The sequence below is a fragment of the Cavia porcellus genome, unplaced genomic scaffold (genome assembly GCF_034190915.1).
Source record: "Cavia porcellus strain 051 isolate PalLab524CR breed Dunkin Hartley unplaced genomic scaffold, mCavPor4.1 scaffold_7, whole genome shotgun sequence".
NCBI lineage: Eukaryota > Metazoa > Chordata > Mammalia > Rodentia > Caviidae > Cavia > Cavia porcellus.
In genome coordinates this window covers 16,200,263-16,442,759 of record NW_026947490.1, presented here as the reverse complement: position 1 = coordinate 16,442,759, position 242,497 = coordinate 16,200,263, and the positions used below count along the sequence as shown (strand labels likewise).

General features: G+C 37.2%; 5 protein-coding genes, 2 long non-coding RNA genes and 2 pseudogenes across 37 annotated transcripts; 5 read left to right on the top strand and 4 right to left on the bottom strand.

The window, feature by feature from the left end:
• Positions 1-350: 350 nt before the first annotated feature.
• LOC100724002 (zinc finger protein 573) lies at positions 351-31,364 on the bottom strand. 7 transcript variants are annotated; one of them, XM_063252649.1, is made up of 6 exons: positions 30,823-30,984; positions 30,019-30,687; positions 26,874-29,222; positions 24,880-25,012; positions 23,007-23,102; positions 351-12,787 (listed from the first exon to the last, which is right to left on the bottom strand). In XM_063252649.1, the coding sequence occupies exons 3-6, from the start codon at positions 26,880-26,882 to the stop codon at positions 10,839-10,841; spliced, it is 2,187 nt and encodes a 728-aa protein (XP_063108719.1). In that variant the 5' UTR covers positions 26,883-29,222; positions 30,019-30,687; positions 30,823-30,984; the 3' UTR covers positions 351-10,838. The 7 variants fall into 7 exon arrangements, with proteins under 7 accessions (XP_063108719.1, XP_063108720.1, XP_013005321.1 ...); XM_063252650.1 differs by having other exon boundaries at positions 26,874-26,962; XM_013149867.2 differs by lacking the exon at positions 30,019-30,687 and having other exon boundaries at positions 26,874-26,962; positions 30,823-31,347.
• Positions 31,365-35,617: 4,253 nt separating this feature from the next.
• LOC100730169 (zinc finger protein 345-like) lies at positions 35,618-93,940 on the top strand. 4 transcript variants are annotated; one of them, XM_063252643.1, is made up of 6 exons: positions 35,618-35,789; positions 64,288-64,344; positions 73,231-73,357; positions 75,558-75,644; positions 78,729-81,002; positions 92,663-93,940. In XM_063252643.1, the coding sequence occupies exons 1-5, from the start codon at positions 35,709-35,711 to the stop codon at positions 80,999-81,001; spliced, it is 2,625 nt and encodes an 874-aa protein (XP_063108713.1). In that variant the 5' UTR covers positions 35,618-35,708; the 3' UTR covers position 81,002; positions 92,663-93,940. The 4 variants fall into 4 exon arrangements, with proteins under 4 accessions (XP_063108713.1, XP_063108717.1, XP_063108716.1 ...); XM_063252647.1 differs by having other exon boundaries at positions 35,747-35,829; positions 78,729-93,940; XM_063252646.1 differs by lacking the exon at positions 35,618-35,789 and adding an exon at positions 52,059-55,401 and having other exon boundaries at positions 78,729-93,940.
• LOC106027087 (zinc finger CCCH domain-containing protein 15-like) lies at positions 67,048-72,091 on the bottom strand (annotated as a pseudogene).
• Positions 93,941-117,342: 23,402 nt separating the features above from the next.
• LOC134476663 (zinc finger protein 30 homolog) lies at positions 117,343-129,659 on the top strand. 8 transcript variants are annotated; one of them, XM_063252141.1, is made up of 6 exons: positions 117,343-117,499; positions 117,630-117,771; positions 120,537-120,622; positions 122,650-122,776; positions 123,517-123,609; positions 127,025-129,659. In XM_063252141.1, the coding sequence occupies exons 3-6, from the start codon at positions 120,614-120,616 to the stop codon at positions 128,389-128,391; spliced, it is 1,596 nt and encodes a 531-aa protein (XP_063108211.1). In that variant the 5' UTR covers positions 117,343-117,499; positions 117,630-117,771; positions 120,537-120,613; the 3' UTR covers positions 128,392-129,659. The 8 variants fall into 8 exon arrangements, with proteins under 8 accessions (XP_063108211.1, XP_063108209.1, XP_063108214.1 ...); XM_063252139.1 differs by having other exon boundaries at positions 123,514-123,609; XM_063252140.1 differs by having other exon boundaries at positions 117,379-117,477; positions 123,514-123,609.
• Positions 125,103-170,731, bottom strand: LOC106027109 (uncharacterized). Of its 7 annotated transcripts, none has more exons than XR_010048470.1 (8): positions 170,396-170,731; positions 163,569-163,666; positions 144,058-144,145; positions 141,847-141,924; positions 141,694-141,754; positions 139,674-139,857; positions 134,329-137,812; positions 125,103-125,303 (listed from the first exon to the last, which is right to left on the bottom strand). It is a non-coding gene; the product is annotated as an uncharacterized LOC106027109 (long non-coding RNA). The 7 variants fall into 7 exon arrangements; XR_010048469.1 differs by lacking the exon at positions 139,674-139,857 and adding an exon at positions 165,980-166,144 and having other exon boundaries at positions 170,396-170,730; XR_010048471.1 differs by lacking the exon at positions 139,674-139,857 and adding an exon at positions 147,840-147,913 and having other exon boundaries at positions 170,396-170,730.
• Positions 156,679-162,403, top strand: LOC100719866 (LIM domain and actin-binding protein 1-like; annotated as a pseudogene).
• A 359-nt stretch (positions 170,732-171,090) lies between the features above and the next one.
• On the top strand, positions 171,091-190,691 carry LOC134470318 (zinc finger protein 345-like). Its single transcript, XM_063252161.1, is given in 6 exon segments — positions 171,091-171,411; positions 172,150-172,311; positions 182,881-183,233; positions 185,490-185,545; positions 187,860-189,191; positions 189,193-190,691. Coding segments are annotated over 2 exon segments (1,308 nt in total). The 5' UTR covers positions 171,091-171,411; positions 172,150-172,311; positions 182,881-183,233; positions 185,490-185,545; positions 187,860-187,938; the 3' UTR covers positions 189,248-190,691.
• A 1,607-nt stretch (positions 190,692-192,298) lies between these two features.
• Positions 192,299-205,607, bottom strand: LOC134476667 (uncharacterized). Its single transcript, XR_010048474.1, has 2 exons — positions 205,462-205,607; positions 192,299-205,303 (listed from the first exon to the last, which is right to left on the bottom strand). It is a non-coding gene; the product is annotated as an uncharacterized LOC134476667 (long non-coding RNA).
• Positions 205,608-206,055: 448 nt separating this feature from the next.
• LOC134476662 (zinc finger protein 420) lies at positions 206,056-235,427 on the top strand. Of its 9 annotated transcripts, none has more exons than XM_063252090.1 (6): positions 206,056-206,198; positions 207,680-207,730; positions 216,248-216,281; positions 217,641-217,729; positions 219,176-219,302; positions 232,187-235,427. In XM_063252090.1, the coding sequence occupies exons 4-6, from the start codon at positions 217,721-217,723 to the stop codon at positions 234,115-234,117; spliced, it is 2,067 nt and encodes a 688-aa protein (XP_063108160.1). In that variant the 5' UTR covers positions 206,056-206,198; positions 207,680-207,730; positions 216,248-216,281; positions 217,641-217,720; the 3' UTR covers positions 234,118-235,427. The 9 variants fall into 9 exon arrangements, with proteins under 9 accessions (XP_063108160.1, XP_063108153.1, XP_063108158.1 ...); XM_063252088.1 differs by having other exon boundaries at positions 206,127-206,265; XM_063252091.1 differs by lacking the exon at positions 206,056-206,198 and adding an exon at positions 206,233-206,392.
• Positions 235,428-242,497: the final 7,070 nt, after the last annotated feature.

Sequence of the window (242,497 nt, the reverse complement as noted above, 5' to 3'; positions counted from 1 at the left end):
ATATCAAAAGAAGTACAACAGACCAATAAAATAGAATTGACAGTTCAAAGGAAGCCTTAAGTTTTGATGATTTTCTTCAAGGGAGCCCGAACAATTCAATGGGAGAAATAATAGTCTTTACAACAAACAGTGTTGAATCACCAGGATATACTGTATGCATACAAAAAAATTTTGGTCTGTACCTCGCATCATACATAGAAACATTCAAAATGGATGAAAGATCAATGAGTAAAAGCTAAAACTACAAAACTCTTAGAAGAAAACATAGGGATAAAACATAATGATCTTAGATTAGGCAAAGTTTTCTTAAATATGACACCAAAGGACAAAGACCATAAGAAAAAAACGGATACCATCAAAACTTATTTATTCAAAGAACACCATTAACAAAGTGAAAAGACAGAGAACTAAATAAAGAAAAATGCTGGCAAATCATGTATTTGATATTGTACTTGTATCTGGAATACACAAAAGAGGTTTGTATTAGACAAATGCAATAATTAGACCAATAGCCTAACTCAAATATGGTCAATAGAATATCTGACTAAGTAGTTCTGCAAAGGCAATACTAAGTGCTCAATAAACACATGAAAAGACACTCAACATCGCTAGTCATCAGAGAAAAGGCAACACCACACTGAAATACTGTACTGCTTCACAAACCCTACTTTGACTACAATTCATTAAGACAATAAAAAGTCAAACGCATGGAGTTTGAAACCTCATACACTCTTTTAAACAACATTAAAAGGCATGGACACATCCATACCGTCAAACAAAAAAGATAGACATTTAGAAAGTGGCTGTCAGTTTTGCAAATTAAAATGCATTATTATGTGACCCAGAAATATACTCCTAGACATTTACTCAAGAGAAGAAAGAAAATGTGTGCACACAAGTGTTTGTACACAGATGTTTTTAGCCACATTGCTCATGGTAACCAAAAAGTATAAACAAATATCTATCACTTGATGAATAGATAAAAAACTTTGATATATTCCAGTAATTAAATATCATTTGGCAATAAAAAATGATACAATAGAGATAAACCTTCAAAAGACTATCCTGAAAGGATTCAGTCACAAAGCTCACAAACAGCAGAATCTCATTTATATGAAAGATCCAAAACAGGCAAATTATAGTGATCAAATTTATATTAGTGGTGGCCAAGAAGGGTGCAGATAATAGCTAAGAGATAAGAAGTTTTTGAAGGGAGTATTAAAAATGTTCTACGATTGATTATGATTATACCTGCAAAAAATACAGTAAATGAAGTTTACAATCAAGAGGACTGAATGGTATTTAAGGTGTATTTTGAAGTGTTGTTAAAAGATATTACAGAGTTTCTGCACAGTTTTAATGTGAACATCTTACACAAAGTACTTGCCCAAACTAAGAAACTAACATTGGCACAAGGTAATGAATGTTTTGGGTTGTGTGTGACTTTTGTTTGCTTGTTTGTGTTTTGAGACAGGGTCTCCATATGTATTTTGGGTTGGCCTTTGATACACTACATAGCCCTGGCTGTCCTCAAACTCACAGTGATCCTCCTATCTTAGCCTAGCAAGTGCTGAGATTCTGGAAGTCCACCAACACACTCAACTTGCATTATAGTAAATAAATCACATTCTATTTGGATTTTAGCAATTTTTCCATTAGCTTTGCGTTTCCATTTTGACTGAACCAGAATTCCACTTTGCATTGAATTGTCACGTCGTATTAGGCTTTCCCAATTTGTGCTGGAATTTTCAGCTTTAACTTCTTTTGTTGTTGTTGTTGTTGTTATTGTTATTGTTTGTTTTGTTTTGTTTTAGTACCAGGGATCAAACTCATGATCTTGTGTTTGCCAAGCAGGTGCTTATACCACTGAGCTAAAGCCCTGGCCCCCCAGTCTTAAATCCTTGAACTCAACACTTTTCAGAAATACTAGTTATTTTGTAAATATGCTTCAATTTTTCTCAAGTTCTCTCATCACTAAATTGAGATTATAATTTTTAGCAACAAGGTGACAAGAATCGATGTGACTTTCCTTCTCAGTGTACCATATAAGGTGATTCATGATAATAGTCTTTTCAGTGGTAAATAATTTGCTTAAGTTTGCAACTTCTAGATTTCTTTACCATAACTTCTAGATTTCTCAGGCAAAAATATTAAACCACTAGAAATAACAAAAAAATGAAGTGCTATGGGAGAGATACTGACATAGGAAAAATCCTGTTTCCTTAAATTTTTGCCCAATAATTCTAGCATCAGCCCAGTGCCTAAACTAATTACTACAATGTGTTTGGTGATATTTTTAAAGTTTTTATCTTCCCTTTCATATTTTTATGTATTAAACATGAATTTTCTTTGGACTGGGAAGCTCAGCTTTTGATAGTACGAGCATTAGGCTGAGAAAATAACCTAGCATCTCTGGGTTGAAGTTAGGTTCTATATTATGGAAGGCCTGGGAATGCCGCTCAGTGGTATAGGGATTGCCTATCATGAGCAAGGCCCAGGTTCAATCCGCAGTACCACAGAAAAGTATTTTACTTATATATGAGATATATATGATATCTTATCTTATATATATCTCATATATATATCTTTTATGCTATCCTTTAACCATACTCATATATATATCTTTATATATGAGTATGGTAAAAGTATACTCATATATATATCTTTATATATGAGTATATATATCTTTATATATGAGTATATATATCTTTATATATGAGTATGGTAAAAGTATAGCATAAAAAATTATATAATTCAGCATGAATGCTAAAATTGCATGGAACAGCAGGAAAAATGAGATCGAAGGTGAAAGCAATATGAAGCAATTATGTTCTAATAATTTTGCAAGAATTCCTTATCGAAGGATATTGGAAATAATAAAAGAGAGGCAAATCTTCACGAGATGGTTGTATAATAAAAACCAACATGAAACTTCTGTGTTTTAGGAAAAATTTTTCTTTGTTCATTTTAAAGTGTTATAATGTAATATTATATTTATGTCCTGGTTTTGTGGATTTTATTGATACTTTCAAACTCTATTTTTTCATCCATTTTTCTCTATTATTTTTCTCCTATTTATGTTCTACTCTTAGTCATTTTCTTTTTCTGCTTGTTTTTGGTATAATTTGGTGTTTGTACTTTAAGGCAAGAATCAATGATTTACAAGTTTTTTTCTAATATGAGTGCTAAAGCTATAAATTTCCTGCTGCACACTGATTTATTTGTTTTTCATCAATTTTGATGTTCTTGTTGCATTCAAATTATTTTTATATTTCCCATTGTGATTTTTTTCGTGGACACAAAGATTTCGGTATCAGGGATCGAACTCATGACCGCCTGCTTGCAAGGCAGGTGCTTATGCCACTGAGCTAAATCCCCAGCCCCAGACACAAAGATTTAAAAGTACATAGTTTAATTTCCAAGATTTGATTATTTCCCAAATTTTTCCAAATTAGGACTCAGTATAAACTGAGTCCTAATTTATACTGCAACAGTAAAAGTTTGTGTTTTATTCCTTAAAGTTTTCTATTCCTTTTTTCCTTTTTTTTCATTACTTGGTATATGCTTACTGGAAAGCACGTTTAAAGATATACAAATATATAAGATTTTACAAGATTGTCTTACAGTGGCCACCCACACAGTCATAATGTACAAGAATGTTAGGTCTGTCTGAATGCTGGGGATCTGGAGGATCTGACTTAAGAAAGTATAAAATACCTGTAGACCACTGTTGTGTCTCTGCAAAGTCCACATCAGGAGGTTGAAGGGTATGTGACAGAGGCTAAAGAGTCTGCACTAGAAGCCAGGAGATGATGCCCAAGGTGAAGGCAAAGACTGGAGCTCCGCCAAAGAAAGAGAAGCAAGTCTTTTTTTTATTTTCCTTTTATACCATTCTGGCGACAAGCTTCCCTAGGTTGTGTTCTCCAACCCCACATCTATGCTGATCTAATTTAGTTGGCTTTTTCTTGGTCAACAAAATGAACAAAAGAGACAAATAGAAAATGTCACGGTAAATATTGTGGTTGGCCAATAACTACACATAAAATTGACACAATTAATTATCGCACTGGGGCTTAACTGCTGGTAGGAATAGAAACATGTCTAAGCATTTAATATTCTGGAGGAGTAGTTCAGTAATAGAGCACTTTCCTGGCATGTGCAAAATTCTGAATCTGGTCTCCAATACCACAAAAAACAAGCAAACAAAAGCCAAATAGCAGCAATAAACTTTAAGAAAGAAAACCAAATGAATAAAAAACAGGGGCATAGGATTTAAAGCAAAACCAAATGAATAAAAAACAGGGGCACAGGATTTAAAGCCAAGTTTTATCTAACTTTTAATAAATAATAGCAACAACACAGTTAATATTATATCCTCAATTCTGAGTATTAATATGTAAATGCCTATATTGATATCATTTTTGAATATGTATTTGCTAAAAGTTTTGAACAATAGTCACAAGAAAAGCAAGCAGCTTACTAAAAAAAAAAATGTATCATGGCAAAGCATGCTATATCCCAAACATGGTTGAAAATGAGGAATCTATGTAAATGACCACATTCTTATATCAAAGGAAAATAGAACAAAGCAAACGATGCAATGTTATTTAAAAAAATAGCCTGAATCACAGAATATATCTGGATACAAAAATGAAATATTAGTTTAATGATAATATATTGATTTTCATTAAGTTGATAAAAGACAAATATTGACTACAATTCTAATACTTGGCATACCATATTTATTTTTAAAAAGTTATTTGAGAAAATTTAATCTCTAATCATAGATGACATGCATAAATATTTAGAAATTCCACATTCTATAAAAATATTATTAGGGTTTTTTAGACTGAAAATAGCAATATACAAATATAATATAATATAATATAATATAATATAATGGTACAAAAGGATAACACTATTAGCACAATAAGTAAAATCATGGATGTACTTTAAAAAGTCACTATCCAGGACCAGGGATTTAGCTCAGCAGCATAAGCACTTGCCTGGCAAGCGCAAGGTTGTGAGTTCAATCCTTGGTACAAAATAAAAAAGTCACTATCCAAGAAAAAAAAAGCATTAAATAAACAAGAAAAGAATCAAGGCCTTGGGCATGTATATGTATTCTACAAATAAGTCAGTCAACAAAATGAACAAAAGAAGCAAATAGGAAATGTCACAGTAAATATTGTGATTGGCCAATAAATACACATAAAATATATTTAATGGTTTAAAAATATTTTAAGTGGGAAACTGAGTTAAAGAATACTTTTATTTCTAGTTTACATGGTTATAAATTATACACCATACACCAATTTCCAAATATAAGCTATGTGACATACTTATTTACAAACTCTATTTGAAGCTCACAATATTCAAGGTAGAGTTTGAAAAATTATCAATAACCTAACTGCTGATCTACACAAAGTTTAAAAACATATAGGAATATTTGCAGTTTCAGGTGTGAGGCTTCTCATTTTGTAGAAAAGTAACAGTATTATGGTACAGAAAAAGTTAGCTAGTACTACCTTAATAAACTGACTGCTGTCTCACTGGGGCTTAATCATATAACCTACTGTTGAAATTCAACTTTAAGGTCACTCCATTAGGTTTTAGCAGCACTTCAATATACAGTTTCACATCCCAAATGTTAGTAGGCAACAGGAATGGAAAAATATTTAGATATACTGGATGATGGGGAGGCAAATAAATTTTATATATAACACACAGCAGTCTTGATTTGATTGACTGACTGAAAGACTGATTGAAATAGGGTCTTACTATATAGTTCAGCCTGGCCTCAAAACTCAGAGCAATCCCCCACTGGGATGACAGATGTGAGCCACTATGTTGGGTTCTTCCAGTTTTATTGAGAGGTTGATTATATGCTACTGATTGTCCCAAGAGTGGGACAATGTTTCACTGGCTTTTCTAACAGCAACAATTTTTTCAGTATTAAGTATCATTGGTATGCAAACCTATAGTAAAACTTTTCTGTATGTGTTAAATTTTCAAAATTTAAACAACTGCATAGGGGAAAATGTTAACATTTAATAGGAAATTATTTATTCCACAAGGATAAACAGATCATTATGTAAAATTACACTATCACTGCAGACTTTTGGCTGGTAATGCATAATGCATGAATGTTCCTTAGTCTGAAAAGCTAGTAATTTTGAATAGACTGGTAGTGATTTTAGGTAGCTAACAACTCTAATTCTATTTACTAATTTAACTGGGAATTAAATCTAGGGCCCTTGAACTGAGCTACTTTCCTATTTACTTCTTTCTTTCTTTTTTTGTGATACTGGGGATCGAACTCATGATCTCGTGCTTGCCAGGCAGACACTTACTCCACTGAGCTAAATCCCCAGCCCCCTATTTACTTATTTCTAATTTTTAATTTTTTTAGATAGGGTGTTGCTATGAAGCCCAAGCTGGCCTTGAACAGGTAGTGATCCTACTTCCGCAGCTTCTCCAGCACTGAGGCCACAGGTATGGGATATCATGCCTGGTTGCTTATTTATTTAATTTGTGGTACTGGAGATTAAACTCGGGAATTTTGCATTGAGATACTCTGAGAAAGGATCTTCTTAAATCTTTAATTTCCTACATGGGATTTGAATTTGTAATTGTATCTCAGCTTCCCAGAGTGCTGGAATTACAAATGTGCATAGCTATGCCTAGCTATTAGTTTTTCTTAATATTGGCTTAGAAGTTTTCTTCCTATTAGCTTTATTAATTAAGTATTGCCTCTAGCTACACCTTTATTAAGCTGTGTACCACTTAATAGGTGAACAAAATAACACAATTTAGTTTCCTACATGTGTTAGTGGGTTTATATTTTCAAATGAATCTATCAGTATAATAGATCTTTTCAATGGATAACTGACAACTGATACAGGTTTTACAATGCAGCATTAATAATCATGCAAAAATCTAACATGTGCAGCATCTTTCATGAAATATCTTTGTTAAAAATCTAATCTCAAAGTAATAAATTCTCTAAATTCCAATTTATAGGCAAACTGAGGGACAGAGCAATAAATTAAATCGTATCAAGAGGAATATATCAAGAATGTAAGATACCTTGACAGTTAAAAAAAAAACCCATAGAATAAAAAAGGCAATATATTACCCCAGAGAAAAAAAGAATACTTTTGTTTAAAAATGCAATAAATGGGCTGGGGATTTAGCTCAGTGGTGTAAGTGCCTGCCTGGCAAGTGCAAGGTCATGAGTTTGATCCCTGGTACCAAAAAATAAAAATAAAAAATAAAAATGCAATAAATTAAACCAGAGTGAATTCTGATTAGAAATTAAACCCAAGTGAATTGTGATTAGAAAATAACTATTAAAAACATCACTTCATGAATATTTAAGAACACTACAGAAATTATTAAATTTTCCTCTGTGGTTACATTATCACAATTATCCAGAAAATATGCTTATTACTTATTGGTGATGTGACATGATATTTGCAACTTAGTCACAAATGATACAGAACTAACTCATAATAATAAGAGTTAAAATGAGGTTTGGGGATACAACTACAGCAAGTGGTAAATAGTCACCTAGCATGGATGTAATACCCAGAACCACAAAAAAGAGCGAGGCTTAAAATGAGATGACTAAAGCAAATAACTAGAATGTAAACATGTAGTAATGAGTTACAATATATTTCTTTCAATTTTTCTATATGTTAAATAAAAATATTCATTACAAATTTAGGAAAAACTCTGAGAAGACAATTTGCTTTTTGCTATCCCATTACTAATTTTTACTTTATCTTAAATTATGAGTACAGAATATGAAGTAATGACTACTATTTAAATCATATACACTATAATTTTACTTCCAAAATTATGTAAAACTTAATATCAATGGCTCTAAGAATCTGTTCTAAATTACATTAGAATCTTTCAAAATAATAAACTATTAGCAATACAAATAATAATCTGAGCACAAAATATATGCTAAATAATCTTCCAATATATGTATACTACTTTAATCCCAATAAAGACACAGTCAGGTAGATTCTTCTTTGTTTCTGTTTTATTTTGTTTTGAAATAGGGTCTTGCTATGTAATTTAGGCTGGCCTTGAACTTGTGGCCATCCTCCTGCCTGAGCCTCCCAAGAGCTGGCATTATGGGTGTGCATCAACATACCTAAGTTCATGTAGGTTCTTGATTATCATTTTATAAATGATAAAATGAGACCCCTAGGTAATAACTACTTTTCTAGATATGTGATACTGGGGATTAACTGTATGGCCTTTACACAAATCCAATACTTTAGTTTTTAAATTTTGAGACACAGCCTTGTTAAATTTCCGAGTTGGAATTGATCTTGGGATGCTCTTGCCTCATCAATGTTGGAATTAACAGCTAAGGGCTACCATGTCCAACTATGTGGTACGATTAAAATATATGGTAAACGTTTAAACTTTTAAAATTTTATTACAGTTAAAAGCACATTATCATTAATTATCCTAGAGATATTCCCCCTCACTCCAAACACACTTATCAGATTTTTGCCACTTTCTGAAGCAGTTCTAGAATTCCTCTTTCATGAATCCCTTCAACTACACTACCATGTATACCTCAATATTCCAAAATGATTAAAAACTATCTTCATGGTCATGGTCATTTTGACTTTGAATAAGAGCCAGAGGTTGTACAGTGCAAGATCTGGTGAATAAAGTGGATGAAGACACACCATAACGTTTTTCACAGATAGAGCCATAAACTTGTTGAATTTAGGACATTAAGGGAGACACCAAAAGACACAGGCTCAAATATATAAAAAATACAGGAGTAACTAATTATGAAGGAAAAAGACCCATGGAAGGTAATCGAAATTCCCAAGTAATGATGCAAGCTCTGGAGGATTGGGGGGTGGGTAGTAGATTGTGTAGAAAAAAATTATTAAAATGTAGTGTGGTTAGAACACAATCTAAGCCTAATTGATAGGGTATTGATTCAAAGTTGTTCCACTTAGGAGTTTGAGTCTCAAAATACTTAACCTCCTCAGTGGGACTTAAAAAACTGCCAAGGGGGGCTAGGGGTTTGGCTCGGCGGCACAAGTGTTTCCCTGGCAAGAACAAGATTGTGAGTTCAAGCCCTGGTACAAAAAAAAAAAAAAAAAAACCTGGCAGGGGAAAGCCAATGGAAAGCTTGTCCTCGTCATTAGCATGGTGATTAGTTCAGAGGAACACATAAGGACTTCAGTTATGTGCCTACAGCAGGTCATCTACTCCCCATAGAATACACAAAACGACTAGTAAAAAACATTTAAGATTTCAGTGAGATCGAAATGTGACACCATTCAGTAAGTGAATCACCATTCTGTGAGAAAACTACCTGAGTAACCATTCTGTTCATAGAAGCAAGTGACTAGGTTCACACCACATTCAAATAGAAGGAAATCAAACTTTAGTTTTGTGGATATATTTTAAAAACGTCACCACTGGCATTCTCAGTACATCTTTTATATTCCTACCACATGCAAAATATGCTCAAGAATCCACTGAAGTCTCATCCTTTTACACGACCAATCTTCAGTCTAGAATTTCCTCATCTAAGTCCACCATGGATGAGAATAGCTTTCTGCTCTCACTTTTTACTGTGTGCAGTTTTGCTACTACAACGAAATACTTGAGGCAGCCTGGCTTCATAAAGAAGTTTATTTAGCTCACCATTTTGAAGATGTAAGGCGCAGTACTGGTCAATGCTCAGCTCAGGTGAGGGTTTCATGGCCAATGTTATCCCAGTAGTGGGAGTGTGTAAGGCAGGAAGAGATCGTGTCCAGGAAGACAGAAAGTGACTGGGGTTCCACAATCTCTGGGGTTTCACACTGCTTTCTGAGGGCAGAGCCTCAACTGACCTAAGGATCTCTCCATGGGTTCCACCTCTTAAAAGTTCTGTACAACCTCTTATATCATCAAACTGGGGACCAAACTACAAAGACGTGAACGCCAGGAGGGTGTACTTAAATGATATCCAAACCATGATACACTAAGCTAGGTGTGACTGAGTCTATACAGCAGATTCATTCCCAGGAAAGCCTCCACCTGACCACAATCTCATGGAAAACCCAATCGTCCTGGATTTCTGGCCCACAGAGCCTGTGAGAGATGTTGATTATTGTTGTAAGAGTTGGAGTAATTTGTAACATAGTCAGTGATGTCTAGTATAGGCAGCTTTTAGTCATTCAGAAAAAATTCCATGTCATGAATGTTATAGACATAGACAAGAAATTGAGATTCCTATTTTATTTTTGTCAGTAAATAGTTAGATATTAAAAGAATTCTGACACTGACTCCCTCTTCTCAGTACTGAACAAAGAACATTAGCACTAAGCCATATCCCCAGCCATTTTTTAATCTAAAACTGGGTCTTGCTGGGCATGATGGCACATGTCTGTAATCCTGGTACTCAGGAGGCTGAGGTAGGAGGATCACTACAAGTTTGAGGACAGCTTGGGCTACACAGTGAGACCCTGTCTCAAAAAAAAAAAAAAAAGGAAAAGAAAGGCAAGGCAAGGCAAGGAAAAGAAGGCAAAGGAAAGGAAAAGAAAAGAAAGGAAAGCAAGTCCCTAAATTTCCCAGGCTGGGTTTAAACTTGGGATCTTCCTGCCTCAGCCTCTTAGAATGTTGGGATTATAAGTATGCACCACCATGTCTGAATACTTTACAATGTGGCAAGTACTGCATTATAAAGTCTCTCATTTGCTAAAGCTATACCTATGTAACAGTCAATTATTTCTCATCAAAATGAACTGTCAGATGTTGAAAATGTTTGAGTCATCTCTAAAGGTATTTTCACAGTCCTTCAATTCTTAGATTTGCAGACCAGTATGAATTCCCTGATGTGCTTTAAGGGCTGATCCATATCGGAAGGTCTTCCCACACTGCTCACAAACATAGGGTTTCTCACCAGTATGAATTCTTTCGTGTTGAACAAGGTTTGAAGATCGAATAAAGGCCTTTCCACATTCCTTACATTCATGAGGTTTTCTACCAGTATGAATTTTCTGATGTTGTGTAAGGTATCCACACATTTTAAAGGTCTTTCCACATTCTTTACATTCATAGGGTTTCTTATCAGCATGAATATTCTGATGTGCCATCAGGTGTGAACTACGTCTAAAGGTCTTCCCACATTCTTTACATTGAAAAGGTTTCTCATCAGTATGAATACTCTGATGTAGAGTGAGATTTCTACAGAAAGTAAAGGTTTTTCTACATATTTTACATTCGTAGGGTTTAACGCCAGTATGGATTTTCTGGTGTTGATTAAGATATCCATGCAAGCTAAAGGCTTTCCCACATTCCTTACATTCAAACGGCTTTTCACCAGTATGAGTTTTCTGATGTTGAACAAGGTTTGAGCGAGTAGTATAGGCCCTCCCACATTCCTGACATATAAAAAGTTTCTTACCAGTATGAATATTCTGATGACGGGTAAGATTCCTATACAGAGTAAAGGTTTTATTACAGTCCTTGCATTCAAAGCGTTTCATACCAAGATGAATTTTCTGATGTTGACTGAGGTATCCATGTAAGCTAAAGGCTTTCCCACATTCCTTACATTCATACGGTTTCTCGCCAGTATGAGTTTTCTGATGTTGAACAAGGTTTGAGCGAGTAGTATAGGCCCTCCCACATTCCTGACATTCAAAAAGTTTCATACCGGTATGAATATTCTCATGACGAGTAAGATTCCTATAAGAACTAAAGGTTTTTTTACACCTCTCACATTCAAAGCATTTCAAACCAAGATGAATTTTCTGGTGTTGTCTGAGATATGCATACAAACTAAAGGCCTTCCCACATTCCTGACATTCATAGGGTTTCTCATCAGTATGAGTTTTCTGATGTTGAAAAAGTTTTGAGCCAGTAGTACAGATCTTCCCACATTGCCTACATTCAAGTTTGTCACTAGTATGAAGATCCTGATGTCGAGCAAGATTCTTATATAAAATAAAAGTTTTTTTACACTTCTTGCATTCATACGGCTTACCACCTTTATGAATTTTCTGATGTAGAATTAGGTATGAAGCAGTGTTATAGCCCTTTCCACATTCTTTACATTCATATGGTTTTTTGCCAGTGTGAATACTCTGATGCACAGTAAGCTGACGATCTCTTCTAAAAGCCTTCCCACATTTCTCACACACAAATGGTTTCTCATTAATATGAATTTGCCTATGTTCAACGAGATTGGAGCACCTACTAAAAGCCTTCCCACATTCCTTACATTTATAGGGTTTTTCACAAGTATGAATTCTCTGGTGATTTCTAAGATGGCCAATTTGACTAAATGTTTTCCCACATCCCTGACATTTATAAGGCTTTGCACCAGTGTGAATTCGCTCATGTTGAACAATGTGTGAGGAATATATAAAAGCCTTGCCACATTCTCGACACTCATATGTTTTCTCACCAGTATGAAATCTCTGATGTACAGTAAGTTGATAGCCACTTTTAAAGTTCTTCCCACATTCTGTACATTCATAGGGTTTCTCACCAGCATGAAATCTCTTATGTAGTGTCAGTTGATAGCCACTGCGACAGTTCTTCCCACATTCTTTGCATTCATAGGGTCTCTCAATATGAAACCTGTGATGCAGAATAAGTTGATGGCTGCTACTAAACTTCTTCTGACATTTCGTACATTTATAGAGTTTGTCTCTGGGATATATGCTCTGGTGTTGTGCAGAAGATTTATCCTTTTCGTGAGTGGGAATTTTTAGATAGCTGATTATCTTATACTGTAAATTCAAATCTGAAACAAAATGATGAAGACAAATCATATTTCTATTTCTACTCCAGAGAACATGAAACATATAAAAATAAGAAGAAACACTCATAAGTGAATGTCTTACAGAATTCTAAAATACAGAAATAAAATTTGAAAAAGGCCAGAAATTCAGAGATATACAAGAATTTATATAACATAGAGGTCACTGACTAAGGGCATAGGTAGTATAAGAGTCCGAATCTGTGACAAGCTTATTATAAATCTGATGTCTTGAAACTGTTAAGAGACCAGATGAATTAGTATTAAGAGGAAAACCTTGGCATCATTACTTTCAACTTTTCAGTAAGGTAGATGCAGACAGATGTTTAAGAATTCATTTTTATATTTTTTCTAGTAACTTCTTTTTATTCTTAGAGTAAAATTAAAGCCCCTTTTCAAAGACAGTGGGACTCCTGCTTACCTATAAAACTTACCTATTACCTCATGTCAGCACAATAATGCTTTTACTATCTCCTAGTATATGCAAATTTTCCTGTCACTTACTATTTCTACAGATTATTTTATCTCCCAAGAATCCTTGACCTTAGCACTTCTCTTTTCTTTTCACTTTTCAGTATGGGAAGTGAACTGGGATGTTTTGCATTGAGCTATAATCTTCAGCCTTTTAAAATTTATTTTGAGATAGAGTCTCATGAAGGTGGTAAGTTGCCCAGGCTGGACTTCATCTTGTGATCTTCCCTGTGTCCTGTAGCACTGAGGTTATAGGAGGGTGCTAACATTAGCGCTGTGTAGGCTGGGTCCTTTTCATTCCAGAATAAATGTTCTTTAAAACAAAACTTATTTTTTTAATTGTAAGTGGGTTCATGCCTCTTTTTCTTTATATTCTAACATTTCATTTCTTTGTTTTCAATTATATCATTAATTCTTACTTGATATACTTACTGTTTTATTTAAATGTCCTTAAACTTCCCCAAGCGCAGACACAGTTCCTCGGTGTTCTAGTATACTGCTAAATAACCTTTTCTTCTTTAGGTAGGGTGGACTTTTGGAGTCTCACTGAGTAGTTCAGGTGGTCTTGAACTCACTACGTAGCCCAGGTTAGCCTCAAACTCGTAGTGACTCTCCTGCCCCAGCCTTCCCAAGTGCTGGGATTAATGTGTGGGCCATCATGCCTGACTGATAACTACCGCACTTATGTCACTTAAATTTTACCATTCCTTGTCTATCCTATATATGCTAACTGTATTGCCTCATGTTCTTTCCCAGGTCTTTCCTTTCTTTTCTATACCGTCAAGGACAAACATTCTTGTATTTTCCAGATAATTATTCTGATACCTTTCATCAAAAATTCACTGAAATATACCTAAATAAAAATCTTAAATTGTTTATATTTGCAGATGTTGGAAAGAATAAGGAACCTACCACATGGAGAAAATTTCTGGGGTAGAAGATGTCTAGAACTACATTTAAAAAAAAAAAGAAAATGTCAGATGTGCACTGGAAGATGGCAATCCAGATTAGATGCAGGAGAAGAGAAAGCATTCCCATAGAATGAGACTCACATGGATCCAAGGCAGTGGGAATACATAGGTGATTCAATTTTTGCACATGTAAAAACAAATGAAATAATAAAATATTGTATGATCACAGAAATAACACTGAAAAGGGCTGGGAATTTAGCTCAGCAGCACAAGTGTCTGCCTGGCAGAGGTTGTGAGTTCGATTCCTAGTACCAAAACAACAACAATAAAAAAACGACATCAGAAAACAAAGAATAACCCTCTAGGAAAAACAAAAGCTCTCTATTCACTAAATGCTAGGTCAATGAATACGGAGGGGCAGATGAATACTTTCAAAATATTTGACTTGCAGCCAGCTGTGGTGGCCCACACTTGTAATATCAGCATGCTGGGAAGCTGAGGCAGGAAGATCACAAGTTCCAGTCCTGCCTGGCAGCTTAGTAACTTAATAAGATCCTATCTCAAAATTTAAAAAATTAAAAAGGGTTAGATGTCTGACTCAGTGTGAAGGTCCGGAATCAACCTCACATACCACACACACACACACACACACACACGCACAAAAAGTCAGGAGACTGAGGCAGGATTATTGCCAAGTGTTTGAGGCCAGCCTATGCTACACATTCAAGCCAGCCTGGGCTACATAGGGAAAACTTGTCTCAAAAACCACCCAAAACAAAAAAAATCTATGTTACATTAATAAAATAAGCATTGAAATGAGAAATCAAGATAGGCAAAAAATGAACGAAGCCTATACTTCAGTAGTATAATAACTATACTGCTGAGACAAAGGGTATCTCAACATAAATTAAATTTAGAAAAAGATAATCAATACAAATAAAAAGGGTAACTCTTAAAAATGCAATCTAAGCTAAGTGACAAATAAAGGAAAGAGAGCAAAAAATAAAGAGATTTTATGGGTTGGGGATGTAGTTCAATGGCAGGAGAATGTACTTAGTATATGAGTATGTGAAAAGTCTTGAGTTCAATCCCAACACCAAGAAAAGAAGGAAACAAAGAAAAAATGAAGCTGGGCATGGTGGCTCATGCCTGTAATCTCAGCACTCAGGAGGCTGAGGCAGAAGAATCGTTGCGAGTTCAAGACCAGCCTAAGCTAAAAAGTGAAGTGAAGGTCAGCCTGAACTGCATAGTAAGACCCTGTCTCAAAAAGACAAAAAAAAAAAAAAAAAAAAAAAATTGAAAAAACAAGAAACATGTTTACTATATAAAATAAATTTGAAAACAGATATAATAGGAAAATACAAACTGATACTATAAAAGATAAAATGCTTTAACAGACAAATTATTTCCATTCAAAAATTTCAAGAGGCTACTACCAAAAGTACCCTAACCATTTAACACTGTCTCTCATATTCCTCACTAACCCAAAACCTCTTAGCTCTACATATTCACTAAAAATAGGATAAGATGTTAGTATCTTAGAATAATATCCTTGACTCACACCATTATTTCTTACTACTTTCCACTATCATAAGGAACTTTTCAGAGAAATGCTTGATTCCAAGAATGGGGGCAGGGAAAACACAAGGTAAATCTTAGACTCCTAGGACAAAGAATTAAAGAATTTATGGCTCTGTTAAGAACATATGTCTGAGTTTGAGCTGTAAAAATTAATTATGTTGGATTAAGTAAGCAAATAAAAAATAAATCCATAATGATTATTTAGGAAATAAATTATTTTTAGCATTTTTATCAGTAAATCATACACTACAAAATTTTTTTCCTAAAAATTTTATAATTAGTAAAAATATATTTTCCTAAGTGTTCCAATGGAATTACGTTTTGAGGTACTCAAATGGCTATAGTTGATCAAGTCAACAAAAAATTTTAAAAATCATACCAGGATTTTTAAAAATTACCTAACAAGTCCCAAACTTCTTAAAGTAAGTAGGAAGATGCAAGGCACAGGCCTGTAATCCCAGCACCTTGTAGGCTGAGGCAGGAGATCATCACCAGTTTAAGGCCAGCCTGGGCTACACAATGAATTCAAAATCAGTCTAAACTGCATAGTGAGACCCTGTCTCAAAAACACCTTCCAATGAAAGGTACAAGGGCTCTTGGAAAAAACTGCTCAGCCTAAGAGCAACAAAGGATAAAAACAAGATAAACCAAGGAATAGGGTTTTTAAGGGAAACAATGATTTTTTTAAAACAGAAATCAAATGAAAAAAGCCACCAATATTCAAAGTTGGAAGAGTATGGGAAAAAATAATGCAATATTCCAGTTTAACAGAAGTATAAAATAATTATAAGTCTATAGTAATTGGGGGAAAAACCCAAATCTTTCTTACAAGTGAATTCTAGGTAATATTAGTAACCTGGAGAGCATAACATGGGGTTCCATAAACAAATCCTTTTCTACTATAAATTTTTACTTCAGTGTCACAGTAGCCTGCTGTGCCTCTCAGGAGCTGAGCCTGGAGAATACAGGAAGCAATCTTTATGTTTACTCACTTAATAACTCTTAGTGTCTAGATATGGACTTCTAAATGCCATTCTCCGAAGTGGGGTAAATAAAAAGAGGAATCAGTATCTTTGGATAATTGGCTGATTCCAGGACTGGAGCAGGAAAAATATCAGCTGGCTCTAGAGTAACACCATATAGTGCCAGAAAGTAAGAGGTGCCCACCAGGGGAGGGGGGCAGATTGCAAGGACACAGGAGTCAACCAGAAATAACCCCCAAAGGCCAAAGCCCAACAAAAATGATAAAAGTTCTGGACCGTAATACATGGAATAAAATACATATCTATGAGTCAGTATTAATATAAATAATTGAATAAATAAATGACAACGGAGAAGAATTCTCCTGATGTTCTCCCTATAGAACAAATGTAGGAAAATACTTCAATATTATGCAAATATTTAAGTAAAAACTGATACAAGCAAAATTCATTGGTGGATGCTAAAAACAGATGAAAGTTGAAGGTGAAATAGGATATGTGTGTTGTCTTAAGAGTATTTCCCCCAAGATAAGTGTAAATAAGGGAAATAGTAATATTACTGTGGAGAAACCCAATAAACATCCCTTAACAAGTGATCAGTGTTAACAGGACCAGTAATAACATACATCCACTTCGCACTGACACAATGCACCAAAAAGGACACCACATTTTGCTCTGAGGCAATTAGCAAAAATAAATACAATTTACTTATAAAAAGTTATCAGGCCCATCAGGCTGAAGACCTGTCTACATAACTGTTCTCTTAAAAAATTAAGAACATGACAGACAGGAAAGTTCATGAAACTGTTTATAGGTTGGAAAATAGATAAAAGAAATATACAGATTCAAAAGACAGCACCAGTCATGGTGGTGCACTACTCCTATAATCCCAGCACTCTGGGAGGCTGAGAAAGGAGGATCCCAGGTATGAGCCTAACCTGCGCAATTTAGCAAGACACTGTTTCAAAAATAAACAAATTTAAAAAGGGCTGGCCATGTAATTCAGTGCAAAGGCCCTAGGTCCAAGCCCCAGTAGTGAGGGAAAAGAAAAACCAAGATGGTATTCTATATCTAAGTTCCAGAGGAAGAGAAAAATATTACTAGAAAAACTGGTGAAATATGAATAAAGCCTACCATTTACCAGTATCAACAGTATGTTAATTGCTTAATTTTTTTGTTTTTTAGATATTTTCTTTTTTTGAAACAGGATCAGCTCTTACTATGGGGCATAAGCTATCCTCTTCCTCAGCCTTCCAAGTAGCCAGAACTAAAGGCAATGCTTAGTTTTTTCGTTATTTACATAATACTTTATTAGTTCCTGTACTCAAACTCACCTAGATAAGACCTTATATTTTTAATATAGTACATTACCCTTGCACAAATGGAAAAATGTAAAGTTTCTACCAATATGGCTGTTAATTTCTCTAAAATGCCAGCAACACAATAGTAAACTGGGACACTATTGCCAAGTTGGCAGCACAGTACGAATTTCCAAAAATCATACATATGATTATATTATATAACATATAGGGGCTGGGGATTTAGCTCAGTGGCATAAGCGCCTGCCTTGCAAGCAGGCAGTCGTGAGTTCGATCCCTGGTACCAATAAAAATGAAAAAGACCAAAAAAAAAAAAAAAAAAGTAATAACATATATATACATATATACATATACATATACACACACACACAGAGTGAGAGAACAAGACTGCCAAAAATGTATATACCCTTCAGGAACAGAAAAACTTGTATTAATATTTTAATACTAAGTTTATTGAGACATCATGAGATTAATGCAAGTTACATTTGGCATCTACTATTCAAAGGGTGCACAAATTGGTGGCCAAGAGCTTTCAGACATTAATTAGTATGTCGAACTGTTGAAGTGTGTATCCATTTTTTGGAGAAACTCTCTCTATAAATCTCAGCAAAAGTATGTTCTGCATCAACAACAGCAAAAGCATTTTCAGGTTTTACAGCCATCTGAACAAAATTATATAGGTATCTAGCACACTCCATTAAAAAATAAACAAAACTCTAAAAACCAGCAAACTTCTATTTCTATTGTGGTACCTGGCATCTTTTGAAAAATTAACTTCTCAATTATCATCTTGATATAAAACATTCTAGACTTCATTAGAAACAGCTCTGATAAAGAACAGTCACTATTATGTATCACAAGGTATGATACAGTACTGCCCTACATCTATAACACCGGAAGATATAATTAAAGTCATTATTTCAGAGGCTGGGGATTTAGCTCAGCGGCATAAGCGCCTGCCTTGCAAGTAGGCAGTGAGCTTGATCCCCGGTACCGATAAAAAGGAAAAAGACAAAAAAATAAATAAATAAATAAGTCATTATTTCAGATTTGATTCTACTTTTCCAGTACAGGGTTCAAAAGACAGTGTAACACAGTTTTGTAAAGAAATGCACTTTCTTAGCTAAGATTTCCTTACATTAACACCATAGTTTATGAGAACTCACTCTCTTTATAAATATCAGCTAAAAAACATTTTAAAAAAGTCTAGGGGATTATTGCACAGGAACTATTATAGAGAATCAACAATTGGTATCTCATCCTATTGAAAAGCTTTTGCATAGCAAGAGAAACTACCAACAGAGTGAAGACAATCCACAATGTGGGAACAATAGGTTTGCCCGTTGGACCTCAGACAAAGGATTACTATCAAGAACATATAACGAACTCAAAAAATCAGTCCTCCCAAATTTAAAGACCCAATCCAAGAATGGGCATCTAAGATGAAGACACACTTCTCAGATGAAGAAATATGTGCAGCAGATGAAAAAATATTCAACATTATGGTTCACTTGAGAGATGCAAATTAAAATAACACTGAGATTCTATGTGACCACAGAAAGAATGGCTATAATCAAGAAATCAACCAACAACCAATGCTGGAAGGGGTGCAGAGAAAAAGAAATCCTTCTCCACTGTTGGTGGGAGTGTAGACTGGTGCAACCCACTGTGGAAATCAATGTGAAGATTCCTCAAAAACTACAAGTAGAGGTCCCATTTGACCCAGCTATTCCTTGTCTGAGTATCTTCCCAAAAGAATTCAAAACATCATACCACAGTGATATATATATACACCCATGTATATAACAGCACAACTTGTAATAGCTACATCTTGGAAATAGCCTAAGTGACTAAGGAATGGATAAAAAAAGATGTGGTATTTTACACAAAGGAGCACTACTCAGCCATAAAGAAGGATAAACTGGAGACTTTTATAGGTAAATGAATGCAAATAGAGACCATACTCATAAGTGAAGTAAATTAGACTCCCATGTGTAAACATTGTATTGTCTCACTAGTGTGAGAAACTGAAAGAAACAATATATGTATATGAATATACATTTATAAAAATAGTTGATAGTTATACTACTGATTTCTCTGAGTTCACTGAAGAGAAAGATTTGTGGTGGTATTGTATGGATAACTGAATATAGATATCTTGTGCTCTGGCTGAATGATTTGGAGATATGCAATGTAGGTACCACTGTTGCCCCAAATTGATATATTTTGAATTTTCATTTTATTTATTTTTTTCTTTGAAATAAAATGGACTTAAAAAAAATAAATAAAAAGTCTGGAGGAGGGCTGGGGTGCCTCAGTGGGATGGTGCCTGCCTCATGAGCACTAGGCCCTGAGTTTGATTCCCAGTACCAGAAAACAAACAAAAAACAACAACAAAAAAATAAGGTCGGGGAGGAAAAATACTTAACGACAGGAAAAAAAAAAGGGGGATTCATACAGAGATAACTGAGTTTTATCAGCTGTCATGTTTGAATGGTTAAATGCTCCACTGAAAAAGGCAGATGCTTCAAAGCTTTGGACCACAACCAAAACACAGGACCACCACAAAAAGAATAAGTACCAAACATTGCTCATTTGGGAAAATTCAAGATATGGTCATTGATATTTAATTATCAGATTGCATATCCAAGAAGGAGGGAAGATAAGTACTATTTACCGTAATTGTAATTGTGTTCAACCCAATCACTATGTTACAAAAATAGCAAACTGCCATAATAAAAAAATGAGTCTCCTTTATCCAATACCAATTAACTACAGTTCATTGCTTTTGATCCTACAAACACCATAACCACATCCAAAAAACAAAGGAGCAAAGAAACCACATGGAATGTATTAGCTGGGACCACTACATTGTTCAGGCTGAGCCATTCCTTTGTGGTGTTATTTTCCTCCTATTTCTTGTGTTTCATCTAACCATAAAGACTTTCAGACCAAAACTGGGCTGGATGGCCCATACCTATAATCTCAGCTCTTGGGAGGCTGAAGCAGGACGGACACTGTAAGTTCAAGGCTACCTTAGGCTACACAGTAAGTTCAAGGGCAGACAGAACTACACAGTGAAAACTTGTCTCAAAAACAAAACAAAACAAAAGCATTGTATTGCAGCTGAGAGCATAGCTCAGTGCTACAGAGCTTGCCTGGCATGTTCAAGGCCACTAGGTTCAATTCCCAGAGTGGCCAAAAAAAAAAAAAAAAAAAAAAGAAAAGAAAAAAGAAATCAGAACAGCAGTTACACTTAGGAAAGATAAGATGGCACCTGGGAAGAGGCATAAGAAGGGCTTTAAAGTTGACTCTAAAACTTCTCTTTGTTTAAAAATACTGCTTAAAGGGTATAAAAGAATCTAGCATATCATTATTATAGCCTTTCTATAACTCTCACATTTTATTAGTTAAAAAATATTTTAACTCTTGACCTGGGTGTAATGCTATGTTTATATAATCTTATGTTCTCTAGTATTTTTGGTAATAAATTAAAATAAAAAACAAAAGTCCTGTGTCACTTACACTGGTTTGTTTTGATTGATGTTATCCTGTTTTATTTTGCTTGGTTTTATTCTCTTTAAAATAAAAATAAAATAAATAAAATAAAAAACAAATTATATCACTGATTATAAGCATGCTCCATTCTTATTACTGATGATTCGAATTCAACAACTATTCATGTGATCTGATTCCTAACAGTAAAAATTCAATTTTTGTCTTTTTTCTTTCAGTGGTACAGGGGATTTGAGCCAGGGACTTGACAGGCAGGTATGCTACTATTGAGCTGTATCACTCACCAGTCCTAAAGTCTTTTTTTTTGGTGGAGAGTACTGGGGATTGAACCCAATGCCTTTGCATTGAGTACATTCCCACCCCATTTTATACTTCTATTTTGAGACAGTCTCCCTAAGTTGCCCGGGTTGGGCTGGGATGTGCAATCCTCCAGCATCACCTTCCAGAATGATGAGACTAGAGGAATGTGCTAGTCAGCTCTAAATTAATTTTATTTTTTTAAACAGTTTCCTCTCAGAGTCTCTACTATGGTCTATTTGGTGCTCTTTAAACTCACATAATTTTCCCTGTTCTTCCTCTACTCTGCACATTCTTTCTCCTGATTGCCCCAGCAATATTTCCCTAAAGTCTTAATTCACCTTAGAATATTCACCTCCAGAGAAACACAAGATCTATATCCTAACATCATGTCCTTTCTCAGATATTACCATTCCAGAAAAGTTATCCCCACCCTTCACATCCAAAGCACCCCAACCTAACTGGGCATGGCAGTCCAGACCTATAATCCCAGTACTCAGGAAGGATGAGGCAGGAGGATCTCAAATTCCACCACAGCTTGTATAACTCGGCCACTTTAGTGAGACCCTGTCACAAAATGAAGAATTTTAAAGAAGAACTGGGATGCAGCTCAGGACAAAGACCCGGGTTCTACTACAAAATAAGTGAATGAATAAATATAATCGCCTAACTTTTGCTTACCTTCCATGCTAGTTAATTCCATTCCCTAATGGTATTTGCTTACCAATCCATTTTCATATCTATTCACTCTAACATAATATAAATTCCATACAAGCCAGATTTCATAAAGTTTTATGTATTACCTCTACACTATGTGTGTTTATGTGTAAGTAAAAAGGACACTGAAAAGCTACTGAACAGTTGAAATAGTGCAAAGACACACGAAAGCTCCATCACTGAAAATGGGTTTGAAACTTGAAAAGTACAATGACTGGCAAATAGGGTAAAGTTAAAGCTTCTTCCACTGATCATGTCAAGATCTTTTATTTTCTCCTGAGATCACAGGTCTGTGTTCCACAACCTTGGTCCTTTGGAAGGGGGCTTGATAACAAAAATACGAACAAGCGTTTCTTCTCCCTTATCTAGTATAGGCTGTTACAGCTTTGACTGTTCTCTTTACTTTCCTTACCTGTATAGGGTCTTCGTTTTTTTTCCCTCCGAATCACCCAGGGCTCTTTGCCTTGCTCCAATAAGTCAATCACATCTGGCTTAGAAATGGATTGTCCTGTTCACAAGAAATTAAATGTCATATAAATAAAAATAAAGTTGCAGAAACCATTGAGTTTTAGTGTTTTTTTTTATTTTAAAGACAAAATAATAAAAACAATAGTATAAAATTTCAAAATGAGATTGTAGAAGAGTATCAATGGGTAGCACACTGCACATTCTCTTCAAAGCAGCAACTCATATTACAAATTATAGGCATGAAAAATTGATCAAACAATATCTGCAATAAGCTAATGGTTAAAATAAAAGACTTCAGATAAAAGACAGAACCAGCTGTAACAGCATATGCCTACAACCCCTGCTATTTAAAAGGGTGAGGCAAGAGTATCAAAATTTGTTTCACTTAGGCAACTTAACACTACTTTGTATCAAAATTTTAAAATTTTGAGGGAGGTCTTTCTGAGACAGAGTGGTCTGAGACAGTGAGGTCTTTTTGAGACTCCCTACCTCAGCCTCCCAGATGGTTGGATTACAGGTATACACCATCACACTCAGCTTCCAAAGAAAAACGTAATTTTAAAGGATGTAACTTAGTGCTTAGAGTTGTCCCCAGATTTGCTCTCCAGAACCTCCCACACCACATTCATGGAGAGTAAAATAATTTAAGAAGTAACATAGGTATATGAAACTTTAAGTTTTTTTTTTTTTTTTTTTTTTTTTTGAGATAAGTTCACACAATATTACCTAGGTGGGACTCAAAAGTCTAGGTTCAAGCACTCTTCAGCTTTCTCAATAGCTGGAACTATAAGCATGTGCTACCACTCTCAGCCAGGATCTATCTCTGAAGAGAAAGTTAAACAGTGTAAAAATCTGTGGAGGCAGACAGCCTTGGCACAAATTCTTCCTCCTAAATTTACCGATCTCAGGACTTCAATCATGTCACTTCTACTCACTATTCTACAGTACTGGCAATTGATGTGTCTATACAACATTATCATAGTACAGTTATTTGATGACTACTAGAAGAGTACCTGGGATACAAAATATTATTTCCATAAGAGCATAACAAGAAGCATTCTTCGAGGTGTAGTGGTACACACCTGTGATCCCTGCTACTGGGAGGCTGAGGCAGGAGACTGCAAGTTTCAGACCAGCCTGGGGAACTTATTAAGACCTTATTTCAAAATAAAAGTTAAAACAAGGGTAGGGGTAGAGGACTTGCCTAAAGTCTTAGGTTTAATCCTGAGCAGTCCGCCTCATCAAAATACTATCCTGATTGGCTTACAAAATTTTCATTTTGTATTAAACAAAAGTTCATGAATTGAAACTTTTAAACAAGTCATAAAAATTCACTGCAGGAAATAAAATGCAGATTATTTCATTTTAAATGAATACTGTTCACCCCACTCAATGTTGTAAAGTCAAAGGCTCTTCTCATACTCAGAGCAAATCAGGAATATGCATCTAACTTTGTCCTGGTACAACAGAGGACAACACAGCACATCTGTAGGAATTTTTAGAATAACACAATGGGAAACCAGCTGTCCTGCACAGTGATTATTCATTAAATATATAGAATTACAACCTGGAATCTGGCCCCTTGGATATTAAATAAGGGAGGCACTTATAAGAGTCAGAAGGAAAACTGAATATCACTAAATTACAGGGAAGATGATAGTGCTTAAAGGCAAAGCCTATAAATTGGTAGACCTAAACTGTCCTCAATGAACAGCAGAAATCCAAGTATATCTTGCAGTATTGCCTTGGAATCCCTTCTGTTGAAAGGTAACCTATCATGGATCACATTTTAAATTGCTTACACTAAATATACTTACCCAGAGAGACGAGGTTCCTATAGTTCTCCAGCATCACATCCCTATACAAGTCCCTCTGTCTAGGGTCCAGGTATTCCCACTCCTGCTGAGAAAAGTCTATGGCCACATCCCCGAACGTCACTAATTCCTGAAACTACAAACATATGTATTATAACATTTAAAGAAACATTTTCAAAAAGGAAAGACAATAAACAAATACATGAAAAGAAAGGTATGATATTATACAATTGGCTAATGAGTAGTAATAGACTAAATTGCATGTCTACCTATGCCTGAAGAATACTGGTGTTGCACACAAAGCTTTCTGTATATCAATGACTGCCACAATAGTTTAGGTTTAACCAGGTGTGGTGGCACACACCTGTAATCCCAGTACTTGGAAGGCTGAGGCAAGAAGATTGCTGTGAGTTTGAGGCCAGCCAAGGCCAGCCTGAAATAGAGAGACAGACATTGTCTCCAAAAAAAAGTTTAGGTTTGCTGAGGAATGGATCAAATAAAATAATAAAATTCAAGTTTCTGTATTCAATAAAGTATTAGAAGCAATCAGTTTAGTTGTTTTTCTTTCTTTTTTTTTGGTACTGGGGATCAAACTCATAACTTGAGTTTGCCAGGCAGGCACTTACGCCGCTGAGCTAAATCCCAAGCCCCCAAAAATCAGTTTGTTAGTGATACAATGCATAAATCTTCACTAACTATTAATTTCTGAACTACAGTGTTTTCTTTTTAATAGTTTAAAATCAAAATATGGATCCTTCCCAAATTTAATATAAAAATCTCTATATTAAAAAAAGCTTCGGAGAGCCAAGGATTTAGCTTAGCAGCATAAGTACTTGCCTGACAAGTGGGAGGTCATGAGTTTGACCTCTGATACAACCAAAAAAAAAAGCTTCGAAGAAACAAGAAGCCAACCCTTTCCCATGAGCCAGCTGCAATGTGGACAGGGAAACAAGAAGAGCCCTGCACTGTAAACAACTGGCTGATTTGGAGAAACACAAACTGAGATGATAGCTACTGAAGTTAAAAAACAACTTAATGCTTGTATTGTTTGATTGACTCTGCAGGCCTAAAACTAGTAGTCTGAGCATCTATTTAGAGAATAACAATATACAATATAGAAACTATGGAGGATTTCCTTCTGAAAATGGTAGTCATTTGTTAATTCCCTATTATATTGTTTTAAAGTGCTGTATCATTTTCATTGTTTTGTTTGATTGGTTTTATTCTGTTTTGTTTGATTCTATTATAGCTGATGGCATAGGCAGCTAGTTTGAAGATAACAAGATATATTATGGTAGCCATTATTGATTTCCTATTATCTTGTTTTGAAGTCCTGTATAGCTTTCATTGTTTTTGTTTTGATTGGTTTTATTCTGTTCTGTTTTGATTTTATTATGTCTGATAGTATGGACAGTTATTTTGAAGATAATAAGAGACATTATGGTAGCCATTGTTGATTTCCTATATCTTGTTTTCATACTCTGTATCACTTTCACTCTTTTGTTTTGGTTGATTTTATTGTTTTATTTTGCTTGCTTTTATTCTCTTTGAAATAAACAAATAAATAAAAGCTTTGGAAATTTTTTTTTAAATTTCAGTAGTTCCACAAGCTTTACGCTCAGAGCATATCATAAGTACTTTTGCTTATACAAATACATTTTGTACCAGCTGTGTAACAATTCATTTTATTATGGACATCTCAGGAAGCCAAGTTATTTGCTGTCACTCTTCACTGCATTAGGAGAAACTAGAGAGCAGATAACTGAATGAGGCTTCTTAAGTAGGAAGTCCTAGGTTAACTTTTTAAAAAATCTACCTTACTTAAAATCTTTTTTTTTTTTTTTTTTTTTTTTTTTTTTTGTCTTTTTCCTTTTTATCGGTACCGGGGATCGAACTCACGGCTGCCTGCTTGCAAGGCAGGCGCTTATGCCGCTGAGCTAAATCTCCAGCCTTAAAATCTTAATATTGCAAGGAAACAGAAAAAATAATTAACTTACACAGATCATGGTTTTAGAAATGTAAGCTCTAATAAGTCTTCCTCAATGGTCCAGTACTGGAAAAACTTTAAATTGCTGAGTATCTAGAGCTGATAGAAGAAAAAAGGTTTTTAATGTTTCTAATATGATCTAATACAATAAAATATTTCTGCTTTTCCATTTCTCCTTCTGATACTAGTCTCCTACAGTGTGCATATAATTTCAGGAAAAACAGAAGATAAATCTGAGCTGTCCTCTAAACCCAAGAAACTCAGTTACACTAAGGTAATTGCAGAGTACAGTGACTTCTATGGTGAATGATCTAATACAATAAAATATTTCTGCTTTTCCATTTCTCCTTCTGATACTAGTCTCCTACAGTGTGCATATAATTTCAGGAAAAACAGAAGATAAATCTGAGCTGTCCTCTAAACCCAAGAAACTCAGTTACACTAAGGTAATTGCAGAGTACAGTGACTTCTATGGTGAACCCACATCCACACCTGGGACTGGGCTTGGAGTCTCTCCATGAGTAGATCCACCTGTCTTCACTGCCACGCCCTACTGCTGAAAGAGGGATTGTAATTTAATTTAGTGCCTCTTTATGGGCATCACATCAGTTGAAGTTGCTCAATAAATGTGAAGTAACACAACATAGATTACATAGGCCTTGTTCTGTGTTAGGAACATACATGTAACAGAACATAAAGTAGTATAAGACAAAGAAAGAAACATACTTAAGGATATGGAAAATATTACAGATATACTATGATTAGAAAATTAAGATTAAAAAATAGAATACAATGTGATTAAGACATTTACAAAGAAAGTTCACACAATATTAATACATTCAAAATGTATGGTGATTTAGCCTGTCATATTACATAATTCTGTTCTCATTACTATTTTTTAGTTGTGATCTTGATGTTTCATTTTAAATATATTTCATAATTATAACACTGATCATAAATTAATTTTAAAATATACATGTGTACATGTACACACACATATATGTGTATGCACAAATATGTGTTAAAGGGCAGGTTTTAGGCAGATTTATTTTGTAACTTAGCTATAATAGCCTCTAGCCTGGGATACATAGGCGAGTTCATATCCAAAATATTTCTTAAAATAAACACTAAAAATACGAGGAAGGATACTCATGAAGAAAACTGTGAACTCTAGCAATGAATTGGATAAACAATGTGATTGAAATAATACCTATCATGTTGTGGACATGATATTATTAGAATAATTAGATATATTAGAATAATTATTATTAGAATAATTCAAACTTTTCACTAGCAAGATCTTTCTGTGACTGCATGTAATTCATTTAAGTGAAATTAACAAAGTGAAAGAATACATGAAAAATAAAGAGAAAAGAGTTTGGTTTTTTTTTTTGAGATAGGGTCTTGCTATGTAGTTCAGCCCAGTTTTGAACTCACTTTGTAGCCCAGGCTGCCCTCAAACTCATGATTCTTATTTTATAAAATCATTGCTACCATTACTGTTTTGTTTCCAAACTGATAGCTCTAAATCTTTTTGGTCATGCTTCTGAATTTTAATGATTTGTAACTTTAAATTGTTTGCAGTTCCTTGGAACCAGGATACCAATGAAAGGGGTAAAGATTGATACAGAATCCTTGTTCTCTACCCATTGAACCACCTGGTAAAGTTCATATAATCATCAATTGCTTTCACATATGTTACTACCAAATCCTGAAGGTCCTAAATCATGACACAACAGTTAATACTTGTTGAGCACTCATGTTCCAGCCTCTGATGTCACAGGCTTTATCTTTTTACTCTCATAACACTCCTGTGAAGTAGATACTATAAAAATATATATCTGCTTAAGAATGAGTAGATGTAATTCCAGCACTCTGGGAGGCTGAAGCATGAAGATCTCAAGTTCAAGCCTAACCCAGGCAACTTACAAAGACTCTGTGTCAAAATAAAAAAATAAGAAGGGCCAGGGATGATATAGTGCACTGAAACCCTGATATAGAGCCTGATATAGGCCCTGAGGCCAATCCCTAATGCCATGCACATAAACACACACCCCCCATACAACATCTGGAAGCCATTTTGTAAGAACAATCTTAGAGCAAGTCAACATCACCAAGTGTTCTCTCAGTTTAAACCGAAGCCAGTTTGAACCTGTTGTGCAAATAGAGTTTGGGATCCTAGAGTTGCTCTAGATGAGGTCTGACACAATCTGAGTGAATACAATGCTCAGGCTTATATACATATGAGAAGTGAAAGAGCTGAGATACAAACCAAATTTAGGCATCCAGGGCCCATTATCTTCAATACCATACCACATTGTCTCTCAAACCATACGATGGCATTCCTGAAAAACACAGACTGCCAAACCACAAAAAACACCTGATCAGAAATAATTATTTCTTAGGAATCATTCAAGTATGTTTCTCCCCTTCTGGATGCAGACACCTATGCTCAAATACCCAACTACAGTCCATTTCCAAAAGTTCCACAAAGTGATGACTTCAGCTAAAAGCTATAAAAATATTTAAGACCATTGATTTTAAGATTGAATCAGTGCAGGAAAAATGGAAGAGTGAAACAAAATAAACTGCAATAAATATAGCTACATTACTTTCCTCAATAAATAATTAAAATGTTTAGATTTAATTCTTCAAAAATTCTCAAAAAACCTAATTGAAACTGATATATAATTTAAATTTTTATTAGTGATTAAAATTTCTTCATATGCAACGTATCTTAATGTCTAACTGTATAAACATAACAGCCACATAATATTTAACCATATGCATTAATCGTTTACTGAATTTCTATAATGCTAAACACAGATTTTTTAAGTAATCATAAACAGAAAAATTGTTGCCCTTGATTCTAGACTCCTAGGTGTAAATCTCTTTTTTAAAAAAAAGCCAGCTGGTCATGGCTGTGTACACCTGTAATCTCAACATCTGGGAGGCTGAGGCAAGTGGACTAAAAGATGGAGTCTATCCTGGACATCGAGGATATTTAGCGAGACTCTTTCTCAAAATAAAATAAAAAGAGTGTGCAATGATCCCGAGTTCAAACCTCAATAATGGAAAATATATCATTAAAGTAGGGCAGATTAGACCAAGATAGTGTATACAGAAGATTCAGTCACTATTCTATATTTACTTACTGCTAGAAGTTAGGCATGACGGCACTCCAGGAGACTAAATCAGAAGGTTTAGAAAGTTCGAGCCCAGCTCATTTGGTTTAGCGACTTAGTCAGACTGTGTCTTGAGATCAAGAAAAAAAAAATTTTTAAGGCTAGAGATGGAGCTCAGTTTAAAGGCCTTGGGTTCCATCCCCAGTACCACAAAAAACAACCAAACCAAACCAAAAATAAACCAAGCAACCACCATCACCAAGAACAAAACTCAGCTAATCTACACACTGATTTTTAAATGTCAAACAACTTTGTATGTCAGGATCCTTCTTTGGAGAAATGGCAGAACCAGAGAGAGAGAGAAAGAAGTCATGAGGAGTCATGGGCTGTTTGGGACAGAATGACTTGGTTCCAACTTCCTGCAGGTCCACATGCCCACGAGCCCCCTGCTCATAAGCAGACAGAGGCAGGGGAGAGGCTGGATGGAATCTCTGTAGGTTCACGCAGATTCTTGGCATGAGAGCTCTGGGAAAACTGAAGTTCTGAGATGTAGCTAGCTGACCCACAAGTTTCTCACATAGAACGAAGTCTCAGGCATTCCCAATCCAACTGCAAGGCAAAGCCTAATTGCTGGAAAACTCTAGGTTTTAGCATCAGACTTTGTTCTTGTAGACATTTCTCCCCGTCAGATCCAAGTAGCTGTTAGGAGAGGGGGAAAAGGAAGCAGTAGGGAACCTGTAACAGATCACCGTGACACACAGTGTGCCACGGCAACCGACCCACACGTAACATACACGTACCTCACCGCCCCGTGACGCGAGCACAGCCACTCACCTGCCAGTCGCAAAAGCGCAGAGGCGAACAGACATATTCCAGCCCTCCTGCTCGCAACTTTCTCTCTCTGTGCTTGTCTGCCTGTCTGTCACTCTCTCTTACAAGGTCTCCTTCGTTTCCCATCTGACATACACAGGCACACAACTACGCTCCCCAGTTCATGAATGCACTAGCCTTGAATTTCGGTTTACAAACAGCCGTCCATTCTGCGGCTTTTCGTTCTTCGAAGGGCTTTTTCCAGCTCCGGGAGATTCAGGTCTGGCTCCAATTTAATCCGGTTTCCCACAGCCCTGTCGGCAAGCACCTTTAGTTTATGGTATTCTGGAAGAAGTTTAACTCACCCTGAAAAGCTCAAAAACCACGCAAAGAAAGAAGGAAAGCTATAGAACTAGCGCGCCCATTGCCTTCTGGGAAATGTAGTAGAAGTCCAAATATCCGAGGCCGCGGTGGCTTGTTGGAAAAACAGGCTGAGGTCCAACATACCCCAGGGAAAGCGGCGGAAGCAAGGCCACACCCCTTCCGCTGGATTTTAGTTCTCAATATACTAGCAGGGCGCTAGCACAAGGAAGCGCGGAGGGTTACAGCCAAGTGCCTCCGATCTAGGCGGTTCTGGGGGACCAGTGTTTTAAGAGAGTGTCCCCAAGCCTGGTGTGGTGCCACAATCCTATAATCCCAGCACGCAGGAGGGTGAACCAGATGGGTTTTGAGATCGAGAGCAGCCTGAAACAAGAATCCCATCTCAAACAAACAAAACAAAGAGTGTGTCCTGGGTGGAACAGGAGATGCTAGTGAAGCTAAGACTAGTTAAGTTTTTGAGGGCAGACTTTCCCCTTGTTCCCTGTGGTAGCTCCAGCTTATAAAACATAGAAAAAGTAACTTTAAAAAAAAAATCAAGCTTGGCGTGGTTGGATTGCGTTTCTTGGGTTTGTTTTTTGTACTGGGGATCGAACTCAGGACCTTGCACTTGCCAGGAAAGCACTTGTGCTGCTGCGCTCTACATCCTGCCCCGTTAAATCCTCATTCTCAATGGTGAATTATTTATTTATTTATTTAGTTTTTAGAGACAGGGTTTCACTGTGTAGTTCAGACTGTCCTTGAACTCACTGTGTAGCCCAGGCTGCCCTCAAACTCAATAATCCTCCTGCCTTAGCCTCCCAAATACTGGGATTACAGGCATGTGCCACCACGCCTGGTTCTTCTGTATTATTTGATCACGACAGAACCTAGAAACCATTTCTACTGGGAGCATTTTAAGAACCCGAGAAAGGTCCCGAAACACCAATGAAGAAAATGAATAGTGATGAAAGGCAGGAAAGGAGCTTTAATTAGCATGGCCACGCTGGAAGCATAAGTAAGAGTTCAAAATTTATCAGCCAGGAATGGTGGCACAAGCCTAGGCTGAGGCAAGAGGACAGCTGCAAATTTGTGGCTAGTCTGGGCTACTTAGTTCCATCCAGCTTGAATTACAGAGATCCTATATCAAAAAAATCTGTTTTCCAGGGACAAGAACTTTAGCATTGTGTCGAAAAGGGAAACAAACTGGGTGTGATGGTACATGCCTATAATCCCAGCACTAGGGAGACATGACAAAAACATCATCATGAGTTCAAGGCCAGCCTGAGCTACAAGGTGAGTTTCAGGTCAGCCCAAGTTACAGAGGAGGCTTACCCTCAAAAAAATAAAAGGGTGGGCGCTGGGGATTCAGTTCAGTGGCATAAGTGCCTGTCTGGTAAATGTGAGGTCATGAGTTCGATTCCTGTTACCAAAAAAAAAAGGTGGGGGAAACAAAGTCAAGAGTTACGGGTTTGCATTATTGCAAGGTATGTAATTCTGGTCATGCTGGATTACAGCAATGCTGATCTCAGGACTGGTTCTGTAAACTGTTTTTGGAGAAGTCCTTAAGGCCTTAGGGAACAATCTGATTCTCACTAAGATGAGTGTTCTTGCTTGTAGGTTGTGAGTGGTCTCATGGAGCGGAGGTTAGGCCAATGCCTGGAGACTTTTAGGCAGAACCCACAGTATCTGGAACAGGACACTGTAAAAATTGAGAATTGGATATCTGACAACATAATACAAATCAGAGAGATTTTTAAAATAAAACATATAATGAACATGTAAATGATACCTTGTATTAAAAGTCTAAGAGGGTAAATGGAACTTAATACATTCTTTGAGAGGAGAGTAAGAGTACTGAAGAAATATGAACCTCATATGCATAAAAATTGAGAGTCTTGGAGTAATGAGTAAAAGAACCCACATGAGGGTTCAGTGCCACATGCATGTAAAGCCAACACTTAGGGAGACTGAAGCACAGGGATCACAGCCTGGGCAACTTAGTGAGACCTGTCTCAAAATACACCAACATTTGTATAAGAGATGGGAATATAGCTCAGTGTTACAGTGCCCTAGGTTTGAGTCCCAGTTCTGCCAAAATATAAATAAATAAACAAACAAAAGAAATGGCCAGGTACAGTGGTCCTTGCCTGTAATTCCAGCACTTGGGAAGTTGAGGTGGGAGGATAGCTGTGAGTTTGAGGTCAGCCAGTGATACAAAGTGAGTTCAAGGCCAGCTTGAACCGCACAGTGAAATGCTATCTCAAAAAAGACAAAAGAAAAAAAAGCAAAACAAAAGAAGACACAAACTAGTAAAGAAAAATATAGAAATTCTAAAACAAAATCAATCCAATACAGAGAAAGGAGAAAAAAGGAAACATACAACATAGAATAACGTTATTAGTAACAACATTAAACATGGATAGATTAAATCCTTCAAATAAGAACCTCTTTTTGGCTACCTGGAACTGAATTTAGGACTTTGCACTGGGCTGTTAAGCTACATTCCCAGCTCCAAGAGACAACTGAGTGTATTTAAGAGCTGCTAATATAACTAATACTTAGTGTATCTAAGAGTCTTCCTGAGATAGGATAGAATGATAGGTAGAAAAGGAGACAAGGAAAATCTTAACTTTAAATTTTTTTTTTTTTTTTGTCTTTTTCCTTTTTATCGTTACCGGGGATTGAACCCACGACTGCCTGCTTGCAAGGCAAGCGCTTATGCCACTGAGCCCCTAAATTATTTTTATCCCCAGCCCCTAAATTATTTTTTAAGGAAGCTTGCAACTTCAGAACAGAATTTATCTAAGGTTATCCCTACATGTATACACTATCTTTAAATTTTTTTTTTCTTCAAAGCCCATCAGTATACTAAATTCATAAATTAACCTAGTTGATGATAAGGTAAAGGACAACAACCCGTTCTTAAAATGAAAAAACACACTCAAAAAATGTTTTTAGGTGAAACATTTTAGATCACCCATTTTGAGGCAAACCTCAAAGACCACATATATATAAACCCAACTACAGATCATCATTAGTATGCCGCTTTCCCTTCAGTGCCTCATCTGTGTGTGTACTCTTCAACTATGCTTAATAAAACCTTTAATATTTCTCATTGACATCCTGAAAGTCTTCTATGAAGTTAATTGATACTGGTTTCTTTTTTTTAATTTTTTTTTATTTTAAAGAGATTAAGACAAAAGAGGACATAACAAAGCAGATCAGAACAATGTAAGCAACACAGTATTTCACCACAACACAACACAACCGGTAATTAACAGTAACTACCATAATGGCTGTTTCTTTGAAATAGTTGAGCATAACTTCATATACAATAGTATCAAACATAACAAAATAGTATAAAACCATTCAAGAGAATCAAAGTATTACAGGGCATTCAGAACCAAATAATAAAGGACGAACAATGGCTACTATATTACCTCATTTTCCATAGAAAATTTGTTTATACTATCACACATAATAAAACCCAATACGATTGATACTGATTTTTATGAGGAGACAAGTTCTGAAAACGAGATGGTCTTCAGGTTTACTGTTTCTTTTCTTTCGGACACAACTGCACTGTCCCACCAGCATTCCACAGAGACTAAGATTCTTCATTCATTTCCTTAAACACAATGTATTGTAAGACTTCCTTAGAACAGACAAACATATGGCCTAGTACAGCACGAAGTCCCTGGGGTAACTTTTCTGGTTAAACTAGTTTAATTTCTAATTAGTGTAGTGTTAAGCACCTGCAATTCCAGCACTCTCGAGATGGAGGCAGTGAATCAAGTGCAAATTCCAGCACAGCATGAGCAACCTAGCGACTTATGAGTCTGTCGAGGTAAGAAAGGGCTCGGAAGGTAGCTGTGTACAAAAATCCTGGGTTCAATGCTCAGTAGACACACCCACTGGTAGGGGGAGGTGGGGAGAGGGAGGAGAAAGAGAGACATAGACGGGGGCGGGGGAGATACTTGGCAGGCTTAGTTGAAGTTCCTTTCTTCTTTGGGGCAAGTCCTAGGACATCTTTAGGTGACATTCCCACACCCTACTCGGTCGTTACCCTTTGTCCAGCTCTTTGTCCTGGAGTGCTCCTAGAAGCCTCATTCTGGAAGCTGTGGGAAACTTTCCTATCCCTTATTTGCAGAAGGGGGCTGAGATCCAGTGGATCGCTCCGGCTGCAAAGGACCCCGGGAAATGTAGTCCAGCGTTGGACGATTACCTGTTCTTGGCTCTGGGTAGTGCTCTCGCTCTTTGCCACATGCCTGATGTTAAGCAAAATGTTCCATGGGGGGAAAGACTGGGAAGTTTCAGGGTACACCAAACAGGTTCTGAAAGAAGTTTCCTTTCAAACTGTTAATCATACCAAGGAAAACTTTCTTCCATGATACCTACTTCCGCTCAGAAAAGCACTCTTGAACAAGTGAGAATCTCGCGGGAACATTGCAGGACGTTCTGGGAAACGTAGTGTCCTACGAGAACAGAGAAATGGCTTAACTGACTGGAAGGATGCTGTTCGGGATTTTGTAACCCCCGGACCGGACGTAATGAGTACCTGGCCAGATAGCGCTCGATTGTCCTCGGAGGACACTTACGCGTCCGGGTGCAATGTGTGCTTTTGTGTAGGGGTGAGTCGGGCTACTGGTTTTAAGCAGCTGGAGTCGGGAGGTAAGGCCTGTCCTTGGACAGCCAGATCTGGGATGGGGCTAGAAATGCACAAAGACGCTAGCTGAAGGCCTTCCAACCTGGCGAGGGTGGCCGAATGAGTGAACGGCTGCAGGAGGGATGTGGCTATGTGTGAGAGCGGGAGCGTGCACGTGAGACCATCAAAATGTGAGTGACAGACTGACGATTTCGGAACCCTCCTTGAACTGTGAAGCGGGGAAGAGTAACGGTAGGTATTTGAAGTTCGTTCACTCGAACATTTGGAAAGGAAAAAGCTGTAAGTAATAGATGTGATAACAGTATAAAACAGTGTTTCTGTTTACCAGATACATTTCTTACATAAAATATCTATTGTGACTTTTTAAATATAAACTGAAAGCAATTTTAAAAACTCATTTGACCATTCATGCGTGGGCCTATTTTTGGACTTTTTTTTTTTTTTTAAAGAAAGGGTCTAGCTACATATTTCAGGGTAACCTTGAACTCACTGTGTAATCCAGGCTACCCTCATGGCGATTCTCCTGCCTCAGTCTTCCCGGTGCTGGACTTATAGGTGTGTGCCACTGTACTCAGCCGGATTTTAAATTTGTTCTGCTGATCTGTGTATCTGGAAAGCAATAACCCACTGTCTTCATTGCTGTGGTTTAACTTTAGAAGTAAAAAAATGTAAATTTTCTGACTTTGTTCATTTTCAAAATTGTTTTAAGTGTTTTTTGCATTTCTGTATGAATTTCTTCCTGCCTTCCTTTTTCTTCCATTTCCTTCTTCTCTTTCTCCTTTCTTCCCTTCCTTGTAGAAAACAGCCTACAGAGTTTGTCCTTGATCAAGGCAAATGAGGATGAAAAACAAAAAGACCCACTTAATTTAGAAAGAGGAACCAGAGATCTCTTGCCTCTCTCTTGGGTAAAGAGTCCTGAGCATTTCACTCACTTCGATTTTATTCACTTAGATACAGGAGCAATTAGAGTAGCAGGAGGTGTATTTGTCTCCTGTTATCTGTATTACATGCCCAGGAAAACAATTGGATCTCAGCTGTGTTGACTTTTACTTTGAACTTGCAACTTGCCTGCTGCCTGCACACTAGGAAAAGAGCAAAGCTTGCTACCGTTCTCAACTTTGTGCTCCCAGAGGGGATCAGTTAGGCCTCTATCCTCATTATCTGGTCTCCTAACACTTCCTCTCTAGATTGAACCCAGGATCTTCTTACTGAGTTATAATCACAGCCCCCTCTTGCTTCTTAGTTTTTATTTTGAGACAAGATTTTGTAAAGTTTGCCAAATTGCCTAGGCCAGTTTTCAACTTCTGATACTTTTGTGTGAGCCACCCACAGGGAGGAATTACAGGTGTGTACCACCTTTCACAGCCCAGAATTGATTCTTTAACAATATGTGTCTTCTAAGTCATGAATATGAAATATGCATTTCTAAGTATCCTCATTTTCTCCCAGAAGTGTTTTGAAATTTTTAGTGTGCCAATCTTGCACAGACATCCCTTGATATTATAGTTTTTATGCTTTTAGTTTTGATTTCCAATTACTGTTAGTTCTAAGGAATACACTTGATTTAGCAAAAAAAAAAAAAATAATAATTGACTTTTTAAACTCAACTAGGTCTGAAAACTTTTGTGTATTCAGTAGGGTTTTCTTGATAGATTTTGTTACCTGGATAAGAGACAGTTAAGTTCTTTTTCATTCTCACTGCTTTATTTGTTTTATTTATGCTTGTCTTATTGCATGAGTTAGTACCCACAGTAAATGCTGAATAGAAGTTACAAGACAGAACATCCTTTGCCTTGTTCCTGTATCTTAGGGAAAAAGCACTCAACCACTCACCATTAAAAACAATGTTGTAAGTTTTTGTGAGGTTTATTATCAGATTGTGGAAATCCCATTGCATTCCTCACATCATTGTCATTGTTTTATCAGGAATGAATGTTAAATGTTTTTCAAACGCTTTTTCTACATCTCTTGAGATGATCATTTGGTTTTTTATTATAGAATGAATTTGTATTGTTTAATCAAAAGAATTTACTGATATTTCCTTATTCATTGGTACTGGCTATTGAACCCAGGCCTTTGCACTAAGCTCCACCTCCTCTAACCCCTTGCCTTCTTTTTCAGACAGGATCTCACTGTGTACTTCAGGCTAGCCTCAAACTCACTATTAGCCCAGGCTGGCCTTGAATTTATAGTGATCCTTCTGCCTCAGCCTCTGAAATGCTGACACTATAGGCATTTGCTACAATACCCAACTTAATTTTGAGATACAATGTCACTAACTCATTAAATTGCTCAGACTGGGCTTGAATTTGCAGTCCTACCTCAGCCTCCCAGATTGCTGGGATCACAGTTGTGAGCCATCACACTCTCTGATTTTAATTTTTAAAAATTTTCATTTGAGTATGTTTTTATGAGTATTTATTTTACAGTGATGTAGGAGAACTATAGTTTCCAACCTGCTGGATGCCAGATGTACTGAGTTTGAAGTAGTCTGCTGTGAAATTGAAGAATGAGTTCCAGAGGACAAGGGTGATTAAGAATAGAAAAGTTTATTGAAGATAGCTCCTGAGAGACAGGAGGGTCCCAAGTGGGTGCCCCTGAGACCCTTTGTCAGAGGTAATTTATACAGCAATGTATATGTACTGAAACTATAATTAATCAACAGGATTACAAGTATGGCTGCTTGATCCAGTATGAAAGTGAAGCACGCAGCAAAGTCATATGGCAAGTACCATTAACTTTAGGATTTATCTATGACCTCTAAAAGAGGAACATTTTGGAGAAGGGATTGGTCCAGGTGTTCTGGTCATCCTCCCAGGTATCTGATGCATGTCTGGACTTAATGGACTGGGTGTTACTAACTATAGAGTAATTCAAGTTTTTGTTCATCCCTTAGGGACGTATGCAGAGGTTGGGCCAGTGACTTTATCTCAAGGCCTTGCTTCTTCAGATGCACCTCCAACCGCTGCTTTGATGTCTTTATTTTTTTCTGCTGACTTCTTTGAGAGCCTGCACACTCTCTGACTATATATTGATTTTTATGTAACTCAGTTGCCTATAACAATACTGATTTTGAAGTACAGTATTATTGAGGTTGGGGTGGTGGTGGTGCTGAAAGGTATTTTTGCAGGTGAGGTCGCCAAGGAAAAGATATCAGCAACAACAGTAGCAAGAATCTATATTGTTTGGCTCCTATAATACAGTGACCATTCTCAAGGTTTGCATTCTTCACAGGTACATGCTGTCATAACTGTGTAGCACATGTGTGATTGTCTATGCTAAGTCATGCTTATGTAAATATATCCCACTATGTGCCTGTGCCATTTATGCCTATGCCAAACAGTGGGCTCATGTCCTTATGTGTCTTTAGATTCTCTGGGCTTTGAAGTAGTCTGCTGTGGCTCCCTACATCCCACCCCCTCAAAGGTCGGGAGAATATTGCTTCCTCTGAACTGCCCTTGCAGTATTGTTATAGGCAACTGAGTTAGGGACCTTGTTCTGAGGCTCCAATATGCAGATGAAACATCTGTGCTTACAAAAGGCAAGGCCAGTGGACTTTCACCCATATGTCAGCCTGGTCATTGAGCAGTTGAACTGCCTGGAGTAAGACTTGCACCCACCCAGTGAACTTTGGAGCCAAATAGACCAGTTTGGCTTTTAGGAGCCCACTGTACCTTTCAATCATACCAACAGGGCACATGTGGGCCATAGGAGTATGTGGAAATACCTTCTGATATCATTGTCTTTGGCCCCTTGTTGTACCTGGGCCCTTGGTCAGATGCTATCCCTAGCAACATCGCATATAGTTGACCACTGCTATGTCTTAATGGTACGGACTTGCTCAGCAGAGGAAATGAGGTAGGCAAAGCCTATACCTGTAGCTGTAGCCACAGCAGTCAAAGCATATCTGTGTCCCTGAGAGAGAGGCAGGGGTCCAATATAATCTATCTGTCATTGTTGCAGAGGGTGGAGTATTCACAATATCATGCCAAGCTCTGTGAGCACCTTTTTCCTCCAGGAGGCTAAATGGGTGCCCTGTGGACACTCTTTTACCATGGCCTTTGACTCAGCTGGAGTGAAGTCCAGGTGCCGCTGCTATGCTATAATTTGCATGGTGTGGGGTCCTGTGTTTCCTTATTACTTATAGTGCCACAGTGCCACTGCAGAAGGTAACCCATAGAGAGTGGCTACCACTCAAGGCATCTGTTAAGTCATTCCCTGACAAGAGGAGGGGCTTATGTCCTGAAATATGATACACTACATGGTTAGTTGTTTCGGCATGCTCTTACAAGTCTTAGCACAGTCAGCACATTTGGTGGTGCCCTATCTGCCAATCCTGGCCTGCCCAAGCTGCTGGCCAGAGCGTCACCCCCAAAAGACAGCCCAACTGTTCATGCAAGCTGTAGGGGCCTTTATATATTACAAGTAGCCACACTGCCCACAACTGCTCCCATTGGCTCAACCTGCCTGTTTTGGTTTCAAACCAGAGGATTTCTGTGCTATGCGAGACAGTGGGGCTGTGCCACAGCTGGACCCATCGGTATACAGGCATCAGCCAGAAGCCCCTCTTTTCCTTTTATATAGGGTCTAGGTATCATTACCTATAACCCGTCATCCTGTATGGTTTCCTGTGACATATATGTCACTGGTATCAATACTGTTGCAGTTCCGTTGCCAACAGGCTAAACTCCAGTTAAAAATTTTTATTGGACAAGTGCTTTATTTATTACTTATTTTTCTAGTACTTTTTTTTTTTAATCGGTACTAGGGATTCAACTCACGACTGCCTGCTTGCAAGGCAGGCGCTTATGCTGCTGAGCTAAATTCCCAGCCCCATTTTTCTAGTACTTAATGCATATAAATAAAATTGTTATATCTTACAACTATTTTATATACAAAGATTTAGATAATACTAAAGAATCTTGATTATGTATTAATTTATGATATTTTTAAAAGTTAGGTATCATACCTCTCTGCTTTCCAAATGAGAGGATGAGAAGCAGAGAGATAAGTAAAACTTAAGATGGAGGAGCCAGAAAAATCATGACAAATATTAATGAAATGGTGGAGAAGTTTCAAGTCTTACACACAAACACACATACACGATACGTACATATTCTTAATTGAAAAATAAAAATTTGAAAAAATATGATGAAAGAATATGATGGAAATTAAAACTAGTGATTATCAAGTCATCACTGGCTGAGGAGGCTCTCTGCTATAAGTATGTTCCCCAGGTAAGGGTGAGGGAAGGGGCTGCTCTACCTCTAGGACAAGACATCCATGTACAGACCCAGCCTTCTATCTGGTGTTTGATCTGTACTTCTACTGTGCTTCCCCGTCATCTGCTCATAAGCGTGCAGAGTAGCATATACCACTGCTGTTTCTCAATTAGTAAGTACTGGCTTTCAGCTCCTTTCTAAAACTGTAACCAAAACCCAGTGGGGGCTTCCGCTTCCCTTCTTTTTGCAATAGGCCCCAGCCAAACCTAGTATCTACATTCAGAGTTAGGGTAAATGGCAGGATAGGGCCAATGACTCTGAGAGCTGGCACCTGTGTGACTGCCCTCTTTGAGTCCTGAAAAGCAGCTCCCACTGTGTCTGACAAGTCCTGTGTCCCACCCTTTTGGGTCATTCAGTAGGGCACAACAGGGTAGGTAGGTACACTAAGTACATCTCCAAAAGCCCAATAAACCTATGTATGCTTGTAATTGGTATACTGTTGTGGGTCTGGGGCATGCCTGGATTTTATCAATAATGGCATTGGGAATTACTTTTGTCTTACGCAACCAAGTATTTGGGAACACCCAAGAATTTGACAGACAAGCCAGGTACCTGAACTTTGTTTATGGATGGCTTACCCCCAGGCCAGCAAAACTTCTTTCAGACTGTGTATGGCAGTTTTCAAATCTTCAACACAGAGCTTAACATAGTATTAGTATAATGGAATAATGACACAGAGTATGGCTTGGTCCAGGTGGCCAATTCCTGGGCTACCAGGCCATGACACAAAGTCAGACTATGCAAATAGTCTTGTAGAAACATCTGGAAGGTCCATTGTCTGCAAGGTGAAAGCACATTGGTACTATCAGGCATGACAGCCATGGAGAAAAAGGCACTGGCCAAATCCACAACATAATGATACAGACCCAGCATCAGGATGAGACGAAGCATCAAGTCTATAACAGTAGGCATCACTGCATGCAATGAAGAAGTCACTTTAATTTCCAGTAATCCACAGTCATTTGCCACATCCTTTTTGGCTTCTGAACAGGCCATACTGGGCAGTTGAAAGGGCTATGTGTTGGACATATCACCCAAGTCTTCCAATTTTAAGGTGGTTTGTTCTATTTCTTCATGGCCCGCAAGGTAACTGATACTAGTTTATGCACACAACCTATGTAGCCTATGAGAGTCAGTGGTGCATGGTGTAGATGTCCCCAGACTATGGATTTTACCACGTGGATTTGCAAGCTGGATTCTCCCTGCAGGGTATCAAACCAAGTGCTAGTTAGTATGTCCACCCCCAGTATATATTCAGGAACTGGAGAAATATAAGGATGCAGAGCCAAATGCTTGATATCCAATGTCACCTAGGCTCTCTGGACCATGATATAATGACCTTCATATCCTGTTATTCATGCAGTAGGTTCCGTGAACAGTCTGGACTGCTATATATTAACATTAATTCACCCACCATGTCCAACAGTGGTAGTACATGCTGTGTATTTTGGGGGAACCAGTAAGTAGTTCCACATGTAACCTGTGGTCTTCTGGGGCCCCCATTAACTTGGTACCTCAGCCTGCTTCCTAATCTGGATAAAGCAAGCCAGTGTCACATCTTCCTGTTTCACTGTGGCTGCCTTTACCTTCAGTTGACCTGCTCACCAGTATTAAGTCCTTCATATGTGCGGGAAGCGCCACTTCAGCCAGGGCTTCAGTCATGCATAGTGAACATTATTTGTGGGGCTGGAGGTTTAGCTCAGCGGCATAAGCGCCTGACTTGCAAGCAGGCAGTCGTGAGTTCAATCCCTGGTACCGATAAAAATGAAAAAAGGAAAAAAAAAAAAAATTATTTGTTGCATGCTCATTTCTTGTAGCACAGAGATTGTTTAAGTAGATTGTCCTTTTTATAACTTGCTCCTGCAAGTCATCTGGATTCTCCCAGACCAGGCAGGCCACTGCCATTAACCAATTTATCACAGTCTAGTTTTTGGCTCATGGGGCAGAGCTTTGCACATGCTATAGAACCCATTGAAAAGAGCGGGTAGTGGCTATGTTGGCTATTTAGAACATGTACTGTAGATTTATCGCATGTTATCAGCCCCCTTTGCCCTACAGCCATAGCAGCCATGTAGGCACTGTTTAAACCCACCTGTTTTTCACTTGTTTTTTTCAGCTCCCTTAACTCCATGGATGTATATGTTGTATATGTGGTATAGTAGGTGAATGTAGGTGTTCCCCATGGCCCACATCCCTGGTCTATGGGATCCTCCACATTCTGATGAACAGCAGGCCTTGCACTTAAAACCAGGGGAGTCTCCCATGTATGGGGACTTAATGCTCTGGCAGTAGTACTTCTTGTGCTCCCCAACATAGTTTCTGTGGCAGCCAGCCATTGTTCCATTGATGTGCCTCCAATGATGCAGATCAGGAAGGGTTTACCACAGTTGGGCTGCTGGTAGTTCTGCAGGGTCAACTTCCTGTTCCTGGCCATGGCTTGTGCAGATTGAACAAGTGTTCCCTGCCCAACCAGATGCCCTCACTGGGCTCCTCCTGCCATCAGGTACTGCCAAGATCTAGGCCACTGCTCGGAGCTGGGCCTTCTGCCTGCAGCTGCTGGCTTTATATCCTTTTCGTGTCTTTTGGTTCTAAATCATTCAACACATTCCTGGGTGCAAGAAAGACTGTTTCCCAGTCCTTGGGGCCTTTCTAAGTTGCTAAAAAGGTGGCTACAGGTAACCAAGGAGAGGCCAAGGGAAGCATGTCAATGGTAAGTCCCTTTCCCCTACAGGGCTCTCCCTTGCTGTCAGGTGTTGTTTACAGAGACCCTGCAGGGACATTCAGTTCATCCTCCTGACAACACCACTTGGAGTGGGGTTAGGGGGCTGAGAGGTATTTTCACCTATGAGGTCCTGCAGGAAAAGAAACCATATGGAGCAGACAGCAACAACAGCAAGTGTCTTATAGTTCAGCCCATATATAGTGTCCATTATCAAGGTTTATATGCTTATGTACCATCATAACTACGCTTATGCAAGTGTATCCTGCTGTGTGCTTGTGCCAAACAGCCAGCTCATGTCCTTATGTGTCCTTAGCTGCACCAAGCTTTGAAGCAGTCTGCTGTGACTCCCCAAAAGTATTAACCAAACTTGCATCCCTGGGACCACTTACTCATGATTTATACTTTGGTATGTTGTTGGACTTAAATAAAATTTAAACCTACTTTAGCAATACTTACATTTTGTTTAGCTTTTGAACTATGTTCATAAAGAAATTATGTTTCTTGTAATATCCTTCTGATTTTCCTATCAGGATAATGATGGCTCACAGATTAATTTGTGAAATGTTCTTGTTATTGGGTAGCTCCTTTTAGATACGGCTTACCAGTTAAACATTACCAGATTCTTCTCATCTCAAAGAATTGAATAAGACAAACAAAAAATGGTGCCAAAGTTTATTTTATTTATTTTTTTATTTTTTATTTTTTGTCTTTTTCGTTTTTATCGGTACCAGGGATCGAACTCACGACTGCCTGCTTGAAAGGCAGGCGATTATGCCGCTGAGCTAAATCCCCAGCCCCAAAATTTATTTTAAAAAGCGAGATTGGACAATAAGCATAAGAGAGAAACTGGCTCTGCAGGGCAAACTTAGGCCAGACAAAAGAGCTTAAAAATAAAAGCAAAAAATAAAAGTACACCGTGAAGGACACAGGGCTGCTCACCATGAAAAGGCATGATAGTGAGCTCTTAGTGGTATCCTATCTCTGTTTCTTCCACACACCGAGGAAACCTGTGACAGTTTCTACATACCAGGTCCTGAGATTTATTTGGTGAGGTGTACGCTGGAATCTGGTAATGCTTACTTCCCCAACTAGTTTTACCATGCCCTACCTTCCTGCTTCATTCTTATTTTGGAAGAACTTGTTTTACAATTGGGTTTATTTCTTTAAATATTTAGTAAAGTATCTCAATGAAATCACCTGAGTCTAAAGTTTTCTTTATGAGATTTTAAACTGCAAATTAAGGTGGATGTGGTTGTGCACATCTGTAATCCCAGCACTTGAGAGGCTGAGGCAGGAGGATCTCTGTGAATTTGAGGCCAACTAAATTCTGTCTTAGTTACTTTTTACTCGTCGCTGAGACAAAATACTTGAAGCCCAAGTTGGGAAAGGAAAAGTTTATTTTTTACAGTTTTTTGGAGGTTTTAGTCCACACTCAGTTGGCTCCAAGGCAGGCGGGTGTGGCTGGGCCACAGTTCATGGCAGCTGCAAACAGCAAGCCGGAACCAGCAAAAAGCAAGACACACCTTCTTCCTACCATTACATCACATCCTGGCTCCACCCCTATGTGTCTATCTGTCTATCCATTCTATTATTGTGATATTATTGTGTTGAAATTCTGGATTTGTCCTGGTAATGTTAATAGACAATGAACCATCACAAATGCACAATGCAAACTCATGAGGCCTGGGGGCCACAGATATAAACCATGACATTCCACCCCTGGCCCCCATGACTCATGTACATCGTTTATACAAAAGAAATTTAGTTCACTACAAATTGAGTTCTTGGCCAACCTGAACTGCATAGTGAGACTCTATCTCCAAAAAAAAAAAAAAAAAAACCCTACAAATTTAATAGATACAGGGTTATTCCTTCAATATTTTGTTTTTAAAGAAAGCTTTAGTAATTTGTGTCTTTGTAGGCATTTTTCCTTTTCACTCAGTTTTTAAAATTTAGGTTTGGATATGTACCTGAATGGGATGTTTACGTAGCTTTTTACAAAAACTTTTTTTTAAGAGTAGAAAAATTTTTTTGTGAGATAGAGACAGCTCCTGAGAGACAGGGGACCTAAATAGTTTTTTGTTTTATTTTGTTTTGAGATAAATTCTCACTATGTAGTTCAGTGTGGCTTCAAACTAGCAGTGATTCTCAGCCTCCTGAGTGCAGGGATTACTGGCTCATATCACCATACCCAACACTGTATTATTGATTTCTGATTTAATTCCTTTGTGATCAGAGAACATTCTTTGTGTGATTTGAAATAATTTTAAATTTAATGAAATTTATTTGTGGCCTAGAATATAGTCTCTTTGGAAAACTTCTATGTGCAGTTAAAATGAATGTGTATTTTGTTCTTGGTTTGAGTGTTCTAGAAACATCAGTTAGTTCACGTTCATTGAGCGTGGTGTTCAGATGTTCACTAGTTTTCTGTCTATCCATTCTATTATTGTGATATTATTGTGTTGAAATTCTGGATTTGTCCTGGTAATGTTAATAGTTTTTGTGTTTGAAACACTATTTTGTGGAGCGGTAGCAAGTTAGGTTTTTTTCCTGTACTTTTTTTTGTTTTTATCTTACTGTGTCTTTCTATAGGCAGGACATGGCATTTTAAAAATCCAGTATGAAGCCAGGTGTGACAGTACTCATCTGTAATCCCAGCACACTTGGGAAGTTTAGGCAAAAAGTTAGAAAATTCCAGACCAGCTTGGACAACTAAGTGTTCTTAGGAGATCCTTCCTCAAAATAAAACATAGAAAGTGAGTGGAACTGTAACTCAATTCAAAAACCCTGAGTTCAGTAAATCTAATTTGATAATCTCTGCCTTTTATTTGGTGTGTTAGTTTCAGTAAATACTATCTGGTGACTTATGACTGGAAATTTGTTTTTTTAGCATTGTGAAGTCCAAAAATCCAGTTCTACTCACTGGGCCAAACCAAGATGTCAGCAGGATTGTACTGCCTTGTACTCCATGCCTCTTCCAACTTTTGTGGCTCTTAAGTCCCTACCTTAAGCCTGTGTCATTCTTTTTGGTGGGGGCTACTGCAGGTTGAACCCAGGGCCTTTGTACTGAGCTGTGTTCTCAGCCATTTTTGTGGGGGTGCTGAAGGGGATAGAGTCTCACTGAGTCCCTAAATTGCCCAGTCTAGGCTCAAAATTGGTACTCCCCCTGCCTCAGCCTCCCAGGGGGCTGACCTTACAGGTGTGTGCCTCCATGCCCAGTTATTAAGGTTGGGATCCTTACACATCTCTCTGTTTAGTTTTCGTATGATCTTCTGTGTATCTCCTGTCTTCATCCCCCAGTAAAATGTTACCGTGCCAAGATCCTCAGTAATATCTGTAGTTTCTGTTGCCATTTAAGGTAATATTTAGAGGCTTCAGGGATTATGACCTTGGATGGCCTTACTTGGTCTGGTATAATTGGGATCTATCTATATCTATATATCTATATATGTATCTATATCTTTCATAGATTAGTGAAATTAAGTACAATAGGTTTAAAGCTATGTTGATTCACTATTTTTTATTTGTCCTTTATGTTCTATTTTTTTCCTTTTTGATAAGTGGTTTTTTTATATTTACATATTATATGCTGTACTGATTTTATTACCTCTTTGTGGATCCTGAAGTATGTGTCACAATTTCCCAGGAGATGGTGCACACCTGTAATCTCAGTACTAGGCAGGCTGAGGCAAGAGGAGCGCCTCAGATTTGAGCAAGCCTGGGCTATACAGTGAGTTCAAGACCAGCCTGAACTCAATAGTGAGACCCTGTCTCAGAAAAACAAAAACAAAACAAAATTTTGTCACTATTCAGCTCAGAAAATGCTCAGAGAAAAGCAGTCATAATTATTAAATAAATGGACTAGCATGGTTGTGTTCAAATACAAGTTCACAAATTCTAGAATTGAACTTCACACAATTTTCAAGTATCAGAAAAATTCTTCCTCTTAAAAGATAAAATAAAACAAACAACAAATTCTTCTTTTTTTGTCCTGTTCTCCAGTTTGAATGGGTTTCAAAATGCAAACCGAAAAAGAAAAAAAAAATGAAAAAAAAAAATGAGCCTGTGGGCCACATAAAACAAGCACCAGGCCAGATTTAGTTCATGGGCTATAGCTTGTTGACATCTGCTTTAGAACAACTAAAAAGGAAATATCTATAATGAATATTCAAGTGAATAAAATAGTGTACTAAAAATATTTAAGACAAAAAATGCAGTCAGAGGTAGAACAGAACTAAAGAGACAGAAAACAAATATCTAAATATGAAATGCAAATCTTCACTAAATGTGTATGATCTACATATCACACTCAAAAAACAGAAATTATTAGACAATAAAAAAAGCAATTTCCACCTATTGTCAAACTTTACAAAACATACGTTTGGCGGGGGGCTTCTCTTGCTTCTTTGAGGCAAGGTCTCTCTGTTTATCAGGCTGACTCTGAGTTCCCTATGTAGTCAAGGCTAGCTTTGAACTTGTTCGTTCTTCTGCCTCTGTTTCCTGAGTGCTGTACTCACAGGCATGTGCCGCCATTCCCTGCTCAAAAACATACTTTTTGATTCAAAAGCACAAGTGTTTGAAAGGAAACAGATGAAAAAAGTTATACCATACAAACTGTACGAGTACAGGAATGGTTATGGTGTTAGCAAGTAGAATGTAAATATTACTAGAGACAGTAAAGAATATTTTAAGAATGATGTTACGTTGTCAAAAGAAACATGTGAAAACTAGAAAAATTGAGCAAAAATAAAGTTGTATTGGGTTATAGCCAAAAGTATAAAACAAATATCCACAAGGTCATGCTGATATAAATAAAAGGTCAGCTAGGTGTGGTGTTGCATGCCTGTAATCCTGGTGCTTGGGAAGCTGAGATGAGAAGATCACTGCCATTTTGAGGCCAGATTGGGCTAGTGAAGCAATCTGAACTACATAGTGAGACTGTCTCAAAAATTCAACAACAGGGGCTGGGGATTTCGCTCAGCGGCATAAGCGCCTGCCTTGCAAGCAGGAAGTCGTGAGTTCCATCCCTAGTACCGATAAAAAAAAAAAGACAAAAAAAAAAATTCAACAACAGTAACAAAAAGATCAAATGAATGATGGAGAACAGACACAAAGCTCATAGAAGAATTTAATTTCTGTAGGTTCTCAATTCTTGGGTGGTAGAGCATAACTTGTCATCTAAGTGTGAGGTGTACATAGTGAGTTCCTTCTAATGAGTAAAGGAGAAGAGCTAAATTCATAGTGTGGAAAGGTAACAAATACTTCTTCAACTAGCTAATCCAGGCTAGCATCTGCAGCCTAAATAAATACACCTTTGATATGTGATGAGAATGGCATTATACCTCTCTGGTCTTTGACCTTGTAAATCCCTGTGTAATCCTGAACAAAACATTAGGTAAAGCTGAGCTGAAAGATGGTCTATAAATTACTTGACCATAGCTAGGCGTGGTGGTGTACAGCTATAATTTCAGCACTCTGGAGGCTGAGGCAGGAGCATCACCACAAGTACAAAACCAGCCTGGACTACATAGTCCAGGATCAGCCTGAATTACACAGTGAGTCGTTGTCTCAAAAAAAAAAAAAAAAAAAAAAAAAAAGAGAAGAAGCTCATAAAAAAGGGCAATCTGAGAATCTATCAAAATATAGGGGCACTTAAGGAGTTCACAGCTAAATGTAAAAGTTATCCTGGGTGATACCTTGAATAGGGAAAGGACATTAAGTAAAAACTAAGAAAATCTAAGGCAGGAGTGGTGATGTATGACTGTAATCCTAGGACTTGGGAGTCTAAGAAGATGATCAAGAACTTTGAGTCTTCCATAAGCAATTTAGCAACTTAGTGAAATGGTGTCTCAAAATGACAGAAAAAGAAGTCTACAAAGTAGCTCAGCACAAAGGGCCTGGCTTTAAAGCTCCTCTCATACTGGAGAGAAAAGTCACATTGTACTTCATAATTATATGCAATTATTTGTCAGTTGAGGCTTGGGGATATAGCTCAGTGGTTAACACTGTCCACCATGTATAAGGCCCTGAGTTAGATCCTCAGCACTACACAGAAAGAAAAAAACATGTTTTTACTGAGAAAAAAAGGTGTACTTCAATATAAAACACCAGTTTATATCCATGAGGTTATCAATGTTAGGCATAAAGTAAGCACTCAAACGTCTGTTTCCTTTCATATTGCCAAGTTATATGCTCATTTTGGGTATTTGTTGTGATACTGAGCCTGTGTGCATACACTTTTTATCTTTTGCGGCACTGGGGATCAAACCTCATTTATGCTAGAAAATCACTCCACCATTGAGCTACACCCACAACCCAAAAACATACACGTTTTTGAAAAAGGCTATGCTGGTATACGAGTATAGCAGGTATATTTTGTGTATGTTCATCCATCAATTGTGGGAATGGTCATAAGATCTCTGGAGAATAAGGTAAGTATTAAAGAAACATCAGTAAATAAAAATAGTTGTCTTATGTTAAAAAAGACAAATGATTTCCTATGTAATATATACCACTAAACATGAAAATTTACATGCAACAAGTAACTTAGCAAATTATGTGGTGTAATAGACCATCTGAAGAGTCTTATTTCCATTAAAAAAATTTAATCCATTATACAAACATTTCCAATAAGACAGTTGACATTCAGATAGCTGCTTTGTTAAGAAACAAAAAACCTGATCTTATAAAAATCTGTCAAGAACTCATAAAAGTCAGAATATAATCCATTTTATGAGGTGAACAAATATGGATAATGAACTTTACAAGGATATTCAGGAGGAAGGAAATATGTAGATCACTCTCACTAATAAACACATATGCAAAACTTTTTATCAGAGTTTGGGACTGAAAACCCCAACTCATGTGGCCCCAAGAGACTAAAATGCCAGTCAAAGTGATGAACAGTGGTCAAGGGTAGGAAAGGAATTTAATCAGCATGGCCACACTGAATTCCAGAGCCTCACAGGAATTTTAGGGCTTTTTAGAAAGGTAAGGGTTGTGGGTTTGCAGAGTTGGTGGGGGTGGGAGGATTGCAGAGCTGAGTCCACAATTCTTCAAAAAGGATAACCTGACTTAACATTTTAAATGAACACAGCACGAACTGGTTTTTCTTTTTCGTTTTTTGAGACGGTCTCATTATGTAATTCAGGCTGGCCATGAAGTCACAGTGGAGCCCAGGCTGGCGTCACACTTGGGGGAGTCTTCCTGCCTTGGTCTCCCAAATGCTGAGCTAACTGGCCTATGCCACTGTGTCTAGCAGTTTTTTTAAAATTCATAGCTATTTTATACTTTATTCTACAAAGAGGGTGTATATCTAACTACATGGCTGATTATGACATGGTAGATATTTCACTTTTACCCAAAGTTGTAAGACAATAAAAGAGATAAATACAAAAACGAAAGCAGAAGTACTGTTTTATCCTGCATTAGCTACCCATTAGGCTCAGCCTCAAAAGCCCTATTGTAAACTGATTCACTAAAAATAGTTCATATTGTGAAACTGATCCAGCGGATCAATCCGTGGGGTGTACCTGGAGGCGGAACGGGGATTAAATAAAGACATAGGGGAGACAAAGAGAGATGGAAACAAGTCAAGAGAATCCGATCAAGCCCCCAGTTTATTCCGGAAGTGATTACATCTTTTATAGGCCAAGGGCGGGAGGTGGGACAGGAAGAGGCTGTAAGCAGGAGAGGGTTATGGTTAATGTAGGCAGACGCAGTGCCCATAGAAGAGAGAGAGGCAGGGAGGCAGCAATGGGCTGTCGCTTGGGCTCCCTACATGAAACATTGTATTAGCTGACGTAATATGTTTCTTTTTATCAAGATAAATTCATTTGCTAATTCTTTCATAATGTCATGGGAAAATAACTGGAAACTCTTGGCACAAATGACTGCACTTAGTGAACTGATCCAACTCTAGTATGCTGCCTAGTAGCTTAAGTCTGTGTCTGTTTGATGACTACCGATCCCTTTAAAATACTTGCCTGAGGAAGTTCAGAATTGCAGACAGTTTACTATTTGCTCCAGCCAAACCAGCGTATAGACCCCTAACCCGTTTCTTATATTTAGAAAGTTGGTATTTTATAAATCAGTTCTCTGCCCTTTTGAGATATAAATCTACTACCTTGAACTTTCTCTTCAAAGATCCAGAAATGTAGGCATTCAAGGAGATACCTCTTGTTCTAGCCTCCCCATTCCTGTGAGAGGATCATAACCTAACTTTTTTTTTTTTTTTTTTTTTTTTGGTTCTGGAATTGAACTCACCACCTTGTGCTTTTCAGGCTAGGTGCCACTGAGCTATATTCTTGGCCCATAACCTAACTTTGAGGGTTGTCTTGCTCTAACTCGTGTAACTACTTCATCCATAAAGGGAAAACTTTCTATCTCTTCTGGATAAGTGCCAGTTAGTAAAAATTCAGATGGCATAGCCACATAGACTGGATTCTCCTTTCATATCCTCAGTCTTTCCTTGAGCACTCCTTAGCATTTCTTGTTTCCTGCATTTTGTTTCCCAAAATTGAGCTCCATTTACAATAGCTTCACTTCCCTACTGCAGTAGTTACTGCTGAATAAAATGTCTTTATTGCCTTAACATGATGTACTGCTTTGTTTCAGTTTAATAGGATTTAACTATTTTATATTTTTTAATACCACTTAATGCAGACAATTCTCTCATTAAATGTAAACTGAAAAAGTGACTATAATTTCATGGAGGTTTTAAAAATAAAACCTTGTTAAGATCAATAATTTGGAGGAAAAAAAATAAAACCTTGTTTGTTTGTTTGGAGACAGGGTCTCACTATGTAGTTCAGGCTGGTCTTGAACTCACTATGTAATCTAGAGTGGCTTCTAACTCATGGTGATCTTGCCTCTGCCTCCCAAGTACTGAGATTACAGGCATACTCAGCCATGCCTGGCTAATAAAACCTCTTTGTAGTTGATAACCTTGTATTATAAATTTAAATTACGGGACTGATCCATTTTCACAAAAGTTGAGAAAATAAATAAATTAAGGGACTGAATAAAGTTGAAAACACTGAGAATGACAGTATTGATAAATGTGAGCTCAGTAAGTATGATTGGGCTTACCAGTATAGTGGCTAAAAAACTCTACAAACTAGTGCAGGAAAAAAAAATTGAAATAAAAACCAGTCCAACACAAAGACAGGATAGAAAAAGGAAGCATGCAACACAAAATATAAAATGGCACATTTCTTTGTAAACATATCAGTAGCTGAATTAAATATAAATAGATTAAATGCCACAGTTAAGAGAGATCTTGAGAGTGTATTTAAGAGCTGTGGCTATGTGAGCTCTTCCTGAAGTAGAAGAAATATAGCTAGAAAATAGACAAGGAAAATCATAATTTGAAAACTGTACTTTATGAAGAATACAAGTGAGAACACATAGTTATTCAAGGTATCTGTATCTGTGTAATACTCCATATCTCTACTCCCCAAGCTTGTGTTTTTGTTTGTTTTGCTTTTAAACTTTCAAGTCCATCTTGTCACTAGGATGCTAATTCCTGACACAGTTCCTCATTTCTGTGTCCTTTGTGTCTTGGATGAAAATATTCATGTAAGACATTTAATTGGCCATGAAATTTGGCAGAATTTACTATAAGAAGATATAATTACACCTTCAAATAAGAAGGGTCATGTAGGCATTTACTCTAAGTGCAAATTTTGATTTTTTTTTTTAGTACTTAAGATTGACCCAAAGACGTTTATACTGAACTACATCCCCAGCCACATGCTTTGTCCATCTATCTTTTTTTTTTTTTTTTTTTTTTCAACAAGGTCTTCTTATGTAGCCCAGAATTCTCCTGCTTCAAGCCTCATAGGTGTTGGTACTGCAGATGGTGCATCACCACGCCCAATTTATTTTTGAGATAGGGTCTTCCTAAAGGGTCAGTTCGGGTCTGAGACCAAATAGATTATAAACTGGGTTCAAATTTGAAATCTTACTGTTTCAATTTTCCCTAGTGTTGGAATTATAGGCATGTGCCATTACATCCTGCTCCAATGTCTTTTACATGCAGGAAAATCATTCCTGAGGTTCAGGGAACTAGGATGATTAGCATTGTTTTAGACTACATGATGTATATGCTTGTCAACATTTTTCTTAGAAGTTACATTGGAAAGTTGGTATCTTGAAAATGTCTTCCTTGTTCTTTCCAGATGGTTAATGGTCCCCCAAGGGCCTTAATCATTTAAGAAACTTAGAACTTTATGAAACAAAAAGTTCTAATCAAAATGAGATCTGCACAGTTCTTTAAAGAAGGCACTCCTTTCCCATGTCTTTGGGCTGTTTTTGAGACAAAACAGAAATGCTGTAGTACTTGTTTTAGACATAACCTGGAATCAGGACCAATGTGTATCATACATAACTTTAAATTGTTATAATGCTATGTGGGGTCATTTTGGGTCTGAGACCAAATAGATGATTATAAGTGGGCTGTACTCTGATGTATTTCTCCATTTAACCATAATTGGCAAAGCATACTACTGTACTGTATTTTGGACCATTTGTGGCCCTCAGGCTTACTAATGTCTGCCCATCTGCATAACAAGCACTCCCCAAACCTTTAAAGATACTTCAGATCCATAAATTAACCTAGTTCAAAAATAAGGTAAAGGGCAACAACTTGATCTGAAGATGAAGGAACAGGTTCAAAGAGTTAAAGAATGTTTTTGGTAAAACATCTTAAGATCAGCTACCTTGAAGGACAGTTCTAAGACTGCTATGTGTCCCCAATCCTAGACCACATTGCTGCTTTCTCCCTTGAGAGCCTGAATTCTATTTTCTCTTAAGTGCCTACTTACTTAATAAATAAGTCACTAATAAAACCATTCTGTGTCTTTCACTGACGTTTTGGAATTCTGTGAAAAAGAATCAAGAACCTACTCCGCTGGCTAATAGGAGTTTCTCATTAGCCAACGGAGTAGGGCTACAGACTCCCATTCCCAGGCCTCTGACCATGAAAGCCTGGGTTGAGTATCCACACCGGGAAAGCCTTAAGTAGTAACCAGGTCTTTAGACTAAACACTGAGGTAGTGACCTTAGTGGCTGCAAAGGCCTTCGGGAAATGTAGTCCAGTGGGCCAAAATAGCAGAGGCTCAGGAGGTGGGTCGTGCAAAAGCTCTTTTCAGCTCGCCTGATCCCAAAGCAAAATGCTCCACCCCACCCCGGAACAAAAGACTCAGAAATTTCACGGGACTGTAGCCATTGTTCTGTAAGAAGTTACTCTTGAGTTCGAATTGCTAATCATACTTACCTTCCGAGACAGTTTCTGTTCAGAAAAGCACGCGTGTTTTTGAGGGTCTCGCGAGAATTGACTAGAGTGCAGTGCATTCTGGGAAATGTAGTGTCCTGTGAGTAGAGAAAAATGGCTGAACTGGGTGGAAGGATGTTGTTCGGGATCTTATAACCGCCCTGCCAGACGTAATGAATACTTGGCCGGATAGTTATCCGGTTATCAATTGTCCTCGAAGGACGCTTGTGCGACCGGGTGCAATGTGTGCTTTTGCGTAGGGGTGAGTCTATTCGTTCTAAGCAGTTGGAGTCGGGAGGTAAGGCCCGTCCTTGGATGCCAGGCTGCCTGCTGTAGGGGACGCATCCGGATCCTGCCTGGGAGGGGGGTGGAAATCCACACAGACACCCGCTGAAGACTCTGCAGCTGGGCGGGTTGGCAGAAGGAGTGAATGGCTGCTGGCAGGATGAGACTGTGAGAGCGAGAGCGTGCGCGCATGAGGCCGTCAGAATGTGGGTGACATTCATGATTTCGGATCCCCCCATTGCACTGTGAAGTAAGGAAAAGTAATAGTAATTGTTTGACACCCATTTACTCAAATATATGAAAAAGAAAAAGCTAAATAATAAATGTGATAGCAGTATAAAACAAGGTTTTTGTTTATTAGATAAATTTATTACATAAAATTTCCATTACGACTTTAAAATACAGGCAGAAAAATATGTGAAAGCCATTTTTAAAATTCTGTTGACTACACGTGTGGGCCTACTTCTGGACTCTGCATTTCATCCTGATGATCTGTTAATGTGTCTGAAAAATCAATACCATACTGTCTTGATCGATATCGCTTCAACTTAGAAATCAAGAAATGTAAATTTTCCAACTTTGTTCATTTTCATGGTCTCGCTATGCAGTTCAGGCTGGCCTTGAGCTCACTTTGTAGCCCAGGTTGGTCTCGAATTTGCAGGATCCTCCTGCCTCAGCCTACCAAGTGCTGCGATTACAGGCATGTGCCACCATGCCTACCTTAAAATTGTTTGGAGTGTTCTAAATCTTTCACATTTCGATATGAATTTTAGCAGCACCATAATGTAATTTTTGCATCAATGAATGCTAGGTAGTGGGACTTTATTATCAATTTGGTCAAAATTGACTTTTAACCACTCCTCAGCTTGATTCGAAGAAATGAGGTACATCTCCAGCACCTCTTCTGTATAATTTAATTTAATATTTGAGACAGTCAGACACAAAGTTCCTCTGGATATGCTCAAACTTTGATTTTCCTGCCCCAGCCTCCCATAGTGCTGGAATTAAAGATGTGCACTAGTAAACCCAGCCAAAAATTGACTTAACAACATTGTGTCTTCTAAATCATAAATATGAAGTATGTATCTCTGTTATGTATTTAGTATCAGAATTAATCTTATGCCTTTTTGGTCAGATCTGTACCCCGAGAATCTCATATATGATGCTATATTGTAAATGGTTTTTATGTTTTTAGTTTAATTTCCAAGTATTGCTATTGTAAGGAATACAGTTGTTTTAACCAAAAATACAGTTGACTGTCAAATTCACTTATTAGATCTAGTAACTTTTTTGTGTATTCATTAAGATTTTCTCCACAAACGTTTTTGTTATCTGGGTAAAGAGACAATTAAATTTCTTTTTTGGTTTTATTTGTTTATATTTTTATTCTTGTCTTATTGCATTAGTTACTATCTACAGTGTGTTCTGAATAGAAATGACAAAAATTGACATCCACCCAGGCATAGTGGCACACACCTGTAATTCCAGCATTTGGGAGGCAAGAGGATCACTGTAAGTTTGAGAGCAGCTTGAATTGCATAGTGAAACCCTGTGTGGAAAAGACCAAAAAAAAAAAGTTAGAGAAAAAAGCATTCAGTCACATACCACTAAGAACAATGGTACCTACAAGTTTTTTCGTAGTTGTTCATTATCAGATTATGGAAATCCCATTGCACTTCTCATGTCATCGTTCACAGCTTTGATGGAAATGTGTGCTAGACTTTTTCCAAATGTTTTTTGTATATCTTTCAGATGGTCGTTTGTTTTTTAATTAATACACTGAAAATGTTCTGTTAACAAGAATTTTATTTATTTATTTATTTATTTATTTATTGGCTTTTTGAAACAGGGTCTTACTGTGCAGTTCAGGTTGGCCCTGAACTCATTTTGTAGCCTAGACTGGTTTTGAACTCACAACAGTCCTCCTGCTTCAACCTCCCAAGTGCAAGGGATTACAGGCATGCTCCAGCTCATCTGGCTAATGATTTTTAAATATATACCAAATTTACATTTCTTTGACCACGGGAATTCTTTTTTTTTTTTTTTTTTTAATAATTTTTACTTTTCATGTGTTGTCAGACATAATTTAAAAATTTTCTTTAGTTTTGAAACTGTCTTCATAAAGGACAAATACTTGCAATGGCTTACTGATTTTGGTATCAGGATAATGCTGACTCATTGAATGACTTGTGAAGTATTGTCATTTTGGAAGAGTTTGTTTCAGAATTGGGATTATTTCTTTTAATATTTGGTAAAATATGTCAACAAAGCCACCTGGGCCTGGAGTTTTATTAATTGGAAGTGTTTAAGCTCTGAATTAAATTTAATAGATACAGGGCTACTCACATGAGCCTGTTCTTAAGAATGCTTTGATAATTTGTATTTTTGTAGAAATTTTTCAATTTTACACAATTTTTAAAATGTAGGGCTGGATATGTAGCTTAGTGGTAGACTGTCTAGCATCCAGGAGGCCTTGAGGTCAGTCCCCAGGACCATGAAAGAGAGAGAGAAAGAAAGAAAGAAAGAGAGAGAGAGAGAGAGAGAAAGAAAGAGAGAGAAAGAGAGAAAGAAAAAGTAAATTGGTATAAATATGTTCTAAATACTTCCTTTTCTCCTTTCAAAATCTGTAGAGTTAACAGCAGTATTAATTTTCTTATATTTGATGGTAATTTGTATCTTTCTGTTTTTCTATCTGATAGAAACTTATCAATTTCATTGAGTTTTAAAAAAACAGATTTTGGATATTTTTCTTTAAAATTTTTTTGCATTTCATTGATTTCAGCTTGGATTTCTATTTTTCCTTTCTTCTGATTGTACTTAATTTATTTCTTCTTTTTTTCCCCTAAGTGTTTAGGGGGAAAGCTAAGACCATCAATTTTAGTATTCTCCTTTGTAATGTAAGCATTTATTTTGTTTTGGGTTTTTTTTTGTCTTTTTCCTTTTTTTTTTTTTTTTTTTTTTTTTTGTCTTTTTCAGTACCAGGGATCGAACTCACAACTGCCTGCTTGCAAGGCAGGTGCTTATGCCACTGAGCTAAATCCCCAGCCCCGTATTGTAAGCATTTAGAGTTTATTTATTTAGTTTTAAGACAGGGTCTTCATATGTAGTTCAGGCTGGCCTTGACTTCACTGTGTAGCCTAGGTTGACCTTCAATTTGTGGCCATTTACTTGCCTTAGGCTTTAGAGTGCTGGGATTATAGGTCTGCCATCACACCTGGCCTGTATAAACTTTGAACCGCATTTTCCTATGAGTATTGCTTTAGCTGCTGATTTTGAAGTGCTGTTTATATCTTCTCAAATCAAAATATTCACAGAACTGCTTTAGAATAATTTTTAACTTGTGGCCCAATTAGAAATATCTTATTTAGTTTCCAAACATATAGAAGTTGGTTTAGTTATCTCTATATTATTGATTTCTAATTTAATTGCTTTGTGACCAGAGAATATGCTTAGTATGTCTTATAGTTGCTTTACATTCACTGAAACTTGGTAGTATGCAGAATATTGTCTACTTAGATAACTATTCTAGAAGGATATTATATTCTAATAGTATTCTTAGATATGCTATTCTATATACCCTTCTTGGGTAGAGTGACCTGTAAATGTCAATTAGGATAGGTTGATTGATAGTGATGTTCAAGTGTTTGGTGTTTTTATTGTCTGTTCTTCATCTGTTAATTATTGGGATAAACATGCTGAAATCTCTGGATTTGTTCTTGTCATGTAGCAGTCTTTGTTTCACAAATTTTGAAGACAACCACTTTTTTTTTTTTTGAGGCATGGTCTTACCATGCAGTCCAGGCTGGTTTCAAACTCATAGCAATGTTTTTGAGTACTGAGATTACAGGCATCTGCCACCAAGTCTGGCCCTTTGAAACAATCTTTTGATTACTGGTAGCGTGTTAGGTTTTTTCCTGCACTTTTACTTTTATCTTACTCTATCTTTCTGTGGATAACACAGCTTTTAAAAATACAATCTGGCCTGGGGTTTAACTTTAACACAGTGACATAAGTGCCTGCTTGGCAAACGTGAGGTCATGAGTTCAATCCCCGGCACCAAAAAAAAAAAAAAAAAAAAAAATCTGACAATGTTTGTGTTTTTTTGGTGTGTTAATTTCCAATAACTGCAGTTAAAAACACTGCCATAAGTAGGTGTCTTAATGGCACTTTATTCTTTCTAGATTATAAAAAAAGTTCTACTTCACTAGGCCAAACCAAGGCATCAGTAGGATTGTAATGCCTCTGGAGATGCAAAGAATCCACTGCATGCCATTTCCCCAACTTCTCACAACTCCTGATTCACTGGCCTTTGGCTGTGTGTCTCATTCCATTCATTTATTTATGGTATACGGGACTAAACTGAGGTTCTTCACAGTATGCTTATCCTGATCCCCATTCTCCTACCCTCTTTTTTTGTTTAATTTTGAGACAGGGACTCTGAGTTATCTAAGTTGCTCAGACTGGGTTCTAAGTTGATGGTCTTCTTACCTCAGCCTCACAAAGTGCTGGGTTTATAGATGTGTCAGATTGGCTTATGTCACTCCAATCTCTTTGCTTTGTTTTATTTTTGTCACTCTAATCTTAAAGCCTGTATCTTCAGTATTTCACTCTTTTTTAAAAAAAAAATTAGTACTTTTGCATTACATGCTTGCATTCATTGTGAGTTACTACATGTACATAATGTATTTTAATTCTTTTTTCATCCCCTTCCCTTCCTCTCCCACTCCCTTCCCTTCGTCTAGTGGTTCCTTCCCATTTTGCAAAAGCTCCTAGTTTATTATCTGTCTTTTATTTTGCTCTTTGGGTTTCTCATATGAAAGAAACCATGCAATATTTAAGATTGTGGGTTGATTTATTTCACTTAACATGGTCTCAAAGCACATCTGTTTTCCTACAAATGACAAGTTTTTTCTCCTTTTCAGCAGTACTTCCTTCTGTATAAACACCACATTTTCATTATTCACTCACCTGTTGCTGAATGTTTAGGCTGCTTCCAAGGTTTAGGTATTATGAGTTGTTCTGCTATAAACATGGGTATGCATATATCACTATAATACTCTTTTGGAAAGATACCAAGAAGGGAAATAGCTAGGTCAAATGGAATTTCTGCTTTTAGTTTTGTGAGAAATATTGATTTCCATAGTGATTGTTTTAGTTTACATTCCCATCAACAATAGATTTTTTTTCTTCAACAGCCTTGCTAACATTTGTAATTATTTGATTTTTTAATCATTTTTTATTTTAAAGAGAATAAAACCTAACAAAATAAAACAATAAAGCCAATCAAAACAGAACAGTGAAAGTGGTACAGAACTTCAAAACTGGATAATAGGAAATCAATAATGGCTGTGATAATATAGTAGTAGTAACAATAGTTGTCCACACCATCAGACATAGTAAAATCACTTAAGATGAAACAGAATAAAACCACTCAAAACAGAACATTAAATAAAACAATAAATCAGAACAAAGCTAAAAAGTGAGAACACTACTGGATTGCAAAAACAAGACAGAAGGAAATCCACCATATTTGCTATACTGCATACCATTATTCACTTAATAGATGCTTAGACTATTGGCCTTAGGCCTCCAAAGTCAATCAGACAATACAAGCATTTAGTTATTTTTGTATATCAGTTGCTAGCAGCTCATCTTGTCCTCCAGACCACCCAGTTGCTTACTGGGGTTGGGAGTGGGGCTTCTTGATTTCAGCCCCTGCTCCAGTTAGTTCATGGGAATGGCAAACTGGCTTCTCTCTTCCTGGGTATTATTTATTTCTTGATAATAGCCATTCTCTCTGGAGTAAGATAGAATCTCAGTGGTGTTTTTAAATTTATATTTCTCTAATGGTCAGAAATATTAAATTTTTTCATTTGTTTATTTTTGAGTCTTGCTTTGTAGCTGTAGTTCAGGCTAGCCTTGAACTCATTATATAGCCCTGGCTGACCTCAAAGTTAGGTAGGTGATCCTCCTGCCTCGGGCTCCTTAGTGCTGAGATTACAGACATGGGCCACTATACTTGGCTTATTTCATGTGTTTATTAATACCAACATCTTCAACTATCTCTCTGCTTGGTCTTCATATGGCCTCCTCCTCTAAATGTCTGTATCTTCTATGTTTTTCTTGCTCCCAGCAAAATGTCATCTTGTTAAGATCCTTAACCATATCAATAATTTGTGTTGCCATATAAGGCAAAATTTACAAATTCCAAGGATTAGGATGTTGTATTTTGGGGGGACTTTATTTAGTTTACTGCAATGGACATGTTTAGATCATTAGCCAGTGAAATTATTTATGTAGTTAGGTTTAAATATATTTTTGTATGTACATGTGTCATCTATCCCTTCTTTTCTTTCCTCCCTGTTTCTGATAAACTCATTTTAATTAAATCAGTATGTTTTATTGATTTTATTTGTTTTCTCTGTGGGATTTGTTTTTGTCACAGTTATTCAGTTCTGATACAGCTCAAAGTATAAATGGATTAGCATAATTGTGTTATAGTATAACTATAAGTTATAGAACTTGAGTTTCCTATAAATTTCATGTGTCATAAAATACTATTCTTCTTTTGACCTTTTCTCTCAGTATGAAATGGTTTTCAAAATGTAAACAAAACAATCTTGTGAACCATGTAAAATAAATACCAGACCATGTTTGGTTCATGACATATACATAGTTTGTTGACCTTGCCCTAGAGTAACTAACTAAGTGAAGAAATGACTTTAAAATACTGTTGATAGAAAATAAATATCTGATAAATTGTGAGAGGAACTAAAGTGGCACACTAAAGAAACCAAGACAAAAATGCTGTCACAGATACAGAAGAAGAACAAAAAGAGACATAGAAAATAAGGGCTGGGGATATAGCTCAGTAGCACAGTCCCTGCCTGGCAAGTGCAAGATCCTGAGTTCAATTCCTGGTAACCACCCTTAAAAAGAGAAAGAAAATAAATAACATAATATCAAGTGCAAATCCACTCATCAATAATTTACTGCATGTATATGGTCTAGATATCCCACTTAAAAAGCAGAGACTGTCAGATTAGATTTTAAAAAGTAATTTCCAATTACATACTTTAGATTCAAAGTGCAAGGTCATGAGTTTTATCCCTGGTACCAAGAAAAAAAAAAAAGTCAAATAAATGGGGGAAGTAGACAAAACTTGAAGAATAATTCAAAGTAATTTCTGTAGATTCTCTTCTCTTCAGGTATGTCTTAGTTACTATTCTCATTGCTGAGAAAAAATACATAACACCCACAAGTTAAGGGAGGAAAGATTTATTTAGCTCACATTTTGTGGAGGTTTCAGTCCATAATCAGCTGACTACAAGGCAGAGGGGCAATAGTTCATGGTGGCTAAAGCAACAAGGGAGGTAAGAGGCAAGCCTTTTTCTATCCCTCATATTGTATGCAGGTTACCTGTCCTAGGGCATGTGTAGTACTCTTTTAATGCCAACATTGAACTTTGAATTAATCACAAACCCTAGATTCAGCAACCTCTAAAAAGCCTGCCCTCCATGACTGCATGAGGCTTTGGAGGCACGTCTAGACAAAGTGCAAGGTATATGACTTCCTTCTAATGAGTACTGGAAAAGAAGTAAAGTCACAGTGTGAAAAACTGATAAATACTGCTTCAACTAACTAATCAAGATGATTATCAGCATCCATAAATGATGTGAATAACACATGCCTTTGCTATATGGTGAGAAAGGCACCTACTTCTGTGGTCTTTGACTCAAGACTTGTAACCTATGCCTGAACCTGAGAATAACACCAAGTAAATCTGAGGAAAGACAGTCTATAAGATACCTAACCAGAACTTTTCCAAATAGTGAAAGCCAAAGTATAGGGGAGCGTAGGAGACAGTTGACTGCTTAATAAAATATGTTATCTTGGTGATATCCTGTAACAGAAAAAGGACATTAGCTTAAAATCTAAGGAAATTTAAGCTAGGTGTGATGCACACCTGTAATCCTAGCACTTGAGATGCTGAGGCAGGAAGATCACAAGTTGAGGTTCTGTCTGAGCAACTTAGTGAGACCCTTTTTTTTTTTTTTTTTTGTCTTTTTCCTTTTCACTGGTACCAGGGATCGAACTCATGACTGCCTGCTTGCAAGGCAGGTGCTCATGCCGCTGAGCTAAATCCCCAGCCCCCAGTGAGACCCTTTTTAATTCTCAGAATTAAAAAATAAAATGCAGCTCAGTGTGAAGGCCCTCAGTTTAATAACTAGTACCCTCCCATACAGAAACCCCTAGGGAAATCTGAAAGTATAGAATTAATAAAAATGTATCAGTATTGATTCATTAATTGACTTGTAATAAATATTTCATCATTATTTCACAATAATAAACTGGGTGTGGGATATACTAGAACCCTTTTGGGTGATGAGCAGAGTTCTTTTAGATTAGGCATGCACAATTACTATCTCTAAAGGAACAGAGGGTATTAAGTGAGGTATGGTTTTATGGGATGAAGTAGGAGAATAGATTAGTATGGGGTGGGATATAAGATAGGGGAGGTTCCACAAGGTAAAAATAGCAGGTAATAGTGATGAACCATAAGCCACACTCTGGTTTTGTGCTAGAATTTTGGTTTTTGTAGTGTTGAGGATGGAACCCAAGGCTTTGTCTATGCAAGGTAAGTGCTCTACCACTTGGGTAGAATTTTAGAGCTGGAGGAGACCCTGTGTGAAGGTGAGACACCTGAGAAAGAGTCACTAGAACAAGAATTCCCTAGTGTTGGCTCTCTTGGGGCCTCTGTGGCGAAATTACCATGGAAAATGTAGGTTTCTTGACTTTTATACAGGGGCAGATGCCATGGGTAGCAGGTCTAGTTAATGTTGAGACAGAACTAATGTCTTCTAATTCTATTTTTTCTTTTCTAATTCTGTTTTTCCAGGAGCAACCTGTGGAGCAGGGAAGCATGGCTATTGTGGATCATAAAACCATGTTCAAGGTAAGGTGAAATTTCTTACTTCTATTAACTGCTTTCTTACTTGTTTTTCCTGAAATGTGCTTTCCACTTTATAACAGTAACCAGCTCAGTGACCCAGAAGGGAACTAGGACAGATGTAGCATTTTGCTGATTCCTAAGATGTCCTCAGCCATCTTTACTATTGCTTTGATGTAAAGTACAATAGTACCTCAGTTCACAAACTTAATTCATTCCACAATTTTGGGGAAGATATCCACGTTCATGTTTGTGTGGGAAAGATGGCCACAATGGTGTTTGTCACTTAATGTGGAGTTTTTAAACAGAAACAAATTTTTGCCAAACACTTCTGTTTGCAAATATAATTGTTCTCAAACAGAAGCATTCACAAACCAAGGTATCACTGTACTTGGTTTTTAATGCTAATCTTTTTAGCATCTAAACTCTCCAAGCCACCAAGTTTTTAGTTTCTTCTTTTTTGGCCAAGTTGCATCTCATTTAGCTCTGGTTTTTGCTGCTGATTCTTACTGGGTCTTGACCTAGATCCCCAGTCTTCCAAATGAGTGTACGGCAGAGGTTTAAATAATATAAGACAAGTGGTATGATTTTAAAAGGGCTCCAGAAGGGTCAGAACCCTTTAGCTGAGCTCAAGACTCTGAGGGCTAAGACAGAGACTTATCTGGACTGCCCACTTTTAATAGGTCCAACCACGAGGGGCGGGGAAACTGAGGAAAGCGCAGGCAATGAGCAGGACCTTGGGAGACACTTCAAGGACATCTCCAAGTAATAAATAAAGTCAGTTCAGTAGCACTGTCTTATCCTGAAGACGTGGTAGAAGTGAGACTGTAGGGATAATTTCTGCAGCTGCAGTTTGTATCTACTTAATTGATGTTTGAGCCAGGTGTCCACAGCTGTGGCCTCATCTTGCCCTCTGAGGTATCTCTGGCCTCACAGGCCACTGCAGGCCTCAGCCAGGACCAGTGATTCATAGAGGTTCACTTACTATGAATCAGCTCCTGTCACCAGGCAAGGGGCCGAGGCCTAGGGCAGACTCATAGATAAACATAGAAAGCCAATTAGTTAATTTTAAATCCTGCTCAGAGCTGCTGGGTAGTTTCTCTGACATATTCTTCCTATGGTTCTTGCTGAAAGCAGCAAGTGGTTATACCCATGCTATAACCTGAATGCTGCACTGCCTTAAAATTTCCTCTGCCAGACTAAGTCTGCCATGTTTAACTACTTAACTGTTTACCTTAAGTCGTATTACTATCCTGAGGGTCTCTAGGGCAGGTATTATTTTGACCAATTGATTCTGGTATTGAATAAATTTGATAAAATTGTCATTCTTATGTTTCCTGTTGTGTTATAATGATTAATTAAAAATAAGCAATTTTTAGTCATCCTGTATTTAAATAATGTGGTAAGTCTCAGGACAGGAACATGATGCAGACAAATTCTGCCAGAGTGTACCACATAGTTTTGAGTACAAATCCCAGTGGAGTCTTTGTTCCCAACTGAAACCCCCTGAGTCTGATTGTTGCTGTCAACATTTTTATTAGATTTCTGGTCTCCTGAGTTCCACTCAGTTTTTTTCAAGTTTGGCTTACAGCAGTCTTAGATCCTCTGTATTTGGTATCTCCAAATCTTTCCAAACTCTTCCCATAAATGATTCCAAAGGCTTTTTTTTTAAGGTTTTAATGTATGATATTCTTTATTTACAACTTTATTGGCAAAAAAGAATAGGGAAAACACAGGGCACTGTACTTGATCTCCTTGGGTCCATGTTCCATTTTAAATGTCCATCAAATTGTTCAAAGATGTACAATACTGAATCTGCATGTGCAGTTTTCTTTATAAAGTACAGTGCTCACAGTGAAACCCAAGATGTGTAATAGTCATCGTACGGAAGAACGGAGGGGAGAGTTCTTTGGGGGCTATAACTGCATGTATGTTTGGATGTGTAGGATGGATAACCATATTGCTGAGTTTTGTTGGATCATTGAACAAAACTGTTTGCAGTCTCACTGTTTGAAGGTCCCCTCTGTATGCTTTAATTTTGTAACTTCAACAACTATTTCTAAGATGACAATATGTAATTAACTAGTGATTTCCTACTGTTTATTTTTTCTGAAATTCTGTATAACTTGTACCCTTTTTCTGTTTTTTTTTTTTTCTTTTTTCTCCTTAAATAAAATTTTAAAAAAAAAGTACAGTGCTCACATTCTAGGCAATGTTTAAAACATATAAATACAAAGGAAAGGAAATCACTCTTCGAAATCTGCATCAAATTTCCACTTAAACTGTAAATATATGTTGTTATACATAGGCTTAAATTTTGTTGTACATAGGCTTAAATTTATGTTGTACATACACTTAAAGTGTAAATTTATGTTGTTGATATTAACACATGCCCAGTGGAAACCAAAAGCTGGAAAAGCAGTTACACTTTCTACTTGAATGGTCAGTTACAGCAATCATTTTCTACAATGACCTTTATATTTCAATTTATCATGAACTACTATGAACTTACTATGACCTTACTGTGACATGTAGCCAAAGTCAGAAGAGAAGACTCAGGAAGAATATTCCTTTTTTGGAGGAGAGCAAACCTTTGAGAATCAGCATAGGAAATGAATATCCTGTTGATTCTAGGTGAAAAAAAAAATGAATATAATCAATTTCTACTCATGCTGAGCTGACTTAATCTTTTCCTTGATTTGTTTGCTGTCATTCGTCTAAATCAGGTGTATTTAATTCTTTGTCTGATTCATCCAAATCTGGTTAAAAAGGTTTTCATCAATAGGAACAGCTTTGATGGCTCTATTTTTCAGTCCATCTACTTTACTGTCCTCTTCCTACTGCATTCTCCATTTTCAGTCCGACCTTCAGAAGCTTTGCTTAGTTTGTTTTCGTCTTTATCTGAAGCATATGTGCTGAATCTTTCGAGAAGAGCTACAGTAATGCCTGTCTCCTCTGCGTCTCTTCGGATGTACAGGCTTAAGAGTATGCCATGGAATGCTTATGCAATCATCATGTGCTTATGAAATCATCAATCTTGTCACCACCTGTTCCCTGAGTGTAGCACATATCATCGGCTTCCTCTTCATCATCATTGACCAGTTCAGGTCGGAATTCAAATATTTCTCCACCACTGATCACCAGTGCCTTTCTTGCTTTGAAGTCAGATTTCCTTCTTTCTATATCTTGTTCAAGGTTATCAATTTTTTCTTGTCTTTTGCTTTTCTTCCACACAAAAGATTCTACAGTGATTTTGATAACATTTGGACCTAGAGCAGAAGGCTGTTTTTCAATGAGATCTTTTTTTTTAAATTTTTGTTATGTTTATTTGCCATAATTTTTTTACAGAATCTGAAAATGATTTTATAAGTTCATGTAAATTGCACACCAGAATAGTGGATTACATTTTGGTGTACTGCAACTTGCATATAATATACATTGATTTTTTTTTTTTTTTTTTTTTTTTGGAGGTGCTAGCTTGGCTTCCCAGAGTCCTAAGTTCAGCATATGGCGTGGATCTCAGGAGACACTGCTAGTTCTCCCCCTGAAAGGGCTGCAGTCTGCCACCCTACCGCTGCTTACCAGGGAGGGGAGGTGCTGCCTTGGCTTCCCAGAGTCCTAAGTTCCAACATGGCGTGGATCTCAGGAGACACTGCTAGTTCTCCCCCTGGAAGGGCTGCAGTCTGCCACCCTACCGCTGCTTACCAGGGAGGGGAGGTGCTGCCTTGGCTTCCCAGAGTCCTAAGTTCCAGCATGGTGTGGATCTCAGGAGACACTGCTAGTTCTCCCCCTGGAAGGGCTGCAGTGGGCCACACTACCGCCGCTTACCAGGGAGGGGAGGTGCTGCCTTGGCTTCCCAGAGTCCTAAGTTCCAACATCTCAATGAGATCTTCTAATGAAATTTCATCTTCTTTCACTTCACTCCTTTGAACTTTTTTCAACACAAATCCAGGAGGAAGTGAATGTGGATACATACAGTTATTAACCCCCTCCAGGGCACACCCAAAACCAGCCATACTTGTAATTTTCAGTAATTTCAAGGAAATGCTTGTAGACTATTTGAGATTTTTTTTCTTTTCCGCCTCACTGTGCGTCTTGTTCACTACTTATTCAAGCTTTTTCTCATCCCAGTTATCCATTGTATCATCTTCAAGTCCTTTATCTCTTTCATCAATGTAACCACTGCATTTTTCACATTTTCTCTCCAAAGTCAGGTCATGAGGAAACTTGCAGTTATCACTTTTAGTGCACTGCCTCTGCTTGAAGAAGGCACACACCATGGACTTGGGATCTGCACCTTTACTTATTTTTTGAGCAGCAATGACAGTTTTGAAGAGCTCATTTAGCTCCTGCAATTCTTTCTTCTTGTCATCTTACTTCAGTTTCTTTGCATCTTCATTTTGTGCTACTTTTGGATTTTGTTGACCGAATTTAACTTGATGAATGACAGCCTTGATAAACTTCTGTTGCTTTGCCTCTTTCTTATTTAGAACAGAAGTGTTGTTCTCAGTAATCTTCTCCTTCTTTTTCTGCTCCACCTTTTGGTTGCCCCTGGCCTGAGCCTGTTTCTTGGGGGATACTGTGGAAAGGCACTGGCCGGACCTGAGGACAGATGGATGCTGTGGGGAAATTTGGCACTTCAACAGGAGGAGGAAGACGAGACCACTGTTGGCGCTGCGGCACACTGAAAGCAAATCCCCAAAGGCTTTTGAACCACATGATCAGACATAGTTGTGGCTGTGGCCCCACTTTTGCTACCAAAATCTGAGTTACTTTCCTTATTGCTGGGACAAAATATTGGACATCTGCAGTAAAGGAAGAGAAGTTTATTTTGATTCATGATTACAGTTTGTGGCCATTGATTATCTTTAAGGCAGAAATGGCATGGTATAGGAAGGAAAGCTGCTTATATGATGGTGACCAGGAACCAGAAAAAAAAGGGAGGAACTGGGGACAGAAATATACCCTTCCGGGTCACATTCTCAGCGACTTCTTCCTACCAGAACCCATTCTTAAAACCAAATCAGTTGTAGTGTCATCATAATCCAGGTACTTGCCAAACACATAAGGCTTTAGAGGGACATTTCAGATCAAACCGTAACAGTAACCAAGTCCTGTCTGAGATTTACCAACATGATTTTGTTTTATTTCACAAATTACTTGGATTGTAACAGGAAGTAGTTTTTTTCTTTTCTTTTCTTTTCTTTTTTTTTTTTGTCTTTTTCCTTTTTATCAGTACGGGGGATCGAACTCACGACTGCCTGCTTGCAAGGCAGGCGCTTATGCCACTGAGCTAAACCTCCAGCCCCTGCATCTCGTAGGCCATGTGAGGCTCACCATGTCTGTGTATACTTGAGGAATTTACTTAAATTCTCTCAATTTCCTCTTCTGTAAAACAGAAGGATTAGTGCCATTTATCTGTAGGTTATAATGATCAAACTGAAGCATGTAAGGCCCTTTGAAAATGTTGGCACATAAGTTATATGGAAATCCTTTCCCAGACCTCATCAAAGTCTAGGAAATTTATATTTGTACTCCCATGGAAAGGTTATTGGAATTTTAGCAAGTTAATTCCAGTCTACCACTCCCAGTGTAACTCATGGCAAGAATAAAGACATTAAGGCATATTTATAATTATGGGGAGGGGTCCTAAGTTGGGCCAGGATGAAGGTTCATCAGAACAAAGGCATTGACCCAGGGCCTAACCTAGATTTTATTAATTCATAAAAAAGGGAATGGTTTGAGGATGAGTGACTGGGGAGGTAAAATATGTGAGTACTTAGAGCTGGGCTGGGTAGGAGGCCTGACAGCACTTCTGCAGTATGCAGAGAGAAGGATATGTAGAAATCTGTAAAACACAATTGAGGTAGCATTTAATATTTGGGCGCCAGTGCTTTAGCACTGATGTGCAAACTTCTCTGCTCTGGGAAGTCATATCTTCTTATCTTGAGGCTCGAACCCAGGTGATACCTCTGGAACCATGGCTCTTCATCCTATGGGGCTTAACCATGTTTTGGGGGAGTCACGGGTAGGGAAATAGCAACTTCAAAGATTACAGATAAGCACCTCTGCTAGCCCTGTTTACATTGCTTAGAGCCAGTTGAAGTAAGGAAATGGCCCAACCAGCTCTATATATATCAATACAGGGGCCAGGTTTAACCAAAGTGGAAGCAATTGCTCTTTGTTCAAGGAGAGTAATCCAGGTGGTTCTCCACAAAAATATACTCAATTTATATAAAATATTATGATTATTTTGTGTTGAGTTTTCTATGGATCAGGAAAAATGAAAATATAAAATTGAGGTAGATATTTGAAAATAAGAAAAAGATAGATACTCAAGTCACATAGGAGTTTTAATCTGCATGTCTTTTAATTCATTTAGCTAATTCTTTGGCAAATTTTTTACTATAGAAGGAATATATAATTACTTCCTCTTAGGAGAACTGGAGTCTGTTATGGCATGTTGACTATTTTATTTCAATCGGAAACTTACTTTCTTTTTATGTTCTGCCTTTCAGGTACAAAATTATAAAAAATGTATCTGTGAGCAGCATACTGTGACGTGTTGGATTTACTACAGTTTTATTTTGTCCATTTTGACCAGAGATCTTTTTGTGCATCTGGTCATCTACATTTGTAGTTATTAAGCAAATCAATGTACAATTGCCTAGTAAACAATAGTTCCTTCATGTTCTTTCCCAAATAATATGTTTGGAGGTAGATTATAGCCTGAAAAATAAAAGAATCCAAAGATCCTGATATGTCCCTGGAGTTCAACTCTTATTTTCAGTTGGTTCTATGTATCATCATGTTACACAACAAGAATGCATCCCAGAATGACACTACACAGGTTTTTAGACTTCCATCTGACTGTGCCAGCTTCCAAAATTAGGGATGATCTCAGAAAATATACAACTTCGTCCTTTTAGGCATGTGGGTAATGGTGCTAAGACAATTTAATTCTCTTGCTGTGAGCTTCTCTCAAGGTACCAATGTAATGCTGGATTTCTCTCATGGATAACCCACATCTTTACTTATTCTTTTACTGTCAGCTGCTATACCTCTTTTCTGTTTGAGATTGGTTTTCACCCAGACTTTTCTACCTTTAGAAATTAGGTTCAGCCAAATTGCTAGTATGAAAGTGAGTCTACAAGTGCTGACCTCTCATTCTATACTCATTCATACAAGGAAATGTTAAGTATAGAAATAGGGGCTGTCTCTACCACTAGGCAATATACTTGCATTCCCTCTGTCATCTCATTTTGGCAGATGTCTGCAAAGGCAAGCCATCACCTCAAGACCTTGGGAATTCTGTCATAAAGGTTTAAAGGGTCATCTCTGCCTCTGCCATTTGTGTACGTCTGGTTCTAGGACCAGTGTCTCAGGTGGGAAAAGAAAGGTTGAGATGATCTGGGGAATATTACCCATTTATATCAGCATTTTCCCCCAGAGCCTCTTTCTCTGTCCTCAAAGGAAGAGAATCTATCTAGAAGAGATTCTGCCTTGGCTTTCCTCGGAGCAAGCACATACTTATGACTGCATGTAAGGCAGCCCTTCTGTCAGCAAATGTATGACTCTCTTATACCAAGTCTTCATCAGCCACTACTTTGAGAATGGTAATTGTCATGGTAATGTAACTAGCTCCCTCCTGTGCTGTGATCTGGGTCCTTGTATAGGTGAATGTGACAGAATGCAAGGATGTCCCTGGTTGCAGGTAGGCCTTTAAAATCCTGAAAGCAAACACTTTATCCATGGCTTTTCCCAATTGTTCATGGATCTGTTTTTTGTCCTTTGCAGTTCCACTATACTATGGTAGTCATTTTGCTTAAGTTAATTATTCTGGCCTTTTGGTATGTTAACTAATTTAAACCCTGACTTAGTTTACTTCAGTTAACTCTTCTGGTCCTGTGCTTTATCTACCTAACTTCTATTTTCTGACTTAAGTAAGTCCATGTGATGTGGGCTCTCTTTGCACATTGTTGGACACTGTGAGGTATAAAGCTGTAATTTTTGGTCTGAAAAAGTGTATCATGGTGATCAGCATTGGCACATTTTCTTCATTTGAGTCATTATGTAGTATTTTGAACATTGATATCAATCTCTAAGTAAGCAAAAACCCTGCCCAGGGTAAATATCTATTCCTATCTGTAGCCTGTTACCTGATTGGGATTAAACACAGGACCTTCATACTAAACTACAACTTCAGCCCATTTTTTATTTTTAAATTTTGAGACAAGGTCTTGCTAAACTGCCCAGGGTTGGCTCAAATTAACAGTCCTCCTGACTCCGCCTCCCAGAGTACTGGGATTATTAAGCATGTACCACCATGCTTGGCCATATTCAAGGTTCTTATTAGGTACATGCAGTGCTCATTACTGACCTTAGTTGTTCCATCTCCAGATCCCTGGAAGTCATGCCGATGTACCCTAAGGATTAACACATGTAAAAACACTCTCCTTATTCAAGGCCTCAGATTATTTCCTTAAAGCTGGTGAAAAACCAGTTCTTTCTATGGAATGTTTAGGATGTGAGCTTAAAGTTCCAGGTCTGCTGGGTTAGTCCTTTACTGCACAAAGACCATATTTTCAGCATAATAATGGAGCTGTTCCTTTCTAATTTAGATTGTTTGCTTTACATTGCTTCCCAGTGAGTTTGATTAATAGAAGTTTCCCAAGGTTCTAAGTTTTATCTATTCTACAACATAGGATGTTCAACAATATATGTTTTAGTGCTTTTTAATTTTTCCCTGTTGTGTTATAGAGTTGTAGTTATACCCTGTTACTAACTATAGAATACAATGCCTTCCAGGAAAGCCATTTAAAATATTCTTATCATTCATGTGAAATGTATTTTCCTTACTAATATATATATTACATGGAATTTTCCTATCAGGGACTGGTGATGTTTGAGGACGTGGCTATAGAATTCTCTAAGGAAGAGTGGGAATGGTTGGACTCTTCTCAGAGAAACTTATACAGAGATGTGATGTTGGAGAACTACAACACCTTCATGTCACTGGGTAAGTTTATCTGTTGCCTGTAATTCAAAAAATGCTTTTTCTTTTTGTTAGGAATTTTTGCCTGTATTTGAGGGGGACTATTTTGAGGAGGATTAATAGCAGTGTCTTTTACTGTGATAATTTTTTTAAAATTTTAACATTCATTATAGGTTTTTGTTTGTTTGTTTCTTTTTGGTACCAGGAATCAAACTCATGACCTCACACTTGCCAGGTAGGTGCTGGGCCGCACAGTTATATATCCCCAGCCCAACATTCACGTATTTTTAGGTCATACTTCTAGGAAAATTTCTATTCTTTGTTCCAAAGTTTGAGCTTGTTTTGTTGGTATAGTATGCTACTGTCAGACTTCTTATTTGGTAGTCTTCGATCACCTTCACAGTGGCTCCTGCACTCTATGTAATTGACTTTCCTTCTTGGTTGTTAAGGAATTAGATTATGATGGAGGTTAGGTAGATTAGGGCTGGGGCAAAACCAGACAACCAAATAGGCTGAATGTGTCAGAAAAACCCATGGCTAATGAGTTGAGAAGATGTTGTCTAAAAAGAGAAGGCATGAGCAGAGCATGAGGTCCTAAATGCTTCTAGGCTTATGGCTGCTCCTTAGTATAGTACACAGGGCCAATCAGAAGATACTATTCCTAATCCTTCATTCAAATTCAGTGCTGTTCATAGGACCAATTGGTGCTATTTCTAACTCTTCACTTACATATGAGTATAACCTATCAAAAGGCACTGTTCCCAGTCCTTCTGTTAATCTCGGAGAAGCCAAGTGAATTTTTCCATAGGACAGTTGTCCTATGTGCTGTATTCATGTCCAGTGCTGTATTCATGAAGTGGGGCCCAATCCAGGTATTGTGGATACTAAGGATCCTTAAGTTTTATAATTTTTGTAGAAGTTTTTAATGTAATGTTGAAGGAATTTCAGAGGAAGAATCATTGATTATGTCTTGAACCTTCCTATTTTTCTTTCCAACATAACTAGAGATAGAGTCTATGTGTATTTAATTTCAGATTTTTGCCTCCTTGAGGGTTTAATTGTTCCTTGTGTTAGATTAATAAGGCCATATTCCCATTTTTTTTCTCTTTTTTTTCTTTTTGAGACAGGGTCTAGCTAGGCAATTCCAGCTGGCCATCAGCTCACTTTGTAGCCCAGGCTAGTCTCGAACTTACAACGAGCTTCCTCCGCTTGCCCTAGCTTCCTAAGTTCTGGAATTATAGGCATACACCACCACGGCCGGCTATATTCCCATTTGTTTACTAGCCTCTTATCTAAAAATTTATCTGAATAGCATTTGGGTTTTTTTTTTTTTTAGACAGGTGTCTCATTGTAGCCCAGGCTGGCCTCAGACTCATAGTAGTCCTTCTGCCTCATCCTCCCAAGTGTTGGAATGTACCACCTTGCTTGGTCTTCTGAATCCCATTTTTAAAAAACTTTTTAATTTGAAGTGATATTAAGTATTAAAACTAAACAGTCTGCAGCCAGGTTTTCATAGAGTTAACAATTTACATTAAGCATAGGGTAGTTATCTAAACCAGAAAATGCCCATTGATCAAATTTTCTGCTGTTGTTTATATACTTTATTTAGATGTCAGTCATTACCCTTGTAGTGTACTTGTGCTGATCTAGCATTGTACATTGTAATTAATTGTCATCTTACTATAGGTGTCTAATCTTGGAAATTTATTTTTGTATTCCTGACCTTGACACTTTGAATTGTGCTGACTTCTTTTTTTTTTGTGCTGACTTCTTGTTACATAGAATTTCCTGACTTTTTAAGATATTTTAATGATTAGATTAAGGTTATATGTTTTGGGCAAGATTACCACAGAAATGATGACATACTTTTTTTAGTCCCGTATCTCAAGAGATAACAATTCTATATGTCTTATCACTAGTAATGCTAACTATGATCAGTTTGTTAAAGCGATCTACAGTTCTGCATTGTAAAAGCCATTACTTTTACCTTTGCAGTTTGTAGTTTGTTGTGAAGTATTTTAATATTTTATGAATATATTCTTTCTTATGATACTCTCCCTATTTTAGTTTTTCATCTGTAATTTCTGCATGTAACAGGATTATTAAGTGCTTTTTTTCTTTTTATCTACTTTCTGGACTCCTCAAGTTGTTTTAGGTTAAACTAATTCTAAATCAAATATTTGTTTATTTATATATTGATTTTTAATCTTACTTCTTTGAGCAGGACTTGCCATTTCCAAGCCATCAGTAATTTCCTTATTGGAACAAGGGAAAGAACCTTGGATGGCTGGAAAAGCAGGATGGTATCCAGGTGAGTAAAGGGGTGGGGAGCAATCAGAATGTATTTCAGTGAAGTGCGAACTAGTTAGAATCCTGTTGTCTTTCCTTTGAAATAGTATATGAAAAGCTGTATTCAAAAGCCCAGTCTTAGAAGAAATAGTTGTGAAATGGGGAGGATATCAGTATTTTTTATGATAAATAATTTTTTTTTTCTGATACAGCATTTCCTCTGTATAGTCCAGACTAGTTTTGAATTTGCTGTTGGCATAGTTTGACCTTGAATTTGGGGTCCTCTTCCATCAGCTTGCTAAGTACTGGGATTACAGGCATGTGGGACCATGCTTGTTAAAAAAAATTTTTTTAACAGATATTTTGAAATTCAATTAAGTAGATCTATTAAAGTGTACCATTTGACAATTTTGATGTACATGTGTACTTATGAGGTCATCACCATAATTAAGATCATATTTTGATTATGCTCACTGCTTCTGACATAAGGTAGTCTTTAATATTTTCTTATCATTACTATCATTATTTTGCAGTACTGAAGATTGAATCCAAGCTCTTGGCACTGATTGGTATTCCCAGATCTATCTTAATTTTGAGCCAGATTTTGCTAAGTCACTAAATTGCCCAGGCTGAGCTTGAAATTGTAATCCTGGCCTCTTAAGGTGGTGACATAACAGGCATAGGTAACCGTATCTGGCACTATTTCAGTAGGATATGATATTGCTTAAAAATTTTTAACTAAGACAAAAAAAAAAAATAGGGGTCTGGGGATTTAGCTCAGCGGCATAAGTGCCTGCCTTGCAAGCAGGCAGTCGCGAGTTCGATCCCTGGTACCGATAAAAAAGAAAAAAACAAAAAATAAAAAAAATTTTTTAACTGATCTCATTTAGTTGAGAAACAGAGTCCCCTTGTATTTTTAGGTTGTTAAGAATTTTTATTACTGTGTTGAATTTTATTGAGTATATTTTGCCTTTATGCAAGTAATGAATAATTTTCCTTTTAAAATGCTAATATGTTGGATTGTGATTGATTTTCAAATGTTAACATAACCTATATTCATGGAGTACATTCCACTGGACATGTAGTATTTTTTTATATACATGTAGTATGTTTTTTATATACAACACTAGATTCAGTCAGTGAAAGGGATTTTGCATTAATATTTAAGAGCAAAATTTATAGTTTCCTATTGTATTTTTCTAGTTTTAGTAGTACTATTATGTTGACATCCTACCATAAGTTGGGAGCCATTTCTATATTCAACAGATATTTTTTCCTTATTTGGTAGAATTTACCATTAAAGCCACTTTGCCACTTTTATCTTTGGAATAGTTTTTTTGTTTGTTTTTATATAAATTCAATTTCTGCAATAGATATATAGCTCTTCTGGGGACAGTTTTTTTCTTGAGTGAGCTTGATAGCTTATGTGATTCAAGAAATGTGATCTTTTAAATTATTATATATAAATAAATAATTATACAAGAGGTTGTGTATTAGGTCATAGTGTTTTCTCTCTCTCTTTTTTTTTTAGATGGGGCCTTACTGTGTAGTTTAGGGTCACCTTAAATTCACATGTAACCCAGGCTGGCCTTGAATTTATGCCTGTCTCAGCTTCTTTAAGTGCTGGAATTATGTGCGAGTGCCACAAATGGCTTCATAGTATTTTCTTATTTAATTACTTACTGATAGTTATTAATCATTTTTATTAATTATGTAGGATTTATAATTAGAAATTCTTTTATTCTTGATATTCTTATTTTGTTTGCGTGTATATGTTTGGTTTGGCTAAAATTTGCTGATCTTTTCAGTGAAAAAGCCTTTGCCTTTGTTAAATGTTATTTGTCAATTTTCTAATTTATCCGGGGATTTAACTCAGTGGCTTAAGCACCTGCCTGGCAAGTATGAGGTCATGAGTTTAATCCTTGGTACCAAAAAAAACACAACAGTTTTCTAATTTATTGATTTCTTATAATTTCTTTGCTTCTGCTGTGAGTTTGTTTTGCTCTTTTTTTTCTACAGTTTTTCAGTAGAACCTTAGCTTTTTTTGTTTTTGTTTTTTGCCCTACAAGCATTTGGAAGTATAAATTTCCCTTGATAAGTACTTTATCTACATTGCACATATTTTTATGTGCTATACTATTATTGTTGATTTCATAAAGGTTTAGTTCATTTTCAAATACAGGGAGTGTTTTTTTGTTGTTGTTGTTTTTTTGTCTTTTTCCTTTTTATCAGACCTGGGGATCGAACTCATGACTGCCTGCTTGCAAGGCAGGTGCTTATGCCACTGAGCTAAACCTCCAGCCCCTTTTTTTAGGTTTTTTATAAAAATAATTTCAAGTTTAGTTTCATTGTAGTCAAAGAAAGTATCTGGCATGATTTTGTTACTTTTTATTATATTAAGTTTATATTAAGTCTGCTTACTGGCCCAGCATGTGGTCTGTTTTGAGTTTTGAGTACAGTTGAACAGAATGTATACTCTGCATTTTTTTGATATTGCATTTTGTAAATGGTAACTAGTTATAAATGGTGAATCATTTATGTTTTCTCTATTTCTTACTGCAGAGAATGTCTAGTTATTTTATAAGTTATTGAGAAGTAGTTAGAGAGTCTTCAACTGTGATTGTAGAATTATTTGTATCTTGCTTTATGTCTGTTAAATTTTTACTGCATGTATTTCTTTTTATGTATGTAAACATTTCTAATTTCTCAGTCTTCCAGATGAATTGACTCTTTTATTCTTGTGATAAAATTATTTTTTGTAACATAGGTTATTTTGAGATGTATTTGCTATGAATATAGCCATTCTATTTTACCCAAAGTAAATGACAATATTTGAAAGTTATTTAAGCAATTCACTTTTTTTTTTTTTTTGTCTTTTTGAGACAGGGTCTCGCTGTGCAGTTCAGGCTGACTTGAGCTTACTTTGTAGCCCAGGCTGGTCTTGAACTCACAATGATCCTCCTGCCTCAGCCTCCCGAGTGCTGGGATTATGGGCATGAGCCACCACGCCCAGCCAGCAATTCACTTCTTAACAGTATTATTTTTTTGTTTCTAATGTTGATGTTTCATTTGTCCTGAAACAGGAAAATATATTATTTTCTTTCAGAATTGCTGTCTTTGTATGAAACTAAGGAATTAGCTCTAAAGAATGACATTTTCGAAATGGGATCATTAAAATGGGAAATAATGAACAGAACCATATGTTGTTGCCTTGAGGGGGAGTCTTATTTTGGAACTGATTTGAAATGTAAGGAACATTTTGAAAGAGAAGAGGAATCTAAAGAGGAATGTTCCCAGTATATGACAGTTCCATTTGAAAAACTATCAATTGAATTCATTCAGCCTCCATCACTTGTTCCAAATGAAATAATTCAGCCTCCGTCACTGGTTCCTAATGAAATAACTCAGCCTACATCACTGGTTCCAAATGAAGTAATTCAGCCTACATTGCTGGTTCCAAATGAAATAATTCAAACTGAAAATGAATGCTATGAGCAGAAAAATTATGAAAACCTCACTCAGCAAATAGAAATTCATACTAGTGAAAAACTTGATGAAATGTGTGAGAAGGCCTTCATATTTTACACAAATCAAATGGAACATCAGCAAAGTCTTCCTAGAAAGAATTGTGATGAATTTAAGGAATGTGGCAGAGAATTTGCTTATGACTTTCAACTTCCTCAATATCAAATAAATTATAACAAACCCTATGAATGTCAGATATGTGGAAAGAGTTTTAGAAAGCGTGCCCTCCTTACTCAACATAATCGAATTCACACGGGTGAGAAACCATATGAATGCAAGGAATGTGGGAAAGCTTTTATCTGCTGTTCAACACTCATTCAACACAGGAGGACTCACTCTAATGTGAAACCCTTTGAATGTATGGAATGTGGCAAGAGTTTTAGACGAAGTGCACACCTTACTCGACATCAAAGAATTCATACTGATCAGAAACCCTATAAATGTACACAATGCTGGAAAGCCTTTGCTTCTCTTTCTGACTTTAATAGACACCAGAAGATTCACACTGGTGAAAGACCTTATGAATGTGCAGAATGTGGGAAAGCATTTAATAGTCGTTCAACTCTTACTCAACATCAGAGAATTCACACAGGTGAAAGGCCCTTTGAATGTAAGGAATGTGGCAAGGCATTTAATAATTGTTCAACTCTTACTCAACATCAGAGAACCCATACAAATGAGAAACCCTATGAGTGTCAGGAATGTAAAAAGACCTTCAGACAAAGTGCACATCTAAGTAGACATCAAAAAATTCATAGTGGTGAGAAACCATTTGAATGTGCTATATGTGGAAAGGGCTTCACTTGTGTTTCTGACTTTAACAGACACCAACGAGTTCACACTGGTGAGAAACCCTATGAATGTAAAGAATGTGGGAAAGCCTTTAATAATTGCTCAACTCTTATTCGACACCAAAGAATTCACACTGGTGAGAAACCATATCAATGTGACCAGTGTGGAAAAGCATTTATATCTGGTTCAACATTTTTTCAACATCAAAGAACACATACTAATGAGAAGCCCTATGAATGTCAAGTATGTAAAAAGACTTTCAGACAAAGTGCACATCTAACTAGACATCAGAGAACTCACACTGGTGAGAAGCCCTATGAATGTTATGACTGTGGGAAGACCTTTACTTGTTTTTCTGATTGTAATAGGCATCAGAGAATTCACAGAGGTGAGAAACCCTATGAGTGTCAAGTATGTGGGAAGGTCTTTAATAACTGCTCAACTCTTAATCAACATCAGAGAATTCATACTGGTGTGAAACCCTATGAATGTAAGGAATGTGGAAAGTCTTTTACTTGGCTTTCAAACCTGAATAAACATCAGAAAATTCACACTGGTGAAAAACCCTACGAATGTAAAGATTGTGAGAAGGCTTTTCTCTGTTATTCAACTTTTGTTCAGCACCAGAGAACTCATACTAATGAGAAACCCTATGAATGTCAGGAATGTGGGAAGGCCTTTAGACAGAGAGCACATCTTATTCAACATGAAAGAATTCATACTGGTGAGAAACCATATAAATGCAAGGAATGTGGAAAGGCCTTTTCTTGTGTTTCCTATTTTAGTAGACATCAGAGAATTCACACAGGTGAGAAACCATATGAATGTAAAGAGTGTAAAAAGTCCTTTATTGATTGTTCAACTCTTATTCAACATCAGAGAATTCATACCGGCGAGAAACCCTTTGTATGTCAGGAATGTAATAAAGCCTTTAGGCAGAGGGCACATCTTACTCAACATCAAAGAATTCACACTGGTGAGAAACCCTATGAATGTAAAGAATGTGGAAAGGCCTTTACTTGTCTTTCACAGGCGAAAAAGCACCAGAGAATACACACATGAGGTGAGAATTTCTGTGTATTTGAATATTGTCTTTTATTTGTCATTACTCATTATTGCCAAATACATACAGAAAGTAATACTAGAAATATCAGAAATGTGGGAAACAATTTTTTATACCCCTCTGCTATTTCTTTCCTGATATTTAGGGTTGTTTTTTGACTTAGGGTTTCAGTAAATCACTATAGTTTTCCAAGGGTGGGCTTGAATTATCATGCTTCTTTTTCATGTTCCCAGAGTGCTGGTATTACAGATATGTAGCACCATGCCCAGCTTCCATAGCTATTTATATGAATAGCAGAGTGTATATTGAGGAAAAACCTTATAGAAGTGAGGTATGTGTAAAGACCTGCTTTCACATTATAATCAGTAATGCATGATTATATGTTTCAGATAGCCCTTGTTTTTTGAGCTACATATTCTATAATAATAGCAAACAGTATGTAAGAGATGGAAAAATCAAATGTCTATAAATTTCAGCATCATAAATCAGATCTTATTCAATATCAGAATTTATACATGAAAGACAAAATGAAATATTAATATTCTATTCACTGAATAGTTATATTTGATTATAGCATAACTACAGAGCATAACATGTAGAGAAGAACAATTTAAACTTTCTAAATGTATAAAAGCTTTTGCCTATAGTGTGAATCATTTTCGGCAGTTTTGCTAAGCCAGGAAGATCACAAGTTCAAGCCCTGTCTGGGCAACGTAGCAATTTATTGAGACCTTGTCTCAAAATACAAAATAAAACAGGACTGAAATTGTATCTCAGTATGTCCCTGGCTTCTATTCTCAGTACCATCAAAGGTTTAAAAAATGGATAAGGTAATGTTTACCATGGAAATTTTGATGGAATTCAAGTAAGTTATTATTACTACCATGTTTGTTTTGTCGGTTTTTTCTCCAAGGTTAAATAACCAAAATGTAGGCGATGATAATATCACAAAATGCCTATGATATACTTAATTGTTTTGTGAATATAACTGAAAACTCATCAGCGATCAATCAAAATTTGAAGGCAATCCAGAAAATAAATATAGACTAGGCAAGTTAAAAGAAAATTGCATAGCAGGATAATAGAGATAAACTAAGAGAAATGCCAAAAGTGTTATTCTGCAGTTGAAAGGAAATTTTTTCTTATTTAAATAAAAGACTATGCTGTTTTTTAGCCACATATTATAAAGTAAAGCTTAAAAAAAATTGAAATTCATGGACAATACAAAAAGTATGCTGTTGAAAGGTTAACCAAATAAACCATCCATGAAAAGATTTAAAGGACAAAAAAAATGTATGTACCAACAAAAAAGTAGAAACCCATCTTTATGTTCAGTTTCATTTCATGAGTAGGATCTGATTATGGATAATCTCTATCTATGTAACTAACAACATGACCTCCATGAACACAAATCAAAGTTGATGGAACTACAAATAGAAAAGATAGTTATGCACAGTTGGATTTTATCATACCTCTATCAAGTATGGATGAAAAAACAACTTTTTTTTTCTCTTTTTGAGACTGGGTTTCACTATGCAGTGGGCTTGCACTCACTTTGTAGCCCAGGCTGGACTCAAGCTTGCAGCAATCCTCTTATCTCAGCCTGTTGAGTGTTGGGATTACAGATGTACACCACCATGCCCAGCTAAAAAAGAACTTTTGTGTGAGTACTGTTTTAAAATCTGATATAGTGTGTTGTAAACCCATCACTCTGGGAGTTTCAGGCAGAAGGATTACAAGTTCAAGTCTAGCCTGTTCAATTTGGCAATTTAATGAAACCCTGAGTTTAAAAAAAAAGGGGGGGGGGTATGGGATGTAGCTCAATGCAAAACACATGTGTTCGATTCCCATTAAAATCTGATAATGACTGACCCAAGTTTTTGAACAGTTCTTTTATTAATATAAGAAATTATCCTATTTTAAACTACAAAGCAAGTTGACAGAAATTTCACATTATTCAAATTATACCATGTATCTTTAAATATTACTAAAGTCAGTATATTCAGAATTACACTATAAATCATCCTTCCAAAGAACCACTGATTAAAGAAACATAACAATGCAAATTATTTTCTATTAAAATTTCACCTTTGATAATTTGTGGAATGCAGTAATAGTATCTAATAAAAAATGTTTGTAGGAAACTGAAATCACTAATGAAATTTATTTTATGAGCCAGGTGTGATGGCGCATGCCTGTAATCCTAGTACTCAGGAGGCTGACGTATGAGGATTATAGCAAAGTTTAAAACCAGCCTGGACTACAAAGTGAGCTCAAGGCCAGCCTAAATTCCATAGGGAGACCTTGTCTCAAAAGACCAAAAAAAAATTATTTTAAGATGATAATTTTAAAATATGGAAGGTAATAATAGATTATTAGAAGCAGAATGCAAAAATTTGTATGAAGTTTTAGATTAACTATTGACAGATACTTGAGTAGTATTTTAACTGTTAAGGACTAACAAAATTTTACAAATCCTTCAAAAATGTGATTCCCTTAAGGGCATCTCAATATAAAAAATAAAATGCAAAAAAAAAAAAAGTAAAGAATAGTTTTTCCTGGGTGTCCTGTCTGCAGTGTTATCTTGTAGGCCTATACTGCAGTTGACCAAATCAGTCACTTATTGAGGTATGCAGATGTTTTTATTCTTTGAAGTAACAATGAGATGATGATTTTTGTATATATTATTTAGTATCTATAAACAAATAGATATTAAACCTATGTCCCTGAAGTAGATTTGCTTAGTACATTTGTACATTCTTTAAAAGGTTGCATAGCTTTTCTTTACATTTACTAATTTACATTTCTTTCAACAAAGTTGTAGAGTGTCCCATTTCCCAATAACTTGCCAAAATCATTTTTAACTCTTTTTGTTACTGTGTTTAGTGGAAAAATTACACCTTTAATTTGCATTTTTATACCATTGTGATTCTCATTTTTATGCTACATGTTTTAGTTTTAAATGCTGTTTTTTTCAGTGAAATGTCTTTTAATGTCATTTTCTTTTGGGTGATTAGTAGTTTTCTAATTGATTTGTAAGAATTTTAGGGGCTGGGGATTTAGCTCAGCGGCATAAGTACCTGCCTTGCAAGCAGGCGGTCATGAGTTCGATCCACGGTACCTATAAAAATGAAAAGAAGACAAAAAAAAAATTTTAAAGATGAGGCCAGGGATTTAGCTCAGCGGCGAAAGCATCTGCTTGGCCAAGTGCAAGGTTGTGTGTTCAATCCCCAGTTCAAAAAAAAAACCAAAGAATAAGAAATATCAGCTTTCAAAAAAAAAAGAATTTTAAAGATGAATATTAACTTTCTTCCCCAGACCTTCGTTTTGTTATTGGTGTATTTGTGTGTGTGTGTGTGTGTGTGTGTGTGTGTGTGTGTGTGTGTGTATGTTTAGGGAGTTCTATTTAGAACTTTAGTGTTGTAAATTTATCAATTTTTGTCTAGATAGCATTTTTTTTTTTTTTTTTTTTTTTTGGTACTGGGATCAAACTCATGACCTCGCACTTGCCGGGCAGGTGTTTATGCCCCTGAGCTAAATCCCCAGCCCCACTGCCTAGATAGCATTTGTGTTGCTGTTTAGTTTATAAATCATCTTTTCCACTCTGACATACCTTTGTTTTGTTTTGTTTTGTTTTGTCTTTTTGAGACACAGTCTCGCTGTACAGTTGTTCAGGCTGGCCTTGAGCTCACTTTGTAGCCTAGGCTGGTCTCGAACTCACAATGCTCCTCCTGCCTCAGCCTCCTGAGTGCTGAGATTGACATACCTTTTTTTAAGCTTCATGTTTTTCTCCTTTATGGTTATGTTGTAAAATATAAGTACTTGATAAATCAGAAGTTTGGGTATTGAACGAAGTTAGGCAGGGGTATATTGTTATTTTTCACAGATGGTTAAACATTTGTCTTAGTGCCATATGCTTAATTATTTAACTGTATGTTAGTGATTTTAAATGTGAACTTTATCCTAGGCCAATTTCCGGTAGTGTTTGGATCTATATCTTGAATATGATTTTGTCCTGCCTAATTGTCTGTTACTTTTCTGCATTATAATCAAATTTACTTTGACATCATACCTGTATAAAATGTTTTGATAACTGGTACATATAGGCCTCATTCCCATGCATTACTCTTAATTTAGCAGGTCTCTGCCTATTTTGGCTTACTCACTGTTCCATGCCTTTTTTATTTTTAGGAAAAAAAGCCCTTCTGAAGTATTCTTTACTTTTATATTAAAACTAGAAGTGACTAAACATTTTATAATTCAGTGTTTAAATTTGGGTACAGTAGTGGTAGTCCTGTATAATTTGTGTCTTATATTCCTATGCTTTCTTCTTTCTTTCTTTCTTTTTTTCATTCTTTCTTTCTCACAGGGTCTCTATGTATGGTAGTTCAGACTGGTCTTGAACTCACTGGGTAGTTTAGGCTGGCCTTGAACTTGCAACAATCCTCTTTCTTAGCCTTCTGTGTGCTGGGATTACAGACATGTGGCACCATGTCTGGTTGTTTGTTGTATCTTTTTTATGCCAAATTTATACATTTGTTAGTTAAGTAATTTTTGAGCGTTTTATATTTGTGCTTGCTCTTATTAAAGGGCACTTCTTCCCATTATAACTGGTTTTAATTACATATTTAAAGGCAACTTATTTTTTGCATATATTTTGTACATAGAGTAATATAGTGCCTAATTTTTTGTTATTTTCTTCATGGGATCTTTTGGATTATCAGATACATGGTTGTATCATTTGCAAAAAATATGTTTCAGTGTTTCACTAGTCCTTCTTTTTTTAATTTTTTTTTTTGGTGGTACTTGACATTGAACCCAAAGGTGCTCTGTGTTCTACCATTAAGTTACATCTCTCTCCATTTGTATTTTCAGATAGGATCTTAATAAATTGAGCAGGCAACAGTTGAATTTATAGCTTTCCTGCCTGAACCTCCCTCAAATCCCTAAAGCTGGGGTTTATAGGTACATGCCACTATGCCCAGTTCTTTTTAATTTGTATATTATTACAGTAGCCAGGAATATGTAGTTTTTAATCCTAGGTGTTGAAACAAGGGCCTTCGCTCTGGGGCATATCCCAACCCTTCAATCCTTTTTTTTAAGTCTGGAGACAGAGTGTCCCTAAGATTACCCAGTTTTAATATACAATCCTCTTGTTTCAGCCTTTCACAGTGCTGGGATTAGGCATGTACCACCATACCTAGCAAGAGCAGTAAACGTTAAAGAAGAGAATCTTAATTTGATTTGGAGACTATCAGTTGGTAGCAGTCAGACCCTGGAGAATTTATGTGTAGAATAAGCAGAATTTGATCACCCACCCATGTCTTTTAACAGTTTATATATGAAAATTTAAATAGTCACTATTGCTCTGCCAGTAAAACAGGATCATGGGAACTATTTACATACTTTCAAAATCCATATGATATTTTCTGTTACGTAGCAACATTTTCAGAATTGATCTTCATCTGAGGATACTAGAAATTTAATTGTTCATTATAATTCCAGTAAACTCAAAACCACAGTATGCCCCCTATAGCTGTCTTTCCATTGTCTGCTTTTAAAAGATCTTGATAGTAGCAGTCCGCATCACTAAAGAAGAGAAAGTTCATAATTTACTATGTTAGGCACTTAATATGTACTACAGAATATGATTAGTGCTTGACAACTATTACTTTTCAAATTTTGTTATCTGAAATAACATTACATTTTACACTTTTTTTTTCCTTTTTTCTTTTTATTGGTACCAGGGATCGAACTCACGACCGCCTGCTTGCAAGGCAGGTGCTTATGCCACTGGGCTAAATCCCCAGCCCCTAACATTACATTTTAAACAAAAGACATTTTGATCTTACATTGAGTAACCCTGAGTCACACCCTGCATGTGCCGGTATATATTCATCGATATGCAGATAACTTGTTAAGCATGACTAGCTGGTAAATTCCTGTATGTTTCAGTAAATGTACCTGAGGATTATCTCCTAAAGTAGCAAGTTTTATTAAACTCCTATATTGATAAAGCAGACTATGTTAAATTTATATACATAAAAAAGAAAAATCTGATTGTCATATAGTCTACCATTCAAAATAACTTGCTAATTAATACACCCCTCAAATTAATAGTGTACTTTACCAGGATATATTCTCATCAGATATGTGTAAATTACATTTTCCACTATGTCACATAGACATTTTTATAGTTCTCAAGGACATAATGTAAAAAGTGCAAGCTTAAGCACAGCTTGCTCATTGTGGAATTTGTTCATGCATGTAACTTATCTTATTTGCACCTTTCATTCTTTTCTTTTCTTTTTTTGTACCAGGGATTGAACTCATGACCACGTGCTTGCAAGGCAGGCACTTATGTCGCTGAGCTAAATCCCCAGCCCTGTCCAGTCATTCTTTTTGCATATGTCACATGACATATTTTAGAAATGTTTTAAGATATGACATTAAAACCCAAAGTACTACCAGTTCAGTAATTTACATATATATTGCATTTTAAAAACTTTATTGGTACATTTTATATATATAATAATAACATTTTCACATTCATCATAGAGAATTTGTTCCTGTACACTGTATATCTTCGTTTTTCCCCATTTCCATTTCCATTTAAATATATTTACTAAAATGTTTTAAAATTTTGATGAGACCAGGCAATTTACATACTTTATCAACACATAGAAGAAGATGGCACTACATCACTATTAAATGTCAAAAGTAATGAAAAGTTAAATAAAATGTAATGACAAGTATAAGTGTCTGTTGTAACTGTAATATGACATGAAAATTCCCAATTCCTCTTGGCAACAAAGTCAGTATTTCTAGGAACTCTGGTTTGTTGCCTACATTCATAATTTAAAAACATGTCAAATTTCACAGCCTAAAGAAAGCGTAATTTCATCCACAGTGCTTGAACTTCCCAAGCATAAAATATTCCATGTTACCTGCTTCACTAGTTGTAGAACATATGCATGGAAAAGAAAAACCTGATAACATGTAGACCCTAAGTGTAGCCCAATATGGAAGATACTTAGATTTTTCATCCTAGACTTATGCTAGCTAAGAAAGTATAACCTGAAAAGCCAAGCAGAGTGAAATATACTTGTAATCCTAGTACTTCAGGAGGCAGAGGCAGCAGGATAGCAAATCTGAGCCCAGTTGGAGAAAGTGATGTAGTGAGACCCTGTCTCCAAGTTAAAATAATGAAGGAACTGGTGATGTAGCTCAGTGTGAATGCCCTGGGTTCAATCCCTATTACAAGACAGAGAAAGAGACAGATATTGAGACTGAGACTAAACAAACATCTGTGTCTGCAACCAGCCATGGTGGATTCAAGGATGAGTAAGAGTAAGAAGCCATTGATGCACAAAATTCCCAGATTCTTTATAAAGGGGTAAGTTCTGTGGAAGTTGGAAGATCAGTTTTGTACACAAAGAATGGCTATTGCGACTAGATGTCTGCATTTTCTTTGTATGTAGGAAGAGAAGGTAATGAAAATAACAGTGAAGATTGGTTATATTGCTAAACTGAGTTCCTAAAATGAATTGTTTGCTTGTGTCTGAAAGACAAGAATATTTTCAGTAGAGTAGGTACTTAAAATTCATGCTATGAATTACTGTAAATATTGCTGTTTTCTCTGCATCTTTCAGGTTATTTTTATATGTATTATAAAGTTACTCATCAGATAATTTGATAAGACAAAGATACTTCATTTCCTAGTATATTCTGTATATACTCAATTCATTTTGTAAATTAGAAGTTAGAGTCTCTTTGCTGGTAGCTAAAATAATCCTCCAAAGTCTTTGGCCTTATCCCACTCTGGAGTTCAGTAATTGTTCTAGAATTCTGCATCCAAACTGTGCCTCTACTACCATTATCCTCCATCCCAAGCCAATGTCATTGATATCTCTGTTCTCTCTATTTAAGAAGTTCTTGGACTTATTTCCTAATGAAGTAATGACAGATCATAGTGAGGACTTCAAGAGTTAATGTATTTTATATTATGTTTTCTTGTAAATTACAGTAAGAAAGAAGGAATTTCTTATCACTGCTGATTCTTCAGTGTATTATGAAGCTCACACTTGGCTCAGATGTCAGCACTATTGTGGCATCAAATGTATTGAAATGAATTAAGACCCCAGTCAGATGACAAACAGCAATGCAAAGTCAATATGGAATAAAACCTTTTCTGTGATGCCATCTAGGACATCTCTCCCAGGATATTTTTTCCTGGTCATCACTGTACATAAAGTACAGACCATCACTTAAATTTGAATTTCAGATAAAGTGCATCCCAAATATAGGGTAGTAACCAGCATAGCAAAAGGGGACTTTGAAAATTAGATTTCTTTCCTTTAATGATAAGTGGCTCTTCCATACTTTCTTAGCCTACCCATGGCATACACTGCCACCTCCAGCTTCCTTAGCCCAGATGAATGGCTAGAATGTTCAGATGTTGAGACTAGGTCAAAGTTGTTTCATTTCCACTGGGAAGGGTGGGAAGTTGGGGTCCAGGAGGGAAAAAATAAGCCTGTTGTCCTATTGTATCATCATACACATACACACACACTGTTCCTTGCTGTAACAGACTTGTGTACACTTGTACCCAGTGGGGTACAAGTGGGTACTGTGTCTGCAGCCAGCCTGGTAATGTGTCTCATTACCAGTGGGTAATGAGATCTCTCAAACTTTTTAAAGGTGACTTTGAATAAAACCTTTTTCTTTTTCACCAAAACAATTTACTTTCTTTTATTTGGTTAGTGATGAGAAAATGAACTTAAGTATATGGACTTAAGTGCAGTTTTAGTGAAGCCAATCAAGAAACAAGTTCCAGCTCCTGAACAGCACGGGTCTCCTGATTACTGCTGGTGGGATGATAAGGATTTGAGAAAAAGGATTAACTGCTTTTTGCTAGCTGAACCTACTGTTAGGTCTCCAGGGATATTCTTTCAGGTGCCAGGGACAGTTCTGCACCCTAGGATTTCTATTTTCTTTTCTATTTGTGGCATCAGCTGCCTATAAATGCTTTTCATAATAGAGAGGAGGGGGGTTCTATCTGATTTTCTGCCAAAAAGTACACTCCTAGGATCTGGGATCAGGGTAATGGAATAGACATTTAGATCTTCCCTGAGTCATTCAGCAGTGCTAGTTGGGGATGAATGCATATTCATCATTTGCTGCCATTTGGATGTATTACAATGTGTTTGAGGTGAGGTTATTGATGGATGTTGGTAGAGATTTAGAGGTGAAAAAAACATTGCAGGTATTTGTTGGTTTGGAGTAGTTAATTTGGTTTCTTTGATCTTTTAATAACCCCTTAAATTACTAGAATGGTCATTGGGCTTTGGTATCTGTCATCTAGGTACTCTCTGAGCTGCATACTAAATAACTGATAGATGGCATCCAGGATACTATGACAAAAGAGTTGGCATATACTATTGTAACACTGCATGGTCTGCATATATGTTAGACTCTGGTGAAAGGTAGCCACTTAATGGTTCTTCAAACTATTATGCCATTTTGTAATTGCAGTAGTTTGGTCAAAAATCTGATAAATGGGATGATGATCATATTCAGGCCTTCTTGGTAATGCATAAAGAAGACCTCTAGAAAGAAGGGATCTACATTAATAAATTCAGAGAGAAGGTAGAACTTTTACTTCCTTAGATGGCATAACTTGTGAGGAAAAGGAAAATAAGGATATTAATTTTTTTAAATGCTTTAAACCCACTCCAATGGTTATAGAGGTATCACAACCTGTTCTTCTGGATAATGAGGGACCACTGGAGTTGCAGCTCCTTTACCGTGTGATAAAGCAGAAACAGACTCCCCTTTAAGATCCAGCCAGTACACTCAGTTTGGCCAGGGAGCTTCCCATTTTGGGGCAGGATAATATCCTCTAAGGCAATATCCCTTCAGAGATTTGAATCAGGATTAGTCAGCCGGGAGGATATTTCTGGGTAGTCCACCCTCAACCTCTCACTTGACTTGTTAAACTAGAACTCTAGTGAATCACATAGAAATGATCCATGGAGAATGACTGCTTTGCCACTTATTACCTCATCTGAGCCAGATAGTCAAGCTCTTTTGAATATTCTAAGTGCAAAAGATAAAAAGACTAGTGATTAGACAGTACCTCCACAAAGAAAATCCTGTAAGGAATCCCTTATTCTATCCTTATCCTATATTATTCCATCAGTAAAACCTTATCAGGGTCCAAACAATTGGGAAATAACTGAGAAAATTACAAGTAGTACATTCTGGCAGGACCCAGGAAAGGAGTACTTAACCTGAGAAATTGGAACATAATACATAAACATAAAGAGAAGGAATACCCAGATCCCTCTGAACTTTTACAAAAAATTTGCCAGTCATATAAGAAGGATACATAAAAAAATAAAAAAAGAAGGATACAGACAACCAAGAAGCTACAGAGAATATAAGGATGGTTAAATTCCTTAGTTGAGCAAAATGCCTGTGATATTAATAGAAATCTTCAAAAAGCAGAAAGTACTGTTGAAATGAATTCATCTCAATAGGTACATACTGCCTTTAAAATACATGATGCAAAGAAATTGTAAAAGATGAGAGACGCTGTTATCATAGTCTCAATAGGACAGAAAATAAAAAAGGAGAAAGACAGCTTAGGAACATAAAAGAGTCCTTAGAGGGACCACTGTGCATACTGCAAGGAAGAAAAGCACTAGAAAAATGTATGTCTCAAATTAAAGAAAGGGCATGGGAAAGGAGGAAGAAAGCATAGTACAATACTGTGATTTAGATGATGCATGAAGAAGCTCAGAGACTGTTCTGTCTTTCAGAGACGATCGTGAGTTCTCTAAGAGCTTCAGGTGCAACTGACAGGAATCAGATGATGAATTTTTTATCAGATGCAGATACTAGTTATTCTTTTCTTAACACTAAAATTGCAAAGTAGCACAAAGGATTGTAAATTTCAGGACTGATGGAGGAAATGCAGTAGAAATCCTTCCTCCTACCTCTGGAGTGTTGACTAGAAGACTTAAAATTCTTTACAACTTTCCAAAGTGCTCTGTCCTACTATTAAGAGGATAATTGTTATACCAATTAAATACTCAAATAACCTCTTTGAAAAGGACTCAGCCTCATTTGCAGATCCCACCAGAGCAAGCCATAAAGTTACAAATACGGTGCTCACTCACTATTGGGACACAATAGAAGAACTCTTTCCTTGAGGTCTACAAGAAAGTAAACCAAATGGTTAGATGGTACTCCAGGTAAAGTGCTGAATGCAAAACTAGTAAAAGTTGAATTCAAGAAGGAGTTTTTGTATGGGGGGGGGGTTTGCGGGGAAGTATGTCCTTAAGAAACAGGCTTTGCAAAAGACTCAGCTGGAGTTGCAAACATTTCTTTAATATGGATTAACGTGTACTTGTAAGTTGCCCTCAATACTGCATTTCTTCCAGTCGAGGAAAAAAGCTCATGAGTATAGTTTTGTTCAGGATTTGAGAGTTACTAATAAAATTGAACAGGAATTTCATCCTATAGTACCAATTCCTTATACTTTGTTTCTGTCATCCCTGGGGATTATGGATGAGTTTTCAGTATTAGACCTTAAAGATGCCTTCAGCATCTCACTTGAAAACAAAGCTCAGTTGCTATTTGCTTTTGAATGGCAGGATTCTGTATCAAAGGCACCTTCCAGTACTGTTGGACTGTACTGCCTCATGGCTTTAAGAATTTCCTCACCATTTTTGGCAAGATTTTAGCTAAAGACTTAAGAACTCTACAATTAAAAGAAGGTGGGTCTTGCTTCTATATGTGGATGTTGTGCTAAATAGCAGGTCAAGGTTATGAAAACTTTAACACAGTCATGGTACTTAATAACTTGGCACACTATGAATATAAACTGTCTCCTAGAATGGCTCAGATTTGCAAGCAGAAAGTAAATTACCTCAAGTTCCAATTAGAACGTTGAAAATGGAGTGCAAGGGGCTGGGGATTTAGCTCAGCGGCATAAGCGCCTGCCTTGCAAGCAGGCAGTCGTGAGTTCGATCCCGGGTACCGATAAAAAGGAAAAAGACAAAAAAAAAAAAAGAAAAAGAAAATGGAGTGCAATACCCAATTGGAAACAAGCAATTGCCAGCATCACAGTTCCTGTAAATAGGAGGCAGCTGTGAGAGTTTCTAGGCGGGTTTCTGTTTAATTTGGGTTTCCAATTTTTGGTCTTCTTAAACCCCTTTATGATGTTCGGAAAGGACTGGATTCAGAGCACTTACATTGGACTGCTGAATGCCAAGTATTTGACAGTATGAAAGAAGATTAACTTGAATTTGGGGTTGTCAAACCCTAAAAAACCCTGTAAGTTATATATCCATGAGAAGCAAGGCCTAGAATTACAGGTACTTTTTCAACTACTTGAGAAATCTTCCAAACCTATAGTTTATTTCTTCAAACATTTAAAATAGCAGCCAGAGTATGATCACCCTGCCTTGAAGGTGTTGTGTGGCCTCCTGCAACATTGGAAGAAACAGGCAAGTTCACCTTGGGACAGTCTATTACAGTTTTTGTGCCTCAACAAGTGTTGGCTTTACTACATCAAGAAGAATGATATTGGGTTGATGCTGAAGCAAATTGGCAAATACTGAATAAACTATTCTGTTAGATACTCAAATGTTCTCTTGCAGACTACTATAGCCCTAAATCCAGCTACCTTGTTCCCAACCACTGAAACTGGTTCTGATTCGCAGCATAATTGCTTTTGAATTCTCTGCAGTTTATTCCAGCCAGCCAGAGTTGTCAGGTCAACTGATGGCACCTTATAATTGGGAACACTACACTGGTGAAAGTAGCTTCGTGGAAGAAAAAAGACACTGAGCTGGGTATACTGTTGTGTTGCTGCACAAAAGGCCAAATTAATTGCATTCACCAGGGCCTTAGAAGTGTCATAAGGAAAATGAATAAACATATACACTGATTCCACATGTCCTTCTCTAATTGTGTTTGCGCATAATGCTATTTTGAAGGAAAATGGGTTATTCAGGATATAAGGATATTAAATATCCAAGGGAAATATTGGCTGTACTCGAGATAGTTGGTTTACCACTAGCAGGTGGCTGTGATTCACTACTCAGGGCACCAAAGGCTAACTGAGCTGCAAAATGAGCTGCTACAGAGGGACCATTCATTGGGGTTTTGATATTCCACTTGGACCTATCAGTTCAAACTTCATTGTAAAGAATGGGATGAGGAGGTCAGGAATCAGATTTCACTAACATGGACTCTTAGCTATGGAATCACTTCTTGGGCTTTTGACTAAGATCAAGTGTAGTATTTAACTCACTATGGAAATTTAATGATCACAAGATCTTATTGTCTAAAGCCCTGGTATATCCAATTTAAGTGTCTACATGAAGGGAATCACTGGCAGATTTAATATGGCCTTGATTAAAATGGCCACACCTTACAACAGACTGTCCAGAGGATTACATAAAGATGCTATCTGTGTGACAAGAATAATCCTAAAACTGAATGGAATTCCCTTCAGAGGGATACAGTATAAAGGAACATACCGTTTTCAAGACTGGCAAATAGACCACTCAGATGCATAACATAACAGGTAATTTAAAATTACTTGTATTTATGGATACTTTCTTTAGATAAGTAGAGACATACTCTACCAGAGTGAAAAAGCAACAGAATTAACTTTCCTCCTTAAGATTTTACACATAACTTGGAAACTGCATTCATCGTGGAGGTCACAGCCCATGGGAAAGAGAACCATACTTAAAACTACAACAACAAAAATACTGGCTAAGCTTTGTCCCGAGACTCAGGTAAAGAGGGACAAAGTCTTGCCTATTGCCCTACTCCAAATTAGGGTAGCACCCTGAAGTGTGCTTAGGTTCTTCTGCAATTTTGTGTTGGAGACCCTTTACCCTTTCTAGTCAATGTGTTAGCTACTCCACCTCTGTGTTAGCAAGTAAATTTAAATGGCATGCACAGCTATGAATCACATATTAACTGCTTTGCACCAGTTTGCTGGGTTGCTCTGGGTTGTACGTTCAACCAATGAACCACTCCATTCTACTGTGGAGATAAAGTTTGCTCAAAACCTGTAAAACTCAAAGGTCTATTGATCATTTTGGCTGAAAAGTGGAAGGGCTCATGTCAAGGAACCTTGTTAAAACTTGCAGGGATAAAGCCTTGGATCCAACAATCCAGAATCAAGCAAGCTTCTCCAGAGGAAGATACCTCTGGGCTCTCTTTAGACCCTGCTTGGTCATACACACCAAGAGAGAATCTAAAGTATTTATTTGTTTAAAAGGAAAAATAACTGAGATAAGTAATTATGAAGCTTCAATCTTACTGTGCCAACTGTTTTTTTCTCTGTGACATGTGATGGGTTGGGTAATACTTTAGCAAGAGTAACCAAAACTTTGGCTACAGTTTACCCACCTATGCCTCACTGAGCATACATTTGGGAAAGTTCTATAATGTACCCCTTATTGGATCCATCAAGAGGATGCTGGGGACAAGATCCTGACAAGTAACTGAGCATTAAGTACTATTTTAAAAATCTTTGATGAAATCTTAAAATCAGTGCTGATCCCCTTAATAATACAAACCTACATGTGGTTTAAGTACAAAATGTTGAGTATATAACAAATACATATGCAGCCCTCCAAATTAGCCACCAGGAGCAGGTGTCCAGTTATTCCCTCAAAAAGGGAAACAAAGATCTACAAACCTTCCATTCCCACATTCCCCAGGCTTCGCCTCTTCTCAGCAAGAAGTAGTTACGTCGGAAATGCTGAGATCCACATCCCTGTATGAAAATGGAATGAGGGGCTGGGAATTTAGCTCAGCAGCATAAGTACCTGCCTTGCAAGCAGGCAGTGGTGAGTTCAATCCCCGGTACCAATAAAAATGAAAAAGACAAAAAAGAAAAAAAAAAAGAAAATGGAATGAAAGGAATGACGGAGAAGTGTAATCACAAGGCCCAATTGTCCTAGTATGACATAGTTGATCGTGACTGGTAACATCCTGTAAAATAACTAAATTGTTTTTGGAAATTGCTACCTTGTGTATTGCTTATTATTTTAATGGCAAGAGCCATGTTCCTCTTAGTCAATAAGAGATAAACTTGCTTTGTTACAAAAATGTATGCTTAGTAAAATGTATAATAATTCTTACATACCATATTTACATTTTTTATTTCTGTTGTATGTACCTAAGGAATTCTAAGATACAGCCCAATTGCTAAACTGTATTTTGTGGTTTTGGCATGAATAAATGATGTTTTCTCCTCAAGTGGTAGTTCACATTCATTTACAGCAAAGGAAAAAGGTGCTTAATGCTCTTTTTTAAAACATTGTTCACAGATAAATTTCTCTTAATAGCTTGTTTTAATCTGGTTGGAAACTGAACTGTTGTTTGTCAAAGCTCTAATACTTTGGAGTGTTGACTATAGAGTAGATGAGATTAAATTCTGCAGTGGACTATAAATTTAAAACCCACTTTTTCTAAATCTCTGATACAGCTCAAATTTGGGCAAGAGGGTTTTATGACGCTGATTCTGTCACATCTCCTTCAGTGTTCTGACTGGCTATCCCCAGGGAAAGCAACTTTAATCCTTAGGAACAAAGCAACAGTCTGTTATTGATAGTGTTGTCAGAAAAGAAGAAAATGCATTCAGAGAAAAGAGGGGAAAGTTGTGCGTGTTAGAGTCACCAGTGTCTTAACTTTACCCAAAATAAGTAGAACTGCAGAGGTTATTAAAGAGGCTTCTTACACATGTTTACCTCCAGCCGAAAAGCCCTTTCATCAGGTGTCTCCTGACTGGCTCTTTGTATTTGACTGCATAATCTTTAGTGTATTTTTTGCAGGTTCGAACTACTTCCCTTTGCTTGTGCTCCAGGTACCTTTGATGGAATCTGCTTGCCAGTCTAACATTAGATAGCAGCCGAGTATATGGGACCTCACATTCCCCAAGATTGAGGGCCAGGCCAAAGCAAAGAGGGCTGGAGATAATAACCTGCATAGCAAAATGGAACTTTAAGGTTAGATTCCTTTTTCCTTTAGAGACAAGCGACTTCTCTGAACTTCAGGCCTAGGGCATAAACTGCCACCCCTATCTCTTCTCAGCCCAGACAAATGGACAGACTATACAGATGGCTGAGGCCAGGAGGTCAAAGTCCAGTTTCCTTTCCACAGGGAAGGAATGGAAAGGTCAGGGTCAAGGAGGGTTGAAAACTAGCCTGAACCTGTCTACTACCTTATTGTATTCCCACCACCACCCACTGTCTTGTCCTATGCCTGGTGAAGTGAGTTGGGTGATGTGGCCCCTTCATCTCAGAGCTGGATTTGAATAAAGGCTTTTTCCTTTCAAAATAATTATTTGTTTTGGTCAAATTAACCTGAGCTTAACCTAATATGAGCTAAATGGCCACTATTAGGTATATACCTCTAGTAAAATTTATTCATTTCACATACCAAGTTAATTGGGTGTCTTGTATTCACTAAATCTGAGACATGTAGTTCTAGCCATATTCTGTGGTTTCCATAGTATTCCTGTTAAATCTATTTCTTTCTGTTACAATATTCTAAATGATTTTGTTCCAGACCACATTTTATCTGACTTTTATGTTACATGTTATGGTAGATATCAGCTTTTTTTTTTTTTTTTTGGTCTTTTTTTGTCTTTTTGAGACAGGGTCTCACTATGCAGTTCAGGCTGGCCCTGAGCTCACTTTGTAGCCCAGGCTGGTCTCGAACTCACAACAATCTTCCTGCCTCAGCCTCTCGAGTGCTGGGATTATAGGCATGAGCCACCTCACCTGGCATAGACATCAGCTTTTTAAAAAAATTTTTCCTTTATTAAAGAATGTGGTTGCATCATCTGGTCAGTCATTTCTCAAAAGGGCCCATCAGTGTCAGCTTTTGGAAGCACCTCCCCTGTATGTAGCCAGCAGATCCTAAGGATAGATAGCAGCCTGCAGAAAATGGGCTTTGCCTGAGTAAGAAGAGCCACTACCATTGTCATTCTCTATTCGTTGTGGAGCAGCTCTTGCTTAACACTGATAGAGAGGCTGCCAGTTCAAGTCTCTAGAATCATTTCTCTAAGCTTCATCAACTTTTTTTTTTTTTAGTACTAGGAATTTAAACCAGGTCCTTTTTATTTTAGCACAGGATCTTGCTAAACTGCTGAATTGCTTAGGCAAAGTTCAAACTTGCAGTCATCATGCCTTAGCTTCCTAGAGTCCTGAGAATACAGGCCTGCACTACACATCCAGTTTAGCAATGAATTATCCTCACTGTGCTGGACACATATCTTTGAACATTTAAAGTGCATGTGGGCATATGTGTATTTGGTGTATCTCATATAATGTCCAGTGAATTTGTGGCCTTCTCCTCAAATTTGTTGTCATCTGGTGCTGGTCATGGATGAAATGATATAATTTTCCTTCATCCTTGTGCAGCTTTCCTGTCAGTACATTTTGTTGATTTTAATCCTCAAATATTTCTCAAACCTCTAGGTGGATTTTGGGAATCAGTAGACCTTGGAACCTTAACTCTGTTGTTTAATTCAACCCAGTCTTTATATATTTGCCAACTTTGGAGGCCTGGACTGTTGGCTTAAATTCTATGTGACATAGTTTTGACTTTTTTGTTGTAATTGGTTTTTGAGACAGGGTCTCACTATATAGCCTTGAACTTACTTTTTAGGCCAGGCTGGTCTCAAACTCACAATGATCCTCCTGCCTCAGCCTCCCGAGTGCTGAGATTATAGGTATGAGCCACCACACCTGGCTAGTTTTGACATTTTGCTAATGGTAATTACAGCGAATGTCTAAAGCCATTATAAATAAACTAACATAATAAAGAGGAAATAGTTTTTCAGACTATTATTTCATTAACATTTTTCCAAAAGCAGTATGGAAATTTGTAATTATGATTGTAACTGTACATACACATCCTTTTGTCAAAACAGCCAGCTTCAGCACTAGGTGATGTAGCTCATGCCTATAATCTTAGCACTTGGGAGGCTGAGGTAAGAGGATTGCTGAGTTTGAGGCCAGTAGTGAGACTGTCTCAAAACCAAACAAGCACATACACACAGCTTCTAAAAGTATAGAAGTAGCTAGGTGTGGTAACCAACACCTATAATCCTAGCACTCTGGAAGGCTGAGCCAGGAGTATCACAATTTTAAACCCAGCTTGAGAAACTTGTAAAGACCCAATAGAGAAATAAATGATATAGCTCAGTCCCCACACCCTATATTCAATGCTTAGTACCATATACACAAACACATCCATATGTACATACACATACAAAGTATGAAAGTGGTGTATTTAATTTGACATATACCACAATAAAGATATACAGTAAATGATTCAGGATGGATATAAAGATAACTAGCTGGGAGTAGTGGTGCACATCTGTAATCCCAGCACTTGGAAGGCTGAGGCAGGAGGATTTTGAGACCAGCTTGAATTACATAGTGAGAGCTTGTCTCAAAAAAAAAAAACCCAAATAAAAACAATAATGATTATATTTGTATGTTAAAAAGATAATAAAAGAGATTTTACTTTTGGTGGCAGAGCATAGAAACTTATAAAATCTAAAGACTAAAAGGGGCCTTGGATTAGCTTTCCTATTGCTGGACATTTGCTCAATATCCATAACTTCAAGGAGGAAAGACTTAATATGGCTCATGTTTTATGTGAATTCAGTTCATGTTCAACTGATTCCAAGGCAGAAACATCATGATGAATGCGTAGTTCATGGTGGCCAAAAAGAGCTGGGGAAAAGTGCAGAGAGGAGGGGACTAGAGACTTGACTTATACCTAAAATCACATTTTCACAACCTACCCAGATACACACTGAAGTGTGCTTCACCAATACCCTAGGCAGTCCTAAAGTCAATCAGTTGAAACTTTACCCTGTCATCTCCCACTCCTTGTCAATCTGTAACCCAAACACATCTCCTTAACTATACTTAATCTCCAAATACAGACAATAACAAATTTATAATTCCACCTAACACAGTGGAACTACCCAATACAGAATTGAAAGTATAACAATTCTTTCCCAAAAGTCGCAACAGTTCCAGCATTTTTCAGAAGTCCAAGTCCAAGTCTCTTCAGAGATTCAACGCAATAACTTAGTTGTAACCTCTGTAAGAATTTTTTTTCTTTTAAAGTTTCATAACCCCAAATTACAATGGCACAGGGTAAACATTTCTATTCCATTCAATTAGAGAGGTGGGAAAGAATTGGGCCAAAGCAAGATGATAAGCAGCAGGACAAATAAATCCTGTAGCTCCTTGACCAGCATTAAGGGTATGCGGTGGTGAAATGGAATTTCCAGATGACTTCAAGATCCACTACTATGACTTTGGTGGTTTGTAACTCATATGGCCTCTCATTGGGGTGGTTCCATTTAGGCTGCAGTTTTCCTCAGCAGATGTTTCTTGTTCTGGAATCTCCAGTTTACCATGGTCTCCACTACACCTTTGACTCCATTCTCACAGGGGTTCCTTGCCTGATTTCTAAGATTTTTTGTTTGAAATTGTTAAAAGTTCCCCTGGCCCTACAACTCTTATATCTTGCATGTAAAACCAGCTTCATGCAGATGAGGCCAAGATCTGTTGTCATTGGGGGCAGGAGCCAGCCTCTCTTGGACTACGGTTTCAGCAGCCTCTGAGTACATAGATAGCTGTGCACAGTGGAATGAATACTAGCAAACTAATTCCCTAAGAGGCACTTCTTGAACAAGGTTTTCTTCTCAAATGAAAAGTGTACATTTTTTAACACGAGTCTAGAGTGGGTGAGAACTTGTTGATTTCTAAGATGCCCTCAAGATATCTTTCTTGTCCCTGAACAAAGTACTTGGTCTGTTTTTAGTGATCCTAATCTCTTCAGGATCCACACTATTATTGGCCCCAACTCTACATGTGGTTTCTTTCTGGGCCAGCATTTAAATTTTCTGCTCTGCCTTTTGTCCCTGATTTCCCTGTATATTTTGTTAAATGCAGCCAGCAGTATCCATGGCACAGCTTGAATGTGGTGCTATCTTGAAATTTCCTGTGACAGGTTAATTAATATGCCATCCTTAATCTCAGTCTCCTGCAGTATCAGGACATGGACAAACTACAGATAAATTTTCTGCTATGGTATAATATATATAACCTCTAGTGCCACTGTTAATGGAGTCCTTGTACTCAGCTGAGAACTCCTGAGTCTGGACATTTCTGTCCACACTTCTGTCAGAATGCTTATCTTGGGGCCAGAGATTTAGCTCAGTGGCACTGTGCCTGCCTGGCAAATGTGAGTTCAATTTCCAAAAGAATGTTCATCTTCTGAGTCTTCATCAGAATCACCACCAAGTTTGGTTTACAACGTGGTAGGGCTTCTGTAGCCCACATCTCCAAATATTCCCAAACTCCTCCCTCAAACAAATTCCAAGGGCTTTTAAAATACATATTCATGTATAGTCACTGCAACAACCTCATACTCAGTACCAGTTTTCTGCATTAGTTATCTATCCTGTTGATGAACAAAATATACAACTTCAAGGACAGGTTTAATTTGTGTCATATTGTAAGGGTATTCAGTCCATGGTCAGCTGATTCCAGGGCAAAAATATGGTGGAAGGGTGTGTTGGAGCAAAGCTTCATTCTTGGCAGCCAAGAAGCAGAGCAAGAGAAACAGTACCACAGAGGAAACAACCAGAGACCAGACACAGATTTGAGGCCATGCCTCCATTACCCACCAAAACACACTCAGAACTGTGTTCCTGCAATCTCCAGGAATGATCCCAAAGTTAATCAATTGGTGTACTGTCCTAACTGCTAGAAATATATCTTGTGTATTTAAAGTAACAAAGAACTAACTAACATGTTGAAGGAAAAAGATAAATTGTTAATAAGTTAACCTACTAGAATTTAGGACACAAAGTACAATTATTTTTTGAGGAGAAAAAAATGTGAAGAAGTAGTGAAGAGAAATTGTAAGTACAAGGCATACAGTTGTTAGGATTTATATTCAGATGGCCTCCCTCCCTAAGCCTCATGCAATCATGGTTATGGCCAAAGCTAGCCTTTGTGATTGGTTTGTTGTCTAGTGCTTGAATTGGTGGTGTGAGTGCTGCACCCACCCAGGGGTGGAGCCAGCATACAGTATACTGGCAGGAAGAAGGCCTGTCTTCTTTCTCTCTTGCCAGGTTTGCATTTTGCTGTAGGGACAAATGTAAACTGCTGCCCTTCAGCCATGTAATTTTGCCTTGGAGCCAACTGAATATGGAGTGAAACCTCCAACCTGTAAGAAATAAACCTTCCCTTCCCTAACTTTGGGTGTCAGATATTTTGTCTCAACAAGGAGAGAGAAAAGTAAGACAACAGCAATGAAATCTGACATGCAGAAGGATAAGAAAAATGTGAAAATTTTGGAGTCAGTATTCAGAGGTTAAAAAATGAACTGATTCAGTCTTTTAAGAAGCACCTAGTATAGAAAAACATATTTTTAATTTTAAACAGAAAATTACTTAGAACGCTAAGAAAGAGAAAAGAAGAACTAGAACAATAAGAGGCAATTGGAAGGTAGCCAAACATAAAACTATAGAAACTTACAAAGGGGCCAAGCAGGGAGGGGGTTCATAACAGCACTATTGCACTGAATTTGCTCTCTTAGTCACTTTCTTCATTATTGAAACATAGTACCCAATACTTTCAAATTAAATAAGGAGAGGTATATTTTGGCTTGCAGTTTCAGAATTTTCAGTCCATGGTTAACAAGATCCCAGGCAGAGGAAGTTGGCAAGGGGGAATAAATACTGCTTACATAATGGTGTCAGAAAGCAGAGAAGGAAGGGCAGTGCTACCCACAATGACCCAACAGTCTCACGAGATGCTTGGAAGTCAAGAAGTAGAGCAGTAAATGCAGTTGTCATAAATGGGGTAAACAAATGCAGATATGTGAAGACAACTTGAAGGAGCTGACCACCAGATGAATTCCAGTATCAAGACTGCTTAGGAAAAGAAGCAAAGTTGTCCCTTGATCTGGGCACAGCATTTCCCGTATGTCCATCTTGTAAAAAGAACTAACATCTTGAGGAAAGAAGCTGAATGCAGAAGTAGCTGCCAGGCTGCTGCAATTAGTACCCAGACTAGCAAACACTGTCCAATACCCACCTGTCCTAACTCCCTTCTCACTGGATGAGGAGCACAGTGAACAAGATATTTTCAGATCAAGGTACTAAAGAAGTGGGAAGCCAGAGAATCATTTAGAGGGCAGTAAGTTAAGACTGGTTAACTCTTGAGAAAGAAAGGAACAAGTACAGAGTCTTGGTTAGGGACCGAGAACCAGATCTTAAGAGATGCATGAGACAGACACAGGGGCAGGCAGTGGTCGTAACCAGTGTGATTCAGGGGAGAATTAAAAGACACTGGACCAATGCCAAAGTAGGCATGTTCTCTCCAACTACTTCCTCAAACATTGGCCAACTCTAGGCCTATGTTGTATCCTACTCATTACCCACCCTCCAATGCAAAGCTTGGTGCCTGTGCTGAAAAATTCACCAACAGCAAGGCTGCTGAGTTCTGTAATCCCTAAACACCACTGAATTCATAGGCTATACAGAGACTTTGGGTAGCATGGAGACAGAGTTTGAAAGCTAGAGAAAAGCAGCATAGTTAGAAGGGGTTGAATGTGCAGATCTGTGCTGACTCAGAGAAGTACAGAAATAGCAAACAATAGTAGCTGCCGGGTTATCATAGATGCAGGATAGGGAGTGTTGAAGAAGGCTCCTTAGGAAATTGGCAGAAGACTGGATACTACAGGAGATAGGCCACACTATGTCTTCTCCTCTTCTGACATAACTGAAGGTACCTGAACATAAGACAGAAGCAAAAACCTCCAGCTAGCCATTTCCACAGGAGCACAACTAAAGTCTAACAGGGCTTTGCCTACAGAAGAAATGAGAAGCAGGCTCAGCAGTCCCCCAACCCTCTGTTCACTAGTAGACAAGAAAACATCATAGGAGGAGTGCCAGCTCCAGAAACAATAGATACATTCAATTAATCTAATAAAGGAAATAAAAGACCTCTACCAAAAAAACATGATATTCTGAAAAAAGAATTTGAAGAGCATATCAGAAAATGTAAAGATATCCCCTGTTCCTGGATAAATAGACCCAACGTAGTCAAAACGACCAAACTTCCAAAACCAATACACAGATTTAACACAATACCAATCAAAATACCAAAGGCATTCCTCACAGTACTAGAAAAGAACTGTAAAATTCATATGGAACCAGAAGAGACTCAGACTAGCAAAATCAATCCTGGGTAAAGCAGGAGGCATCACAATTCTGGATTTCAATTTATATTACAGAGAGGAGGGGCTGGGCAGATCTGAGGCACCTGCATCTGCTTCCCCGTGTCTGGAGGACTGTGGATATCTCAGCAAGCAGGGGAGGATCGCAGGTTCCAGAGGCCCCGCGGCCTGTGGTGAGTGCTCAGCGCACTCTGTCCAAAGCCCAGACTGTTCGGGACCCTCCAGGCTTCCCGGGTGCAGTGAAGTGGAGAAGTGCATTTGAGGCCTCTACATCTGCCTCCCCATCCTGGCTGCACTTGGAGAACTGTGGAGCTTCCAACGGATGGGCGGGCACACGCTATCCTCGGAGCCCAGCCTGTTTGGGACTCCCGCACCTCACCATCGGTGTGCAGAGGAGGGGCCGGGCGGATCTGGGGTACCTGCATCCACCTCCCCCTGTGTCTGGAGGACTGTGGATGTCTAAGCGGGCAGGGGAGCATCACAGGTTCCAGAGGCCCCATGGCCTGTGGTGAGTGCTCAGCACACTCTGCCCAAAGCCCAGATTGTTCGGGTCCCTCCAGGCTTCCGGGTACAGTGAAGTGGAGAGGTGGGTTTGAGGCGTCTACATCCGCCTCCCCATCCCGGCTGCGCTTGGAGAGCTGTGGAGCTTCCAACAAGCAGGTGGGCGCATAGTGTCCCTGAAGCCCAGCTTATCGGGAACTATGGAGTTCTAAACAGGCAGAAGAGGGCGATTGGTTCTGCAGGCCCAGTGGCTTGGGGTAACGGAGTGCCAGGGTCTCAAGAGCTGCAAACATAGAAGGGGATTTCCAACAGACCCTGAGGAAGCTTTCAAATAACACTTGAAACACAGAAATATAGGAAAATGACAAAACAAAAGACCAAATTCCAACCTCAAACCTCCAGCCCATCTCAAGAAACCCTAGGAGCAATGTATATAGAAGAAAATATATGCCATTCACCTCAAATATCGGACACAATAGGTACTGAAATTAACAAGCAACTCCAGGAAGCTTTAAAGAAATTCAAACTCGAAATAATCTCCCAGGTAAAAGAAGAAATGATAAAAGAAATGAAAGAGATTCTGAATATATCTAAAGAAAACACAGTTAAAAAATTGGAGGAACTAAACAAAAAAGATAGAATCCCTAGATGAGCAATATAAGAAACAAACAATACATAATGCAGATGCACAGAGATATACAGGAAATAAAAAACTCCACTGAAAGTTGTAAAAACCGCCTTAATGAAAGTGAAGATAGAATTTCAGACCTTGAAGACAGGATTGCAGCTAGTGAACAGGAAAGGAAAGATCTTTTAAAAATAACAAGGAATCAGGAAACAACCATTCAGCAACTGCAAGATGATGCAAAGAAAAATAACATAAGAATGATAGGGATTAATGAAAAAGAAGGAGACAACATAAAGGATGTCAAGAGGATATTTAGAGAAGTAATAGCTGAAAATTTCCCAAGCATGAGATCAGAAACCGACATCAGGATCAGTGAAACATATAGAACTCCAAATAGTCATAACCAAAATAAAACTACACCCAGACATACAATAATCACCATCCCAGAAATCCAACACAAGAATAGATTATTAAAAGCTGTCAGAGAAAAAAGACAGATCACTTATAAAGGAAAACCTATCAGAATCACAGCAGACTTCTCAGCACAAACAATAAAGTCAAGAAGAGCATGGAGTGAAGTATTCCAGATCCTAAAGCAAAATGATTTCCAACCTAGACTGATGTATCCTGCAAAACTATCATTCAAAATTGATGGTGAAATACGATACTTCCATGACAAAGAACAGCTGAAGAACTTCATGAACACCAAACCAACCCTGCAAAAAATATTGAAAGACAGTTTAGATACACAAAGTAAAAAACCACTAAGCAAAGAAGATAATTAAACAGAACAGAAAGATAAAGATGCAACAGCAGAGAGATAACATGTGAACAATAAACCAGCATTTAACAGTAATAACCATTAATGTAAATGGTCTCAATGCATCAATCGAAAGAAACAGACTAGCAGAATGGATCAAGAAACAAAATCCAACCATATGCTGTTTACAGGAAACCCATCTAACCCAGAAGGATACTCACAGACTGAAAGTCAAAGGATGGAAAACAATACTTCATGCAGCAGGAATCCAAAAGAAAGCAGGAGTAGCCATTCTGTTTGCAGACAATGTGAACTTTAAACCAACAATGACCATAAAGGACAAAGAAGGTCACTATATACTCAAAAGGGGAAAACTCCAAGAGGAAGAGATAATTATCTTAAATATATATGCACCAAACACCAGAGCACCCAGTTATATAAAACAACTATTAACAGAAATGAAAACTCAAATTATCAGTAACACAATTGTAACAGGAGACCTTAATACTCCATTGACACCAAGGGACAGATCAACCAGACAGAAAATGAGCAAATAAATAACAGAACTGAATCACACCTGTGAACAAATGGATTTGATAGACATATACAGAATGTTCCACCCAACAACATCAGAATACACATTCTTCTCAGCAGTACATGGATCATTCTCTAAAATAGACCATATATTAGCTCACAGAACATATTTAAACAAATGCAAAAGAGTTGAAATCATCCCTTGCATGTTATCGGATCATAGTGCTCTGAAATTAGAAATTAATGATAAAAGATACTGCAAAAATCCCGCAAACACATGGAAACTGAGTAACACACTCGTGAGTAATCAGTAGGTCACAGAAGAAATTAAAGAAGAAATTAAACAATACCTAAAAGAAAATGAAAATGCAGATACAACTTACCGGAATTTATGGGATGCAATGGAAGCCATCCTGAGAGGAAAATTTATTGCACTAAGTTCCCACATCAGGAAAACAGAACGAATACAAATAAATAACTTGATGCTACACCTCAAACAGCTAGAAAAAGAAGAGCAAGTCAAGCCCAAAGCCAAAAGAAGAGAGGAAATTATAAAAATCAGAGCAGAAATCAATGCAATAGAGATTAAGTAAACAATCCAAAGAATCAACGAATCAAAGAGTTGGTTCTTTGAAAGAATAAATAAAATCCATAAGCCCCTAGCCAACCTTATTTAAAAAAAGGGAAGAAAAAGCTCAAATTCATGCAATAAGACATGAAAAAGGTGAAAGCACTACAGACCCAATAGAAATACAGAAGATCGTCAACACCTATTTTGAAAACCTCTACTCTCAAAAGTTTGATAACACAGAAGAAACAGACAGATTCTTAGAAACATATGAAGTACCAAAGCTAGATCAAGAGGATGTAAAACTGTTGAATAACCCAATCTCTGTTAATGAAATTGAAAATGTAATTAAGTCCTTACCTACAAAGAAGAGCCCAGGCCCAGATGGATTCACTGCAGAATTCTACAAGAAATACAAAGAAGACCTAATGCCGACACTCCTCAAACTATTCAATGAAATTGAAAGGGAACCAATCCTTCCTAAGTCATTCCTGGAAGCAAATATTACTCTAGTACCAAAACCTGAGAAAGACCCAACTAAAAAAGAGAACTATAGACCAATCTCCCTAATGAACACAGATGCAAAAATCCTCAATAAAATATTGGCAAATAGGATGCAGCTAATCATCAAGAAGATTATACACCATGACCAAGTGGGATTCATCCCAGGAATGCAAGGATGGTTCAACATACGTAAATCAATAAGTGTAATCCACCATATCAATAAAGCCAAAAGTAAGAATCACATGATCATTTCTATAGATGCAGAAAAAGCCTTCAATAAGGTCCAACATTTATTCATGATAAGAACTTTACAGAAAATTGGAATAGATGGTCTTTACCTCAATATAATAAAGGCCATTTATGACAAACCAACAGCCAGCATCATACTAAATGGCCAAAAATTCAAAGCCTATACTTTAAAATCAGGCACAAGACAAGGATGTCCTTTATCACCACTCCTATTTAATATAGTAATGGAAGTGCTAGCCAGAACCATTAGCCAAGAGAGAGAAATAAAAGGGGTAAAGATAGGAAAAGAAGAAGTTAAGTTGTCATTGTTTGCAGATGACATGATACTCTACATAGAAGACCCCCTAAGCTCCATTGAAAGACTCTTAGATACAATAAATAAATTCAGTAATGTGGCTGGATACAAAATCAATACTCAGAAATCAATAGCATTCCTATCCACTAACAACAAAATCACAGAGAGGGAAATAAGAGAAACTACACTCTTCACATTAGCAAGCAAAAAAATGAAATATTTAGGAATTACTCTTACAAAAGAAGTGAAAGACTTATACAAGGAAAATTATAATACACTGAAAAAAGAAATTGAAGATGATCTCAGAAAATGGAAAGATATCCCTTGCTCAGGGATAGGAAGAACAATATTGTGAAAATGGCCATTCTCCCAAAACTGTTATACAGATTCAATGCAATCCCAATAAAAAATACCATCAACATACCTTATAGATCTAGAGAAATCACTCCTAAAATTCATCTGGAACCAGAAGAGACCTAGAATAGCAAAGGCAATTCTAAGCAGCAAAGGCAAGGCAGGAGGCATCACAATCCCTGACTTGAAGTTATACTACAAAGCAACAGTAGTAAAATCAACATGGTTTTGGAATCAAAACAGAGCCGAAGATCAATGGAATAGATTAGAAGATACAACCACAACTACAAACACTCAAACACCTTATCTTTGATAAAGGAGCCAAGCAGGTCCACTGGAAGAACGACAGTCTCTTTAATAAATGGTGCTGGAAAAACTGGCTCTCCATTTGCCGAAAACTAAAGCTAGACCCATGTCTATCACCATGTACTAAATTAAAATCTAAATGGGTCAAAGATCTGAATATTAAAACAGAAACACTAAATCTATTGGAAGACAAATTAGGTAGAAACCTTGAAGACATAGGAGTAGGCAGAGAATTCATGAACAGGACTCAAACCGCTCGGGAAATACTTCCCAGAATCATTAACTGGGACCACTTCTTATTAAAAAGTTTCTGCATGTCAAAAGAAATCTCCAGCATAGTGAAAAGAAAACCCACAAACTGGGAAAAGATTTTAGTGAACTCTCTCTCAGACAAGGGACTCTTGTCTAAAACATATAAAGAATTAAAAAAAACTCAGACCCCCAAAATTCAAAGATCCAATCCAAAAATGGGCATCTGAGATGAATACGCACTTCTCAGATGAAGAAATACAAATGGCAAATAAATACATGAAAAAATGTTCATCATCATTGGGCATTAGAGATATGCAAATTAAAACCACACTGAGATACCATCTCATTCCTGAAAGTATGGCCAGGATCAAGAAAACCAACAACAACAAATGCTGGAGAGGCTGTGGGGGAAAAGGAACTCTCCTAAACTGTTGGTGGGAGTGTAGACTTGTGCAACCTTTGTGGAGGTCAGTCTGGAGATTTCTCAAAAAGCTGGGATTGGAAGTCCCATTTGTTCCAGCTATTCCACTTCTAGGCATATTCCCAGAAGAACTGAAAGCATCATACCACAGTGATATATGTGCACCTATGTTTATAGCAGCACAATTTGTAATTGCCAGATCTTGGAAACAACCCAAGTGTCCATCAACTGAGGAATGGATAAAAAAGTTGTGGTATTTCTATACAATGGAGTATTATTCAGCTATAAAGAAGGATCACATTGAGATCTTTATCAATAAATGGGCGCAGCTTGAGACCATACTCATAAGTGAAATAAATCAATCTCACATGTGTGAGTACCGAATAGTTTCCCTAATGTAGGTAATGATTCAAATATATAAAAATATGTGGTAATCATGATTCCCCATTATGTGGCCTTGAAGCCTTATAAAGTTTTCACTTATTAATTGGAAAGGCTTTATTCTGCGCTTCTTGATATGGAAATATTTGAAGCTATAGTAGATGAGGTTTTATTCAAATATTTCAAGGAAAAAGATAGACACTATGGTAACTACTATTAAGTCGGGTTATTTGGTGGTGAAGCACTAGGTTGCTGAAACAGTCATGCTTTGACCTGTATTGTTATATTGTTATGTCCTATTTTACTCAATCTCTCCCTTATTCATTAAAAAAATTATTTAGTTATTTTTTAAGTCTTTTTTAATTAAGGGGAAAAAATTTTAAAAATTAGCAGGATATATAATAGTAACTTTTTTTGATTTCCTATTAACTTGTTTTGAAGTCCTGTAATACTCCCACTATCTTGTTTTGACTGATTAGACACTGTTCCATTCTGTATGATAGTATCAAGTTTGAGGGTATAGGCAACTACTTTGAAGGCAATAAGATTCACTAAGATGCCCATTCTGGTTTGACTATTGTCTCCTTTGGAAGTCCTGTAATGTTTACAATGCTTAAGTTTTATTGGTCTTGTTCTCTACTGTTTTGTTCAACTTTATAATATATAATGAGTTAGACAATTCTTTTTAAGGAAACAAGAGACATTGTTGATAACCTTGTACTCTGTTTTATATCATGTGCTATGTCTATCCTTGGTTTTGACTGACAGCTTTGTTTTGCCATATTTGACTTTATTCTCTCCCAAAAAAAGTAATAAGAACTAAGGAGTAAAACCCAAAATGTGTAAAATTTGTTGTAAAAAAGAGAGGGAAAAAAAGTGCTCTAAAGGATACAACAGCAAGTGTGTTTAGGGGTGTTAAATAGCTGACCATATTAATGTTTTTGGTTGAATCATTGAACACAACTGTTTGCAGTCTCGCTGTTTGAATGTCCACTTTGTATGCTTTGACTCTGTGATTTGAGCAACTATCTCTAAGATGATAATATGTAATCTATTAACTGGTGATTTCTTACTGTTTTTTTTTTTTGTAGTTCTGTATTACTTGTACCCTTACACCGCTTTGTTTTGTTTTGTTTTTTCTGTTTTTCCTTTTAAATAAAATTTTAAAAATTTATATTACAAAACTATATTTATTTGTTTATTTTGTACCACGGATCGAACTCACGACCTCACACTTGCCAGACAGGTGCTGTGCCACTGAGCTATATCCCCAGCCTCAGTATAATATTTTTTTAAAAAACTATGGTGTCAGCCAAAAACAGATGTGGATCAATGAACAGAATAGAGGATATAGAAACAATCCCCAGCGTGTTCATTTATCTGATCTTTGACAAAGGATTCAAAAACATACATTTCTAACAAATGGTGCTGGGCAAACTAGCTACCCACATGCAAAAGATTGAGTCTAAACTCATTTATCTCATCATGTACTAAACTAAAATAAAAACAGATGGAAGATTTAAATGTTAAAAGAATTTGCTGTAAGGTACAATAGGTAAAACTAGATGTAGTCAAGAACTTTCTGAACATAACCTCAACTACAAAAGAAATAACATCAAGAACAAACAAATGGGATAATATCAAATTAAAAATGTTCCACACAGCCAGGGAAACAGCCATAAGAGTAAAGAAACAACCTACAAAACGGGAACAAAAATTGGCAGCTATTATTTAGAGAGAGGACTAATATCTAGAATATATAAAGAACGCAGAAAATTAGCACTCTCCCCGTAAAGACCACAAAAAATAATGAACAACTGAAATAAATACATACTTCTCTGAAGAAAAAATATAAATGGCCAATTATCACATAAAAGTTCACCATTTCTGGCAATTAGAGAAATGCAAATCAAAGCAACACTGAGACTACATCTTGCCACAGAAAGAATGATTATCTTCAAGAAATCAACAAGTTCTGGAGAGGCTGCCAGGGAATAAGAAACCGTTCTACAGTGTTGGTAGGAATGTAAATTAGTACAACCATTATGGAAATGAGTAATGGATATTCTTCAGAAAACTAAAACTAGAAATTCCATTTAACCTAATTATTTCCCTTCTATGTATCTTCCTCAAAGAATTAAACACATCACATTACAATGATACATGTATACCTGTGCTAATCGCAGCACAATTTGTAGATCCTTGAAGCAGACTATGTATCTATCAACAAATGAATGGAAAAAGAAAGTGTAGTATTTATATACAATGATGTACTCTTCTATAAAAAAGGATACATCTGAGTCTTTTGTAGGAAAACTGATGCACCTGGAGACCATATTATTAGGTGAAATGAAACACAAAAGTTTAAATATCACATAGTTTTTCGTATATGTGGAATTCAAAATATAAACAAAAGCAAAATAAAATAGATAAATAGAAAATAGGCAGATAGATTCTTTGCAAAACTGAAGAGGACCACAAGGTGGAGGGAGAGGAAAGGAAGGGGATGAACAAATTAAGATGTGTTATGTACATGTACCAACTCTCCACAAGGAATGTACTCATTATGAACTGCAAGCATATACTAATAAAAATAAAATAGTGGACACTAGCACAAAAAAGTAGTCACATCTGGTCTCTTAAACTCAATCACAGAGGGCTACAGCTTGGCTCTCCACAACTGCTACAAATTAAATTTTCTCCATTTGTAAATGTAGAGGGAAAATCACACTGGTCAAATTTTGACTGCTATATAAACAGAACTAAGAGGATTCTTATGATTTTTTTTGAGACAGGGTCTCGCTATGTAGTCCAGGCTGGCCTCAAACTCACAGCGATCCTCCTGCCTCAGCCTCCTGAGGGCTGGGATTATAGGGGTGCATCACCATGTGTGATACTGTCTGTTTTTGTGAATTTGTGTGTGATTTCTTTCTTTCCTTTTTCTCCTTTCACCTAGTATGTATGGGAGATGAATTTATATAGGAAATGGATAATAGCAACTAAGGATTTACATAATATCTTTTTTTTTTTTTTTGGTGCTGGGGATCAAGCTCATGACCTTGCCAGACAGGCACTTACACTGCTGAGCTAAATCCCCAACCTAGATGATATCTTTCATGGGCATGTCAAGTTAACCTTCACCACAAATTGTGCACAGAGGATTCAAACACAAGCTTTCTATCAGCATATTAATTATTATATTCTTGCTTCCCTAAACTCCAATTATACTTCTCTCCCTCTTCTTTGTTTATTCTACTCCTCAGATGACCTCTCAAAGCCTTTCTCTTCCTGTCCTCTCTTCCAGATGCCCATATTTTCTTTTATTTACTGTTGTCTTTTTTCTTTCCTGCTTTCTGTTTCTTTCACCTTATCCTTTTCCCTTCCCTATATTGTACATTGCCCAATTGTCATTAGTACTATAGCTCAGTCTTCATGAGTTATTCAAAAGAGGATGAATTGTTAAATGAAATTTTAAATTACATGATTCTATAGATGCTGAAACAAATAGTAGTTGTTATTTCTTTGAAAAACAGTGAATGGAACCCATCCTCTTATGCTGTTATGTTGCCTAGGTAGATGTGTATAAACACAAAAAACCAAGGTCACATCTCAGGGAAACACACATTAACTAAGGAGATCTCCACAGTAGTAACATAGATTTTTTTATCCTAACTGATCTTCAACCCTCAGCACAAAAACTATAAAAACATGAGAATACAAGGCAATAAAATGCCTCTCAAACTCTTAACTTCCCAAAAGCTGATTTCATGGGCACTGATGTGGCAGAAATTTCAGGCAAAGAACTAAGAAAACTAAATGAATAAAATATTTAAAGTATCCAAAGAAGAAAGAAAATCAAATCCATAAGATATTCAGTGAGCTTAAAAGGGATGTAAATAAACATATAAATGATTTAATTCATAAGATACCAATGAATTTAATTTGCCAAAAACTGAAGGATTAATTCAAGATATGAAACACCATTTTAGTGAAAAGTAAGAAATATGAAAAAAGCAGAAGTTCAGGATTAAAAATCTCAACTGAAAGTATGGGCAGCATAAATGATCAGTGTTAGGAGAAAGTGTTAGAACTATAACACTGAGGTTCATGTGGCAAATTGTGTACTTGATGATACCCTACAAGAAGATACCCTGGAAGTTGCTAGATCACACGCACATGCACACACACACACACACACACCTCAGAATTATAGCAGATAAGAAAAGATTAGAAGATGACACAAAATACATTTAAAATGTATTCGCTGAAATCATACCTGAGAATTTACCAAATTTTGGAAAAATATTCAACTTCCAGGTGAATAAGACATTTAGAACCCCAAATAGCCACAACCAGGAAAGAACTTTTCCATTAGATATCATACTCAAAATTTAGCACAAAAAGAAAATACTAAAAGCTATTAAAGAAAAATATCAATTAAATTACAAAGGCAAGCCTATTAGAAGAATACCAGATTTCTCAAAGCAAACATTGTAAGCCAAGAGAGTTTAAGCAGTTTTTCAAGACGTAAAGTAAAACAGCTGTCAACACAGCTTAATATATGCTGCAAAAATATCTTTCAATATTGATAGCAATATAAAGACTTTCCATGACAAAGAGAACTTAAGAAATTCATGACTACCAAACTGACTGCAGAAAGTACTCAGTGGAATCTTATTCAGAGAGAATAAGGCTAGCATTACCAGTGATCCCAAAGGTAAATAAAATCTCTGAGAAAGCATTTATACAGAAGGGGAAAAAATCAACAATAGAAAAATAATGCAGGGGGCTGAGGATTTAGCTCAGCGGCATGAGCACTAGCAAATGCGAGATCTTTGAGTTCGATCCCCAGTACCAAAAGAGAGAGAGAGAGAGAGAGAGAGAGAGAGAGAGAGAGAGAGAGAGAAAAGAAAAATAATGCAATGATAGGATTCAGTAAATAGCTTTCAATAATAACTCTCAATGTAAACAGTTTTAACTGCCATATCAAAAGCCATAAACTCGTAGACTGGATGAAAATACAAAACCAAACTATATCTTGCTGTTACGGCTTATTGCCTAAATGTGCCCTGAATGCCTTATCTGGTCACAGGTGAGTCTTTTCAGAGTCGAATGGATCTGGAGTGTGATTTCTAAATTAGTGGACTGATTGGTTTGTATAATTCTGGTTAGCATTAAGGGTGCCTCACCCAGGGTGTGAGTTCTAAGGGCAGGTAGCCTGGATAAAATATAAGGGACAGAAACAGGGCTAGTGTGTCACTTGTGGCTTGCTGTTTGCTACTTCTCTGCTGACTGCCTTCTGCTTGTCCTGCTTTGTCTTGGACCGTTTCTCCTCTGTGATGCCACTGTACCTGGGACTCAGCTGATGATGTACTGAACCCCCACAAACTATAAGCCAAATAGAACTTTTCCTCCTTCAACTTTGAGTGCCAGTTATTTTGTCTCAGCAATGAGGAAAGTAATAAAAACACTTGCCATAAAAGATCCACCCGATCTTCAAAGAAACACATAGACTGAGAGTGAAGACAGAAAAAGGTACTCCAAACAATGGGAGTATGAAGGAAAGTAAAAGTGATTGTTTTACTTTTTAGTCAAAGTGGTCTTTCAAAATTGATCAGAAGAAAAGTACAAGTGGCCATTAAGTATGCAAAAAAAATGTTCAGCATCTTTGACCACTAGAGAAATGCAAATCAAATCAACATTGAAATTCCATTTTACTGCAGCAAAAATAGTGACTAGGAATGACTCAAAAATAGAAATAGCTGCTGGCAAGGTTGTAAAGATGCATGAACTCTTCTACATTGATAATAGGAATATACACTAGACTAATACAATCATTCTAGAACTCAGTGTGGTTTTAGTTTTAAAAAACTAAAACTAGAAATCCCATTTGACCAAGCTAACTTCTTCTGAGTGTCTTCCCAAAATATTTGAAGTCATCACATTAAATGAAATATACATACTCATGTTCATAGCAGCACAATTTACAACAGCTAATTTATGGAATCAGCCTTTTTTATCCATCAACAGATGAATGCACAAAGAAAATGTGCTCAGCCACAAAGAACGATAAATCTGAATAATTTGCAGGAAAATAGATGGTTAATCTTACCTGAACCACTTATGACTGCCTTGTTTCCCACACTGTGACTAGGACATTGATAGTACAAGAAGCACTGATGTTTTTATGACACAACATAAGAAAATAGTAAAACATGTTAGGAACCTATCAGAACACAATATCCAGCTAGAAAGGGCTTCCACGGGCCAAATCTTGTATAAGCCAATTACAAAATGAAAAAAATGAGTAATTCATTGAGTACATAAGAACTTGGGGTTGTTTTAAGAAATTAAATAAAATTCATGGGTGAGAAAATGCTTTCTTATAGTAGAATGACAACTAACAAATATAACAGGAAGCTGGGTGTGGTGGCACAGACCTGTAACCCCAGCACTTGGGAGGCTGAGGCAGGAGGATTGCTGTGAGTTCGAGACCAACCTGGGCTACAAAGTGAGCTCAAGGCCAGCCTGAACTGCATAGCGAGACGCTGTCTCAAAAAGACAAAAATACACACACACACACACACACACACACACACACACACGGAAAAATACATTACACCATCGAAAAATCACATTACACCATCACTGTCATAAGTGGTTCAGGTAAGATTAACTAGTAGATGCTAAAACTAGTAAGTAAAAGTTTGATGAGGTACGGGACATTTATATAGTGGTGATGTATCTTCCCACAAAACATAACTACAAAGGTGACTATGGTAACTGTACAGTGGCTAAGTCTAAATAATAGCACCTTATTCAAAAGAACAATGTTAGCAACGCTTCGGTGACCACCGCCAGGGTCATCACTCCAGACCTAAAGATCTGGCCACTCCAGCCCAACCCGGGGTCCTAGCGCCAAATTTCCCTCATTCCTAGGGTTGACGCAGGCCTGTAAGTCTCTCATCAGGCCCGATAGCGCTGGTTCCCGGGGATCCCCCCCAGCCCCCTCGCGCGCCTGCGTACTCTGGACAGAATCCATAGGTGCCTTAGAGGGGCGGTGCATATAACTGGAGCACCTAACGAGAAAAACCCGGAATATACAGCTTTCTGCTTTGAAACTGTAGTTCTCACAAGAGTGCAGACTGGAGTTTTCCTCAAGATTATCGGTCACTCCGGGAGTTCCCTCTATAGGCTTGAGGCACTGGACATCAGGCTCCCCTACAGCCCGCTCTGCCCCGCCTCCCTTCCAGGCCGGTGCTGGCTCCACTCCCCCTCCCAGCTCCAGGCAGCCCCGGATTTGGCTCCGCCCTGCGCCCCGCGTGTGCGCCTGCGCACTCCCGACCAAATGGGCGTTCAATAGAATCCTGGTGCTGTGGAGTCCGGCGCTGGGCATCTTTGAAGTTGAGTGAAGGCTAAGGCCGGGTGAGCCAGCCTCGGGTGTGGTTGTTAATCTAAACAAAGGAGTCCGGGACAGGCCAGGGTCTGTTGACTCTCAGACCGAGGGGTTGAGTGGTGGTTTGTGTGACAGTAACGGTTTCGCCCCCTTTTGTAGGTGCGGCCTACTGTGCTGTGGGAGACCCCGAGGCTCCGCGCACCTCTGTCTCCCGTCTGCCACCTGGGCCTGGTTTTAAAGCGCGAGAGGGAACTCAAGAGGAACCCCACAATGGAGGTCCCCTGCGAAAACTAGGACACAGGTTCGGGAAAGGTCTCTGGGGGCCGGGAGCACCCGCTGGTCTGTTCCAGCTGGACAGAGGGACGCCCACGGCTGATAGGGTATCTAGAGCTGGGATTCCAGACGCGCGCGGGTGGTTGCAGTTCTCCCTTCGCCTCCTCATTTGCTTTCATGCATGAGTGTGGAGGTTAGCCAGGGCCAGAGAAACGAGGAGAGCTGTTTTTGACTTTCAGGAAATCTTGAGGTGTTATGAACTCCCTCTGCATCCCTAGTTTTGCTGGTCGCCAAGAAAAGGGCCCTTGTTAAAGTGAAGCCAGTCACTGATGCTCATCTAAAAGACCAGGTTGCTTGAGTTTGTGCTGCTTCTTTATTTCTGTGAAATGCATTTGATTTCCTCATGGAATTATTTGATTTCCTTCCCTTGAAAACTCTTACGAATGGTCTGTTCATTGGGTCAGAGCTGAAGATTTCTCTTGCGTATTTAATGGCAAGGAACCTAACTAGGAGATTCCTCTTTCTATTGTCCTCTTCATGCAGTTTTATAATTAGGCATTTGCTGTATATTTTGTTCTAAGGATTTTGATGATAGAGAAATAGCTGTGGAAGGTTGGTGTTCATAGTTTGTTTTTGGTTATGATTTGTTAGGACTAGTGTGGGTGTTAGATATCTTAGTAACTCTGGAATAACAGTGTCTACAGGGCATTCACTAGTGAAGGTTTTGGTACCAGCCAGATACAGCATGCGGTTTGGCAGCATGAATTAATTTGGTTGTATCTTTGGATGGACTGAGAGAGGTGTAATGTGGTTAAGAGTATTAGGCCTAGATTAAGAGGATTTGCATGGCACTGAAGTCTGACTTTGGGTTATATTTTCTGAGCTTCATTTTCTGTAGTGTAAGCGTATATACTATGATTACAGAATTGATAGTGTATACTTCATTGGGTGATTGTGAAGATCTCATGAGTTAATATCTGTAAAGCGCTAGGAGTACTTGGCACACAGTCCATAATTATTTAATAGTAGCTATTGCTATTACATGATAATGCTTAGTCATCTCTATCAGCTTTCCATATTCCCAAGGGCAATGAAAACGTGAAGTTAATTGTGATGAGTTCTTGTAAAAAGGAAAATGGGCCAAAAGCTCAAGTGAAGCAGGACAGGGATTCATAATGTGAAGTCTTTGAATGCTGTTTATGGGCTTTTGGGGCAACAAAAATCTCAAGATTATATTCAGAAGTTTTGCATATATTTGTAAATGTAGTAATTGTGATCATGCAGACATGCAGACAGTATTGATGGTCGTTGATGGGAAAATAGTGAGCAGTGAGCTCAGAGCATTCTAGGATGGTAGCTAAGCTGAGACCCACACTGAGATCCATTGTGCGGCTGCAGTTTTGTCATGATAAAGGCTGCTGGACAAGATCTGTGCAGACGGTTTTCAAAGTATGTCACTGAATACAAGAGTAGCAGTGTCGGGGCTGGGGATTTAGCTCAGCGGCATAAGCACCTGCCTTGTAAGCAGGCAGTCGTGAGTTCGATCCCTGGTACTGATAGAAAAAAAAGGAAAAAGACAAAAAAAAAAAAAAAAAAAAAAAAAAAAAAAGAGTAGCAGTGTCATCTAGAAACTTTTTGGAAATCCAAGACCTGAAATCTAGTCCCCAGCCTCCTGAACACTGGTCTGTAGCAGTAGAGCCAACAGTCTGCTTATCTAGCTCTTCAGGTGATTCTGATGCTCACTGAAGTTTGACTAACAAGCTTATTTTTAAATTTGCTTTATTTTAAGTTATGTTTATTGGTATATCTTATGTATACATAATGATGACACTCATCATAGGGAATGTGTAGCTGTACATGACACAACTTGATTTTTTCCCCCTTTCGCCTATCCTCCCTTCAATTTCCTTTCCTCTACTTATTTACAAAATCTTTGTTTCCTTTTTTCCTTCTTTTCCCATCATTTTTCCCCTTCTTTCTTTTCCCCCTCCCCACTCCCTAGTTCCCTTCCTATTTAAACATTTGCTTTATATTTCACAATATCTGTTACACATTTTGGTCCTTATTTCCACTTTTGGTTTCTCTCACCAGAGAAACAATAAGGTATTTACACGTGGTCCAATTGATTTCACTTAAGAGAATGCCCTCAAGGTACATCCATTTAGCTGAAAATGTCTCAGCCTTATCCAAAGGGAGATTTTATAAAAACCTAAGGTGGCCTTTAAAATCATTTCAAGATTATATACTATACTAACTAAATCATAGTGGTTGGTGTGGAGGCTAGGTATCAGCATATATGAATATTTCCAGGTGATCCAACTCATGAAAAAGTTTGGGAAATTTTTGACTGGGCTTTTTGTAACTTCAAGATTGGGAAGCTGTTCTTCCAGGAAGGAAGTTCTGGTGTAAAGGGTGTATCCTCTTCTAAACTGGAAAGATGGGAATGGAGGGTGGATCTGCTCAGGACAGGTTTACACAGTGCCTTGTCAGGTCCAGAGACCTGTTCTATGTGTCAGAGACAGAGACTAATTAGAAGCTCTTCTGCTATGTGGCTGAGCTTGTGCTTTGATGCAAGAGATTCTCTGCTGTGTGTCTAGTTCCCCTGCAGCTGGTTTTCCTAGAGTTTTGGAGAGGACAGATGTTTGTCTCATCTACATCCTAACCTCTCATAACTTATCTATGTTTTGGGAGTCATGATTGCATGGAGAAGTGGAGATGTATTATATAAAAGTTTTTTAACATTTAGAGGCTCTGAGGCAATTCTGTTCTGATGACTTTATATTCTTCCCCCAGCTCTGGCTTGTGTGGACTCTGCTACTTTAGTAAATGAATCTTAAGGAATACTGGCCAGTTGTTGCAACTTTAAAATCATGGCTCATGTAAGTTAGTTGCTGTCTATTTAAAAGTCTATGTCTACTTAAAATTCTATCTTTGTGCTGGAATTGGTGGCGCATGTTTGTAATCCCATGACTAGGGAAGCAGCAGTGGGAGGATGGTGATTTCAAGACCAACCTGGGCTGCGCAGCAAGTCAAGGTCAGCCTGGATAACATATAGAAACTTTGTCTTACAAAATAAAATTCTGTGGCTTTTTTTAATAGCTTATGTGAACATTCTCACTTACTATTCTGAAACTTCCTGGCAGAGCCCCACCTCAACAGCTGCTTCCAAGTCTCTCCTATTCCAGTGAGGGAGTAAGCCTGACTCACCAGGTGCTTCCTGTGTGCCCCTCTGTTCTCCCTTTGTGGTTGTGTGCACACTGACCAAGATTTTTGGTTTTTGTTTTCTAGGACAGGGTCTCATTATGTAGCTAAGGCTAGCCTTGAACTCACTGTATAACCCAGGCTTACCTCATGGTGCTCCTCCTGCCTCATTCTCTGGAGTGCTTGGATTACAGGCGTGCACCACCACACCCAGCTAACAGTCTGTCAGTATCTCCTGTCTGTTGTTTGGAGCAGAGTTGGAGCAAAAATTGTCTAGAGGGTAATATGTAATCTGAGATTCTTAGATTTAGAGAATACCGTGAGTAGCACTGCCAAAAAGAATTGTAATATGAGCTACATATGTAATTAAAAATTTTCTAGTACTCAAAAAGTTTTAAAGTATAGAATAATATGCAAGGTATATACATAATCTTACATATTTTAGTAGTCATAAAATAGTAAAAAGAAACTAGCTAATTGTAATGTTTCATTTAAACCAAAATAACCAAAATATCATTTAAAATGTATAATTAATATAAAAATCACTGAGATATTTTGCATTCTTTTCTTCCTAAACTCTTCACTATCTGGTATAAATAAACCCAATTTCATTTATATGTTCTAGCACATCTGAATTTGGACTGGTCACAAGTTGAGTGCTCAATAACTACATTTGTAAGCTAACATGTTCGACATTGTAGTTTTAGAATTTCTTTTAAATTTGAAATGTAATTTAAATATTTTAAAGTGTAGTAATATCTAAATATAACTGCTTTGTAATCTAACATGTCCCAAAAGTGGACTACTCTATGGCATGTTAAAATATTCAATAAATGGTTTGTTATAATAAAGAAAAATGATAATGATATAATATAAGGACAGCTAAGTCCAAAAGAAATTCTTTAACTTTATGCAAACTTTTTCAAAATAGAGATTTTACTGTTCATTCAGGGGAGAAATTCCATCAATTTTTTTCTAGTCCTTAAAGGAAAAGAAGATAGAATAAGTTATATTTATTGATAAATGTTTAGGTCCTTTGCAAGCAGTATTCTGTTACTTCAGTTAACAGGGAGTTTCTGATAATCACCTGAACATGTCTGAAAAGAAATAAAATTAGGTATCACATAATATATAAGAAGGTTTGGCTATAGCAGTGTTTGCAAACTACAGTTACTACACGTTTGGCCCATTAGTCAAAGTCTGCTTTTGTGAAAGCAAATGACATTTTAAGAAACTTGTTTAAAAAGAAGAAGAAAATGTAGCAGAGACTATATGTCACATGCAAAGCTTAGTATTGCCCCCTTGTAGAAAACATTTACTAGTCTCTGGTGTGTGTGTGTTATCTTTTTTTAAGTAGCAAAGATTGAGTCCAGGGCTTTCTTGCTGAGCTGTGCTCCTCAGCTGCTTTTTAACTTTTCAAAATTTTGAGACATGGTCTCACTAATTCATTAAATTGCCCAAGCTATACTCAGACCTGCCAGCTTCCCAGAATGCTGAGATTTCAGGCATGCAGTAGAAATTTTCAGGAACACGTGTGTTGTTTCAGTCACACTTACTTCCTTATTCCCACTTACAGACATTGCAGGTTTCTAGCATCAGCCTGATTATTTGATATATAAAATGAGCATATGTATTTAAGACCCTTTTACCATCTTAAAGTTGTTTTCCTTCACCTTATGAATAATACATGTGTTTGTCATTTCAGGATTTGGTGATGTTTAGAGATGTGACTGTAGACTTTTCTCAGGAAGAGTGGGAATGCCTGAACTCCTATCAGAGAGATTTGTACAGAGATGTAGTATTAGAGAACTATAGCAACTTGGTGTCACTAGGTAAGCTTATTTGTATCAAACAATTTAGAAGTTTGTAAAACTAAGTATCAAGGCTTTCTAAAAACTGTCTGAATATCTCTTTGTGGTTTGGGAACAGATATCTCTATTAAAGCATTTTCATTTCCCACTGTAATTCAGTGTGCTTTACATCTTCCTTTGTTTCTTATTATCTCTATATTGATCCCTTAGTATAAATTCTTAGACACAGCAAGATTACTGCAAAGCAGTCTGGAATCACACTGCTAGCAACAGTCCATGTTATTCATGGACCTGCCTACAGTAAGACTAGCAAGAGAGATTCTGACCCTGCTTACCACTTAAGAACATATACAATGTATATGAAACTGGGTTAATTAAAACTCAAGTGGACCTATTCAGTTTCTTAAAACAGACATATTCTCTTTTAACTGCTTTGTGATTAAAAGTGTGGGATATGAGAAATACACATTTAAGACTAAACAAATATCCTGGCAAGAAACAGAAAACAGGCACAGAGATGAAATTATTTATCCTAGTCACTCAGATATGAGAGGTAGGATTTGAATCCTGTATGCCAAACTATTATTTTCTCTCAAAGGAGAGCCTATAGGAGTTTAAATTAAATAAGATCTACATCTTGGTTCTTGTTTTTCCTTATGATCCTAAAATTAATTTGAATATTTTTCAATCCTGCTCCTTCTTAGTTCAAGAGACTTGATCAAATAATTTTTTTCTTTACTATCTACTTTTCTTTCAAGCAGGATGTTCTATTACCAAACCACATGTGATTACCTTATTGGAACAGGGGAAAGAGCCCTGGATGCTTATGCAGGATGAGAAAAGATGGAGTCTAGGTAAGCAAATCTAGTCAGACAGAGGTAAACTGCTGTGGCATGGTGTACACCTCCTGGTTGAGAGGAAACACAACCCTAAGATGTTGATTGTGAAGATGAGATCTGAAACTTGGAAAAAAAACATAGACCTTTTCAGGCTGAGTCACCAAAGAGATTTCATCTGCTTCTATGCACTACTTGTTTCTTCTTTCTCATAGTTCCCTCCCCTTTCAATAGGGGAAAACTTTTTTCGTAATGATAATCATTTTTCCTGCATTTTGGATCTAGTTTTTTTCTAGTTCATCTTTTGTATTCCAACTTTTACATATACTTTTCTTCATTGCCTTCTTTCCATTCAGTTGATGTTGTAGTAGGAGATTCATACAGTAAGCAAGTAAACCAGTAAATGGATTGGTGGTATAGCTCAGTGGTAGAGCATTTGCCTTGCACAGTCAAGGCCCTATATTCAATCTCCAGCACGACAAAACAAGTAAATGGTTTACTAAGTATTGGGAAATTCATCTACATGATCTGTCTATTTGCATTAGCTGCACAAGTGCCAATATCCCCTGAAATAGATTGTAAAATAATGTTTCTCAGAGCCAGGCATGGTGGCGCACTCCTATAGTCCCAGCACTTGGGAGGCTGAGGCAGGAGGATCATTGTGAGTTTGAGACCTGCCTGGGTTACAGTGTGTGCTCAAGGCCAGCCTAAACTACATAGCAAGACTCTGTCTCAAAGAAGACCCCCCCAAAAAAAGTTTCTCAGTAAAATTCTATGGTACATACAAACCATGTGGGGATCATGTTAAAATGCAGGCTCTAGTTTCATTTTGTGTTGCTTTGTGGTGTTAGGTATGGAACCCAGGGCCTCCCTTGGCAAGTGGCCTGCGACTGAGCCACAGTGCAATCCTATATGCAGATATCAATTCAGCAGATCCAAGAGAGATCTGAGTCTAATGAGCTGCTTTAGATAGGATTCTTTGTCTATAGACTATATTATCAGCTGAAAACCTGAAACTGTTAGCTAAGATTTTTGTAACTGACTGTATTTTGTTGTATTTTCATATGCTAATGAAAATCAGAAACTTTCTCCTCTCTTCGATGTTTCCTTTTTGTATTTACTCCTGACTGGTTAAAGGAGCCTTTAGCAGCTTAATTTCCTGTGTAGTTTTTCTTTCTTTCAGTTTATAGTAGATGTACAAATCTATTCTGCATACATTTATACTGCAATAGATTATAGAAAGAGGAACCACACTTTTTAACTAGCAAAATATTTTATTTTTATAATGATAAAACAAAGAAAGTAAAGACTTGTTTTTGGTATATCCAGAGTTAAGGAAGTAAAAGAATAAAGGGATTAATAAGATTTTTATATACTTCTGAGGATCATAAAAAGTTCACAATACTAATTGTTTGCCATAAAACTTACAGCTTTCCAAAAACAGATATATAAAGGATTATAGTTTTTAAATTTGTAAAGTAAAATATATACAGTGAGAAGCTTATTCCATCTTCAGTGTAAAATTACAAATATTTATTTATACAAAGCACACATGTATAATGGAAGTCCAAGCACCCTGAGTTGTGGCTCTAGGAAGATGGAGATGTGCATGGAAGCAGTGCTCTCTTCTCAACTCTCCAAAGCCAGGGAACCACAATCTTATAAACAAACTCCTTCTTTCAAAATGTGTAGAACTGGCAGAAAACAGGAAGCTTAAACAAAAGAAGTAATGCAAATCACATTAAATATTCTTTTTAGTAAAGCATAATGTTTTGAATAATAAGCCCATTAAATGATATAAGTGGATATATTAATAGCTAAATGTATAAATAAACATAAAAAGGAAAAGTTGGGAGAAGGTTGTCAAAACAAAAATAAATATTACAAAAGGATTAAGTATTATGAAGAAAAGTGAATAAGGTAATGAGAAGGAGAATTAGAATGAGTGAATGGGGTAATTTTGGGTAGAAGAGGAACCAATTTAAAGAAGATCCCAGTGGCCAAAAATGGGACTGTTTTACCATTAATATACTGAATAACTGCAATATGTTACACAGCATAAATTACTTGATTCCATAATTTTCTCCTTTAGAGAGTAGTGCTGGGAATTAAGCCCAGGACCTTTCACATGCAAAGCAGGTACTGTATCCCTGAGCTACACCCTAACTTCCTAACAACAAATTGTTTACCACTGGAATCTGGTATAGAACTAAGTTATTTGAGAAACAAATTTTAAAGGAAAAGAAACATTTATTTAGCCTTCTTATAAGAAACCATATTATCAGATAGATTGAAGTAGGTCTCCTTTTAATAAAAGTATTCAGTGACTAAATGAAGAAGGAATGATGGAATTCAGATATTACCATTTGGGAACCCATAAAGAACTATTAAAGGGGCTGGGGATTTAGCTCAGCGGCATAAGCACCTGCCTTGCAAGTGTGTGGTCGTAAATTCAATCCCTGGTACCGATAAAAAAAGAAAAAGAAAAAGACAAAAAAAAAAAAAAAAAAAAAAAAGAACTATTGGAATGCCAACGCTGATAGCATCACAAAGAAAAGACAATCAGACATTGTTTTTGCAATGAAAGAACAGTGTCAACTATGAAGTAACTTTGCCAATGAAATTTGTCCTAAGTCTGATCAAGCATCTAAAGCCACTTCTTTGGAGGAATTTTGACATAAAAGGGAAGCAGGCATGGAATACAGGGAATATATTTGAAGATGTAAGATATTAGAACATGTTTATAGGCTCAAGAAAATTATTTCAAAAAGAAGGAAATTGATGAAGTAGAAAGGATAGTTTTGTAAGTAGTGATTTTTAGTATATAGTGAATTGAATGGGACCAACTTATAAAGGAAAATCATGGACTGATAAAGATTCAGACAGGTTGATTGGATAGTGTGCTGAAGGTGAGAATAATTTTTTTTTTGTCTTTTTTGAGACAAGTTTTCAGTATGCAGTTTAGGCTGATTTTGTATTCACTTTCTCGCCTAGGCTGGCCTTGAACTTACAGCAGTCCTTTTGCCTCAGCCTCTTGAGTGCTGGGATTATAGGCCTGCACCACCATGACCTGCTGAGAATACATATTTTTCTTTCTGTAGTCTCTGACTCTGGTGAAAGAGGCAGCAAAATAACAGAATGGGAAGATTATTCATTATTTCATTGGAATTCAGTCTTTGACTGTTATTGATTTTCAGAAGTGCAATTCTGCAGTTTGAGAGTTTTAACATTTTTAAGTCTCTGTCTCTGTCTCTCTTTGTTTTTCTCTCTCTCTGTGTGTCTCTGGGTGTCTTTCCCCTTGCAATGTATACAGAAACACCAAAATGATACCCAGGATTTGGAAGCAGATTTATTTAAGGTCAAACAGGCACTGAATCAGTAGTTCCTCAAAATGTCAGGCCCCAAATATCATGTTTGTCTTGTTTTCTTTCAGATTTGGGATCCAGATGTGACACTAAAAAGTTATTTGAAGAAAAGGACTTCTATGAAATCAATTTATCTCAGTGGGAAATAATGGAAAGAGTTAGAAGTTGTGGGTTCGAAGACTCTTTTTTCAGAAAAGATTGTGAATATAAAATGTTTGAGGGACAAGAGAGTCCCTACAAGGTATACTTCAGGCAAGTGACAAAAAGTACCCCTGAAAAAATAGCCACTTATAGAGAATTCTCATCGATTGCTTTATATCTGAAAAATCAAAAGAAAGAAAAACCCTATGAATGTGTGGATTGTGGGAAAGCTTTTAGAGTACGCCAACAACTTACTTTCCATCAGAGAATCCATACTGGTGAGAAACCCTATGAATGTAAAGAATGTGGAAAAACCTTTAGACAGTGTGCCCATCTTAGTCGACATCAAAGAATTCATACATCTGACAAACTTTATGAGTGTAAAAAATGTGGAAAGATTTTTATGTGTAGCTCAGATCTTCGTGTACATCAAAGAATTCATGTTGGTGAGAAGCCATATGTATGTAAAGAATGTGGGAAGGCCTTTAGGGTACGAGGACAACTTAATCTCCACCAAAGGATTCACACTGGTGAGAAACCCTATGAGTGTAAGGAATGTGGCAAGACCTTTAGACAGTACGCACACCTTACTCGACATCAGAGGCTTAATATTGCTGAGAAGTGCTATGAGTGTAAGGAATGTGGTCAGGCTTTCTTGTGTAGTACTGGCCTTCGAATCCATCACAAACTGCACACTGGTGAGAAACCCTATGACTGTAAGGAGTGTGGAAAGGCCTTTCGAGTGCGGCAGCAACTTACTCTCCATCAGAGAATCCACACTGGTGAGAAGCCCTATGATTGTAAGGAATGTGGGAAGACCTTTAGTCGTGGCTATCATCTAACTCTCCACCAGCGAATCCATAGTGGTGAGAAGCCATATGAGTGTAAGGAATGTCAGAAATTCTTTCGTCGTTACTCAGAACTTATTTCCCATCAAGGTATTCATATTGGAGAGAAACCTTATGACTGTAAGGAATGTGGGAAGGCCTTTAGGCTGTTCTCACAACTTACTCAACATCAGAGCATTCATTTTGGTGAGAAACCCTATAAATGTAAAGAATGTGAGAAGACATTTAGACTGCTCTCACAACTAACTCAGCACCAGAGCATTCATACTGGTGAGAAACCCTATGACTGTAAGGAATGTGGGAAGGCCTTTAGACTTCGTTCCTCGCTTATTCAACACCAGAGGATTCATTCTGGCGAGAAGCCTTACAAATGTGAAGAATGTAAGAAGGCATTTAGACAGCATTCACACCTTACTTACCATCAGCGAATTCATAGTGTAACTTAATAATTAAATAAAAGGAATATCATTTAGCCTGTGTTTCCTGTATAAACTGTATTTACTAGCAACCAGCAATTGGTAATGTGAAGGTTTTTATAGAGAATTCTAGCAAATGATTGCAGAAAAATATTGTAGAATTGGAAAACTCTACTAGAAAAAACACATTATAGTAATGTAAGTAGGGACAATTCTCCATAGAGATTAATGTCTTGAGTGAAAGATTAACTTGAACTTCTAGTGAGTAGATCAGGCTAGCAACATCTGAACCCATGTGTCACTCAACCTCGTGAAGCTAGGACCATAAGATGATATGTGCCTCCTAATGTTACAGGGTACGCATCTTGCCAGAGTATTGAATCTGAATTTAGCCTGAACATCTAATTCCAGTTCAAAAAAATTAAGAAATGGAAAAAAAATGACATGACATGACAAATCTGAAATGTAAGTAGTTCTACAAGACAAATAAAATGCTTTCTCAGTGAATACAATGACATTGCAAAAAAGAAAGTGGAATTTTTAAGAAACATATCTATCAAATGCCATGAAAGAGTGGTTCTTAATTAGATCATGAGTTGAACGAACATTTAAAATAAGATATTTTTCCAACAATTGAGGAAATGGGAACATTGAAAGTATTAGGTAATATTAAGAAACTTTGTTAGGTATGGATAATAGTACTGTAGTTATGTGAAAAATATCTGTGTTAGACATAAATTCTCAAGTACATTCACAGAAGATAATGTGATATCTAGAATATCCTTTAAAATGCTCTTGCAAAAGAAAAGTGAAGGTAAATAAGTGGCAAAGTGATGGCAAACTGAGTGTTGAACACATGATTTTTATTTGTTTCTTGATTTTTTTAAATGAATTTTTATGTATTTGAAAATTTTCTTAGTGTTCTTCTAAAAATAAAATTAACTACTAAATTATAACCAGTTTGAAGCAAATGACTTTTTAAAATGTCTGTATATTAAAATTTGTAAGCCAGGTATGGTGGTCCACTCCTGTAATCCCAGCACTTGGAAGGTTGAGGCAGGAGGATTACTGTAAATTCACAGCCAGTCTGGGTTACCTAGTGAGACCTTGTCTCAAAAAAGAATTTTTTTTTTTTGTGGAAGTTGCCAATGCTCTACACATTGGTATCTTAATTATCTTTTGATGTATGTGGGACTGTTCAGACTATTTGTTTACCTCTTAACACTGCATTATGATACCTGTCCCATTGTAAGCACTTCATATGTTTCAAGAATCAATAAAAGAAAGCAATTACCATATCTATGTGTGGAAATTAATGGGTTAGACCTACACTTTTATATGAGGTCACTCTAAGCTTGTTGAGTACTTAAAATTGAGGTACTATATACTTGCAGTGTGGGCACATATCATCACGTTACATTCACTGCCAGGTGTGGTGGCACACATCTGTACTATCAGTACCCAAGTAGCTGAACCAGGAGGATCCCTGTGAGTTTGAGATCAGTCTGAGCTACATAGTTCACAGCCAGCCTAAACTACATAGTGAGACCCTGTCTCAGAAAACCAGTACAACAAAATAAAAACACTGATCACTTTCAAATGTTCAAAATTATCCTAAACTAGTAATTTATGGGGCTGGAAATCTAAATAATAGTCATTTCTGGGTGAAGTCAGTTTGAGTAGATGGGGCATAAGAAAGTATTCTGGCATCTTTATCTTGACCTGTGTGTGGTGGCTACCTATGAAAATAACCGTTGAGATGTATATGTAATACTTAATCAACTTTATATAAATTACTCCTCAATTTAAAAAAGACTAAGGGTGAGTTTGTATTTCATCTCTTTTCATTCACTATAAAATTCATTTTTTCAAATATTTACCAGATCAATTAGATTTTAACTGCCTGCAAATTTTGTTTTACCATACTGGGGACTGAACTTGGGGCCTTTGCACTTCAGCTACATCCCTAGGTTGTTAATTTGTGTGTGTGTGTGTGCATATGACAGAGTCACTAATATACTAAATTGCCCAGATTAGGCTCAAATTTTTTGTTTTTTTTTTCTCTCTCTTTTTATCGGTACCAGGGATCGAACTCATGACCACCTGCTTGCAAGGCAGGTGCTTATGCCACTGAGCTAAATCCCCCAGCCCCTATGCTCAAATTTGCAATCCTGCCTCAGTTTCCCAGAGTGCTGGATTACATGGTGTGCCACCAAGCTCAACTGCTCCCTTCTGATTTTTTTTTTTTTGTCTTTTTCCTTTTTATCAGTACCAAGGATCCAACTCACAACTGCTTGCTTGCAAGGCAGACGCTTAAGGCAAATTGATGCTTCAAGTTCCAATGTCCAATAGAAAGACTATAAGCTACAGACAGCTAGCTGTTTAAATTTAGACTAATTAAAATTAATCAGAATTTAAAGCCCATTCCTTTAGTCAAACCAGCAATGTTTCAGGTTCTCAATAGCTTACATGAATAATGGTTACAATATTGGACAGCACAGATATAAAAAAGGAATCTACTTTTCTAGTAAGTTCTATTGGACAGCAATATTCCAAAGTATTACTCAAGAGGAAATTGATGCATGGAGATACCACCGTAGCATTTCAGAGTTTGGGCTGTCCTCACAATGTTATGCTCACCCCCCACACACATTTACAGCCCCAAATGGATTCTCAATGTACAATTCATTTAATTTATAAAGATCCAAAAATATCTATTCCAAGACATAGGCATGCAAACGAAAGTATGTTCTTATATTTGGTTGCTGCCTGATTAATCTTGTTACTCCTGAAACTATCACTGCATCCTAAACAATCTCTGACACACAATTCAGATGGTCCATTAATGCCTCCTTTTACAGCCTCAACCTGATACATAACTATCACAGGGTAGCTATGGTCTTCTCTTCCTCCATAGGCACGTGCATGCTCACACACACACACGCACATTCTGCCAGAAGTACAATACTCCAGCAGCAGCCTGGTTATCTGGTTATTGTGGGTTTTGTCTGGCTCAGAGCTCTGAGAGAAATCCAGACCCTGTCTCTCAGTCTTTTGCAGCTTTTCCAGCCCCAGGCTACTTTTCCTTGAGAGTATCAAGGCAAGACATAACCTCTTTTGTGTCAGATTTTTTGATTGCTGGAGATTCTATTGAGTAAAATTAAATAGGACTGCTCAGACTTTGGCAAAGTGAGTCACAGTTTGAGCAAGAGAACCTAACTGGTACTACTACACACTTCACAACCCAGGCCCACATATGATGGGCGAACAGTGAGATGAATACAATCTACTTAACAGTTTTAAACTACATTTCCCGAATGCCTTAGTATCACGTGCCACCTACAACAACTAATAAATGCTCTCTTCCGCACCTCTGTGCTCTTCCCTTATTGTCAGCTGACATTTGGATGGTCATAGCTGTAGCTATTTGTGATTTTACAGAGAACAAGACTCTTGATGATGTTCTTCTAACCAGGATTTAGGTTTGGAAATGTCACTAAATAGATGTCTCATTCTACTTTGAGAGCCCCTTTTGGTCTCCCATCTAAGTACTAACCAGGCCTGACCTTGCTGAGAGCCCATTGTAGAAGACATCTCTCTCCCTTTTGAAAGCCGGTGTGGGAGATGGTTCTAAATAGTTTTACTGAGGGCTGGGGATTTAGCTCAGCAGCATAAATGCTTGCCTTGCTAAGTGTGTGGTAGTGAATTTGATCCCTTTACCGATTCAAAAAAAATAGTTTTACTGGCTGAGGATGTTTTGATATAGGTCTTTATTTTCTTTGTTTTACCTTTTCCAGGAGAAGCACACAGAGGAAAATACAGTATTACACATCTGAAAGTCTCACATGAAGTAAGTTTGCATTATTTATCTTCTTAAATTTCTTCCTTTTAAAGATGTTTTCTACCTCCTGCAAATCTCCCTAAAGAAGAACTGGCCATTTGGTGATTGGTACTTAGCCACTCCCAAAATCTAGTTCTAATCCCCAAAAATCTACTGCACTGAGCCTCACCTTTCACCCAGTTATATGTCTGTCCTCTTTGAACTTAGATTGATGGAAACTAATTACACCTTCCAGAAAGAAATTGATGACTTTTAAACATCATAGAACTTTTCAAACTAGAAAGTCAGAACTTCAATCTGTTCAATTCCTACCTATAATTAAAAACAATGTATCAATCATTCTTTTTTTTCCGGTAGTGTTTCTAAGTTATTTCCTCCTTCTGTATACATATATGACCAAAAATGAAATATTTTGAAATAACCACCAGGCTCTTCTACCAACACAAAAAAACGTAACAGTACTTCTGTAATATCCTATTCCCAGTCTAGATACAATTGGTGTATTCAAATCAGGTCCATGTAGATTTTATGCATCGCTTTGGTTGCCAGATCTCTTAAGCTTTCTAAATCTATGACAGTTTCCCTCCTACTTTTTGTTTGTTTGTTTGATCTTTTTGAGACAACTCAGTATGCCTCGCTATGCTAGAGTCTTGAGCTGGCCTTGAACTCACTTTGTAGCTCAGGCTGGTCTTGAATTTGTGATAATTCTCTTGCTTCAGTGCTGAGGGATTACAGGTGTGTGCCACTACCTACTGTCCCTACCACTTTTTGCTTTTTTCCCCCCTTCTTAAATCCCAGAAAAGCTACATTATTTGCCCTATAGAATATTCCACATTCTAATTTTTGCCAGTTGCTTTTTGTGTGTGTGTGTGTTTTTTGAGATGGGGTCTCACTATGCAGTTAAGGCTGGCTTTGAGCTCACTTTGTAGCCCAGGCTGGTCTCGAACTCACAACAATCCGCCCACCCCAGCCTCCTGAGTGCTGGACTTACAGGCGTGAGCCAAAACGCCCGGGTGCTTTTTTATAGTGTTAACAATTTTGTTCTGGGATGGGGATTTAGCTCAGTGGCCTAAGTGCCTGCCTGGCAAGTAAAAGGTTGTGAGTTTGATCCCCAGTACCAAATAAATAAGAAAATAAATAAATAAATGGGTACAAATATATTTAAAAATTTTTTGTTCCAAGATCACCTAGTTTTATGTAACTGTTAGATCTAGATGCTTGATCATATTCAGATCAGATTTTGCCCAAATCACGAACAGTTCATAGTTGGTGCTGTGTTCTTTCTATTACATTGCATTATGAGGTTTTTAAAGTATGGTGTCATATTGATCAGTGTTGAAATGTTGGTCACTTAATATTCCCTTTGTAAAATTCTCCTTTCTTCACTAAAGCATGCATTATCAATGGTGGGAAAAGGTTTATTTCTGAAAAGGGGGTAAACCTTGGATCTTGGCAGAAACAAAACTTAGTACAATGGTTTGTGACTTTACAAGGACCACAATGCATGAGCAAACATGAAAGAATCTTGCCCTTGGCTGGACATTGTAGCCTGTAGAGCTTTGGAGGTGGAACCAAGGGGCTCTATCTTCCCCGCCCCTAGGAATTTACCTGTCTTGTGAAATGAATACCAATGGGTTACCACTGCATCACTAATGCCTCTTAGGCTCCACCCCAAACCTAAGCTAAGCCCCACCACGTGTCCGATGGAGAGAATGCCAGCCCCCAGAGACAATGCCAAACCCCAGAGGGTCAGGGAGTCTCTCCCCACATTCTTGTTTTTGTTTTTGTTGTCTTTTTCCTTTTTATCGGTACTGGGGATCAAATTCACAACTGCCTGCTTGCAAGGCAGGCATTTATGCCGCTGAGCTAAATCTCCAGCCCCTCTCCCCACATTCTTAAAAGTCATTTATATTTCATACTTCTTATCTTTTCAGCTGCGCCAAAATTCTATCAAAACATGTACTGTATCTGTGTCAATAAAATGTTATGTGTGGTCTTTAAAAAAATCTCCTTAAGGAGGTGATAATGAAAACTTCTTAAAAATATGAGAACTATTAGCTAGGCACAGTTAATATTTATCCCACTTATAATCCTAGGTACTCATGAGACTGAGACCAGATAATTACCTGAGCCTAGAAGTTAATGCCAGCCTGGGCAACACAGCAATACCTTGTCACCTGAATAAACAAAATAAAATAAATAATTTTAAAAGTTACAAAACATTGGCCTAAAGATTATGATTGAACCTTTACTTTATTATGGATTAAAAATGTTCATCTAAAAATATTTTCCAAACTGGGCATGGTGGCACATGCCTGTAATCCCAGCCCTCAGAAGGCTGAGGCAGGAGGATTGCTGAGTTTACAGCCTGGACTATATAATGGACTATATAATGAGACCCTATCTCAGAAAAACAAACAAAAAAGATTTTGTTTTATATTTGTTAGAATCTATGTATCTACATCTCTATATAATGTGTGTATATATATATATATGTGTGTGTGTGTATATATACATATATGTGTGTGTTTCTTCATTTTTCCTTTTGCACCAAGGATTAGATCCATGGTCTCAAACATGCTGGCAAATGTTCTACCACTACAGTATACCCTGAATCCAGGAACTTTTCTTTATTATCTATTTGGTTATCTTAAGGCAGAATAAATAACTTGATTGTTCCCTGTTATATATTAGTTTTCAGAGAAATTAGTTGGTACTCTATAACCTAAAAACTCATAAAACTGAGTTAATTTTGAATACTCGATGACTTACGACTTTTTTAGGCATTTGATATGTTTCAAACCATTGCATTTCTTTAAAATGTCTATTTTCTCTAAGCCAGTAGGAGACCTTTGTAAGAAATTCCTTTGTCTTTTCCCCCTCTACTTCATATTCCTTTTGTCATGATATATTACAGTTGATAGTTTATTTGCTCTCTGGGACAACAGATTGTCCCAAGTTTATGCTAAGAAGTTCTAGTTCCTCTTGTGGAACATGGTATGTAGAACCCATACTGTGGGTCTGTGAGGTTCTCATTAGAATAGGGTTGTTTCTTCTATATGAGGTCCTATTTGATCCCCAGCACTACAAAATCAAAACAAAACCAATCCAATCGTTTTGATTGTCTCAATTGAGCTGTTGAGGACCCAGTTGGTATTCATAGAATCAGAGTTTGTTGTTGGTCTGAGGAAGATTTGTACATATTTGGTGTCAAAAGTATTCTATGGGTAGAAATATATCACAAGAGTATTAGTGAGAGAGAGTTGGAATATTTTCAGTTTTGGAATTGATATTACATTCACTTCACAAAAGAAATTAGAAAGTTTTCCTTTATAAATGATTTAAAAGAATATTTTAAAAAGGATTTCATTGTTTTAAAAAAGAGGATTTCATTGTTTAATGGTAGAATTGTTCTGTAACATATATGAGTCTGCTACTTTTGGGGGAGTGTGATTGTCTTAGTTACTTTTTACTCATCGCTGAGACAAAATACCTGAAGCCCAAAGTTGGGAAAGGAAAGGTTTATTTCTTACAGTTTTTGGAGGTTTCAGTCCACACTCAGTTGGCTCCAAGACAGGCAGGCATGGCTGGGCTGCAGTTCATGGTGGCCGCCAACAACAAGCTCGAACCAGCAAAGAGAGAAAAACATACCTTCTTCCTGCCATTACATCACATCCTGGCTCCACCCCTATGTGGGTGGAGCACTGACACCATCAATCCAAGCACTATACAATGAACCATCACATATGAACAATGCAAACTCATCAGGCCTGGGGGACACAAACATAAACCATGACAGTGATATAAATCAAAATGGAGTCAAACCAAACCTAGCAATTTATCTTTTTACTTTTTTAACTTTTTACTTCTGATGGGGTCAGTTTTTAAAGTTCTGTTTTCTCAAAATTCAGTGAATTTTCATATCATCTTCAGTGGTTAACTTCTTCCTGAAGTACATTATTTTATGTACTTCTTTTAAAAATTAAATTGGAGCTAGGTGTACTGGCACACAACTGTAACCTCAGCGCTCAGGAGGCTTAGGCAGGAGGACTGTTGCAAGTTCAATACCAGCCTGAGCTACAAAGTGAGATCAAGGTTGGCCTGAACTGCATAGCAAGACCCTGTCTCAAAAAGACAAAAAACAAAATAATAAATAAATATTAAATAATTACTTTTATGTGGTAGCAGATGCCTTTAATTCCAACTACTCAGGAGGATGAGGCAGGAGGATTGTAAGCTTGAGGCCAATCTGGGCAACTTTGCAAGACATTGTTTTAAAATTTAAAAGGGGATGCATTACATGCAAACACCTATAATTCTAGCACTCTGGGAGGCTGAGGCAGAAGGATGACAAGTTTAAGCTCAGCCTAAGCAAATGAGCAACTTAGCAAGACCCTACCTCTAAACCAAAAATTTTAAAAAGGACTGGGGATGTAGCTCAGCATGAAGAACCTGGTTTTATCCTCAGTACCAGGAAAATAAAAGACCGGGATATAGTTGAATGTTCCCTATATTGAATCCTCAGGTACCTCATACACATACACACACAAATTTAATCCACTGATAGTTATTTTTCTTTGGTGCTGATTTTTTCTATGAACTAGAGTTATAAACTTTTTTCTAATATTTTCTCTTTCTAACCATCTTAACTTATCAAATTCTGTTTTCATTTTTACTGTTTATTTCTTCTATTTATGTTTAGTATAAATTGTTCTTTCCTGACTTTTTGAGTATTTAGTGCTTTTCATTCTTTCATTTATCTTAGTAAATGTTTAAGGTCATGCATTTTTTTCCTATTTACTGTTATTGCTTTCTCCTGCAGATTTTTACATGTAGTGTTTCCATTATCTATATTTTAGAAATTCTAAAGTTCATCTCTGCCTTTTGACACAGGGTTGCTTAATGGAGATTTAAAAATTTCTAAGTCAAAGACTCCTTTCCTTCCCCTTCTTCCCTTCCTTTTTCTTGTTTCAGTGCTAAGGATCAAATCCATTGAGTTACATCTTGTTATCATTGAGTTGCATCCTGTTAAAGCCATGGTGAGGAGAGAGGCCACCAGAGCAGGCTTTGTGTAAGCAACAATGGCTGTTTATTCACCTAGTAGGAGAGGGCTGAGTTCCAAGAAAGCAATCAGCAGGAAATGGAAGTGAGGGTAAAACAAAGGCTGAGAGGGGAGGAGCTTGTTGCCTTGAGGAACTGTTTTTAGTGTAATTGTTCTTATCCAGGATTTTGGTGACATTTCTTGAGAAAGGTGGTGCAAATGGACATGACTTTGTTCTGTGGTTTCCTACAGTGTCTGAGGTAATGGCCTTACCTGTTGGTTGTGATACATCCCTAGATAAGTAGATATTCCCAAAGTCTCTTGTACTCATAGATAAAATTTTACTTGTTTCTGCAGCTTGCACCCAGCAGTCTTTGTTCTCTGACAAGGCTAACTGGCCCCCACAGGTGTGGTAAATTTCCAGCTTCAATGGCTCCCAACATCTACTTTTCTGTTTTGTTGTAGCACAGGATGGGTGATCAGTTGAAGTTAGAGAAGCTGTGTTTGGAGAACTCTGTGATAGAATTGGATTCCTGGTCAGGGAACCATATGATAGAATTCTGGCATGGCTGAAAAGATAAGAAGTATGAAATATAAATGACCTTTATTTTAAGAATGCAGGGAGAGGGCTGGGGATTTAGCTTGGCGGCATAAGCACCTGCCTTCAAGTAGGCAGTCGTGAATTCGATCCCCGGTACCAATAAAAAGGTAAAAAAAAAAAAAAAAAAGAATGCAGGGAGAGATCCCCTGACCCTCTGGGGTCTGGTAACGTCTCCAGGGGCTGGCATTCTCTCCATCGGACATGTGGAGTGGGGGCATACATGTAGCTTAGGTTTGGAGTGGTGCCTAAGGGGCATTAGTGATGCACAGGTAGCCCACTGGTATTCATTTCGTGCCACAGGTAAATTCCTAGGGGCAGGGAAGATAGAACTCAAGATAGAGCCCCCTGGTTCTGCCCTCCAAGTTTTTCACCAGCTATAGTGTCCCAAATGGGACAAAATCCTTTCAGTCCCATCTTTTGATTATTAGGAAAAAGGGTGAAGTTTTTTTTTTTTTTTTTCTTTTACTGCTTCCTGCTGGAAGGGGGTGCTGTACTGGGGTTTTGGGGAGTCGATGGGATGACAGTTGATGCCCATGTAGAAACTGTTGCCAGGTGTTTTAACCAGGACAACTTTATCACTGGTGAATGCCCGTAGGTTAGACTGGAAAAACAAAAAGACAAGGTGTTATGAGGAGGCATGGCATTATCATATTTAAGGACCCATGTGAGGTAGAAGGAAAGGTGCCTTTGATTTTGATATGTCATTTTATCAGGACCATGTTGAGCTAGACTCATTGCCATGGTAAGGTAGGATACTGAAAAATAAATGTGGGGTTAGGAGGAGTGAAGTTATGAGAGAGGATTATTCCCCCATCTGAAAGGGTAAAAGTTAAGAGGATAGGTAGATAAGGCTTGTGTCTGGTATGCATGATGTGGGAGTCTTTAGGAAATACTATTGAGAGTCCTGCTATAAAAAGGATAAGAAATTAGGAACCAAATTGGATAACAAAACATGACAGCCTGAGAGTTGTGTCTGTGAGGCCTTGGTGAGGTGGAGATGAGTGGGCAAAAGGATGGTGAGATCTAGGACTGGAAGGGTACCACTTAGCCTGAGTGATGTGAAACCAGGATGGCAGTCTAGCAACTTTGACCATTGTTGAGGTTGCCAAGAAGACCAGGTATGGGCTGCTTTAACTTTGTTGTAGTCCTTGTGATGATTTTCTGTAACAGGACTTTAGTGAGTATATTAGCAGTCTCCCTGGTTATGGGAAAGGCTTTTATTTATCCTGAAAAAGTATAAACAAAGGTGAGGAGATAAAATTTATCTGTCAGTCTTGACCAGGGTTGTGTCTGAGAAATTGGTGAATAGGAAAGAAGGGGTGCTATATATCCCTGAGGAGAGGTTTACTAGCAATAACAGGTGTAAGATGTTGAGACCTCACTCTGGGTCACTCTGTATAAACACAAGGGAATAAAAAGCATTCTTAAAATTTGGGACAGTAAAGTGAGTGAGTGGTGGAGAGCAGGATATGAAAGAGCATGGTATAAGAGTTTCCACCACTGGGTGGATTGGGAAGAAGCAGTCTGGAACTTGTATGAAATAGGCCCTGTTTGTAAATGGCATAGGTTGGCCATCAATACCCGCTATAGAGACTGAGTACTTAATATAGCAGCCTGAAAACTCAGGAAGAACCCGATATATCCACAAGTTTAGAGAATGTTCTAGCTGAGACTTTTAGTGGGACTTGGTACCCTGAGACGGACACCTTAAAGGGGGCTGTGGGCCCTGACCCCTGTCAGTCTTCAGCAGCAAGTTTAAGCAGATCTGTCAGTGATGAATCCGGCAGTGTTGGCATTTCCTGTGAGGGCTAGAAGTTAGGACGGCTTACCCACTCTCTGGTGGCTAGGACAGTCCAGTAGCCCTGGGGTAAGGTCTCAAAGGAACACCACGATGGGGCACTCTCTTGCCCAATGTCCTTCTGCTGCATTTGAGGCATGGTCCATGGGGGGGCTCAGACAGCTCCACCTTGTGTCGGTTTACCTGTCTCAGAACTCCAAGTGTCACTGCTATCTCTGTTGTTGAAAACACGAAAAGCCATATTAAGAAGGTCTCTGTGGGGTTTTAGGGCCAAGTCTAGCCTTTTGTCTGGGGATCTGGTCTATAGTAGAAGATATCTGTAATGACTTTCCATAAGGAAGACAATGTCCAAAGAATTTTAGGAACTGACATGTCATTTATGTCATATATAAGTATCTCTTTATGTTATTAAAATGTCTAATTCCATCTGATTTTTGGAGGATGGCCTGTTTTATTAATATTTACCTTTCTACTTAGGAGAGAGATCAGCTATGGTGTCACTAACATCAGTTGAATATAGTTAACTTTGGCTCGATGAAGGGCAGAGCCAGGGCAGGCAGACAGGCTAGGAAAGGTTTAAGTCTGGCTTCTGCCGCAGTGTTGGTTTTGTTGTTTTGAATCATATAATCTTTTTCTGGATCTAGTGGTTTACAGCAAAAGGAATTTATAATTATCTCTTAATTTTAATTGTTTTTTTTGTTTTGTTTTGTTTTGTTTGTCTTTGTCGTTTTTACCAGTACCAGGGATCGAACTCACAACTGCCTGCTTGCAAGGCAGGCACGTATGCCGCTGAGCTAAATCCCCAGCCCTTAATTTTAATTGTTAAACATGTAGAAGATTGGTAACAGTACAGTATAATATAGGCAGTAAGCTTAACATAAAACATTAAATGGCTATTAACCATGAGCATTTTAACATTTGAACATGGAAGAAATTTGTGAAACATCTCTAAGCGTTTGTCTGGATCTGAAAGAAAACATTTGTCATGGCTGGAACACAATAAAAAGGCAGTAGAAACAATCCGAATTTTATATTTAAAAGCATGAATACACCATCAGATCAGCAACAATGCTACGACTTGTTGTCTCTGCGCTGGCAGCCAGAGATGCGTTTGCAGTCAGAGTCGCATTTGCATTTGGGGCGGGGGCTGGAACTATTTGGGAGACCACAGCGCGGGAGGTGGAACACAAAGGGTGGATGGAGCACCCAGGGTCTGGGCAGAGCATGCAAGGCAGGCAGAGCGTCCAGGATGGGGGCAGCGCATGCAGCGTGATGGCAGAGTTAGCACCGGGGCACAGTGCACGGAATGGAGCCAGATCTGCTCTGGAGATGCACACAGGGTGAGGGTGGAGCGTGGAACTGGGGCATGGCATGTAGCTGGGACTGCTTGCAGGGTATGCAGCAGGGTGTGTGGAGCAGGGCACAGTGTGGAGCCAGGACCTGGCGTGGAGCTGGGGTGTCACATGAGAACCCAGAGTAGCCCGTGCCTATCTCCCAACATTGTTTGGGCACACTTCCCCCATTTTGGCAGGGAATGTGGTATGCGGTGTGGGAAGGAAAGAAGGGGACACATTCTCAAAACAAAGGCCTAAAGATAGAGAGTTTTTGTAAACTTGCCGTCAGTGTGATAAGCTATAAATAGGTATGGTTTTTTGGGGGGGACAGGAAATGGCCCCCAACGTAAAATCTGGTGTGGGGCCTGGCCCACAGAGTCACAGTCAGGTGAGGCAACAGATTGTGGCCTAATCAACTTTGATCATCTTTACCTCGTAGGCCAATCGGTAATCAGTAAGCTAGTTCCAAAGCTTGTGATAATTGGTTGTCACCAACACATGAGTGGACTTCCCATGGATTTCAGTAACGGTTCTGCCTGTGAGAGCTTAAAAGCTCTAAAGGACGTGAGAGTTTTCCAGTGTGGGGCCCGGCCCACAGAGAAAGACTCTGCCTTGTGCTGTCTAAGGACATGAGAGCATTACCCGAGTCCAGGGAATGGGGAGAAAATCCGCATGGGGCCTGGCCCAGCGGCCGAGTAATCTCCAGAGGTTGCTCACCTGTGGTAAATGAATTAGACCGGAATTGTTTGCAAACCAGCAGTGACAAGTTTAGCAGCTCCTGAGTGTGGAGAAGTGAGGAATTAATCCAGGATGCAGTCCAGTTTGTGAATTGGCAGGGGACATGGAATGGGGATTCCAGAAGTCACTCACCTGCTGATCCGAGTCACGGCACCATCTGATAGAATTGGATTCCCAGTCAGGGAACTATATGATAGAATTCTAGTGCAACTGAAAAGATAAGAAGTATGAAATATAAATGACCTCTATTTTAAGAATGCAAGGAGAGACCCCCTGACCCTGCAGGATCTGGCATTGTCTAGTGGGGGCATACATGTAGCTTAGGTTTGGGGTGGTGCCTAAGGGGCATTAGTGATGCACAGGTAGCCCATTGGTATTCATTTCGTGCCACAGGTAAATTTCTAGGGGCGGGGAAGATGGAGCTCAAAATAGAGCCCCCTGGTTCTGCCTCCAAGCTTTTCACCAGCTACAGTGTCCCAAATGGGCCAAAATCCTTTCACTCTGTAGAAGATCTTTTCAGTTTTGAACCCTTTTCATTTTAAATACAGTCCAAGGATTTAAAATCCTTGTATTTTGCAATTTAAACTCTGTACAATCCATTAATCCATAACAGTAGTCAATTACCAGTGTAGCCAGCAATTGTTGAAGATGTTAATGATTTGAGCTTCTTGTATAGCCAACATTGACTATGACATTATATCATACCTTTTGTGGTAGACTTTTCTGCAGGATGTTCAAGACTAAGTTAAGGTGAGATCTATATTAAATACAATCAGTCTCTTGCTATCTGTTAAGGTCAGTTAAGTCTCCTCAGGAATTACCTTGGAGCCATGCATAGCACGTATTAGCTCTTCCCTCAGTGTCAGCCAGCTATATGAGTCACAGCCATTGCTTGGCCAGGTTGCTTTCTATGACAGTTTGGGAGATTTTTTTCTCCTGGTGACTCTCCTTAGGCACATCACACACTTTCCTCTGTGGTCTCACAATCTTGGTCAGAAGACCATGGACTCACTGACTATTGGATGACACAGCAGAGGTTCTCTCTTTTTTTTTTTTCTTTTTCCTTTTTATCAGTACTGGGGATCGAACTCACAACGGCCTGCTTACAAGGCACGCACTTATGCCGCTGAGTAAATCCCCAGCCCCCAGCAAAGGTTCTCTTATGTTCTGGGTCCTCATTGACCTCAGAGGGCTAGGGCCAAAATTTTGGCTATCTTCTTAGCCCATGTATCTCTCTAATGTTTGGTCTCTAAACCTCAGTTGTTGAACATCCAAAAGAAAAGACTGAGAACAGTACAGTGTAGTAGAGACAGTATGCTTAACATTACTATTTTATCTAAATCTCAAGCATCTTAGAATTATTATCTAACCATTATTTTTTAACCATGGATGTTTTAACATTTGAGTACTTGTAGAATGTTAACAAAGTTATATATTTTACACAAACAATGAGAAACCAAACTGTACTTAAAATTATAACATGACAATCATGATGATATTTTTGTAACACACTTGAATTTGCACTTTATACATGATACCCCCTTTTTGGTCAGTCATCTCCATAAACATAAGAAAGTTTCACCTAACTTGATTACCTTTAGTGGCATGTACATCTCATTGGTTTTTGTAAAAAGACAGAGGTCTGAATCTGAAACAAAATTCTGTCACTATAAATAATTCCTGTTTTACATTTTGGAAGACCTCTACATCTAGAAGCATGAATACATGAATATACCATGAGGATAATAAAAATCTGCCATAGACATATAAAAAACTTGGCTCATGCCTGTAATCCCAGCACTCAGGAGGCCAAGGCAGGAGGATGGTTGCAAATTTGAGAGCAGCCTGGGAGCTCAAAGCCAGCCTGAATGCACAGTGAGATCTGTCTCAAAAAGACAAAAAAAAAACCTTATTGTATTTTTAACCAATGTGGACATTTTACTATATATATATATATATATATATATATATATATATATATATTTGGTCTTTTTCCTTTTTTATTGGTACCGGGGATCGAACTCACGACTGCCTGCTTGCAAGGCGGGTGCTTATGCCGCTGAGCTAAATCCCCAGCCCATTTTACAATATTTTTATTATAACTAGTTAGGGTGTCTCCCATAAAGCTATGGTGATGACTGGGGCGTCTGATCAAGGAACAAGAACTAGTTAATTTTACGAGGCAGCTACTCATCAATTGGAGTCCTGTCCAATAAGCTCCCCATACCCAAAGGGATTTTTATTTAATTATCTTATGAAAAACTGAATCATAACACTTAACCCCTTAATTTTTTAAATGAGAGAGACTTTCAAGTCAATAATAACAATATATGTTGTACTTACACAACCAATTTTGGCATCATTTTGACTAGTTGGGAACCCAGATGTAGCATGCTTTCTAAATCTATAGCCCAAATGTTGATCAAATGATCTGAAATTGCAAAAGAAAGAAAAAAAAATTGTTGAGCTCACATAAAGGAGAGAACAGCTATTTACAGAGTGGACAAACATGGACAATCTGTATAGATTAGGACACATATTGAAACAAGCATACAGCTTATTGGTTTCTGTGAGAACTCTAAGTTCCTAGGGGGCTATATATATATACTTGTATAATGCCTTTTTGTTGAACTAGCTCATTTCATTTTTTGGACTTTTTCCTTTTTATCGGTACCGGGGATCAAACTCATGACTGCCTGCTTGCAAGGCAGGCGCTTATGCCACTGAGCTAAATCCCCAGGCCCACTAGCTCATTTCTTATACCCCACATTCTCAGGGCTGGAATTCCTGTCCACCTCAAGCACCCCATTACCTCAGGGAATTTTCAGGCACTCTATGCCCTTGAGCACTCATGTGTGGGCACTTGTGCTTTTGGCTCTCACATGTGAATGATCACTAGGTAAGCAACTCCCAACAACAGCTTCACAGACTGGACAAACAGACAACAGATACAAGCAGACAAACATCTTACAAAATCATAACCAAATTGAATTACAATATTTTTTACAAATTTAGAATTTATGACTATAAATTGACTAGTCAGAATAGTTGTAGGTCAATTAGCAGATATCTCTTATAAAAAGAATTTGGAAGGACAAAAAAGTTATCTTATCTATAACTAACATATTTTTGTATTTTATTTTAAGAATGTTAGTAATTTTTTGTGTCCCCTACTTTCATTAAACTTTCAATTTGGGCTGGGAATTTAGCTCAGTGGGTTAAGTGCCTGCCTGTCAAGCATGAGGTTATGAGTTTGATCCCTAGTACCAAAAAAATAAATAAATAAATAAATAATAAATTTTCAGTTTGATTATCTCTATATACTCCTTTTTTTTAGTTTGAAGATAATAAGACCAAACCAAAGAAAACAATAGAGCCAGTCAAAAGAAAACAGTGAACATGACACAGAACTTCAAAACAAGAAAATAGGAAATCAACAATGGCTACTATAATGCCTCTTGTTATCTTCAAAGTAGCTGCCTATATCATCAGACATAATAAAATCAAATGAAACAAAATAGAGTAAAATCAATCAAAATGAAACAGTGAAAGCAATATAGGACTTCAAAACTAGATAATAGGAAATCAGTAATGGCTACCATAATATATTCTGTTATCTTTGAAATAGCTGCTCATACCATCTTATATAATAAAATTAAACAAAACAAAACAGAATAAAACCAAGCAAAACAACAATGAAAACAATATATAGCTTCAGAACAAGATAATAGGAAAATAACAATGGCTATCACCTTCCCTTTTCAGATGCCTCCCGACTTTCACCTTCACAATATCCATTGTGCATTTTGGATCCCACTAACTCCCTCAATCTTTTTACACTAGAGAGACAACACAATGTACATCCATATGACTGAACCATTTTACCCATGAGCATGATCTCAAATTGCATCCATTTACCTACAAGAACTTCAACGTTATCTTTAAAGCTGAATAGTTCTCTATTGTATAAAAATGCCCTATCATTCTTATCTGTTCTGCAGTTCCTTATTCCCTGTCATGTGGAGTATTGTCTTTTCTCCTTTCACTTTCAGTCTATCAATTTCCTTTCGAGTTAAATGTCAATTTTACCTGAACAATTAATCTTACTGGTTGACCATAGTTCTGTTCCACCTCATGCACATCTGTCTTGTGAGTTTCCAGTTTTTCCCATCTTGGACCCATTTCACCTCGTGGTTTTACTCTATACAAGTCCCTAGAAAAGACAGAGTTCTTGGGGCTGGGGATTTAGCTCAGCGGCATAAGCGCCTGCCTTGCAAGCGTGCAGTCATGAGTTTGATCCCTGGTACCGATAAAAAAAAAAAAAAACCAGACAGAGTTCTTTGGCAACTCACTCGGGACCTCTAATGTCTCTCTCAGATAGAAACTTTCTTTCTCTCAATAAATATATTCTGCTTTTAACCTCTGTAGTTCCTAAAATTCATTCTTCAGTTTTAGAGAATATGAACTTGTACTGGATGTGTAGTAGGCTGGGAAGTCCATTTCCCCTATATCACCCTTTATCTCTTACTCAGTGTAGTAGATTTCCAACTTCAAGGGCTCCCAACATTGAAAGGGAAAATGGGTTTGAAATGATCAGGGTGTGTTAAAATTCCCTAAACCATAGCATTTTGTAAAATTAACATGTACTCCTGTACTTCTATTTTTTAAAAAAGGAGTATTATAACACTGCAATTTCACTTTTAAGAACTTATTCTGAAGAGACAATTGGACATATGTACAAAGATTTACAGGGAAACCAAACCCAAACCCCATAGTACAATACAGGTGGAATAAATTGTTGTAATACATACAATTGTGACATTGCTTAGCCACAAAAAATAATGTAAAGCAGTACTTATTGACATGGAAGAGTCAGTGCAAAAGCTCACTTACAAAAGCCAAACCATCAAAGATGGAAATTATCACTCAACTTTTCACAAGAATAAAAAATAATTTTGTATGCAATTTCAGTTCTCAACCAAGACCATGCAGCTCTGAACCAAGACCCCATTTACAAATACAAGAAAGAGGTCATAGTAGGAGAGAATGCAAGGGGGAAGACTACAGGTGGGAATTAAAACAATACAAGAATAAAAGAGAAGTCAAAACCACTTCACAAAAATGAAAAACCAGCAAGGAGCAAAAGGTATGACAAATGTAATAGAAAATATAGTGTGGAAAAAAGAATATAGAAATTGTTGAATGCAACAGAATGTAACAAAGAAAAAAATAAAAATTATTGGAAGGAGAAAGGAAAGATGGAGGAAGTCCAATATACAAAAAACAAAGTCCCTGATGATGAAATTCAAAAACAAGAGAACAATATTGAAAACTGTGGTTTTGAACATCTAAAATAATTTCCTGAGATGAAGGAGAAATAAATAGGATGAAAATAAACACAGTATTGTAGAGGAAAATGACCCAATATCATTAGGACCAAAACATTACCAAATAAAACTGCTAGACTAAAACCCATGAAGATTCAGAAAAACAAAAAGTAGTTGCCAACCTGAATTAAGTCTCCCACAAAATTGGGTAACTCTTCCAGTATACCTGTGGGAAAATGTGTGTGTGTGTGTGTGTGTGTGTGTGTGTGTGTGTGTGCGTATGTGTGTGTTAGGGTGTTACTGATTTTTATTTCCAGCCAAGGTGGATATAAAAATAATATAACGAACTGGGCATCATGGTGAACACCTGTAGTTACAGCACTCTGGAGGCTGAGGCAGGAGGCTTACCATGAGTTAGAGGCCAGTCTGGGCTGCATAGTGAGTTGGAGAATAGCCTATACTTCAAAGCAAGACCTGTCTCAAAAAAACAAAAGAGAACAAAATACCAAATGCCCCATGAAGAGTTCAGGTCTTCCACAAAGCAATGGATATAAAAGAAAGACAAAGACAGTATTCTTCAGTTGAGGAAATCTGGGATGACCCAATGTTCTCTGTGGAACAAAAGGCTCTGAGTCCAAAAGCTCATGGCTTTTATTGGTATTAATCAAGGAGGTAGGTAGGGGTCCTAGCAGAGTGTTAGGAAAAAGAAACTTTACAGGTGTCTTGGTTAATTTTTACTTAATTCTGGGACAAAATACCCAACACCCAAAATGAAGGTAGAAATGATTTATTTCTTACAGTTCTTGAAGGTTTCAGTCCATATTTAGTTGGTCCAAGGTAGCTGCAATGGCGGGGGAGCCATTCATGGCTGGCTGCAAACAGCAAGGTGGAAACCAGCAAAAGACACACACACCTTCTTCCCACTGTTACACCATATCCTGGCTTCACCCCTAGGTAGGTGTAGCACTTACATCACCAATCTGAGTGCTACACAATGAACCAATTACAAACGCATAATTACATGAGACTTGGGGGTCACTGACATAAACCATGACAGCAGGCATTGGTTGTAATGAAAAAAAGAGCACTTTTGTACCAGACACAAAGGCCTCCAATTAGCAATTCAAGGACAGCTTGATGTATGCAAGGCTGGTACCTTCACTGCCAGGAAAGTATAATTCTTTCTGAGTCCCATGGCCTCAGCTGAAATGTTATCTCATGTCTTAGCCCTTGAATCTCACAGGCTCTTGCTTGAGCCTCCATTCAAGCCATCAACACAGGGGCTATTCTCACCCGTTTGTTGCCGCTTTACCATTAATGAGACTATTGGTGTCTTAGCCAGACTTGATCATATTATTTTGGCCAATTAAGGGAACATCTGTTTCAATATAGCCAGCTCTGCATATCTCAGTGAATAGGGTTGAAGGAGAGGTTAAGTAAAGATCAAGGCAAGGGCCTTCATCTCTTAGGAGAGTGCAATTTGACGGTCTCCCACAACAAAAGAGAATATTATGGTCTAAGAGTCTAGGGAATGTTCACATAAACCCTTTCTGAGGAAACTTGTAGAGGACATACTCAAGCCACCAAGAAGGAAAGAAAAGAAAGAGAGGGAGAGAATAAGAAAAAGAAAGAAAGAAAGAAGGAAGGAAGGAAATAAAAAAAAGATTTCAGCATAAAGAAAGCAATGACAGGGCTGGGGATTTAGCTCAGCGGCATAAGCGCCTGCCTTGCAAGCAGGCAGTTGTGAGTTTGATGCCTGGTACCAATAAAAATGAAAAAGACCAAAAAAAAAAAAAAAAAAAAAAAAAAAAAAAAAAAAGAAAGAAAGAAAGCAAGCAAGCAATGACAACACATTTTACTGCAAACATAAATAAGAAGATTGGGATTATAGCAGCCAATATCCTGAGTGTTGATGCCCTCCTATTTGGGTTACTGAATCAGTAAGTTGTTAGAAATAATGGAGTGTAAGGAAAAGTCTTATTAAACTTTGGCTTCCATCTTATATATCCTCACTGTCCTTTGGCTCTGGAGAAAACCAGATGACATGCTCTGAGGATATTCAAGCAGACTTATAGAGAAATCTACCTGGGAATCTGTCTGAGAATCTTATGGATCAGAGTGGAAATTAAGACTAAAAAATATAATCAATGAATCAAAGGGCTGGTTTTTTAAAAGGATAAACAAAATAGAAAAGCCTTTAGCCAGACATACCAAAAGAAGGAAAAAAAACCCACCCATATAAATGCAATTAGAAATGAAAAACAGGGGCTGGGGATTTAGCTCAGCAGCATAAGCGCCTGCCTTGTAAAGCAGGCAGTCGTGAGTTCGATCCCCGGTACCGATAAAAAGGAAAAAGACAAAAAAAAAAAAGAAAGAAATGAAAAACAGTGAAATCATGAAGAACTCCAATGAATCCCCAAATATTAATAACTATTACAAAAACCTGGGCTCCAAAAATTGGAGAATCTAGAAGAAATGAGTACATGAATTATCAAAACTGAACCAAATATATAGAAAAACCTTGAACAGTCCAATAAGAGGCAATGAAATTGAGGCAATAATAAAAATCCTGCTAACTAAGAAAAGCCCAGGACCTTATGGATTCACTACTGAATTCTACTAAGAACTTCAGAGAAGATCTAATACCAATACCCCTCAAACTATAATACACTTGAAAAGAAAGCAGTACTATCAATGTCACTCTTGAGAGCTAGCATTATTACCTTGATTCCAAAGCTAGTCAAGAACTCAGCTGAGGGGCTGGGGATTTAGCTCAGTGGCATAAGCACCTGCCTTGCAAGCAGGCAGTCGTGAGTTCGACCCCTGGTACCGATAAAAAGGAAAAAAAGACCAAAAAAAAAAAGAAAGAAAGAAAGAAAGAAAGAAAGAAAGAAAGAAAAAGAACTCAGCTGAAAAAAACTACAGCCCAATCTCTTTAATGAACATAGATGAAAAAAGTCAACAAGATACTAGCAAAGAGAATGCAACAAATCAATGAAAAGATGACATAGTGTGATGAAGTAGACAGTATCCCAGGGACAGCAGAATGGTTCAACATATGCAAATGCAAATAAATTCAATACATCACATAAACCAAAGCAAGGACAAAAATATCACGATCACCTCTACCATGGCAAAAAAGGCTTTAGAGAAAATCCAACATTAAAAAAAGTTGAAAGATAGTGGATACATAACAACTGGCTACAGAGGCTCTCAGAGATAGTCCACTTAGAATTCAACATAATACTGAGTGGGGATCCCCAAACAGAGGGAGATGAATTCCCTTGCCCCAAGAAGAAATTAAGGTGACTTGCCAGCCATCCGAGTTCCTGATGCGGTCCTACCACAGCTTGCCAAGGTCCCTCTGCTGCTTGACAAGGTCCTGCCGCAGCTTGCCAAGGACCTGCTGTGACTTATCAAGCTGTCCAAGGTCCCCGCTGCGTTGACACTGAATTTGGGGGCCAGTGAGCCAAAGGGAGAGCAGAGTTGGCAGAGTGCCTACATAGACCTGTCATGAGTGATGGGAGTAGAGCCACTCCATAAATAGGGGGGCTCCAGTGGAGGACATTCTGGGACCAGGCAGGACTGGCAAGTACAAAGGGCAGCAGCAGCTTCAGTCAATTGCTCCCTTCCCGAATGGGGTTGGTGGAGTGAGCTAGGCTTAGGTCACGTGACCTGGCTGAGACCAATAGGTTATCCTATTGGATAAATCAAGTCCCTACAGTGGTGGTGCACACTAACCACATTAACCCAATGAAATCCAAGAAGTTTGACTGACAGTGCAGGCCACAGCAGCTTGACTGACGCGGAGCAGAGGTGGTGCAAAGAAATGCAGTGCATGTCACTGCAACTTGACTGATCCCCGGTGCCACTGCACTCCAGCCGCCGCTTGCAGTGCCTCTGGGCCGCAGGCGAAACCTATCGCAGAGGGGCCCGGGAGTGACTGGGTGCGCACTGGCTGCCCCTGCCCCTGACCCTGCTGCGGCTGCTGACCCAGAGGGGAGGCAGTGCAAAGTCCGCCGCCACCACTGTGCTCCAGCCGCAGCCAACTGGAGGGGAAGTGATGCAAAGTAATACAGTGCAGGCCAGAGTGCTTGACTAATCTGGAGGAGAGGGGCCAGCATATGCACACACTGCAGTGGGAAGGGTCATCTAGCCAGCACGCTTCAAAGGAGTTGTAAGCAACAAAGAAAGGAACGGGGGCCTCCTGGAAGAAGCAAAAAAGATGGGAAGAGGAAGCAACAACAAAAAGTCCCCAGGTCCCAACCCTGGGAACATTGACCCAGGACAGGTAAGTACAAAGGAGAACAAGACAGCAAACATGCAATATCAGACACAGTGCCAGTGAACATAAAGAGATATATTCAGGACCTCATAGATGAGTTCGAAAGTGAAATATTTAGCCAAATAAAGCAAGATATAAGAAAATTAATTAAAGAGAAACTAAGTACCCCTCAAGCAGACACAGATGGAAGAAGGGAGGAACTCAAACAAAGGCAAGAACCATTTGATGAAGAATATAAAAAAATATAGAATACATGAAGCAGATTCAAAGAGATCACCAGGAAATTAAAAACTCCTTGGAAAGATGGCAAATCAGCTTGAAGGAAACTAAGGATACATTATCCAAACTGGAGGACAATTTTGCAATGTGGGAGTATGAAAGGGAAAACTTTTTAAAAATAACAAGGAAGTAAGCAGTAACAATACAAAGGCTAGAAGATGACAAAAGGATCTATAACTTGAGAATAAAGAATGTAAATGAAGAAGCTGGGATACAAACAATGGAACTACAAAGGTTATTCACAGAATAATTAAGGAAAACTTCCCAAACATAGGAAAAGGAAATGATATTCTGATATATGAGGCATACAGAACTCCAGCCACCTACAACCAAAACAGAGCTACACCCAGGCATATAATGATCAAGATCCCAGATATTCAATATAAGAACAGAATATTAAAAGCTGTTAGAGACAAGAAACAGATATCCTATAGAGGAATGCCTATCATAATAATGGCAGACTTCTCAACACAAACCATCAAGTCAAGAAGAGCCTGGAGCGAAATAGTCCAAGCCCTGAAAGCACATAACCTCCATCCCAGATTGATATACTCTGATAAACTGTGTCTAGAAATTAATGAAGAAACAAGATGCTTCCAAGACAAAGAGGAACTTGGGAGATTCGCAACCACCAATCCAACTCTACAGAGAATACTCCAGGGCATTCTAGAGAGAGAGAAAAGTACTAGGATTCCAGGAACAGTGGCAGAGAGGCCTCAATGAATGGAGCAGAAAACAGAATGAAGAAGATAAGCAAACAACTGATGGCAAACAAGAGAATACAGAAATGAGGCAGAGAAGATTTTATTCAAAACTGATATGATTGATAGTATCAAGTCTGAGAGTATAGGCAACTACACTGAAGATGACAAGACTCTCTGATACACATTCTGGTTTGATAATTGCCAGTTTTTGAAGTTCTATATTATATAAAGTTGTGTTTTTATTAATACTGTTATGTACTGATATATTCAATTATACTATGTCGAATGATATAGCTAATTCTAATTGGAGATAACAAGAGACAACACAGGAACCATGGTAGAACTCTTTGTACAATGGTCTTATACTTTCGTTTCATGTATTTATAGGAATATGTTTTGTTTTGCCATGCTTTGTTTTGTTTCTCCCTCTAATATAGAAAGGATAGAAATATATGTTAAGACTCATGCATGTGTAGAATCTGTAAACAGTTTATGAGAACAGATCTTATGACACATGATGAAATGAACAGATAATTCAAAGAAAAAGACACTAAAATACCCAGAGCTGATCCTGGAGTGTCATAATGTGAAACACAGCAACAGTATTATTCTTTGTTCAGAGTAATTTTAGCCTGCTTGGGTTTATTCAACGTCAATATAATTGAAGATATGGATAACTTCATGTATGTTTAAGTGTATAGGATTGATAACCATATGTCTAAGTTTTAGATAGTTGAACAGAACTGGCTGCAATCTCACTGTTTGAATCCCCACTTTATATACTTCACTTTAGTATCTTGAATAACTATTTGTAAGAAGACAGTCTGTAATCATCAACTAGTGATTTCTTACTGTTTACTTTTTCTTTGAAATTATGTATTATTTCTGTTTTCTGTTTTTAGTCTTTCTTTAAATTTTTAAAAAAGGCACTATAGTACCCAGTGCTGATCATAGAGTGTCATGATATTATAAGCCCTAGACCACCAGAGATCATAGCCTGATATTTTGGGAATCACTGCTCATTGACATAAATAAATATGCCTCCAAATCCTAGGTATCATTTTGGTGTTTCTGCTTGCCACTGAAAAGTGAGGGAATTTGCACCTCTAAAACAGTTAGAATGGGTCCTTTCCTTTAACTCTTTATAGAGGAGAGGAAATATAACAAAAGCTAAAGGCTGCTGATTTGGCCATCCTGTGTCTCGAAGAAAAAAGGAAAAGCCAATATTTTGATATCATGAATCATGGAGAAAGGGAAGGGTACTGGGTACATCAGCTGGAAAAACTGGAAGATACCAGATGGTAGCTATGTGTCCTTTGAGTTGGAATCACCCCAGTGTGATAGTGTGTTCCCCACTGTTGATGTGGGCTGAATTCTTGGGAGACGTGAGCTACCAGGAAGCCACTGGCTGCTGCTGTCACTGCTACAAATACAAAGAGTTTCAAGGACACTGGGGCTCAAGCTGGGAACTAGTAGTAGAACCTGAGCTAGCCTTGGTCTCACCATTATCACTTTCTGTAGTAGGCTGTTGGGATCTCCTGAGGGGAAAAGGCCTTTGATATCTGGGCTGAAATCTGGACAGGGGCACCCACTCTTCTCCCTGCTGTTGGTCCTCCTACAGTAGTGATGGCACAACTTTTAGAGACCTACTGCCACACTGCAACCAAAACCCACTTATTTATGGCAAACTGCTGAAACTACACTTAAACTAGAATATTGAAGTATTAGTTTAGAAAAAAAACCAACTCTACATTAACATCTTTTGTCTTAAAAATATAACTTGCATGCGAGTTTTTCCATCACAGCACTATAGAGTATTGCTGCTTCTCCAGTAACCTTTACAGGTTTGTATAGAAGATAAAGAGTGGAATAGGTTCTCTCACTGTTCGATAAATTCAGTAATATTTTTGTTTTTCATTCCCATTTGGTTAGGCTTTGCTATTTTGGAAGTTTTATCTTGTTTTTTAATTTTAAAGGAAAAAAATAAAACAAAATTTCAAAACAAGATAATGAGAACAATGGTTAATACATTGCATATTGTCATCTTTAAATTTATTATTCAGAGAGGGGCTGGGGATTTAGCTCAGTGGCATAAGCGCCTGCCTTGCAAGCAGGCAGTCATGAGTTCGATCCCTGGTACCGATAAAAACGAAAAAGACCAAAAAAAAAAATTTATTATTCAGAGAACAAAATACTGGCATTTAAGTATCCAAACAATATTAGCACAAACCTTTCTTTTCAATGAACTAAGAGAAATAGTATAACTATCTTACCATACCATTTTTTTTTGCTTTCCCTTCCTACTTTTCTCCTTTTCCCCATCCCAGTTTCTCTTTCCTTTTGAAGTCTCTTCCCATTTTATAATATCTATTGTACATTTTGGATCTTATTGACTCAGTTTCTCACACTAGGGAGGTAAAACATTTACACATGTGCAACTGGTTTATTTCACTTATAAATATGGTCTTAAGTTGCATCCATTTACCTATAAAAGACTCCAGTTTCAGAGGGCTATCAGTTAGGGGCACAGGCACCTGCCTGGCAAGTGCAAAGTTGTGAGTTTGATCCCAAATTAAAAAAAAAAAAAAAAACCAGAAGTCTCTAGTTTGACCATCTTTATGGCCAAGGAGTACTCTATTGTATACGATAACCACATATTTTTTTATCCATTCCTCCTTTGATGGGCATTTGTGTTGTTTCCAATATCTAGCAATTACAAATTGTGCTGCTATAAACATGGGTCACATACATCACTGTGGTATAATGTTTTAAAGATACTCAAAAAGGAAATAGCTGGGTCAAGTGGGACCTTTAATCCTAGTTTTTTGAGGAATCTCCACACTGATTTTCAGAGTGGTTGTACCAGTCTACACTCCCACCACGAGTGGGGAATAATAATTTGACGGAATACTCTTAGTATTTCCATGTCTGCCGGTAAACATTCATGGCTTCCTATAGCAACTGCAAAATAGAAGGGTGAATAGCTCATGTTCTCAAGAAGGGAAAGTTTTTAGCAATACAACTGGTAGGATGTTGCTGAAAGTACAGCAAAATGTTAATGGTAGAGTCTAGGTAGTGAGTACATGGGTGCTCACTATAATGTCTCTCAGGTTTTTAAAAAATCTACTTTTAACCTTTTTGGCTTTATACATACAGCAGTTTCTATTGAGAATTGTTTTGGTCATTTTTTTGTTGTTGTTGTTTTGGTCAGTTTTATAGGATGTGATATACATAGTTCTCATTTCATTATCATCCACTATCTGTAATTTCACTTTTTACTTATTCTTTAAACCAATCATTACTAATATAGGTAATAATAAATTTATAAGATGTTAGAGTTCACTTAGCTATTCATTTACTAATTTCTGAACTTGTGGTAAAAAGTTGATAATATGACATTTGACTTTAGAAATTTGAGATAAAATTGAGAAATACCTTTCAAAAAATAAATCCTGACATGAGACATTATGGTAGCCATTGCTGATTTATTATGATCTTGTTTTGAAGTCCTGTCATGCTTTTGTTCTTCTGTTTTGATTGGTTCTATTGTGCTGTGTTTTATTTGACTTTATTATGTATAATGGTATGGACAACTTTTATTAGGAAAATAATTTATTATAGTAGCCATTGTTCATTTTCTGTTATCTGGTTTTGATGTCCTGTAATGCTTTCATTCTTTTGAATGGTTTTACACTATTTTGTTATGTTTGATATTATTGTGTGTGAAGGTGTGGTCAACTATTTTGAAGAAAACAAAAGACATTATGGTAGCCACTGTTGATGTCCTGTTGTCTTGTTGTGAAATCTTGTGTTGCTTGCATTGTTCTGTTCTGATATGCTTTGTTCTGTTTTGTTTCATTTTCTTTTGTTTTATTCTCTTTAAAATAAAAAAATACAAAACTCCAGAACTCTGAACAGCTCCACATCCACCAAGACTTGTTTTGTAGTTTGAATCTTTTGATGTATCATATGGAATTAAAATTGATGAGTTTCTAATCTTCACTATGTTTTTCATATTTGTCTTTCTTCAAAGTTAACATTATGTTTTCTTCTGTCTTAACTGAAAACACGGGAAGGCACAGATTGCAGGAATGGAAACTAAGAAGAACACTGAAAATTTTCCCTGACTGAGTTAAAGAAAAAGTAGGAGAATCCAGTGCTGGCAACAGAGTTGCACACAGCCCAGTGTGAAACAGCACCTTTGAGATTAGGCAACGAGTTGACCACCCCTCTGCTGAAAACTCCTCTTCTGGAGCTGGAGCTGACTACAACAGACAGATCTAGCCCAGACATAGATTTGGATCATGTCCTGAATCCCATATTCAGCATCAGTAACACCCTGAAGCCAGTGAAGATGTGACATCACACAACTGAAAGTGACAACATGGAAAATTGTCTGGGAGATTCCAGACATGAAGTGGAGAATCTGAAATCAGTGAAAAGACAGAAGCTTCAAGCAAAGTGGAGAAATATAATGTCCCACTGAACAGGCTTAAGATGACGTTTGAGAAGGTGAACCTACTCAAAGCAAGATTCTTGGGGCCCAGGTGGAAGAAGGATCTCTGTTAATGATTTTCTGGATGACTTGGGAATAGGCCCAGGTCATTTGCCATCCTTTGCATTCAGTCCAGAGAATAATGAGAGTCAGTGAAATCTGGAGCTCCCACACCTCAGAAACTTCCATAAAGGATCAAATGGCCAAATACCAGGCAGCTATGTTCAGCCAGCTATACAAATGAGATGAATGCTAGTGGTGGTGAAATCAAAACTCATAAATTGGAGCAAAAGGAGAATGTACCCCCATGTCCTGAGGTCTGCATCTCCCATTAGGAGGTAAAAAGGATTTCTGCAACTGAGAATAGACTGACAGTCCATTCAACCCTTGCTGAAGATGACTCCTGTAACTCTCAGGATAAGAATGAGGCACATAGCTGGGGATTTAGCTCAGTGGCATAAGCACCTGCGTGGCAAGTGCAAGGTCATAAGATCGATCCCCGGTTAAAAAAAAATGAGGCACAACCACTTGTGTCCCAATGCTGAGTGCAGACGCTAAAGCCTTCAGTCTTTCTGAAAGCTCCCTTCCCCAGACAGTGGAAAAACTTCAAGCACTTGCCAGAGAGACCTGTGCTGAATGTCAAAAGATAGTCTACTTCATGGAGTAGTTCCTGGCCAACCGGCAGGTGTTTCTCATCTGCTGTTTCCGATGTTCCTACTGCAACAAGCAACTTAGTCTAGGGACACATGCATCTTTACATGGGAGAATGTACTGTAAGCCTCACTTCAATCAACTCTTTAAATCTAAAGGCTTTGGGCACAGACCACACAAGGATCTGTGGGCAAACAAAAATGAAACCGAGGAGCCCCTGGAGAGACTAGCCCAACTTCCAAATGCAGTGGAAACCCAGGAGAGCCCAGGGGTAGACAATGCCCCCATTGCTAAAGTGGGTGCTGGCTGGGAGTATGGAAGCCAAGGCCTCCTCTCACCCAGAAAAGGAAGACAAGCTGGCCAAGAGCAAGAAGCTGAAGATCACCTGGCCTGCCCCAGCTGAACTCAGCAGCTTCAGAAGAACCTTGGAGGAACAAATCAAAGTATCTAAACCCAAATGGCCCCTTGAGGATCAAGTGAGCAAGCCAGAAGCTCCTGAGAATGTAGATTTAGATCTGAAAATGCTGAGATGGTCTTCCTCACTGAGGGAGAGAAGCCGTTCCTTCACCATCGCAGCTTCATTTCAAACCTCCTCTGTAAGACCTCTCAAATTTGTCCCCACCTATCAGAAACAAGTAGAGCATGTCAGACCAGAGTGAGGAGTTCAAAGACCAGGAAGAAAGGAAACAAGTGAAAAATTCCAGGGTTCCTGAGAAGAATAGAAGCCTGGAGAAAATGGCCTGGCAGAATAAGCAGTCTACCAGAGGAGAGGCAGGGAGAAGTAGGACAATTCATAGTTTTGAGATGAGTAGTGAGAATTTTGTAGAAAATGGTGCAAACCTCAATGATGATCATAACAACCTTCTCAAAGAGCAGTCTCCAGTCTCCCAAGACTCCAAATTGGTCCACTTTGCAGATAATACCTCCACTAAAGAATTCACTACTCAGAATCAGGAATCCCAGGATATGGGATGTTGGGAGGGAAAAGTGATCAAACAGCTGTTTGTAGAAGAGATAAAGGAGAAATCAGTACTGTGATGAGGATGAGGATGATGAAGAACAAACTGCAAGGTACTGGACCTTAAATTCATCTTAGTGTTAGTAGGCCTCTGCCCTTTATCAAAGTGATACAAGAAACGCAAATCCTAACATAAACTGTCATTTTTGTGGAAGCAACATTAGATATGAATTCTTCCTTAAAAAAAAAAAAGCAAAGAAACATACTGCAGGAACCCAATTCTTGTCAGGTGTGGCACTGCACACTTGTAATCCCAGAGCTCAGGAGGCTAGCCTGAGTTACATAGCAAGACCATGTCTCAAAAACAACAAAAACAAAAACAAAACTCCAACTCTAAGTGTTAAAGATAACATTTCTTAAATCTTAAATTTTAGCCATAATGATATGCATAAGGGAACTATTCCAACTGATATAATCCAGATTCTACTGTGTTCCCAAAAGAAAATATTAAAGTAGATAGATGACTAGTAGTACACTTTTACACTACAGATATTATTGTGGAAATAAGAGAACATACATGAGATTTAAAAGTCTAAACATGATGAACAAATGCACTTTAATATAAAGGGCACAATTTGTATATTTTTAAGTGAATACCAATTTGACTTTTTAGTATAAGTTGTTAAGAGATCAAATATTTAGTCTTCTAAGATTTTTAGGTTAATTTTATTACTTTGATTTTATGGGGAATTTATCACTTTGCATCCTACTTTTTACATCTTGAATTGAATTATTGAGGTACAAGATAGCTATCTTTTCAGAGTATCTTTTGAGACAACTGAAGAACCAACCTGCAAGTCTTCCCAATAAAACATGCTGCCCTCCACTAACAGGAATCCAGGCTTCCCTCAGCAAAGAATTGATCACCATAAGGAAATTTAGGACTATACCTGCAGTCTCCCTGATTCCAGAAGACCCAGCTGTGTATGCACACCTGTGCTGATTGTCTTTACAGCTGTGTGTGTGTGTTTGCTGGTGACTGAACCCAGGGCCCATGCATCCAAGGGGAGAGCTCTACCACTGGGCCACATCCCCAGCCCATCCTTGCTGCTTTGAGCTCAAACATTTCATCCAGATTCCATGGAACTACAACCTCAAACTCTATATATACATAGCCTTCCTTCCAGATATTCGCTGATAACACTCTGATTTCAACCTGCCTGTACATAGACAGAATTAAATCTAGTCTTTCACATGGTCTCCAGATATTATTTGTGCACTGTTAATAATTACATATATACAGTAATTCCCTGACATATGAACAAGTTCCATTCCAGGAGAATGTTTGTAGTTGATTCATTCGTAAACCAACAAAGTGAGTCTTGTGCAGTACTCTTGTGAATCTTACACAGTACACCTCTGAAAGTTTGCAACTTGAATGTTCCTAACTCAAGGACTTACTATGTGCAGAATATATTTGGTGGTGGGTAGTACTAGTGATGGAACCCAGAACCGTCACGCTGAATTGCATCCCTAGCCTTTTTTTTCCCTCTTATTTTATTTTAAAGAGGGGGAAAAAATAAACAAACAAAAAGCTCAAAAAAAAAAAAAAATCCACAGACAAAAAAAGCAAAAGAGACAAACAGCAAAAAACCCAAAACATAACAAACAGCAAAAAACCCAAAACATAACAATATGGCTTTTAAAACAAGATAGGAATTTAACAATGGTTGTTATCTCTGCATAGTTATCTTCAAAAGTTGCTTATATTACCAGATATAGACATGCCAAATGGATCTAAATGTGTAAGTATTAACTGTTCTATTCTGAGAACTAATGGAATTGGTAGTACAATCATCTTAGCTATTATATATATATATATTTGTATCTTTCTTCTTTTCTCCTTATCTATTTTCCCCCTTTGAGCAGTTTCTTACCCTTTCACAATATTTACTGTAGATTTTAGTCTTATTTATTCTTTCAATTTCTTATCCCTCAGCCCTTTTTTTACTTTTTATTTTGAGAAACGGTCTTGTTACTAAGTTGCTCAGGTCAGGTTTGAACTTGCAACTTCCTTGCCTTACTCTTTCAATGTTTTGGGATTACAGGTATGTGCTACTACATCTAGGAAATCATTATATTCTTAAGGTCTTCCACTCATAGAAATGATTTCATACCAACACAAATGACAATCATAAAAATATTGTCTGAAACTCACCTAACTTTTATAACCCAATGAATATGCAAACAGGTAAGTTTACTTCCTAACCAATACAAATGTAGGATCTTGAGAAACACAGATATGGAACCAAGTTGAATGAGAGCTCAAGGATTTTCCAAATTTTCCTAACAAAACATTAGCCTCTCATATGACACTTGTGGAAATGCAGCAAGATTTTGACAGTGATAGAAAGTTTATGAATTAAATATAAATTCTTTATGTAACAGGCCTCGATAGAATGTGATGAAAATAGTTCAAAAAGAATTCATACTATTATCTCATTTACAGTTTTATTCCAATAATCCATAACTGATGACCAATCAGTAAATTCCTTCCTACACTAACACAGATTACATTATGAATTTTCTGATGAGTGTATTGCATTCTTCAAATATTAAGTTTCTTACAAGAATCAAATGATTTAATGAATCATGAATAAGGTCTTTGCAATGTTTTTATATCATAAATTTTGCAATAGTGAAATAGTGATAGCTATGAAAAATATCCATCTTGACATATTTTATATAGTCATAGCAGTTATCAATAGTGTAAATAATCTGGTGTTGAGTAAATTTTGAGCCGTGGCTTCAGATGTTGCAAGTCACAGATTGTTAACACTGTGAATTTTCTGTTTAGTGAAATATGGTGACTGAAGATGTGGCTATTCTTCTCACATTCATAGGGTTCTGATCAGTGTGTTTTCTATAGCATGTAAGAGTTTCTCATATTATTTACATATGTAAGGTTTATTGGCCAGTATGCATTCTCTGATGTGAATACTGGAGAAAGAACTTTCCACATTCTTTACCTTGATATGGTATCTTTCCAGCACAGATTTCCTGACATTAAGTTCTGAACATGCAAAAAGTCTTTTCACATTCCTTACATTTGTAGTGTTTCTCATGAGTTATCTTGTGTCAAACAAGATATGAAGTCCAAATAAGTCTTCCCACATTGCTTGCTAGTACGAATTTCTTGCCAGTATGAATTTGTTGATGTCAAGCAAGGTATAAGCTCCAGATGTAGGCTTTACCACATTCCTCACATTCATAGGGTTTCCTACCAACATGAACATTCTGATACCTGGCAAGATTTTCACTATGAACAAATGCTTTTCCACATTCCTTGTGTTCATGTGATATTTCCCCACTATGAATTTTCTGATGTTTAATCAGGTGTGAGTGACAATTAAAAGCTATTCCATACTCCTTACATTCATAAGGTTTTTCCAAATTTTCCTAACAAAACATTAGCCTCTCATATGACACCTGTGTGAATCCTCTCATGTTTAATTAAACATGAATGCTGAGTAAAGGACTTTCTACATTCATCAGAATCAGGATTTTTCACTAGCAAGAATTCTCCAGTGTTGACCAAGGCCTGACCCAAAATGAAAGGTCTTTCCACATTCTCTACATTTGTAAGATTGATCATCAGTATGAATTTGCTTATGGACACTAACTTTTGTATGATATCTAAAATGAATGATATCTAAAAGCTTTCCCACATTCCTTACATTTAAAAGTTTTCTCCCCAGTACAAATTCTCTTAGGACCAGTTTGAATTGAATGCAATCTAAAAGTCTTGCCACATTCCTTACATTCATATCTTTTCTTACTAGTTTGGGTTGTTTCATATTAAGTAAATTCTGAATTGGGAAGAAATGTCTTTTGATATTTCTTATCTTCATAGCACTTGCCACGAGTATGAATTAACTTAGGTCAATTAGGGTCTGAGCTAGAAATAAAAGCTTCTTCAAATTCTTTAAATGCATTCAGTTTCTCTCCTGTACTGAGTCTCTGATGTTGATTAAAAACTGTGTGCTTGTTAAAAATAGGCATTTTTTTCCCATAGGAGACTATAACCAGCTTGAAATACTTTTCTTGATTTTCATGCTGTATTTGCAACTGTCCTTTGTCATCTTTATCACCTCTCAAACATAAATCTTCAAGGGCATGATTTCTACAAATTTCTAGTACTTCCCATTGGAATAATTCTCTTTCCAAAGTGATTGTTTTGGGTGATAACTTCTTGACTTGATACCTAGACTGTAGGTCTGCATTGGTTTCTGTGAGGAGACAGGTCCTGAAAACAAGGTGCAGTGGATGAAAAACAAACAAGAGAGAGACAAAAGTTACGGGATCTGGTGAGCGGAGGCACAGTCTCTAGGATTGAGTTCTTGATCATAGTCTCCCTGGTTATTTATTAGCCTTTTCTTTACAAAAAGCAGAAGTGGGAAATGGGAGGGATAAAGTACAGATAAGTGAGCATTTAATTGTTTATCCCAGGGACCATCTTTGGCTATGTTTGGCCTTCATGTCTACCATTCTTTTGGACACATCTTAACAAAACATCTGCTGCTGTCCCAGCAGCATTGTACTGGGACTAAGGTCCTGCTTTCATCTCCTTTATACTATGCTTAGTAAGACTTCCTTCAGAACAAACAGTCATGTGGCCCAGCAGAGCTAAAGTCTCTGGAGTAACAAGATGAAATTTATGACCTAATCTTTCTCTACAGGTCTGAAAGAGAGAAAGGTAAACTTCCAATGTGAAGCAAGGAGAAAGTAGGTAAAGTTAAGAAAAATTCAAGAGATAACAGTAAAATGAAAACAAGGCCACAATTTTCTGTCTGAGGATGAGAGGGGGAATGAAGAAATTTATAAACACCTACATGTAAAAAGAGAGATGAGAAGGAACTTGAATGAAACAATCCATAAAGCAATGGCTGGAGTAAAAAAAAAAAATGGGTGAGCAATGTGAAATAAAGTGAAAGTGTTTTTGGACAAGGCTGGCTTTATAGGTCTTAGGCCAAAATGTTCTTACTCACTGAAAGGATACTGCAAAGCAGTATACTTTAGGTGTTATTGCCTCATTTATCACCTGGGCTATTATTTATAATGATGGATGCTTGGTGCCTGCTTAGCATTCACTTACCTGGGCAAGGTCTTCTCTTGTCTAATCTCTTAGAAACATTCAGGGCTCTTGCCCTTTCTCCAACAAGTAGAATACACCTGGCTGGTATATGCAAAGTCCTGCCAGAAGATAAAACATAGAAAATGGCCACATGGGTATGGCTTCCAAAGTTTACATATGATCCTTTGATGATGATTACTGTGACGTTTAGAAAGCATAAACTTTTCCCCCAGAAACAATGTCAGATTCCTATAGATATAAAAGACAATTCAACAATTGACAATGAAAAAGGCGCAATTTCTGTGGCTACATTGTGAACAGTACCCATTGAAATAAGATTGTTGTAGTTTTCCAACATCACAGCTCAGTAAAAATTTTCTGTTTGAGATCCAGGCACTCCCACTCCTTCTTAGAGAAATCTACAGCCATATCCCCAAATGAAATCAGCAGCTACAATGAGATACCCAAATAAATATTAATGATGAATTTTTTTTAAACAGAAACCCTCTTGCTGCAAGAGGAAAGGCTGTATTGCAGGGCATGGGACATACAATGGACAAAACTTTACAGTTGCCTGTCTGTGGGACAGGAGGAAATAACATGGAAATAAGTGACTAAAGCTGAATACCTACAGGCTTATAAAAACTCATTGCTTAGTGACAAAATCCCTATGAGCTTCACATAACAAATAGCAAGGCATTATATTAAAAGCTTTGAGTAACAGACAGTATATATACAGTTTTCTGTGATACCACTAAGAGGACACTCCAGCCTGGCTAGACTAACTCCAGATTTATTACATGAGCAGAACTGGGAGTTTTGTGAGCTGTTCATTTTGTTTATTGTTTTGCTTTGTTTTGTTTTTGAGACAGGGTCTTGCTCTAGTCCAGGCTGGCCTTTAACTTACTATGTAGCCTATGCTGGCCTCAAACTCACAGCAATCCTCTTGCCTCAACCTCCCAAGTGCTGGGATTACAGGCATGCACCACCACACCTGGCCTGTGTTTGCTTTATGCAGCCAATATTTTGAGATGTATTTCTTGTCAGGTTACATTGAAAGAATTCTTGACAGATATGCTAAATGAATATTACTTTCTGAGGAGAATGGATAGGGTTTAAGGCACTCTACTAAGCAGCTGACAATTTGTTCATGTTTTGTTAATGATCTTAATCCCTCCTAATTTTCTGGATAGAGTTTGGCTTCTGCAAACTCCGTGTTCCCTTATGCATTCTAACAGCATCACAAGATGCCACATAGTGAAATGGATACCAACCAAAACCAGCTTCCATGCTAATTGAAACAGCCCACTCTATGGAATAATAAAAGCTTTTATGTACTGTGATCCTCAAACAACTCAGTTCCACCTTGCTATATTACAATTTTGACGCGAAAACTCTGTAATATTCCAAGTATGGAAACAGACTTTCCTTCTTCAGCGTTGTCAGAACTGGACACAGGAGACACTGAATGAATGCCCTCATGGAAAGATGTGGAAATATTCGGTGAAGAAAGGATGAAACTAGACTATTTCACATTCATAATTTACTACTATGATATGACTGATATAAGTAGTTTAAAGGTCACCATTAAAATGTTCATATATGGGGGGCTGGGGATTTAGCTCAGCGGCATAAGCACCTGCCTTGCAAGCAGGCGGTCATTAAGTTCGATCCCCGGTACCAAGAAAATAAATAAATAAATAATTAATTAATTAAATAAACTGATGTTGGTAAAATTTAAAAAAAAAAATAAAATGTTCATATATGATACAAATGGTATAATTTTGCATATAATTCCAGTTCACATAGGCCATGATTTTAGATTCTAGTAATTGACCAGCTGTTTTTTTTTTTTTCTTTCTCGGTGAAACAGAGTCCTGAGAAAATGTGATAAAGGGAAAGACTCATAACAAGCTTTCCTTAATACATTTCAAATGCACAAATGAGGAGAACATTTGTCTCCTTAGTAGGAAAGCCAGAGGGAGTCTGAGAAAATCCTGGTCCTACCCCAAACTAAAGCAGGGTGGGGTTTCAATCCAAATGGTTGTATGAAAATCATGATCTGGATCAGAATATGAGATGTAGCCATAATGATTCCCATAAATGTCTCCTACACCTGTATAAGCCAGGAGTTCTATATTCCCAGGGTTATTTCAAGGATAATGGATCTCTCCAATCTGGGAACCCACTGTACCTGCATAGAGTATTCCTGAATATATTGCTCTTCCATGACTGTGTCTTGTTTCCCACTTCACACCCATATCTTTATAATACCTACTGACTCATACTTACCCAGAGTGTCCAAAAAGGCTACACCACAAAAATAGAGAGGTAGTTTTTGAAGTTAAGTAATCCTGACTAGATTTACCATGCATTCAGTGGTATGACTGAAATACACAGACTTGCTAGGGTATATTGGGGCACAAACAGACCTGTGCACATGGAGTATTTAATCAAGCTGCACTATTAATTCCCATTAATCTCAAGGCCCTGGCATTCTCTTCTTCCTTTCTGCTTTCTTGCATCATCTTTGCAGCCTCTTCACACAATATAAAGTCTTGAAGAAAGTGAGAATATGGCTCTGATTCCTTTTCACTCTAAGATGACAAAAAACATACTAAGCAATATTCTGTATGAGTATTTTGTATATTTTACTGAGAAATATGAAAAGTTAAGCATAATAAAAGCAGATACAAAAGCATTATAAATAGCCAGATATATAGTGATATATAGTATGCATATATAACTTTATGATATATAGTATGCATATATAACTAAACTTTATGCTCAAGCCACCTGTTAAAATCTGTTATCCTAATTTAAAACATTAGACAACTGATCACTCTCAAATTCATTAATAAGAAATAGCGTAAGTTTGCTGAACCTAAACCTTATTCATTTTGCCTATTGTTTTTCATAGCTCTTTGAATTTCTGGTTTTTCATTTTGTTGAATGAATTATTTGGGCACTGCCCTATGCCACATATCATGCATTCTGTCCCCTGTTTTATTGACATTGAGCAGCAAAATATCTTTTGATGAACTGAATTCTAAGAATGAAGTAAAGATGGACTTTGGTGAGTAGTTAGTTTGGCCAAGAAAATACTTCAATTAAAAATGAGCTGAGCATGTTAGCATATAACTTTAATTGTAGCACTCAGAAGGCTGAGGCAAAAGAATCAGATGTGTAAACCCATCTAGGAAATTTAGTGAGACCCTGTCTCAAAATAAAAAATTATAAAAATGATGTGGGGATATATCTCAGCATGAAGACAGTGAGTTCAAGCTGCAGTACTGTTTTTAAAAGTTATATACATATAATTTTATATGTATCACACATTATATAAATTTTTTATATATTATATAATTATATTTTATATATACACACATATATTCCTTCAAGAATGCCCTACTTATCAACGTCAGGTACAATGTTGAACAGAAATTACAAAAGTAGACATCTTTGTTTTATTTTTGACAGAGGGAAGTCTTTCTCTATTAAATATGTTAGTTGTGGGTTTTTCTTAGATGCCTTACATTAGATTATGGAAATTTTTTTATTCTTCGCTTTTAGACTGGATTTGTTTGTTTCATCATGAAGGAGTATTAGCTTTTTTTCTCTCTATTGAGACGATTATGTGCTTTCTAATGGTATGACGCATTACATTAACTGATTTTTGGATAGTGAGTCATCATCTTTGCACTCCTGGGATAAATCCTGTTTAGTCATGTTATATAATCCAATTTCTGTGTCACTGATTTGATACAAGTACTGTATTGAGGATTTCTGCACACATATTCTTTTGAGATATTGTGCTAGTTAATCTTAATTGTTCACTTAAACGGACTGAAACTCCTGGAGAAGGGCCTCCATCATGGGGTCCCTATACTCATCTGTGGATTAATCCACTGATGTTCATAGGTGAAATGCTATTAGAATTTGAGTCAGTGGGGGCAGCCTTTGGAGGATGTATCTCTCCTTGGTGTTTTTTATACTTTGATTCGTGGCTGTCATGAAGTAAGTAGCTTGATTCCATTACCTTCCATATTATGATGTTCCTGCATTGGAGTTAGCAAACTTTACACTGAAATTTCTGAAACTGTGAGCTGAAATAAAATTTCCCTTTTAGCTTGTATATGTCCCAGCAACAAGAAGCCTAATACAAATAACATATACAAATATGCTTTAATGGATTTCAGTATCTAGATAACATTACCTCATAAAATGAGCAAGAAATTTGACTGTATTCTTTAACTGCAGAGGAGGCACTAGATGAATTCAGAGCTAACAGTCTGAGTCCTCCTTGACCAATTTAGGTTCTAAAAGGCAAAGAAAACCTAACTATACCAGGGGTAAAATTATTTTAAAAATGTTCTTCTAAATTTGATCAGAAAACCAAAAAACTATCCTTGCTTATTTTCCTTTTTCATAAGAAACCACTAGTGATAATTATTCCAAGAATAATCTCTTTCCTTTTTTTATGGTCTTTTTCAGACAGGGTCTCGCTATACAGTTCAGGATGGCCTTGAGCTCAATTTATAGCTCAGGCTGATCTTGAACTTGCAGCAATCCTCCTGCCTCAGTCTCTCAAGTGCTGAGATTACAGCCAAGCATCACCACACCCAACTAGGAAAATCTATTTCATGCCATGAAAATAAAACTAGAAACACTATGACTAAATATATATAGCATTTTGAAAACTGTGCCAAAATTTCTCTGTGTACCAAAAAACTCACCAGAAGACATCAGAGAAGATGAAAATTCTCACCCAACATTCCAACATGAAAAAAAAATTAATGATGTACAAGACTAAAGCAACACCACAAAGACAAATACCAGAGGTCAGGAAAGGAACAGTAAGGGAGATGACTTAACATGCTAGAGGCCTTTTATTCCATCCACAGTACTTTGATAAAGAAAGAAGGAAAAACAAACAATTTCATACACCTGCAGTAATCTCCATGTGCATGGACCCACACGAGCACTCCATCACCACAATGTCTTCTTACTCAGTTCACTCACACCTGAACTTGACCAACAGAGTGTATCTGCTTCTACCCGTCTTAGACTCGTTGTCACAATACTAAGACCCCCCTCAAATAAAGGAACTTTCTACAGGGATTTGCATCATCCCTCTTAGGTCTCAAAAGGCCAAACACTGACAGGAAATTGCCCAGGGTATGTAGTCTCAGGAAAATATAGTCTAGGGCCTGAACATCCTTTGACAACCAGAACCAAAGACCCTCACTTTGAGGCCTATCTTAGATCTCCATCACTGTGTCAATACATATCAAAATAATCTATATTGAGGCTCAGGGTTTCAGTCCACAGTGTATTGGTTTTATGGTCCTGTGGTGAGGCTGAATATTATGACAGGCACTGTGGAGGAAAGCTGCACCCTGATGGCAAATGGGAAGCTGAAAGAAACCCTAGGCTAACAGTTTCCCCTTATGCCTTTGTCCTAACTGGGATTTCACCCTACTGGATAATGCCACGCGAGGGAAGACAGCCCTTTAGTTTCCTGTCCCACATGCCAGTTCTCTAGGAAACCAACTGCATCCAGCCCGGAGATGTGAACATCTGTGTGAAAGTGATGCAAAATTTTCAAGTACTATCTCTAAACTGAGATAGAGTGGCTGGCTCTCGAAGGGTGTCCCCATACACAAGGAACTTGTGTAAATAACTTTACATATACAATCATATAGCAAAGGAGACTATTTGAAGTCTGCATCTCAAAACTGTGTCTATTATACCATGCATAGTTTCTAAATATTTCAAAAAGGGAAAAGAGACAGTCCTTTAAAAATGTTGATTACACAGAAAAGTTGAAAGGGTTCTAGTCCAGGCTGGACACTGTAGCTGGTAAAGCCAAGGAGCTCGTATCTTCCCCTCCCTTAGGAATCTACCTCTGGCGCCAAACAAAGACCAATGGGCTACCTGTGCATCCCTAATGCCCCCCTTAGGTTCCACCCCAAACCAAGGCTACTTATGTGCCTCACTCCACGTGTTCCACGGAGAGATCACGACCCTGGGGTGGAGATGGCGCACCCCTAGCGGAGTCGGGGGAGGTCTCTCCCCGCATTCTCAAAATAAAGTTCATTTATATTTCATACTTCGTATCTTTTCAGCCACCGCCGGTCCCCCCACAGTTCTATCAAAAGTTATGTAGTCAAATGTGGCTACGTTGCTCTAGATTTCCAGCATCACATTCCTATACAGCGTCCTCTAAATATTTTTTTTAAATTGTAGCTAATACTACTGGTTTTGAAACAATCTCATGTCTGAGTATTTACCCAACAAGGGTCTGCTAAAGAGCACAGAAGAAAAAATGCTTGTAGGGAGGTTCATGGCCACAACCCAAAATAGGCACTCCTTAACTAAATATTATCTTGTTTAAAAGGAATACTGATTTTGAATACTATTCTACAACGAATGTTTGAATATTAAATTTTATATAAACTACTATGGATGTATTATTTTATCAGTTAGCTCATCTCAAAGATCTTTCACGAAGACATTTTTTATTAGATTTAATTTGAAGAGGAAATGAAACCTTTTAAAAGGGTCCAGATTTTTCCACAGTTACAATTTTAACCACCTCTGCAGTGATCTACACTCAGGCAATAATATACACACTCACACACAGACTCATACACAATCTCTCCCCACACAATCGCTCAGCGCGCACATACTGCCGCATTACTGTCTCGACCCCACAAAACTATTCATAATGCAGACCTCACGTCTCGCTCATCCACATCAATCTTACTCGGACATAGCTTCCCTCTCATCCTAACTCCCCTCGCGGTTTCCCACACACACTCATTCCTTCCTCGGCCCACACTCACTCGGAGGACTGGATTCGCGGCCGACTGTTCACATTCCCGAGCCGGTTTGGGTCTCTCAAACGCTCAGGTCCCACAGTTGCGATCGCTCATTCAGCTTTCACGCTCTGTGGCTGCCAGCCTCACGACTGTGTCCGGAATTTGAGAGTAAGGGAATTCCAAGCAGATTTCAGGGTTTAGTCAGTATAGTCACGTCGGCCAACTCTGGGAAACAGCACCTCCAAGGCCACTTTGGCTACACCTACGGGATCCCTGGCGAGGTTTTGGACTGCATTTCCCAGAAGGCCCTGCGGCCAGTTGTGTACCTGGCCAAACCCTGGGATCCGCAACCGCGCTAGATTTATCCTGAACCAATGATAGTTTACATAACATACTCTAAGCAGGCGAGAGAAACTAGGTTACAGAGTAATACGGAGTTGGGCGTTGTGATGAAAGTCGGTAATCCTAACACTCGGGAAACTGGAGAATCGTAATTGCCTTCATAGCAGCCTGACCAGCGAAGCCGGCTTGAGCTATTGATCGAGATGCCGTCTCAATAACTAAGCAATGTAATAGTCACCTTTGAATACAATAGACGCTGGGGATTTATAGCTCAAGGATAAGGTACGGAATCAGCGGATGGTAAAGAACTAAGAGGTTGTGTGTTTGAAGTAAAGGGAATGTGTCTGACGTAAGTTTTAAAGGACACCTAGCCAAGAGGACAAACCTAATCTGTTTGCTTTTTGGAAACCTTATCCCCTGAAATTTTCGGAAGGCTGTGATGGGTAGCTCCGCTAGAAGTAAGTTTGACCTCTTCGGCAGTCCGTACCATGGGACTCCAATTTAGACCTTAACGGTAGGCGTACGGTAACTTTCTGAACTACATTTCCCAGCGGCCTCCATGTTCGGCGCTCCGGGAGAATGACCCTGTGGGGAAGAATGGGCCGGGTTGGGCAGACTGTCTGAGTGCTTTGTGAGAGCTGGCTTCGATCAGTTCGCAGTAGAAAAGAGTGGGACTGACTCTACAATAGGAGGCGTAGGTGAGGCAGTTCCGAGCGCGGAGTTTGGAAACTCCACTGTGCGAGTCGGGAGAGGAGCGGGGGAATCAGGAAGACATGAGGAAATTGTGAGAATACTGTGTAGGACTGTTAATTGTGTGTCTGTCGGGGTTGTGTGGGTCTGTGTATGGAACGGTTAAAGCGAAGAGGACTTCTCTTGCGGTTATGATCTTAGGTGTGTGAATGGGGTTTGTGTGCCTGGAGTATGTTACTATGTTTGCACATGCGAAATTTCTTGAGTGTTCGGCCTCCTGTGTATTATGACCATTTTCCGAACTGTGTGGGTGAGTGGGAGAATGTGTAGGAAACCTTAACTGGGATTTGTAGCTATTTCCCTATGTGTGTGCTATTGTTGGTGTAGGGTGCCTGTCGATGTGTTGCTTTCGCTGTGTCACAAGGTGGGTGGCATGCAAGTGCGAGACTGCGGCTATGACGACGGTATGTGTTATGTGCACTTGTGTGTTTTTGCGGCCGTTTTTGGTTTAGTTTTGGGATGCCTGTGACTTTTATGTCTCCTTGATGTGAGTGAATCTGTATGGTTAGGTGTCCATATAGCCACTTTGGTGTGGAGTGTCTTTGTCCCTTTGTGACTGGAGCCACAGATGATATCTGTCGGTTCAGGATCAGATTTTGTCCAGAAGTGCAGCTCTCCTGCTTTTGGTCAGACGCAGGGATTATGATGCTGCAGAATTCTCTGACTTCTCTATACTTGGGCTCTAGAGGCCTAGCCAGAATGACGTCTGAAATGATGTGCTCCTAGAAGAGTCTGGTGTTTCCTGATTTCTTCCTCCTTCCTCAGCTCTGCCATGCTTGGATGTAGACCTCCAGAAAGGAGTAAAGAATGGCTGTTGAATTGAACATCATCCACAAAGCATCTGCAAGGTAGCTTGTTATTTCCTCTTGTCCTCTGTATCTTCATCAGAATATGACTTACTTTCCTTTTCTTGACAATTCTTGCCCTGATTTCTGTAGCTTCCCTTTTTAAGAATTGTAGAAGTTCCAAACTCCCACTCCCCACCCCTCCCCCACTTGATTGGCTCTTATTGTCAGGTGATTTTATTTTTCTTTATCCTGTCTTTTTAAAAATATATATATATAATTTTTCTGATTATAAAAGTAAAACACCATTTTAAATAATTTCAAGAGTATAGATATCGGAGACAAGGGATGAGGCTTTGTGGTAGAGCACTTTCCAGCGTGCGTGCCTTGGGGGGAGGGGGAGTAGTACATAAATCCCTAGCAACTAATGCTTTTTAATTTTTCCTTTTCAGTATATTACATGTTCATATAAAAATATTCTTTTTTAAAAATTGAATTTGTATAAAATTGACCATGCAACATATCCTATATTTTCTCATAGAATTTAAGAATTTTTCCATTAAATTTAATTTTGAAAATATTTTAGAGATGCACAATATGTATTTGAATGCTCATTTTCTTCCAAATTAGGTATAGAAATGACATAAAACATCCATTTGTGTAATTTAACAAATAATTATAGGGCTGGAGATATAGGTCAGTGGCATAAACAACTGTCTGGCAAGCGAGGTCATGAGTTCGATCCCCAGTACTGAAAAACAAAGACAAACAAAACTCCCAAACAAATAATTGTAAAGATTCACAGACAGAGTAACCAGATCAAGAAATATACTCTTGGCATTGTGATATTTTAATTTTTGCCAATTTGGTGGATATCTAAAATTATTATGTTTAATTTATATTTCTTATTAATGAAGTTGGGTACCAGTTCTTGGCTTTAGAATACCTTCTTTTTCAGAATACTACTTGAGATATTTTTCCACTTTTTATTTAGGTTTTTTTCTGATGTAATTACAACAGTTTATATATATACATAATTATTTAGATATATGTATATGTATGCATGCATCCTCTGTATATTAGGGTTTTTCAGTTACATGTGTAACAAATACTTTTTCCTTCCCTAGGTCAAATTTCACTATTATCTTGTCTTTTGTTGATATTCTGCATTTTAATGTAATGAAATCTTTTCCTATGTTTAGTGCTTAAGAAATTTTCTTCTACCTTAAGATAATGAGGATTTTATTTTATGTTCTCTTCTAAAAGCTTTCTAGTTTTTGTTTTTAACATGTAGGTCTTTATATCATCTGAAATTGCTTTCTGTAGGTTAAGATTCTATTTCATTTTTTCTTCTGTATCTGCATCTATTTACCATAGTAACATTTATTAAGAATTAGATATTTTCTGCACTGATATGCAATGCTACTTTAGTTAAAATCCAGGTAGTTTTATATATATATATATATATATATATATATATATATATATAGAGAGAGAGAGAGAGAGAGAGAGAGAGAGAGAGAGAGGTTGCAAAATATGTGTACACACTTTAGGAAAAGAATTGCTTATTTTCTATAAATGAATGATGGAATCTGTTCTACAATTTATTTCTTTTTTATTGAGTGTCAGGAATTTAAACACTTTAGATAATGGTCAATCATAGTGAAAATTGTACCTTGGGTTTTTTATATTAAATATTATGGTGAGTTTTTCTCTTCTACTCCATCCTTCTCTTCCTAAAGTCAGTCTTTTATACTGTAATAATTGTATACTATCTTGAACAACTAGGTTATAAAAGAAAATACTTCAGAATTCCCCATTTTAGATCTACCACAACATGACTTCCATTTTATGCCTCAGATTCTTTCCTCAACTTTGGCTTGCATTTGAGAAGAAACATGGTTTAGTTTCTGTCAATATTTTTAACCTCCAAAGTGTTGGACTTTTGATCTAATTGCTTTCTGCTAACAGTAACTCAGAAAGACAAAAGGTGGATGAATGTATTTTTCAGTATGGTATCCTTCCTCTCCTATCTGTTTCAGTCCTTTATGTACGATGCTTAAAATTTTCTCATATTCTTAGCCTCTTCATATATATGTTTAGAAATGGAAGACTTGAAAGTTATAGATTTAAACGCAGATGTTGTTATTTTAATAAGATTTTATCCAGTTAAGTCTCTTTTTTTTAGATCTTACTTTTCTTCCCCTTTACATTTTGTCTGTCTCTGTGTATTACTTACCCCACTATCGTCCGTCCAGCAATTTCTGCCTCTAGAACTTTTCTTTTTTTACCTCTAGAACTTTCCCATCTGTTCCTATCAATCTTTCATTTCAAATATTGGCTCATGGGGAAAAAAATTAAAAAATCATTTCCCAGAGTATTTTACCGACAGTGATTCTCCTGAAATGTGGTATAAAGAGCTCAGGCTCTAGTGTCAAAAAGATGTTGTTTTTAACCTAATCTCTACCATTTGGGAGTTCTTTTACCAGTAGAAGAGAGATAACTTTGTCTCAATGTTGTTAAGACTGAAATAATGTGTAGACCACTTTGTACACATCAGTTGTTCCATAAATATTAGCTGCTTTTCTTCTTTGCCTCTTATTCTTGGGACCTCTATAGCAATTACAGTATAAAAAATTTAACTAAAGGCTTTTGGTTTTTGGCACAGGATCAAAATTTTGTACCCTAACTGCATGATAAAGAACCTTAGAACCAGGATTGTTTTTTTTGGGGGGTGGGGGTGGGGAGTGGGTTGTTACTGAAAATCAAACTCATGACGTCACACGTGCCAGGCAGGTGCTGAGGCCACTGAGCTAAATCCCCAGCCCAGGATTGTGTTTTTAATTTTGTTACATACATAACATTTAAATCCATGTGAAATTTGTTTTTGTTTGTGTTAGGAATCTAAATACAGGTTTTTTTCCTCATTTACCTAATATTATGCTAATATAATTTTCAAAATCTTTCTTTCTTTTCTTTTGCACTGCCTACTTGATATATTACTGAAATCATATCCTTTATATTTTAGTTTTCTTATTTCTTTGATTTGTGCTTTTACTAAGTTTAGATTTCTTTGTTTTTGAAATCTTTTAATATCTGATAAAATAGCTTGTTTCTCTTCAAATATTACTGTATTCTTTATTCCTTTCATCACAAAAATAATTTTGAACAACTTTTATATTCTATTTTTATCTTCGTTCTTTCCTTTTCTATATTTTTTGTTGCTGCAATATTGAGTTCAAAATTTTTTTTAATTTTTTGGTACTGGAATTGACTCAGGGCCTTGTGCTTGCCAGGCAGGCACTTTGCCACCGAGCTACATACATTTAATTCTGTTAATTATTCTTTTATATCGTATCTTCTATTCTCCTTTTAAACTCATTTCTAGGTACTTTGTATTTCCATTTAGTTTTATGTTTAATCTGAGAATTACTTAGGAGTATATTTTCTTTTGGAAAATTTAAATTTCAGAATTACAGAACTGATAAGAATAGTATTCAGTATTCCTATATTCCTGGTACTGATACTCACTGGTGGTTATATTTTGGCTTCTTTGCATTACCATTCCTGCATGCACTTGCTTATTTTTTTTCTTTCTCTACATACATAAATACATACAAAACATATTTTATCTGAACCATTTGAGAAGAAAGTATAGACATTTTATACTTTAATACTTTAGTACATTATTTTCTCAGAACAAAAGTAATCTCATATAATCACAGTACAGTTACTTAAATAGGAAACGTTAACATTTATATATATATATATATGTATATATATATATATACACACACACATATATATATATATATATATATATATTTTTTTTTTTTTTTTTGGTCTTTTTCCTTTTTATCGGTACTGGGGATCAAACTCACGACTGCCTGCTTTCAAGGCAGGCGCTTATGCCGCTGAGCTAAATCCCCAGCCCCTAACATTTATATTTTAAAATGTTCATACCAGTAATGCCCTTGAAAGCAGTCTAACTTACACTCCCGTACTCACTTTCCAGCACCCAGTCTAGGAAACACTGAATTTATTTACGTCTTTCTAATTTCCTTTAATTTGGAAGAGTTGCTGTCTCTTTCTTTCATGACCTTAACATTTTCCTCAAGGATAAGCAGGATATTCTGTAGAATGTTTCTTCTTTTGTGTTTGTTTTATGTTTCCTCATGCTTACATTAGGTTGTAAATTTTGCGGCAGAAGTCTTACAAAAGTGATCATGTCCTGAGTGGATAAAATCAGAGGATTTATTATGTTGGTATGTCCTGTTTTTAGAGATGTTAAGTTTGATAATTGATCGAGGCAATATCTATCATATTTCCCTGTTATAAATTGGTACTTGTAAATTTGTAGCTAGTAGATAATTTGTTGGTAAACAATGTGATGACTTGTCACTGAGCTATGGCCTACTGGTTTCAGCATCCATTGATGACTGTTGTCTAGATCTGTTATTACTATATTTTCAAAATGGAAAGGATTTTGTTAAATCTCTTATTTTAAAATGTACTAATAAGTTGGCATTAATAGATAAAGAAGAGCCTTCTCCCCTACTTACTCATTGATTTATGTCAACATAAATGCATACATTTTTACTCGGTGGTTTATATTCTGGTACTTTTCGGTTTGATACTCAATGTATCCCAAATTTGGTCCCCAGTAGCCAACTAAGGGCCACGTGTCCTTTCATTTGTTTCTGTGACTACTTCATCATTTTCTTACTTTCTAGCATGATTATGTTTCAGACTTCTAAATACTGGTGTTTTAACAACAACTGGCATGAGCTATTTCTCTAAAGATCTCTGTTTCTGTGCAATAAAGAATATTCAGAAACCAATATCTAGGTCATAGATCTAAACATTCATTTCAGTTTAAAGATACTTCACATTGTATCTCCTCTCTCTAGTGATTAAAAATATGCCTCATCCTCATTATGTTTAGAAATTTGTTTAATTCTAAAATATACAAAAACAAATATATAATGAGACAGGAAGATCACAACTTTGTGCCCAGTCTGCGTAACTTAGCAACTTAGGGAGACTGTGCAAAAACAAAACAAAACAAAACAAGAACCAGGGTTGTAGCTCAGTGTGAAGGCCCTGATTCAACCCCCACTACTGCAACAAAGACAGAAAAAACCCCTTTGAGTGCAACCATGCTATACTAAAACCAAGCACACTAAGTAGTGCTGAGTATGTGTTTATAGTTTTCTACATTTTTAGACAGGGTACATAATAAAAGTACTGTGTTCACATTTAATTGGATGTGTTTTTTTTCATGGGATAGTTATATCATTTGTGGTACATTTAGGTTCCTTTGTTTCTGTTTGTATTCTTTTGTAACAATTTTAAAACTTGTATTCTATTTTACTTTTTTGTTTCTGTATTTTCAAAGTTATTAAGTATGTAAAGCATTGACACGTTTCCCAAAGTTAAAATTATACAAAAGGTACAATTAAAGCAGTATCACTCTACTGTGACAATTCTTGCTTTGCTGAGTATTATAGGATTAATTGAATTCTCCAAATTTCATATTTGAGTGCCTAAACCCTAATGCTTTAGAATGTAACTACATTTGAAAATGAGGCCTTTAAGCTCATGAGTAAGTTAAAATGAGACCACTGGGGTAAAACCTCAGCCTGACTGGTATCTTATAAGAAAAGAAATTTGGATACACAGAAATATACCAGCAATGCTCCCAAAAAGAGGAAAGACCATGTGAGCACACCACAAGACAGTGCCTATCTACAGGTAAAGGAGAGAGACCTGAGGATAAATGAAACCTGCTGACACTTTGATCACTTTGATCTGGTGCCTCCAGAACTGTGAGTTATTTAGATCACTGAGTATCTGGGATTTTTTAAAAGGAAACCCTAGTATATCAAACTAAGTAACCTATTTTCTCCTAGGTAATAGTATATCCCTTTCCCCTGCATTACACTCAAATTGGATCCTTGTCATTGGTGTAGGGACTACAGAAAGATTCTGGTGGGATGTGAAGACAATGAGCATATCCTCATAAGTACTATTCTAGGTAATATTATGTAGGTTTTAATTAGAGAAAAACTAGTACATCAGATACTGGATTACAAATAATGTCCACTGGTACTAGAGGACCAAGTGACTTAGGGGTTTAATAGTGTCATCTAGGTTTCAACCAAATGTCCTAATTCTACATGTTAGGATTCCGTTCTTCATCTGTCACATGAAAAATGCGTCAAGACTTACAAATTCAACTGTTATATATAATTCAGCAATGTTAACAATTATTCATTCAGTTTTCAGCATTCCAGCCCTGTGACTACATGACAAGAGAATATCCTTTAGGATTTTCATGAAAATGTTCTGATTCTCAAGTTAAAAGAACTGAGCTTGTCAATTTTTCTTTGTTCTGAACACAAATGAATTCATCTCACATTATAATCATTATTGTTCCTTTAACTGTCAAGTATAGCAACTATGTGGCAACCAAAGAACATGTCCCCTTCCCCCTGTACTGAGGACTAAACCCAGAGTCTTTGCACTGAGCACTGTCCCCAAATTGCCACCCCGTACCCCCTGCTGCCACTTTGAGTCAGTCTCTCTAAGTTTGTCCAGGCTGGGCTTCCACTTGCAGTCTTGCTGTTTCTGCTGCCCAGACTGCTGGGATTACTGAAATGTGCTACCGCATCTACAAAGTCAACCACAGGTGGGTTCATTGTAATTTTTCTGCATATCATGAATTTCTAGTATCTTAAATTCCTTTGGACGTCACTCTACAATGTTGTCAAGCCCAAAGAATTAAGAAGAATAGAACACCTCAGTGCAACAAAGATTCAAGGGATATGTAAAAGGTATATCCAACACTCATCCTAAAATTCCATTTTGCAGGCATGTTTCCTGAAACTGCTACAGGTACCAGTTCCTTTGTAATCAGTATTTAATCAAGAGACAGAGAACACAGTAAACTAGAAAAGTTTAACATAAAAAGTTGTGAACTATAATACACTATAGTAACCACAGCAAATTCTGCTGGTATAGCAATGCAACACGAATGGGACTTGATGTGGCAAGTGAAGCAACCAGAGCTCAAAATTTAAGTAGGTGCTCACTTTCCAATGCCAAAACTGCACTTAGGGCCCTGAGAAGGAGCGTCTTGTTAAAAATGAGTAACCTCAGACACAAAATTTGAAGCATTTAGTCTGAGAGTCATGCAAGTGTAGAGCTTTTGTAGATTGGCTAGAACAAAAACTCTAAATTCCATAGGAACAACAGACATAAGAACACCCACTACTCCTAAGAGCTGGGCTACAGCAGCCAGGAAAAAGGCTGTCCTAGGACTAAGATCCAGATATTTTTGGAAAAGGTGTAACTGGTTCACTGAGTAGCAGAGTAACTAACACTCCAGTGGTAGTTTAAAAGTAGTGTGAGGTGAGTCAGATGCTTGAGGTGCAAAACTGACTGTCAGATGTCAGCTCTATACGTCCATGACTTCCATGCTATATGAGAGGAATTTTCAGGAAATCTGCCTTCTAGAATTTCACAGAAATCTACCCTCAAGTTTAGCTCAAAGTGTCTTATCAGAAGTATTTGCTGTAAAACTTCCAGAAAAAGCTGCTAGGTGCTGGTGCTGCTGCCATCGTGAAGTTTAAAATAATGCAATATTGCTAGTACCTCAGAGCCTTCTGCATGCTCAAATCAGTTAATATCTTTCACTTACCTTTGAGGTGTAACCATAAAGCAGACTTATAAAAATCATTTTTCTATTACAAATTTTTCATTAACATTGTTTGATTCCCTAAAGCATATTTTAGTTTTGCCTGCTTTGAACTTTATATAAATTTAGTCATAAAGTATATATTATTTTATTGACTTTTGTGCAATATTCTTTTGATGGATAGATGTTTTAAATTTTTCGTTGCTGTAGGCTTTTCATTTAATAACCATTATAACTATATGACAGAGTATTTTATCCGTACAAATTTTGCAGAAATTGAATTTCTAGCTTTTACTTTTAATAAAAAGTATTGAGGTGGATGTTCCTGAGGACTAAACTGCTACATTGGTTTCCTAGCAGTGGAATTGGTGGGTCTCTAAGGAATATTGATGTTAACCTGAAGTATGTCAAGCCCTTTTAAATGAATATGTAAATTTATACATCAAATAGTATGTTTTCTTATTGCTTGTACTTCTACAAACAATTGGAATCATCATTTTTACACTTATCTAATATACTAAGTGATTTGTCATGATGATTGTGGCTTTCAATGTTACAATTACCAGCAAAACTGAGCATCTTTCCATCCAAGTTATCTTTGGCTCCTTACTCTTTTCAAAAAATTTATTTAGTGAGTTTCATATAATATACAATGAACCATTTAAAAGTATGCTGCACAGAAAACGTGGTAACATACAACTGTAATCTTAGTACTACAGAAAACTGAAACAGGAAGATGGCAAGTTCAGTGTTAGGCTGAGAAAATCAGCAACTTAACAAGATTTCATCAAAATTAGAGCAGGATGGTGGAGACGTAGCTCAGAATGAACCCTGGGTTCAATATCCAGTACTTCAGATAGATAGATGAATAAATAAAATAGATAAAGTATAATTTAGTGGCATTTAGTGTGTTCAAAATGTACAACCACCAGCCCTATAGTTTTAAAAGGTTGTGCTATGTACAAAAAATGTCTAAAGTATAAAACATTTAACTTTAATGAATCCAAATTCATGTATTTTTTTCCATTACTTATACATTTAGTATCAAATATAAGAATCTGTTGCCAAATGCCAGGTCATGTATTTTCTTGAAAGAGTTTATAATTTAGTTCTTCTGTTTAGGTTGTAATCTATTTTTAACTAACTTTTTATGGAATAAAGTAAAAGTTTGCAGTTTCATGAATTTGAGGACTGGGCTTTATCAATTCTCCATCAAGTAATGAAAATTTGATAGATTGCATTGAATCCATAAATCAATGAGCACTTGGTGAGCATTGCTATATTAACAGTACATATTAAGTTTTTCAATCCATGAACATGAAATGTTACTGTGCTGCAATACTAATTGTAATTCAATTCTGGCACTAACTATCCAGAGTTAGTGTAAGACCACATGGGTTTAAGTGCCCACATGGTCCCCCTAAAATCTGCCAGTACCTCTGACCAAGTGGCTGCCTATCACTTGGTAATTTATGAGAATGAGTTACACAGCTCAAGACAGAACTGTATTTAAAATTATTGTTAATGAATGAGGATACTGATCAGGAGCAGCCAAACACAGCTCCAAACACAGCTTTTATGCACTTTCCTGTGGAATCAGAGCGTGTCACTCTTTTAGTGTATCATTATGTCCCCTGAGCTTCAGGATCTAAAATTTTTATTGGAGATTGATTATATGGGCATAATTTCTTAATAATTGGCCACATCCAAGTCAGTATCTACTGTAGTCCTCAGAGATTAGGCTGAGAGTCATTGGTAACTACTATCCTAATTCTTAAGCTATCTCAGATTCCACTCTGAATCATCTCAGCATAAAGTCAGGTATGGTCTAACAACAAGGACATTTCCATCACTTAGTAGATTCTAAGAATTATGGAAGCTCTGAATGAGGAACAAGCTCTAGGAACCTGGGAAAAGAACATGGCACCTTACCATGCAACAGATGTCTTCCTGTCTATTTAATTGCATTTTTTATCTGGGATCATTTAATTTTTTATTAATCTAAGGAATATCTTTATATTTTAGACGCAGTTTTTAGCAGTAATTTTGTAAGTATCTTGTGTGACTAACTTCCTTATAATGGATTGTATTCATAATTGAGCTAGGAATCATGGCAACATCATTGTTCAACTTTGTTTTCCATGTAATTAATATTACCTTTTCTTAAAAAAAAGGGAAAGTGGCCCCTGGTAAGCCATAAATCAATGAGTTGCATTCAAAGTCTGATAGAATATCTTTTTCTCATATGTTCTATTAGTTTCCTGTGTTTGGAGATAGCTCTCCTATAATTCTTTGTTTGCTCTTGCAACTGCTTGTTATTATTCTAAAATTTGCTTTTAAAAATTCTGCAGACTTTTTCATTATGTTCTTTATTTTCTGGATTCCATGTCTTTTTGTTTTCCTATTGTTTGGGGAGGGGAAAGAGAGAGAGAGAGAGAAGAGAGGAGAGAGAGAGAGAAAATTGTGTGTGTGTGTGTGTGTGTGTGTGTGTGTGTGTGTGTGTGTTTGTGTGTGTGTGTGTGTGTTGATAGGCATCCAATTCATGGCCTCCTGCATGCCAGGCAGATGCTCAACCACTGACCTACATCCTTAGTGCTTATTCCCTCTTAACAGAAGTTGCATATAGGAAAGATAAAGGAGAATTGGGCTCTGTGGATTCTAGAGTATCCGAAAAGGACTTACTTTTAAAATGGTCACACAGGTTCTTTGGTAGGATTTACAACTGTACATTGAAAATGGTTTCCCTCAGAAGTTTGAATCTCTGAGTTCTGTCTTACAATTTTGTTCAAAACTCCAAATTCATTTTCATTCCTGGTCTTGTGTTTACTCCCCCTTCCCAATTTTTTCATTTTAAAATCTTTTAGGGGCTTTTCTTTGACCCCACTGTTCTAGAAACTAATAAAAATAAATCTCTCTCTTTTTCTTTTTTGCAGTATTCTGGATTGAACTCGAGGCCTTCACACTGAGCTACATCTCAAGCATTTTTATTTTAATTTTTAGAGAGAGTCTCACTAAGTTGTCCAGGCTACGCTTGAACTTGTTAGCCTCCTGCCTCAGTTTCCCAGAGAACTGGGATTATAGGTGTGCACCACTAAGCCTGGCCAAAAAAATATAATGTGAATAATTTTTATTCCATATGCTGGATATCAAATTTACCTACCAAATGCAGTGATTCTCTCCTGGAGTTCTGGAAAATATACTTGGATGTTACTTTTAAAACAATACGTATTTTCTGTTTTCTTTGAAAAATTTCAAAACATGCAGAAAAATTAAAAGAATATTCCAGGTACTTGGAGTAGCCTTGTCTTGGTTTATTTGGGCCATTTTAATAAAGTGTCATAAACTGAGTAGCTTGTAAACAACAGAAACTAGTTTCTCCTAGTTCTGGAGGCTAGAAAGTCTATGATCAAGATGCCAGAAAATTCAATATCCAGTGAAGACCTTCTCTCAGATCCATAGGTTGTACCTTTTCCCTGTGTCATCACATCATAAAAGGGATGTGACAGCTTTTTGGGGCTTCTTTCACAAGGGCTCAGATTACACCGATGAGGAGTCTCGGCTTGTGACTTGATTAGTTTCCAGTGACTCTGTGGAATAGTATCACATTAATAGTATCACATTAATGGTGAGGTTTCAATATTTTATGAGGAACACAAACATTCAGACTCACTAAATTGAGCAATTGTCAGAATTTTGGCACACTGCTTTATATGTCTAAATATATAGAAAGAAACATTTTTCTCCTAACCATTTCAAATTGAGTTGGGAATATCCTGACATCTTACCCTTAATACTTTTAACATGTTCCACCCTGGCTTGAACCACTAGTCTTACAAACAGATCTAGCCACTTTTATCAAAGAAAATTATTAAGCCATTCAGTTGGACAGAGATGTATATACCATTAGTGATTTAGGTCACCTGATAGCAAGACATATGAATTATGGCCCCATCATGAATGTGTTAAAACATATATCCTAAGTATTAAGAACATATTTAAGGCTGGGGTTGTAGCTCAGAAGTAGGAGTACTTGCCAAGTATCTGCATGGACCTGGGTTTCTATCCCAGGTCCAAGAAAAGAAAAGGTAAAATACAACATATTTTAAACCTAAGAAAATTAACATACATTAATGGTTTTAAAATCTGGATTATCTCCCAGTTTTTTGTGTTATCTGACCTTGACTTTGTTGGAGAATCCAGGATAATTGTCCCATACAAGAATCTCAGTTTATCTAATGGCTTTCTTGTGGAGAGGAGGCTGAGATTCAGATTAAGTATTGTTAGCAAATATACCATATAAGCGACTTACTGCATTGTATCAGGAGATACATAATGTCATGTTGTCCTGCTATTTGTGATACCAAGTTTTGTCACTTATAGTAATAGTAATGAATTCCAAATCTTTCCAGTATAAAATAAGTTTGGAATTCTGATCTATTCCCAGGGTAGCACTGTGCCATAAAATGCCCTTTTGTAATTCTGGGCAGAGGCAGGAAACCATAGTCTCTATTTAGCCAAGTGACCACATGGATAAAACAATGAATATTCTCCATCTAGTTTACTGTGTTGCTGTCTTGTACCATAGGTTAGATATATTAAATATATATTTTGCACTAGTGGGAATTGAACTCGGTCTTCACATTGAGCTACATCTCCAGCTATTTGTATTTAGTTAGTTGATTTTGAAACAGAGTCTGGATTGCTAAATTGCTAGGCCTGAGCTCAACTTGAATTTGCAATTCTACTTCAGCCTCCTAGATTGTTGGGATGAAATGTGTAATGCTTAAAATACCATGCCTGACTTTAAGTTAGTTTTTAAATTGTGTTTTAAAAAGCTGGACTGGGAAAAAAAAAGCTGGACTGGGAATATGATGTAGATCAGTAGTAAAACTTACTAGGATGACTTGGGGGGGGGGAATAAATATTCTTCCTCGTTATATGTAGGACTTCTTTTGAGCTTCTAGTTTTCTTTCCTGTTTTTCATTTCTTCATTCTTTATGAAGTGTTCTTAGAAATTTTTCCTGTTTGTTTTTGGTTTCATTAAGTTACATATACTGGACTCAAAACTTGCAATCCTTCTATCTTAGCTGCTCAGAATCCTGGGACTACAGGCATGTGTCACCATGCCCAACTATGACAGTTTATTCATTGAATACTGTATATTTAAGTTTCCATAACCTTCATGCTTTGGCTGTTGTGAATAATACCACATTGAACATTTAAGTGCATATGTATGTACAAGTATATGATCTGTTTGTATTTTACTATAGGCACTAAGAAGTTTATGTAACCATGTATATAGTAATTTGTAGAATTTCATAGGTAGTTAGTGACCCCACTTCATAAGTCATTCTAGGCTTTTTGGGCATTAATTGTCGGCTTCTGACTTTTTATTACTTTTGATTTAGGTTTTCTTTTCTTTAGGGTAGTCATTATTCATCTTTATGTTTTCTAGCTTGTGATTTTTTTATGCCATTTACTGTTTAATTCTCTGACTTGGTGGGTTTGTTCCTTTCTAAAAATTCCTTTTCATTCTTTTCAGTGAAATGACAGAAAGTGTGGTAGTAATTCTATGTGATCTATCTGTCCTTTTTCAGAGTAAGTATGACCTTTTTCTAGATCAATCTTTTTAGAAATTCATTTGCAATGGGCGTAATGGTACACAACTATAATCACAATACTATGGGAGATTGAGTCAGGGGATTGCAAATTTGAGTTATGCCTGGGCAGCTTAGAAAGGCCCTATCACAAAACAGAAACTTAGCTAGGTGTGATATCACATTCATGTGATTCTAGAACTCTGGAAGCTGAGCCAGGAGGATCATAAATTTGAGTCCAGCCTCTGCAATTTAGTGACAGTCTCAAAATTTAAAAGAAAATTTAAAAGAGCTGGAAATGTAGCGTGGTGCAAGGTTCAGTGTCCCATTCCCAGTACAAAGAAAGAAAATAAAAGGAAGGAAGGCAGAGGAAGAGAAGGAAAGAATAGGGGAAAGGGAAAGAGGGGAGAGACGGAAGAGAGGAGGCTCAGTGGTAGAACACCCATGAGTGCAAATCCTGGATTTTACCAAGGGAAAAGATAAAAGCTTAATTTTAAGGATAATAAATCTGAAAATCATTTATTCATCACAATAAATTTTAGTCTTTGTATGTGCCATAGTCTAATTTAGTTTAATTTAATTTTTTTAAGCCTGGGCCCAGGCTGGTCTTGGACTCACTTTGTAGCCAAGACTGGCCTTGATCTCACAGTGAGCCTCCTGCCTTAGCCTTCTTCCAAGTGCTGGGATAACTGGCTTGTAGCACCGTGCCTGGCTCATGGGTCAAGCTGAACAGACATTATTTTTTTCCTTCATGCATCTTAGATCTTACTGAAGCACTTGGACACTAATTAGTTCATTTGAATCAGAAATTTTCAATTATAAAAGATAAAATTACCCATTATCAAAACAGTACTCAAAGAAAGAAAAGCACTCAGAGAAATAATGACAGGGTATACATAATTAACATAGTGTTCTAGAAATGCTTTAATAGGCCATGCCGTTTAGCAAAGACCTATATGAAAGCCAGAACAAACTTGCAAGGCCCAGAGTAAAGGGAATGGGTAGGGGAGATGTTGGAAAACATTTCAGCAGATCAAATCAGAGTAGGATGGATTTGTACATTTTCATAAATTTGAAGAACAAAAGGCTACTGTAGCTGTACTCACTGTTGAGAAAGGAGAGAGACTCAGAGACAGGAAGAATGCAGATTACTGAAAATTTCTAAGACCAATTTAAGGATGACAGGTATGCTCCTGAAGACAGTGGGAAGTCACTGAAAGAACTTGGATCCACAGTGCCAGACTATCACTTTGGCTGAGAATTATTGAAAGGTTTTAGTGTCCAAGTAAAGATTTTGGCTTTGATTACCCATGGGCAGTTGAGATTGAAAGAAAAAATTGCAAACATATTTAAATCCTGTTTTTGATAAGCTTGATATATGAATGTTATAGGAAGAAATGTGTTGGAATATCTTCTCCTACTAGGGCTTGAAGTAGAGTCCTAATAATGTCTTTAAATCCATTTCCTGGTCTCTCTGTTTTTTAAGATGTCTAAAATAATAGTTAATGCTATGTAGTTACTTTATGCAAGTACATGTGTACATATGTGTAATTTCAGTTATTAAAAAATAATCAGAGCTGTGGTTCAGAATATTCATCTGTTTTCCTCCTTGCAATCTTCCAGTAGTATCACACGAACTCCTGTTTTCCCTTCTGTGCTTTAAAAAACTGTATTCTAAGTTACTCTGCTGTACTTTTGCTCTTTCTCTTTTGTCTTCCAAAGGGTAGCCTAGTTTTCCCAGGAAAATAGTACTTTTATCAGCTGCCATGTAAAAAGCTCATCCTAACTATACAGGAATCTTCCATCTCCATTGTCTCCCTTCTCATTCAGCACATTAGTCTTTCATCTGCTACATCTGTAATACCTGTCTCTTCTAGCTTCTTTAATCTGTGTATAAATACTGTTTGTTACTTGAAAATCTATTCCTGATTGCTGAATAATGAACATGATAATTACTCTCATTTATAAGTATATACGACACTAGATTCATGATATAAATGAAAAGCTATAATTGAGTTTGTAAATTTTTTTGTGTTTATCAAGCTCCCCAAATCTGCAGGGATTTTTTTTCTAAATGACTATTTAGGAACTTTTGATTTAATCTGTTTTCCTTAATGTCTCTTTTACTTTCCAGTGTGACCTTTTCCATTCATTTTGCTTTCTCCATCTATTTTTCAAAATATCCCAACTATATTTGAGAACTGTGTAAGTTACTTCTTATGAAAATTAATTTCAGTTAAGTCTTTCATATCGTAACTGTTTTATTTTCCCCAAAACACTAAAAAAGTGAATTTTGCTTTTATATTTTCTTTCAGACTGTGAATCAAGGTTCAGACCAAGAAATTATTTCTGAAAAAGAATATTTATGGAATAGAATCATCCTGATGGGAAATAATGGAAAGACTTACAAAACACAGCATTGAGTGTTCAAGTTTCAGAGGTGATTGGGAATGGAAAAGCCAGTTTGAGAGAAAACAGGGATCTCAGGAAGGACCTTTCAGTCACATGATATTTACTCCTGAAGACACTTTTAGTACTCAGCATCAGACAGTTCACACTGATGAGAAACTCCTCGAATGTAAAGAATGTGGGAAGGATTTTAGTTTTGTATCAGTCCTTATACGACATCAGCAAATTCATACTGGTGAGAAACCTTATGAGTGTAAAGAATGTGGCAAGGCCTTTGGTAGTGGTGCTAACCTTGCATACCATCAGAGAATTCATACTGGTGAAAAACCTTATGAATGTAAGGAATGTGGAAAGGCCTTTGGTAGTGGCTCAAACCTTACTCACCACCAGAGAATTCATACAGGTGAGAAACCATATGAATGTAAGGAATGTGGGAAAGCCTTTAGTTTTGGATCAGGTCTTATTCGACATCAGATAATTCATAGTGGTGAAAAGCCTTATGAGTGTAAGGAATGCGGGAAGTGCTTTAGTTTTGAATCAGCTCTTACTCGGCATCACAGAATTCACACAGGGGAAAAGCCTTTTAAATGTAAAGATTGTGGGAAAGCTTTTGGCAGTGGTTCAAACCTTACTCAACATCGGAGGATTCATACTGGTGAGAAACCTTATGAATGTAAAGTATGTGGAATGGCATTTAGCAGTGGTTCAGCCCTTAATCGGCATCAGAGAATTCATACGGGTGAGAAACCATATGTATGTATTGAATGTGGAAAGGCCTTTGGTTTTGGATCAGCCCTTACTCGACATCAAAGAATTCACACTGGTGAGAAACCTTATATATGTAAGGAATGTGGGAAAGCTTTTAATAGTGTCTCAGATCTCACACAGCATCAGAGAATTCACACTGGTGAGAAACCCTATGAGTGTAAGGAATGTGACAGAGCCTTTAGAAGTGGTTCCAAACTTATTCAGCATCAAAGAATGCACACTGGGGAGAAACCATATGAATGTAAAGAATGTGGTAAGGCATTTAGTAGTGGCTCAGATCTTACTCAGCATCAGCGAATTCATACTGGTGACAAGCCATATCAATGTAGAGAATGTGGGAAGGCCTTTGGTAGTGGCTCAAAACTTATTCAACACCAGCTAGTTCATTCTGGTGAAAAACCCTATGAATGTAAGAAATGTAGAAAGTCCTTTAGAAGTGTTTCTTCTCTAAATAGGCACCAGAGAATACACTGATGAGAAAACCTATGGATGTAAGGAATGTGGGAAGACTTTTTCTAGTGACTAGAATGTTATTCAATATCAACATCTGAGATACCACACTGGAGAGAAACCTTGTGAATGTAAGACGTATGGAAAATTTGTGGAGGGGCGATTTTCAGCAACATAAGAAAAGTCACAAAGGTGAGAAGTTCAATGAAATACAAAGTCTGTGAAATAAAGTTAAATAATGAAGGACTTTCAACGCATGACATAAGAAAATTAATAATGCTGAAAATCCTTACAAATAAAATCAAGGCACACAAGACTTATGCTTTATAGGATAGTTAGCCTAAGAGAATTAATGCAGAAGAAAACTATCCTGAATAAAATATATACTGGAAGATCTTTATCTATATTCATTTCCTTATGACTTTTAGAAAGTTCAAAATAAATATTAAAAATGGAAAATGTTTATTGTATTTTGCCTTTATTTTAAACATTGAAAAACATTTTTGGCTAAATTTATTATTTTCATTTTTAAAAATGTCTTTATGTGTATTGGGTTGACACAGGGTCTCATTATGTAGTCCTGGCCTTGAACTTGTTATGTTGCCCAGCCTAGCCTTGAATTTCCAGTCCTTCTGTGTCAGCTTTCTAATGTGTATTATACAGAATTAAAATCCGTCTCACAATGGTTTTATTATTGAAAGTTTAAATTTATCTTTTTCCTTCTCTCAATTCTCTTCCTAAAACCATTTATTCACTATTTTCATGTTGTTTTTTAGTGAGTATTTGATGTTACATTTTTATTTATATAAATATTGGCTATCAAGTCAGTGTTTGTTTTTTTTAAAAACTTGTGTACTTGTATTTATGTCTCATTCTGTTTATGTTAGATAACTTTTACTTTTAGATGGATCTGTACCTTTTAATTTGGAGAATTTTTATTTTCTTTTTATAAAAATCATACTCCTGATTTTTCAAAAACTTTCCCCCGTGAACATGTAGATAAGAGCAACAAGAAAATACAGTTATCTGTAGTCTTATTGCAGATAAGTACTGTCAAATTTTTGAGCAAATCCTTATTGCATTGTTTTTAAACAAAATGTGATTATGCTATACTATGAACAGTCTTTAATATTCATTGTATGTAACTATATTGTCACCATTTTATTTTCTTTATTATTTACTCATATTTATCAAAATGCTGTCTTGTCAAAAATTGAAATTTTGCCAGTATAAACAGTTACCTTAATGCCGCCTTTCTAATGTGTTTGCAATATTTATCATTTATTTCAAAGAGAATGTGTGGATTTCTTCTGCTTGTAAAAGATGTATACATTACAGATCAAGCTGTGCTTCCCTGTGACCATTCCTGACTTCAGTTCCTGTTAACCAATTTAAGCTTCCAGATTCTTTTGGATGCATATATGGCACACATTATGTGGGCATGGCTAAAGTACTTCAGAGCTTTGTTATGTGAATTCTGTAATTGTGCCTAATACATAATAAATGCTTGGTTAATATTAGCCATCATAATTGTTATCATTTATGGAAAACTTTTAAATATGACCCATAACTTACTCAATAATAAATATCTCATAATAGAGAAAAACAATCATGTAAATGAATTTGATCCCCATTTATTAAGTTTGATCATAATTTATTCCTTATTGAATAAGAATAATTCACCCTGGCCTGGGCATATAACTCAGTGGCACAGCATTTGCCTGGCAAGTGTGAGGTCTTGAGTTTGATTCCTGGCACCAAAAAGAAAAAAAAGAATAATTGACCCTGAAGAAAAACCTGAGATAAAAGTATAATAAAATTCATATCATGGTGAAAATAAAAATAAAGCTATTATAACCCCTACATAAAACTCAGGATATTGCCAGATATGGTGGCATAGCATACACCTGTAATCCTGACAATCAAGAGACAGGATTGCTGTGAGTTCCAGTTTAGGCTATATGTGAGTTCAAGGCCACCCTAAACTACCTAGCAAGACCAGGCCCTAAAAAAACCAAAAACACCTGAACGTTAACTCAGTGCCATCTGCACCATCCTTTGGTTAAAAGAAAAACCAAATATTATTTTTAAAATACTTGAGATTGAGTGGAGGACTCCCCACAAAGTTATATCTTTAACCCTTTTTATTTTTTGAGACAAAGTCTTGATTAGTTGCCTAGGGTAGCACTGAATTTTTGGCTATCATACCTTACTATCATAAGTAGCTGGATTACAAGTATATGCCATGACCTGGCCTAAAATGACATTTTTTTGAAATGTCAAAAAATGTCATTGACTAATTGTGAGGATCTGCCACATCTTACACTGGGAAAATATTTATAATCCTGCATCTAGTAATACCTTAGAATATAAAGAAGATTATGAATAAAGAAACTAAAATAAATACAAAATGCTGGAAAAAAAACAACTCCCCCAAATAATGAATTGTAAAAGTAAAGGGAAAATAATTTAAATACAGAAGACCACAAAAGTATTAGTTAAATTAATCATCACAACCTGTTTATTTGGGAAAAAACAAAGAACATAATAGCAATTCTGAAAATAATAAATATAGATTAAGGACATGAAAAAAGATTTCTAGATTTTGAAATTTTACAATTACATATTATATAGTATTTTGAAATTTAACATGAGCATTGTGGAAAGAAAGCTTAAATTACCAGAATTGACTCTAAAGAGGCATAAAGATAGAATACAAAAAGTATGAAACAAAAATTCCTGTTTCTGAAAAAGCTGGAAAAAATTCTTCTAACCAATGTAATTATTTGTATAATTTTCTCCCTAACCCCTTCAATCAGATCCTTTGAAAGAATATTCTGGTAGTCACATTTTTCATAAGAAAACAAAAGATGAAAACTGTCATAGTATATTTTATAATTTGAGATGATAGAGTTATTTTTGTAAATTTCTAAGATGTTATGCAATTATAATTGTAAAGACAGGTTAAAGCATCTTAATATATTTAAGATGCTGCATTTGTAAAGTGCACCATTTAAAATATGCAATAATACTATTTTGCAGATTAATGTTTGTCGGTGTCACTCCCGGCCGGCAGGAAGGACACACAACAAAGTCTGGCAGTGGACAACCTTTTCTTTTATTTTCCTTCTCCGTACAGCCTGCCCCGGGAATCCTCCCGGCCGAAGCCTCTGTTGGTCCGCTCCCCGCAGCTCCTTGCGTGCTTCTCCCTACAGTCTGTCCCGAAGCCTCTACTGGTCCGCTCTCCGCGGCTCCTTGCGTGCTTCTTCCTACAGTCTGTCCCGAAGCCTCTACCGGTCCGCTCTCCGCGGCTCCTTGCGTGCTTCTTCTGCTTCTTTTTTTGTGGCGGGAGAGGCACTCACTTTTATAGGGTTACAGTGGCCAATCAGTTCAAAGCGCGCGATGCGGGCTGATTGGCTAACATCAGTTGTTGCTAGGCAGACTATCTTACAGGGCGGGTTGTGAAGCAGGAGATCTTACAGGGCGGGTTGTTTACCAAGCAGGAAGCAGGAGATCTTACAGGGCGGGTTGTTTACCAAGCAGGAAGCAGGAGATAAGCGCCATCTTAGCACACTCGATGGGAGGGGTAATCTAGCTCAGGCTTTGCTCTTTCCTACAGGCCTCACGTCCGCCAAGTAAGGCGACCGGGCTCGGCCGCGGCTCCCAACAAATGTTTAGTAGATAACTGAATATAAATTTACTCTCAACTTAAGAGATATTAAAGTGTGGAGTAAAAAATACATTTTAGAATGAATGAAATATGGCATTTTTATGTTTTCTTTATATTTTCAAATTGGTTGCTGTTTAAAGCAAGTAATTTGTTTTCAGTTTTCAGTATCTATCTCCTCATGGTTTGTTTGTTTTTAAGCCATTGATTTCTCTAAATTTATTTGTAGAAGATACTTTTTATATATTGCTGTGTCAACCAAGCTGTTGTTTCCTTTGACTATATTTCTATTTCAATTATTGGTTTTTTTTTTTTTGAGACAAGTTCTTGCTTTGTAGTGTAGGCTGGCCTTGAACTCACTATGTAGCCCAGAATGGCCTATAACTCCCAGCCATCCTCCTTCCTCATCATTTTGAGTGCAGAGATTACAGATATGCACCACCATGCCTGACTTTATTTGCTTTTTTATAGCTAACAAGTATTAACTTTTTAATATTTTTTCAGTATTAATTCAGTATTACCTCCTTGTCTTTACTTTTTATGTATTTTTTCCTGTTGTTTTGTGTTACTGGGGACTGAATCCAAGGCCTTTGAACTGAGCTACACCTCCAGCCCCCTTGCCCCTTAAAACAGGTTCTCAGTAAGTCTGAATTGCCCATTTTGTGCTTACTCTTGCAGTCCATATGATTCCTCTGCTCCAGCCTCCCAAGTAGCTGGCATTACACACATATGTCACTGTGCGTGCTTTTTTTCCCTATGTTTGTTTGTTTTGAGATAGGATTTCACTTTGTGGCCCATGCTAACCCTGAATTCATGGTGACCCTGTTGCCACAGCCTCCCAAGTGCTGTTTTCTTAATGGAATGTGGGTACTTAAGTACAGTGTTTTCTGTCTCTCTTCAATTGGAAACATTAAGGCTGCAATACTCCCTTTGAATATTGCTCTATGGCCTATAGATCTTTAAAATTGGCATCTAGATATTTTTGTTTTAATTTTGAATTCTTTTTGATTGACTAGTTGTGTGTTTTCAAATTTTCAAAATTTTCTCTCAAGGTTTAATGTATGGAATTATAATGTATGTTTTTTCTGTGAAAACATCATTAGAAAGTTAAAATATTACTATATTTTTGTGGCCAAATACAAGTTGGCTTTTTGTACATGATGTATGTGATGTTATGTATGTGATGTACACATCACATATTCTCTCTGTTAGGCCTGTTATTGTAATATATATTCTTTGGTTATTTTATTCTGAAGAATATGCAACTACTTATCTTTCCATGTCACCTATTAATAAGGGGATTTTTTATGTTTAATTACTTTTTGTATTATGTTTTTATATTTAGTTGACTTAAAGTCACCACATCATCTTCTTCATATGCTGAATTAATACTCAGATCCTAGATTCAGAATTATTCTGTTCTTTAGGATTTTACTAATTGCACAATTATTCTTGTTGGATGTACCAAACTCTAGTCCTAATAACAGAGGAACCCTTGAGTGATCATAAATTTCTCTGAGGTACAGTTTAAGTTCTCTGATAAATCCAAATATGCATAAAATTAATAGAATGAGAAAAATCATAGACATATATACAGGAAAATGGTAATGTTTACTAAATGATAAAGCTTTCTGGTTAAGAAATATCTTAGAAAGTTTAAACTAGTAAACATTATTGACATAACACATAAAAAGCACTTACTTTCATATATTAAAAATTAGTAGCTAAAATGACCAATAATTTGATAGAGAAATGGAAGAATTTATACACATACTTCTGTGGGGTTTTTTTTGAAGGAATCAGTACTAGGAATTGAACTCAGGGCCTTCACACTGAGTTACATCCCCAGACCTTTTTATTTTTAGTTTGAGACAGGGTCTTACTAAATTGCTGAATTGCCTAGACTGATCTTAAATTTCAAATCCTCATGCCTCAACCTTCTAGAGTTCTGGGATTACAGAGTGCCACCCAGCTATATTCCTTATAAGTGATCAGTTTTACAGCATAAGAATGCAAATGGAACTACAGTAAAAATCATTCTTCATCAAAAGTTCAATAATACATTTACTAGAGTATCCATGTTCCTGGAAAAATGTTTCTTTTACCAACACTTTCTGTGTCACCTCCACAAGATATTGTGAACCCTTGTGAGCAAACAACCTTACTCTGTGCTGGTGACATCTATTCTACAATGTCCTGTACTCACAGTTAATTCCTCAACACAGGACTCTAATTAAAAATATTTATTCATTCATTTTCAGTATCTATCATAGCAAATTCCTGAGATTCTTCTTCTCTACAGTCTGAAGTCCACGAAAATAACTAGCTATTTCCCACTTATTTTCAACTTCCTTCTTAAAGTTCTCTTTTGAATATTCAAATTTATATGCCCACTGCATACTTTATATCTCTACTTTTCTAGACAAATTGCTCCTTTCCAGTACTCTTATTTCTGTATGTAACAACTCCATCTTTCCATTTGTTCAGGCAAGAGAACTGTGTAATAATCCATGATTGTGCTCCCTACTCTGTCTCATTACACGTTGAATCTAGCAGCCAATCCTTTCAGTTCTATCTTCCTCAGATACTATTATGATAAATGCCAAAAATTGTCAGAATTGGTATTTCCTTAGCGCTGATAAAGCTTTAAAGAAGTTATCAATACACACTTAAAATTGTTTTATGTGGAAACATTGGTTTGAGAAATGTAACTTGCTACTTTGAGGATCTGATACAAGATAACAGAAGTTCTACTTTGAGTACTTTGAGTTTTGTTGTTGTATTATATGTTCCCAGATATAAAAATTTTAAAGCTGTTCTCTTTGTGGGTATGTAGTTAAGAAATTTCCCTAAGAAATGTATAATCATAACTTACAGATACTTTAATATGCCAAAGACTCAAGACAATGATTGGCTGACTGATTAATTGATCGGCTGATTCCAGTACTAGAGATTCCACTAGTGCTTTCACACTGAGTTGTCTCCCTTTTATTTCTTTTGGGTCTCACTAACTCAGATTATCCAGGATGGGCTCAAATTTGGAGTCCACCTGCCTCAGCCTCTCAGAGTGCTGAATTACAGTAACGCACCACCACACCCTGGAAGACTGCCTTTTTAAAAACTATTTTTCTTCTACTCTTATGAAAGGGTTATCTTTCTCTTCTCCATCTGTTCTTCATGTTAGAATATGTTTTAGACATATTTTAGATATCAGGATGCTTTTTTGTTTTTCTTGTCATTGTCATGCATTTTTTTCTCAGAATTCTGGGACAAGATGGACTACTTTAGCATGTTTCAGTAACCATTATGCTACTTTTTCCTCCTCTGTATCATGCATCATCAAAATTTCTGTATGTTTTTCTGTGTCATCTTTATGATACCTTGCTTCAACAGAAATACTGTATACAGTATTATCTCATTACAAAGAATATATTTTGAGGCATTATAAATTATTCTGTTCCAGTAATCATTGTTTATTACAAATATTCCTTGTTTAACAACCTGCCTGTTTTACAACTATTTGATCTGTAGACTGAGGCATGCTGTTCTGACTTAGGATCTGCTGCTCAAACTTTCAGCCCATTTGTGTGTGTGTGTGTGTGTGTGTGTGTGTGTGTGTGTGTGTGTGTACAGTTCTATACACCTTGTTGATAAAGCCTCCATATCATTTTTGTACAATACAGTTTATTTATACTGTTGTAATTTTTGTTAATTGTAATATAGAGTAATTTTATGTTCTATTATACATTGCAGTACTACATGTAAGGAGTAAGGCATATAAAATTTATTGAATCCATCAGGTTGAGTTTCCTTTGAAGCATTTCTTTGTTCTGCATACTGCGCATACCATTTAGTGATCCATTTGTTTAACAACCTAGTCACAGAACAGAACGCAGTCATTGAACGAGGAATACCTGTATTCTGTTTTGTTAGGTATCTGTGCTACCAGTTAATCTCTGTCTTTTCAGTTGCAGTCTTATGTGTTAGAATATTTTTCTGCACCCACAGCAGTGTGTAGTGTGCTAAGTGTAGTGTGCTAAGTTTTGATAAATGATTTGACCTGTTAAAATTCATATTTTTGTATCATTTAATAATAGCTGAAATAAACTCCATAATGTTTTATGAAGGCCACTCTTAAAATCTCCCAAAAGAAGGAAAGTCTAGATTTTTTTATAACTTTATTTGTAAATTACCTCCCATTTTACAGCAAGTACATTGCTAATTCTTATACTTTTCTGACCAACCTAATAATTTATTGATATTTTCCTAGTAATTTATTGAGAACCCTTATCTTTTGATAATATAGTATGCCTTTCATTATTGTATATTTCTTTCACAGAGTTATCTTAAAAACATTGGAATAGGGAATTATTCTATTGTATAAGGATGAGATTGAGGGCAAGATTGTAACTGGATGTACCAGAGTTTCTCTGCTTGAGTTTTAGCTCAGGGAAATGCAGTATGGAGGACAGAGTTCTTTTCTGGGGAAAAACACATTCAAAATACCATAGAGAAGTAACTTGGAAGCTAGGAGATAAGCTTAAGAGACTTTCTCTTATCACAATGGATCATTTTGTTCTTTTTTAATTTATCATTTCCTGGAAAAACTTTGGGCAGTTCAAGAGAATGGAGGAGCAGCAAAGGAGGGAGCTTCTGGTTCTTTATGTACAAGCAGGTCCAGCTGCACAGCTGAATCTGCAACAGCTATAGAATAACAGTTCAGGCTAAGTGAAAGAGGGGGAAATCTGTGCATTCTCCAGCATACCCCAGTCAGTGTGAGGGGGAGACCTTAAGGATAGCTAAGTGGCCAAATTAGAAGCAGGGCAAAGTGGGGCAATTTGAATCAGCTATTTACAGCAACTAGGTTAGCATGATGGATTAGCCTTGCCTTGACTCTGTCTGTCTGACTCCCAAGGAGACTGGATGTCTATTGCTAGACAAAACCCCATGGCTCAGTTATGGAGATTTATGCTTTCCATCGGCCATGTGAGCATCTGCTTTCATTATTGTGACCATTCCTGGATAGGACTATCCCATCCAGAGCCTCCTAACCATTTCTGTCCATTTTCATTGTTTCCCTGGGCTCTGCATTTTAACTGCCTTCTAATCTTCCTTCTGTTTTGGGAGATGCTGAAGCTGGAATTTGACCACATGTGCAGGGGCTGGCCAGCCAGGTCTGAAAACAAGGACAGTCCCAAGCGAGCTGCAAAAACAAGTGATTCCAGGGCCCCAAACATCAGGTCATTAGTTGCCATTCTTGCAGATAATGTCATGTGACATTAAGTTGCTAAATGTATGAATAAATGCCCCTACAGGGAGAGTGCAGTTCCCTTCCTCCCATCAGGAGACAGGGCTCCACCTGACTTCAGCTTTCATCTTTATTTTTTCCATCCTCTCATAGTCCTTCCCCAAGCACATCAAGAACTGCACCAGTTGCACTTCTGATTCCAAGAAAGTGTTTATATATTCTTTCTGTTTTCCTTGTTGCTTCACGTGCAAGCAAAATTCTAACAGGACCCCCCGTACTGAGTTAGGGCTTGTGTCTGGATGTCCCCCTAAAGCCTCATGTGGTCATAAGTGAAGATTTTCAGAGGTGGCTGGATAAGGGTGTGCAAAGCTGGGCTAAAAAATGTGAGGCTGGTATTCATTCACCTTGCAATGTTAGGGTTAAGGGTGTGCTACTTACCCTAACCTGGATAAGACGTAAGGGACAGAAAGAGCTGTTGTAGTTGTCGCTTGTCACTCATTGCTTGTAGCTACCTGACTTGCTGTCTTCTGCTTTCTGCCTGCCATGAACTATTTCACCTCTGTGATCTCCCTCTGCCATGCTACTCTGCCTGGGAGTCATCCAACTATGAGCTGAAACCTCTACAAATTGCAAGTGAAGGGGGCTGGGGATTTAGCTCAGCGGCAAAAGTGCCTGCCTTGGAAGCAGGCAGTCGTGAGTTTATTTCCCGGTACCGATAAAAAGGAAAAAGACAAAAAAAAAAAAAAAAACCCCTTCAAATTGCAAGTGAAATAAACCTTTTATCCCTTAACTTTGGATGTCAGATATTTTGTCTCAGCAACAAGGAAAGTGACTAAGACAACCTGCCTGAAAAGTGATGATAAAGATGAATACTAAAAACTTTATATTCTATTTTCTGTTGCTATAACAAGATAACAGTATGAAAAGAAAAGGTTTATGATGAGTATAATGGTATACTCCTATAATCTCAGCACTCTAAGAGGCTGAGGCAGGAGGATAACAAGTTTGAACCCAGACTGGACAATGACTCTATTAAAATAAAAAAGAGCTGGATCTAAGTGTGGTGGTGCATACTTGTAATCTCAACACTTGGAAGAGGGCTGGGGATATAACTCAGTAGTACAGTGCCTGCTGTCAAGCACAAGGTCCTGAGTTCAATTTCTAGTACCAAAAAAACAAACCACTTGGAAGACTGAGGTTGGAGAATCACTATGGATTTGAGCCAGGCTGGGCTATATAGACAACTCAAAGCCAACCTAAAGTACATAGTGTTGTGTCTCAAAACAGAACAAAAAGGCCTGAGGATATAGCTCAGTGGAAAGGCCCTACATTCAAGAAGGAGAAAGAAAGGGAGAGATGGAAGGAGAAAGGTAAGATGAGAAAGAGAGACAGGAAGAGACAGAGAAAGATCAAGATTGAGATTTTATTTTGCTCACAGGAGGCAAGAAAGTCCACAATTAGGTAGCTTCTGGTGATGGTTCTACAGCTGAGTCATAGCATGGAGGATGGCATCATGAGAATATAAGCAAGGAGGACAAGTAACACAGTGAGACAGGAAGCTAGAAGGATTCAGGGGCCACGCTTGGTATTTTTATAACTGCTCATTCTTGTGATACTAATTTATTCCCATGAGCTAAAACTCTTGAGACAGCATTAATCAGTTGATGAGGTTATTATTCCCATTGTCTAGCTTCCTTTGACCCCCACTGTTAAAGCTTCTATTGCCTCTATAATCATTAAAAATTGAGACCATTAAAATTGGAGACCAAGCTTCTAGTACACGAAACTCACGTAGACATGTTAAAGTCCTATCAAACCATAACATGATGATCCTCTCCACAAAGGAAGATTTCCTCGTAAGGGAAGATGGAAAGTATGCTAGTAGGTCTCAGACTTCAGTTAATGGGACCCTCTCTGCGAATCTGTCACCATCTTTTTATTAGTTTTTCTGTCACTCAGGAAAGTTGAAAGTTTACATTTGATGATGAATGGTTACAAGTAAGTTTAGGCTAAGGTATACATTATGGAGACCCATAATGTTAGAATTCAGACTAATCTTAAATGCTTTAAAGAAAATTTAAGTCAGTTGTATCTGTATCATATGCATGCTTCTTTAGGAATCCTGTTTATTAAGGACATTACCAAAACAGGGAATAAAGTATATCATATAAATGAAGCAAAAGCTGAAGTTTTAAGTTATATTCAGGTTTTATTTATACAAGATAAGTTCATTTTTATCATATATTAAATTGAAGTATCACTGAAAATTTTACAGTGAAAAACATCAGCGTTTCCTCTATGTACCACCATAATGATTCCTGGATTGGATTTTTATTTTTAAAGATTACTATTTTTTCCCATTTACAAAGAGGAAATTTAATGACAAGGACTTAACATAGCTTATCCAAATTCCATAACACTAAATGTTGAAAGATAAATTTTCAACTTGTATGTACTCTTAGTTACTAAACTACATTTCTGTTCTAAGTTAAATCAAGAGGATATAAACATTTTGAATGTTTTCATTAGAATTACAAAAAGAAATTAACTTTTTTGATTAGTTTACCCTATGTTTATTGGCTCAGAAGTAAATCATTTTCACAACTGTATTCTCAGTTCTCCTCTCTTCTACATGGGATATTGTTATGTATCCATTCTTTGGTATTGTCTTAGTTTTCTTTTTACACATTTATTAACAAGATTGTACATTCATTGCATATATATGACACAAATGAAAAATACGTAGAGACTGACTTTCTCTTAGTATTATATGTGTTCATGTTTGCCAATGTAATTAATCATTCAAATAATGTGGTTGTTTCTATTTAGGCAATAAAAACTTGAAAATACTTTTAGTTTATGTCTTGCTTTTGTATTTTTGTAACATTTTTTTTTCTAGTCTCTACAGTGGCTTTAGCTTTCATAAAATATTCAATGGAAATAGTATGACTGTGTTTTCAACTTTCTTCATTATTTTAATGGGTATAATTTTTATTCTCTTTATAATAAACTTTAAGTTTTGGAATTACTACATTTATAAAAATGTTTCAAAAACTGTAGAGTTCCCTACATTTTTGTGGTATTCATCAAAACAACCAAAATTGGCACATTATTAATTAAACTGCAAAATATATTTTAATTAAAATTATAGTCTCCTACATTTTTTGTGTTGGTATTCATCAAAATAACCAACACTGACACATTATTAACTAAATCGCAAAATATATTTTGAGTTTCATCCTGTTAATGAACTTTTTCTTTTAGAGCATCAATTCCAAGATGCTACTGTTTTTAGTTGTCACAGCTTTGATGTTTTCTGGCCTGTGATAACTTAATTTTTGTATGACTTTTACAGTTTCAAATAATACTGGTTAGATATTCTTACAATGCTTTTCACTTTCTCTGGTTTTTTTTCAGTAATTTTGTTAACTTTAGCAATACATATAAAATTTTTGTATTTTAACAGTAGTTGAATTACTTTCTATCTCTGCTTATTGTACAACCTACTACCTAACAAAGTTCACTTATTCCTTTTATATTTTAGGATTTACTATAATTCTAACAGTATATATTAATTGTAGCAATATTCTATTTTAGTCCTTTTGTACTATTTCCTCCTCCAACATAGAACATCTTATATAAACTTTATGACTTATCCTTTGTTTAATGTAATCAAATATATTTGTATTTTCATACATTCTTTTTCTTATATACATGATAGCATATATTAGATCCAATTTAACTTGCTCTTTTACTAAGTATGTCATGTTTATGATGCCACAGGCATTTATAGATGTTATTCATATAGTTGCACAGAACTCTATTGTATGTATACATTACAAAGATTTCCAGTATTCCCAAGCTGGTGGCTATGTGAATTCTACTCATTTGCTTTCATAGATAGCTCTATTGTGGACGGATAGCCTTACAGAATAAATCTCTTCAGCTTCTTTCTGAAAAGTATATACTTGGGTCCCTTAAACTGGGATTGATAGGTGAAAGAACAGACACTTATATAATTTTACTAGAAACTAGCAAACACTTCTCTATTTATGGTTGTTTTGTTTGTATTTGTTACTCATTGTATGAGAGACCAATAATATATAGTTATTGATTGAGTGAAAGTATACTTTGAATTTGGTTTGGGAACCACTGATTTTTTTCAGAACTGGGAAAGGACATTGTGCACATTCTCTAGTAATGATCTACAACCTTAGCCCTGTTTAGTTTTCCTTGAGACAAGGTCTCATTAAATTGTCTAGGCTGATCACAAACTGGTGATCCTCTTGCCTCAGCCTCTCAAAAGTTGGGATTACAGGCATATACTACCATGCCCACTGGAACCACTGATTTAATACACGAGATGATCAAAATATACAGCAAATATATAAAGTTTTAAAATTTATTCCAGTAAAATACACATTTCCCATTAATGCCCCCACAGTCTTTCCTTATGCTTTGAACACACTTAACCTATCTTGCCACTATCTGAAACAGTGCTGGAAGTCACCTTTCATGAGTATCTTTAGTTGTATTGTAAAATTTAAGATTCAGTTTGGTTAACTTAAAATTTATAGTCTGGGGCAGGGGAGATAGCTTAGTGGCACAGTGCTTGTCTAGCACACAAGGCCTTGGGTTCAATTTTTGGCACTGCAGTCAATCAGTTTCAATCCTCAGCACATTGATCAGTTAACTGACAAAATTTATAATCTCAGGTATATTGGATGTGTAATATTTCATTGCATGTATAATACCAATTATTTAACTGTTTCTGGTTGAAGATTTTTATTTGATGAGATCATCTTAAAATTCACTGCAGACAGTGGTCAATTCCAAGTCTGAGATGGAATGTACAGTGTAAGTCTGGATAGCTGTGTCAAAAACTAAGGAAGTGCAAAATGACAAACAGGAGCCAGATTGAGGGTCTCTTACAGGCCAAATTTTGGGTGATCCGAAACACAAAGAATAATGGTAATGGGGTAAAATATTTGGGTTAAAAGAACAGTGAATCACAGTGATACTCAGAACAGAATGGAAAGCAAGACTGAAAAAGCAAATTCCCCTATATAAAGTATGAATGATAAAACAAAAAATTACCAGTTTGCAATCTCTTATTTATGTTTGTATGTTAATTTGGGCTCTAGTGTGTTTTATTTTTCTTGTGAAAAAACAGTGAAGAGTAAATAGTGGGTATTGGGCTTTGCAGCTCCAGCTCTTGACTCTTTTTTTTAACTGAACAGAATGGACCAAACAGTGCAGTGAAGAGACAAATTGTATGAGAGTTTCTTTTATTATATATGAGTTTTGGGGAGAATCAAATTCCTTCATTTGTATTACCCATTCTAGGAACCAGTGCTTGGGGTGGTAGTGAGGGATATCAACAAATCAGTCATCATCACTATTATCACTGTTACCAGAAAAGCTGAGGACAGGTATGGAATGTGATAGCCTTACTGGCAATTTTATTTGTATCTTCAGGGAAGATGCCAGCACCTGGTCCTGTTGCAGGGAGTCTGTCTCTATAATCCACTGCAGAACTGGGAAGCTAAAGCTAGACATTTTGGTGTACATCTATAATCTTATCACTTGGGAGACCAAGGCAGAATTACTGTAAGTTCAAGGCCACCCTGTGCTACACAGACAGTGCAAGGACAGGTTAAACTATATAGCGAGACCCCATCTCAAAAATCCAAAACCAAAAAACAATAAAGAAGAACCAAGCAGCTATCCACTAGGCTAACATCCACCATGCTGTTATTTCTTGGGGCAATGATGGTTCATATTGCATTTAGCCAATGTACTTGATGGTTTGGATTGGTGCCGTACCCCGTCAAGTCTCCACTGTGATATACTGTCATATTTATTTTTCAATAACATCTATAATTGTTTTCACTTGCAGCCACTTGATCTCCATTTCAAGTGTGTCTGTGTTACTTAATAGCTCATCATACTCAACTGTGGCTATCTTCATTGACCTGGCTGGTATTCTCAGTACAGAGGTCCTAGTCATCTCTTTAATAATTTCAGCACCAAGATGGGTGGGTAAAGTGCGTGGCTGGGTGGTGGTGTTGTATAGAAGCTGATTTTCTCACTCACCCAGTGAGCCAGGATAGCTTTGCCTGCTTCCGATTGTATAATCCTGTTTTCTTCTTCCTCAAGCAATGGGCCACTGTGGTTATAAAGTGCTCAGTGGTCTGGAACCCAGATATACCATAATAGTTGGAAATCTCCTCCAGGTTGCAGTGTTGCAGGATAGTTTCGCTGTGGTCACAGGATCTTCTAGCTTGTGCATGTGAATGCAATTACACAGGATGGTGCCCACCTGAGTTGTTTTCTGAGACAATGCCTAGGGTATCCAGCAGCCTGATGTACTTGTCCAAATAGACTTCCTACCTTAATTTGGTGACCCCAGCAATGGCATAAAACAGTAACATAACAATGAGGAAAAAGAAGTTAGCCTAGGATTGGCTTTGAAATCATCTTTCTTTGGAAAAAAAAAAAAGATTTTCAGATCCAACTGTGGTGGGACTTAGGCAGCTGCACAAGAAGGCAATTTGCCCACCCTCTCGGTAAGCACACCTGGTGCAGGCCAGGAGAAGAAACAGTCAGCTGTTTCCACCAGTGGGCTGAGAATCAAACACCCTCCCTCCCACCCCGTCAGCAACTGGGGACAGAGGTCTGAGTATCTCTTGGGAGATGACCATATGTGATATAGCAAATATGGGGGGACTTCCTTCTATCTTCTGTATGATGGCAAAGGTTATTTTCACTGTTATGTTTTGTAATGATGGTTTTGCTCTATTCAATATTCTCCAATTGGTTTTACAATGTTCTGTTTTTGGTTTGATTTCGCTATACCTAATTGACTGGACAACTATTGTGAAGATAATGAGATATACTATAGTACCTAGTAGTAATACTATCCCAGTATCCTGCTGTGAAGTTCTGTACCAATGTCATTGCATTGTCTTGATTGGCTTTGTTCTGTCCTGTTGTAGTTTTACTACATTCCAAATAAAATTTTAAGAAAAGAGCTTTTCATTCTTCACCATAGAACATATACTTGCTTACTAGAAAAATCAGATCTAAATTACTTTTTAAATAAGTTGATTAATTCTCTCAAATCATCAAATTAGTATTCAAGGAAGAAATAACGTGTTTATCTTTTTTTCAGTGGCACACGCAGCCTCATTGTTAGTTGAATTTGTACAGACAACCTGAAATACAAGCACACAGTAAACGTGTCACAAACCATCACCACCACTCAATCAAGGACATAAAAACAAAAATACATACAGAGACCGTTCAAAAACCACTATAGCAGAGGTCTCTTACTGTCAGACAATCCAACACAGTTATTTTTTCTTCTCCTTACCTCTTCCCCCTGGAATTGAACCCGGGACTTCAGCTAGAGTGCTGCCTTTTCTTTTGAGACAGTCTCGCTAAACTTGCTCGGGCTGGTGTCGAACTTGAGATCCTATTGTCTCAGCCTCCTCCCAGAGTGCGGAATTAGGAGCCACGTCACCACACTTGGCTTCTGCATACAGTCTCATTACCAAGCAGCTCCAAGTGCGAATGATCCTACTACACCCAATAGCACGAAAAATTACAGAGGCAGAAATACAACACACACTTGGCCCCCGAGAGACATCCAGTCCTCCTGACGCATGGTGATCATATACATAAACATACACAGCCCAGGACGTGACCAGGCAAACCGAGGGTCCTAAGTAAACCGGAGGTCCGCAGATCCGACTCCTTCACTACACCTGCCCAGGGAAACACCCCGGGACTACGTCGGACCTTCTTTCGACCTAAGCGCCCAACGCCTGCGCGCAGAGGGTCAGCAGAAACTCCTAGAAGCCCCCTCGGCGTGGCTCAGGTGGCCAAAGTTTCCCGCGGCCGAGTCCACGAACTCGTCTGAGGGTGACTGGACCGCGCCTCCTAGCTTCCGGGCGGATCCGCTAAACGCTCTTCCCGGGCTGGACTACATCTCCCAGAGGCATCGCGTCCGGGATACCGCTTCATTTCCGTTTTTTCGCGAGAGTTGGGGTCTTCGCGTAGGGAGAGGGCCGGATTCTGTGGAGTTGCTAGTTCGCCACCCCTGGGCAGGTAAACCTGAAATCGTACTCCCAGCCCGGGCGGCAGATCCTGGACCCTCAGCTGCGCTTCTGTTGCAGTAAGCGTCCGGACTGTCAGGCGGAAACGCGCGGAGGGAGGGTCGCTGGGAGTGTGCGCCGGTGTCTCCGGCGGTTTTGTGTGAGAGCTGGAGCCTGCCTGGTCCTGGGGACTGTGTGCACAGCCGGGTGTGTACGACGGTGGTTGGTGGGTGAGTTGTTGGTGACTCGGAGGGGGTTCGTGACCGTATACTTACTTGACAGGAGACAGGCTTATTTCTCTGATTGTGTGGGTACCACGTGTTTGACGGGGTTTGTTAGTGACTCAAAGGCGACAGGTCTGTTGTGACAGGATATTTGCGTGTGCTTATGTCACTTTGAAGGCTGTGTATGTGCCTGGTATCTTGTGGAGAACGGCTTTGCATGTGGCTATTGTTGAGTCAGTTTGTGACTGTTGGTTTCCTTGTGTTTTTCTGTCTGGGTGATTGATGATAGGTGTCCCATGTGTGACCGTTGAAATTATTTGTGCCATTTTCACGAATGTATGAAGAGAGTAAAAGCGTCGCTGTGAAAGGGTGTATGTCCCCCCAACCGGCTGCTTGGATGCGTTTGTTTATTCCTTGTGTACAGCTGACTAGATCCTTTTAACAGTAGCCTAATTGATGGCCATGATTCTGGTTAATAGTAGAAACGTGATTTTGTTTGACTTTGTGTGGAATTTGTGTACTTTATACTCCGTGATCTCACGGAAGTATTGTTATGGTACAAAGGTATAATTTTGTTTGGTATTTCCAAGAATTCATTGTGAGGCTGAGTCTTTCTATGGATCCTAGATCCTGTGTGCTTTTGTGTTTCTTTGATGAATTTAAGGCTTGACTTCTGTTTTGACTGTTCATACATGGCCTGTACAGCAATACAGGCCATTTCTGCATACATCCTCAGCTCACTTTAGAATTGTAGTTGTGGAATTGCTGCTGTTTCCCAGCACTCTTACCTTATAGCCTTAAATCTTACAGCCTTAAGGGAACTGTAAGAAGTGACAAAAAGGAAGTCAGAAATTTAAGCCTCTGGGTAAGAAAAAGGAGTTATTTCCAAGCCACAAAAGAATTCTTAAGAATTTTAGAACTAATAACATCTTCAAGACAGGCTACTTAGTAATGTAATGGGTTCCAGTAGAAGGAATACACTACTTGGAAAGGGAATGCTATAGGGAGCCAGTCACACTCTTTAGAGCCTGTACTACTGCACTGCAGAGCCATCTCCAGTGGGCAGCTTTGAATCCAAAAATAAAATGTATCTCAAGGCAATCTGACCATGACCCTTCCTAAAGAAGGTATAGGACTGTACTAGTCTGACTTTTGGTTATGTTAAATGAGGGGTACATTATAGGGGTAAAGGAAGAGTTTGTGTTCTAATTAAGCGTAGACTCCAAGAAAGGCTTAGTTATGTCATTTCATTTTCTTTTTCTGAGAGTAGAGCCTAGAAGAGGAAAGAATGGCTGTTGCACACTCAAAAACAAAGTTCAAGGTAAGTATTTTCTCTTCTTTTACTGAACTGCTTTTGTTTTTCAGGAAGTTGTCTTAAATGATAGAGGGACATAGTGACTTTTTGGTAGATAGCAAGAAAAATGCAATTGGTTGTCACAAATGCTTTCTAATAGTGGTTTAATTTAGGAAAAATAGATTTAATATTTTGGGATTCGAAAATGTGTTCCAACAAACATTCTTTTTTAACTTTTTTGGTTTGTTTTTCAGCTTTTGGTGAGTCTCAAATGTATACCAAACACTAAAAAACTATTGTAGGCCTAGCTCAAAAAATTATCAATGAACATTCTTGTTTCATTCTTCTTTTGGTTCAAAATTCTTTCTGATCTATTTTTTGGTTTTGTTGTTGGTTTATGGGCTATTTTATGTGTATTATTTCATTTTAGAATATTTTGAGGATCACCCCAAGGCCTTTTGTTGCCAATTTCTAATTTATTTCATTGTGTTTGGAGAATACATTTTGTAAACTTGAATCCTTTGAAGATTGTTTTATAAAATTTGGTGTATCTTAGTAAATGTTCTGTGTGCCCTTGAAAAGACTTACTGGCTGATGTTGGATGGAATGCTATATAAATGTCAACTAGGTTTTGTTGATTTATTGTGTTGATTAAATCTTCTACAACTTTACTGATTTTTCTTATCAAATTTGTCTTTTTCTCCTTGTTATTTCTATCAGTTCATGTTTCATGTATTTTGCAGCTTGATTATTGGGTACATATTTACTTCAGATTTATGTCCCAATGGTAAATTGACCTCTTTTTCCTTATAAAATTGTCCCCTTTATCCTTATAAAATTGTCTTAATATTCTTTACTCTGAACATCTACTTTGATATTTAATGAAGTCATTTCAGCTTTCTTTTCATTAGCATTAGCTATGTATATCTTTTTATGCATTTTTATTTCTAACCTATTTGTGTTTTGATATTTCAAATTCATTTCTTGAAGACAATATATAAGGTTTTTTAAAAATTTTATTTTAAAGAGAATAAAACAAAGGAGAACACAACAAAGCAAGTCAGAACAAAACAATGCAAGCAACACAGCACTTTCACAACAAGACAACCGGATATCAACAGTAGCTACCGTAATGTCTCTTTTCTTTGAAATAGTTGAACATACCTTCACACACAATAGGGTCAAACATAACAAAATAGTATAAAACCATTCAAGAGAATAAGAGTACTATAGGACATTCAAAACCAAATAACCGATAATGAACAATGGCTACTATAATATCTCATTTTCCTTAAAAATTTTGGGGGCTGGTGGTTTAGCTCAGCAGCATAAACACCTGCCTTGAAAGCAGGCAGTCATGAGTTCGATCCCCGGTACCGATAAAAAGGAAAAAGGCAAAACAAAACAAAACAAAAATTTTGTTTATACTATCACACATATTAAAATCAAATAAGATACAACATGGTAGAACCAATAGAAACAGAAGAACAAAAGCATGGTAGGACTTCAAAGCAAGATGATATTAAATCAGCAATGGATGCCATAATCTCTTGTTTTCTTCAAAGTAGCTTCATCACATATAATAAAATCAAACAAAACAGAATAAAACCATTCCAACTAATGAATGAAAATATTATAAGACTTCAAAGCAATATAATGGGGAACCATGATTACCATAAAATCTTATGTAGTCTTACCATTTCAAGTTGCATCCATTTATTTATAAATATCTCAATGTGATCATTCTTTATAGCTGAGAGTACTCCATTGTATAAAAATACCACATCTTTTTTATCCATTCCTCAGTTGATGGACACTTAGGTTGTTTCCAAGATCTGGCTATTACAAATTGTGCTGCTATAAATATGGGTGTACATGTATCACTGTGGCATGATGTTTTCAGTTCTTCTGAGAATATGCCCAGAATTGGAATAGCTGGGTCAAATGGACTTCCAATCCCAGGTTTTTGAGGAATCTCCAGACTGACCTCCACAATGGTTGCACCAGTCTACACTCCCACCAACAGCGCAGGAGAGTTCCTTTTTCCCCACAGCCTCTCCAGTATTTGTTGTTGGTAGTTTTCTTTATCCTGGCTGTTCTTTCTGGATTGAGATGGAATCTCAGTGTGATTTTAATTTGAATTTCTCTAATGACTAATAATGCTGAGCATTTTTTTTTCATGTATTTATTTGTCATTTGTATTTCTTCATCTGAGAACTGTGTGTATTCATCTCAGGTGCCCATTTTTTGAATTTTGGGGGTCTGATTTGTTTTAATTCTTTATATGTTCTAATCAGAAGTCCTTTGTCTGGGGACATTTCACTAAGATTTTTTCCCAATTTGTGTGTTTTCTTTTCATTATGCTGGAGATTTCTTTCAACATGCAGAAACTCTTTTTAATAAGACGTGATCTTAGTTGTTGATTCTGGGAAGTGTTTCCCGTGGGGTTTGATTCTTGTTCATGAATTCTCTATCTATCTCTATGTCTTCAAGATTTTTACCTACTTTGGAAGACAATATATAGTTTACTTTTGTATTTTTATATAATCTATGTGTTTTAATTGGAGTATTCAGCATTTATATTTAGTGTGATTATTGATACGGTTTGGCTCATATTCATCATTTTGCTATTTGCTTCATATTTGCCCTATTTTCTCTGTATTTTCTTTTCCATGTTTTCTACTTCTTTTGTAGTTATTGAAAGATAGGGAATTTCATAGCAACAGTACCCATATTTTTACTAGCCATGTGAATACAGAAAAATCATCAAGACTTCTTGGAACTGAATAGCACAAAAACCAGTAGGAATATCTAATAAAAAATTGTTTTTAATGTCTCCTAAAATAATACCTATCTTATGATTAAGCTACTTTATTTTGCTTTCCTCTTGTTTTATCTTTTAATTTGGTTTGATTTTGTTCTGGTAATTTGGTGGTAGCCGTTTGGAGTAACCCATGGGTAGTGTACCATTGTGTTTGTATTTTGGGACAAAGTCTCGCTAAGTTGCCCAGGCTAACATGAACCTGGAAACCTTCTGCCTCAGCCTTCAAATAGCTGGCATTAGTCATGTGCTGCTGTGCCACATTTAAGGATTATTGTTCTCTACTCTGATTTAATTTTGTTTTAAAATTTATGTTATACATTTACATATTTCTAAAATCAAAGTTATAGAACATAGTGAATTCCAAATGTGTGTGGTGTTTATTCCTTCCCCTCCACCCTGTTTACTTCTTCCATTTATAGATAATTACACAACATATATCGTTTTATGTGTAACTTTTAGTTTTTTTCATACAACTAATATAGTCCTAGAAATCCTACCATAGTATGCTAGAGAGATCTTCCTTATTTTTTATTTTATAGCTGCATATTTTCTTGCTTAGGAGAATAATTTATTCAACAAGTCTTATGAATAACCATTTGTTTTGTCTAATATTTTGACATTATATGATGCCATGAGTAATTGAATATATGATTTTTTTATTTGTGGAGCTTATGTTTGGGGCAGATTTCTAGATGTGTCCTACTTTTAGTTTATTTTAATATTTTTCACATATCTTCTACTTGAATTGAGTAATAATAAAATTGGTTCATTTTTTCACTTACTTATTCCCCTATCTTTCCTTCCATTACCCAATTTTTAGAAAATTGTCTTAGAATTTATACTGTTAAACATTCTTTTCTTCCCCTTCCCATGCACCTTCTCATTTATTTTATTTGTGTCAGAGATAGAACCCAGTTCTTTGGACATGCAAAGAATGCCTTCTACCATTGAGCCTGAGAATCTGTTTTTTTTGTTTGTTTGTTGATCTGGCCCACGGGTCAATCTGGATCCGCAGGGCAGTTTCCTGGAGATGGAACAGGGATTAACACAGACAGGGCCGGAGACAGAGAGCTGGAGACAAGTTGAGAAAATCCGATCAAGCCTTCTTTATTAATAAAGTGGTTGCTGCTTTTATAGGGCAGGGGCGGGCTGGTGGGACAGGAAGAGGCTATGGGGTGATCTCTGATGGGTCATCATCACGTCCGTGTATGTGACGTAAGTAGGAGAGGATTATGGTTAATGTAGGCATATTATGTGCCCATAGGAGGGAGAGGCGGGAAGACAGCGGCGGGGTGGTCATGCTGTTCCCTACATCTCCTCCCTGTCTATATTTTTTAATGAGGAGTATGGCAGGCCCTGTGAGGACAGCGCCTGTCTTAGGTCAAGGACCTCATTACATGAAGCCAACTGGGCCTTACCCGTCATGGGCTTGCAGGACAGCAGTTGGTCCTGTGCCTGTCTTAGGCAGCTGGTGTTGTGGCATGTATGTCCTAGTTGCCCATCTCTGGCTGCCTGTCCATTATCTCAGGGCAGTTAGACAACATCGTCATATGGGCCACTCGTGGCAATTCTTTCCCTGTAGGTTTGTTAATTTGCCATCTCCAGCTGGTGATAGTGTACCTGAATGGGCTTTGTCATAAACGCGTCTATCCAATTAGTAATGAGTGTCATAATCCTCTGAGAGGAGAGGAGAAGCAACAAGGCAGCTAGGGGCCCCAGGAAGGGTGCTAGGTAGGGGAAGAGCGCTCCCCAGAGCATGGAGAAGGAGTTAGAGGCCATTTGTGATGGGAGGTCCAAATCCACCATTGGTCAAGGATGGTCCAAGGAGGTTCTCGAGAAGGTACCACGTAATCCATCGGTTTGGCATTTTCTGTAAGGAAGCACAAGAAGTTGCCTCAGGGTATGTCCTGGGCCTTTTTGGGGGTTATTATTATTTGGCTCATTAATTTGCCTAACGAGGTGTTTGGGGAGCCATCTAGCCTCTTTGTCTTGGCGGGAATATATGCACACTGAACCACGTCCCCATATGAGAACGGGGTCAGGGCCATGTCATGAATTAGTCAGGGGGTCTCTCCATAGTACAGAAGCAAGTTGCTTTTGTGTTTCAATATGCCAAAAATGCGTGGCTGCTGACTGTCCAGAAGCATCCAAATTTAAAAAATTAAGGATGAATAAGGCATGAGATAGAATATGTCTGGGGGATCCTTGGATAGGGTACCATGATCTCCCTTTGACTTTATCAATAGTGAGTTTGAGAGGACGATGTGCACGTTCAGCAATGCCTTGGCCTTGTGGGTCAATTGGCACTACCTGGGGCTTGGGATGACATTTCCAGAGTACTGTATACTGAGTGAGGGTTAGGTGGGCTAGCTTACCACAATCGACCAAGAGGCGGCCCTGCTGTTGTTTAGAGGGCAGTCCCGTACAAAGTGTCCCAAATGGTCGCATTTAAAGCATGTACCATTATTTTTTTGCGCAAGAAAGACTTGTTTGACTGTGGCGGCCATAGCTAGACCCTGGTGGTAGGCGGGGCCTATGTCGGCGCATAGTCGTATGTAGCCAGACAGATCTTCCTTTTTTTTTATGAGGCCAAATTGCGGCTTGGCAAGCTGATGTTGCATTTTCATAGGCTAATTGTTTAATTAGGGCCACATTAGTTTCAACGGTGCCAAAAAGGCGCTTGGCTGCCTGTACAAGACAAAATCAGAGAATGGTTCTTCTGGTTTTTGTCTAATTTGGGTGAGGGAGGAGGTTACATCACCCCTGGAGGGAAGTTTTCTCCAAGCCCTTGTAGCGGCTGCATTAAGTTGTGCAAACAGACCAGGATCATATCTCATTTGGGCCTCTTTGGTGTTAAAATCCCCAATTCCCGTTAACATGGGAAGGGTCCAGGGCTTTTGTCTAGCGGCATTATCTCTAGCTGTATTTTCACGTTGTTCCATAAATTCAGACTTCCAGAGTAAATAATTGCCCCCAGAGAGAGTAGCTTTGGCTAGATCCCTCCATTCATTTGGAATAATCCAACCTTGGGTCATAGAATCTAAAACAGCAAGAGTGAAAGCAGCTGTAGGGCCATATTGGGCAACCGCTGTCTTTAATTCTTTTAAAGCTGCCACTGTGAATGGCCTATGGGTCCTAATGATTTGTGGAGCTAGCGGTGTGGCGTCTGCGTCGTCTTGCGGCTGTGCGGCGCCATCTTGGGGAGGTACATTTGTTTCTGTCACCAGAAACACCATTTTGGGGAGGGGCCCACCCTGTTGTGGCGGAAGTGAGGCAAGTGCCATTTTAGAAGCTGGTGCCATCTTAGGGGTGGCATCTAAATTGCTCATTTGTAAACTTTGGAGTTGCAGAATGAGTCTTTGTTTTTCTTGTTCTAATTGTACCTGTTGTTGCAAGTCATGGATCTCTGACTCTTAAGTCGAGAAGTGCAGTAGAGGGGCCAGACAATTTGGGTGTCTTATCGTAGCAAGGGGGTGGTTTTATAGAAATGGGGACTATGATAGGGTCCGAGTGATGTCGGCTAGCTTCTTCTGCTAATTATTTCCAATCAATCTCTTGTAAAGGAGCGAGGTTGGGATATAAAGAGTTGTGGTGGGCCTCAGGTGGTATGGGCTCGGATGGTGGCAGGCCGCTATCTTGGGGCTTTTTTAACGTATCATTTGACTCAGTGGAGGGGCAAGAAGGTTTAGATTCATCTCCTGAAGGCAGCGATGTTGGCGAAGTGGAAGCACATAAAGCGGCTTCACCTTGGGTGATTGTTTTATCAATTTGAGGGTCTCAGCAGCACTGTGTAAGTACCTCCAAGATTAGGTTCCAGTAGGCAAAGGCTGTAACTAGGGCCTTTTCAGGGCCAAAGACCCGATAGTAATCCTTTAATGCATCTCCTACTCTTTCCCATCTTTTTGCATCAATAGAGCCCTCTAAAGGAAACCAAGGGCAAACCTTATGAATAAATTGAAAATACTGCAATAAATCTTTTTCTTTAGCCTTTATCCCTCTTGTCTTTAAAGCTTTACTTAAACTTGATACAAAGCATTATGGTCACTTAATGCCTGACCCATGCCGGAGAAAAGGGAAAAGGATCACTGTCCACTTACCATGACTCTAGCGGCACAGCAGGCTCCCACGTAGCATTGGTCACAAAACTTTTAGTTTCACTTTTACACGTGTGTCTCAGGACGGCTCCCTCATTGAGCCCTTTGTGCCAGGAGCCCCACGATGGGCGCCACTTGACCTGTTCCATGGGTCAATCCGGATCCACGGGGCAGTTTCCTGGAGAAGGAACAGGGATTAACACAGACAGGGCCGGAGACAGAGAGACGGAGACAAGTCAAGAGAATCCGATCAAGCCTCCTTTAGTAATAAAGTGGTCACTGGGCGGGCCAGTGGGACAGGAAGAGGCTATGGGGTGATCTCTGATGGGTCATCGTCACATCCGTGTACATGACGTTAAGTAGGAGAGGATTATGGTTAATGTAGGTGCATTATGTGCCCATAGGAGGGAGAGGCGGGGAGACACGTAGCGGGGTGGTTGCGCCACTCCCTACAGTTTGTTTTGTTTTTACAAATGTGCATGCCCTTGTTTCTGATTTCAAAAGGTATCTGTTTTCTGATGTCAAATATCTTAGTTACTTTCTCACTGCTGGAACAAAATACGTGACACCCAAAAGTTAAAGGTGAAGACGTTTAGTCTGGATTACGGTTTGTAGAGGTTTAGTCCATAGTTGTCTGGCTTTTAAGGAAGGACTCTATGGCAGAAGCATATAGTGGTGGCAGGAAGCAGAGAACAATCAAGAGAGAAGGGAAGAGGATGTAATCTTCCAGCCCCTGCTTTCAGTGATCACCTCCTCTGATCAGAGTTCATCTTCCAACATCACATTTAGCTATCAACTCATCAGTGCACTAATCCGTATCACATACCACCCATGAACCAATCATCTCCCCAAAACTCCACCTATGAGTGCATGAGCCTTTAGAGGGACATCCAGATAAAACTGTAAGATCAAAATACTACATGCTAGCATAATTTAAAAAACATAAAAAGAAAAACCTGAAAAATTAACAATTACCAAAAAAACTGTCCTCTGAGATATCATTCATTGTTCATATGTGGAATCTCAGGGTTTTTAAAAAACTTTTTATTTTTAAGAGTATGAAAATTTACTGCAAAAAAGTAATGGGGAATAAGAATGGCTCCTGACAGACAGGAAAGGTCCTAAATGTGTTGCCTTTTAAAAACTTTTTTTATGGAAAAAACTAAAGAACGTACAAAACTAAAAAATGTAGCGTAGTGAATGCCCATGTAATCTTCCCATCATCCTGCTTCAATAAGTATCATTTTATGGCTAAATGTGTTTTATCTGTAGCTCCGCTCCTCCCATCCCCCTTCAAAACAAAGTGAAACCACCAACATGGGATAATTTGAAGAAAATTTCAGGTAATATAGTTCATCCACAAATATTTTGATACATATGTCTGAAAGACAGAACTTTATAGTTAAAATATATAATCACTACTAAAAAGAAAAAACTCAGTATTCTCTTAATGTCATGAAAAAGCTAGTGTTTACATTTTCCCATTGCCCATAAGCATTTTACATTTTATTAGGATCAAGAGCCAATGACTATTTATTATAATAGTGTCATATTTTTCTTAATTTTTAAAATCTGTAAGTTTTTCCACTTGTTTTCTTACCTTTTTTTTTTTTTTTTTGGTACCAGGAATCAAACTCATGACTTTGTGCTTGCCAGACAGGTACTGTGCCACTGAGCTATATCCCTGGCCCCTTCTACAGTTACTAATATTCTGGATTTTGTTAATAGGTTAGCTCTGGTGTCTTGAAATGCTTTTCCACCCCTGAATTTTTGTAAACAATTGTGTAATTATTATAGAGGCTTGAACAGATTCAGTTTATTTTTTGTTTTGCACTAGTCTTTTGTACACGGTGATATGTGTTTCTGTGATGCGGTATGCTACAGGTTGCTTGTTTTCTTGCTTCCTTCCTTCCTTCTTTTCTCCTTCCTTCATTTTTTTCCTTTTTGGGCCAGGGTCTCACTATGTATTTCAGGCTGGCCTTGAATTCACATATGTAGGCTGGGCTGGCCTCAAACTCACAACTGTCCTCTTGCCTTAGCCTCCCTAGAGCTACAATTACGAATCCGTACCTTTACACTCACTTGTTTCCTTGAATGTGATTTAGTAGCCATTGATGCCTTTATTTGATGCTAGATTATTTTATCAGACATTACAAAATTATGTTTTAATTCTTGTCACTTCTTCTGCATTTATTATTAGGGATATTTTTATAAAGAGAACCATTCTTTTTTAAATCAAATTAAACTATAAAACACTTTATTCAGGTGGGATCCTAAATCATCGATCTTTCACTTCCTATTTTTTCTAATACACTATAAATATTTAAAATTATAAACCTTGCTTTAATTGTTGCTTTTGCTGCAGACTACAACATTTGTTATAATAAGTCATTCAGTTCAACATACTTTCAAATATGTTTTATTACCTCTTTTGACCCATGGCTTAATGTAGAAGTATTTACTTTCCAAATATTGGGGATTTTTCTGGACCTCTTACTGTTACCATTTCCTAATTTAATATCATGTGGCTAAGGAACAAAGAATATACTCTGCATGATTCCATTTTTCAAGTAGTTTTTGGTATAAGTTTTGTGGCACAACATCTGATTTATTTTGGTGACTTTTCCTTGTGTGTTGAAAAAAGTGCTTTCTGCAGTTGATGAAGAGGGACTCCTATCACAGTTCCTAAGTGTGAGCTCTCAGCTCCACCAAAGGCAGTCACAGCAGGCCTTGCAGGGAAAGTGCTTTTCCCTTCATACACATGGAATGTATTATAGTCACAAAGAAAGTTGAAGTCAAGGATTCAGGCCGTTTTTGCCAATTGTGTTCTTAAGCATATCTGTGTTTCTAGCTCAAGCATCTCCATTTGGAGGCCTGTTATTAGGCATGACTGTCAAGACATCCTCATGGAGTTTGGGGGCAAGAGACAGCAGAAAATGACCAACAAAAATAATTTCAACTTAATCATTTGGGGGCTTGCAAAAAACCTGGTCTCATGGTTCTGTTTTCTCTTCTCCAGTTCTACCTTTTTCAGGCTGTCTGCTTCTGTAAGACAGGAATCTGGAAGAAGACTGAACACTACTTGCAGATCTAAAAACCATGTTTCAGGTGAACCATTTCTTTTTAGTTGCTTTTTTACAAGGTGTGTGTGTTAACATTCCTTATTCCTAAAACTTCCTAGCTTTATACTTTCTATTATGTTCTATTTTGTAAGTAATAGTGTCTTTCATAATTGTGTCTATCTAATTAACTATATTTATGTACTTAATGTCTTTGACTAGGAGAACTAATCTAACAAAGGTAAAGTTTTCTGATTTTATAAGCTAGAGAAGGCTAATAAATGATATCACATATGAGAAATCTTTGAATTTCTCTTTAAACCCAGGTATCCCATAGGAATTGATCTTGACTAGGTTTCATCTCAGTATCTTACAAGATCTCATGTTTTATAAATGTTTAATGTTACAGACTTAATACAGGGGAGGAAATATCTTCTCTAGGAATATACAGTTGATTATTAACAATAATTGGATCATTTTGAAATTTAGCATGCACTGATCTTGAATGTGTACATTTGAGTTGTTTTCTTTTTCTGTTGCCTAGAATGAGAAAACGGTACAGTTAGAAGTAACAAATAGTAATCAAAAAGATCATCATTCACCTGTATAACTTGTTGAAAATTATAAATCTAAGAAATATTAGAAAATAAGAAATATTTATGAGTTTATGAAACCTAAAAACTTCAAATGTAAAAGCTTATTAAATCAGATATGGCCTCTATATAGAGCTATTCTTTAGCCTGTAAGAAAGATTAATTAGATTACTGATGACACTGCAAAATGTTTATGATATAATACTGTAAAATAGTGATGAATAGAGGCTTTAATAAATTCAAGTTTTTTTGTTTGTTTGTTTGGTTGGTTTTTGGTACTGGGGACTGAACTCACAGCCTCACTTTTGCTAGGCAAGTACTGTATTGCACTATATCTCCAGCAATAAATTCTTTAATACTGTCCAGATCTTATAAGATTTTATAGAAAACTTTCTGAATGATTTTTTCCTATTCCTTAAGTAGAAAAGAAGAGAAACATAAATGTTTATTGAGAATCTATGATATAAACTTACATATTTTACCAAGTTCTTAAATATGCCATTTCTTTTAATTAGGACATTGCATTTACTTTGTTAATTCCCAGGTTTATCTGTATATGGAGATGTTTGATATATGGAAAATATCTATAGAAACAAGGTTAGGAACATGTTAGCACTTCAAAATAACCAATTTTTAAAATTTTGATGGTGGTGGGGGAACTGGGGATCAAACTCATGGTCTCACACTTGCCAGGCAGGTGTTTATGCCATTGAGCTAAACCCTCCGCCCTGAAAATCACCAGTTTCTTTACTGAATCACCACATGAGAAACTTACCAATTTGTTTGCTACATAGCTTTCTCTATGTAGTTTTTATAGCCTCCTCCCTCTGTTATTCCTTGTATTTCAACTTCTATTGAAAACATGTTTATTTCTCCCACTTCTATTATGTTTCTTGTTTTAGAGATCAGTGATCTTCAGAGATGTTGCTGTTGATTTCTCACAGGAAGAGTGGGAATGCCTGGACTCTACTCAAAGGGATTTATATAGAGACGTGATGTTGGAGAACTATAGTAACTTGGTGTCACTAGGTAAGGCTATCTGTCCCTTGTATCTCAGGATCTAATTTTGGAATGGCTGCTTTTTCTGCTATTACTTTAAAGTTACTTTTAAGGCCAGGGATTTAGCTCAGCGGTGTAAGCACCTGCTTGGCAAGCGTGAGGTCATGAGTTCAATCCCTGGTACAAAAAAATAAAAAATAAAAATAAAGTTACTTTTAAAGTAAGTGAAATTTATTATTCTCAAAGGAATAGTTTGACATTATTGGAACGTAGGCACCTTTATCTTCTTGATCCTTCAGAAGGCTTTCGTACTACCTATGATAATTGTCTTTATTCAATGTGGAATGTGTAGTATTTTCATTTTGAAGGAATTAATATTCTTTGTATAGTGACACTATATTTTACTAACAGCTCAACTAAATACAATTTCTTGCTTAAACACATTCTCATACATGTGTTTAATAGTTGAATGTAACATACAAAGAACTTTGCATTCTACATTAAATGAATATTCTGGAATCACATTTTATTAGAAAATGGATTGGGAAAAATCTATGATTATCTAAGAAAGTTTATTATTTTACCTGTAGCATTTTAATAAAAGATAGGTTCTATATCAATTAAAATTTTAATCAGTGATTTACCCACCTAGGTTATTGCTTTACTTCTGCAACTCCTCAGGTAATGAATGTAACTGTGTCTTCTTCATTCTTTTTCTTCTGAATGCTTGGTTAGATTGTACATTCTCCCAAAGAGTATAAGTTTTTAGGAAAAAGTCTATGTATGACTTAAGAAGAAAAGCCTTTCAATTTGATTTCCATAAGGAATCCCATCTAATCTCTGCTTTTTCCTAGTAGCTTTTTTATTATATAATACTACCACTTTCAAAGGAGTGGGTGGCTCTTCACTTCCCCAATGATAACTCTTTTACGTAAACTTGAAAGTAAGTTCCTTTCAAGATTTTTAAAAATTTAGACCATTGAGGCTGGGAATTTAGCTCAGTGGCATAAGTGCCTGCCTTGCAAGCAAGCGGTCGTAAGTTTGATCCCTGGTACCGATAAAAACTGAAAAAGACAAAAAAAAATTTAGACTATCATGATCTCCATTCTTGAAATGTGACCATTTATTCAAAATATGCTTATTTAGGGCCTGTTCTATGCCAAGGGGTATTGTAGGCATTGGAGAAATACAGATCTATATATATTTCTACCCTGATGAAATTTACATTGTTAGTGAACTAATTTCAAAATAAATCAGAAAACAAATATAAATAAATAAAACAATAGGTAGTAGGCAGCATTAATAAAGTGAAGTGTGTTAAACAAATAGTAATGGTGAATAAAAGTGACCTACTTTTTGAATGGGCAAAATTTGAAAAAGCTCTCTGAGAAGGTAATGTTTGAAGAAAGACTAAAGTAAGAAAACGAATAAAACCAGTATCTGGGGAACAGTATCCTAGGAGATAGAGCAGTTACTATAAATGCCTGGGGTGGAGTATTTAGTTTTTAATAGGAGGCACAGAAAAAATTATGTGTTGCGAAAAGTAAATAAGGAATAAAAACAGTTAAGCAATTTTTTTAAACACTGAAATTTTTATTCTGTAAGGCACTGGTGGCAAACCTGTGGCACACATGTTATTGTGTATTTCTTTTGAGACAAAAGATGTTAATGTAGAGTTGTTTTTTTCTAAAGTAAAACCTAAGTATTTAGGTTTAATTGGCACTTTGTAATAAATAAGTGGGTTTTGAGTTGAACTTTTGGCATTCAGGCTCTAAAAGGTTTGCCATCACTGTTCTAAAGTGATATCCACTAACTCCTGGCTGAAAAAAGTAAGAGACCTTTAGAAGTATAAATTAATATCAATAAAAGATGAGCTCACCCTGAAGAAACAAGTCATAGATAAATGATGGATAATAGCAAAAAAGAAAAAAGAAAAAACAAAACAAAACAAAAAATGCATTGGAATTATTAGCTACAGATAAGAACTAGTGGTGCAATTTAAATAATAAAAATGGCAAGTAAGAGATACTCATAAGAGATTTAGAAGTGATCCACATTGTTTCTAAGTGTTCTATTTAGTTCTTTTTAAAATGTTCATTAAAAGATTGATAAATTTGACTGCATAGGGGCCTGGGGATTTAGCTCAGCGGCATAAGCACCTGCCTTGCAAGCAGGCGGTCGTGAGTTCAATTCCCGGTACCGATAAAAATGAAAAAGACAAAAAAAATTTTTTTGACTGCATGGAAATTCTTATCAAACAACATTATAAAATAAGACAAGCCTTAAATTGGATGAAGTACTGCAGTGGATATAGGTAGTGATGAAACTAGCATCCAGAAAATAAAGAGCTTCTACACGAAAAAGATACATAACTGTTTTGGAAAATTCTTTTTTTTTTTTTTTTTTGTCTTTTTCGTTTTTATCGGTACCAGGGATCGAACTCACGACTGCCTGCTTGCAAGGCAGGTGCTTATGCCGCTGAGCTAAATCCCCAGCCTCATGTTTTGGAAAATTCTATAAAATATATTTGTAGGCAGTTCAAAAAATAGAAATAGCATGTAATCGTAAGAAAAAGTGATCAACCTTATTAATAATCAAATGCAAATTAAATCACAGTGAGGTGGTATTTCATGTACAGTAGACCAGCAGAAATTAAGAAATCTGACAGTGACCAAGAGATCATTACAGAAATGCTCTGTAACTCATTATTCAAAATAACCAAAAAGGTAGAACAACCCAGATATCTATCACCTGATGAATATATAAATAAAATTTGGTGTGGACTAACAGTGGAACATTATTAAGCAATAAAAAAACAAAGCTTTGATACATGTATGCATCAACATGAATGAACTTTGAAAACATGCTGAATGGAAGAAGCCAGACAAAATGCCACATACTGTGTAATACATATGATATTATTTTTCAAAGTTGTCTTTGTCAATTTGTAAGTAAATGAAATAATTTCTCTGCCATTATTGATAAATGTAAATATTTTGTGATTATTTCTATTTTTTATGTAAATCATTGTCATTATTGTTTGTATAACTTAACATATAGTTCATTTAACAAAGACTAAACACAGTTTGCCCTCCCTCAGAACAATATAAAGGATTTTAAGCCAGCCATAGTGGCATGCACTTGTATTTTTAGCACCTGGGAGGCTGAAGCAGGGGGATCATCATGAGTTTGAGGCCAAGAAGACTACAAAGTGAGTTCAATGATAGCTTGGACTACATAGGGAAAACCTGTTTCAAAAAACAGGAAGAAAAGGTATGAGTGCTTTAACTTTTATTGATTTCTCTCATTTAAAGTACTGTCATCTGGTTATTTTAGTTCTATAAACTTCTAAAATGGGTGGTACTTTTGTTTTAAAATGTTTTCTTGTGAATTTAATCACATGATTATTTTATTCACACACTATTTCTGTTCCATCATATCTTCCTTCTTGGATCATTTTATTTATGATAGAGTACATTAGTGAAGGCTTTTTGTTTTAGTAAATGTTCTGAGGTTTTATTCTTATTGTTGTGAAATAATCTGCTTTACTACCATTCTTGCTTAATAATGTGAGTATAAAATTCTGTACTGACAGTTACTTTTGCTCACACTTTGGGAGATGCTATCCACTGTCTTCTAGCTTCTATGCTTTTGAGAAGTGTGCCATCTGTCTCATTGTTCCTTTTGTAATTGGTATTTTTTCTGGCTGCTTGTAATATCCCTTTTTAAGGTTTTTATTGATCATGTTGTTTCATTCCTAAAACTTTAATATTCTTCCCCTCCCCCAAATCCTTTTAAATTTATCATTTCTGCTTTTTACTTTGTATTTTCATGTACTTGAAGCATTTATATTGTGCCATTTAACAATTCCATTTTCTATGGAAGAAGTCTTATATTGATGTTTCCTGTTTGCATGGCTCCTCTTAGATAAAGTATCTGTAGCATTTTTTTCTTTCTTTGTTAAAGTCTAGGCCAAGACTGACATGTTTCTTATCATTTTCCTTTCAAATCAGGTTGATATATTTTTTTCCTATTTCTAAATTGTAAATCTTAGTTCTGCTTTTGTATAGAGATTTATTTCTAGATACTGTTCTTTTGTGGACCCAGGACTTTTTTCTTTGAGTTTTTCAAACAGTTAAGATGCCAACTTTTAGAGCAGTGAACTTGTAACTTCAGAGCATGTTTACTGTTCCAATTTGTGATTCTCAATCATCATGGTGCTTCTAGTTCTTCTTTACTTTCTTTTAAGCTTCATGTACTTTTAAAAGGATAGTTACTTTAATGTTTATTATTTTTTCAAGAAATCTGATGCACTGTTTAAGTACAATATTGAATTAATGTCATTGTGGTTTCTCTATTAGCCATATTGAACATTTTCTTCATGTATCTGTTGTCTTGTTGTGTATTTTCCTTTTAGGATTGTCTATGTAGTTCCCTTGCCCATTTTTTAATTTGGTTTTTTACTTTTCTTTCTGTTACATTGTTGAGATTCTTATGTATTTTGGATATTATTCCCTTATCAGATGTATGGTACCCAAATACTTTCTCCTAGTTCACAAATTGTCTCTTTACATTGTGAATTATTTTCTTTGATATGCAGAAAGAAGCTTTTCAAGTTGTGATAATCCCATTTTTTTTTTCTTGTTTGGTTTGGGGTTTTTTTTGTTTGTTTTGTTTTGCGTTTTTTTGGTTTTTTTTTTTTTTTTTTTTTTTTTGGTACCGGGGATTGAACTCACGACTTTGTACTTAGCAGGCAAGCACTTGAGCCACTGAGCTAAATCCCTGGCCTAATCCCATTTTCTAATTTTTTTTTTGGTCTTTTTCCTTTTTATCGGTACTGGGGATCGAACTCACGACTGCCTGCTTGCAAGGCAGGTGCTTATGCAGCTGAGCTAAATCCCCCCCCCCACCATTTTCTAATTTTGATTTTGTTGCTTGTGCTTTTGGATTCAACAGGAAAATCATTGCCCAAAATCATGTCACATAGTTATTTTCCAAGATTTTTTTCTACTGTTTTTATAGTTTCTGGTCTTACATTTAAGTTTTTAATACATTTTGGGTTGATTTTTGTATATGGCATAAGAGTACAGTTTCATTATGCTCTGTGTGAATACCTAGTTTTCTCAGCATGACTATCCTCTTCCAGTTGTATATTCCTAACATATTTGTTGAAAATCAGTTAACTGTCCATATGTGGATTCATTTCTGGGCCTTCTGTGTCTTATTTTTTTTTGTTAGTAGCATGCTAATTTATTTATTGGGTGTTATAGTACTATTTAAACTCAGGTACTGTGATATATCCAGATTTCTTCTTTGTGTTAATGATTACCTTGGATATTTGGAGTTCTTTTGTGGTTCCAAATGAATTTTGGTATTTTTTTCTATCTCCATTAAATGGCATTGGAATTTTAATAAGGATTTCATTGAATCTGCAGATTCACTTTGGGTGAGTCTTAGCCACTTTCCTGTTGCTCGGACAAAATGTATGACACCCACAGATTAAAGATGGAGATGTTCATTTACTCCAAGTCAGAAACAGAATAGTAGAGGAAAGCTGTTTAACTCATGACAGCCAGGAATCAGAGAGCAAAAGGAGGAACCAAGGGGAAAAATACACCCTTTGAGGGTATCCCTCACAGTGACCCAAGCCCCACCTTCTAACTGCATATTCTCCTATGAACTCATTAGTGGATTAATGCACTTCAAAAAGCCCCTGTACACATGAGATTTGTGGGAGACATTCTAGATCTAAACCATGGCATACCACTATACCCTAAAGATTCAGTCTCTTAAGAGTTGCCAAAGTGGGCTGGGGATTTAGCTCAGCGGCATAAGCGCCTGCCTTGCAAGCAGGCAATCGTGAGTTTGATCCCCGGTACCGATAAAAAAGGAAAAAAAGACAAAAAAAAAAAAAGAGTTGCCAAAGTTTTAGCATTACCATCATTGCCCAAAAGCCCAAATCTGAAGACTCATGTGAGACTCGAGGCAAACTCTTAGCCATTAGCTCATGTAAAAATCAAAATGGGAAATTGTTTATTTCCAAAATATGTTGGCACAGGGTAAACATTCCCATTCCAAAAGGGACAAATAGGGAAATAGAAATGGGACCAAAGCAAGACCGAAATTCAGGGAGACAAACATTAAATCCTGCAGCTGTATATCCTACACCTGGGACAAATTTGATGAGAGGCGAACTCCAGAAGGATTAGTTGGCCCCAACCTACAGCATTGCAGATCATAGCTCTTATGAGCACTTTTTTTGAGGTGGCTTTACTCACTGATTGCAGGTTTCCTCAAATGACATTCCATGTTTTTGGTATTTTCAACTTCCTGAAGCCTCCACTGTACTTTCAGCTTCATGCACTGCCCTCTGTGGGCATACTACCAAGCCTTCCATGTCTCCTGAAATCTAGACAGAAGCCTTTGTGATCCCATAACTTTAGCATTGTGCATGTCTATAAAATTAGCACCATGTGGATGATATCAAGGTCTTTCATCAGCTCAAGCAATATCCATGCACCCTTGGATAATGGCTGCAAAGTCATCTGAGTTCCTGGGAGCCTGAGCAGTGTGAACAAATCCCAAGATACCCATCCCCTACATGGCCTTTTGTGATCAAAGGATCAAGGACCTTTCTTCTCAAATGAAAGTTGTACAGTTTTCCACTCTCAAGCCTGTGAAAGGTTGGATCTTGCTAATTCCCAATATACTTTCAAGCTGTCATTCAGTTCTTGGTTTTTCTTGAATCCTTATCTTTTCAGCAGATATTCTCTTTGTGGACCCATTTTTATAGGTGGCTCCTTTCTGATGAAACTACAAATTGTTCACCTATACTTTTTGCTCCTAATTTTCACTGTATATCTGGATGAACACTTCCAGTATCAGTATTACAGCCTGAATGTTGAGCTATTTTGAAATTTCCTCCACCAAATTAATTAATGCAGTACCCTAATTGCAGACTCTCAGAAAGTCTTAGGCTATGGACAGAAAGAAGACAAATTTTCTGCCATGGTGTAACACACTTGGGTTCTTTTCCAACCACAGGTGGAGTCGTTGAAACCTTCAGAGTCTGACCTTTACTGTCTGCATTTCTGTCAACATCCTAATCTTCTGAGCTCAGACCACAATCTCCCATCAGTCTTTGCTTACTCTGCTTATATTTATGGCTTCTCTAACCAGCATCTCCCAACCTGTTAAACTCCTCCTGAAAACAGATTCCAAAGGCTTCTCAACCACACACTCAGGCATAGTCAAGCAATCACTGCTCTCCTCTGGTACCAAAATCTGTCTTAGCCACTGTCCTGTCTCTGGTACAAAATACCTGACTTTTAAAACTTAGAGGAGGAAAGGTTTATTGTAGCCCATGGTTTCAGTCCATGGTTGGTTGGCTCCAAGGCAGAAACTCAAATTGAAAGGCATGGCAAAGGAAAGCTGTTTAACCCATAACAGCCAGAAAGCAGGGAACAAACTGAGCCACCAGAGAGGAAGATATACTCTGCAGGTTATACATCCAGAGATCTGCTTTTTCCCATTAGGCTCCAGTATCTAATAGCAAATTCAGCTATGAATTCTTCATAGAATAAATTCAGTTAATCAGTAGGTTAATCTACCAATGGTTACAGTGCCCCCATGACCTAATCACCTTATAAAAGTACCATTTCTGAACAAGTGAGACTGTGGGGGTACATGAGATATCTTTTTATTAATTTATTTTTCTGTTCCTTTTATCAATATTTCATAGTTTTCAGCATACACATCTTTCACCTTCTTGGTAAATTGCTTTCTAATTATATTGGTTTTTTTATGGATTTTGAAAATGGGATTCTCTTCTTAATTTTTTCTTTTTAATCTTTATTTAAAATTCATAAAACTAATACCTGAATGTATACTGACTGAAAAAATTTAAAAAGGAATAACTAAGCAGAGTGCTGAGCATGTATAATCCTAGAACTCTGAAAAACTGAGTCAGGAGGTTTGAGATGAAGCTGTGCTTTAGCAAGTTCATAAGACCCTGTCTTAAAATTCAAAACAAAACAAAACTAGGAAAGACCCTGAATTCAATCCAAAGTATTGAATTCAATCCAGTGCAATTGATTTCAACTGAATGTAAAGTAAATAAGTAAATAAATACATACATATATAATTTTTTTGGTACCAAACTCAAGACCTCATGCTTTCCAGGCAGGTGCTTATGCCACTGAGCTAACTCTCTGGCCTTATAAATTTTTAATATGTCTCAGTTACTGTCTTGTTGCTGGGCAAAAATACCAGTACCCACAAGTTAAAGGAGGAAATGTTTATTTTGTCTCACAGTTGATAGAGGTTTTAGTTCACAGTCAGCTAGCTCCAAAGCAGGCCTGCATGACCGAGGGGCATACCCGAGGAAATGAGGTAGTGAAACAGCAGCAGCAAGCCTGCCATTCTCTTATTATCCTATCCAGGCTACCCAAAGGTAGGCCTTCCCATTATTCAAACCCAGAGCTATGCTAAATCAATCAGTGAACTACTTTAGTTATCACATACCTTTAATCCATATTCATACATCCTAAATCAAACTACCTCTGAAAAGCCCCACTGATTGAATACATGAGGTTTTGAGGGGACATCTAGACACAATTCATAACTACATACATCATGTAGTATAATAATGAAAATCCTTCATTATCCCAATCCAATATCACAGAGATAAAGTTAATAGCATTCATCAATTTTTAAAAATACATTTATTAGTGCCTATGTTGTAAAATATTGGGATGTCAATGCAGTATTTTCATATATGAATATAACATTTTGATTAAATCCATTACCCCATTCCTCTCCTTTACACCCACCTTGCCTTTCCCTTCCTCTTGTCCAGCAACAGTCACTTCTATTTTCATGCATTTTAAAAGATTCTACATATTAGGGAACTTTTAATTTCTTTTTTAGATAGTTTTGTTGTTAGTGTATATAAACTACTGATCAACATATAAAAAATGTTGATTTGCTATCCTGTAACTTTATTTACTTGTTCATTTCAGTAGAGCCTTTAGTGTTTTTTCATATGTTAGATCTTCTAAGCAAACTGTACATTACTTCACTTCTTCCTTTGCAGTTGGGTACTTTTTATTCCTGTTTTTTGCCTCTGTGCTCTGATAAGGACTTCTAGTAATATGCTGACTAAAAGTGATAAATGTGGGCATCCTTGTCTTTTTCCAGATGTAGAGAAAAGTCCTTTAACTTTTCATTATTGAGTTTTATATCACCTATGGTCTTCTTGTATGGAGATTGTATGGTGCTGAGATGCATTATTTGGACACATAATTTGATGAGTTTTATTATAAAACAACTTCATTTTTTGTCAAGTGCTTTTTCTTCATGAAATGAAATTATCATATGACTTTTTTATAGGACTCGACTTCACAGTTTCCCCTTTCTTTCCCTTGTCTTATATATCCAAAGACACTTCCTGAATGATCTCATCAAATCTGTTAACTTTATCAACTATTTGGTGGTGACTCCCAAGTTTATACCTCTAATCCAAAGATATCTCCTGAGAGGTACACATTTGTGTGTTTTTGTATAAATATATTTGCATTCAAAATCTTTATTTTTGTCTTAAAGCATAAAAATAAACCCTTAATACGTCTAAACCCATTCTTTCTACAGTAAAATGTCCTTAGTAAACCGTATTTCTGTTGTTCCAGTTCAGACAAAACACATCTTTGTTTTCTCTATTTCATATTGAACACTTTAGTATACATTCCAAATACATCTAGCATCCAGTGCTTCTCACCCTCTACCTTCACGGTTAATTACAACTTCATTGTATCCACTTAGCCTCTGTACTTTTTATAATTTTATACACTTAGGCAAAGCAACCAAAGTAATTAATCTTTAAATAAAAAAGAGATCTTGCCATACCATTTCTTAAAAGTTATCCAGTGGCTCCCCATCTCAAAGTGAAAGATTTAAAATGAGTAAGATTGAGCCATTCCTTATTGCTTTCATTTGTGGTGAGAGGATTCCCCTTTTTTTAAAGACCACCTCAGAGTCCATGAGACCTCCTCAAAAAGAATTAGCCAGAGACACTTAAATGCAAGAGTAAAAGCTTTATTCTTGTGCTTAAGGATAAGAAGAGGCTACATGAAAGAGTTATAAAGCAAGTTCCTGCAGTCTTCCTGAATGTAGGTGGTACCTCTTTTTGCCCTTCGGCCAGCTAGAGACACAGCCCATTTCATCCTCATATATATAAGAAGGGCTAGGGCAGTGCTTTCACAGTAACATGTTGTGCTGCTTCACAAAGCACATACATCATTAGCAGCTTATGTCTCCATCTAGGGATATGCATTTTACTGTAATGAGACAAAGGTTTGGCAAAGGTTTCCTTTTGTGCCTTTGCTTTAGCATAGGAGAGTCCCAAGCCCCCCCAGCCCCTTTTTTTGATGACTTCAGTGTGAAAGTTTCAAAGTGTTACTCTTCATGTGTCAGAAAACTGTTGACTGCCACAACAATAGTTAAATGGTTTGTGTCATGCCAGTTATTTCCATCAGACTGTATACTTTATGGTGTCACACTTCCTGACCATCTCCTTCAGAAGTGTAGGCCCTGGCTCATTCCTCTCTTTTAGTGTTTATTTCTACTCCCTGCTATTTATGGGTCCAAGTCCTTGTCTCTCGACTTTTTTCAGACTATCAGTAAATATGTAGACAGTTAAAGTCAGCAAATGTGCTGAAGGTAACTATAACCAGAACATATTCTCCTCTCTGGTTTCTGATTCTCACTTTCTTCCTGTGCCTCTGGATCTTCTTCATTTTCTTTTAGTCATGACCATACTTGGAAAAGATACTGGTTTTATTTTATACAGCATTTATTGATATTCTTCAGAAATTTTAATATACCATTAATACTATTGTGGTTATAATACAAACCAGTTAAAAAGGGCTGGAGAAATAGCTCATGGTGTAGCACTTACCTATTAAAGGCAAAACTCCAGGTTTAATTGCTAGTATTACAAAAAAAGGAAAAAAGAAACTAATATTTGATTTGTTAGAATATAAGTAAATATCTAGAGGTATGACTACTAGATCATACACTAAGAATACAAGAAAATACCAAACTGTCTTTCTCACCATGGCTGTACCATTTTGCATTCCTAACAGAAGTGTATGAGACTTTTTGTTGACCTGTATTGTTGAATAAAGTCGCCATAATCTATATCACTTCAGATGCCTTCCATTATTTTAGGTAATTTTAGAGACTTTTCCTTATGACTTGACCTTACAGCAGTGCCTGAGAAATGATAAAGGTATTCTAGAATGAACACAGAATTGGGGTTGGATAGACAAATAAATCAAACATATGAGATGGCATGAAGGGTGAAATAAAGATAAGTAAACAAAAGCAATTCAGTATCTCATTTGAAAAGAATAGGGGGAGCTAAAGATAAACATGCTAACAGTATGCAAGAGCAAGACAATTGGAGAGGTACATATATGATCATAGATTTATTACACTTGTACTTTTGTTTCTGCTTGTAAGGAACTGATGGGAAAGCCACAGTCAGACATTTACTTTAGGGTAGGAGGAAGGTTGACTACAAAACAGAAGCGCATTGGTACTTAGGAGTGATGGAAGTGTGCTGGTGAAAACATGGCTTGAGCCTTTAGAGGCCTGTTTTTCTCTTTTGCCTCTCCTGTTTTTCAATTTTCCTGTGTTATTTACCTTTTTAGTGACTGCTAGACATTATAAAAAATTTTACAAATATAACTTTATAATTTTACAAATATAAAAGTTTTGGATACTATTACATCTTACCAGTAAAGATTTAAGATTGCTATGGCAAGCAGTCATGAATTACCCTAATACTCCTGTTTCTGGGTTTGAGATGATTCAGTAATGATTGAGACTTAGACCCCACCTAGACTGGTATAGTGTTGCTTCATTGTAGCCTTCAGAGTTTCCAACCCAAATCATAAAGAATTTACAGCATGCAGTTTCGCTTGTTGCCCAGTCATATACGACACTCCAAAACTGCCTAGTTTCCTCACCTATCATATGCCTAAAGAAGTGGAGCAGGTTCTAACTACCTGAAAGTTAGAAAAGGCTTCATGACTTTTTCAAAGTTAAAAGGAAAGTGTTATGTTTAATAGTGATCAATGATAAGAGAGGGATGATGAGGGAAATTGGATAAATAGGGGCTGGCTATGGAAAACTTTGTCAGTGTCATAAAAGAGTTTGGGTTTTATTCTGTTTAATTGTATAAGGTATTAAAACATTTTAAGCAGAGATAGCAAGTGAATTTAAGTCACATGGTAGAAGGTATTAAAACTAGAGATATTGGGCTGGGGATTTAGCTCAGTGGCATAGAACCTGCCTGGCAAGCATGAGGTCCTGAATTTGATTTCTGGTACCCCCCCAAAAACAAACCCCTAGAGATCTCTATGCTCTTTTGCATAATTAACTAGATCTAGATTCATTTAGGCTGATGGATACCTAGCTATTTATAATTTTAAGTTCTTTACATGTCTTTGAGAACCAGTGAATTTAAACACTTACTTAATCTCTTCCCTTAACCTTTCAGGTAAGTTTTCATTATTCTCTCATTTCTAACCCTTTTAACATTTTATTGTATGAGATTATCCTAAGCAAGTATTTCTCAAAAACAAATCAATAACACTATTCTACCATCAAATCAAGGTTGTAAGTTTTACTAGAAATAGAAAAGAGTACAATAGTAGAATAGAAGACAGGGTAGGTATTATTTCTATGAAACATGTCTATTCAGTGAAAGATAGGAATTACTGTGGTTAATAGTAAACAATATTTGAAAAATATTGATGCATGTTTGTTATTTCTTACAGGTATTTTTTCCTATTGTGTTTTCTGTATCAAAGTTCTATTTCTCTTGATTTATTTGTTGTCTTGTCTTTCAGACTTGCCTTCAAGGTGTGCAAATAAAGACTTACCTCAAAAAAAGGACACTAATGAAACAGAATTGTCTCAGTGGGAAATGAATAGTAGGCTCAAAAACTGTACGCTAGGTAAAATCAATTCCAGAAATTATTTGGAAGTCAAAGACAAGTTGGATAAGCAACTAGAAAATCAGAAAGAATATTTTAGTCAAGGGATAATCACATATGACAGAATGTCAATTTTCAACCAGCATACTTACTTATCTCAACATCAAAGATGTCATTCTTTGGAAAAACCCTATAAATGTAAGGAATGTGGGAAAGCCTTCCGTCGAGCTTCACACCTAACTCAACATCAGAGTATTCATACTGGTGAAAAACCCTATGAATGTAAGCAATGTGGCAAGGCCTTTAGTCGAGATTCTCAGCTCAGTCTTCATCAGAGACTTCATACTGGAGAGAAACCATATGCATGCAAAGAGTGTGGGAAGGCCTTTACTCAAAGTTCACAACTTATTTTACATCATAGAATTCATACTGGTGAAAAACCATATAAATGTGAAGAATGTGGAAAATCCTTTATTCGTAGCTCACAACTCACCCGTCATCAGAAAGTGCATACTGGTGAAAAACCTTATGAATGTAAAGAATGTGGAAAGGCCTTTACTCAAAACTCACAACTTACTCTGCACCAGAGACTTCATACTGGTGAGAAACTGTATGAATGTAAAGAATGTAGGAAGGTCTTTACTCAACTCTCACAACTTATTCTGCATAGAAGAATTCATACTGGTGAGAAACCTTATGAATGTAAGGAATGTGGGAAGGCTTTTATCTGTGGTTCACAGCTTTCCCAACATCAGAAAATTCATAATGGGGAAAAGCCATATGAATGTAAGGAATGTGGAAAGGCCTTTATTCGGGGCTCACTCCTAATGCAACATCAAAGAATTCATACTGGTGAGAAACCATATAAGTGTGAAGAATGTGGGAAGGCCTTTATCCGTGGTTCACAACTTACTCAACACCAGAGAATTCATACTAATGAGAAGCCCTATGAATGTAAGGAATGTGGAAAGACCTTTAGTCATGGCTCACAACTTACTCAACATCAGAGAATTCATACAGGTGAAAAGCCCTATCAATGTAAAGAGTGTGGAAAGGCCTTTAATCGTGGCTCACTCCTTACACGACATCAGAGGATTCACACTGGTGAGAAACCATATGAATGTAAAGAGTGTGGAAAAAACTTTAGTCGTGGCTCAGAACTTACTCAACATGAGAGAATACACACTGGTGAGAAACCCTATGAATGTAAGGAATGTGGAAAGTCTTTTATTCGTGGCTCACAGCTTACTCAGCATCAAAGGATCCACACTGGTGAAAAACCTTATGAATGTAAAGAATGCAGAATGGCCTTTACTCAGAGTTCACATCTTTCTCAACATCAGAGACTTCATACTGGTGAGAAACCCTATGTATGTAATGAATGTGGGAAGGCTTTTGCTCGTGGCTTATTACTTATTCAACACCAGAGAATTCACACAGGTGAAAAACCATATCAGTGTAAAGAATGTGGGAAAGCCTTTATTCGTGGTTCACAGCTTACTCAACATCAGCGAATTCACACTGGAGAGAAGCCTTATGAATGCAAGGAATGTGGAAAGGCCTTTAGTCATGGCTCTCAACTTACTCTACATCAGAGAATCCATACGGGAGAGAAGCCCTACGAATGCAAAGAATGTAGAAAGGCCTTTACTCAGAGCTCACATCTTTCTCGGCATCAGAGAATTCATACTGGTGAGAAACCGTATCAGTGTAAGGAATGTGGAAAATCTTTCACTCGTGGTTCACAACTTACTCAGCATCAGAGAATGCATGTCACAAATAAATCTTTTGACTACAAAGAATGTGAACTACGCTTTAGTAATGATTCACAAGTTTTTATATGAATTAACCTGATGTTTTGTGATTGACACACGTTTCTCTGGTCATCCGTTATCTGTAAACAATTCTTACAAATGGGAATATGGGCCACATTTGTCTGCTAAAGTTCAGCATCAGAGACTTTAAATGGGGCAATGGAAGTATTAATCAGTGTAGAAAAACCTTTCATTGCTGTAACCTTATTAAACTTTAGCAAATTAAAATAGAAAAATCTGTTAATACAGCAAAAATACAAAAGCCTTTAGCCATAGCAAATGTCTTTATCAACAGTATCTTGGCTGTGCCAGTTGATTTCCTTTGTGACATTTTTTATACCTTTTGGTTTAGTCATTTATAATATAAACATAGGAATAACTTTTTGGTAAGGTTCTTGGAACTATTGCGTGTTATTACATGTGAAAGCTCTTAGAACAGAGCCTTGAACATATTATAAAATACTAGGTATTAGTCGGGTGTGATGGTGCATGCCTATACTCCCAGCACTTGGCAGGCTGTGACACGAGTATTGCCATGATTTTAAGACCAACCTGGGCTACATAGTGAGTTCAAAGCCAGCATGAACTACATAGCGAGACCCTATCTCAAAAAAACAAAACAAAAAGTACTATTTTCATTATTGTTATTTCAGAGGCTATGCATGAAAGGAAGGCACTTATGAGTGTTATTAATATCAAGAAATCTTTTATAACCCATACCACGTATACTATGCTTTCATTTAGAGCTCATCCAATATGATATATGAGGAAATTTATAGAGTAGAAAGCCCTGTAGTATTCAACCAGTGGATTATTGAGCACAACTGTTACAGAGTTTTAAGAAAAGTATGAAGTAGTTTGTCACAATACCCAGATTCTTGTATTTCCTACCTGCCATCTCTGACCACTATTTAAGATTATAAATAGCCAAAATAAATCTATAGGAAATTTTTTAAAATTTGAGATTTTGAATTAAAATGAAAAGAAAAACTGACATTAACCGGCTATATTGCAAAGAAAAATGAGTTTGTGTCAGAGACTGTGTCCCTACCCAATATCCATTTTTCCATCTTTAATAACAAATTCTGTGAGAAGTGAAATTTGTATGAGTAAGCTATCAAAAAATTCTTTCCATTTTTTTTTTCATTTCCTTACCTACAATGTATTCATTCTGCAGTCTTGCAAGGACTGTCAGAATGTTTTCTGGGTATTGTGGGTGGTGGAACAGAAATACAGGAGGAATTTTGAAACTCTGGTGATTTTATTGAACAGTCATACCAACTCTGGTCTGCCTGCCTTCTGTATTTCTGTATATAAAATTAAAGTCAACTTCTTATTGATGCTGTTGTAGTTCTCTTATTAGGAAAAAAAACTCCTCTTAAGTACATTTTTTAAATGCTATAACTGGAAGTCAAGTGCTGTGGGTAAATAAGGAATCTCTAGTGGGGTATTAACTTAGGACAATGTATCCCAGCATTCAGGAGGCTGAGTCAGGAGGATCACTGCAAGTTCAAACCCAGCATGAACTACATGGTAAGACTCTGTCTCAAAAAATAAACACAACTTAGAATCACATAGAATGAGTATTTACCCAATTCAGGCTACCAAACTTAATTTCTTATCTCCATAGGCAGGACATTTGGTCAGACTGCCTAATATTATCCTATAAGGCAAACCCAGTACCAGTCTAGGCTGTAATGTTTGAGGAAGTAGTAAGAGTGATTCAAAATGTGTATGTTCAGTATTTCTTGCTATTTTCAGTAATGGCCTGTGAAGTGAATTTAGAGATAACAGTTGAAAATGATGTTACTTTAATAGATGCTATCTCTGACTTAAGCATTTAATCTTCTATCCTTAACTAAAACCAATTATACTGATTTAAAAGGACAGCTTGAACAAGAAATAGGATCATTGTACATCCATACAGGGCCAGTGAATTTTCTAATAAATAGTGCCACACCCAAGCCTCTTACTCCAAAATTAATCACATTAATTGGGTTCTTACTGTGTTCAAGTCATTGTCCTTGGTATTGCTGATATTTTCATTACAATTCTAGTAGGAGGAAGTAAAGTAAATACAGAATATCAATTTGCTTTAGTGTCAAAAGCCATTCAGAATGAGAGAGTAGGAACAGGTACAGTGACACAGTCCTGTAATCCAAGTAATCTTGGAGCCTGAGGCAGGAGAATTGTAAGTTTGAAGCCAACATGGGCAACCCTATCTCAGAATTTTCAAAAGTGCTTGGGTGTAGCTCAGTTTTAGTTCATTTGCCTAACATATATGAGGCCCTAGGTTCTACCTTCAGTGCTGAAATAGGAGGGGACAGTTAAAGTTGTTGCGTGAAATACAGTGATTCAAGGTGGATCATTAGGATCAAAGCTGAGATTGAAAGGAGTAAGTCATGATTGTCTAGGCAAAGAGAATTCCTAGACTTCAGGAAACATGACAATGTGGTAATTAACAATTGAACTTCTCTTAAGATTCAGAATCCAGATTCTGGATAATAATCACTTGGGGAGGAAAAGAGCATTTGAGGCAGGAGGAAAATGTTAAAGCAAAGGCCATCAGGGAAGTTACTGTAGAGTTCTGTACATGGGGTGATTAATAGAACAAGAGACAAGAGATTTGTGTATCTTTGTATGCCTTGTAAGCAGCCTGCTTTTATTCCAAGGGAAATGGGAAGCCACTGGAGAGTTGTGAGCAGAAGACATGCTCACAAAATGTAAAAATAAAAATACAATTAGAATAGGAAGCTGTGGCAATAATCCAGATGAAAGTTGACAGTGGCTTAGACTAAGGTGACAGTAGGTAAGAAGTACTTGTATTCTACATATATAGTTATGTGGCAATCAAATTTTTTTGTTTAAGGAGAAAAAAACCAAAAAGGGTACAAGTAATACAAAATTTAAAAAATAAACAGAAATCACTAGCTAATAGATAACATATTCTCATCTTAGGAAGTTGTTCAAGTTACAAAATTGAAGCATATAAAGTGGACTTTGAAACAGTGAGAGTGCAAACACTTTTGTTCAATGATCCAAAAAAACTCAGTAATAGGGTTATCTATCTTATACACTTAAACATATTTACAGTTATAATATTTAGAGCACTTTCTTTTCTTTTCTTTTGTACAATGACAATTACACATTTTGGGTTTTATTACTCCCACAGTCCTTATTACTTTTTTTTGAAGAGAGTAAACCAAATGTGACATATCAGAGCACAGTCAAATCAAAAGGTTGGACATTGGGGCTGGGGATTTAGCTCAGTGGCATAAGCGCCTGCCTTGCAAGCAGGCAGTCATGAGTTCGATCCCTGGTACCAATAAAAATGAAAAAAAAAGTTGGACATAATAGATAAGTAAAAACAAAATATAAGGTGATCAACAATGGTTACCATACTGCCTCTTGCTATTTTAAGAAGAACTGCCTCTTGCCAGTTATAATAAAATTGAACAAAACAGTAAAGAATAAAGCCAAAGCATTGGAGACATTATAGGACTTTAAAAGAAAATAATAGTCAACCGGAATAATGATTCTTATTGTCTTCACAGTTTTGCCTATACTTTCGAACTTGGTACTATTAAGCAAAGCAGAATAGGGGAAAATCAGTCAAAACAAGATGGTGAAAGCAATACAGGATTTCAAATCAAGTAATGGGAAATCAAGGTAGGTTACTATAATGTATCCTGCTATTTTTTTATTTTTCCCTTAAAAAGAAAAATAATTTTAAAAAAGGGGATTGAGATAAAAGAGGGCATAACAACAGAACAGTGCAGGTCAAAACATACCATTTAAGCAAAATAGTGTTTCCCCACAAGATATCCTGACATAAAAATAGTTACCATAGTGTCTCTTTCCTTGAAATATTTGAGTATAACTTGGAGTACTGTAGCACCAAACATATCAAGACACTATAAAACCATTCAAGAGAATGACATTATTACAGGGTATTTAGAACCAATTAACAGAAAATGAACAATGGTTTCTGTATAATCTCCTTGTCTATAAAAGTTTTTGCTTATATTATCATACAATAAGATACAACTTTTTAAGACCGATGGAGACAGAAGAATACAAGTTTGATGGGACTTCAAAACAAGATGATACTAAATCAGCAGTAGCTATTATAATGACTTGTTTTCTCCAAAATACCTGTTCCTACCATCTGATCTTCGCTGCCTCATTTCTGTTGAGCTCTTTTTCTGACATTTGTTGTCAGTTTGTCTTCTTCATTTTGTTTTCTGCTCCATTCATTGTGGCCTCTCTGCCACTGTTTCTGGAATCTTGGTATTTTTCTTTTATAGAATATCCTGCAGTATTCTCTGTAGAGTTGAATTGGTGGTTGCAAATTCCCCTAGTTCCTCTTTATCCTGGAAGCACCTTGTTTTTTCATCAATTTCTAAGGGACAGTTGTGCAGGATATATCAATCTTGGCTGGAGGTTATTATCTTTCAAAGCTTGAATTATTTCCCCCCATGCTGTTCGTGATTTGATGGTTTGTGCCGAGAAGTCTGCTGTAATTCTGATGGGTGTTCCCTTGTAAGTGATCTGTTTCTTGTCTCTGACAGCTTTTAATACTCTGTGCTTATATTGGATTTCTGGAATTTTGATTATTATATGCCTGGGTGTAGTTCTGTTTGGGTTGTAGTTCTGTCTGGGGTCCTGTATGCCTCATACATCTGAGTATCTTTACCATTTGCTAAATTGGGGAAATTCTCTTGGATTATTTCTGTGAATAGCTTTTGTGGTCCATTTGTTTGTGTCCCTACTTCTTCTTTTATGTTCTTAATTCTTAAGTTATAGATCCTCTTATCATCTTCTAGCCTTTGTATTTTTGCTGGGTTTTTTTTGTTATTTTTAAGAAGTTTTTCATTTCATGCTCCCATATTACAAATCTTCCCTCCAGTTCAGATGATCGATCTATCCTTAGTTTCTTTCAAGCTGTTATGCCAGTTTTGGATAGAATTTTTAGTTTCCTGGTAATCTCTTTGAACTTGCTTCACGTATGCTGTTTTCTCTATTTTTTCCATCAAACAATTCTCCCCTTTTTTTCTGTTCTTCCATTCCACCATCTGTTTTTTCTTGGGCAGTGCTTAGCATTTCTCTAACTATTCTACTTATATCTTGCTTCAGGTCGTTAATAACTTCATTCCTGAACTCGTCTATGATACTCTGGAGATTGCGCTTTATATCTATTGGTGCCATGTCTGATTGTGCATGTTTCTCAGGATTGGGGGCCAAGGACCCTTTCTTGTTGCTCCCTCTTCCCATATTTTTTTATTCCTTATATACAAGTGTGTCTAGGAGGTCCAGTTTCTTTCTTTCTTTGTCAGTTACAGTTTGTTTGAATCTGCTGGCTAGGTGTTCCTGCCCACTGCAGTGTACTAGGGAGACACAGACCTGGGCAGCCTATGCTGGGCCTGCCCCTCCAGGTTAACCTGGCTTCACTACTAGGGTGCACCTCCAGGCACCGGGACCTGGTTTGGGCTAGCCTACTGGGTCTTAGTCAGCAGCATCATGCAGGCCAGGCATTCCCCACCAATCCTGCTTGAGAGGGGAATATGTGACTGAAGTCATAGCAGCATCCTGTTCCAGGTAGTCTGCCCGGTCCCAGTATGTCCTTTGCTGAAGCCTCCTACTCTATGGAAGGGTCCCCGATCTGCTCACTCACCGCAGGTTGATGCAGGTCTTCCGGCCAGTCCTGCTCTCAACTCCATTCACTGCTTCCCAGTCTCAGAGCTTTCATGCCTCTCTCCTTGCCGTGCTGATTGGGATGCAGCAGTGGCTGCAGGAAATTCAATTCACAGCTTCCAGCGGCGCGGGGTCCAGCTTCTGCGCTGAGACCTTATCTGTTCTTGTTGTATCACTGGGATTGTGTTTCCAGTTGGTTTCTCTTAGTTTAGTTCGTTCTTTGGTCGGCAAAGTATATTTCCCCTTGCTTAGGATTTCTCATGCGGCACCATTCCTGGATTTTAAGTGCGGTTTCTCAGAGAGCCTCCGAAGCTGCTGCTATCTATCCGCCATGTTCTCCTGGAAGTCGTGGCAATAAAATTTTGTCCAGTGGTTAAATGTGTAACTAGAGCTTTTGTCTCATAACTGGTTCATTGAGACCTAGCATTGCTTGAGAGGGCAGTGCAATTCCCATGAGATGACAGCTCCTGCTTTAGGGGGCAACATCAGTTCCTGTCATGGGGTCCTGCTTGAGAGGTAACCTCTTCATGAAGTTGTCTGCTGTCCGTTCATAAGGTTCTGTATTTCCTGGTATCCAGGTGGCTACGGGTTTAAGACAGAGACTTGGAGGTACCACTCCAAGGGTCTGGAACTGGTTGTCAGAAAAGCTGATAAGTGTAAAATCCTGAAAATCCTGATAACTACTTCAGTTACTCTTATCTTGATGTACTCAGTCTCAAGGGGAGATGAGGTGGACTAGACCAGTGGTGGTGAAACTATAGCATATATGCCAAAGCTGGCTGGCTGTTATCACTGAAAGCTCTACAAGGTTTGCCTTCTGGGCTAGACATATTTAGCCCAGAAGGCAAACACTTTGTGCACAGTATGTCTGTATTACAGAGCTGAGTGGGGACCCATCACAATACTTTAAGGTAATAAAGAGACATAAAGACAAATGCCAAGCATTATTTTGCTTTTACTCCTTCAACTAGCTCCCTGTTATAGATGTTAGGTATGAGAAAAAAGTTCTCAGTGAATTTAACTCAAACGGTTTTGGTACTGAGCAAAGGTGATTGGCTCCATCAAATAAGATGCTTGCGGCACTATTAAATTTATAGAGGAAAATGAGTTCAATTTTAAACACATTAAATTTAAAATACCTTCTAGACACAATGTAAATATTGACTAGGCACCTGGATATAATAGTGTGCATTATTCCAGAGATTATGTTATGTCCTGGCCTGTGGATAAGTCCACGGAGACCCTAGAAGGGGAGTGGGGATGAAAGGGGACAAGAGACATGAAGAATGGAGACAAGACAGAAGTCTGATCAAGTCTCATTTATTCAAGGAAAAAGTATGAAATATATATAGGGTATTGGGGGAGGAGGGAGTTGGGTTCTGAGATGTCAGCAGGTAACTTAGCAACAGTGGCAAGACTGAGGGTTATAGGTTAATTCAAATTTTCAAATTTCCTGCACACACGGGCTCAAGGTGGGCTGATTAGCATAATCTCTTAATGGGCCAAACAAGCTAGGCAAGGAGCTGCTTAACTATCAAACTTAACTCCTAGAGGGGGTTAAGGTGGTGCCCTGTTAAGGTGGCAGCCAATTACAGGGCTTCCCACAGTGTTATTTGGTAGCTGTTGGGCTGTACTTTCTTAAAATTCCGAGGTAGGATAAGATCATTACAGACCTGAGTATAAAAATCTGTAGGACTGAGCTATGCTGTATCCCAACATTAGAGTTTTTTTTTTAAAAAGGGCAAACCACCAAGGAAGCTAAGATGTAAAAAGAAAGAAACCCAGAAGAGTGGGGAATCACAGCCAAATTAAAGTAACTTTGATGATCAGTGGTAACACATACTGTTGGCAGGCTAAATAATGTGAGGCTTGCAAAAAAGCTGTTGAATTTAGCAATGCTAATATTGGTGACCTTAAGAAAAGAGATTATGTGTTTCACAATGATCAGTGTAAGAGCCTGCTACCAGAAAAAAATGAATGTAATGCATATTATATATGTTGCTTACAGGACAGGACAGTTAACAGTTAAAGGAGTTTCACATTCAGAGTGTCTTAAGAAGTACTGTTTGACTATTTCAAGACTGATAGTGACAGTGGAACATGATTCCATGAGCCCTTAAGATTCTGAAATGTAAGATAAAACTGAGAATCATACCAAGGACCATAAGAAGGTCCATGCTGGAAATCAAGCCAAGTTATTTAGATATTACAGAGAAGACAAAAGTGACCTATCAGTGTATTTAATAAATGATAAAAGGCTTAGTAAAGGGTGGAAGTCCTACAAGAGACCTCCCATCTGCAGGCTGGATCCTGAACTGTAGTGCAAAACTGCTAATTTTGTCATAGAAGCCACTATTTTAATTCATGATATTGTCCCCAAGTTACTCCTCATTACTGAGTTATGGTTAGGTTTTGTTACTTTAATGGAGGACAATGATGATACAAACACCTTCGTTGCCCTCTGAACCTTTTTTGGAGCTCTAAACAGATTGTAAGTAGGTTTTAGTTGTTGGTTATGGTGCTGGCTTCTTGTAAAATGTTGACCCATTAGGGTCCCAACTCGCCATCCATAAACCAACACAGATTTCACTGGTTGTCTAAGCTGCACTGAGTAAAAGAAGGTATGCCTTAGCTATGCATATAAAAATAAGTTAATGTATATAGAAACTCATTTATTTGATAATATTTTTATTGTAACAGGCCTGTCCAAGCTGCC

Bases quoted from the DNA above. Each gene is read 5' to 3' on its own strand.
- LOC134476663 (XM_063252137.1), top strand. From the start codon at position 122,632: ATGTGTTTGTCATTTCAGGATTTGGTGATGTTTAGAGATGTGACTGTA. The intron at 122,777-123,513 runs GTAAGCTTATTT...TTTTCTTTCAAG, and splicing joins TAGCAACTTGGTGTCACTAG to CAGGATGTTCTATTACCAAA. The intron at 123,610-127,024 runs GTAAGCAAATCT...GTTTTCTTTCAG, and splicing joins TGAGAAAAGATGGAGTCTAG to ATTTGGGATCCAGATGTGAC.
- LOC100730169 (XM_063252643.1), top strand. From the start codon at position 35,709: ATGAGTACCTGGCCAGATAGCGCTCGATTGTCCTCGGAGGACACTTAC. The intron at 73,358-75,557 runs GTAAGTTTATCT...TTCTTTGAGCAG, and splicing joins CAACACCTTCATGTCACTGG to GACTTGCCATTTCCAAGCCA. The intron at 75,645-78,728 runs GTGAGTAAAGGG...ATTTTCTTTCAG, and splicing joins AAAAGCAGGATGGTATCCAG to AATTGCTGTCTTTGTATGAA.
- LOC134476662 (XM_063252083.1), top strand. The intron at 219,303-232,186 runs GTAAGGCTATCT...CTTGTCTTTCAG, and splicing joins TAGTAACTTGGTGTCACTAG to ACTTGCCTTCAAGGTGTGCA.
- LOC100724002 (XM_063252648.1), bottom strand. From the start codon at position 30,945: ATGGGAAACGAAGGAGACCTTGTAAGAGAGAGTGACAGACAGGCAGAC. The intron at 23,103-24,879 runs GTAAGTATATTT...TCTTGTGAACAG, and splicing joins TAGGAACCTCGTCTCTCTGG to GACAATCCATTTCTAAGCCA. The intron at 12,788-23,006 runs GTAAGGAAAGTA...ATTTTGTTTCAG, and splicing joins AAAACGAAGACCCTATACAG to ATTTGAATTTACAGTATAAG.